Source organism: Podarcis vaucheri, assembly GCF_965113315.1.
Source record: "Podarcis vaucheri genome assembly, chromosome: 10".
NCBI lineage: Eukaryota > Metazoa > Chordata > Lepidosauria > Squamata > Lacertidae > Podarcis > Podarcis vaucheri.
Genome location: NC_138748.1, coordinates 4794966 through 5080032, shown reverse-complemented (window position 1 = coordinate 5080032; position 285067 = coordinate 4794966). Strand labels below are relative to the sequence as shown.

General features: G+C 43.2%; 4 protein-coding genes and 1 long non-coding RNA gene across 27 annotated transcripts in view; 2 read left to right on the top strand and 3 right to left on the bottom strand.

The window, feature by feature from the left end:
* Positions 1-44575: 44575 nt before the first annotated feature.
* On the top strand, positions 44576-64355 carry LOC309541901 (NADH-cytochrome b5 reductase 3-like). Its single transcript, XM_082240161.1, has 9 exons — positions 44576-44690; positions 53178-53309; positions 53936-54008; positions 55432-55538; positions 55846-55975; positions 57550-57633; positions 57752-57837; positions 60997-61096; positions 62234-64355. Exons 1-9 carry the CDS (start codon positions 44670-44672, stop codon positions 62404-62406), a joined length of 906 nt encoding a protein of 301 aa, XP_082096287.1. The 5' UTR covers positions 44576-44669; the 3' UTR covers positions 62407-64355.
* A 5848-nt stretch (positions 64356-70203) lies between these two features.
* Positions 70204-190561, bottom strand: PPFIBP1 (PPFIA binding protein 1). Of its 21 annotated transcripts, none has more exons than XM_082240083.1 (31): positions 190412-190561; positions 122085-122168; positions 118644-118849; positions 113270-113356; positions 110819-110932; positions 109693-109824; positions 107653-107745; positions 106750-106842; positions 105193-105307; positions 103332-103364; positions 98741-98802; positions 98294-98378; positions 96431-96588; positions 94377-94486; positions 93857-93910; positions 93659-93709; positions 91012-91069; positions 90234-90266; positions 89066-89222; positions 86815-86847; positions 84407-84548; positions 83766-83894; positions 83509-83659; positions 81453-81564; positions 80888-80976; positions 80070-80192; positions 79107-79232; positions 78610-78798; positions 77271-77465; positions 76056-76121; positions 70204-73019 (listed from the first exon to the last, which is right to left on the bottom strand). In XM_082240083.1, exons 2-31 carry the CDS (start codon positions 122146-122148, stop codon positions 72933-72935), a joined length of 3147 nt encoding a protein of 1048 aa, XP_082096209.1. In that variant the 5' UTR covers positions 122149-122168; positions 190412-190561; the 3' UTR covers positions 70204-72932. The 21 variants fall into 21 exon arrangements, with proteins under 21 accessions (XP_082096209.1, XP_082096213.1, XP_082096215.1 ...); XM_082240087.1 differs by lacking the exons at positions 76056-76121; positions 190412-190561 and adding exons at positions 76628-76678; positions 141757-141878; XM_082240089.1 differs by lacking the exons at positions 76056-76121; positions 190412-190561 and adding exons at positions 76628-76678; positions 141757-141878 and having other exon boundaries at positions 77286-77465.
* On the top strand, positions 103377-104671 carry LOC309541919. The gene is made up of 2 exons (XR_014224004.1): positions 103377-104448; positions 104540-104671. It is a non-coding gene; the product is annotated as an uncharacterized lncRNA (long non-coding RNA).
* Positions 190562-215786: 25225 nt separating the features above from the next.
* Positions 215787-252619, bottom strand: BMAL2 (basic helix-loop-helix ARNT like 2). 2 transcript variants are annotated; one of them, XM_082240125.1, is made up of 16 exons: positions 252485-252593; positions 242802-242949; positions 238610-238642; positions 237230-237387; positions 236170-236249; positions 233041-233133; positions 231466-231583; positions 230594-230740; positions 227748-227988; positions 227119-227225; positions 224882-225032; positions 223504-223562; positions 220978-221086; positions 219295-219376; positions 217820-217928; positions 215787-216783 (listed from the first exon to the last, which is right to left on the bottom strand). In XM_082240125.1, exons 1-16 carry the CDS (start codon positions 252567-252569, stop codon positions 216650-216652), a joined length of 1854 nt encoding a protein of 617 aa, XP_082096251.1. In that variant the 5' UTR covers positions 252570-252593; the 3' UTR covers positions 215787-216649. The 2 variants fall into 2 exon arrangements, with proteins under 2 accessions (XP_082096251.1, XP_082096252.1); XM_082240126.1 differs by lacking the exons at positions 215787-216783; positions 217820-217928; positions 219295-219376; positions 220978-221086 and adding an exon at positions 220573-220925 and having other exon boundaries at positions 252485-252619.
* Positions 252620-257057: 4438 nt separating this feature from the next.
* Positions 257058-285067, bottom strand: part of STK38L (serine/threonine kinase 38 like) — a 502631-nt gene continuing 474621 nt past the window's right edge. For both annotated transcript variants that reach the window (XM_082240133.1, XM_082240134.1), the window contains 13 exons: positions 280131-280275; positions 279028-279079; positions 275654-275776; positions 275089-275172; positions 271278-271401; positions 270314-270468; positions 269360-269462; positions 267461-267522; positions 267111-267228; positions 266766-266889; positions 259980-260075; positions 259381-259472; positions 257058-258223 (listed from right to left, as the gene is read on the bottom strand). In XM_082240133.1, the coding sequence (XP_082096259.1) occupies positions 258096-258223; positions 259381-259472; positions 259980-260075; positions 266766-266889; positions 267111-267228; positions 267461-267522; positions 269360-269462; positions 270314-270468; positions 271278-271401; positions 275089-275172; positions 275654-275776; positions 279028-279079; positions 280131-280264 (1395 nt within the window). In that variant the 5' untranslated portion in view covers positions 280265-280275 and the 3' untranslated portion in view covers positions 257058-258095. The remainder of the gene's footprint in view (positions 258224-259380; positions 259473-259979; positions 260076-266765; positions 266890-267110; positions 267229-267460; positions 267523-269359; positions 269463-270313; positions 270469-271277; positions 271402-275088; positions 275173-275653; positions 275777-279027; positions 279080-280130; positions 280276-285067) is intronic.

Here is a 285067-nt window from a genome sequence, read left to right as displayed (position 1 = left end):
GTTCGGGATCTACTGCTTTAAACAGAAATAAGAGCCAGTGGGTTCTTCCTTTTTTAAAGTATCGTTTCAGCGGGGACAGCAGTCCGGATTTCCAAAAAGCGGCGCTTTTTTGCGTCTGAGCAAAGAAGAGAGAGAGGGGGGGAAAGAGAGAGAGATTGATTTGTGGCTGCACAAAGGGGGGAGGAGCCCAGGAGTAAAAGTAGGAAGGACGAAGGGAGGGAGGGGAAAGGAAAGTTAATAGAAGGAAAGGCGGGTGGGAGAGAAAGAGAAAGAAAGAGGGAAGGAAGGGGGGAAGAGAAGTGGAAAGGAGGGAGACCGAGGCGGGGGAGAAGCGTCTGGAGAGTTGCTCCGAAGTTTGGGGGGCCGTGGGGGTGGGCGCGCGTCCCAGGAGGCGGAGGCCAGCCCGGGCTGGGAGCCGTGCCACGGCCCGGGGGCGGAAGGCGGACCGCGGCTCCTAGGATGTGGAAAGGGGACGGCGGCGCAGGGGGAGGAGACCCGCACGGCTAGGGCAGCGTGCAGGGGGAGGGGAGCGGGCCGGAGGCGGGCGAGGGGGGCCGCGATCCCGCGCGCCGCGAACATGGCCTCCTTCCCCGCGGGCCCCGCTGAGCCCCCCGGCCAGGGAGGGCGGCGCGCCCCCGCCGCCAGAGGAGAGCAGAGGCAGGAGGAGGAGGATGAAGGCGCTGCCGAGGAGGCGCACCAACTTCTGCCAACTTCGGCGCCCGCCCCGTCGCCGCAGGCTCCTCCCTGCCGAGAGCCAGAGGACGGCGGCGGAGCAGGAGGAGGAGGATCGGGTTTGGCGACGGCTGCTGCATCCTCTCCAAGCGCGGGTCTGGCCTCCGCCGCGCCCGATCCTCCGCGCTCGCCGCGCTTCTCGGCGGAGCAGGTCTCGTGCGTGTGCGAGGCGCTGCTGCAGGCGGGTGACCCCGGCCGGCTGGGCCGCTTCCTGGGCTCGCTGCCGCCCGACGCCGAGGCGCCGTGCCTGGAGAGAGCCTGGCCAAGGCGCGCACGCTGCTGGCCTTCCAGCGCGGCGACTTCGCCGAGCTCTACCGCCTGGTGCCGAGCCGGCGATGGGATGTGGGAGGGAGCTCGCTCGCCGCCCCGCGTGTGCCTATGTGGGGCACGTTACAGCCCCGTGACGTCAGCGCCACGCAGGCAGCCAGGCAGGCAGACGGCGAGAGCCCCGCGCTGGGCGGCCTCTCCTCGCTGCCGCCGCCCCGCCTCTCACCGCCCGACTCACCCGCCTCCCTCCCACGGCACACCAGGCAACGTCTCGCGGCACACTAGTGTGCTGCGGAACACCGGTTGGGAAACAATGCTTTAAGACAAAAAGAGCCACTTGGACCCGTTTCCGAAGAAAAACAGCAACCTGGGAGCCGCAAAACCATTGTGACATTTAAAGCATGCGCGCCGCTGCCCTCTGGTCTGAAAGTGGGCAGGAAGGTGACGTTGGGATGGTGCCCCCATGCGACATCACAGCCAGTACAGCGCCCGCCACAGTGGGGAGTGTCGGGACGCACAATGCGCCTCCTCCCCTCGCTAGTATCCGCCCCGGAGCCGCGGCAAAGGTGTAAAAGAGCCGCATGTGGCTCCGGAGCCGCAGGTTGCAGACCCCTGGTTAAAAGCAAAACAAGAAACAGTGCTGCAAATTTCTCAGGGTTGTAGCCAATGTTATTCCTGCTCAAAGTAGACCCATTTAAATTATCAGACATGACTAACTGAGGTCCATCAAGAGCATCAGAAAAGCCTGCTGGAGCAGGCCCATGAAACATGCCATCCTCATCCTGTTTATACAGTGGCCAACCAGATGTTGAAGTATGTCATGTGAGCAAGTATCACTAGGTGGGGCCCCTCAGGAAGGTGGTAGCAATTCGTCCCCAAAGTGATGGGGCTGGCTGGTTGCCAGCATTCCCCAGCCCCTATAAATATTTGAGTTAACCTGCCAGGATAGAGAGAGAGAACATGCCATATATTAGACTTGCTGTTTGGTGTTCTGTAGCTGGTGCCAGAGAAGAAGCCAATAAGCCTTGTCAGTGGTGTAGCGTGGGAGGTGCAGGGGGGGCCGGCTGCACCGGGCGCAACACCTGGGGGTTAGGGTTAGGGGGCGCAAATCCACGGGTTAGGGGGCGCAAATCCACGGGTTAGGGGGCGCAAATTACTTGCCTTGCCCTGGGTGCTGACAACCCACGCTACGCCACTGAGCCTTGTAACCCGTTGGGCACCTGCGTGTGAAGGAGTAGTAGCTTGGAGGGAGAACTGGGGAGAGTGAGCCGCTCCTTGACAAAGTAAAATGGTTTAATGCACACAGAAATGGAAAATGTATGTGTGGAAATGGAAATGGCTAAATGTGTGTTGCTAACATGGGTTTCCAAAGTCCTTTGCAAAAACAAGAGTTTTTCCAAAGGACTTTGAGCTCTTGCTCTCTAGTAGCTACTGTAACATGTGAGGGCTGTAAACTGGATTGTGTGAGAAGGTATTGGGTCGCAATCTCCATTTTGAAAGGAGTGGCCTTTGAGTTTTTGCCTCCCAAACATAATGGAGTGAAGATGCAAATGGAGTCACATCTCTAAATGTCACAGAGAGAACAATGCAGACAGCCTGGAGGCTGCAAAGCAAACTGGAGAGAGAGAGAGAGAGAGAGAGAGAGAGAGAGAGAGAGAGAGAGAGAGGTTTGCTTATAAATCTGTTTGGGTTATTTTACATTTTTGTAAGATCCTGAGCCTGTGCTGGAAAGCACAAGCTATTGTATGCATTTTTTATGCTTTAATTGTTTTAAAGAAAGTTATGCCAGTAAAGGTTTAAATAATATTTCTATGGGCCTGGACAATGTTTCATTGGCAAAGGAGTCCATTCTTTTGCTTCTAGTCGCTTCAAACTGCACAATATTTAATTTTTGCAACACCTGATGCCTCAAAGGGAAGTCCACAAGCACACCATGAACACGACAGCATTCTCCCCACTTGCAGTTTCCAACAACTGGTATCCAACAGCACACCACCTCCAACTGCACATTAATTTCAGCGGATCAACTCCAAGTAGATTTAGTTGGATGCAACCCCTCAGTGCTTAAAACTTCATCATCAGTAGACTAGCAAAAGAGTGAAAGGCTATTGCAGCGGGTCTGCCTAGATAAGATTCATTTCCTTAGCCTTTATGTGACACAAAAACAGATGTACTTCTGTCATTGCTCTGACCTCTCTGGCAAGATGAACAGCCTGTCTGATACATTTATTGATCAGAGAAAGGAACACTCCCTGGGAAATAAGCAATAGATGCTGTGCTGGGAAACCAAGGATTTTAACATCTGTCCCATGCAGATGGTAATTAATCTGGAATCTCTAATGTCTGCAGTCAGTTGGTTGTTTGGCAACGTTACTTTCTTAATCCAAGCACACAGATAAACAAATTTATTGGAGTGCTTGGTGGAAAACATTTTATGAATGCATTATCATTGCATATGCAACTCATAAATCAGCAAGATCTCTCCTCTACACTCTTAATTGTGTATATTACTGAAAACATCTCTCATTTTGCTCTCAGCTTAATAGCTTATTTCCCATCTCCCTCATCTAACTCACTTGAATTATAATGTAATGTTCACTGGATCCCAGGACTGCAGATATATTTCTTAATAAAATTATCATAACTGAACAAGGAAATTCTTCTAGATTTTAACTATCCATCATTTAGGTTACCCATGAATGAATAAATAAGCGTGCAAAGCCCATGGGAGAGAATTGACAAGACCTACCAAATTAATAATGAGGGGCAAAATCCTCAGAAACACAGTGTAGTTTTATCAGGTGTTTTGCATTTTAAAATATGCCCTGTCATAATTAGACTTTGGTTTCCTCTCCAGGTTCTCCAGGTTGGCTGAGGCTCCTGGATGTTTAGCATGTGCTGTAATGCACACAGAAGCCTTTTGAATGTTGCAAAAAAATGTATTTTCAACCCTAGGTTAAAATAGACACATGCACCATCTCCACTGTAGCTTAGTCTCCACTGTTAAACACCAATGCAGCACTAAGTTCCTGTCCCATCATTGCAAGGATTTCTACTTCCACAATGGGACTTTCCCCCCACACTAAGCACCCCTAAATCTGTTCTGGGTTCAGGAGGGAAAGCCCCACTCTGCAAGCATATTAACACGAGACGAGCCTGCTGGATCAAGCCAATGGCCATCTAGTATAGCCTCTTGTACTCTCAAGCGCCAACCAGATGCCCATGGGAAGTCCACACGCAGACCTTTGCACAGGACCACTCTCCCCTCCTGTGGTTCCCAGGAACTGATATTCAGAAACATTACTGCCTCCAAATATAATTTATAGGGCTAATGTGAAACCTGCTGAACTCATGCATTTGCCCAATTGGAGAACTGGAGCTTTTTCTTACACCCAGCTTGGGCATAAACCCCAAATTTGAGTCTGCTGGTTTGGGAGTGGGGGAGAGGATGACAGTAGTGGCAATTTCCACTTCTTTCCACCCCATTCTTTTACATGCTAAAATCACAACCTTTAAGATTAAAACCAACTTATTTATGGATCTACAAACCTGTAAGAACTTTGGGAATTTCATAAATTTGATTAAAGGATTATGTGCATTATCAGGATACAAAATTAATCTCCCAAAGTGAGAATGGAGGAACTTTAATATGGATAATATTGCAAAAGGGAAAAATAGATAAACAATACTGGATCCCATTGAAATACACTCCAGTAAGATACTTTGAAATAAGGATTACACAGATACAGGAAAAGGAACTCAGTGTAACCGTGAAAAACAATAATGAGCTCAGATAATAACATGACAGCAAAGTGACAATGAGCTCCTCTTTTTTTATTTGTTCTGGAATACCTGTTGCTCATCAGTCACCTTCACCCTGCCTTAAACCTGTTATTTTGCATGGCTAATGGAGAGCCAGGATTACTAGGGCCAAGGATCTTTCTCTTCGGTGTGTGACTGCATGTCCTCATTGTGCATGTTTATGCCTCTATTAGGAAGTAGATGAAGGTGAAAACACTCCATAATGCAGCCACAAATGAGATACAAACCTTGACATTTCCCATTCTGCTGCAGCACTTGCTTTTAAAAAAGCAAGAGAAAACGATTAAGCCACAGAGTAGACTTCCTTCCCCCTTCCTTTGTGTCATTTTTAAATGGAGGGATATTGCTCATCACGCAAAAGCACTGCAGTGACAGAGCCATTGTGCGCTCAGGTCCTCTCTGCTCCAAAGTACATCACAGAAACACTGTAAAGCATATTCCAAATGGCTAACCTTGTGTCTAGATTTTCACCTTGAATTCAGTTTAGTTTTCCATTCAGACTCAGCATTTAGGAGTATTCACAAACTTTTCTGCTACAGACAGCCCTAAGAGGTGGCATTGTTTCCTTGTGTAATCTTATTTCTCTCAGCCTGAAACTGCCAGAATATTTGTGTCACTGTAGCAAAGATATCTGCTTTAAACTTTTTGAGACTGTACATGCCCTCCATCCAAATGCTACTCAGTCCAGCTCAGTACTATGTATTTGTGTATATTTGTAGGTGGATAGGGAATCACCTGTACCATGATGTGCATGATTTTCCAGCCCAGTCCAACTGCTGTGGCTGCATATACACAACCCTGTTTAGGAGCAGAATCAGGGAATAGATTAAGTCCCCCTTCCCCTTCCCCACCCAACTGCTGATTGGTTGGACTTCAGCTCTCTCCCCATCCATGGGAGTAGCCAGGAAGGGCAGGGGGCAGCTGCCCCCCAACCAAGTAAATAAATAAAAATATTTAACTAAAAGTAGAAATTTTAGAAAGATTTTGACAGATATTTCTGAGCACTTGGGTTCAAAAGAAAGTACGTAATTTGAAATAACCGTTGTTGAGACATTTCATTCTGAATCTGCTATACAAAGCCAGACAGAGGATGATGACAGGTGGGTGTCCTGCCCCCACTAACGTAAATCCTGGCTACGTCCATGTCCCATCCCTTTTAAAAAGTCTATGTATATGTTAACCTAATGCTCCATGCATGGTTCATGTCATGGCAGCTTCCTTGTGTGAGAGACTGCAGTCAAACATAACTATGCATGACTGCTAGTTAGTGCACAAAGGAGTAAAGGACCACAGAGTTGTATTGCAAGATAGACTCAGCCAAGTCACATCCCTCAAAGTGAACCACCACCACCCCCGCATCATGTAATCAATGAAGGAGGATGTGTGTAAGCTTGTTCCTGAGCTTACAGCATGTGTTTGGAACTATATTCTGTATTTTCTACCCAAGAGTACTTTGCTGGTATCATCCTTAACTGATGCATGGAACAATGCAAGACTGAGACCTTGAATCTGTAAGTAAAGCATCTGTAAGTAAAGCATCCAGATCAGGGCTCCTGTGCTGACAATTTGAGTAGTTGTTGTTGTTGTTGTTGTTGTTGTTGTCTTCTTCTTCTTCTTCTTCTTCTTCTTCTTCTTCTTCTTCTTCTTCTTCTTCTTCTTCAACTGTTATTCAGATGCATACTGCCTCCCACAGTGGAGGTAGAACAGAGCCAGAACAGAGGTCCCCCCCCCCATTTACCTTAACCCACACAGCCTAAAATGGCTCTCTGGGAACTGTGCCTTCTCCTCCCTAGTCTCCCCCCCCCCCAGTACAGTTTGTCAAAATGGTGGACCCCAGAAAATTGCTTTTATAGGTATGATAAATATACCCAGGGTGGATTCAATGGGTGGAAAGCTTTATGTCAAGGTTTATATACTGCATAACACTGCTGAAGCTAAGTTACCAGGGATATTTTTATTACCGTTCCCAAACAAGCATTTCAAATGAACCACATATTTATTCAAGGAAAGGCCAGGGTCTTTCATTTTGCTTTTGTGATATCTGTAAATAGGAATCTGTGGAGGTCTGATTAAATAGGCCTTAGAGCTCATCTATCTGTCAGCCTGTCATCGGCCTCACCTCTTCTTCTTTTTTTCCTTTTCCATCAAAAAAAACACCCTATTGACTTCAGAACCTGCTGCAACGTCATCTTATAAAAAGTGGTTACTGGATTATAGGTGAATAACGAGACTTTGCCAGGCAGTGTTACAGGCAGGAGGTGCCATCTGTGACACAACTGTCATACTAAGACTGCAAGTTGGCATAATAATTTTAGACTGAAGTCCTTAAAGAAAGAACTCCAGCCTCACAATCCAACCAAAATGAGTGTCAAGAAACTGTATAGGTCATAATCCGAGTGTGCAAGAAAACAGAACAGCTTCTCACCAAGAAAAGTATTAAGCAAGTGGAATGAAACTGTTGCTTTGCGTTGAAGAACAGCAGCTGAATTCTAATTATGGCCTTGGCAGAGTTTTTGTTCATGAATCTTTTGGGGGTGGAAGGTCTCTCGCCCCCACCAGCTTATTCACATTTCTGTCCCATGGTTTCCAGGTAAGGTCCCAGAGGTTTTTCTGTTGTCCTGCTGCTCTCCCCAGCAAAACCCACCGTTTACTGCTGAATCACAACCAAGATCAATCTGCTGAAAACCCAATTGATGTTTGTTCTGATTCAGCAGTAAACAGCAGGTTTCCCCAGGGAAAGCAGGAGGACAAAAAAAGGCCACTCAGACCTGTGCCTCGAAATCACAGGACAAGTGGAAGTGGGGATGAGCTCCCCCCCCCCGCTCTTGCATACACCTTGCTCACCTTTTCTTGTTCTGCTGCTTCTTGTACCAGTTTTTGTAAGAGGAGCTTTTAGCTGAGGTGATCACATAGCCAACTATAGGGGGCTCTGGGTGCCTGAGCACCCACCAAAAAAATTGTTGCAGGGCCCCTAACACAACTTCCAAGGTCTCGGAAGGCCTTGGAGATGCTTCCCAAGGTCTCGCAAGACCTCAGAACCTGACTTCTGATGCCACCAGAAGGCCAGGGGGTGCATGTGACGTCATGATGTCACACGCACTGGACCCCCATAGCTTGGGGCCCAAGTTGGCTCCCCTGTTACATAGGCAGCATATTTATGTCACAACATCATATGATGAGATATTTGGCATTGGCACAAAGTACATCTGAGTGAGGGCAGAAAGCACTTCCCTCACTCTGAACAGGCTTTCTACTGACACCAAATATAATCAGATTTGGCTACATGATGACATCGCAAAGCCAAATGCTTCCTGGCTTCCCTCTTAATGGGTGAACATCTTTGTCTTGTTTTGCATTCTCATTTCCCATACTCTCCGATATTTCTTTGATGAAAATAGGGATGGTCCTATTCCATCATCATCATCATCTTATTATTATTTATACCCCACCCATCTGACTGGGTTTCCCCAGCGACTCTGGATGGCTTCCAACATATATAAAAACATAAAAACTGGGAAGGCTTCTGTAAATCTGGGCCTGACCCTGGAAAATAGGGACACTTGGAGGGTCTGATTTCCACCTTGGCTACCCAAGACTTGGTGCGAGCAAGTTAAACAACAACAACAGAAAACATAAAATATGTTCGTGGCAGAGCACTGAATAGCATTTGGCCAGAAGTAATAGAAACACTTGCTGGAAATGATTCTGTACAAGAAATGGTTCAATGACATGACAGCCTGACATTACCAATACATCAGGAGTTTGGCAGGAATAAAGGACTTTGCCTTGCCTGAAGTGTCATGTTGCCTAGTTGCATTACCTTGTGCTATATTGATCACACAGTGTATATCAAACAACAGACGGTTGCTATGTTGCATCAATGAGCCACTTGTCACAATGAATATGGCCTTCCATTGAAGCAAGCTAATTACCCATCTTGTCCAGATCTGCTATAAGCGATGAGCAAGGTGTTGTGAGTCTCAAATAGCCAGTGTGTCATAGTGGTTATAGAAGCCTTCTCCAAGCACTGCCTGGGGGTACTAGATGGGTGAAGGTGGAGATTGAACTAGCACTGGGGAAACCCAGCATCAAATACCCACCGAGTCATGTGAGCTCTTGGCCAGTCACTTTATCTCACGTGTTAGTCTAACCTACCTCAAAGGGTTGCTGTAAGGATCAGTGGTGGGGTGAACTAAGTATGCCACGTTGAGTTTTGGAGGTTATGCTGGATAATAATGTGATCAGTAATAATAATAAATATAAAAATTCAAGGGTCCTGCAAACTACCTTGACTGAGACACACACTCTGGACCAAGAAACCAGATTCCTCAGACGAATTTGGAAAATGCGCTAATTTATAAAGTCAAATTTTCCAACATTATTTAAAAAGCTGACCACAGCTGTTTGCCTGTTAAAGGCAAGAACTGTGCCGTTCGGGGAACATAGGAATCAACGTGCTTGTTTTACAATCCGTGGCAAGTAACCTCTTCCAGACAAAAGGAAAGCTGGACAGCAGGCCAGCTTAAGCTGTGACGTCAAGGCTGCCTCTTTCTCAGCTGCTTTGTGTTTAGACAGCTCCATAATAAGCAAATAAGGTTCCTGCCCAGCAGCTGTTCAAGGCCTGGGGGAAAAGAGAGAGCGGCCTCCGGCTTCCTCTGATTAGGCAGATGTCCCCATAACAGTTGTCACCATAGCCATTAATAGACAATGGTTTAGTCTGTAATTTGAATTACACATGTTTGGAGAGGCACCAGGACAGGAAAGGTCTTCTGAGCAGGAATAATCAAACTCTGGGGGAAACGTGGAAATGAACTGTGCTCTAGACAAAATGGCTTCTTCCACCTTTGGCCTCAATGTATCTTGTCTATTAACCTTATTAACTAAGAGCTTGTTGATGTCATTCATGCTTTTTTAAAAGCATGTTTAAATAAGCCACTTTTATTTTGCCAGAAAGACTGCTGGGCGTGCCTCTGACCTGCTCCTGATCTGAAACCACCCCTTCCTTTTGCTTCCCTCACAAAATATGGCAGCACCTTCAACAGAGGTGGTCCATTCTGCTTTGCCACTTGAGGCGAAACATGAAGTGCCGCCTTGCCTTGTTTTGCTGCCGCTCCCTCCACTCCCTGCCTGCTCCTGCCACCACTTGCCCATCCTGCCTCCGCTACACACCCCACCATATCCGCTGGCGGCAGAGAAGAAGTGCCATCATCAGCACCCATTTGGGGCAAGATCACACTGCTTTTAGGCGAGAGCTTGAACAAAACGGATACAATCTTGCCCCAAATTAGCAGCGTGTTTCTGCCGCTGGCAGAGGTGACGAGGCAGACAATGGGTGGGCTGCCTGAGGGGTTTCTGCCGCCTAAGGCAGTGGCCTCATCCTGCCTAATGGCTGGCCCAACTCTGTCTTTCCTATTCAGTTTTAATTCTCCAGATTTCCACCTCAGTGTGCAATTTTTTTTTAAAAAAAAAGACATCATGAAAATTCACTAGCATTTTAGTGTGAATTTTGCTGAATATATATTTAAACTGCAATTTTGCCTAATATACACATTTCTGTGAATCAATTTCCCCTAAGATAATGCAGTTTTGTATGTCGTTTCCACCAATATGTGCATCCCACATACCTTGACACCTACTTAAGCATTTTGCTACAGTAAAATAAAAAACCATTGGGCTTGCAAAGAAAGATTTGGCAGTGGGAGACTTATTTAAGGAACGTAAAGCAGCCTGCATGTTCTGAGGGGGCCATTGCTCATAAATCAGGCCCAGGGTGTTGCGTAATCCATGAGAGAAGCAGCCTTTACACCAGAAATATATTGGCCATGCCAGGGGTAATTAAATTTCACATTTCACACAGTCTATACATTTCTAATGGCATTAATTTAAAGCAGATCAATAGATGCAGAAGAAACTTGCTTAGAGTACTTTAGGAGCTGCTCTTTAAAGTATGACAAATGTCCCTTCTCTCCAGGCTCTCCCTCTCAGGTCACACACAAAAGAACTCGGCTCAGCATTCCCCCCACCTCCGAATGCTAAATATCTAGAAAATGGAACTTTAAACACTGTAAGTCTAAGGAAATGTGTTCTTTTCCTTTTGCTCTGTGACCCAAGTCCACATTCTTTCTCCTGCTTAAACTTGTTGGAAAAGCATAATGTAGGGCTATTCTCTGGCTGGTTTGCACAAAATGCTAAACCATGGTTTAGTACACAATGATTTATTTCATTGTCAAAACCCAGGCCAGTGGCTTAATCATGGTTTGTTAACCACAACTGAACCACACTTGTCAGCCATGAGTTGTTGGTTTATAGGCCTTGGATTAGGTTAACCATGACTCAGTGCTACATGCAAATGTGGCCCTGTCTTTCTAGAGGGTGAAAACAAGTGAAGAGTCAGTTGTGGGTAGAACTGCCCCCTTGAAATCCATTATATAGTACATACTACAGTATATAGTGCAGGGACGCGGGTGGCACTGTGGTCTAAACCACTGAGCCTCTTTTTTTTAATAAATTTTTTTATTGGTTTTACAATTTTTTTAAAACAATACAAACAAATAAAGAGACATACAAACATGTATAACCTTTCATAACTTTTTTTTCATATTCCTCACTTCTCGGACTCCCCCTAACCTCCCCCTCCTACATCCCAATTTCCAAAATTATTTCAGCAAATTCTAAATAATTATATCAGATATATTTCTTCTTATTCTTTTCTTCAACTTAATCTTATGTCGCTGTAATCTCCTTTTCTTTCTCAAAACCTCGACATTTTAGCATTCATCAATTTTATAATAGTTCTTAAGGTAAATTTTAAATTTCTTCCAATCTTCTTCCGCCGTCTCTTTCCCCTGATCACGGATTCTGCCAGTCATCTCAGCCAGTGTCATATAGTCCATCACTTTCATCTGCCATTCTTCCAGGGTGGGTAGATCTTGTGTCTTCCAATACTTTGCGATGAGTATTCTTGCTGCTGTCGTAGCATACATAAAAAAAGTTCTATCTTTCTTTAACACCAATTGGCCGACAATGCCCAAGAGAAAGGCCTCTGGTTTCTTAGGGAAGGTACATTTAAGTACCTTTTTCATTACATTATATATCATCTCCCAAAAAGCCTTAATCTTTGGGCACCTCCACCAAAGGTGATAGAAAGTACCTTCAGTTTCTTTACATTTCCAACACTTATTATCAGGCAAATGATAAATTTTTGCTAGCTCGACTGGGGTCGTGTACCACCTATAAATCATTTTCATAATGTTTTCCTTTAAGGCATTACATGCCGTAAATTTTATCCCAGTGTTCCACAACCATTCCCAGTCAGCAAACATAATGTTATGACCAATGTCCTGTGCCCACTTAACCATAGCCGATTTAACTGTTTCATCTTGTGTATTCCATTTCAGCAGCAAATTATACATTCTTGACAAATTCTTAGTATTGGGTTCTAACAGTTCAGTTTCTAATTTTGATTTCTCCACCTGGAAGCCAATTTTCCTGTCTTGTTTATACACCTCCATTATTTGATAATAATGGAGCCAATCTCGTACTCTGGGTTTCAATTTCTCATGACTCTGTAACTTCAACTTATCTCCATCTTGTTCCAAAATTTCCCAATACTTAAGCCATTCAGCTTCCATATTAAGCTTTTTCAACGCCTTAGTCTCCAAGGGTGACAACCATCTAGGGGTTTTGTTTTCCAACAGATCTTTATATCTTATCCAAACATTATATAATGCTTTTCTGACAATATGATTTTTGAAGGCCCTATGCACCTTAATTTTATCATACCATAGATATGCATGCCAACCAAATGTATTATTAAAACCTTCTAAATCCAAGATTATCTGTATTCTCGAGGAGCATCCACTCTTTCAGCCAGCAAAACGCTGCTGCTTCATAGTACAATTTTAAGTCCGGCAGGGCAAATCCCCCTCTTTCTTTTGCATCCGTCAGTATTTTAAATTTTATTCTGGGCTTTTTGCCCTGCCAGACAAATTTCGAAATGTCCTTCTGCCACCTCTTGAAACAATCCATCTTGTCAAGAATTTGAAATGTTTGAAACAAAAATAGCATTCTGGGCAATACATTCATCTTAATAACTGCAATTCGGCCTAACATTGACAATTTCAAATTTGACCATATTTCTAGATCTTTTTTAATTTCTGACCAACATTTTTCATAGTTGTCTTTATACAAGTTCAAGTTCTTAGGTGTCAAATGAACCCCTAGATATTTCACCTTCTTAACCACTGTCAAACCTGTTTCATTCTGGAACTTCTCCCTCTCCATGGCTGTTAATTTTTTCCCCAAAACTTTAGTCTTTTGTTTATTCAGTTTAAATCCGGCTACTTGACCAAATTCTTGAATTAACTCCAACACCCTTTTTGTACTAGTATCTGGCTCTTGTAGAGTAAGTACTAAATCATCTGCAAAGGCCCTTAACTTATAATGTTTAGCTCCGACCTGTACACCTTTAACCTGCTGGTCATCTCTAATCATATTTAGCAACACCTCCAGAACAGAGATAAAAAGTAATGGGGAAATTGGGCACCCCTGTCGTGTCCCTTTTTCTATTTTAAATTCTTCAGTTATCACATTATTTACAATCAACTTGGCTTTTTGTTCAGAGTATATAGCACCCATCCCATTCTCAAATCCTTGGCCTACCCCCATCCCATGAAGATTCTTTTTCATAAAACTCCAAGAAATATTGTCAAAGGCTTTCTCCGCGTCCACAAAAATAAACCACTGAGCCTCTTGGGCTTGCCGATCAAAAGGTCGGCGGTTTGAATCCCTGCAACAGGTTGAGCTCCCATTGATCTGTCCCAGCTCCTGCCAACCTAGCAGTTTGAAAGCATGCCAAAAGGTGCAAGTAGATAAATAGGTACTGCTCCAGTGGGAAGGTAAATGGTGTTTCCATGCACTGCTCTGGTTTCGCAAGAAGCAGCTTAGTCATGCTGGCCACATGACCCGAAAAAACTGCCAGCGAACAAACGTTAGCTCCCTCGTCCTATAAAGCAAGATGAACGCCGCAACCCCAGAGTCGTCTACAACTGGACTTAACTGCCAAGGGTCCTATACCTTTTCTTCTTTTTTTTTACAGTATAAAGTACAGATTAGACTAGTACAGGGCTAGGCAAAGCCCATTGAGGCTTCTGTGAATTTTATGAACTCCAAGATAACCTGCATTTCCAAATATTTTATGTTGACTCTTAATCATTTTAAATATTTATCCAGCCCTGGCCTGGGATATTTATGACATTTCTCTAGTTATGCAGAAGTACATTTTGCTACGCTCTAAATTCCCCTACAACAGCAGCCTCCAAATTTGCCTTAATGTTTTTGCTCAGGCAACATTTGTTAGCAACATGGATCCTAGATCTTATCAACTTTGCCCACTCAGTGGAGAGTTTCTTCATCAGTGCCACATTCACTCCCATCAGAGTATCCAGGGCCGGTGAGGAGGAAATTACACCCAACACACAGCTTGACTAGCAATCTATTATAAAAGTACCATAAGACTCAGTTCTTTCTCCACTCAAGCAAAAGGCTGCCTAGGGAACATCTGACTTCCCAGCAGAGAGGGGAGTGCAAAACAGGTAAAATCAAATCTCTCAAAATAATGTTTAGCCATCTGCAATTTCTCAGTGATGGAAAACAGCCAACAGTGTTGTTAACATTAAGTAGAATATGTCATGCTTAAATTGTTCGGGGGGAGAAAAAACTATCCAGCCCCTTTAATTACAAAAAAAACCCCACCATAAATTCACCAGAAATCTAACATGTGGTTTAAAACAGAATGTGGGAAACAGCAGTGACACTATTATTGCACTGAATCATTTTTATGAAGATATGATAAAGCCATAAAACAAAGAACAAACAAGAAGGCAGTTAACAAAGCAAAGCAGCTCTTTATGTACTTAGCACGACAGTTTTATGAGTGCAATACACCCAAATCGCCATAGCAATAAGAAATCTAATAAATGTAAGTTATACTAAGGCAAAAACGCACCTCAGTCTATAGCTCTCTGAGATTTTCATAAAATGTGCCTGGTATAGAATGATACCATTTCTCTGCTGGAAAAATGGCAGGCATATGGAAAGGCTGCAATATGTGGGCATTTTACTTGAGATCATAAAAAAGCTAGATGGTGCTCACCTTGAAGAAAAGAAGGCAGGCAAAAGCTTTACACATAAAATCACATTCTTTTTTGAAAATCAGACAAAAAGACTGCCTTCCTAGCACAGTAAGTGCCCCAAAGGACTGTTATTGCTGACCTGCCATCTGGCCACCAAGCATAAGCCTTGTGGGTCCCATTTTGAACTCCATATTTGAACAGCATATGCAACTTTCTTCCACAACCTTCAGCGATGACTAATCTACCCCAAGTAGATGAGGGTACCTCAAAAGTAGTCTGCTGACTATCTCTCTAGGGATGACAGCATAAAAACATTCTCAATTCATGGTGCAAGGCTATGTTCGTTTCTATTGATCTATCCCTTTGATCTAGAAGGCTTTCTCAGAGAAATATCCATAGACACGAAGGCCTCATTTGAACATACCATGAAACTAGTTTAATGTCACGTTACATGCCACTCCCAGTCTCCAAGAGTTGTGAGATTCCAGGGGTTCCAGGCTCGCTTTACCCAGAGTCTGTGCTTCCTTTTGGAAAATGAGACACAGCATATACGATCTGAGGCTATGATGGAGCACTATACATCAAGAGGTTCCGGTTTCCTCCATAGTCACAGCTGCCTTGGATTTAAGCAGATCCCATGTTATGTACTAAGCTTGGATGCTGGAACAATAGGCAAGTAAGATCCTAGAATGCAACAACTGATTGGCTTGCAGCAGCAGCCCAATCAGACCCCAGGAGGAAGCTAATCAGCCTATTAGGCTGGTAGGATCCTAGAATGCAACAACTGATTGGCCTGCAGTAGCAGTCCAATCAGGCTCCAGGAGAGAAGCAGAATCAGCCAATCAGACAGGACTCGTTGTGTAAAGAATGTATATATAAAAGCCTGAGGTTTTGGGGAAAATTTAATAACTGTTTTACAAGCTGCAATAAAGAGCATAAAATCACTGTAGGACTCCGAGTATATTTCACCCCAACCATTGCTCTCAAATGTTTCTCCCTGACTCACTCTCCAGCCCACTCCATACTAAGTCTGTTTCATAAATCCTTACTCTCCCTCACTAACCTAAGCTCTGGCCTTTTCTAACACTGAGAAGCTCCATTCCTTTGATCCTTTGTTGTGCTGACAGATCATACCCCCCCCCATCACCTCCAGGGAAATTAATCTGACTTAGGGCTGCCATATTTTGAAGAGCAAAAAAAGAGGACACATTTGCAGACTCCTACCTTTAACTATAGGGACGCGGGTGGCGCTGTGGGTTAAACCACAGAGCCTAGGACTTGCCGATCAGAAGGTCGGCGGTTCGAATCCCCACGACGGGGTGAGCACCAATTGCTTGGTCCCAGCTCCTGCCAACCTAGCAGTTCGAAAGCATGTCAGAGTGCAAGTAGATAAATAGGTACAGCTCCGGCGGGAAGGTAAACAGCATTTCCGTGCGCTGCTCTGGTTCGCCAGAAGTGGCTTAGTCATGCTGGCCACATGACCTGGAAGCTGTACGCTGGCTCCCTCGGCCAATAAGATGAGATGAGCACCGCAACCCCAGAGTCGTCTGCGACTGGACCTAATGGTCAGGGGTCCCTTTACCTTTACCTTTACTTTTAACTATGGATCCCTATGACAACTCTACCCATGAAAATGAGGACATGTCCTGGGAAAAGAGGACATATGGCAACCCTAGTAAACACATGTTGATTTCCTTGGATCTGATATTACAGTGGTACCTCAGTTTAAGAACAGTCCAGTTTAAGAACAATTCGGTTTACAAACTCTGCAAAACCGGAAATAGTGTCCTGGTTCGAAAACTACCTCAGTCTAAGAATGGAATCCAAACGGTGGAAGGGCACCGGCGGCGGGAGGCCTCTTTAGGGAAAGCACACCTCGGTTTAAGAACGGTTTTGGTTTTAGAATGGACTTCCAGAATGGATTAAGTTTGTAAACCAAGGTACCACTGTATTATTATTATTTATTGAATTTAAACACCGCCCTATACCCAGAGGTCTCAAGGTGGTTCACAGAACAGGTTGTGTCTAGACACTTCTAGAAATGTCTTGGCTTAATTAGCTTTTCACACATGTTAATTCCAGAGAATTAAAAACATCTAACACGCAGCTCAAATACACATTGGTCTTGAATAGATTCTAACACAAGGGAGACAGATACACAGTTTTAACACAAGCCTTCATTAAACTCTGGCACATAATGGTTCTAGACATTTAGGGGAAGTCCAAGCTCATTAACAATAAGAAAATCAGAAGGGCCTATCGAGTCCAGCATCCTATTCTCACAAGGGCAAACCTGATGCTTATGGGAAGCCTGCAGTCAGAACTGAGCGCAAGCCCCCTCTCCCACACTGTGGTTTCCAGCTACTGATAGTTTAGCATTATGGGTTTCCCCTTACCTTCCTCTGGCATGGCCATGAGAAGGAGATCAGAAACTTGCACAGATAATTAAAAAATAAAAGTAAAAGCTTCTCGTCTGCTACTCGTGGCCATGAATGATTGCTTGGGCATTTTTATTGTATAGCATTTTTCTTTATCCCTGATATACAGTCACCCATTTCAGAGATCTATGAGAACAGCTACCTTTAAATGCTCAGAACACTGCAGTGTTGGGAGTTTGGTGTTCTGTGCTTTTTTTGCGGAGAATGTTGACAGCTTCTTCTGAGCAGGGCTTTGTGAGGGCCAAATGCGCCAAGGGTTTAACTTTGCTTGATTCTGGTCTAATTTACACAGGGAGCAAATTTGGCCAGATGTGATTAAAAACTGAACAAAATGCAAAGGAATCAAGGGAAATCAAGAATATTCAATGAATTCCTGATGCGGGTGTATCACTTTATATCCTTGAGGGCTTATTACTGATGCACACTTTTTGTTTGAAACTGAAAGATGTTCAGGATTCAGTAATGTAAAACAAAGAAGGAACCATACCATGAAGGATTATAAAAATTATCATATATATTAATCTTATGCAGTTCTAGAGACTTTTGCCAACTTTGTAAGCTGGTTAAGTAACTGTTCTCTCTTTCCCCATCAAATGAGAAATATTTTAGGCTTCACTGATTGTGAGGATCTCAAGTTGCAAGATGTTCTGCCGTATTCACATTATTCTCACATTTCATCTAGCAGTCTGGTATTCTTGAGGGATGGAACTGGGATAATAGCATCAAAAGTGCTGCCAGTAGCAGCCAAAAATCTGTTTGCGACAGTTGCTGTGCCCAGCTAATCAATCTCAAGCTGAAATCAGCCATATATTTTCCCCAATTACCCTGAAAAATAGAAAAAACTAAATCCCCACTCACCGGAGAGCCAAGAAGGCAATCACAAGAGAGCCAGCCATTCCTAACAAGAAGTCAGAGACTTTACTGTTACAAATGATACTGACATGTCAGTTCTAAACACATTTACCGGGAGGTGGGGTGGGGGACCCCTACTGATTTTTGTGTTATTTAGAGCCAATCCACGTGCTTGGAAAAAGAATGGAACACAGCCTTCCTGGAACGCCTGACCCAAGAATGGGAGCAGGGCAGCAGTCACTGGCAGCCATTAGAACTGGTAGGGTGGAAGGCAAGGAGTCCAACAGCAGGTGGCGCCAGAGCCAATGCGAGGCAGAGTCAACTCCTCCAAGATTCGCCCCATCCTCCTCCTGGTGAAGTTCTACTCTTCTCCAGTAACAGAAGAGGAGCTAGGAAGCAGGGAAGCAGAAACTCCTCTCTCCTAGCCTTCCTTTTCTCTCTAGAAATTCACAGCTCTAGTGCTGCTGTTAACCCTTGCAGAGCCAAGCAGCAGGAACCTCTTGGCTGCTCCAAGCAGAGAGCAAGGAAAGGCACTCAGCTTGCAGGGTATGCTCTGCCCCCTCAAATATTTTATTCAGGGGAGATGAAGGGGGCTCAGCTCCTAGGAGATGGTGTCTATGGTGAGAGCCTTAACCTTGTGCTGTATACAGTGGCATAGCGGGGGGGGGGGTGAGGGGCCAGTTGCCCCGGGCACATTTTTTGGAGGGGGACGACTAGGTGCCCCCAAAACAGACTCCTACCAGAGTCTGGCTCTGGCATGTGAGGGTGCTGCCAAGCTACAGCTCCGCTCGCAGGTTAGGTCTGACCTGGGGGCGGAGTGGAGCAACAGCTTCCCTGCCCCTTGGTGCAGAAACAGGAATTAATTAAAAAATATATTACAAACAAGTTAAGTAGCAGCTGATCATCTGACAGCTTTTAAACAAATCCATTCTCCTCAATTAATAAGTTTTTTTTAGCTCTTTCTATAAAGATAGCCATGTTAAATTCTGAGATGATATTTGAAGGTTCATTATTCGAGAAAGAAGCAATGACTCAAAACTGCAGAAATGTGGCTGCAATTCTAAATCAAGCAATTTAGCCAAGTGGGAATAAGGGCAAGGTAGCAGCTCCTGACTATAAAGTAATTACACTAAAGTTTAAGGGAAGCATCGTAGCAAAAGGTTAAAGCTCATTAAAAAGTCACAGTGCTATTTTTCTAGAAAAATAGGTGCCGGAACTCACCATGAACATCTCTCTTATTCACTTATAATGGCAAAAGTGCCCACCTGAGAGAGGACGGAACTGAGTTCCGGTGAGTTCTGGCTGGAAAAAAGCCCAGGTGCAAACTTTCATATTCTCCACACTAATGAATATTGACATATATAGTCTTCATTTCAGAAACAGGAATGGTCAGTTTTCACATTAGAGGTCAGAAATGATAAAATTGGTCTGCTGGAAGCACAGACTCAGATTTTGTTGGTGGTGAAGATGCTTTACCTTTCATCGTGCATCTGATTGCACATGGATGATCTGCTTATAGAGGTATGAAGGAAAGCAAACTGTGCACAGTTCAACACCCCCACCCCCACCATTATAAAGGGGACAGGATTGTGCTGGGAAACAATAACATTAAAACACTCTTCCAAATAACAGTGGGCTGTAGCTAACACTCGGTGAGCAGCATTTCCTTCACACAATGAGACACCTCTCCTCTCCTCATGCCACCCCCATATCTGTTCCAGAGGCCCCCCTCACGCTCGGAGCAGATTTTGAGGGTGCGTAGGGGTGGGCTGCATGGGAAAAGAGAAGGAAGTTGTGTTCAGCAAAAGGAAGTCTCTTGAGCAAGTGAAATGGCAATGTTGAATACATCATACTACCCAATGAAAATATAATTACCTTATTTTAAAAGTTTATACCAAAGACAAACAACTTCTGTATTCCCAAGGATTCTTTGTGACAAGCGTCCTGATCCCGTTAGAGGTGCTAAGCTTTGGTTTGGGGGGGAAGGTTTGTGCCCATTAGTAAAGCTAAAAGGTAAAGGTATGGTGCCCATTTGTAAGGGCATCATAGTAATGACACTGAAATGTTTTGGCATAATTATCATGGCATTATAATCATGGGATGAATACATTAGCATGGCTAGGCCAGGCCATTGTATGCAAGCTCAAATGCAACTCTAACATGAAATTATTTTCTTTTTCCTTATGAGTGAGGTTCCAGCCAGCAGGAGGCTAGTTGGCGATTCCCTGTTGAATGCATGCTTTAACGAAGTCATTCAAAATCTCTCCAGAATATATAAAACAGCTGCTCATTTTGTTGAACTCTAAAGATTTATAGATGCTGTACAGATGCACTTTTAATTCCTCTTTACATTTATAGAGCTCCATTATTTGCGTATCTTTCTTAGACCCCTGGGGTATGTCGAAAAAAGCGGGTTGAGAGTGTCACTGACTTATATCATGCAGTTAACACTTAGAGACAGAGGGATGAGAATTGTCTAATTTGCCTCCAGCAGTGTTTAAATTAGATTCCAGATGGAAATCTCTGATTCCCACTTTAAAAACCTGCTAGCAGTAATCTAGGTCAGATGGGATGAATCCCACAAATCAATATTTAAAACATATTGTGCTTTAAATTTTGTAGGTGTTATTCAAGATGAGAAAAAGCCCAAAGTCTTGATTGCAGACAGAAGCCTTTACTGAGGAAGAACAACATTTTACTCCCTATATATAATTTCACTATGATTACTGTAGAAAGAGGACAAAACAGGGAAGGTGATATAACATTTATTCACCCAAGCCTCTGAACTAGGTCTAATTCTTCCTTGGAATGGTCCCAGACAGGGTCTGAGTTTTCTGTTACATGCATTTGGCACGTGAGCTTCCACATATTCCTGTTTTGTTCATTCCTAATATTCACTGTTATGTTTGCCGTCTACATCAGTTGCTGGAGTTTCATGGAATATATCTGGGCTCTGTGTGTCTTTTGTCCTTCCTCTCTACCTGTGCCCTCCAAAACCGGCATAAAGGTGTCTGTGCACACAGAACCTGCCTATTAAAAACTAATAATAAAAAGAATCCCAGGAAGAGTCAATGTTTCCAGCCTCATCCAGCCAGGTACCATGAGGCTTAGGCTTTTAGTAGGTTGTTAATATTAATCTCCTATCTATAGCTATCTATCATCTATCTATCTATCTATCTTATACTGAGTTTTGCAGAAGGATGAGTGTAAGAATGATAAAGGGGTATTGTGCAAAACCTCTGGAGTATGTATATAATTTTTTCAATGCCTGATATAAATATTGTTACAAAAGTTGGGTGCCTCGCCCACTTCTGCAGACACACTAATCCTCACACTGCTCCTGGGCACCCTCTTCCACTAGGGGAAATCCCACAGCAGGCAGCTATTCCCCTGGTGATGTTGGTGTTTTCCTCCATTGAAGAACGCACCATTTCCCCTGGCACACAGGAAACCACTGTCTTCTCCTTGGAGACGCAGGAAACTGCTGCCTTTCCTGTAGATGCTGGCTTCTCCTCCAACTCAAGGAACAGTTTCCAAATCAGAAGGACCCCTCTTCTCCCCTCTTTCTGGTACCTCCGCAGGCACTGGTTCCTCTGGCAGGGTCCCTAACACCTCCATTTTCTCCTTTTTCTTCCACTGTCACACTTCGCTCCCCAAGGAAATCTCTTGCTCTGAGCAACCACTTTGGTTGTGGTTCATCAGTTCTATTGAAAAGCTGTCTCAGCTGTTCTTACAATTGCAGAAGCTGCTCCAGCCTTTGGTTACTTCACTGCCTGTACAGTGGTACCTTGGGTTACATACGCTTCAGGTTACAGACTAACCCAGAAATATAGCTTCAGGGTAAGAATTATGCTTCAGGATGAGAACAGAAATCGTGTTCCGGCGGCGCAGCAGCAGCAGCAGGAGGCCCCATTAGCTAAAGTGGTCTTCCGGTTAAGAACAGTTTCAGTTTAAGTATGGACCTCCAGAACGAATTAAGTACTTAACCTGAGGTACCACTGTACTCCTCCCTTGCCTGCTTCTGGTGCTGCTCCAGCATCAACATGGACTGCTCAAACGTTGTTGCTGTTTTGCCCTCCATTTTCTTTTTCTTTCTTTCAAGTAAAATTTTATTGTTTTCCTTCTTTCCAACAAACCATATTAATGCCATTCCCTTTGACTCTGCCGAGTCGCGACTCCCCTCCCTGCAATTGGTATATTTAACCCCTTTCTATCGCGCACCTCATTCTCACAATAGTACTATCATACATTGAAGGTATTATGTCAGTCCTGCTAGTGTCTCAACCTCTTTACAATTCTCCTTTAAATATTCAATAAATTTACTCCAGTTGTTTTGGTATCTTTGATCTTCCTGGTCCCGGATCCTCCCTGACAATTTGGCAAGTTCTGCGTATTCGGTCAACTTCACCTGCCACTCCTGGATGGTTGGTATGTAGAATCATAGAATCATAGAGTTGGAAGAGACCACAAGGGCCATCGAGTCCAACCCCCTGCCAAGCAGGAAACACCATCAGAGCACTCCTGACATATGGTTGTCAAGCCTCTGCTTAAAGACCTCCAAAGGAGGAGACTCCACCACACTCCTTGGCAGCAAATTCCACTGTCAAACAGCTCTTACTGTCAGGAAGTTCTTCCTAATGTTTAGGTGGAATCTTCTTTCTTGTAGTTTGGATCCATTGCTCCGTGTCCGCTTCTCTGGAGCAGCAGAAAACAACCTTTCTCCCTCCTCTATGTGACATCCTTTTATATATTTGAACATGGCTATCATATCACCCCTTAACCTCCTCTTCTCCAGGCTAAACATGCCCAGCTCCCTTAGCCGTTCCTCATAAGGCATCGTTTCCAGGCCTTTGACCATTTTGGTTGCCCTCCTCTGGACACGTTCCAGTTTGTCAGTGTCCTTCTTGAATTGTGGTGCCCAGAACTGGACACAGTATTCCAGGTGAGGTCTGACCAGAGCAGAATACAGTGGCACTATTACTTCCCTTGATCTAGATGCTATACTCCTATTGAGGCAGCCCATAATTGCATTGGCTTTTTTAGCTGCCGCGTCACACTGTTGGCTCGTGTCAAGTTTGTGGTCAACCAAGACTCCTAGATCCTTTTCACCTGTACTGCTCTCAAGCCAGGTGTCACCCATCTTGTATTTGTGCCTCTCTCTTTTTTTTGCCCAAGTGCAATACTTTACATTTCTCCCTGTTAAAATCCATCTTGTTTGTTTTTGCCCAGTTCTCTAATCTGTCAAGGTCGTTTTGAAGTGTGATCCTGTCCTCTGGGGTGTTAGCCACCCCTCCCAGTTTGGTGTCATCTGCAAATTTGATCAGGATGCCCTTGAGTCCATCATCCAAGTCGTTGATAAAGATGTTGAATAAGACCGGGCCCAAGACAGAACCCTGTGGCACCCCACTAGTCAGTATTCTCCAGGATGAAGAGGAACCATTGATGAGCACCCTTTGGGTTTGTTCAGTCAGCCAGTTACAAATCCACTGAGTGGTAGCAGAGTCAAGACCGCATTTTACCAGCTTCTTTACAAGAATATCATGTCTTGTGTTTTCCATCTTTGGGCCAGGAGGGTTCTTGCAGCGGCCGTAGCATACATGAACAGATTTTGGTCTCCCATTTTGATTTCCATTCCTATTAAGCCTAATAGACACGCTTCCAACCTTTTGGGGAAAGTATACCTAAATATTTTTTTGAGTTCATTATAAATTGATTCCCAATTTTTTTTAACCTTATCACAGGTCCTTTCGCCCTCTATTTTCAACTTCAGGCACACGTTGCTCCTAGTCCTTCTCTCCAGGAAACACAGATCCCACTTCTGACACCAGTGTTTAAAAGTTGGGTGCTTCCCCCTTTTTCTTCTCTGCAGAGCAGTGGCAAAAGCCCATTGGGTTCCAGGCACTCACCCAGGGCCTGTGTTCCTTTGGAGAATAGAGAATCATAGAATCATAGAATCATAGAGTTGGAAGAGACCACAAGGGCCATCGAGTCCAACCCCCTGCCAAGCAGGAAACAACAGCAGGAGACACGGCAGAGACTGTTGTAGCTTTAAGAAATATGGTTTATTCACCTATTTATACATTCAGTCTGCATGGAGTCCAGATCTTACAGGATGGTCATTTCAAGAGGGGCTTGTAATAATAATAATAATAATAATAACAACAACAACAATTATTATTATTATTATTATTATTATTATTATTATTATTATTATTTCTACCCCGCGCATCTGGCTAGGTTTCCCCAGCCACTCTGGGGAAACTTTTTATGTTAAACAGAACATAAAAAACAGAATAAAACTTCAAGCATTAAAAAACTTCCCCACAGCAGTGCAGCCCTGGAGTCCTACAGGCAGGCAGCCCAAGATTCCAGTCTCTCTTCCTGCTTCTTCTTCACAGCAGTCCTTGCTCAAAACTCTCCTTTCCTGTCAACTCACACCCAGTTACCCTGGCAACCTCCCAAACCCCTATCTCTCTTCACACCACAGGGTAGTGGGGAGGGCAGTTCTCTTGCATTGCCAGTGGTCCAGGTCATTTTGCATAGGCTAGCCCTCTGCAGCTTGTATTTCTCCCTTCACAACCCAAATAATCAAAAACACACCATTTATTAATTTATAGGGTTTAGGGGGTCCCCCCAATCTATAACACAATATATATCATAATTGCCATCTCCTAGGCAATCCTCTATATTTACTGTGGAGAGAGACCTTGGGATAGTATCTCCCTCAATGCTCATATGTATGCCTTGGGCCTGTGGCAATAAGTGGAAATAACTTTCTTTCCTTTGGTACAGGGGCTGCTGGCAATGAAATGGTGATGATATTGTGCTCAGGTGTCCTCAACAGATATCAGACATCTAATATAGTGCATGCAATCCATATGAAGTTAAGCATGCCTAAATCCTATTGGTAAGCACTTAAATTCCAGTTAAACCCATGCAATGAGTTTTTGACATTCATGTTAAAGAGAAGGTGCTTTAGTAATCAAAGTACCTTGACAGCATGAAAGTAGAATATGGTGTACTGTCATAGCTGATAGGAATTTGTTTCATATTGGACTTCAGAATTAGAGCATAAAGCCCTCAATAATCTCTACATACATAGTAAGCATTAAGATGGTTGGGGAAAGTGTTGGTAGCCTCCCTCAGAGCAGCGTATTCAACAGCAGCCACAGGGGCCATTCTTTCTCTTGAAGCCAACAGTAATGTCAGAACAAATCAGCCAGTTTGTGACTGAGAGAAGCAGAATAAGCAAATAAGACAGAAAGGGGAGGGACTTCAGAAAAGCGCAGGGCCAGGATGAGTAAAGTTTGTTTACAATTAGTGCTCGTCATAGTGACGAGCCCTTTGTTAGTAATTTAATAGTTCAAATGTCAGAAGAGTAGTGGTGTTAAATATGTAGTAGCAGATTTACAGAATCTACAGAAATTCCCTTGGAGGGAAGGATGCAGAATGGGAGCGGTCCTTTCTGAGCCTGTAGATGCAGCTTCTGGGATGAAGGGGAAAGCGTGTGGACCCTTGGTCTAAAGAAAACACAATACTAGCTTGAGGCTGCATGCATGGAGTTGTTCCTTCTTTATGCCTTGGGCACAGTGGCGGAGTAAGCCCTGACGGTACCAGGGGTGTGTTTGTGCTTGTCAGCTTGTGGTGCCCCATGGAGTGGGGCATGTGGGGACAGGGCATGCCATCAGGGTTGCGTCTCTCCCCAGAGCCCTCCACCTGGAGGGTGGCGTGGTGTGCGTGTGCTGGCCCCACGCTGCCCACAAAAGCAGGCTGCCTCACTCCCAAGCTCCCTCTTGCTGGAGGGCAGCTGAGAGGGAGGTGGCGGGCAGAGGCCCTACGCTGTCCAAAAAAGCAGCACGGGGGCTGCAGGGAGGGTGCCCAAGCCGCTGCGCCAATCCCAGACGCCCTCCATATGGTGATTCGGATGTGCTGCTTTTGGGAGCAGTGCGCTGAACTCAGGGGCGCCTGGGCTTGCGCACCACCCTGGGCTCCAGTGTGGTGTCCCCAAAGGTAAGTGCCGCCAGGGCCCCCACCACCACCACCTGCCCCCTTCCTACACTACGGCTTGGACACTTAGTGTTCCTTTGTCTCGGGAACAAAAATGGAGATTTATGCATTTGATACGTTGGTTTTAAGGAGAATAAAACTGTAGGCAAACTACTGCTGTCAGCCTGTTAACTTATGGATAATGGAAAGTGATTGTTTTCTTGGGAGCATCTTTTAGAAGATGCCTGGTGAAAGGGTTGGAAGCCTAGCAGTGTTCCTCTGAAGGGGTGCCCATTCTTTGAAAATCTACCTCAGGGAGCTAGAGACTTGCTTTTATGCGGCTTTGTTCACTGGGTTCCCTCAGAAACAGCAATTTGCATGAGAAAATGACACCGCTCTTATCTTTTTAATTAAAGTGTGTAATGCATCAGTGGCTGGCTAAAAACAAGCACCACAGTCATCAGCTTCACAGCCACACATAACATGTGGAACGAAACACCAGGCCTTCTGCTCTAGACTGCATAAAGCAAAGCATTGGAGGGCTGGATTTAGCATGCCAAAAGCCGGAGGAATATTTTTGGCCTGCACCTCCTCAGTCTCCTCAAATGCCACCGACTTCTGCCTACACAGAAATCTCCCAATATGCTCAGTAGGCCTCGTCCAAAAAAAATCACTGAAATCAAAGGAGAATAAGATGATATGTCTGTTTGTGTGGAGGGCATATTTCTGCTTGAATATGTAGACTTTGCTCTGGGTACCAAAGCTCATGGCTATGAGGAGGAAGACCATATTGGTGGAGGTGCCAGGGAACTCCCTGAGAGAGGCGCATCTGGCTTGCTCTTATATGTTTTCAGCAGCCTGTGGTGGGTTTTTTGTGGGGGAAGCGGGGTGCAAATCTGAAATGGCCATTATTTGGTGCATGTATTGATATAGTGATACTTGTGTACATGGCAATTTCCAAAGAAAGGTCTGACAGTTCCAAGAAGAGGAAGGAAATAGAGGCAAGGTCATCAGGGGATGAGTTTCAACTGCACATACTTATCTGCAATAGGCCTATGCAGAGGTGTAGCGTGTGCTGCTGGTGCCTGGGGCGGGCACATGCCCCCAGGGGCAGGGGGTTAACGGAGCCTGCGCTCAGCCCTTGCCATGGACACCCTGCCCACCAGAGCCTAGTGGGGCTGAATTGTGCCCCTGCTCACTCGCAGCCATTGGTGGGTGCAAAGATCACACACACACACACACACACACACACACACACACACACACTGCCCTGCCAGCCCCGCACTGCTTTGCGATTCTGCAGGGCTGTATGAAGAGGATGCAACAGGCACAGGCCCTTCCTCTTCAGAGCACGATCCTGTGGCACTCTCCTCACTGTCCTGATCCCCTGGCCCACCAGGCAGTGTGCCAAGATGAAGTTCCAAGCAAAGTCCAAAGATCAGGAAATGCAGTCCAGAGTCAGTCCAAGTAAGGCAAGGTAGAAGCTCAGCAGTCAGGATATAGTCCGGAAACACTCCCAAAGTAGAATCCCAGGCAAGGTCCCTCAATATGGGCAGTTGAGCAGACACAGCACCTCAGCTCTGCTGCTGTCTGACACTGTGCCTGCTGGGCTTGATCTGGGCTTGATGAGGCCGGTGACCCTCACCTGCTCTCAGCTTGCCTCCTTCGTCACCTCGCCAGCTAGTGAACTAGGCTGCAGGCCCTGGCTGGCCTCTGCTTCCTGGAATGCCCCAGCCATCTTGTCACCCAGTGAGTACTACCTACATCAACCTCTCCTTTCCCATCCCCAGCTTGCTCCCGTGTGACCCACTCCCAGCTGCACCCCTCACCAGAATCCTCTTCCTCCTCTTCCTTGTCCCCAAAGTCCTACCAGTTCATGACACTCATGCAGCCCTGCGGCCTCATAAAGTGGCATGGGGCAAGCCGGACAGCGTGAGTGTGCCCCTTGGGTGCATTATTGTTGTGCCTGCCAAGAGCCACAGATGGACAGCGGCACAGCAGTACAGAGCTGACAGGGTGGCAAGCAGCAAAATGCACCCCCCAATGCTCCCTGGGCCACCGCCCCTCTGGCCCTCCCCATGCAATGCCCCTTTCCCCATATCCCCCAGGTGTTTGGTGCTACAACTCCAGCCAGCACTCCACTCTGCTTTCTCCCCTTAAATGGAGGCCACCAGGTCTGTGAAGATGGAGTGGTTCCAAAAGCTTCCTAGAAAAAGTGCACTTTGGGGAGGCATTTGAAGGAAGTAAGAGAGATGGTGGCAACCTGTGAAGTGTAAGGAGCAGAAATGGAGAAAGGGGAGGGGAGAGATGTTTAAGGGAGCAGAGAACCTTCAGGCTGCTGAGGAAGGTGAAACTGGACATGCTTAGACCACAGGTGTGTGGGGATATAAGAGCAGAGAGATGAAATAAAAGGCAGAACTGAAAGTAATGATGAGAAATGCATGATTATGTTGCTGGCAATTGTTCAGATGTCTATTGCATTTTAGTGACTGTTTTAACAGCTGCTTGGATTTGATGCTGACGTTGTGGTGGGTGGGGCCAGAGGCAAAAGCGGCCAGAGCAATGAATGTCAATTTCGCCTTTGCACAGTAGACTACTTATGTCATAAGTGGACTGTGGTCTGTTTTCCCTCTCCTCACCTAAAGAGGAAAACCATCAAATACCAGCATTCCTAGCAGGCAACCTTTGATGCAGATACAGTGGTGCCCCGCAAGACGAATGTCTCACAAGATGAAAAACTCGCTAGACAAAAGGGTTTTTCAGTTTTGCGTTGCTTCACTAGGCGAATTTCCCTATGGGCTTGCTTCACAAGACGAAAACGTCTTGCGCTCTTTTTTTAAAGCCACTTGAAGAGGCGCAGTTGCGACGGACGGTGCTTCGCAAGACGAAAAACATCGCAAGACGAAAAGACTCGTGGAACGAATTCTTTTCGTCTTGCGAGGCACCACTGTAACGTTTAACAAAGCAGCCTAAGGTGCACTTGATTTTTTTTTAAAAAAAAAACAACACTGTCAAGAATAAAGAGATTATCTTTCAGCACAGTTTACAGCACCATATGGTGACTAAGCAAGTGGGAAGAATTGATGCTTAATATGCAGGTCTACTGATTTATGTTTACCAACCTCCTGTGGAAAATTACAGTTCCTTTCATAAAAAACTCGTTACTTTCAGAAGGATGTGTTTGCAGACAAAAGTTACATTGACAGTGTACTGTGACAATATATTAATGGTCTGTAAACTACTACAGTAGAGGCAAACGGTGAGATCCATCTTGTTCTGTCCCATTAACTCCCGGTGCCAGGAGTACTGTTCAAAGCAAGTGCAAAAGGTTTTGGTTTTTTTTTAATAATAAAAAAATTCACTTCTTTAATGTCTTGCAATCAAGGGGTAAATTTAAGCCACAGGTCAGCTTCAAAGTCTGTTTTTGAAGCCTGGACTCTAAACTTAAACATGAAGAAGAGGAGGCTTCATAACCTATGAACACTGATGTCCATTGAGATCACCAAATGGGGCCTTACTTCTTGACATACCCAAAATAACAATAGCAAAGAAATAAGTATGGCAGTACTGTAGTAGAATAGTCCTGTTGCACACCACCCAATCTCCAAAAGTTCCAATCTGTTCAAAAGTTTATGTAGCAATGAAAGTCATAGAATATAATTCACAGTTAGAAACCATTTGGCGATTAATCAGGTTTTCCAGGATCCACGCATATCCCCTCCCTCTGGGCCCGGGGGCGCTGCTAGACACCAGCTTCACCTTCTCTTTCGCCTTTCATAACAAAGAAAAACATGCAAACAAATGCACTGTATATTGTGAAGTATTTGCCATATTATAGTCTGACAGTTTGCAGTTCAACAAATGTTTCCCACTCCCTTAAAGAAGGGAGGGATTCGCTTTTTTCCCTTTCTGCGGCACAACTAACAAACGCCATTTTGTCCACTCCTTCATCTTTTGTCAAGTCCAGTTAAAACATCAAACAGGGGCTGCACAGCTAAGTAACTAATGGTTGATAGAGGTCCACCTGTACTCCATTAAAAAAATTAGTTCTTTCTTAGTGAGGTTCAGCATATAAAAGCAAATGTAGATATAAGAGAGGAACATACCGATCACCTCCGTAAATCAAAACACCACGATGAGAATCCATTGAAGTCCAAAGCTTGGGCTCCAGTGACTGTGCAGTTCAGCAGATGCCTTCCTTCAGTCCAGAACATGCCTTTTTTTAGTCCAAATCTTGTTTATTTTTAGAAAACAGGTGTCCCTGCTCGAGAGATTGACTCCGGAGAGTTCCCTGTCTTCCATGCCAGGCTCAGCACCCAGTGTCCTCTGCCCCCACATCTTGTTGTGGGTGACAGATAACGGACGGTCTGTGGGTGAGACAGCCCCCTTCCACCCCGGAGGGGTTGGCTGGACTACTTACCCTCATATTAGCCCTGAATTTCTGGCACGACTGGGGGTCCGATCTCATAGGAGGCAGCCATTTCCCTCGGCAGGAAACAGGAAGTCCATGCCTGGAAAACTCAATACGGTAACAATGTGGCATGTTCAGCTTCCAAAAAGTGTTCGAAAATCGAAGCAGTTCCTTCCAGGTTTTCAACTTCCGAGATGATCGCAAAACAAGGTACCACTGTACCACCCTTCATCTGAAGGGAGTGGCTCACCGGGTTCTCTCTAGCTCTGTGAGCTTCAGCTCCTATCATGTGTCTATCTAGCAAACATGCGTTATTGCATATATCTCACAAAAATCCTCTTGGTGGTCAGTTATGGTTAGGTGATTAGGAAGTAGAAGCAGTGGCATAGCAGGAGAAGCATGAGATTTGTAATTTCAGGCTTGTGAGTTTGAAAGAGTCCTACACTGCAGGAAGTTGGACTAGATGACCCTCGAGGTCCCTTCCAACTCTACAATTCTATTCTCCTACTTGTAATAGTGGTCTAGTGGGGGCGGGATAAATAGTTATTTCTTCTGTTGTTAGTTGATGTATTTAATTCATCAAACTTTTCAATAACTGTTACTGACTCAAAAATGACAAACATATGTACTGTTGAAGACATTTTTATTATTCTGCACCTAGATATTATTCCTGAAGATAAAAATATATATGCAAAAACAGAAACAAGTGTGCACACTTATTCCCTTATCAACTTACCATTCTGTAAGGCCATCTGCCCAGGTGTTTCTCTGTGTGCCTTTTCCATCAAAAGTATAAAGACAACCTGCAAGCGGGAGACTCTATCAGCCAAGGCATCTTGGTTAAGGAATGCCTTCCTCAAAGGGATCTGCCTGACACCAATGCTGCAGCTACAGATCTCTATCTAGCTAGGAATATACACTTAAATCTGCTGCTGTGTTTTGGTACCTTGATCAGGATGTAAACCTAGATAGGACAAGGTAATTTATTTGGGCATAGCTGAGTGTGAATGCCTGCTGTAATCCGGGGGATGTTGCATGGTATATAGGCCATTATTGTATGGCAGACCAGGTGTTTGACAGCCCTTTTTGGAGTCCTGAGCAAAACAGGAGAGTCTCTGGTAGGCAGCAGGACCTAGCTAGTCAAGTAATCTAGGCTTTTGGCAAACTGAAAGTTCTGCAGGCCTGATCTAGTGCTTCCATTCTAAAACTTTATAATTACAGGATTAAAATCAAATCCAAAGTTGTTGTTTTTTTTAAAAATAGTAAACAAATGTTGATAAAATATCAAGTAAAACTACTCAGTCCCGCTGGAAAACACAAAGATAATTAAGCCTGCTGTTGTCAATTTTCTAGGGAAGAAAGTTACTGATCTCAAGAGATGTCTTTGGCAGTTATTTTTCATCATCTAAGAAAAATTACACAGGAATAAATATATTACTGAGCATATTCATATTTTAGGCATTAATTATCATCAATACAGAAAGGCAACAGTTTCCAATTACAATGCAAATACACACCAAAAGCGTTCTCTACTGATTCCGATCTGCAAAGTTAGTTCTTAACTTTGCAGCTCAGGTTTACTTTTCATAAAAAGACATTCCCCAAAGTATCTTAAATCAGAATAACCCTGAACCTTCTGGCAGTTATTCTGCAAATACTGTTAAGTGAGCATTATAATATTCTGAAACCATCTTGTCTCCATCCAGTACACTTTTCAAGGTTTGTTTTTCTAGCTAATGTGAAACAGCAAAATAATAAATGTGTTTTGCTGCTTGTATTGTGGGAACTAGAAACATCAAGGAAAGTTGTCAATGGCTGTCACAAACAGGTTTTTAGCATAACATTGCTGTTGTTGTTTTTTGTATTTTTAATGATAGACTAACGTGCAACAGGAATGATATCCCTGATGCTTAGGACAGACCACAGTGATTGACAAGTCCACTTACCTTAGACAGGCAACATTGAGCCTAGCCCAAGCCACAGCCATGGGGATTGCAGCCTGCCTGCAGATTGACCAATTGTAGGCAGGCACAGGTGCAAGACATGCTTGGAGGGTAGACCCAACCGGCCATAGGTGTTGCATGTGTCCGCTCTCAGGGGATGTGGTTTACCCTTAGATGCACTCCCAGCAGGTGGAGTGGAATGGGAAACTGCTGTATCCTGTGCCTAAGCCAAACCATTCACATCTGTAATCAATAAAGTTGTAGCCTATTTAATCCCAATTTATATGTTATCATCCTGTCTGGTTATTCATTGCTTCAGGAGCAACGGGCTCATGGAATCTTGGCATGCAGTGAGCATCACTGCCTGCTTGTGATTAGACTAGATGTACCGTATTTTTCGCACTATAGGACGCACTTTTTCCCCTCCAAAAATGAAGGGGAAATGTGTGTGCGTCCTATGGGGTGAATGCAGGCTTTCGCTGAAGACTTGAGAGCAAGAGGGGTCGGTGCGCACCAACCCCTCTCACTTTTCAGGCTTCAGGAAGCTATCCACAAGCCCTGGGAGCCCGGTGGGAGTTCCTGCCGTGCTTCCTAGGCTTGCGGATAGCAGCCTGCATCCTGAAGCCTGGGGCGCACTGAGTAGTGCGCCCTGGGCTTTGGGCAGATATCCACAAGCCTGGGGAGCCCAGCGGGAGTTCCCGCCGGGCTCCCAAGGCTTGCGGATAGCAGCCTGTTCTGGGGGCAGGGGTCGGGGGAAGTTCGGGCTCAAGCAGGGACCAAGCAACGGGAGCTCACCCCGTCGCGGGGATTCAAACTGCCAACCTTCTGATCGGCAAGTCCTAGGCTCTGTGGTTTAACCCACAGCGCCACCCGCGTCCCCTAAATCAGTGTTCCCCAACGTTGGGCCTCCAGCTGTTTTTGGACTACAACTCCCATCATCCCTCGGTAGCAAGACCAGTGGTCAAGGATGATGGGAATTGTAGTCCAAAAACAGCTGGAGGCCCAAGGTTGGGGAACACTGCCCTACATGGCCTTTAAGCACAGGAAAATTGAAAGTTGCCTTATGCTTGTGCTAAGCTGCCATTGCTCCATCTAGCACAGTATTGGTGAAACTGACTGGCAGTGGTTCTCCATGTAATATGGAGTTATTCATTAACCTATTGCCCATTATCCTATTGCCAATTACAGATAATCTGTTTGCTGAAAGAGAAATGGACAATGATATGACCATTCACAGATTGAATTCTATGAGCTTTCCCCAACGGAGGGTTTAATACTGTTGTTGGGAGAAAATAGAACGTAGCAACAGGGATGCCATTAAGATGTAGGTCATGGCTGTGATACTCTGTTGCCAGTAGTCGTTTGATAATGGTTAGTTAACGGCACTCATGGTTATTGACTTTCATGTGCCATCTTCATAGGTTCATTGGACTATGAGAAAGCTCTCACAATGCATCTCCTCTTGGAACTATTCTGTGGCTAAAATTCCAGGCCAGTTTTCCAGCAAAGCATTGATATCACTAACTAGCCTCCAGATTAGGTGGTTAGTTGGCTGTAGCCTGTGAGAGATGGTAGCAGCTGTGGTGTTCTTTGAGATGCATCCAAATATCGATCCGATGAAGCACTGAAAATGGGAAAACAGGCTGTCCTGTAGCCCAAGCAGGCAACTGAGTTGAGGAAAAATGTTATTACATGGAACAGGATTCTGTTGTTTGGATCAGTTATCTCTGGCCTCAATGTGACTTACCTGTACTGTATACTTCTGATGAGCGGCGTCTAGAAAAAGAGTCATAAATACCAACTTTTTCATAGACACAAAAACATATTCGACTTGTAGATTTGGTTGAGTGTTTGTTCAAAGCAACAAGCTAGGCTTGAGAAAAAGGAGATTTTATAACGTGAAAATTAAGGGCTTGCACTGTAATGAACAGCATAGTAGATTAAATGAAATCTGCTTCAACATTTCACAGATAAAACCAGAAATTCACATGCATGCTTGTAAAAAAACAACCCTTTTCTCACACCAAGGATCACTGCTCTCCCCACCTGACACATTATTGTATCTTGCTGAAGGCTCATCTCTGCTTGATGTACACTATATGCGTTAACTCAGGCACTGACCACTGCATCAGGTCTATTGGTAGGCTGACCAGAATGCCATGGAATTATGTACAGTAGATACTGATAGATTGCAGCCCTCATAATCCCTGGCAACTGAGGGGAGCTTGAGTCCAATAACATCTGGAGGGCCACACATGCCCCATCCCTGATAGAATCATAGAATTGTAGAGTTGGAAGGGCCTAACGTGAGGTTCAAACCCACGCCCTTGAGATTAAGACTCTCATGCTGTTCCATCTGAGCTCTGGAAGACGAAAATGATGACTGCCAAGAGATATCTGCCACAGCAAAAAGAAGAAAAGAAAACAAGCGAAACAAAACTAATGTGAATGCAATTAACGAATAATAAAACAAATGTGATTTTAATCAGTGAGGTATTTTTTGAGCAATACAAAATGAAGCATGATCCCCCCCAAATAAGTCTTGCACTCCTATTAGTGATTAACTTTGTAAAAGAGCTCCTTATACTTTTAAAATAATAGAATAATAGGTATAATAGGCCTGATAAGTATAGTAGCAGAATCAATTACTTCATTGTGTAGAAGCAGGATCTTTAGCAATCAAATACTGCTGATATGTGCAATGTATGTGCCAGATATCCAGGACTTCCCCTGCATGCAAAGACAGACTCTGGCAGATTGTGGGTCAAGAAGGCAGTTTCTGCTGTAGAGGGAGGTGAGGGGCAGGTGGGGCTTGTCAGCCTGGGAAGGTAGCCCATCTAGGAGAAGAAAAACTCTCCTCCTAAACCTCTGCTGCCTTCAGGAGATCTTTGGGAGAAAAAAAGGCTGAGTAAACCATACACAAATCTGGAGGGGAGTTCCTAAAATGGTTGGTGTCTTGCATGCAGTAAGAGCTGTTGGACAGTGGAATTTGCTGCCAAGGAGTGTGGTGGAGTCTCCTTCTTTGGAGGTCTTTAAGCAGAGGCTTGACAACCATATGTCAGGAGTGCTCTGATGGTGTTTCCTGCTTGGCAGGGGGTTGGACTCGATGGCCCTTGTGGTCTCTTCCAACTCTATGATTCTATGATTCTATGCCTCCTTCCAGCAACTCTTGCAGCGGAGCTGGTGCCAGCTGTATTGCTCTGCTTTCCTTTGGACCACATCAGGAAGGCCGAGAGGGGGGTCTTATCGTCTGGGCAGCCTAGGAGCCCCATACATACTGCCCAGGCTTGCACCCTGGGAGGTCACTTGGGTGCTGCTGACTTCACCCTGGAAGCATGCTCCATTGTCTCTCAAGACAGATATATGCCAGCATATGTTCATGTGTTAAGGGTTGCATTAACAAATGGGTAATTGGCTCAACGCCTAAGAATAATAACCCTGTTCCAATCAAACAGTACAGCTCTGACTGTGTCCTTACATATCCAAATGTGAGTCACTCCATTTCTTCAATGTATATTTAACAATGACATAAAATAAGCTAGACAATAGTTCACACTGATTTAATATCTTTCTTGTGCCAGCCATTTCTATAAAAATTTAATGGGTGAATACAAAATGAAATAGTTTAATGTATTCTAGAGAATGCAGACAACTCTGTAAACAATTTTTTGGGGGAGGCACTGTAAAACAGGCACTGCCAGCAGCATATACAAACTTTATTAAAACAATATATTATTTTAGGATTATGAAAATAGAAGACTAAGGAGTCATATCACTATTTTATTGGCTAGCAGTTTTGAAATGTTCATTGTAAAGTGAAGCAGCAGAAGGTCAATGGGATTAAATTCTATAAATTTTCTTTGCCTTCAGCCTTTACCAAAAATTTCAAAGTCTGCTTGAAAAAGCTAGTGTGATAGAAAGAACATATTTCCCTGTTCTCAGCTGCATGCAACCACTGGGAATGGTCATAGCTATAGAAAAAGGGATGGATAACCCTTAAGATCAAAATAAGGCAAAGATCTGCACCAGAAAAACCAAACAGAGGTATTGGAGTCCCTGATGTGGCACACATGGGGAGCTCCCATGATATCAAAAATTGCCCTCAGCTTTGAAAACACAGAGTGACATTCTTCACCCCACTATAACCCTGGAGCACTACAACTGTGGTTACCACCAACCATCAAAAACAATCAATAGCTATTTAAACAAGCATCTCCCAGAAACACAGCTGTCAACTTACAGATTTGAAAATAGGGGACCAGCAGCCTCAAAAATAAGGGATCAGCAGGCAAAATAAGGGATTTTAGTCAACCAGCTGAAATACGAAGTTAAAAGGAACTAGATAATTTGGGAGAGCAGCGCCGGTTTTTAGCCCTTCGTTTCCAGAGGTTGCTGCTCAAGACACCAGCTGATGAAACACTGCAATTAAATAACTACAAGCAGCGACCACTTTTCGCGCAAAACGAAGTCCAAGCTACGAAGATGCTGCTGCAGTTCTGTACCTTTTCTCTCGTGCTCCATCTGCAGCTCTCAGTTCCATCAGGCGGGGCAGGAGGAGGGGGGGGAATAGCCCCCGAAGTAAACCCGCAGATCAGACCATCTATGCTAGTCTACCACTACAAATCTATGGGAGAAGCGCTTGCGGTCCTTCCTCCGCTTTCCCCCAATATGGTTAGCCCTTGGAACACCTGCCCCCGCCTCCGCCTCCTCTCTCTGAACTGCTTTCTCTATGGTTGCCCTCGCTCTCCTCTCAAGGCTCCTCAGCAATTCATAGGCCGTGCCAGGCTGCCCATCTCATCCGGGTCCTCTGGTGGTGCAGCCGCAGTACGGCCCAGCGGGAGCGGCAGCGATGGGCAGAGGGGAGGCCCCAGGCAGAGACGCTCAGTTTGGCGGCTGCGAGGAGGATGGCAGCGGAAGGCCCCGAGGCTCCCGCCAGTCCCGGTGGGGAGGGGCTCCCGGGGGGCAAGACTGGTGAGAGGAGGCCAGAGGGGGGCAGTCCGGGCAGCCATGCAACACAGTTGGAGCCTCCCTCCTCCCTGGCCGGCAAGAAGGGAGGGAGGGAGAGGAGCTGCTTCCTTTGAAACCCGGGAAATTTAAGGGACATCATCAATCCAGGACAGCAGCGAGACATGGCGCTGGGATAAGGGAGTTTCCCGCCAAATAAGGGACGCTTGACAGCTATGCCTAGAAACCAGTGCTTACAGCCCCAGCCAGTATAGCCAATAGTCAGGGATGATGGGAGTTGTAGTCCACCAACATCTGCAGGTCCCTCTTCCCTGCTTTGCATGTGTACTCACTTGCTTAATTATTCTCTTACTTTGCTGGTTTACCATGCACCCCTTTACATGTCTACTCAGAAGTAAGCCCTTGGAAAATGTGTACAGAACTGCAGGCTCAGTAGTCATAGCTAACAAAAAAAAGGTACCTGTGAAAGCAACTTTTCTTTTGATGGGCCTTTGAACTGTACCCATTGGCAGTATTTTCCTTTCCTTTTCTGAGGCGTGTGGTGCAGTTTGTACCTGAAGAAAGTGAAGATTCTATGTGTTGAGAGAAAAACAGTTTTTTCCTCCCTGGAAGCTTCTAATCAGCAATGCTTTTGAAATATACTTATTACAAATGAGCAAACTATCTGTGCTATACAGTAATCCAAGCAAAGTACATCCATTTGGCATATTCAGAATGGCTGAGCGGTTCGAATGGATTGTGCACTTCGTTTCAATTTTCAGACCTTTTTCTCTGTCCTCATGCTGAGGAATCCTATGTAGGTTTCCTGGGAAGAAAGCCCCCCCCCCCCCCGGGAGCTTGCTCCCACATAACTATGCATAGCATTGCAACCTTAGCCTTATCCAGTTCCCTTGACTCCAGAAATTCCAAAGTCCAACAGCCACTTTTTAAGAGACATTTGAAGGGGGGGCAGAATGCTCTTAAGGTGCTTTGGGTGTGGTGGTGCCAAATGCGTTCCTCAACTTGTCCTCTATCTGCTCCAAATCTCTACTCCAGTTTGAATGCCTCCCTCTCCACACCATAGTATTCAAAATGCATACCATCCAACATTTCACTGATGAAAATAGGGACATTCTATTCAATAATAATAATAATATTTTTTATTACTCTGGGTGGCTTCCAACATATATAAAAACATTAAAAAATTAAGCATTATAAAAACTTCCCTATACAGGGCTGCCTTCAAATGTCTTCTAAAGGTTGTATAGTTACCTAACTCCTTGGGTTGGTGATTGCCTAACTCCATACCCCCCAACATTTCTCTGATGAAAATAGGAACATCCTAAGGAAAAGTAGGACATTCCGTGACCAAATCAGAAACTGGGATGGCTTCTGTAAATCTGGAGCTGCCCCTTGACAATGGGGACACTTGGAGGGCCTGAAAGTGCTGGTTAAGCAGCAGCCCTTCTCCCCACGCCTATAGCAAATCCCTCCCTCCCAAGACTGCTCTAGGAGAAGAAGTGGCCAGACTCCTAATCCAGACATGAACCTATAATGTGCCGTTCTGCCTTCTAGTTTTGCAACACCACAGAGCCAACTGGGGAAAAGAAGTGTTACGGTTCTTGCTCTGAATTGTTAATTAATTGGGCAAACCTTGAGGAAGTTTAAACAATGTGAGTCAGATGAGAAGTGAAGTGACATCCTTCCTCGTGGCACATTGCTTGTCCAATCAAATATTGTTTAATGAATAATCAGTGTTCTCACTTAATTGGTCTATAATTAGGGTGGACATCTATAAATCCTTTGTTCTGAAACATTTACAACAAAAAATTAAGCCTAGTTTGCAAACTGGATTATGTACAGTGGTACGTTTCAGGTTACATTCGCTTCAGGTTACAGACTCCACTAAACCAGAAATAGTGCTTCAGGTTAAGAACTTTGCTTCAGGATAAGAACAGAAATTGTGCTCCGGCGGCGCGGTGGCAGCAGGAGGCCCCATTTGCTAAAGTGGTGCTTCAGGTTAAGAACAGTTTCAGGTTAAGAATGGACCTCTGGAACGAATTAAGTACTTAACCCGAGGTACCACTGTGTGTGTGTGTGTGTGTGTGTGTATATATATATATATCATAATAACAGCAATCATATTGAAATGAATCTTAAATACTGTTATGATGTTTAAGCTATAGTAAGCCCACAATTTACATGCATTTAACTTGTGCACATTCAGCTTTATGTGCTTGGCAAAAAGAGAGACAGACGGGGGAGGGGCAGGGATTGAAAAGGGGGGCGAGGGGCAGGCATTTGAGGGGAGAAATTTGGTAATTTCACCATTGAGCTCACTATGTTTTGATTATATGCAATTTTGACTTTAGGCACGATTTCCTGAACGTCTTCTTCTTTGGCGATCACTCATACCTAAGTAAGATTGTCTTCCATAAACACGTAACCCCCGTGTAAGTTGTAGGCATCACTTACAAAGTTTTAAATTGTAGGTCTGTCATGTGGTTCCATTGAAAACTATTTTTGTATTATTGGGAAACAAGTGACATCTAGTGGTGATTCATATGACTGAAAATGTTTTAAGAAGGCACTTTGTCTAGTATCTCCACAATAGCCATACTCAACAGGTGGGTCAGTCCACCTCCTCTTGCTGTTGCGGCCTCTGCCCATTCACTGGTCAAGTGTGGAGAGAACCATAGAGGACCCCCCTTCTCTTTTTTTAAAAAAATATATTTATTAAATTTTCCAATTTTTAAAAACAAAAAGAAAAAAGCAAACATAAAAAATATTAAAAACACATAACTTTCACAACTTATTTTCTCATAACATATTTCCCCGACCTCCTTGTACCTCCCCTTCTTGTATATCCAGTTCAAATTATTTATACAGCAAATCCTTATCTCAAAGCATTACAGCTTAAAAAAGAAAAGAACCCCTTATTTTCCCTCCAACCTCTTAAATTATTATAACTTTAAATTCTTACTTATAAAAAGAAAAATCATTTTATCATATTCCTTTTACCATTACAGCTAGAAACCACTTAATTTCAATTCATCATCATTCAGCATTCCTTAATTTTACAGTATTTTTGTAGATAGTCCTTAAATTTTTTCCAATCTTCTTCTGCCGACTCTTCTCCCTGGTCACGGATTCTGCCGGTCATTTCTGCCAGTCCCATACAGTCAATCAGCTTCATCTGCCATTCTTCCAAAGTGGGCAAATCTTGCATCTTCTAGTACTTTGCAATAAGTATTCTTGCTGCTGTCGTTACATACAAAAAGAAAATTCTATCCTTCTTTGAGGACCCCCCCTTCTCCTGAGCCTGGCCATTGCTTGCCCATTAAGAGAAGGCAGGTGACACTAAGGAGGAGGCATATCAAAGGCAGATGACTCCAGGGGTTGGCTTGAACAGACGTAGCATGAATTTAGGTGCCTGGCAATACTGACTTTAACAGGAGGGCTGCAGGTGTCTGTATAATTGGGATTTTACATTGTGCCCCAAAAATATAGTTCTGGGAGTGAAGACACAACCAGTGAGCTGGTTCACGAGTCAGAACCGCAGACTATCAGTACAAGGGGACGGAGGAATCCTTTCCCTGACCTGTAAGTGACAGAATCTTGCCCTATAAGCAACTTGTAAGTCAGGAGTGGGGAGCCTCAGACCAGGAGAACAAATATGGCTTCCACTGGGCCCAGGAGGCCATTTTCAGAAAGCTTGAAGGAGAAAGGCAAGGGCGGGGGCATGTGGAAGCCCCCTGTTAACTTTTCCACATGAGGATGTTTACAAAGAACTAGGGGAAAGCCCCAGGGTTCACCTTGAACTCCCGGCTATCATGAAGAAACGCTTTCTTTTATCTGTCCCAAATCTTCCAGCATTCAGCTTTGTTGAAATGTCCATGAGTTTTAGTGTTACGAGACAGGAAGAAAACCTTTTCTTTAGCTACATCATGCATAGATTTTTTTTTTATGTGAATGTTTTTGGCAGTTCTTATTTTTATATGTGTAAGCTGCTTGCAGCCTGTCAGGGAAATAAGTAATATCATATATGTCTACATCCTCGTCGCTTGAGGCTCAGGTTGCCTCAGTGGCCCAGAGTGCCTTCCATTAGCTTCAGCTGGTGGCCCAGCGGCATCTCTATCTGGACAGGGACAGCCCAACTTCTGTTGCCTCTGCTCTGGTAACCTCTAGGTCAGACTACTGAAACGCATTATATGTGGGGCTGCCTCTGAATATGATCTGAAACTTCTGCTGGTGCAGAATTCAGTGGCCAGGATGCTCTCTGGGGCAAGATGGTTTGAGCATATTATACCGATCCTGCTCCATCTGCACCTGCAACCAATTAGTTTCCGGGCCCAGTCCAAAATGCTGATTTGGGCTTATAAAGCCTTAAATGGCTCAGAACTGAATACCTCAAGGACCACCTCTTTCCATATGCACCTGCCTGGACCCTGTGCGCATCCTCTGAGACGCTCCTTTGTGTGCTTCCTCCACATGAGGTCTGGAGGGTGGCAGCAGGAGAACAGGCCTTTTCTGTGGTGGCCCCCCCACTTGTGGAATGCTCTCCCCAGGGAGGTTTGCCTAGCACTTTTAATAATAATAATAATAATAATAATAATAATAATAATAATAATAATATCTTTATTGTCATTGCCCCCTCTCGGGGACAACGAAATTACTTGGCTGCTCCATCCACCCAGGTAGGGCACTCCACACAAAATCAAAACAACTATAAAAACACTAATTAAAACAATACAGTATAAAACAGCAAGGAAGATTAGATGACTTTCAAAGTCCGGGCTTCCCATTCAGGGCCGAGATCGCTCTGGGGAAGAAGCTGTTCTTAAGACGGCTCGTTCTTGTCTTCATCGTCCTGTATCTCCGTCCTGATGGCAGGAGCTCGAAGAGACAGTGACCAGGATGCAATGGATCTTTTACTATGTCCAGTGCCTTCCTATGGCACCTTGTGGCATAAATCTGCTCTAAGGTGGAGAGTGGGCAGCCAACAATGCTCTCTGCTGCCTTAACAACTCTGCACAACCCCATCCTGTCCTGGGTAGTACAGCTTCCGTACCACACACATAAGCCATAAGTGAGTACGCTCTCAATGGCACAGTGATAGAAGGCAAGCAGCAGTTTCTGCGGAAGATGCTTTTTCCTTAGTATTCTCAAAAAGTACAGTCTCTGCTGCGCCTTCTTCACAAGCCCCCTTGTGTTGACACTCCAGGACAGATCCTCTTGTAATTCAATGCCCAAAAATCTGAACGTTGTTACCCTCTCCACACAGACCCCATCAATCAAAAGTGGCTGGACATTGCTCTTCTGTCTCCTGAAGTCCACCACAAGCTCCTTTGTCTTCCTTGTATTTATGAGCAAGTTGTTAGCTCTGCACCACTCTGTCAGCCGCTCCACCTCATCTCTATAGTCCGTTTCACCCTCCCTTTCAGAGATGAGCCCAATCACGGTTGTGTCATCTGCAAATTTGACAACCCTATTACTAGGGTGAGCAGCGACACAATCGTACGTGTAGAGAATATAAAGGAGCGGACTGAGTACGCATCCCTGTGGTGTTCCTGTGTTAGTCCTAAGCATACTAGAGGTATAAGGGCCCAACCGAACCCTCTGGGGGCGGTCTGACAAAAAGTCCAATATCCACCCACAAAGTGATAACGGGAGCCCCAGATCTTCCAGTTTAGACATCAGACGTTGTGGTAGAATGGTATTAAATGCCGAGCTGAAATCTAAAAAAAGCAGTCTGGCATACCCCCCCCCCCCGCTGCTCCAAATGTGCAAAAACGGCATGGAGGGCAATCGCCACAGCATCCTCTGTCGATCTTTTCGTTTTATAAGCAAATTGGAATGTGTCCAGTCCCTCTGGTAGGCAGGCAATGACATAATTTCGTACCAGCTTTTCAAAGCAGTTCATGATTATAGGTGTGAGTGCTACTGGACGAAAGTCATTCAGATCTTCCGGGTTAGATTTTTTTGCTATTGGAACGATAGTAGAGGACTTTAGGCAGGATGGAACAATAGCCTGGGCTAGGGATCGATTTAAGATCCCAGTGAAAACTCCTGCTAGTTGATCTGCACAGTCTCTCAATACCCTTCCAGCTACCCCATCTGGCCTTCCTTGGGTTGATTCCCTTCAACACCTTCCTCATCTCTTCTCTTTCCACAGAGACTACTACATTAGATGCCAGATCAAAGCGTCCCCCTTTGGCTGATTAACATAATACTGCATTTTATATGTGTTGTGGGGGAGGTGGGGTTATTGGTTTGTTTTTGTTCCTTGTTTTATGTACTTTGTGTTCTCATTTTGTACATTTATGTTGTGCACTGCCCTTCTTATGAATATACATATAACATAACATAATGAAGTTAGTTGTGACAACTTTCTTCAGAGAGTGGCACTTATTTCTGAATGAAACATTGCATAAAATTGAGGCGCGCACTGACATCTCTGATTCAGGTAAAAAAGTAAAGGGACCCCTGACCATTAGGTCCACTCGTGACCAACTCTGGGGTTGTGGCGCTGATCTCGCTTTATTGGCCGAGGGAGCCAGAGTACAGCTTCCGGGTCATGTGGCCAGCAGGACTAAGCCACTTCTGGCAAAACCAGAGCAGCGCACAGAAATGCAGTTTACCTTCCCGCTGGAGCGGGACCTATTTATCTAGTTGCACTTTGATGTGCTTTTGAACTGCTAGGTTGGCAGGAGCCGAGACCGAGCAATGGGCGCTCACCCCGTCACAGGGATTCGAACCACCGACCTTCTGATCGGCAAGTCCTAGGCTCTGGGGTTTAACCCACAGCGCCACCTAATTCAGGCAGCGGACTCCACTTCCCAGCAGCCCCTGCTAAGCGGGCACGCCCTCCCTCCCTCCCTCCCTCCCTTCTTTCCATGCGTAAAGAGCTCCCTTCTGGCTCCTCCACAAATCAAGGCGCAGTCGGTATCCAAGCCCCGCCCACCGCTTCTTCCCAGCGAGTCAGGCTGCGACATCCTTGTGATGGACGGGCCTCGGAGGCAAATGAGCGCGCGAAGGAGGGGCGCGCGCGCGGGGGCGGGCGGGCGAGAGGTTTCTGGGCTGCGCTCTTTGCCCGCTGCGTTGCATCTGGTGGCTGAGGCGGCGGGACCCGGAGGAAGCCATGGGGGCCTATCTGAGCACCGTAAGTACCCGGCCGCCTCCCTCCGGGGGTCTTTCTCCCGCGCCTTGCAAAGCGCTGCTCCCCGGGGACCGGCCTCTGCAAATGGCAGCCCGGGGGGGGGGGCGCGCGCCTCTTCCCGCCCCGCTGCGCCCGGCGCTGCAGGTTCCCGTTGCGGACGCTCAGCGCGTTTTGCAAGGGGCTGGCCTGGGCGCCTTGCACGGAGAAGAAGGCGGAGGGCGGCATCTTCCTTCCCTGCACGTTTCTAAGATAGTCAGAAGGCGCCGCTTGGAGGTTGCTGCGCGTTTGCAAGGGGGGCGGAAGGAGGGAGAGATCCGCCGCGCGCGCCCCTCGTGAGTGCATTAAGAAAGAGAAAAAATAGTAGGGGGGGGGGAGATCGAGAGCAGACTGGTATGCAGAGAGAGGCCTGTTCTATCAGCTGCTCCGAAGCTTGCAGGGCGGGGTTTGTGACTCATCGTGCTTTGACAACTCATAGGAAAAACACTCCAGACTTTCCTGGCGATCACCACACTGGAAGAGAAAAGGCTTTTTGCCTTCTCTCTGCTGCTAGCCATCAGCAATGGATGGTTTTTAAAGTTATTTATAGAGCTTTGATTTTTTTTAAAAAAGGGGGTGTGCCTAATGTACTTTGATGTGTATATATAGACATCATAATGCTGACAGTATATTTTGCATTATTACATTTTGGTGAGAGGCAGTTAAGAGAACATTATGTACCCCCAGCAGCCTGATCTAAAGAAAAAATGTTTAAGATCCATAGCCCAATTCAGTACTTGTTTAGTAACTCTTGGCAAGTTGTGTTTTACTCCCAAGTAAATCTACATTGCGTCAGTAGTGATGTAGTAGCACTTACTCTTAAGTAAATATGCATAATGTAGGGCTGCACATCTTGCTGGTTTTTAATAGCTCTTACTTTAGCCATTATCTTATTTACATTCAGTGGATTTTTTTACGCATAATTGGTGCCTTTGGAAAGAGAGCGTAACAGAAGGCTAACTATCTTGCTTATAAAAGCACTGCAGTCCTTGGAGAAAAGTGGTGGAGCACATGTTTTGCAGGTGAACCTCTGGTAGGCCTTGGGCAGCAGGATTAGGACAGACCTTGATGAAATGCAGAGATTTACCAAGAGTCAGGCTATGGAGCAAGTTGGACCAAGATCAGAGGTATTTTATCTCTTACCTCCTGAAGAAGCAATATACAGGAATGGCACAAATGGTGGCTTTGGGAAGGAAGCCCAGCCACACTCTCTTCACCCACCTGCAGATCTCTGAGGTTCCTGCTCACCAAGAGGGGCCTGGCTCCATCCATCGCCCAGAGAACTGCATGCTCCCATACAGTTTTGTATTATTGCAACTTATAAATCATATTGAGGATTATTCAGTCAGAAGGCAGAGTATTAATCTTCACAATTCAGAGAAAGAAAAGTTACCATCACAGTTCACAGTAATGGGGTTTAATAACTGATCTCAGGAGTTGTTTGTGCATCAGCTCCAGGGCAGATATTTTTTGGTGACTTTTGACGGGGTTGTTCTGGAACACCCTGTTTTGGGGAGCATCAACACAGTGCTGGTCATGAAGGTTTCTGCTGGCATAATGAGGAGGCCACAGCCTATAGAATGGGAGATCCACGGCATCCTACAGACTCTCAGCCCACCCTCCCAGGGAGCATAGGATTACTTATGTATTCCTTTAATTAACTGAAATTAAACATTTACCAGATCTTCAGTATAGGTACTTGATAGGTGATCAATGTGGCCCCCTCCAGATGTTGTGGACTCAGCACCCATCAGTTCCAGCCAGCTTGGCCAATGGTCAGGTGTCAGGTCCAGCAACACCCAAAGGCTGCCACATTGCTTTGCCTGCACAGTAACACACCACAAGCAAATTATTTTCTGAGAAATAAACTGCTGTAGCTCCTCAGCCATCACCAGTTAATATTTGTCCTCAGTTATTAAAATTAAGACTGAACGTTCCATAGAACAAATGGGCACTTATATATAAGTACACTAATTCTCTTTGTTTTGATTCTGCCTGGGTCTCTCTATGCTAGAAACTGAGTTATCATTATTTACATCTCTCATAAACATTTTCTGTGTCTTTTGAAGTTCTACAAATCAGAACTTAACACCACCACTTAAAACTTGGTTGAAGAGATGGGTGGTGTCTGGAGAAATTTAATTGGGTACTTCTGTATTGTTTAACTTTCCAATATATATTGTGAGACAACAGCGTTTTCATGAGAGTTATAAATCCTTGTGTAGCCTACTTGCAGTGGATATAATATAGCAGGCTTCCTCAACCTTGGCCCTTCAGATTTTTTTGGGCCTACAATTCCCATGATCCCTAGGTAGCAGGACCAGTGGTCAGGGATGATGGGAATTATAGTCTCAAAACATATGGAGGGCTGAGGTTGAGGAAGCCTGTAATACAGACTTCAGAGGGAGCACTGTAGCTTCCCATGTATGCGGTTCGAAGTTTTCCATCCCGCATGTTGGGGGCTTAGGCTTCAGGCAGCCCCCAAAGGGCCCACCGAACTTGGCAGGTGAGCAGGAAGGGGCCCGTAGCTTAGGGCGGGGTGTCAGAGGCTGGATGGTAATTCTTTTTGCCTGCCTTGCTCCTTATGCTACCGTGAAGGCCACCAGCCTAGAGCTTAGATTCTAACTCTCTGGGCTCTTGAGTGGTTCAGAGAAGCTTGCTGAACTTCACAGCTGATACAGATAAATTCCTGTTCAGTTTGTTTTAAAAAGCTAAACTAGGTCACACAATTGTATAAAATGAGTGAGACACCAAAACAAGAAGTTGCAATATATGTGTGTTGGAGGAGTGGCACTTTCATGAAAGGGAAGTGTGTCTTCTTGATGGGCTACGGTTCTGGGTTCCTCAAGAAAACTACAGACCCCCACCTGGTCCCCTTCCCTTCCCATCACCTCTGTTGTTCATCTTTCCTTTCCTCCCCCCCCCCTACTCCTGGCTTCCAGATTTCTCCTCCTCCTCTCCTTGTAACTTTCTGCTTCCTCTCCCTTCCAAGTTCAGTCGCAACTACTCTTGGATTTTTCTGTTGATTCTTACCAGCAGCTCTCACTTTCGTTCCTAGCTACGTTTAAAAGAGCATTTCAGCATGATTCAGGAAGTGACTTATTCAAGGCAGCGAGATGGTTGTTTCTGCCTTCCTTGTAGTTGTGTGTATCTTCCTCTGCCCTGTTTCGCTCCATTTTTCTACTCCCCTTTTCTCTGTTCATTAAGAAAGTGAAAGAGAAAGGCAGCTGAGAACAGGGCAAGAGAGTGGAGATCACTGCTCCTTCCAGTCTCTTTTCTTAACTTGCACTGTGGTCGACCTTGGCTAGCCTCTCTGGCATGTCCAGAAGCTGAACAGGAGCATTTTAAAGCCTCCTGGTTTTGTGACTATTTCCCACTGTTCTCTGGCCATTTCCAGCCAGACAGTTCCTTACCCCTTCGCCCCAGCGTTTTCCAAAGGACTGTGCTTAGCCTCCATTGCTATGTGTTGGGAAACCCAGCTGGATGTGCGGAGTATAAATAATAAATTATTATTATTATTATTCTTTTTCTTTTTTGCCCTATAGTTTTGATCTTTAGTTAGCATTTTGCTTGTACTTCTGCAAACCTTGGGGTTTTCCTGAGACATTCCTCTTGTTTCTTGGTGACTGCTTTGACTTTCTCTCATATCTTTATGTATCCCTGTCAGTAACCTTTGGTTCCTCAAATCCGCCTGAGCTCCCTGTTCACCTTTGATGTCCCCTTGTGCATTGATGGCTCTGTATGAGGACTACATTACACTGAAAATAAGTGTGTCCTTTTTGTAATCAGCTGGATGTATAGAAGGAAAGAAAAATATATAGAATATATCAGTTATGCATGCTAGATATTAGCCACATGTTTGTAGGAGAAAGGGTTCCATTGCAGAAGTGGCTTGGGAGGGTTGCATCAGTTTGAGACATTTGCAAGACATGGTCTATTGCAGTTGGCTTGACAGGATGAACTTGCTGTTTTCGTAGCAGGCATTGTTGGCGTCTTCTTCCCACCGTTTTCCCTCTGGCCGGTCTAACTGAATTCCTCAGAGGGCTAAATCTGAATGTGCTGCATGCTGCTCTGCCGCACCCTAAAGCTGGAGCCAGTAATCCTTAGCTGACCAAGGTCCTGGTTGAAAGCTTTAAGAACAGAATGCTAACTGCTCTGCGTTTGTTTCTTAAGAAGACTAAATTCCAAATGAAGGGAGAGAAGCCATATCGCTTTTTCTTCCTTGACAATAATATTCTGATGTTTGAGATGTTGAACGTCTTCCAGGAAACTGGTGCAAATATTGTGTGTGTTTTTTGGCTTCCTTCACTGGTTCTTGGTCAGGAAGAACTACTAATCTGGAAACTTCAGCTGGTGGGAATGTGCTGTTTGTTCTTTTAATCTCATGAGGCTCTTAAACAAACTGATTCCATGTAGCAAAACACACGTGCCCTCTTCATTCATAAAACAGATAATATGGTAGCAGTGCTTGAAATTTACACAATTGTATTTTATTTATGTTTGTTTGAAGTATTGGTCATCCAGCATCGACTCAAGAATCCCAGGGTGGTTTTTAAGCAACTGGTTTATGTGTTGTAAGTTATGTTGTTTTATGTGCGGCAAATAATAGCATTAAAAATCACAATTAACAATGAAGAAAACTAGCAAATCAACCTATATGAAATTAATAATAATTGCTATAAACCATGAATAACAGTAGCTATTAATTAATGTTCAATAAATAATAGTGGCCTTAAATTCCTTCAGGGCACAGCACGTCCTTTCAGGAGATGTATGGTTCATGTCTTTTTTTCTCTCTCCCTCCCGACCCCACAAAAAACTAAAAGGTAACGTGAAAACATGCTTCAGATTTCCCACCCTCGGAAGCAGCAGCTGAGATAGGGAAACTTGGAAGTGCCGTGATACCATATCACACATTTTACTTGCTAGACACAATGAAGGGGCTTGGGGAGAAACATATTTAGAATTGCTGCCATTTGTAGCAGCCATGCAGCTCATGCAACAGTTTGCTGTACTCTTAGATGTTCCAGTAGGGTCTTAAGATGTTAACCATGCCTTAGTTGTCACGCAGGCTGCAGTGCTAATCCAGTGGCAATGGCTGCTTTCCCTGTCTTATGTTTGAGAGCCTCTCAACAAGAGGATAAACCAGCAAGAATGGATAAAAAACCCATTGGCCATTCAAAGTTGACAAAACAAAATGGTTCCTCTGGCTTAAAATTAGATGGTAAAGACAGCTGAAGACGCTGTGTCGTTGGCTCTAGTTGGGCGGCCTGGAGAAGGTAAGATTGGAAGAGCATAGAAAAGCAGTGCCAACTCCCCTAGCCTGAGAAGTGGTTGACCCAGCCTCTGAGACTATGATAATATGTTGGGGATGGAGTGGTAATAGTTTCTGGCAGTATAGCATAGAATGTTACTTGGACCAGGGAGTACTGGATTGGAGACCCAAAATTGGGTGCCATGTCTGTTGCCTAAACTCCCTGCAGGAAAGGATTAGAACAAAAGTAATAAAATTTAAATTGTATCTGGTTTTCTGGGAGAGACAGGCTCTAATGGGTCACAAACATAGAGTGGTTCACTAGTATTATGCGCAAACGCACCATGTCAACAAGACTGTGGTCAGAATATTGACAGAGAGCTCTCAACTTGTCTTTTTCAATGGGGCATTCGGAATAAGAGTGTTTTTATGTTCTCCTTAAGAACCTCCTGCATTAGTGATTAATTAATGTTAGTGCTAGCCCTGGGAATATCTGATATTGTGGCTAGAGCAAATTGATATTTTTTTATTGCTTCAGCACCATCAAATGGTGCTCTGGATGAAATAAATGTCTGACTTGGTGGAATTAATTTCAGCTTATGTGCCCTGATGTGTACAGGGTAGAATAACAGAATTGTAGAGTTGGAAGGGACCCCAAGAGTCATGCAGTCCAACCCTCTACAGTACAGTACTTGCAGGCTAGGTGTCTGACTACATCCTCTCTACATCCGTGCCCAGCAGAGCTAGTGAAATCTACCCTGGCGAAGAGAGGAGGGTTGAGCAGTCCAGGGGGTGGTGAGCGCTTCATTGCATAAGGGGTAGTTGCTGCCTCCATAAAGGTAGCCACTCAGGGGCAGGGGGAACGGCTCTGGACCTAGTAGATTTTAACAGCTATCACCCAGTTGCAGATACCTCCTTTCGGGGGAAGGTGATTGAGGGAGTCATGGGAGAATAACTTCAAGCATGTCTGGATAGGATCTGGCTGACGAGAACAGGGCTTCAAATGTGGTGATTCCAAGGTCCTGTCTTCAACGCTGCACCCACAGTTAAAATAATCTTATAAAAAATAAATTGGGCCACTTGAAACCGTATTGGTCCCACACCAGGACAGATATAGAAGAGAAGAAAATTATCTTCCATTAGATGAACTGGGAGAATGAAATATTGCAAGATACTGAACTTCAGGGTCATTGTTTAGAAATGTTTTGGGTTGTTTTTTTAGGAATACTAAATTACAGTAAGATAGACTGTGTGCTTCTAAATCTGCAGCACCTTTAAACAAATCATTCCATGAAGTTTGTCTGTTGTATGTGGGGATAGTCTCTAGTTCCTTTCCTTTTTCTCCTTTCATGCTGACAGATTATCCCTCCTGCCCCTCAGCAGTATCTTATAAGGAATTATAAACCACTAAGGTCAACCAGGCAGTTAGATAAGTTGCCATCGTGTATAATGTTCAAGAGTCACTCATCCAAATCTGAGAAAGAGCTTCCCTTGGAATGAAGAGTGGAAACAAGTTGGAGCCGTCCAGCTGCTCTAGGTTCCAAGTCCAGATCTCATCCTCTGAGAAATGCCTGCTAGCCCTCAAATTACTTCTTCAGAGGAGAGCAGTGGCAGGGTCAGCCCACCCATGAGGCAAGGTGAGGCAGCCACCTCAAGTGGCAGAATCCACAGGGGCAGCAGATCCTGATGTGGATCTTTATTCCCCTTTGTGCCTGATGTAGATCTTCACTCACACTTCTTCCCTGGTGGGGAGGTGGGAATCATTCTGTGGTTCATCTCAGGTGCTGAAATGTCTTGGTCCAGCCATGAGCAATTGCGGCAGGGCATGGTGTCAGTCCACCTGAGCAGATGGAGATACAGTCTTGACCACTGTGCATCTTTCCCTCAGAGTGGCCTTCTTATAAAACTGGTTACTGAATTGTGGATAATAATGAGCAGCTTGTTACATGATGCACAGATATCTTACACTTGATATTCATACAACTTAGCATATACCCGCAGATGCCCCCCTCCTTGTGTGCATTGCTGTGAGCTAGATACTGTGATCGAGTCACATGCAGCTTCACTTCTCATCCTGTATGAGCTGTATTCTATTATTATTTATTTATTTATTTATTTATTTATTAAATCCATCCAAGTTATTTTTAATTGCATCCTTTTGTGTTGTGCAAGTCCATAATGTTTGTTTGTGCTTAGGAAGTTTTGATCATTTCTCGACCCTTGGCTCTGATTCTGGCTCAGAAAAGCAAAAGTCCTAGTTAACACAAACAAGACCTGTGTTTGACATATTTACATCATGGCTGCATAATTACATCCACCATTTGTTTTTTAAGGCAAACTGCTGGTTCATAGCCCATAAGATGTTGGCTAATAGTTAGGAAATCTATGTGTGTGAAATATCAGTTGGGAAGATAAGCAGCATGCACACACATTGCGCCGCAGGGAGGGATCAGGTGTGGATGTATGTGAAAAACAAGGGCTGGTGGTTGGGAAGAATCAAACAGCTATGAATTAGCAGAATGTACCTTGGGGATTTGGTGTGCGGTGGTGGATCTCCTGTTTGCTTCCATTTGTGCTAGCATTTTCATTCCCATTCCCTCTCCCTCTCAATGTATGTAGGTAGGTAGGGAGGGAGATAGGTATTCGTAAATAAAGCAAATATTTTAAAATGCCATAAATCTCCTATGTGCTCTTGGCCAGCTAAACACGGGCACCTGTTAGAAGTAGGAAACTTGCAGAACAAATTACATTTGTGTGTGTTGTTAGCTTCATAATATTTGCCAGAATGTTTATGAGTGTGAGCTGGGAAATCCCCTTGGCCACAAGTTCACTACATGGCTTTAAATAACCCTCCGTTTTTCATGTTCCAAATATTGGCACAACTCATAGGGTTATTGCAAGGGTTTGTGGAGTAATAGATGTGAAGCACAGGACTCTAAAAACCACTTACCTTTACAGTACAGAGTTACGATATTTTTATTACTTCATCCCTCAGGAAAATAAAGATTACTTGAACTGTTGTTTTAAAAGGAAAATTATAATATATTTAATATCTTATGTATTGCTTTTTGATATTATGCTACTAATGTGATGTTACTTTCTATTTTATTTTTTATTTTGCTCATAAATGTTTACTGAAGTGGGCTGTTCATATTTAGAGTCATGGTAGTGATACTGTCCTTTCCCTTTTTGTGTTGCAGTTGGGAAGAGTTGCGCTCTCTCCAGTATATTTCGTGTTCAGCTTGATCATGAGAATTTTCTCTAAGCCTCTGCCTCCCATTACCCTGGAGAATCCAGATGTGAAATATGCTCTGCGGCTGATTGACAAAGAGGTAATAGTCACCTTAGCTCAATTTTCCCTCTTCTCCCCCTGCCAAGTTAAGATAGAGAACAAAATGTACCAGGATTCCCAAACAATCCATGGAAAACCGAAGTGTGTGTCTCCCACTATCCTTATAAGCATGCATGTTTATTTTCTAAGCGAACAGTCAGTTCTGAAACATGGCTTGGCGCTGTCATCTAAACCACCAAGCATCTTGGGCTTGCTGATCAGAAGGTCAGCAGTTCGAATCCACACAGTGGGATGAGCTCCTGTTGCTCTATCCCAGCTTCTGCCAACCTACCAGTTCAAAAGCACACCAGTGCAAGTAGATAAATAGGTACTGCTGTGGCGAGAAGATAAATGGTGTTTCCATGCGCTCTGGCTTCCATTATGGTGTCCTGTTGCGCCAGAAGCGGTTTAGTCCTGCTGGCCACATGACCCAGAAAACCAGATCCCTTGGCCTGAAGTGAGATGAGCACCACACCCCATTGACAAGTTTGACTGGACTTAACCATCCAGGGATCCTTTTCCTTTACCTCTGTCTTGGTTATAAATATATGTGGTAGAAGAATGTATAATACTCAAGCATTTGCGCCTCCCTTCAAAGAACTGACTTGCCTGCTGTTCCTTTTTCAGGAGATCAGTCATGACACAAGAAAATTCCGTTTTGCCTTGCCATCCCCAGAACACATTCTAGGCCTTCCTGTTGGTATGTTTTTATTTGAAAAAAATGAACACTTTTTGCAGTGCATCTATCTACCTGTCTGTCTGGGGGTTTTGTGTGTGACATTTGGTTGAATCGTGGGGCTTTGAAAGGAAAGAGCCTTATGATCAGCCCGCCCAACCACTCCTGTTCTAAGCCTGTGGCTACGTTTCTCCATTGGCAGATGGAGTACAGCTCAGGGGAAAGTATTTATGATCTTTTAAAATTGTCACAGCACCCAGAAATACTGCTGCACCACTGAGCTAGATCTGGATCTGGTCAGTACATGAATGGAACATCTCCTGGGAGCTCATGGCTTTAGTTTCAATATGGAAGGAGATAAAGTCAGAAGGCAATGCCAACAAGTGCAAGAAGAGTAGCTTTCAACATTCCTGATTCTTTATGGATCAGTGTTTTTCTCCTGGAGAGTCTTTTATACATTTAGCTAATCGGAAAGATGCCCCCATCTTGCGCTTGGGACACAAGTGGTGGTAAAGGCAGAATGGTACTGTGGCTTCCATTGTCTTCACACAACTAGTTTAAGGACTTGATGAGTTGGTTTACTATCGCCCCTCTGTCTCAGGTTGCAACACAATTTCTTTTCCTTCTCTGGTGTTGGGATGATTTGTCCAGGAGAACAGTTGTACTGTTCATCCACCTCTCTTACCACCTGGGAGCAAGTTCTAACATCTGAGCTTGCAGAAAGCAAAAGTATCACAACAAAGCCACTTGTTAGTCTAACTTGTTAATATTGCCCACAGATTAACCATGAGAATAGGTATGGCCATATAGATAGTACTTTGTGTTATTGGTGTGTAGTATGACCATGGGGAAAGTTATCCATTCTGAATACCATAAAACAAGAAGAGTCAATTGTTGGTCCACAGGTCACATTCTGTTTAGTTGATACTCCTGAGGACCTTGGGAAAGTGTTGGAAGAGCCAGAGAATAGTCTCAAGGTCCATCGTTTAGTTCTTGTGCCTTCTGCACACCTGGGTAGGAGACCCCCTTGGGGCTCAGTGCAGATGTGGGCCATTCTGGTAGCACATGTCTACTGAGAAGACCCATTGAGTTCAGTGGGACTTAACTCCCAGGTAAGCAAGTGTAGGATTGCAGCCTGAATTCTATGTGTAGGAAAGAAGTACAATCAATTCTTGAGCTGGCTTTATACTGTAAATGTTAAATTGAAAATGTGGAGAGGGTAAGTTGGGAAATCTTTAGTTGTGGATCATTTTTTAAGAAAAATGAAGCTATACAGATGCATTTGCTGATTTGATCTAGAATGGCCATAACTTAACATAGCATTCTGGGAGAGCGTAGAGTGGTACCAAGTATGCTAAAGGGATGCCAATATCAAGGAAAATGTAAGCATGTTCTTTAGTCTCTTCAAAATATGATGTATTTTTTAAACTTACTCATTTACCTCTAGGGCAGCACATCTACCTCTCTGCAAGAATTGATGGGAATCTGGTGATTAGGCCCTACACACCAGTCACCAGCGATGAAGACAAAGGTTATGTGGATCTTGTTGTGAAGGTAATGGCTGTTGAGAATGATTGCTTTAGGGCAATAAAGCAACAAAATTTGAAAAATCTTGTGACACTCCGTGAAATATTCAGTCTGATTTGAAACCCTCACGGATGGCCCCTATATAGCCATATGCTTGCAGTGCGGTGGTGAAACTTTGTTGATAATTAGTCTAGATTTGCAAAGGGTGTGAAGTGAGACATGTTTCTTATCCTTGCATTGCCCACATAGAAAATCTGAAACTAATCTGATATATACACTACTATTGTTTTTTGTTTTAAAGCTATCGTTTTTCTATTCTTTCTCTTTTAAATAGATATATTTCAAAGGAGTTCACCCAAAATTCCCTGATGGAGGGAAGATGTCTCAGTACTTGGAAAACCTAAAAATAAATGACACGATTGAGTTCCGTGGACCCAGTGGACTGCTTGTCTACAAGGGGAAAGGCAAGACTGGTTTTTATAAATGGCATGGGCTCATAAGAAACATCTCATTCCTTATATTCCATGGGTTACCCACATGTTGCACTTCTGATGTTGTTGGAACTCCAACTCCCATTATCCCTGACCATTGACAAAGCTGGCTGAGACAGATGAAAGCTAAGAGTCTTGCAATATCTTGTTGGCTGGCCCTGCTCTATCCTATTCCTAACTTAAGTGGAATAAGACACCAGTTGCTTTCTTAAGGAAAGTTGGCAAAACAATAAACATGCTTTTAAAAGAAAAGGCAAAACCAAACACTTTGTGCTATCAGCAGAGTAAACTGGATAATTTGGTCAGATGGAAAGAAAGTGAGAGGGTCTCCTACATGATGGGAGATGTGCAGAATAGGGTTGTGTGGGGAGTGTGCTGCAGGTGCCGTTTGTTACAGACTTGTAACTCTCTGCAGGGAGTTCTTTGTGCACATTGGAGCCCATTTGATACTCTGAATGGGGCCAGTGTGCATATAATGGCACACAGCAATACTTCAGTCATTACTTTAGTCATTCTGAACAGGGATTAAGAACATCTACTTCCTAAATCAAAGCAGAATTACCAGAGGAACTCTGGTCGCTTTCAGATAACTGAAGCACAATTTAGTGCTCATGTGCAGTGGTGTCTTGAGCTCAAATGTGTCTCCTCCCCTTGCTTGCTTGCAAGAAAAGAACTTGCCAGCCGTAGCAGAAGCTATGCAACCAGTTTCCTGGTTCAGAATAAGGCTAGTATTATTACAAGCCATGATGTGGTTGGCATCTGTCTGTCTCGGGAGACAATGGAGTGCGCCTCCGCAGGCAAAGTCAAACTGTTGCATTAGCAGCCCTGAAGTGACCTCCCTGGGATGCAAGCCTGGGCAGTGTCCAGACAACAAGACCTCCCTCTTGGCCTTGCTGATGTGGTCCCAAGGAAAGCAGCAATATGTTTGGCACCAGCTTGTCAGTAGGGGTGGTCGGAAGGAGGCGCGCAAGGAGCCATCTTTCATATTCTTGCACATGGAGGGGGAGAGAGCGCATGGGCCCAGCTCCTGCTACAGCACGTTCTCTCAGTGCTAAACCCTGGTAGCACTGTGCCTTCATGCAGCCCCTCTAGTAGAAAGGTGCAGGGATTTCAGTAGTAAGTAAAGCACCACAAGAATTGTGGATTCTAATGGGAATTCTAGCAGCTGCCTTCACTCTTCCTATCACCCTGCCTTTTCTTGCAGAGGAGCACTGGATTAGGTAATGAACTGGTTGGCAGCTCTCAAGATAGCATTTTCCCTAGCTTATGTTTATTTTCTCATAGAGGGCAGCAGAGGGCCTCTTCCTATTCTGCTGAGGCAACGGGGTCTCTAGATGTTGTTAGACTCCCGCTCCCATCATCCCTGGCCATTGACCGCGCTCACTGGTGCTGATGGGAGTTTCTGTGTAGCAGCATTGGAGGGCCACAGGTTGCACATCTCTAGGACAAGGTTTTCTTCCTCCAGTCTCCTAGTTAAGGGTGGGGAAATTGTGGCTCTTATCAACTTCTGCTTCTAGCCATAAAACCACTCTTTGATGTTTCCACAGGCGTATTTGCTATTCGTCCTGAAAAGAAATCTGAACCGGTTCTTAAACATGTCAAATATGTGGGGATGATAGCAGGTGGAACAGGTACAAAATATATTGTTTGCTGTCTTTTGTGTATTGAGTTTGTGTTCTCCAAGAGGTGGCTTTCTTTGTTTGACTCTGCTGTGGCTGGTTTTCCTCCCTCCCCCCCCCTTCTCTAAAGGAATTACCCCCATGTTGCAGCTCATTCGGGCTATCATGAAGGATGAAGAGGATCCCACCATTTGCCATTTACTCTTTGCTAACCAGGTAAATAGATGTCCCTATTTTTATTTTTTGTGGATGTTAATCTGAAGGAAAGGCAGGATTTTGGCAGGGCTAAGAAAAGCAAGGTGGTGGTGTTTTTTTAAAGGGACATATTCATTGATGTTCAGTGCAATCCTACACATTTACTTGGGAATATATTCTATATTTTACATAGGACTTTACTCCCACATAAGTGTGCGTAAACTTGCAGCCTTATATCCCCCCTTTTTGTACTGCACAGAGCAGCTTGCATTGGGTTCCCACAGTGTTCCATCTCAGAAGGTTTCTGGACTCCTCCTTGGCTTCAGCAGTAGAACTAGGTCATGTTCCTTCAGACCATGCCATGGGCCAGGAGTGGGAATCTTTGGCCCTCAGGATATTGCCAAACTGTAAGCACAACCAGTGACAACGGGAGCGGTACTTCAGTAATATCTGGAGGTCCAAAGGTCCTAGATCAACATTGAGTTTCCAGACCTTGTTGGCCTTACAACTCTTGGCCAGTAGATGAGATGATGTAGTTGAAGTGCAGCAACATCTGGGAACACAAAGTTGGGGAAGCCTGCTCTAGACCAGGGTGGAGAACCTCAAGCCCAGGTGCTAAACGTGCCCCTCCAGGCCTCTCTGTTGGCCCTGGGACTGTGCCCAGGCTGCATTCTCTGCCTAGGCCACATCATTTGCTAGTGGCACCATTTCACATCTTCAGTGCTTTTGCCTGGATGGAATGTGCTCTTGAACTGTGAAAGGAGGCCTTGCCTGAGTGGAGAGAGGTACGCAGAAATCTCAGCCTACCATGCAGAGGTAAAAGTTGCACTCCTTGCTCCACCTAATCTTCACTCAGACCCCACCCAGCGTGGCCATGGCCCACAGAAGGCTGCCCACAAGACAGGGTTGCCCTTGGACTGAAAGTGATTTTCTACCTCTGCCTTAGATCCTGGGATCTTTTGTATCCTTGCTGACGTGAAGAGACTGAATCTAGTTGTGATTTGTGGTGTTTTCATACTCAGTTGTGCTTGATGTCTGTATTGGGATGATATATCAAGCTACATGTGTTGTTAATCCATCTTAAATCTTTTTTACACCAAATTAAAAGTAGCCCCAGCACTAAGTAAGTGTGCCCTTAAATTGCAACCTATCCCCAATAAACTTACCTGAATTTAGTTTTCTCCACAGGGTGATTTACCAGTTTAAATCCTGTAACGTGACCTTCATTGATTTTTAATAACGTGCTTCTGTACCTCCAAGATTCCTTCTGCATTATTTACCCTCCATTATTTACCCAAAGCATCTGCTTTGAGATAATCCCATCCAAGAATAGCTTTCTTTCGATAGAGACAGCTCCAGAAATAGGTGTCTTCTCCCAACAACAACAGGTGCAGATGAATCTTTCCTTGTAACCCTAAATATAGCCTTTTGTTTTGTGCCAAATTCCTTTGGATGGGTAATATTCCTCCCTTTCATAAGGCAGTTGCTCTAGTCACTTGATCATTTGGGTTGCTCTTTTTTCTGCACTTTTTCCAGCTATACAAAATATGCATGTACTATATACAGATGTGCACATCTATATTATATTGATGAGCAACTGATGTGTGCCTAGCCGCAAAAGATACTGATGCTGGGATGGGAAGAAGCCATGTGATATTTATGCTGCTTTTCTGTAAGGAGTTCCTGTCCCCTCAGAATGACTTGTCATCATTAGCCTTCCCTGAATTCCTTCTAGCTGGCTAGAGGAGGCCTGTCCAAGTCACAGTGCGCTGAGCTGAAGGGAGCCCCCCGGTCCGAAACCAAGGCCTGCCTGGAGCTGCTTTAGAATCATAGAGTTGGAAGAGACCACAAGGGCCATCAAGTCCAACCCCCTGCCAAGCAGGAAACACCATCAGAGCACTCCTGACATATGGTTGTCAAGCCTCTGCTTAAAGACCTCCAAAGGAGGAGACTCCACCACACTCCTTGGCAGCAAAATCTTCTTTCTTGTAGTTTGGATCTATTGCTCCGTGTCCGCTTCTCTGGAGCAGCAGAAAACAACCTTTCTCCCTCCTCTATGTGACATCCTTTTATATATTTGAACATGGCTATCATATCACCCCTTAACCTCCTCTTCTCCAGGCTAAACATGCCCAGCTCCCTTAGCCGTTCCTCATAAGGCATCGTTTCCAGGCCTTTGACCATTTTGGTTGCCCTCCTCTGGACACGTTCCAGTTTGTCAGTGTCCTTCTTGAACTGTGGTGACCAGAACTGGACACAGTACTCCAGGCGAGGTCTGACCAGAGCAGAATACAGTGGCACTATTACTTCCCTTGAGCTAGATGCTATACTCCTATTTAGGCAGCCCAGAATTGCATTGGCTTTTTTAGCTGCCGCGTCACACTGTTGGCTCATGTCAAGTTTGTGGTCAACCAAGACTCCTAGATCCTTTTCACATGTACTGCTCTCAAGCCAGGTGTCACCCATCTTGTATTTGTGCCTCTCATTTTTTTTGCCCAAGTGCAATACTTTACATTTCTCCCTGTTAAAGTTCATCTTGTTTGTTTTGGCCCAGTTCTCTAATCTGTCAAGGTCGTTTTGAAGTGTGATCCTATCCTCTGGGGTGTTAGCCACCCCTCCCAGTTTGGTGTCATCTGCAAATTTGATCAGGATGCCCTTGAGTCCATCATCCAAGTCGTTGATAAAGATGTTGAATAAGACCGGGCCCAAGACAGAACCCTGTGGCATCCCACTAGTCACTCTTCTCCAGGATGAAGAGGAACCATTGATGAGCACCTTGTGTCTGGTGTGTCAAGAGTCTTAACAGACGAAACCTGAAGAAGTGTCTCTTATGGTGCTTTGAGAAAGTAGAGGGTTATGGGCAGGGCTGAACATCACTATATAATTTCTTCCGACTTCTGGCATTATCAAACCATGATATCAAAGTCGATGGCATGCATCACAACTAGACCTGTTTTGTTATTCCTTGCTACCAAGAGTCCAGTCAGACCTCAAACCATAGCCTCATGGAAAAGTGCGGTGAGATGGCAGCTTTCAAATTTACGCCTGTTACTGTACTTCCTTCTTCATTTACTGGTTTGGGAGTGGCTTTTACCTAGTCTTTTAAAAAAGTTTGTACAGTGGACAGCACAGAGCTACAAAAAACAAACAAACCTGTTGCTCCTTTTTTTTCTTGGGCAGACTGAGAATGACATCCTGCTACGCCCAGAACTTGAGGAAGTGCAGGCTCAACATTCAAACCGTTTTAAACTGTGGTACACGTTGGATAGAGCACCTGAAAGTAAGTCCCTTATTCCATTATGGTTATTATCATCTTAGTTGTCCATCTAAAAATATGTTTGTATCTTTGCAAATTTATGTATTGTACAAGTACACCTGTTAAGTGAGCCAGGATTGGTGGTGGCTCGGTGTTGAGTGCATGCAAGAAAACCCCAGTTTGCTGCGACAAATGCCAGGAAAAAACAGACTTCTGTGGAAAATGTCTTCCAACTGTAATCACAGAATTGTAAGCTGGAAGGGACCCAGAGGGTCATCTAGTCCAAGCCTCTGCAATGCAGGAATCCTGCCCAGAGCCATCCCTGGGTGGACTTGAACCACCAACCTTCTGGTTAACAGCCAGATGCACTGACCCATTGCACCACTTGAAGACGATTGGAAATTCATGATGTAATAGAGATGAGTCAATGTTTGTGACTAACAACCTTTTTAAAGTTAGTTGACAATAACTTCGTGCATTAGCACAATGACTCCTGAATATGTGAAGAGGCTCATTAGAAATGGGTTTTGGGTAAAATGAAATTTCTGCCTGCAGCATTGGACTCATTCATACATGCTCACTATCACCTGGGTCACAAAATACAGTGAGCCCAAACTATGGCTTACTGAGACAAGAACAAATACGGACTAGTGAGGAGAGAGCTTACTCATGAACTGTTCAGACAACAGTTCAGTTAAACCTTGGCTTAACTCAGTGTCGTGTGTGAATCAGCCATTCTGTTCTTCAGCACCAGCATAGGACTTTCTCCGCATTGACTTTGTCTGGGAATTAAAATCTTCATCAGAAGCCCTTCTCTGGTATGCCCTCCCTTGGTAGTAACTACAGAAAAGGCCTTTTCGCTGGGGCACAGGATTTCCTCCGTTTGTGCGCTCACCTGATTCCTTATTCGTCATTTTAGGGACTAGACAAAGTTTGCCCTCTTAGGCTTTTAATGGCATTTAAGCATTGTATTTGTTCTTACACTAAAACAACAAGAATTAGACAGTATTTTTTAATCACCTTGAAGCTTCTTTTTTTTGACAGCAGAATAAAAATCCATGAATACAAAATGTATATATGCATTTATTTTCTTTGGTGTCTATAGATACTACAGTGTCTCATTTTTAAGAGATAACTTGGATTGTGGTCTTTCCTAATTAGGTTGGGATTACAGCCAAGGATTTGTGAACGAAGACATGATCAGGGACCACATGCCCCCGCCCCAAGACAACGTTCTCATCCTGATGTGCGGCCCCCCGCCAATGATTCAGTATGCTTGCATTCCCAATCTGGATAAATTGGGGTATTCCAAAGAGATGAGATTTGCGTACTAAAGGGGAATGGAAGCACGATAAAATCAGAATGTGTAAGTGGGGGAAACAATGGATGGAAGTGCAGGGAACAAGGCAGAAAAAGTGCCTGGGGCCTAGAGGTGTGAAGCTGCGTTCAGAGAGACTGCCAAACTCTCTATACAAGTTTGGTGTCTTCTTATTAGTGACACGCCGAAAATTCTGTAATGGATATCTGTGTTGTATATGGTATCTTTAGCTTCGCTATGCTTAACAAATCTGTTGTAAGGCCACTGAATTAACTCTTTCACAATAGATAGGCAAAATGTAGCTGGCCTCTTGCATCACCAAAGAGTTTCGTACTGATACAGCATGCGTGCATGATATGCAACTGTCAAGCACGCTTATGTGGAGGAAGAGTTTTCTTGTCACAAAGCTATACAATGAGCAGTTTAAGCATAGCTTTATTAAATACACACTGATCAATAATTGAAATTTCATTATTGCCTTTATTTGAAGATTGGTGGTTTAGCCAGTTTGGGGGCGGGGGGGGGAGTGTTGCTTAGTTAATGAAAATACATTAGAAACCTCTGTATATTGAGAACACACAGCTGATTTATTGTCTCACTACAGAGCAACGTCTTCCTTAAGTTTCTCTTGCTAATCATTCCCAAGCAAAGCTTTGTACACAAGTGTTCCTTAAAATGCTTCCAACCTTCTTTAGTGGTGAAGTGTGTAAAACAGCCCAGTGCTAAACACATTTCCATGGAAATAAGTCCCACTGATTTTTTGAAAATGGTATTTCAGTTGTAATTGTTTTTGGGATGTCGGTCACCTTTGGAATGCTGTGGGACATCGGACAATTACTTAAAGCTCTAAGTGTGTGTCGTATATATCTTCTTAAACTGTAAGCTTTACAACTGCCAGAAGACGACTTCTACAGATTCCTGAGAGATGTGCGTAATACCTATTAACTGCAGAGATATCGTGTGCATTTCAACTAATCTTTTTATATAGATCTTTTTATAAGTTGCTAAATAGCGTTGTTAAATAAACTAAAATTCTGTGGCCAGATTCCCCCCAAAATTAATTCCACTGTGTGTGTAATGAGGTCTCGCATTCCTGAATGAGTAAGTTCTAGTCTCTTCCAGACGTCCTTTTTTTTATCTGCATAGGGTACTATCCCACTGTGACATTGGGATAAAAAGCCACATTGAAATGAAGGGAAAACTCTGCAAGCTGCAGCTCCTCTTGGGTGTCTTCTAGTTATTTCGGGGGGGGGGGTGTGCATGAACAACTTCTGGCAGACTCATTAAAACTAGAACTGCCGCCTAGCATCCCTCCCTGTGCCTGTGCAATGAGTGTTTGCGCTTTCTCCTTCCACCTAGAGAGAGCAGGCTCCTGAGTCTATTTGAGCATGCTTCTGTCCTGTTCTGTATGCCGATTCTAAGGCTCTTCTACATCTTGCCCTGAAGCATCCTGTGGGTTCAGTTGATCAATTCCAGGGCTCCTGTGTGGCAGTACCAGACTTGCCCTTGTTGGGAGTGTTTTGAGGAACAAAAGGAAGCCACTACATAGATTTGCTGAAATCTTTTGAGAAGGCAGTGGGGGGGGGTTGCAGCCTGGTGGAATGCTAGTCAGGTGTGCACAACGTAGGAGGACCTGGAAAGTGCTGGTGGAAGAGCAAGAGGCTGAAGAAGATAGAACAAAACATTAGAATGGTTTTACTTCTGTGTGTGCTAAATTCCTTGACTGAAACAACTCTTGCGGCAGAAAATAAGCAAAGTCCATGTAACTATCTTTTTGCTTAATATTTTTGTATATCACTGTGGGCAAAAGGAACCTTAACTTTTTAATAAATGTATTATTTGAGGTGTTGAACAGCTCTGGCTCGCCTCACACAAACTGTTCTGTAGGACACATCCTACCTGTTCAGCTATTAAATTTTCCAACTGCGACGTGGTAGAAATAAAACTTTTTTTGCTTATCGTTTACTTATTTCATGGATGTCGTCTTACCTTAATGTTGGACTAAATGCTTTAAAAAAACAAAAACCAAAGGTGAAATAAATGTTCTCTTACATGGCTCACAAAAGAGAACACAAAACAATAATAATAAATTATTATTTCTACCCCGCCCATCTGGCTGGGTTTCCTCCTGGGCACTGTATCCAGCAGAGCCAGCAAGATAAAATAATAGGAGAGTTGGAAGGGGCCATGGGGGGGTCATCTAGTCCAACCCCTGGCAAGGCATCGAGTCCCATGCTCTACCAAGCAAGCTAAGTCAAGAAGTCAAACATATTAATTCTGTAATGATGGGAGATTAATTCAGCAACAGCAGGAGAGACCAAGGTTGCTTGCATGTGAACCACCCTAATGAAAAGCTCTAGAGAATTCAAAGCTTGCACAGACCTTGGTTGACCTAATAAACAGCAAGTCAGATGAACAGACCTTTCTGCAGTATAATTAACAGTAGGCATTGGAGACCAAATGGAGCTACTCAGAAGGCAATTATTCTATTTCAATTATTTAAAGCTCTTTCAAGCACATTTTCTTAATCCTTAACTACTCCAAAGTACGCCAATGTGATTACCTCTGTATTACTACTAGCTAGATCATGGGGGGGGGGGTTGAGTTACTGGAGTCTGTCCACATATAAGCAGTTAGTCCATCTGCACACATTGTTTCTGTTCCAGGGGGTTCTGATTCATACACCCTCCCTTTGATAGATATATGATGAGGTACCAAAAATCCTACCTTTAAAAACATGTTCTTCCACGCTATGGGGACTGGGTGTATTTATAAATTGGAAAATGTCTGGTCTGGCAGCCTCTTGCATGTGGTCCTTGCCCCATCTTGCAAATAGCTACAATATCCTTTAGACTATGTGTACATGACTAAGAAGTTCCCAACAGGGGGACACAAATTCCATTCACAATATTAACAGCTCCTACATTCACTCTTCCGTCTGCCTGCAGGGATAATGGCAGGATCAGCTGAGTCAAGCAAGAGCCATTTCCTACTCCCACCTCCCCCTTTTTATAGCCTTTAGAGCAGAGGAAATGTTTTGCCAGTGTGCCCCAGGCTAGCTAAAAATGGCTCTCTTCCTGGTCATCTGATATTTCTAGGTAAGCAGTACAGCTTAACAGCTGCCATTTATATATTAATTTGGCCTATTACTGTGAGCAGCTGTTGACTTGCACCATGATTTGGCTTAACCAGAGAGGAAACCTGACAACCGGATTGAAACTGTCTTGCCTGTTGCAGCATGCCTTACGTGCAATAGGATGATGAAATCAAAATTTGCAGGGAGCAGATAATCATTTTCTCAGTCCCAGTTCCTTGTATACAAATAAAAAAGCATATAAGAAGCCACAGAGCAGTTATAAAACACACATCACACAAGGTTTGTAATGTAAAAGAGGAACATAAACAAAAGTAGTTTTGAGGTGCGCTTTTTTAAACCCTTTTGCTCCACGAGTGTCAACCATGAAGAAAACGAATGAGGGGATTAAACCATTTCATTAGTCCTGCACGCTGATGGTAAAGCAGACACTTATTTAAAAAGAGGCTATCAGAGGTTTGCCATATGCAAAGAATATCCAAGAACTGTCCTGTGGTCTTGGTGGAATTAACAGCCCCCCAACTACCTCGTGAGCGAAAGGGGTTGATAGCCAACAGGCTGCCATAAAGTTACCCCCTAACCTGGACTGTAGCCAGATGGGCTGCATTTACCAGGAACACCTGTTCCACTGATTTTCTATCACAGTATCACATCTTACTGATACAGGAAACCTGGACCAGGGATGACATATCATTAAATGGATACCTCTCCTTTATATCTGGAGCTGAACTGGGGAAGAGGCATCGCAGAGCAAAAGGGGAATTAGGGACCCCACAAGATGATCAAACCTATCCATTCTTAAGGAAATCAGCCCTGAGTGATCACTGGAAGGACAGGTCCTGAAGCTGAGGCTCCAAGACTTTGGCCACCTCAGGAGAAGAGAAGACTCCCTGGAAAAGACCCTGATGTTGGGAAAGATGGAGGGCACAAGGAGAAGGGGATGACAGAGAACGAGATGGTTGGACAGTGTTCTCGAAGCTACCAGCATGAGTTTGACCAAACTGCGGGAGGCAGTGGAAGACAGGAGTGCCTGGCGTGCTCTGGTCCAGGGGGACACAAAGAGTCGGACACGACTAAACAACAACAGTTTCTCACAACATCAGCTCCACACCAAGGCCCCTCCCTTCATTTAAGACATACACCGTGGCTACTTTGTTCCATCTTAACAAGCAGGCTCTGTTAATTATCATTGAAAGATGTTAGTAGAGTGCACACACAAGTTTACTAGAAAAATTTCATTAAGGGTATCTGTGGCTAGGTGGGATTTGCTTTGTGGATCTTCAAAGCCAAGATACTCTTTTAGCTTTTGAGACGCATAGACCCCTTCTTGGCTAAAAACATCTCATATAACCAGGACATCAGCCTTATTCTCTTGGTTTGTTTCCTGTGATACTTTTTGGCCCATCTTCTTGTCAAGGGTGGAGCTTTCATTCAAGATGCCCTCAAAGTAGTATATTTTTCCAGGCTAACATATAAGTGGTATTTCCCCATTGTTTTACAGCAGAAAACTCTCACTAGACACAAAACCTTGCCACGCAAATTAGTCACAGCTTCCTGAGTGCCAGCACAAAACTGGGTGTCCCCTGCTCCACCTCAGCTAACAGAAACCAGTTGAATGGGCCGGGTCATTTTCACTTCTGAAGTTCCAATACTTTCTTTGTGCTTTATGCATTTTCCATTCCCTTTGCTGCTAACATTGGCAGTGGCAAATTTACCCTACCCTAGTGTTTAAAAGTCCAAACTAGGGAGGGTGGAAGAATATGAATGTTTCAAAGCAGCCATCCACTTTTCTGTTGTGAGGGTAGTTCCATTTCATTGGGCTGGCCCATCAGACACACAATGCTTTATTCAAACCAGAACGCTTAAGATCACCAGAAGTTATTTAAAGCTTTATTCCTTGCATTTTTACACAATTACTTGGGTGTAAACGCCTAGAAATCAGTTGGACTTCCTTTTGGAAGATTTCAAAACTAGGGTGGCAAGAAACATCTGAGTTAAAGACTACTACACTGACGTCTGGGACGTGGGTGGCGCTGTGGTCTAAACCACAGAGCCTAGGGCTTGCTGATCAGAAGGTTGGCGTTTCGAATCCCCGTGATGGGGTGATCTCCCGTTGCTTGGTCCCTGTTCCTGCCAACCTAGCAGTTCGAAAGCACCTCAAAGTGCAAGTAGATAATTAGGTACCGCTCCGGCAGGAAGGTAAATGGCGTTTCCGTGCACTGCTCTGGTTTGCCAGAAGCGGCTTAGTCATGCTGGCCACATGACCCAGAAGCTGTACACCAGCTCCCTCGGCCAATAAAGCGAGATGAGCACCGCAACCCCAGAGTTGTCCGCAACTGGACCTAACGGTCAGGGGTCCCTCTACCTTTACACTGACGTCTGCCAATTTCTACTGTTTCAGACAAACAATTCCATGACCTTTGCTTCAATCCATAGCAATTCTGAGAATGATGATGAATCAGAAACCAATGTCCCGGCTATGCAACACACAGTATACACAATAAATCCAATATGGCTGAACTATCCACACCTGTGATGTTGCTTATTTTATGCTAGCAATAACAGATGACACAAAATATGCAGCTGAATCCCCACTGTTCCTTTACCACACCAACTTATTACATGTCTGTGTGTGTGCACATCTGTTTTAAAAAACTTATACGAAAAGGAAGATACAAAATGAACAAACATATTTAGCCTAACAACAACAAGAAGCCTAAAGGTGTAAAAAGAGTTAATGACTATTTAAGTGTTGTATCCAACAAATTTGCCCTGTACAGGCAAAGACTTCCACTTGTGCAACAGGAATTTCCCCTCCCTCTGCTCTCCCCTCCCCCATGATCTGGTCCAGAGGGTTGGGGGGGGGGACACCCTCAGAACTGATTTGGTAGCATGTACAGGGGCAGGATGAACAAAAGCCGTGATCTGCCTTATTTTTCGCTCTATAACACGCACCAGACCATAACACACACGTAGTTTTTAGAGGAAAACAAGAAAAAAATATTCTAAACAAAACAGTGGATGTATGATTTTTGTGGTTCATGCTGTGGCCACAGACATGTGATCTGACAGTGAGTTTGGAGTAGCTCAATGCAAAAATCCTGAGGATCCATGTGGATCCATGCTTTTTAACCACGTTTTTGCACCACTGCGGCCCCAGGCAACAGTGGGTGCGTGATTTCTTTGGTGCAAGATGTAGCCATGGACATGCTATGTGATCTGATGGTGAATTTGGGGTGACCCAGTGCAAAAATCCTGAGGATCCATGTGGATCTGTGCTTTGTAACCACGTTTTAAGTGGGGAGGGAAGGAAAAGCACTCAAGGGACAAGGAGCACGCGTGGGGTGGGTGGAGAAGGATGCTGCTAATAATGCAGAAGAGGGGTTTAAGGAGAGAAGGCTCCTCTCCTCTCCCACTTTGCTCCTTTAAAGCAAGCAGGCTCTGCTTTTCTGTCTCCTCCCCGCTCATCCCCGGCTTAGCGAGCTGAAAAACTTTGCTGCTATTTAGCGAGCTGAGTGAGGAGGAGAGAGGGACAGAGAGCCTGCTTGCTTTAAAGGAACCAACTGGACAGGAGGCGCTTACACTCGTGTAAGTGGCTCCTCTCCTCTCCCGCTTTGCTCCTTTAAAGAAGCAGGCTCTCTGTCCCTCTCTCCTCCCCACTCAGCGGCTCTTCTCCCGCTTTGCTGTTTCAAAGCGAGCCTCGGAGGAGGGAAGGAAGGGGAACCATGGATGCTCTGCTCACAACTGCAGCAGATCCCCCCGCCACCCGTAGGCATTCGCTCCATAACACGCACAGACATTTCCCCTTACTTTCTAGGAGGAAAAAAGTGAGTGTTATGGTGCAAAAAATACGGTAAATAGGTACTTGCATCAGATAAATTCATTACTTAGCTTCACTATACCTATTCCTGTTAGTATCAATACCAATAACAACACAATAGCTACGTGGTGCATGAGGCAGGACTAGTGCACCTGTTCCCCATCCATGTTCCAGTCATTTCCTCACAGTAAGTGTCCTTTCCTGTGGTGTAACTCACAATGCACCATGGCCACACAGGCCTTGTTTACATTATCGTGGAAGTGCACCCCTCCTGCCATGTGGGCCAAACAAGCCATGCTATGGAAAACTGGACTTTTTTTTATTCAAAGAAACCCATTGAAATAAAATGGAAATGGGGAAGCTTAAAAGGAAGCAACTGAGACATCACCAGCTAGTCAAAGCAGCTTGCTAGAGCATGTTATAAACACCAGCCAATGATAACCAGTGGACAAATACACTGAATGAACGGGTTAAGATAGCACTGGACCACCCACAAGTGATTTGCCACTGCTCTTCCACAAGCTAAGCTTTTTAAAATTGAGACGCCTGTCCAAGCAATATATAAGATTTCAAAGAGGGCTTCTGCACCCCACATATTGATTTCCTGGCCCAGATCTACACAACTTTCACAGGCACAGAGGTCTCTGTTAGCAAATATCTCTCTAGTTAGTGTTCAATGTGAGCGTTCCACTGAATGTTTGCTGATTTGCACCGTCAATGAAATTATCAGAAAGGGTCAGTTGCACATAACTTCTTGGGGGTCTGGACAAGAGAAAGCTTTAGGAAGCTTTGTGCTGCATAAAAATGTCAAAAGGCTGATCTTTTCAGTTACGGGCAAAAAGGGATTATTGAAAACCTTGTATATAACTTTTGCAAAGAAAAGATTATATTCCAGAATCTTTTTTACTTCTCTCAACAGGTATTTATTTATCTAGCATGGCAATACATATGTTTATGCTGACTACTTTGTACACACGCATCCAAATAAAATATCATTTATAGCACCCATTTATGCTAACTGCTTGGCTGAATCATGAGTGTTTTATATTATTCTTCCCTCCCTCAATCCCGTAGAAATAATAAAAGAATATTCTTTTAACCAGCAAAATGATGATGATGATGATGTTCATCCAACTTCCATTTACATCAGCGTTAAGAAATGAGAAGTTGATGTTGCTCATATGTGCAAGTTAGTGTTTAATTCACTTAATGTTTGTGCATTTGCACTCGCCCTTCTTTGATTCTCTAGTCACAATTTTATCCCTTGTATTTTATTGCGACCCGTGTGTGCCATTATACAAGGTTTGCAGTGTTTTTTATACAAATGTGAGGCTGCTGGCAGGTGATCTCCTTAATTCATAAATACATTTATTCACAATTAATGACAAAGTAATTGTTCTACCAGGCATGCTATCTGCATTTATTCAAAGAGCCCAGATGCCAAGGTGGCCATGAACAAATTTGTGGAGTCCATGTTATTAAGGACAGTCAGTCCACACCTGTATATACTGTATTGGCAAATCTCTTTGGATTAAACAGATACCACAATCTGATAAAATTTTTGACAACTGTAAATAAATGTGTGTGAAAAAGTGCATACTTCCAAGGATCAGCACTGGTTTATGAAATCAAACTGAGGGGCAGTCTATACATGCAAATAAATTACATGATAGAGGGTTCTATTTTATGATACAATCACTTGCTTGAATGCCCCCCATGGTGGTTGTTTTTTAAAAAAGATTTCTTGCAAGCAGAAAGCTAGCATGTCAGGAAGCAGGCAAGGCCGATCTGCACATTCAGCTATATATTGTTGTACAGTTTTCAACAACAGCCCATAATAGCTGAGCACACACCAAACACCCAACTTTAAAACTCCTGCAAAGGTCTCTGGATTACTATTTTCAAACTTTTGAAGTACTAAATTTGAAAAGAATTGCTTACATTGTAGATGTCCAAATGTTTGCCACATCATCATTTTATGCAGTTACTAAATTAGTCGTAACTATTTCAGGGTGATGGTGAACTGGAAAGAGAGAGACACTCACACACACAACACAAGAGTCAGGTGTATTCTGCTGAAAGCATCAGCAACCATTTTTTGACTGGCTAATCTGAATTTTACAAGTTTTTAAAAAGTCAATACAAGATGTGCTTTACAAAAAACCAAGTACTATATAAATATCTGTCAATATGTTATATTATGGTCAAATATACTTAAAAGGCAAGATTCCATATCTGAATTCAATACTGTAAAATAAAGTGAATTCGCTAATGCTCCTTTTGGTATAAATTTAAAGAACACTTCCATTGCATCAAGTGAGAGAGAGAAAATGGATCTTTCCAAAGGCTGTTCCTCAGTCTCAAAATTTTAAAATGTTATTAAAATCCTATTTTAATGCTGGAAAAGGGACAGCTCAGAGATTTTTCTTAATGATGAAAAAAATCTCAATTTTTATAACTCATTCCTAATGTAAGAATGCAGGCATCACTTGGGGGGTGGGGAGGCACAAGTCATTTATAAGATCAGTCTGACTTCTCCAGTAACCAGCTGGTTTTCAAACTGGAATTCCTCTCTTAAAAAAAAAAGTAATCAACTTACACTACAATATAAAATTCTGATTTGTATGTACTCAATACATTTTTTTTCTTTTAATAAAAATTGTATAAAAATAAGACAAGATGATTCTGATTTTGTGGATTATATGAGCACTGGTTTAGCCACCAATGAATACTCTAGTTATTTACTTTTGAGCAATTTGTTCAAACGGGAAACCAGGATTTACAGGATTAGTTTTTTGCCCTGCTGAACTATATACAATGGATGCCAATTCCAGAGGTCTCTAGTTGAATGGTTTTCTTTTCTCCTTGTACGACTTGAAGAAAAGTATGAACAGAGCTTTCTTTAAGGCGGCACGTGCCCATCTGCTGCACTGCCTCCTCTTTCCCCCTGCCACCACCTCGCCATCGCCGCTTGGCCCCCCCATCCGCTTGCTCCCCCCCCCCGCACCTTTGCCGCTTCCTTCTCCACCACCTCCTCCAGAGGCTGCCGGCATGGGCTCCTGGAGGTGCTTTGGCACAATGCTTACAATCGCCAAAGTGCCTTCCAGGAAGGTGCCTGGCGAACATAAAAAGGTCGCCCCAGAGTAGAGGTGCTTTGACACAACCTTTTTACAATTCCTAGAAGGCGCTCTGGCTCCAGCCTTGGGAAGTGGTGGCCGAGGAGGAAGGGAGAGAGTGGGGGGGGGGAGTGGCGGTGGAGAGGGGGCATGGGACGTACCGGCACCTATATTTCTTTTTTTAAAAAACACTGAGTAAGAGAAATACAGGTATATGATATGGCACAACTCTGTGAAGGAACATTACAGCAGCAGAGTCGTATTAAATATGATACTTGAAACATGTTACAAGTTTCAACACAAGAGAAAAAAATATACATATTTCCCCCACTGGTGTGGATCTTATGGCAACTTTAGAATTGGCAACTCTTCTTATTGTCTCCCAGGAAAATATGACTTCTAACAAACAGAAGCAAAAGCGACCTTCAATTACATGACGTGGTGTCTCCATCGCATCTAACAGTGGCACTCTGAGGACTATCAGAAAGCAGAAGTGTCCAGCGCCGACACTGTCACACATTTGAATCCTCATCAGTTATGCTGGCACTAGGGGAGCAAGCAGCAAAGTCTTTGAACATTTCGTCTTCTTTTAACATGTACTGGAAACAGAAGAAAGGCAAGAATTGGGGAACACTGACTGAAACTCAAAGAGCCAAAAAACATCAATGAATTGCACATCTAACAGCAGGCAGACAAGAGGGCACCGTTCTCTGAGGGCAATGAGGGAGACCTGGGTTACACGACACACTGAAAGCACATGCTCTGCATGGACAGTCTCAGGCAACAACAGGGAGAAGGTCCCAGACAAAAGGGGTGCTGCCAAAGAGACAAACAACCTAGATCAGTGGTGTCCAAACTTTTTTCAAAGAGGGCCAGATTTGATGAAGTGGAGGCCCGACCAAAGGGCCAACCAAAGCTTTTTTTCTTTCTTTTCTTTTTTTAAGATTGATGTTGTTAAGCTTTTTTAGGATTGAAGAGATAACAATGGTTTGGTGCAGTTTAAGATAGCTTCATTTTTCAACCATATCTCAGTGGCAGAACACAGGCTTTTCAGGCAGAAGGTTCAATCCACAGCAATTCCAACTGCCAGTCAAAGTATAGTGGACAATTGTGGACTACAGTGGTACCTCAGGTTACGAACTTAATTCATTTTGGAGGTCTGTTCTTAACCCAAAACTGTTCTTAACCTGAGGTGCTCTTTTGCTAATGGGGCCTCCTGTTGCCGCTGCACCGCTGGCATGCAATTTCCATTCTCATCCTGAGGCAAAGTTCACAACCCCAAACTTCCGGGTTAGCAGAGTTTGTAACCCGAAGCATCTGTACCCCGAGATACCACTGTAAATGGATCAATTACTTGTATAGAAGACAAAATCATGAAGGTGCTGAGAAGTGTGTCACAAAGCTTAAGCAGCCTCAAAGAATAACCATTCTGAAGGTTTCACTGGGGAAAGCTATGACTCACACCAGTTTAAATTTGCAGTGAATATTTGCCTCACCAGTGCATTATATAGTGTGTGTGTGTGTGTGTGTGTCTGTGGATTCAGTGATGGAACTTGGCAGGATGTGGTTTTTGATGACATGTACAGATGCTACACAGAAGCACAAAGAAGAGAACACTGAGAAGTATATGAGTTCTCCAACAGCCTTGGCTCTCCCTTTCCTAAAAAGGACACTTCTGTACCTCAAAGAACTAGTGGAATGACTTAAGATAGAGAAATGGATAATCAGCACCTTAAGGGTAAAGGATGTCTGCTATATATCTGAATAAGTATGGTTATTAGCCAGCACTAAGCTGGTACTAATGGGGCTTCATCTGGGGATTGTCATCTTGCTGCATTTTATTCTTAAATATTTTAGATTATGAACTGGTCTGAGAGAAACTCTTAGCACAAAAATGTGGCTTTCCAGAGAGGTGGTGGCCATTGCACTCCTCCTCCTTGAGCCTAAACTCAGGCTCAATGTCTGTTCCATTCCAGACAAACCATGCGCTGTAAATCCAAGAACAAACCTTGGTTACAGGTCATGGTTTGTCTAGAGAGGGGCAAACTACAAACACAGGTCTGGACAACAAGCTAAGCCAAACTATGACTTGGCTTGCAGCAGTGCCACAGCAGCTGCAGAACCAGAGGAAGAGCAAAGCAGCAGTGATCTCCTCCCCAGGAGTCTTCATGCGTTTGCACTAGGCAGTCGTTTATACTACAGTGGTGCCTTGCAAGACGAAATTAATTCGTTCCGCAAGTCTCTTCGTCTTGCGATGCACGGTTTCCCATAGGAATGCATTGAAAATCAATTAATGCGTTCCTAGGGAAACCGCCTTCAGACCAGGTCCGGGGACAGTCTGTCCCCGGACCTCTTCTGAAGGCTGGGGGGGGGGGACAAGGGCTTTTCTTTCCACCCCCAGCATTTAAAAAAACCCCGGGACAGCGGAGGACTTCTCCGCTGTCCGGGCGATCTTAAAATGCTGGCGGGCGGCATTTTAAAATCGCCCCGGACAGCGGAGGACTTCTCCGCTGTCCGGGGCGATTTAAAAGCCCCTGGGAAGGCAGGCAGGGGGGACAAAGACTTTTGCCCCCCGCCAGCCTTCAGAAGAGGTCCTGGACCTCTTCTGAAGGCAGGCGGGGGGCCAAAGTCTTTGCTCCCCCCCGCCTGCCTTCAAAAGGTGTCCCCGCTGCGGCGGGAGGTGTCCCCTGCCCCCCCGCCCGGCTTCGGAGCACCGGGAGAAGCCATCTCCCCGCAGCCCCTTGCTGCAAAAGACGTCGGGGGAAGCGGGAAGCGAAGCGCTTCCCCGCTTCCCCCGACGTCTTTTGCAGCAAGGGGCTGCGGGGAGATGGCTTCTCCCCCCAGCCCCTTGCTTCAGAAGAGGTCCGGGGGAAGCGGGAAGCGAAGCGCTTCGCTTCCCCCGGACGTCTTTTGCAGCAAGGGGCTGCAGGGAGATTGCTATCTCCCCGCAGCCCCTTGCTTCAAAAGAGAAGACCCGCTGTCCCCGGGGCAAGCTTCGTTTTGCGAAGCAAGCCCATAGGGAAATTCGTCTTGCGAGGGAACTCGAAAACGAAAAAACCTTTCGTTTTGCGAGTTTTTCGTCTCGCGAGGCGTTCGTCTTGCGGGGTACCACTGTAGTGTTATGCAGTAACCAGTTTACAATCTTTTTTTGAAATATATATATATATGTTAGCATGCACTGTCCCAGGGTGGGACAGATACATAAAATGGAAATAAATCATTTTCACTGGGCATATGCTTTTGTAATAGATACATTAATAATGACACGAATGAAGGCTGCTTTGAAGTTGTCTGCTTATACACTCCTTATTCCTCATTTTCTGGAACCAAACTCAGGAAAGTCTCTTTACTGTCTTCATGTCCATCTGACAGCATACTCCAGCATGCATCATTGCAAAGCATTCTGGTGTGTACTCCTGACTCAGATGCAGTTTTTCCAACTTGGCTGGGCACCATTAGACTCTATGCTAAGTCAAAGGAGATTGTTCAAAAATCAGTCTATCACTAAGATGCAATCTCTAAGCCACCAGCTGAACACCTTTGCCATGTATCCTACTACTGAGAATCTCTGTATTGGTCCTAAAGCAGGACTAGCAACATTTTAGGGTGTGTCCATTATATTAATAAGGGCTTACAGTCAAATTGTTGATGCCTTCAGAAAATGCCCCTATTTGCCTCACGGTACCTTCTGAATCTTCCATCTACAAGAAAGAAATAGTTAAGGTAATAATTCATGTAAATTCTTCCCTTTTCATACAAGTGTATTAACACATACAAATACAACATTAGGCTATAGCAGAACCCTAGAAAGGAACTAGTCAGTTGAACACTTTATTGTAATGTCAGGCAATGTTTGGCTAAGGAGGTGAGGCTAAGAGAAGACTCTGGGAGAGTGTGCAGAGTACTAGCATCAGCCTAGTTGGTAGCTCAGCTGCATCAGCCAACTCCACAGTCTCTGCTCCTATTGGAGAAACCAGATAGTTGAACACCAGTTTATGGCCTTGCCTTTGACCGCTCAGATGTTAAACAAACAAAGAACTCAACAGATGCAGCAGCAGCAGCAACAGTGCAGGCCAACAAGGAAGACAGAGACCAAGAAAATACTGTACCTAGTTGTTTAATAATTTCACATTAAGGGCACCCCACAAAAAAACTTATGCAGAAGCAAGCACTGAAAAGGGAAGAGAAACCATCTGCACCACAGTACCTTTTATAAGCTTTGAGGGAGAGACGGGGAGCTGAAGAAAAGAGATGACTGCTGCAAGGGGAGGAAGGCTAAGTGTCAGAATGTCATGAGCAAGAGGTGAGCAGGAAAATGCCACAAAGGTTGAAGGTGGAGCTTGAGGAACTGTATAGGGGGAGAAGGGCATGCAAGTTCAACTAGAGGATGAGCCGACATGAGAGGAAGTATGGTGATGTGGACAGAATATAGGACTAGGACTGGAAAGACCTGGCTTCAAATTGCTGCTCAGCCATAAAGTTCTCTGGGTAGCCTCAAACCGCTCAGTCTCTGTCACAGCTGTTATGAGGGTAAAATGGAACACTTCCCCCACAAAAAATGCACACACCCCTGTGGTCCTTAGCAAAAAGAGAGACCATTAATATAAAGAAAGAACTCTCAATTACGCCAATAATTCTGACTGTGGAGAAAACTGAAATTCAGGTTTCTCTTGTTGGTTGATAGCTAAAATCTAGATGCCCCTAAAGAAGCCCTGAGCTGGTTTATCAAGGGTTAGATAACAGTTTTTAAGTATTAGTACATTACAAGACTGCTAAACACAAACTGCAGAATATGAAAATATCAGGAGGGGGAGCACATGCATATGGAAAAACCAATTGTTTCAACTTACTGCAACAACCATTACCTGCTCCAGTCTGTCCAGATCGTCCTCATCATACACTCTGATATCTAAAGCAGGCTTCATCCCTTTCTTTGGCCCTATTCCAGATGCCTGTCCCAAATCCATCGAACAAACATACTCTTCCCCATCTTCCTGCTTCTTCTTCCTTAAATTTCCAAAATTACTAAAAGCAAGTTTCTTTGGCTGAAAAATACAGACCAAAAAAACTGCTATGAAGACAACAACCAGATAATTTATTTTCCTGATGACATATCTAAAATCTTTTAAAATCTATAATAAAGGCACCAAAACAATCAAGAATTCCTCAAACATATATTCTCGCAGAAAGCTGGTTGGAAAAATTGGAGCAAGATTTCCACATAAAACAGAATATAGGATAAAAAAATTAATCTATCATGTTAATTAAGAAGATCCATATTTGACAATTTTGGTTTTGTGGGTGTGGGTGTAATTCACTGTTTGTAATTTTAGTTTTATTTGTACTTAAGCTCAAATATCTGAGTTTATGAGACTTCAAAAAAAGAGGGTTTTTTCCCAAAGGAGGTTACAAAAAAGTTTGATGAAAACTAATTTTAAAATCTGTATTTGTAAAATGAGGCTTGTAAAAAGCCTATTGACAGTTTTCTGGATGGGATCATATCTGCCTCTAGCCTCCCAGGAGAAGCTACTTAAAGAGGTGGTTGCTGTTTTTCTTTCATGGACAATGATGCACCACAAATGACTAACGCAGCAGATGGGCTACTAAAGATTTTGTTAAATAGGTTACTTACTTCTGTAAACTTGTTTTTATCTTTCAGTTTTCAGTGAAATTTGAACTACCTGACAAACCTTGCAAGCACCATTGAGACATTTTTTTAAAAATGCATTGTAAGAGGCCGACAGAATTCATATCAGTAATTTTTATAGTGATTAATGTAAGCCAATATCAAAGGCCTATAAAACACACGCTTAAAAAAATAAAATAACTGTTAACGTAGTTTTGTAGAGAGGATATGTGGCAATGACATATATAAGAATTACTGTCTATGCTTTACCATGCAGCACCTCTCTACGAAACCAGGAAAACTGCCATCACAGAGTCATCAAACTGTAGCACTGGAAGGGACCACAAGGGTCACCTAGTCCAAGCCCCTGAGATTGAGAGTCTTATTCTCTACCAGTTGAGCTACCCTCTGTTCAGAGATTAAATCAAGCCAAGCCAAGTTCTTTATCACTCAACTCATTTTCTATTAGCCCCTTGAAAACCACAACAATAGGAAGCAACACTCTTGATTAACATGGAAGTCTGTTCCATGTGATAGTAGTACTTCCAAGGCTCCGGCCGTACCTTCACTTTGGCAGTAGCTGTTAAAAGGACATAGTCTGGAGATTCCATGGCTTCCCGCTTTTGCTGCTGCGCCTCTTGACCAATCAGCAAATTGAAATGGGTTGCCAAGTGCCGCCTCAGGAGGGTCTTGTTGGGCGGGATGTTCAGCAGCTGAGCCATGGTCTCCACGTTGAAACGGGGCTCCAAAACCTGCAGAGGAAAACCAGCATTTGTATTACATTTCGATTAAGCAATTTCCCCAGCCATTCTAAAGATCTGAACTAGGAGTGGGTTGGTGGGTGTTTTTTTGGGAGGGGGGTTGGGGGAACAACGAGAAGGCCTGAATATTTACAAAATACCTATGACACAATTGCCATGACTTTTAGAAAACCCTACCTAGGAACAAGCAAACAAAACTGGAAACAAAACCAGGCATGACATTTCTCTTATAGCACGATTAGATTATTTATTTACTGCCTGTGTCTGAAAAAGAAATATAAAATGCCACACACTCTTACCATTAGCCCTCCATGAACGCCACTCCCTCTCAAATTAGGAGCATATTCTGCAAGGTCAACTGACCGCAACCACTCCATCACCCGATGATTGGTCCACTGTGAAACCTCTGATGGTGTGATGTTATTCTACCAATAAGAACCACATTTAATTTAGAAACAATGCACTGCTTTTAGTTCTTTTTCTTTTAGTTCTGCAGTTAATCCAGCCTCCACTTTTCTTATTTCAATTGACCTTTCTGCCCCAAAATGCTCAGAGCCAAGCTAGATCAAGATCAGATGATCTTGCAAAATGTGTCCCCCACCCCAAGTTATGGGTTAAAGGTGTTGTACTGGCTGCTTATAGGCTACCAACCCCAAGTCAAGGTGTTGACTAACATACTATGCCTTAAATAATTTGGGACCCAGATTCCCGAAGGAGCACCCCCAGCCTGTCTATTAAGATCAGGAGGAGAAGCCCTCCTTGTGGGTCTCCTGTTGATTCGGTCAGCAGTGGCCGAGGACAGGGCCTTAGCAGAGGTGGTGCTTGAGCTGCCAGCTCCCTCCCTCCTGGGGTACGACTGGCAGTCCATAAAGGGCTTCTCATGGGATATTAACAGCAGCAGCAGCAACCACCAAAGCGCTAATATCGCATTCATATTTTCATAGAAATACTAGTGAGCAAATACTTTGCAGAAAGATAACACCAAAGGAGGCAAACTAAATGTTGATCTCAGTTCTAGAGGTTTAAAACATAATAAGGAATAAGGATATTAATCCCTACAATGAAGCTGACAGTCAGTGATCAACGTATGGCCTGCTAAACAAAGGAAGGGATCAAGAGTCAAAGTAGGGCAAAATATTCTAGGCAAGAAAACGAAGGAAACACACAAGCACTGACTACCAGAACAAACATTGCAACGAATCAATGAGATAAGTAAGTAAGTAAGTAAGTAAGTAAGTAAGTAAGTAAGTAGAAGTGGTCACCTCATCCGATGGTCTCCTGCGCAGACAGTTGGGCTCAAAGTTATTTATTCTTAGAACTTGAATGGCACGTTTGATGCTAAGGTGGTGGAGGACACTCACAACTTTCAAAGACAGTAAGTCATCCTGGGAATGGGACAGGACACATAAACAAGATCAAGATCAATAAATGAGACCAAGAAGACTGGAAGAGTCAGATACCAACATGAATGCTGTCCTTAGGATTCCCCTGTATAAGAACATTAAAACACTTCTGTTGTTTAGGCAAAGGGCCTATTTAGACCAGCATCCTGTTCTCACAGTGGCCGACCAGAAGCCCAGCGGAAGCCTGCAAGCAGGACTGAAAGCAACAGAACTTTTCTCACTTGATATCCCACCACCTGGAACTGGTGCCTGCAACTGTAGAGGCAATATTCAGCTTCATGGCCTGGCACTGGGTTAGGAGGCGAAACGGCTCACTATCCATTTTCTCCACATGGTGCCTCATCTAATACACCTCTATCATGTCATCCTCTTACTTGCCTTTTTAAAAACTCAAACAAGTAAGATTACACTATACTACTACTACTACTACTAATAATAATAATAATAATAATCTGTACCTCGTCCATCGGACTGGGCTGCCCCAGCCACTTGGCGGCTTCCAACATATATAAAAGCATAATATACCACTTCCTGAAGGAGTGGAGTTGGAAGAGTAAATGTTTTGGGGAGGCATATGGGGCGGAGGATTAGGATACACATGTTTCAGTGGAGAAGGAAGTCAAAATTATGGTACTCTGAACGAAAAAAATGACAGGAAGAAAAGAACACTTGCTTACGATAGTCATATAATGAAGCATTCGGCCATCAACCTTTCCTTCATCGAACTGGGTCTTATACTGGGGTAGTCCAATATCATCCAACCACCCTGAAAATAAAAAGATACAGTCACTATGCAATGATTTGTGGCAATCTGAAGGTGGTCCCAGTGCTGCGGAATGCCCTCCCTGTTGGAATATGAGAGACCCCCATCTGTACTGGCATTCCAGCGTTTCTTGAAGACACACTTGTTCAATGCAATTGTTTTATGATGTATTTTAAATATGCAAGAATTTAATAATTGATTTTCCACTTGTAAATTGCAAATTTGCTTAACTAAGTATTTCAGCTTTTTCTTGGACAGAATGTGTGTTACTTAGGTGCACAAGTACACTCTACCTTTTGTTTTTCACAGAAACCACCCACAAACCTGCCTAGAAGGAAACTTAAAAGAAAGTATGCACAATGCTACCCTGTGATCTGCAAAGGGCACACAAGGCTTCCTTGCAAGTGGCTGGGGGACGTACCCAGGCAAACTCTTCACTGCATGAGGGTGAAATGGCAAAAGAAATGAGAAGACATTACTTGTAACCCAGTTGTAATCCAGTTTTCCATGGTTGTTCTCTTCTTCTGATCCTAATGCCTGAAGAGCGAGCTGAAGCTTTTTCCGGTGCAATGGATGCTTTATTCCAAGTTCCTACATGTGGGACAAAAAACAGCCTGCATTTAAAAGATACTTGTATTTGCTGCTAAAACCTCAGTGGAGATAATGGGAAACCTTGTTGAATATCTCTGTAAAAATGAACTTTACGTGACAGTTGCCCATTTACTTTTATCCCTCCTGCAGAACACAATGAAGGGAAAAGAAAACTTCCCTCACCCCAAAGTGGAGGTTAACTGCCACCTCCCATTCTGGCCGCAGCAAATGGCCCTTAGTGGGGCAACCACTGCAGCCAAGGAATCTTCCTCTCCAACACCACAGGAGTGCCCTGCTAATTTCTCTACTCAGTCTTGTTTGACTTTTTCCCCCCTATAATAAATATGTATTTTGTTTCCACTGAAAAGGAGCCTGAACACCTTGTAGCTCCAGTGTTAGAAACTCAGGTACATAAGGGAGGCGTCAAGTGGCTTCTTAAACCAAACCAGAATGTCCAGTTGCCATTTGGAGGCGAGACGGCTCTCAAGTCTTATTTTTCAAATGACGGACTGATTGTGATTAATTCTCAGTTAAACATCTGGCTGGTTCAGATGACCACCTTGAGCTAGATTAAGAGCTTTGAGAACTTGAAGAAGAAACGTCCCTTGATCCAGGGACACTCCACATACATCTTGGCCTATTCCGACCTCTTTTTCTGAATGGTGACACGGACCACTCATAACGCAGGAATATTCTTCACAACTGTGAGCAGAGTAGTGGGATGGGGTAAGTGAAGACAAGCGATAACAATTAGCTATAACATTTTCCACTGTTCCTGCTCAGGCTGCACAGAAGAAGCATTTTAGCTCCTGAAATTCTTTCTGATTGTGCAGGTAAAATATAACGGATAGAATTCTACAGGATGTGGTCTTGGTGTGTGAACACAGTCCAGAGCCAAGGATCCACAGGCGTGCAACTCCAGGTGGAGGTGATGTGAGGCGCCATCCTGGTGCCCAGGAATCTTCACTTGGTCGCAAGTGGCTAACAGCCCAGCGCAAAATGTGCCTGATGCCTGGGGAATTTTGAACACTGAGTACCTCCCATTCACATTAGATTGGAGCAATTGGTCATATTGGTTCTTTTAAAGGTGCAAGCATGGACCAAAAAGATTTGTTGAAAAGCAAATGGAGCAGGGAGACCAGGAATGGCTCCTCCATAAAGTCTGGTCCAGTGAAACAAAGTGAAGCTGGGGGGAAAGCACACACTCATGGTGGGGACAAAAAGTGAGAGGCATATGTGCTTTGCAACCAATTTGTCACCAATTTCACAGTGCCTTTGCACAGAACCCAAATGGACTGGGGCTAGGGTTTTTCAGTAGCAGTGTTGCAGGCTAGGGTTTTTCAGTAGCAGTGTTGCAATGACAGAAAACTCTCTTCAAGGAAGCTTGCAGGTGGCTGTGCTACTGCTCAGTTTCGTATGGCTAGTGATAATTGTTTGTTCCAGGCATTTTAAAAGTGTGAGGGTGCATTGGAACAATCTGCATATTGCTGCTATTCTTACATTTTAATGGTTTTTAAAAATTTAATTCCAATCATTCTTGTACAAAACCTTGAGCATTTCTGTAGAAAAGTGATGGATCCATTTTTTTGTTTTTCAACAAAATGCAGCTTGGAAAAAGCAGCCCACATCCATTGCACTGCATTTTCTCCTAGCCCAGGCTGCTGTCACTGGCTGATAAAAGGTAAAGGTACCCCTGCCCGTACGGGCCAGTCATGTCCGACTCTGGGGTTGCACGCTCATCTCGCTCTAGAGGCCGTGAGCCGGCGCCGTCCGAAGACACTTCCGGGTCACTGGCTGATAGCACACCAGTATACCTATCCAGGGTAGTTTCCTTCTGTTAAACAAATACTTTAGCCACCATTTAACATACACAATTGGGTGATTTGACACGATGTTGTAATTGTCACGCAAAATGCATATGTAAGAAACATACCGGATCCTTACCTTTTCTAAATCAGTCTGAGAAGCTTGCAACAGAGTCTGACCAGAAAGTATCCAGTGTTTGCCATGACTTATGTAAGAACCCAAGCCCTGTTCATGAAGCCAGTTGCAAACTTGCTCCTTTGTCCATTTAGCAAATGGCATGTCCAATTCACTAAAATTAAGTTGAGAATGTTAGAGAAGCGTGACACATTTAATGCATTTTCCTCCAACTGCATGCATAAACATAATCTAAAAATTTAAAAGTATTTGTGTCTTACTTATTGGTTTGTCCAAGATCTCTCGACCAGCCTAATCTTGGTCCTGCTGTTGCTCTTATTCCTCCTCTTTTGAACTCAGTCTCTGTCATGTCATCTGGATTAAACGTGGTAGACTGGCTTCTCCTGAGTCTATAAAAAGGCCAAGATAAGGGAAAGCCATTAAAAGAAGTATACAATTTGCAGTATGAAGAGTGTAAGAAGATCCATCTAGGGCAGATTCCTGTCTGGCACAGACACCAACCAGAGAGGGTGAAAACCAGAGAGGGTGAAAAGGACCCCTGGATGGTTAAGTCCAGTCAAAGGAAACTATGGGGTTGTGGTGCTCATCTTGCCTGCTTGGCAGGGGGTTGGACTCGATGGCCCTTGTGGTCTATTCCAACTTTATGATTCTATGATTCTATGATCTTGCTTCAAGCCAAGGGAGCCGGCGTTTGTCCACAGACAGTTTTCCGGGTCATGACTAAACCGCTTCTGACGCAACAGAACACTGTGACGGAAGCCAGAGCGCATGGAAGGGGGCAGGCAATCCATCCCTAAGTGTAGCTAAGCCCCAACATCATGTTCACCTCAGCCTCAGAGCGGAACTCTGGACTGGCATGCTCTACTTAACAGCATAATGAATTGAGTCATCTCCCAGTTACCTTCCAAAAAACTTCTTGATTCCTCTTGCTTTCTTTTTGGAGTCAGGAGAAGGTGGAGTCAGAGGCCCGTCTGCTGTACCTTTTGGTCGAGGCGGCAAGCCAGCCAAATCGAGGTGGTCTGCAAATCCTTTTTCTGTCTCAGCTATTAAATAAAAGCAAATCTCAATTAATAGTATGTCAGTCTGTAGTTCTTCAACTGGATGACCTTAAATTTCCATTTCTAATTTGTGAAACAACCTTGGCTAAAAAGTCACATGAATGGAAAGAAAGGTAATTTAATTGTGTGCTCCTTTACTTGGCATTTAAAGTATCATTCAATTAAAGATCTTCTTAATAAACTAATACTGATTATTATCTCTGCTATGACTGATCTTTATCCCATCGCCCTTTATTACAAAAGTATACAATACACTAAGTATAGCCCTAAGGCAAACACATGGTAAAAATGTGTATTGCTTTCTGTGACTGTCTGGAAGGCAAAGGCTTTCAGCAATTGTGTTGACAGCCCTTCATGTATCTGATAAAAGTCCAGGAATAAGGAGATATAGTGAATACGGTTAGATGATCCTCAGCAATTAATAATGTAACACGAGATGTGCAAGAGATTGATACAGTGCAACTGTAAAAAACAAAACAAAAAAGCATACCGCCTTTTAGACCTGATGTGGGGAATTCATGGCCCTCCAGATGTTGCTGAAGAACTCGCTGTCACCCCTGGCCATGGACCATCCTTGCTGGGGCTCATGGGAGTTTTGTACTTCAGCAGCATCTGGAGGATGAAAACTTCCCCACACCTACTTTAGGTGAAAACCCACTTTAGGAAGAAGCTGAAAACATTTTTGTTTTTATAGGCTTTGAAATGCCTAATTTCTGTTGCTATTTTGTTTTTATAAAATGTGTCTGCTGCTTTTAGACTACATAGTTCTAACTTGTATTTTGCGTTGATCTTGATCATTTTTAACTGTAGTGATTACATTTTTGTTTCTTTGCTGTAAGCCACTCTGGATGCTCTATGAACAGAAAAAGGGTTTAAAAACATTAACACTAATAACTCCTCATTGACATTTATGTTGCTCTAGCATCAGCGAAGCCAATAAAGTCCTCCAGGACTGGAACTATTTCTGAAGCTGCTGACAATCCCCCTACCACTGAGCAAATAATTTATAAAAGATCATAACATTTAGGATTGGGCAAACAACTTATTTACATACATTTGTTTATTTTTTTAAAAAAGCTAAGGATATATCAGCAATGCAATGCTTCAGCAGAGATGTGCCAGCAAATGCCATACAAACAGGGACAGAAAACAACAAACCAACAAAATGCCAAGTACCTCTTTTCACATTACACAATAGAAAACCTGGGTTTGCCAGTAGAAGGACACTCACCAGAGAGCCACAGCACTAACTCCCAAATGACCGCACATGTATGATATGTGTGTTTGCAAACACGTTTGTCCTCACCTCAAGCTCATAGTTTACCATTTTACATGGGACTATTAGCTGCATAGCTAAACATATATGTGTGAACTCTCTCTACAAGAAGCTTAAAAAGAATGCTCAAAAGCAATGACAAGAACGCTACCATATAAAATTATTCAAAGTAATAAACAGTAATGGCCAAAAATGAATTATAATGCATTTATTTGCAAGTTAGCCAGAGCAGCTATGGAAGCACTGTGATTGTTTGAAAGAAAAAGTTATTGATACCCGAGATAAGCTATATAGATAAGTCAAGCAGGCTGCTTGGATAATGTGAATGGAGGCCATGTTACATTGTGAATATACTTCACTGTTTTGATTCTTTAAAACCTGGAATTCTTACAGTGGGTCCTAAATATACTGGTAGGAAGCAAGTTCCATTGATTTCTTTGCCCCATGTTGCCTTCTCATTTGTTATACTACAGCAACATGGTTGCTGTGGGCTGAAACTCCCCACAGCCCCACCCAACACGGCCAACAGTGAGGGTTGATGGGAGCTGGAATCTGACAACATCTGGAGGGCATCAGCTGGGGTAAGCTGCACAAGAGTCTGCAACCACCCCTGTGGGAAGAAAGGAACAAATAAACTGGTCTCAAGGAATACTTGGACTTGCTCTTCTTGGGGCAGGATGCCTGAAGCATCTCATCTCCTTCATGCCAAGGTTGCCTCTAGGCAAAAACACATTTAGTCCCTCTTATGTCAGAAAGATGCTGCAATTCACTTGGTTTGGATTTTCTCAAACACTTTTCTATGGCAGTTCTTGTTAGTACAGGCCATTACAACTAAACAATGCAGCCAGATTTTAGTAGTGTGCATGAGCGGCAAAGACATGGATGAGCGTTCCAGTACAGAGGTCTGCATGGCTGTGGCTGAGCAATAGCAGCTCTCAGAACATGGCGCCAATCATGCATGCAGGTCTACTATACCTAAGGTGGGTGCACTTGCACTTCGACTGCGATCTTCAGACATCCAAATAACGCACATAACCACACGCAGCACAAGGGGGAGGAACACACCCGGGGCAACAAGATAAGACAAATCAAAACATGACAATGACAAGGGAAGGGAAGAAGAATTCCCCCCCCCCCCAAAAAAACGATGCATGCATAACACAGAGAGCTAACACACAAATAGGCCAAATGAGAATTAGCACTTATTCTATTGCTCAAACTAAACAATTCAGGAAGAGTTTTTAGATCTACAAAAACAGAACAATGTGCAACAATTACTTTCCCACTACTTCACATTTAAATATTTCCTTGCAGGGTTCTTAAATATCTCTTTCCAATATGATTTGTTTGCCACTATTTGCAGTGGAAAGGCTGCATGACTAGCACATACAGTGGTGCCCCGCAAGACAAATGCCTCGCAAGACGAAAAACTCGCTAGACGAAAGGGTTTTGCGGTTTTTGAGCTGCTTCGCAAGACGAATTTCCCTATGGGCTTGCTTCGCAAGACGAAAACGTCTTGCGTTTTTTGCAAGTTTGTTTCCTTTTTCTTAACACTGTTAATACAGTTGTGACTTGACTTCGAGGAGCAACTCATAGAACGCGGTGTGGTAGCCTTTTTTGAGGTTTTTGGTGATTTTTGAAGCTTTTCCAAAACTTTTCCGACACCGTGCTTCGCAAGACGAAAAATTCGCTAGACGAAAAAACTCGCGGAACAAATTAATTTCGTCTTGCGAGGCACCACTGTACTGGCATTTGCCTCTGGCAAGCTAGGAACAAAGGTGAGAGCTGTTTCCTGGTTCTGCTGGATCTCTCAGCGGCTTTTAATACCACCAACCATGACATCCTTCTGGATCATCTAGAGGGGCTGGGAGCTGGGGACACTGTTGTACAGTGGTTCCGCTCCTTCCTCCTGGGCCGTGTCCAGAAAGTGGTGGTGGGGGATGAGTGTTCAGACCCCTGGGCTCTCACTTGGGGGGTGCCCAGGGCTCCATCCTCTCCCCCATGCTTTTTAACATCTATATGAAGCCGCTGGAAGAGATCCTCAGGGGGTTTGGGCTGGGTGTTCACCAGTATGTGGATGATACCAGCTCTTCCTCTCTTTTAAATCAAAACCAGTGAAAGAGGTGAATGTCCTGTGTGAGTGTCTGGAGGCGGTTGGAGAATGGAAGGCAGTCAATGGATTGAGGCTGAATCCTGACAAGACACAAGTACTGTTTCTGGGGGACAGAGGAATGGCAGGTGTGGGGGACACCCAGGTCCTGAATGGATTAACTGTGCTCTAGAAGGACCAGGTGCGCAGCCTGGGAGTCATTTTGGATTCACAGCTGTCCATGGAGGGACAGGTTAATTCTATATCCAGGGTGGCTGTTTACCAGCTCCATCTGTTACGCAGGCTGAGACCCCACCTGCCTGCACACTGTCTCGCTAGGGTGGTACATGCTCTGGTTATCTCCTGCTTGAACTACTGCAATGTGCTCTATGCGAGGCTACCTTTGAAGGTGACAGCTAGACTGATAACCGAGAGCAGCCATCAGGACGTATAATGCTGGCCCTCAAAGACCTACATTGGCTCCCAGTATGTTTCTGAGCACAAGTCAATGTGTTGGTGCTGACCATTAAAGCCCTAAACGGCCTCGGCCCAGTATACCTGAAGGAGCGTCTCCTTCAGCTCGGACACTGAGATCCACTCTGGCGGTTTCCTCACTGCAAGAAGTAAAGCAACAGGGAACCAGGAAGAGGGCCTTATCGGTAGTGGCACCCACCCTGTGGGGAACCCTCTCATCAGACATCAAGGAGATAAGTACAACCTTTAGAAGACATCTGAAAGCAACCTGTATAGAGAGGTTTTTAATGTTTAATATTTTATTATATTTTTATATATGCTGGAAGCTGCCCAGAGTGGCTGGGACAACCCAGTCAGATTGGCATGGTACAAACAAATTGTTGTTGTTGGTACCACACAACATACCCAGTTTGAAACATGTACAATAGGTTTTGCGCCAAATTACCACAGAGAATTTACAAGAGTGCAGGAGATTACATGCTTTACTTGCCCATTGTTCTGCAAAAGAACTGGAATCCATAGCATTTAAAATTTTGTTTCATCTACTGATGAAAGTGGTTCTTGTTCATACGTCTGCCTCTCCCCATGAAATATGCCAGGGGAGAATATCTTCCCCTAGTTGAAATATACATCGTGAAAAAACTCCACCTTTACTGAACCTACCCAAGTTAGGTGCACTTGCTGTCCTTTTGCTACTTTTGATCTTGAAAAAGCCTCGCCCAAAAGAAGACCGGCCTTTACGAGTCCCAAAGGCATCTTCTTCACCTGGGGATTTGGGAGGGAGGGTTCCATATTTGCTACTCTCCATCGATCCTTTGCTCTGTTTGTTCAGGAAAAGAAAAGTTAAAAATCTGCCATTGTACTCAAGGGTTCAGCAACACATGTGATAAATTACTGTTTGCAGCTGGGTAGCATACAAAGTAGCCTTATACTTAATCAGGCCACTGGTCCATCTAGTTCAATACTGTCTACCCTGATTGTCAGCAGCTCTCCAGTATTTCAGGCAGGGGTTTCTCCCTACCTGGAGATGCCTGGGATTAAACATGCAACTTTCTACATGCAAAGCAGATGCTGTACCACTGAGCTACAGCCCTTCAATAGGTTGTACTTGCAAATTACGGAGTGATATCTTCTGTTAAAAACTATTTTGAATAATTTTAAAAGGCAAATTGATTCATAAAAATGTAAGTCTTTAGAAGAGGGGTTGCTAATCTGCAGGTGTTGTTGGATCCCAACTTCCATCAGCCCCAGCTAAAATGGTCAACGCTCAGGGGTGAAGGGAGCTGTAGTTTAGCAATATCTGAGGGCCACAGGTTAGCTGTCCCTGCTTTTAAAAAAATTAGTAAACAGGAGTAAAAGATACGTCTACTAGGCTTAAGATCTCCACTCCCCCACCCTCGTTCTATGTATGTTCAGAAGGCACAAACACACAACTCAAAGAAAGAAGGCATTGTATACTCTGGTGGTTCAGAATGGGCTTTTTACCAGCATGCTGGTACTGTGGTAAAGGGGAGGAGGTGCTACCAGGATGCTACAATAATTTGGAGTCAATGACTGTTTTCTATCACCCAAGGCTTCATAAACTATATGAAACAGTGAAAGAACAACAGTTTTGGTGTGAAGATCCTGGTTCACATTAGGCCAAAATTGACCACTGCACCAGAACTGGGAAACTCTGGCTTAATATTGATGAACAAGCCAAGAAAATGAGCAAGGATATAATCTAAGGAGCATCTAATTCCATCTGCTTCATCGGGACTTAGGTGAGTGCAACTTTCTCTGGATTGCACCTGCAATTTCTTCTTCAACACACAGCACAGTGAAACATTACCTCTTCCTGCTTCTGCACAGACTCTTTGTCCTGCTAGGGAAAAGATCGAAGCATTAAACACTTTAAATAAACTTTGATTCAATACATCCAATTAATTTCAACTAAAACATGTTAGTCTACTTACAACATTTACCAGAGTGTATTAATTTGGCTGCATTCAGGGCAGCCTATAAAAGCATTTCAGAGGTTTCAGAAACTCCTTATTTGAACAAAACTGAACTGCAATTATTAGAAAAGGGTAAGATAATATTTTCTTTGAGAGAGCCTTTGAACAGAGTCTAAGTCATAAGGATTTATTGAACAAATGGATATATACATCCAAAGGAACGTACAGCCCCGTTTCTTTCCCCATGATTTGAGATCAGACAAAAAGAGCTTGTTTTACATATGCAAGTCATCAGCTGATATACTGCAATCATCATGTGTGAGCTACACCTCAGAGGAAAGAACTGAACGAGAGGGAAGGACAGATGATATTCAACTCAATAGTTGCGCTAGTCCAAGGATTAGCACCAGCACAATTAGGTTTTCCCTTTCTCCTTCCTCTGTGCCCCACCTCATCGCCAAATCTGCTCCAAAGGTTGGGGGGGTGGAGTCAGAACAGATATAGGGGGAAGATGTGGGGAGGAAAAGGGGGAAGTATTAGTTGCACAAAAAGGAACTCTTGAACTGATGGAACATTTTGCTTAGTGCTATGCTGAATACAACCTACAAGTTGGGTCAGCATTTTTAAGAAACAGCTAACAGTTAATTTAAACAATGACATAGGCCTACGCACATCAGAGACTTCTTTCTTCAAGTTTCCAAGACTGCTGGATTTTTGCAGAGCTGAAGTTCTAGAATCACAGGAAAAGAAGAAAAGAAAAATAAGTAACTGATCTTGCATCCTGAACACAATCTTTTAATAACAATAAAGGTTAAAGCAAGATGCAACTTTATTTAAACAGAGGAAAGGGGGAAGAAAGGGCAAGTCAAAGCTAATTTTGTCTCCCTCTCACCTATAGTGACACCTATATGAATCTGAATGGTTGTACAGTCGTACCTTGGAAGTCAAATGGAATCCGTTCTGGAAGTCCGTTGGACTTCCAAAATGTTCAAAAACCAAATTGCGGCTTCTGATTGGCTGCAGAAAGCTCCTGCAGCCAATCAAAAGAAGTGGAAGCTCCATTGGATGTTTGGGTTCCAAAAGAATGTTCAAAAACCGAAACACTCACTTCCGGGTTTGCAGCATCCAGGATCCAAAACGTCAGACTTCCAGAATGTTCGGGATCTAAGGAATGACTGTAATACCATTTCATTGACCACTACCAGTAGATTACACCAGAAAATGACTTCTAGACCAAGAAACACCATGGTTCAAATCTTATTTTTTGCACGAACTGAGTAGATAGCTATAGACCTATTATCTTTCTTACCATCCATTTGCAAAAATGAGGATATTAAGGGCTGAACTATACATGAAAAGGAAAACATGTGGTTTTCTACTCCAACTTATTATTTATTGAAGATGCACGCTGCACCCCTCCAAGACAATTTTAATCATTTCCCCCAAAACTGAAATAAACCTGGCTGGGAGCAGCCTTTGAAGGTGATAATAGGCATGGGAAGGGTTAAGAAACCCTCAGTTCCAGTTCACAATAAAGAAATTCACATGAAAATTCATCAACATCTTTCCTAATAACTTTGTATGTAATTGTGCCTAATATACAGTGCACATTTTGGCAAGCAATTCTGACTAATATGCACATTCCCCCTTAATATATGCATTTTTGTAAAAACATTTTCAGTTTGAGAACTGCATTGCAAAATTCAGGGAAGTGTGAATTCCAAAGGATTGCTGGGTTTTGATTCACATATTGTTGCAGACTGTGGGGTGAATTAGGTAGGAATACATTAAAATGCACACTGAACCAAATTTCTTTCCCAATACTAACTTGCAGTGATATGCACACACACACAGCATTCAACACAAATTTCCCATTTTTCAAGCTACATGCTGATAATTTATACACCCAAAACATCAAATTGCATGCTATTTTTCAGATTGAGGGTATGAATGCATCCAAAACTGTAGCTGTTCAATGTTTCAGACATGCGGTCAATGAGCATGCTTTTCTGTTCTGCATTTCATGTACTTTAGAAGCCATAGCGTCATTCAAAAAGTAAACCACCATTTCATTGATTACAGAGGCTGAAGAAATGTATTCAGAATTGCAACCTAAGTATAATACACATGCTTGAAACCCAGAAAATTGTGTACTTAGCTAATGTAATTGCTTTTTTTAGCCTCTCTTCTCCCCACTGCTATGGCATTTGTGCACTTTCCAAGTAACTTAGACCTACGATCCTACACATACCTATTTAGGAGCAAGTCCTGCTGAACATAGTGCAACTTACTTCCGAGTAATTGTGCACTCTTAATTATGTAGCAGCAAAATTGGATTAATGCTGATGTGGGCCATTTTAACTTTTCTGCAAGAGCACCAGCTCAATTCAAACATGATTTGCGATTACCAGGTCTCCAAATAATATCGGCCAGCTCAAAATCAGAACTGCTCATCTGGTTTTAGTTTCCATCTGTTCTGCACTCCAGCCTGTAGGGGTAGTGGCCTCCAGAGATGTAACTACAATTTGTCAATTCAGATATCGCACTAAAGCTGTAGTAAAACCTCCTTTCACCACGGTTTGCTTTCAGTTAATGGAATGTTGTATTACCCAGGGCTGGTTCAAATGGTAGTTACAGAGTCTAGTATTTGGCTCATCACACAAAGGGGGTGAATGAATGTGCTTGTTTGTGTGGGAACAAGCAGTCCCAATCCCACAGCTGATTTCCATATCTGAGGAATTGATGGCAGAATTCAGGCCTAATTGCACAGGCCACAATGTAGACACTCCATTCCCCCTTGAATGTGCAGGTCCAGCAAGAAGGCCTCACGCACCTCCATGGGATGGGGCCTTCAAGTAACAAAGCCCTCTCTTGCGCATCTCCCTAGTGCTGTATTTAGTAACCATTAAGACTTCCCTCCAGAGCAAGTTATTATGATTTCAGCCTCTGTCAAATGCATTCTGAAGGAAATAAAAGTCCACCAAATGCCACTGAAGTACCTCTTACTAACCGCAAACTGCCAAAAGGCACACATTGTTCAGTACAATATTCTTCTCATACTGTCCATTTCTGCTCCCATTCTTTACTAAGAGAGTCTAGTAAGAATATTATACTGAAGTAGTCAGTGCAGAACTTTTGTGTTAGAAATTCTGTTATAAAAAAGTACACCCCAATTCAGCAAAGCATTTAACTAAGTCATTAAATTAAGCATGGGTGATAATGATTAAGAATTTGGGCATACTATCAGTCCACTATGCCAGCCAATCTCTCCTTTGTCTTAGTGCAAAAGGCAACCACATATACTTTAGGAATATATTACAAAATTCTGTAAATTCCTGGTGCTATATAGCTTGTTTGAAGGCGCTTCATACTGCAATAGAAATGGAAAACTGAAGTAGATTAAAACAGCATCAGGGTGAGGGAAGGAAGCAAGAAACAATATAAACAAGGTATCACATTAAATTGTTCTCAGCTTTTAAACTATCCCTGTGCAATATCACAATTACAAAATACTTACAATTTTGTGTCGCCTAGCTGTGTTTCCATAGACGCCATCGGTGTGTGTTTTTCACTGTAAAAAGCAACAAGTTAGAACATGGTGGATTTAAGGCATCAAATAAAAATATGCCCTCTAATAAGGGTCTGCTTGGGTTACTGGGCACAAAAATAGCTTTTCAGCTCCCCCTCTTGCTTGCTGACGCAGAGCGCAGGCTCTGGGAGCGTTGGGGATTCTCTCTCCCCCCTCCGCTGCTAGCTGCAGAACAGCTCCAAGGGTTTGTGTATATGTGATTTTCATGTATACGCAGAACACTTGGAACCAAAATCCCCATGTAAGATGTGTTCGTAATTTACTCCATTTTGCCATTTCATTGTCTTAACAACCTTGCATTTTTGGAAAATGTACCATCACCGCCACACTGTTGCTGAAGCTGTAGACCTTAATCTGCTTTATCAAACAGACATTATGTCATTATTCAGCACATTTTTATCACCACAAGTGGCTTTCTTTCTTTCTTTTTCGGGTAAAGTATCCATACCTGGCATCACTTGCAATAACTTTATCAGTTGATTGTGTTGAACGTCTGGATGCTGGTGAAAAAGAAGGAATGGGAACTTGCAAGACACTAGTGTGGATCTGTGGTGAATTCTACAAGGGGGGAAAGCACATCAGCACTCCCATGAGAAGGCAGCAGAGATACACATTAATTAACTGACAACAGGCACACAATACACTCAAGGCTCAACAGACTGAAGCCTTCACATTTTATCATTCAGGTTGATCATACAGCCTGCGCTTAATAGTCATAGATCCTCATATCCAATTTATCTATACAGTCGTAGATCCTTTGGAAAATACAACTGGAGCAAGACCTCCAACATGAAATGTTACCTATTGCACAAAGCAGAAATAAGGCATACAACTCTTTCGCATCATCCACATCTGAGATCACCTGAGCACTCATCTTAACAAAGGGCCTTCTGGTAACATACTCCCCCTTTTCACTTCGCACATAATTCTAACATAACATCCATCGGTCTACAAGGCAAATGCTTTAAACTTGGTAGGATCAAATCTTCCTTAATTCTATTGTAACATTTGCCATGTCCCATTAGACAAAGCAAAAAGGTAGATTTTAAATCCGCCATTTAAAATCCTCCCCAAGTTATGCTACAAACTGCTTTTGAGGGGGAAAAAACCTTTTTAAGAGCACTTGCCGTGCAACATAGAATGCTACTATTTAAGAAACCGAAGTCAGAAATCCCTTCTTTTTTCTTTTTAATGTGAGCCACGGCAGTGGGGTGCTGGGGGGGGGGGGCCTTCTAGACCCAAAAAGTGACACATGAACTTTTATTTATGAGCAACAATAAATATAGCTAAGGTAAGGCAGGCAGCCTCTTAAAAATCAATTGGCGCATGAACTTTTAAAATCCACTGATACCCTTTTTTTGTTTTTAGGTGATGAATGCATATGTTGCAGCAGCCTCTGTCTTAGCAGTGGTATCCTTTTCTGCGATGGAGGAATGACTATGATAGCCCCAGATACTTCCATTTTAATAACTACTTGTATTAAAAATTAACCAACCACTTAAAAAAGAGCTGCCTTGTGATAAACCAGGTACCTTTTTAATCAATGTTATTCATCAACTTAATATTGCAGTCCTCCTCTAAATTGGTTCATGAGATTCAATCCTATGCAATTTTTGCACTACTGTGTCCAAAGGCGCTTACTCCTAGTCAAGTGCACAGAGAATTGCAGCCTTAAGTCATGTGACACTTTCGTAATATAAATCATGGCTTACTAAACCAGGAGAGGGCTGTGGAATCATTTGCTCTCTTTCCCCATCCCCACTCACACTCCAGTTTCCTTCCCAAGTTTCCTCGTTGCAGTTAATGGAGATGGCGGGGGATGGGGAATCTGAACATTTGATCCACAGTTTACTCTTTGTTCGGGATGCGGGTGGCACTGTGGGTTAAACCACTGAGCCTCTTGGGCTTGCTGATCAGAAGGTCGGGGGTTCGAATCCCCATGATGGGGTGCGCTCCCGTTGCTTGGTCCCTGCTCCTGCCAGTTTGAAAGCAGTTTGAAAGCACGTCAAAGTGCAAGTAGATCAATAGGTACCGCTCCGGCAGGAAGGTAAACGGCTTTTCCGTGTGCTGCTCTGGTTCGCCAGAAGCGGCTTAGTCATGCTGGCCACATGACCCAGAAGCTGTACGCCGGCTCCCTTGGCCAGTAAAGCGAGATGAGCACCGCAACCCCAGAGTCGGCCACGACTGGACCTAATGGTCAGGGGTCCCTTTATCTTTACCTTACTCTTTGTTGCTGACAATGGTTAATGCTAGATCTACACTGTCACTAAACGTAACAATAAAAATAATATAATCCACAAATCATCATGTAGCTATTTCACCTCAAAATCACAAGACCCAGAAAGGGAATATATCTATGTAACAAGGAAAACTGTACTAAGTTAAGCCTTACATTTAAGTCTTTTACAAGTACAAAGTTTAATTTCTAACAACAGCTGGGATACCAACTAAGTTTACAAGAAAGCAAATGTAGGAGCAGGGAGAGAAATATTAAAGAAATACCTTTTCAGGAGTTTGTGTTCCAAACTCTTCGTAGTTTGGAGAGCCTTCTCCTGGTGTGGGGGATGGACTTTTCTCAGATTCGTTTAGAATCTGTTCATCTGACAAAGTCATTGAAAGAGATCCTGAGTTTGTAGACTCCTCACATTCATCATCCTTTCCTAACACCACAGAAGAGAAATTCTATATGAATATTTTCACTCTGAACACAGACTTAGCAATACTCAGGCTGACATTCTAGTCTAGCGATTATGGTTTTGTAACTAAAACAACTGCTGAACATACATTGGTGCTTAAAAGCTAAATCCAATTCCAAGGGATGCATGATATATTGATTTCTTCCTTTGGGCACCTGCACACACACTGCAATTATGCAGCTGCTGACACACAGAGACTGTGATCCTAACAGGCAACTGCAAACATATCTACTCAAAACTAATTCCAGCTTGAGTTGAATGGGGCTCACCTGGAAGGTGAGCAGGTACAGGAGTGCGGCCTAAGTGTGATAAAAATAGAGGCAATCAGGGGAAATGGTCATGCCAATGGTCTTCCTAACTGCACTTGGGTAGACTAGCTCAAGGGAAGAAATCAACAACAGACTCCCTGTTTTGATATAGATGACATTATTTCAGCCTGGAAGGACTTTCATATGTGAATGTATTTGCCGTTTCCAAGAATGTGCCAGACCACTTGCAAGTGATAATGGACCGTGGTCTAGAAGCCTATGGGAAGGGATTGCCAGAAGCTTCCACTGTAAAGCACAACCAAGTTATCAAACAGAAACATATCAACATATCAAACAAAGAACTAGGGAAAGTACGACAAGGGAAGAAATAAAGGCAGGAGATTGCTATTCTACAGCAGAGATCATCCTTAATGATCCCAAACAAAATGCCTGCAAACAGTGAAAGTGATGATTCTTTGGGGAATGGCCATGGTGTCATCATGTAAAGTTTTACATTTTACATTTGAAAAGTTTTATATGTACATTTTTGCATTTTGGTAATACTGTATCGCAAGTTGCTTTTATCTAACAAGATTCCCTAAAAAGTTGAGGGTTTGTTTATCAAAGAACAAATTCAAAACCTTGTTTGAACATTTCAGCTGAATCATCTGTCAGACACCATGAGGGTTTTGGTCTCATCACCTTTCTCTATTTGAACGATCCCCATTGCAGAAAATGGACGAGGGTAATAATTAATTGGAATGGAGAATGGCAATCAATTACTGAAGAAGTTGAATAAGAAAAAAAGACATTCACCTAACTCATTCAATCCCACAAAAACCAATTGCATCTTATCCTGTTGCTTCACTTCCAAATTAAAGTTTGTAAACCCCACTCTGCCAATCAGCATTTGTCATACAGATTACAAAAATGGAAGGTTGTGGATTGCTGCAGCTGTAATAAACAGTAGGTGATTGCTTTGAATACAAGTGGCTGTGACTGGGAAGGGCATCCAGACCCACAGAACACTATAGGCACCATACACAAAAGTTAAGCATTTTAAAGTGTCATTGTATTTAAATGGGAGAGGTAATTAAGCACTGTTCTTAGTCTTCCCATTACAATTAACAGAACTTGACCAATTAATTTTCAATGAAATGTGCCATTAGTGTTTTCAGATTAAAACATTAGCCCCAAATAAATGACTGTCCTGAGATGCTAACAGGCAACTGAAGAATCCTTGAGTATCCAGATCAACAGGTTCTTTTTAGGAATGATTTGTGTCTTCTGCATGTAAACAAACCTAAACTTGAGAGGTTACTTGGCCATTTCATTGAAAACAGAATGGTGTTACTCAGTTGAGGAGAACAAACATATGGTAAAACATTGTAAAACGACCCAAGTTAAAGCTCCTGAGGTACCTTTTTTGACCTGAGCCAGAATCACCATGTCCTGCACTTTCTTATAGCGATTGAGAGACTGTCGAAGCTCCTCAATCTTCCGATCCTGGAGAAAGAGAGACTCTTATCTGTTGTAATTAAGATTGGTCTTTTGCTTCCCTGCACTTCTAGGGAACACTGGATAACACCACAATTTCAAAAAATAAAAAATTAAAATGGTGGTGGCAAACAATGGAGAATTGTGAGTTAAGGAATGCAAGGTGTTAGACAAAGAATACTTCAGAATCACTCGCACTAATCAAGCAAAGTCCCACTTGTTGTATTACACTCTTAAACTTTGCCATTTTCATTTTGGAGAATTGATATTGATTCATACCACTTAATAAGGGCTCCCATCTTATTGATTCTCTGCAGAAGCCACGAGTTCAACTGCATAAACAAATGTGAATCTAAAGAACATTCCGGTACCTTTTCTTCATTTGCTGCCATTAGAGATTCTACAGCTTTCTTCATTTTCTGCACCTCAATATCTAAAACACAGAAACAACCAAAAGTCAACTGAAGTGCAAGCAGAAAGCTAAAAAGAACCATTTTTAAAAAGCAAACTCTAAAGTTTATAATGTGTCAGAAGCAATCACTTCCTTTTCATTTTAGAACAATCTGAACATTTCAAAAAGAAGAAAGCAAATCAAACACAGTTCTTATGGAGCAAGTTATAAGTGACTTACCTTCATAGCTTTTCACAAAGATCAGTAAACATCATATCTCACACACCTATGATGTTTTAAGAGAGTCTAAAGCACACAACAGGGACGCGGGTGGCGCTGTGGGTTAAAGCCTCAGCGCCTAGGGCTTGCCGATCGAAAGGTCGGCAGTTCGAATCCCCGCGGCGGGGTGCGCTCCCGCTGCTCGGTCCCAGCGCCTGCCAACCTAGCAGTTCGAAAGCACCCCGGGTGCAAGTAGATAAATAGGTACCGCTTACCAGCGGGAAGGTAAACGGCGTTCCATGTGCTGCGCTGGCTCGCCAGATGCAGCTTTGTCACGCTGGCCACGTGACCCGGAAGTGTCTCCGGACAGCGCTGGCCCCCGGCCTCTTGAGTGAGATGGGCGCACAAACCCCAGAGTCTGTCAAGACTGGCCCGTTCGGGCAGGGGTACCTTTACCTTTACCTTTAAAGCACACAAACATTGTTTCCGCACTCTTTGCAACATAACCTTGAAAAGCGAATCATTTCCTCCTCCATATTCAAGCACCTCAGGTGACAGTAGCCTCCCACCCAACATGACCATGGCTGATCTGACTAAATACTTTCTTATTCTTAGGCACTACAATGCTAAAATTCTATAAAAATGCAATGCAACACTTGCCCTAGATCTCTCTCTTAAATTATTAAATGTTATAAACAAGTTCTTAGAGATTAAACCAATTTTAATAACATGAAATGCAACAATACTTCATTGTGCCAGCAGCCAAGCATTCCTTTGAGATACCAACAAGTTCAACAAGAGCAATGGAATTAGGCCGTTGATGGTAATGATAAAAGAAACTGATGGCATAGTGATGCTTAGCCATAACTAAGAATGGTTGTAAAAATGAGAGAATCATGATGGGATGGTGTATATATATATATATCTGTTGTGATGAAAAGTCATGCTAAAATGTATAGTTGCAGCACAAATATAAAAAGAGGTTAAAACTTGAGTTCATTATAAACTCTGCTTCATCCTTTATCCTCATTAACAATGAACATTCATACCATTCAGAGTTATAAATTAGAAAAATGTATTACATATCACTCCCTGATTAAATGATTAAGGATGATCCCTGATCATCCTGATCAAATTTGCAGATGACACCAAACTGGGAGGGGTGGCTAACACCCCAGAGGACAGGATCACACTTCAAAACGACCTTGACAGATTAGAGAACTGGGCAAAAACAAACAAGATGAACTTTAACAGGGAGAAATGTAAAGTACTGCACTTGGGCAAAAAAAAATGAGAGGCACAAATACAAGATGGGTGACACCTGGCTTGAGAGCAGTACATGTGAAAAGGATCTAGGAGTCTTGGTTGACCACAAACTTGACATGAGCCAACAGTGTGACGCGGCAGCTAAAAAAGCCAATGCAATTCTGGGCTGCCTCAATAGGAGTATAGCATCTAGATCAAGGGAAGTAATAGTGCCACTGTATTCTGCTCTGGTCAGACCTCACCTGGAGTACTGTGTCCAGTTCTGGGCACCACAGTTCAAGAAGGACACTGACCAACTGGAACGTGTCCAGAGGAGGGCAACCAAAATGGTCAAAGGCCTGGAAACGATGCCTTATGAGGAACGGTTAAGGGAGCTGGCATGTTTAGCCTGGAGAAGAGGAGGTTAAGGGGTGATATGATAGCCATGTTCAAATATATAAAAGGATGTCATATAGAGGAGGGAGAAAGGTTGTTTTCTGCTACTCCAGAGAAGCGGACACGGAGCAATGGATCCAAACTACAAGAAAGAAGATTCCACCTAAACATTAGGAAGAACTTCCTGACAGTAAGAGCTGCCAAGGAGTGTGGTGGAGTCTCCTACTTTGGAGGTCTTTAAGCAGAGGCTTGACAACCATATGTCAGGAGTGCTCTGATGGTGTTTCCTGCTTGGCAGGGGGTTGGACTCGATGGCCCTTGTGGTCTCTTCCAACTCTATGATTCTATGAAAACCTTACAATCTTTTAATTTCCTACTAAATATCAGCTGGGTTAAAACTTATTTCCCTTATGTCAGTTGTAATTCATTCAGAATTTCCTATGTTCTCTCCAAAAACACTCAAGTATCAGTGGAGCAAAGCTGAATATCATTGTATTCCATGGTCACAATCCAACTGCAACTTGGCTCAGGCGCAACACCAAACCATGGTCTGGTATTACATGAAGAAGTTCTGTGCTCCCTTCTCCCTCCCACCTCATGTGTAAGAGGTGTACTTTCCAACTCTACAATTCTATGATTCTATTCTATGTGCTCCAGTTTAGTTCCTCATTGCCAATTTAGTAAAAAATCATAGGTTGTAGTTACATGCAAAGTAGAAAAGCTATAGTTTGTGCACAAATGACATTCAAACTATGGTTTGTATGACCTAGAAGAGAACTTAATGGATCCAGATGGACACATTCCAAAACTAGGAATGAGAAGGAGCCCCTTGTTGTTATATGCTGATGACGCGGCCATCATCTCACGTTCCAGACCGGGTTTAAATTATCTGCTGAAGAAATTTTCTGATTACTGTTCTGGAAATGGTTTATCCATTAATTATGAAAAATCTAAAATTTTAGTTTTCGAAAGAAGCTTCTCCCAGACTAAATGGGTGCTGAATGGCCATAACCTTGAACAGATAAAATACTGCAGTTACCTAGGGCTCACATTCCATCATACAGGATCTTGGACGCACCACTGGCAAACCTCCCTTCAAAAGGCGGAGATTACAAAGCTAGCCATACTCAGATTCTTTTTCACAAAGGGCGGCAAATATGTTCCAGCAGCCTTAAGGGTTTTCAATGCAAAACCCGTTTCCCAACTCCTGTACACTGCAAATATCTGGCATAATGGGGACCTGCCAAAGCTAGATGGCTTTCAGGCAAAATTTCTATGATCTCTGCTACAGGTACCCAACTGCGTCCCCAACTCCGTACTTCTGTTAGAAGCTGGTGAATGCCCAATTTCAGTTAGAGCATGGTGGGCTGCCCTAAAACATTGGCTCAGGATTTCAGTGTTTAATCTAGGGAAGGGTTTGTACCAACACCTGACCGATGAGGAATTTGTCAGCAAATGGCAGAAAACCATAGCTAAAAAAGCCACCTCTATTGGTCTGTCTCCCCCCCCCCCAACTGTATTACCTGGGTTATGAAGGCGCCTAAAAGATGTTAAAGCAAAGAGATTATGGGATAATGCACACAGTGACTTGCAATCACAATCACACGCAGTCTGTAGTCCGCTGTTCAATATGGGCATGTCTTTAAGTTAACATCTCACATTAAAAACCTGACAGTACCAAACTACCGAAGGCTTTTCACGAAAGCCAGACTAAATGTCTTTCCTTCTGCAGTGTTGGATGGCAGGTTGAGAGGAGTTCCCAACCAGGGCAGACTTTGCTTGTGTGCTCAAGACATCGATTCCATATATTTTGCATTGTGCAAAATATGAGCAAGCCAGGGCTGAACTGATGCTACCCTTGCTGGTACCTTCCCCAGGAAAATCAGAGGCTCACTATGTCAGGTTCCTACTGGAAGACCGGACAAATGTTAGGACATTAGCAGTGGCAAAGTTTTTATCGGTGATTGCAAGATCAAATGAGCCCTATATTCTAAACAGAATGCTTGTTTAACCTGGAGGTAGGCTGTATGAATTGTGTATTGTTTTGTAATGATTGTTGGGTCTCTGGACCGTAATAAAGATTGATGATGATGACTATGGTTTGCACAAAGAAGTTGTTTGCCCTGTTTGGATGTTTTTTCATTAAATCAGTAGTGAGAGAAAGCACTGGAACACGCAAGCACAGGATTCATTCATGCAATGCCAGATCATGGTTCTGCATTAGGTGTGAAACTAACCCACAAAGTTAGCCTGCTGAAACCAATGTCTCTTGACAGCATCCTTAATTCTGAGTGGCCTTATGGCCCAATTGCTTTTCCTCTTAGAGGGTACCAAAAATAGAAAAATAGAAAATAAACCAGAAAGAAAATAGATTGTTCTTGTGAGAATAGAATATATAGATATAGCCTATGCTAAGATTAATCCTGGCAAATAGATTAAAATAGAAGGTTGTTTATTAAATATTTAGTTTATTTCTTAGGCAAGAAATCAATGGATCAAATGCTTTCTAATTTGAAACAAAAAAAATGGAAGATTTAAAATGCAAGATTTCATTTTACTCTTTCCATTTTGATTTCCGTTGAAAATGAGGATGGAAGATGAAGCAGTCTAACAGCATTTTGTTAAAATTGTTTTATATGACACATGCAGAAAGCTGTACTGGAAAAGTGTGTCAAATGTAAGTTCTTGTGGAAAGACACCAAAAACCTTACTTTTGTCTTTGAGCTTCTTTTTACAATTTTCATCTGTGCAGGAAAACCCATTGAATTTGAAGTTAGATGGAGTTTATAAGCAATAAAGCAATTTCAACAGTAATGAAAATAAAGTCATACATAGCACAGTTCTTATTCATGATTCATATAATAAAGTAGTGTTTGAGCTGCATCCCCTTACAATTTTCATAAAAGTGACTCTAGGTTTTGTATCTTATCCCACAAATCTCTTCACAGATGGAAGAATTCAGCACATTTTTACATACATCCCCATCCCTATCCTGAGCTTGCCAAGATACAACTATTTATAATAATTACTATGGTAATCTTTTTATTTATTTATTTTTTATATTTGCAAATCATCTTTCCTTTCGAATGCTTATATTCCAGTGGTCTCCCATCTATGTACTTAGGAGATTCATGCTGCCGTAGCCTCACCGTTAATTAATTTTTGAAATATATTGTTTTAGAATCTGTCACTGACACACGATAATACCCAGGATCTCTCAAAACTGCTCAACTTGGGATTTGTTTACATAATAACTTATCCTCAGATGGCAAAGCTGTATGGATTTCAGTGTCCCTTTGAGACATTTTTATTTCAGCAAGCATTTTAGGAATATTAATTTTTATCCGCTCGCTCTTAAAACTCTGCTGTTCTGTCTATGATATGTTATTCTGTATTTTATTTTGCTTTAAATCACTTTGAGAGCAATGATTATAGGACAGTCATCAGTATTTAAAATAAATAAATAAGCTCTATTTTCTCTCTTGATTGTATTTTACTCTGTCAAGGAATTCATCCCAATCTGAAAATGTGAACATATCTTTTATTCCTAGTAATACATCTTAGAGGATAGTAATTTCCTAGAGTAATTTTGCAGATCCATGATCATTGAAACATAACCACTCATGACAAATAAAGCAGTCCTATGTGGAAATAAAATGCAGACCATGGAGAAATGAATTTAAATATATGTTAATTGTTGCTTTGTTATGCTTTGTTATGTTGCTAAGCAACAAAGAGAAGCAGTTATACATTGTCCTGCCAGCATTCAGCCAACTTAAATCTCAAATAAGCTACTATCTTAGCCATGCAGAAGTCAACATTCTCCAGGTTTGTTCCCTCATTACTTTCCAGAAATAAATTTTAACTTAGTTTGAGTCTTGTGCACCTGTACATAACCTCTCCCCTTTACAACAAACAGAAAGCAACGACCAGGCCACCTATAGTTTACCATGTTTATTGGAGACTAGTATTTCCCTGAGAACCTGACCCATCCATGGGAAAAAAATCAGGTCCTAGGGAGATGCCATGTGCAAATGAAGATGGTATGACCAAGTCTGTTTATTACTTTTTCTATGAAGGGTGTCTTTTAAAAGGCATATGGGTTGAGATTTGAGAAGTGGTAGCTTCTGGGATAGCTCAGTTGGTAGAGCATGAGACTCTCAATCTCAGGGTTGTGGGTTTGAGCCCCACGTTGGGCAAAAGATTCCTGCATTGCAGGCGGTTGGACCAGATGACCAACCCCCTGGTCCCTTCCAACACGACAATTCTAATTCTTCCTGCAATTAAACAGCAGGAAATGGTCTCAAGATGCATACATCTAGGGTTGCCATACGTTCAATGGTAATTTCAAAAATTGCCAACACAACAAAGAAGTGTGTGTTCGATTTCCCAAAAAAAGCTCAATCAACAACTTTTGTGTGTGGATTTTCACTTTTGAAATATGGTGACCCTAATACACCAGCCTATGTCTGTAGGTTTAACTGAGCCTTTTTCTAGAACGGACAAGTCATAAACCACAGACCACAGTAGATACACCATGACTTTAGGGAGCCTCAATGTCGGTTTCCTTACCTCTGTCATTTATGTCCACCCCATCTCCTTTCATCTGGTGAGCCAATCTCTCTTGCAACTGTTTTATCTCAGCTTCCTTCTGTTCTAATTTATCTTTTAATGATGACAGTTCTTCCTGCGCAAACAGAAAATCAACACATCTGTTTAAAAACTAGCTTTGTGTTCTAAAAGGCGGTCCTAAACTGAAGTTAATCATTTAAGTTAGAGATGGTCTTCAGATTAAAATTCATTTTAGAAACCAATAATAATAATAATAATAATAATTTATAACCCTCCCCTCTGGCTGGTTTTCCCCAGCCACTCTGGGTAGCTTCCAACAGAATATTATTATTATTAATAATAAAAAAGTGATAAAACATCAAACATTAAAAACTTCCATCCGCCTTCAGATGTCTTCTAAAAGTCAGATAGTTGTTTATTTCCTTGACATCTGGTGGGAGGGCATTCCACAGGGCCCTCATCAAACCTTTTACAGTCTTTACAACAATTTCTCCCTGCATCACAAAATGCATGGGCAGCCTGCCTCCCAATCATAACAATCCCATCTCCAATTTAAATGTTTAATAATGTCTTCATTTGAATTTGAAAAGTGACACTAAAAGGATTTTATTCACCTTTTAGACATGCATGAAACACTTTCGCCAAGTGTTGCATTAAGCAGTCCTAGGCATGTATACCTCTGAAATGAGAGCCACTTACTCCCAGGTAAGTGTGCACTGGATTTCAGCCTTAATGCGGTAAACCAAAAAAACAACTCGAGGCATGCTCATAGCATAAAATCTAATTTAACAGTGCAGTGAAATAATGTATGTATGATATTTTGGGTAGATGGAAGAGGGAAGAATACATATGAAACTGCCATGTACTATGGAAAGATATGGAGATTTCTTGTAAGAACAAACCCCATGTATTGCTCAGGCCATAAATAGTGTTATCCACACACACAACTGGCAATTGTAACATAGGAAGCAGCCTCATATTGGGTCAGACCAGTTCTGCTGACACTGGCTGGCAGCCGCTCTCTGGGGTTTCAAGCCAAAGACTTTTGCAGCCCTACTTGGAGGCACCAGAGATGGAACTGTGGGCCTCCTACAAACAAAGCATATACTTGACCATTGTCCTTCCCACCAAGTGCTGAACAGGAAACTCCACATGTGTGCGTGTGTATATGGCTATGGGTGGGTGTATTCATATCCATATCTACAATACTGTCTTATATTAGTATTATACCACTTTCACCCAGTACTGCTTCCCCAAAACACCCTGGGAGCAGGGGAGTCTTTAGTGTAGACATGCCCACTATCAATGAATGATCTAGTCAACACATTCATGTTATTGAGGCCGTGGTTAAAAATTCATCCTGGGCACTGACTGCCCTCATTACAGACCCAAATGAAAACTGTTTTTTAAAAAGCAAATGTGCAGGAAAAACAGTTATCTTTTGAAGAGCACACACAAACTCCAACAACAAGGCGGAAACACAAAATGGAACAGGGGGTCACAAAACGCTGTGGTAAAGAAATGAGTTGAAAACCAGGCCCAACCAATCTACCACACCTTTAACATTTGGCATTTTTGTTCCATCCGCTGCTTTTCATACTGCATCTGGCCCACTTTGATTTTCATGCTAGAAAGTTTGGCCATTAAAGACTGGTAATAGAGACAGAGGAGTGAAAGAGAAGTAAAGACAGAAAAGAAACAAGGCTAAAAATGATCCCCCGTGAAACACATTTAAGTCCAAATAAACCAGAGTGGATTTCATGAAACTTTCTTCCAGTTTGTCAAAGGATTCTTACATAAGCTGTGCAACGTTCTGTGCAATGCGTTCTCTATGAGCTGGCCCATAAATACAGCGGGATCACCCTTGGGACTGCTGGTGTGGCTCAAAAATACACTACAATCATGCATGTTGGGGCTGCCATGATGCTACTTCCTATCTGGATGCTCATATGAACATCACCTGTATGTGATCCCAGATGCAGAAGTGACTTCCTGGCAGTGGGCTGCTGTTGCTATCCAGGAGGAGCAAAGTAGCAGGAAGGTCCACATGGCGAAAATGCAATTCAGGAGCGCCTGAGTTGGCTCTGCTGGTTCATCTGCACTACTCCAGCCTTCCTGCCACCTCACCTCATCTCATCCGACCTCGGCTGCTCTCCCTGCCAGCAAGAAACAGCAGTCCCTCTTCCAGGACGATACCACAGTGACTCCACCCTGCCTGACAAGCAGATTCTGCCTGGATTTACGACCCTGCACACCTCTAAGGCTACAGTTTGTGGACTGCCACATCAGTGAACCACCCCTTTACAAAGTGCCTACAAATATCAAAGTATAATAAAGTATGATGTCAAGCAGTATTGGTGCCCCCGTGATTCTTCTTTCAAAAGCAGACAACCCTCTTTTTATAGGTTCGGGTTTTGAAAACAGCCTTTCAACCTCTCACACACAGGTCACATTACTTACTTTGGTAGATTTAAGCTTTTTCTCATACTGAAGTCTCTCGCTGTCCATTTCTCCTACTTTTAGCCGCAATTCATTAATTTCTTGCATCAAGCCCTATTTAAAAAGTATAAGGCAGGAAAAGTAATTGTTATTTTAAACTGAAAATTCATGGGAGAGTAAAGCAAAGCAGTTGGAATCCTCTTTCTAACTGTTCTTACTGGCACTGAAAGAGATCAAAGTTGAATGAGATAGAAATGTTCAATCAAGCCAACTTTAGTGAACACACACACACACACACACGTGTGACCATGTGTGCACACCCTGGGGCACATAGACACACACACACACACACACACACACCCTCAGCCTACTTGAGAGCTTTGTTTTCCAAATGTAGTAAGTTACTAGGTAAAAAAAGATAAAGGTACAGGACCCCAGGATGGTTAAGTCTAGTCAAAAGCGACAATGGGGTGCGGCACTCATCTAGCTTCAGGCCAAGGGAGCCGGCGTTTGTCCACAGACAGTTTTCTGGTTCATGCGGCCAGCATGACTAAACCTCTTCCAGAGCATTTGCTTGCCTGGCATAGCTCAGTCATGAGACTCTTAATCTTGGGTTTGAGCCCCACATTGGGCAAAAGATTGCTGCACTGCAGGGGGTTTGACTAAATGACCCTTCCAACTTTACACTTCTATGAATCTATGAACCTAAACCTCATTATTTCAGAGACCTGTGGGTGTGGGAGTGTGGGAACTCCTGGCAGACAGAAGTTAAATCTATGAAGTTCATGGACACCTAATGTGCCAACGGCCATAACTTTATATAACTTTGAATCTAAAAGACAAATTTGGTTAGGAGAGGTCTATGGCTGTTATTGACTATGATGACTAACTGTTTAGAGGCAGGATCCCTCTGGGTACCAATTTCCAGGAAGAGGGAGAAACATTCTTCCTGCCCTCCCTAGAAGCATCTGGTTAGCTGCTGTAAAAAGCAGGCTTGCTAGAGCAGCCCTAGGATTCGCGCACTTGCAGCTTTCTGTTTCCCATAGTGAGCAACCAAGAATGGCATGAAAAGAATCCTCTATCTTGTAATAGGTAAAAGTACTTTTGGAAGAGAATCTGAACAATCTTGTCAATTACAAGATACATGAATTCCTTTGTAGAAGCTCCCAAGCAAACTGCTGTTGTACCTTTTACTATTTCTGATTATTCCGATTTCTTTTCTTGATACTTATTTATTACACTCTGTTATTCTAGACCGCATCCAACATAAGAGGGACTGCAAGAAAAATCCCAGTACTTTAACTTAAATGACTGATCAGGCTCAATCCTGGCCCCAAATGCTTCAACTGAACCTCCGGCTTTTGTGATTTGCATGGGACCAGCAGCTCACAATGCGGAACTGGTGGACAACAGTTGCTCTGGCAGGTCACAAGCTGTGCATGTATTTTTGTGATGGCCGATGCCAGTGGCCTTCAACCAGTGTGCCGTGGCACGCTGGGGTGCCCTGAATGTTGATTGGGGTACCATTGGCAACACCGGCTTCTCTCGCTCTTTCCTCCCTCCCTCCTTGGATGCCCCCTCACATCTCTGCCTCCCAAAGGTTTACATAGCTGTTTATTGCAGCAGCCCTGGCTATAAGCTCCGCAGGCGAAGGGTCCTCTGGAAGGCCCCTCTGTTTGGGAGGAGGGCAGCTCAGACACCAGGGACAGCAGCAGCAGCATCTGCCTGGAGGACTCCCAAGGAAAGGGGAGAGGGCAAGGAGGCTGAGGGAACACTCCACAAGGGAGGGTGTTTGGAAAAGGGTGAGAGGCTCCCAGGCAGGCAAGGGGGGACAGAAGTGGGCTCCTGAGTCCCACAGGGGTGATGCAGAAAAAATGTGGTTGGTTAAGGGAGCCATGGACTCAAAAAGGCTGAAAACCTCTGGTCTAGGCAAATCCTAAAGGACTTTTTAACAGTAAAAAGGATATAAAAATATCACTCCTCCACCACAAATATCAAAACAAACTTTTGTTTGAGGAATTACAAGATACAGAAGTTTCAGCCATGAGTAATCTACCTTACCTCTGTGTCTCTGTATCTGTCTTCATAATCAAGTCGGTCCTTTTCCACAGCTGTCAGCTTGAGCTTCAAGTTGGAAACTTCTGCCATAAGGTCTAGCTTTTGAGTTTCAAGGGATGTTCTGCTTAAGAGCTCCTGATAAGAAGAGTTGATTCATTTGAGAGCTGCTCGTTGGATTTTCATATGACCATAAACTTAGACCTCCAAGTTCAAAACAAGAAAAAACCTATGGCAACAGCACACTCCTAAGTATATCTACTCAGAAGTCAGTCCTACTGAATTTAATGGGCTTACTGTCAGTTGTGTGGCATTAGGACTGCAGACCAAGCAAACCCAAATAGCTTCTTGAAAGGAAATTTAGTCAGTGACAACTATTCCTACGATGAGATTGGGAGTTTTTAGTTTACTGGCCAGTAAGCAAATGGGACATTGCTCCTATGCTAATCCTATGGGGATTTCAGCAGGTGCAACTGGTTAACTGTGGGTGTTGATGGGTTTCTTGCATTTTAACACATTTATTTTATTGATAATATTTAGAATTTTGAAGGGCAGTAGTGTTTTAAATAGACAAATAAATAAAATCATAGCCTGCAGGAAAAAAAGTGCACTGGTAAAAATCCTTCTTCAGAACTTCTAAAGACCCAACATCCCACTTTGCATCTAGTCACAATGCTGGTCTAACATGTGAGTGGCTTCAGAGCCAGTGTGGAGTAGTGGTTAAGAGTGTTGGACTCGTAATCTGGTGAACCAGGTTCGATTCCCCGCTCCTCCACCTGCAGCTGCTGGGTGACCTTGGGCCAGTCATACTTCTCTGAAGTCTCTCAGCCTCACTCACCTCACAGAGTGCTTGTTGTAGGGGAGGAAGGGAAAGGAGAATGTTAGCCGCTTTGAGACTCCGTAGGGTAGTGATAAAGCGGGATATCAAATCCAAACACTTGCCATTTTATTCAAACTGGTTCACAATTTGAATAGTTTTAGGGCAGGAAAGCCCCATTTTCACTTCCTTTTACATTTTAAATAGACCCATTAACAAAAGCAACATAATAATTAATACTAAAATAGCTGCAAAAAAGCAACAAAGACTGATAGAAAATTGAACTTTTTAAAAAATTACTATTTCCATCAATACCTGCTGCAGCATTTCTTCTGTGGCATTCAGCTTCTCTCTGTGTTCTTCTAGGCAGAGCTCCAGATCTCTTATCTTTTCTCCTTGAGCATCCACCTGGTCAGTAAGGACACTCACCTGCACAAAAACAGGATACACAGATCTATCAATGCACCAGGTAGGACATTTCCATCTGGAGTTACTTAACTAACAAACAAACAAACAAAAAGATGATGATGGGTATGTTTTATATTTCTGATTATCCGAACAACTACCAGCTACGATCAGGGCAGACCTACATACCACTACTGATAAGACAAATCTATAGCAATGGCAAAGGACAATCAGAGCACGTCAGGACTAAACTTTCCATCCACATACATAACCAGTTCCCTTAGGAGACATAATTTTCCTACAGACTTGAGTTAACTTGTTCTGATAAACTTAAGTCTAATATGGGAGTTCTTTTAACTTTTTACTTTCCTCTATGAGAACCGCCTATTTATTCTTGTTCTGTGCTTTCTGTTGTTTAAAGGTAAAGGGACCCCTGACCATTAGGTCCAGTCATGACCGACTCTGGGGTTGCGGCGCTCATCTCGCTTTATTGGCCGAGGGAGCCGGCATACAGCTTCCGGGTCATGTGGCCAGCATGACTAAGCCGCTTCTGGCGAACCAGAGCAGCACACGGAAACGCCGTTTACCTTCCCGCCAGAGCGGTACCTATTTATCTACTTGCACTTTGACGTGCTTTCGAACTGCTAGGTTGGCAGGAGCAGGGACCGAGTGACGGGAGCTCACCCCATCGCGGGGATTCGAACCGCCGACCTTCTGATCGGCAAGTCCTAGGCTCTGTGGTTTAAACCACAATGCCACCCGCGTCCCTCCTTGTGTTGTTTAGCCAGTAGCTAATCTACAAAAATAACCTATCCTTGTTTGCATTACTGCAAAGTTTATTTATGTTGAGACTCTCAAATATAAACAAGGAGGGACTTCCTTTTGCAGAAGCTATGCTGATTCTTCCTCAGCAAGGCTTTTTCTTCTATGTAGTTAATATTTTTAATTTGAAGAGTCCTTTCTACCAATAGTACTTTCCCCTAATAAAGCAGGTTTCATTTACTAAAGACAGAACAGGGGCACAAAATTTACCACAGCAATTCTTACCATATAACTAAGAACGATTATATTCACCCTTCCAGCAAATTCCTCCATGAGAGTTAAGGGGGAGACAATACTTAATTTACAAATAAATATACCCTGCCACTGGAGGCTCCACTAAGAATACAGTTTGTAAACATTAAATGGACATGGGAACAGCATGCACAGTCATACCGACACATGGAAAATGTGTCATGATGGACTGCATCATTTTTTCCCCATCATCATCATCATCATCATCATCATCATCATCATTATTATTATTATTATTATTATTATTATTTCATTTTATCTTGCCCAGAGAAAGCCAAAGCAGCTTACAAAGAAACAGACAGACAGACAGAAGCCCTATACAGATACATTAAAACAAGAGGAAAAAGAAACACAGTCGTACCTTGGTTTTCTAACAGCTTAGTTCGCTAACATTTTGGCCCCGCAAACCTGGAAGTGATTTTTGCGAACTATTTTTGGAAGCCAAACAGCTGACGGGGCTTCCTGCAGCGAATTAGAAGCCGTGTTTTGGTTTCCGAACATTTTGGAAGTGGAATGAATTCCATTCGACTTCCAAGGTACGACTGTACATTAAAAATATCACACCCACTTTTAAAAGGCTACAGTTAGAGGCCAAGGGCCTGGTTGTAGAGCAAAGTTTTTGCCAGGTGCCTAACGATAAGTAATGAAGGCATCAGACAAGCTTCCCTGGAGTGGCTCCACAAGCGAGGAGCCACCACAGAAAAGACCTGCTTCTGTGTTGTCACTCTCTTGACCTCTCATGGAGGAGGCACACAAAGAAGGCCCTCAGATGACATGAGGAGAGGTCATCCTTTAGGTATTGTGGTTTAAGGCTTTTTAGCTCAAAACCAGCACTTTGAACTGGGCCAGGAAACTAACTGGCAACCAGTGCAGTTGGGCCAGGGTCAGTGTTATATGCTGAAGCCATCTTGCCTGTGAGCAACCTGGCCACCAAATTCTGTACCAGCTGAAGACCCTGAACCATCTTCAGAAGCAGCCCTATGTATAACAGGTTGCAGTGATCTAACCTAGAGATTATCAAAGCATAAACAACAGAAGTGAAGCTCTCCTTAGCAGATAAGGGTGCAGCTGAGAAATGTAGTTTTTTCCCCTCAAGGAAAATTCCCTTTCTTCTTCCTTTCAAGAACATTTTCTCTACACCTTGATCCCTGCACATCTGATACCATTTTAAGGAGGGGAGAATATAAACTTGACTGCGTGAACCCACAGTCAAGAGTGATCAAATTGACATCAAAAGCGCTATTCATCATAGAAACAAAGAAGGAACGAACTTGGAAAAGAACTTACTTGAAGTACAAGCGATTCCTTGTCATTTTCCAAACGTGCAAGCCGCTCTTGATACACATCTCCATTTGTGGAGATATGTCCGTTGGTCTGGAAAACAAAATAAAGGACACACTGATCTGCTGTTAAGACTGTTCCATCAGAACGACTCAAATTATAGAACCAAGTAAAATTCCAGATGAGTGCAACAAATGCTTCAGGATGCAGCACCAATGCTACACACACACACACACACACACACACACACACACACACACTGCATTATTCTATGTGAAAAGGCTGATAATGCCATACCCACAAACATTTCAATAATCTAAAAAGCAACAGAGTGATTATGTCATGTGCCTAAATCATAAACTAAGAGGAAGCTAAATGCTGGATGACACATTTAAAAAAAAAACATAGGCCAAGGCTATCACATGCTTCCCAACAAACTAGAAATAATTAGTGTGAGAATAGCCCTAGACAGTAGAGTTTTTGTATGTTACCTATTCAAATTTATTCTTCCATTGAGCTAAAGATAAGAATATACGATTCCCCCCCCCCCCTTCCCCAGTTTTATCTATCCAGAGAGTGTAAATTGAGATTTGTAGCTGAGCAGGTTCCAGACTGGGTCTCCCTAGTCTGATGAAGAAACATTGCCAAAATTCATAATTAGTTGGGTTGGTACCTGAATCTGTCCAGCTCGTAATGAGTTATTGGGAGATGGGAGTCTAGATTCATGGAAGACCGATAAAAGATACTGTACTGCAAAGGTTACACCCCCATCTTATGCACAGGCTTGGATCAGCTGGAACTGCCTGAGCAGTGTATTATGAAGATAGTCTGCTCACACAAGAGCAGGATCCTACATATGATTCTGAAAATTAAGAAATTTCAGCCTGAATCTTATGAAATTTAACCATTTGTGGTTAAATAATACATTTTCCTTGTTGAACGGGAATGGAATTTTATTCACCATGAAGCACATTTTTATATGTACAAGCAACATCTAAGTGCAAGTGAGGTCATTTCCTAGTTTTTGAGATGCTGAAATAGAATGAGCGAGACTGAGGAGCCCTGAAGCAATAACTATATAATTCAGGACCAGAAGGTTGAAGGGGATCTTGAAAATGAGAAGTGAGAAACTCGCCTCCTATGACCCAAATTCATTTCTTGCACATTCAGCATTTCCAAAAATGGCTGCAAGGCAAAGAAATGCAGCTGAGCAGCAAGACAAAATAAAATAATAATAATAATTTAAAAACTTCTGAAGCAAATCAAATTGATACGAACACACAAAGGCTGCCCGAAGGCATGACCGGGGAAAAATATTGTTAAATTGATAATCATCCTACTGTGTTTTTGCTCTGCAGCTCAATGCTCTACATCTCTTGTTGAAAACGTGTGAAGTTCAATCTAGGTATTTTATTGCTAAACCACACTTAAATTCACGCTAAATTGGATTAAAAGCAAATTTAAGTCCAGGCTGAACTGCTAAACTCCTCAAATTTTATTTCTCCCATTTTTACAATAAAGGACACCTGTGAAAGAAAAAAATAACCAGTGTGTGATCTCCCCTCTCCCATGGCTCCCCTCTCCCATGGCCCTTCCTTTTAAATGGTTTATCAGTATCAACCATGGCATATCAATGCACTCTACATAATTGCATGCATGTTTGCATCCTATAAGCTTGACATCCTAGAGGTTTGAGATTCTGAGCTGCGGTTGCACAGACACCTGTCTTCCAGCAGATGGCATCTTAAGGCTAATGAAAAGCAAATCTATTAAGTATTTGCAAGATTCCACTTTGAAAAAGAACCCTTCATGTTTATTGCCACTCAGGATTTGTTCCACATTTGCAAGGAATCCATATTTCAGTGTAGCAGAACCCAGAACTCCCTTGTCCACTGGCATTAGGCAGGCACCTTGGCTCTACAGTTTTTGGTGCCTGCAATAATTTTGGAACAGAACTAAAGCCGAGGCTGGGAAAGGAAGACGATTCTCAATAACAAGTTGTCCTTACCAAGGGGAAGAGGAGACTGACATGCTCTGCAAAGGACTTGGTTTGCCCTCAGAGGAGCATGAGCTGTAAAAGTAGTTACAGGTCTCACAAATCGTGCAGCAAGCTGTCTTAGTTTAGTCCGGGGGGGGGGGGGATCCAAGCAGCAACAGCAGCGCATTATATTTGGGTGCTTCCAGACTCTTGTTAATTTCAAGTGGGATTCAATCACATGCTGGCACATTCAGGGCTATAGGAGATGGGTCATGTGCAAACAAGCTCACTTCCCCCAAAGACTGCATTTTGCCGTGAGGAAAGTGATGGGGAAATGGCGGTGGAAAGTTTGGGATAACGCTGCAAACCAGTCGGGATGAATGCTCAATAAAAGGTCATCTGGGGAAATGCCCTTTATTAGGGCCAAGCAGAATAGTCACAAAGTAGGGAGCAAGCTTTTTTGCAATCTCTGGAAGTTGTCTTCAGCCTGGATGTTAAATAACTTGAACAGCAAAAGGAAGGAAGAGCAAAATACCTTGCTTGGCCTGCCAAAATGCCCAAGTCTGTTGTTTGTGAGGGTCTTGAAGTGGAAGGGAGGAGGAGTTTTGCAGATATAGTCAGATTAGACCACGCCTGCTGCAATAATCTCCATTCCCAGCAAGGCATACTGGGGCAGAGAAACAATGGCGACTTCCCTTTCAAACTAGAATGTGGTGTATCTAACATTTATCGACGGTGCATTTTTTAAGTGCTTCAGAGAATTTCCACACTTGGTCATCAAGGGGTTGGGGAGGAATATCTCTACTCACTAGGTAACACACACTACTCACTTTTGGCTTTTATTGACTTTAAATTATGCAACATAACTTTTAACCTAGCTTATTTCTAATAAATACTGGAACATCAAACCAGCCCTTCAACAAAACAAAACAAAAAAATCCCACTGTTTTTATTGATCCTAGTTGCATCAGTTTATTGCTCAATCATTAAATGACCACCACTATGTTCAAATAGGCACCAAATAACTAACTACCTTTCATAATTGTGCTAAATGCTTAGAACTGCCTAATCATATATACCATATTTTTCTATGTATAAGACGCCCCCATGTATAAAATGCCCCCTATTTTGGGGGACTCCAAATTAAGAAAACACCCCTCAGCCCTACCCGCGTATAAGACGAGCCCGAATTTTAAACCCTTTTTAAAAAACAAAACAAAAAAACTTCATCTTATACATGGAAAAATACGGTATTTTTGTTGTCGTTGAATTATATTCATATTGTTTCTTTGCCCTCATTTAACACTAACTATGTCACTAGTACTGGGAATGGTCTCATTGTATCTTGCACACTGTTGCTCCATTATGAAACAAACAGGCTCCTCTTCTCAACAAATTTATTCTCCAGCTGCTCTTCTTCTTCAGTTAACTTAATATAAGCTATTTCCCAGATTCTTTTTAAACAAGCTACTATTGTAGGAGGTTCTAGCTTTTTTCCATTTTTGGCAAATGGCCATTCAAGTATCTGTTGGCAGATTCATTGCCATTTCTTGATCTTGGGATACCAGTCTTTTAAGATAGCCAAATAATGCAATTAAATTAATAACTTCTGGCAGTTAACATCCAATTTTGTTGTTATTATTATTATATCCAATGACTATTTTATTATTTCTGTCAAGACTGCATTCCAGTATTCTACCATTTTTGGACCTGTCCGAAGAATATGCTGTGCATGGATTGCCAACGTGTTGCTCGTAGGCACACTTGCACCCTGTGGCTTTCCATGGTACCCACAGAGTTCCATCGACCCCCCTGCCCTTCTTCCATACACTGAAAAAAGCCTTCTTTTTTTACACCGTAAAGATGCCGTTCCCCCATCAAGTTATCACATGAGTAACTTACGCTGTGAGTTATTCACCATATTTCACAAAGACCAGCCTCTTCCAGAAGATGATCCTCCCAACCCAAAATGCCAAGTTTCTTACAAATTAAATCCCACAAAGATTCAGTACAGCACTGCTATGTAAAAACACTGTCATGCTCAACGTGAGCTGGGATCTTAAGGTACAATATAAAATTTAGAGTAATAAGAACAGCCACAAGGCAGATTGAATCAACTGAACCAAGACTGGCGCATGAATTCTTAAAAATACCCAACAGTTTTACCAGGAGTCTGGGCTTTGCTAGGGTTGCCATATTCCAAAGAGCAATAAGAAGACACATTTGTAGGTGGGCCAGGAAAGAGGGGGGAGGAAGAAAAACAGTAGTAATAAGTTTCTGTGCAGGTGTATTGAAATATTTAAATGACATATTGAAAATGAAAATGAAAATGACATACCCTCTAGCATTTTGAGAGAGAAATTCAAGGCACCTCCCAATCCCGTATCTTCATCGCTCACCCCTCCTGCCCTGCCCTCAGTGGCAAAGCTTCATGCTCTGGCACCAGGGGGGGGCGGAGAGCAGGCGGGGGGGCGCACGTCCTGGGGGCGGGGCACCCAGCATGAGTGGGGGGGCAGCCGTGATGGTACCCTGCCGGGATTGTGCTGCGGGACACTCCCCCCGCACTCCTCTTCCTCCGCCACTGCCTCCCCTCTCTTACCTTCCATTTTACTGTGTTTAGCGAGCAGCCATTACACGCATAAAAACAACAACAATCATACTGCTAACAATCGTGGTTTACATTTCTACTCTATTTCTACCCCCTTTATTACACGAATTTATAAAGCCTTGGCAAGAAATCTGGATGTTCTAACAGATATATGCCTCTCTACAACAGACTTGGCCTCCTGCTCACGAGACGCTGTGTCTCCAGACGGAGGCGCTGCCAGGCCCAGCGCGACCCCCGAAAGGTCATGGCAGGCCTGGCAGCCATTGGAAACACCACAAAGCCTGGAGCAGCCCTGGAAGGCTGCACGAGGCCTCGCCACTGCGAGTCCTAGAGCGGCCCTGGTAATAATGGTACAGAAAATAAAAAGCCGGACGTTCTGCAAAATATTAAAAATCAACCCGGATGGTGATTTTACCTTTGCAAAAGAGGACATGTCTGGGAAAATCTGGACATTAGGCAACCCTAGCTTCACACCTTCAAATCAGAAAAATTTGAAAAAGAATGCGGCATTGTTTTTCAAAACAGGGATGAAGACAAAATTAAGTAATATAATGTATTCTGTATCATTGTGAAAGGAACACAGAAAGGAAGCAACCTGACGAAACAGCCTAAGGGAATCAAGCAAAAACGCAGCGTGGCAACGTGGGGCTTTGATATGCATTTAGCAGCACTGCAGTATTTGACAATCATTAAGCAGTGCACATTAAGATCAAACACAGAAGCAGTGCACATATATACCCACATTGTATGACTACATACATTGTATTTGCCAATAATCCATGCAAATGCCTTACCATTTGGCTCTGCAACCATTCCATCAAAATCTCTGCTGTCGAATCTGGGACTTGACACCGCAATCCTTCTTTTTCATCCGCTTCCATCATCTCCAGTAAGCCACGCAAATCCTCCACGAGATGCAGCGCTCGCAGGCTCCCCATGAATGGAGAAGTCGGAGACTGGCAGTCAAATATGCCATTCGAATATTCCAGAGCCTTGGAACCTGGACAGCACAAATATTTAAACACTTGACTACAGCACAAGTAGGGAAACAGATTCAAAATAATGAAAGAACTGCTACAAAAATGGAGGTTAAAAATCAACCCAAATCGGTGATCATATTGCCTGATGAAAGTGGTAGCTTTTGAAAGGTGTGACCAATGTTGTAGTGACATGAAGAAAATATTCAGCTGTTTATTTATGTATTCCTCAACTTTGTATACTACGTTTCTTCCAAGGTCTTAAGGAAGAATATAGGTTATCCCATTTCCCCCCCCCCCTCCTTACCCTTTATGAGCTGGGTTGAGGGAATGTAACTCGCTCAAAAGTTACCTTGAGCACTTCATGGCTTCGTCAGGATTTAAACCCAGGTTTTTCAGGTATCTCTGCTGCAATACATGAGCTCTGTGTCCTGTGTACTACCATTGATTTATACAAGCTTGCAGTTTTGAATAGTTGTACATTAAACCCTACAAACCAGATTATGTGGGTGACATTTACAGTGTACAAATGAATTATGACAGTTAGTTTACTGCATAGCAGTGTAGACAGGTCTGCCTAAACCTGAAGACACCTTGTAAAGTGTTATGAAAATTGCTCTTATGCTATATATCCAATCCAGGCCTCTGGTCTTGCTGCTTGCAGGGCAGCCTTTGCAACATATATGGTTTAATTAATGCCTCAATACCAGCCATTAACTGAGCTTTAACACTACAGTCACACAGAAGACATCAGCTGTGACCTCAACAATTCTGAAGAACAGAATTTTTGAGGCATCACAGTATGTTGCGTGGATGCAAGGGGATCCTTTAACTATTAGTGCTAGGGGAGAGAAGACAACGGAAAGCTGTGAACTGTGCTTTAGGCAGCAAAGGCTACAGCTTTTGCAAGGAGAGAAGTTTCAGCATCTGTGCTCCGAAGTCTGATGCCCAGGAAGCAAGAGAAGAGAGCAAGCCCAGGTGGCTGCACATGGAACCATTTCTGCGTGAAGGCCGCCTTTAAATTGCCACAGGCCTCTTTGCAGCAAGCTGTTTGTGTGGACCAGAGACCTCTAAAAGCACAGGCTTCTGCACTCATTTTTTGGTGCCAGTTGAAAACCCATCTCTTCCCTCCAACCAGGATTAACACAGTAAAACGGGTTAAGCATTTCAAATTTGAAATGAATTTACTCTTTAATTGGCTGGTTTTGCCTAGTTTTTCATTTGAATGTGCCCTAATCCATAACTGCTTACAATGAAAGGGAAGATATAAATCTTACAAATAGAGTATTTATCTTTCTATCATATTTATATCCTGCCCTGAGTAACTTTCATGGGGCATCTGTTCGGAAAGTGAGGCTGAAAGATATAATGAAGATCCAAGGTCACACAATGACTTCCATGACCGAGTGGGAATCTGGACCAAGGTCTCTTCTGTCCGAGTTCAGGCCATCTACTTCACTAGCATAATTCAGGTGACCAGCTAAAGGAGGTGTTGAGCTTCTTTTGTAAGTTCACTGAGCTGTCTTTTGACGATCCTCTGCTCTGGCTCCTCACCATATTAACCCGTGTATAAAACGACCCCCCAATTTATCACTAAATTTTTACAAAGGAAAAAGGTTGTCTTATACATGGCAAAATACGGTATTTAGAGGAAGAGCACAGGTTATTCTTTCTCATTTTGTGGATTTTATTTATTGCAACATCTCATAAGGTGCTATATTATGCAAGGTGCATCCACCTTGCTGGTTCAGGCCTCGGTCCAACGGGGTCCAGAAAAACAAGAGCCAGGGGCCTCTGGGAAGCTCACAAGGAGTGCATGATAGAAACATACCTTCCCTGTTCTCTCTCACACCTGCAGTTCAGGGGTAATAATAGTAAATAATAATAACAATTTGTTCCTGAACACAGAAGCTCTGTTTTACTATCAAGGCTGATAGGATTAAACAAATACCGTTATTTTTCCATGTATAAGACTATGGTTTTTTCCTTAAAAAATAATCTCAAAAATTAGGAGGCATCTTATACTATAGGCCATCTCCCCCGTTTTCTTAAATCTGAGTCCCCAAAAATAGGGGGCGTCTTATACATGGGTGTGTCTTATAGATGGAAAAATACAGTAATAAAGCCACATAAGTTTGAGTATTGATATTTGAGTTTGAGTATTGATTTTTCAAGTACTTCACTGACAAAATGTGGTCCTTTTTCTACACCATAGTGTTGATAATTTTATTCGTATTCCTTTAAATGCCTTATCAAGGTCAGTCTGGAGACAATAACCTTTAAGGAAACGCAAATGCAATTGTAATGTGCTATATTCACATCTGTTGGACACATGTATTTATGATGCAAATCCTTAGAAAATCTATATGACTGAAGTGAGATGGACGGGAGGAAATAATATGCTATTATCCATTTCAGAAAGCATTTTGCAAGGGAAATAACATCACTAATCTGGAAACTCGGCACCTTCATGTCTTCTGCACCCACTCAGAATACTTTTCTAGTTTAAACAGCTGTTTGCACAGCTTGGCTTGGCATGAAATCAAACCCAAATGCTAGTGTGCCTGGCCGGAAGATCCCTTCCCCTGGGGATATATTTCAGAATTGAGTAAGAGAGACAGTGCAGTTGAGACCTAGTTCTCACAAATAGCTGATGAGGTGATCCAACTGTTATTGGGCTGTGCTAATTCAGATGGGGGGAGGAATGTGGACCATCGATGGGAACATGCTACATCAGTCACAAAACCCTGGTACATAAAGGTAATGCAGGCCTACCCTTCTTATATGCTGATTTGTTATGAGTAGGGAATGTTTATCTCCATGAAAAAGCTGTTCAACGGTGCAATTCCCCCACCTGCCATCTCTGCCATTGTCCAGGCACAATTTTACCACCTCATCCCCTTTTTTGTGCTAACATAATCCAGGTTGCTCCTCGTGGCCCTTCTTCTCCCTTTGATAACCTCCAACACGCACAACACTTTAACCTATATTTGGGGAAAGCATTCCTCCCTCAAATGAACAGTAGGAGCCACATCACCTGACAGCTTGGAAAAACAGATGGTGAGGGCGAAGCAGAGAGCTTCAAGCAAGTTAATGGTTTGGTTTGAATGAATCTGCAAAGAGAAAAGAAGTTTTGGTTTGATTCTCTGAAGAGAGAAATTCACCATGCTCAGTGGCTTCCTACTCCAGAACACATCCCCTCCAGGAGCAAAAGGGCAATCAAGCAGATCAAAAGAAAACATTGGGTTAATGTTCTACCTGCAATAATGCCATCCATCTGTTCCAAAGCAGCAGCCAGCATCTCACTTGCATCACTCATCATTTTCTGGATTCTGCAAATACCTGAAGTAATGAAGCGACAATGTTAAACATGTTTTTCAACCCTTCAGAAGCCACAACTAAATTAAGCAATCTGCAAACGATCATAGAATCAGAGTTGGAATGGACCCCAAGGGTCATCTAGTCCAACTCCTTACTTCACTTCAGCATTTGCAGAACAGGATTTTGTTCCCAACCATGTCCACAGGTGCATGTCACCCAGACCTGCTTTAGGCAAGGTTGGGTTGCTTGGGAACCTAGCATTTGTGTGGGGAGAGAGATTGCATTCCTGCAGAATGCCTATTTCCAACAGCATGCACAGTTATAGCCTGTCTGGTTTGGAGAACATCTGTTCCCTTCAAAAGCTGGCAGATGAAAAGTTAGCTCACAGGAGAACTGAGGTCTTAACAAACCCTCAAAAACCACATGTTTTGCAGTTGTGTCCTGCTAGCTACAATGGGATTTATAAAGACAACAACAAGGTTTATAGCTTCAGCTCATAACCAGCTGCAAAAATTGCAAGAAAAATGTTGTAAAACTGAACCAGCACACACAAGTTGCGATTCAGGCAGCACACCAGGGGCATGTGGAGGGCCACCAAGTGCTGCCTCCCTGGGACTGCAAAATCAGAGAAACTGTCAAATACTTGGTAAACCAAAGAAAATGGCTGGATGGCTTCATGTGGACTGCTGGTCACCAGTTGCACAGGCGCTACACAACAGAGGCCCCCAATGTTCTCCCCAAGAGCTGTTCTCATTATGTTTTTGGGTTTTATGCAAGATACCACACATTTGCCAGCCACAAGCTTGGAGCTGACAGGTTGTAAAATGTAAGCCGTTTATTTCTGTTAGTGGCTTTTGCTAATCATGCAGAACCATTTTTCTTCTTTAAAAATACATAGGTTGCCACAAACTACCACAACATGATGTGATAAACACTTTTTTTAAAAAAGAAGAATATGCTTTTATTGTTTTATTACTTGTTGTTAGCCATTCTAGGCTCCCTTGAGAAGAAGGGAAAGATATAAATTTAATAAATAAAACAAGAGAGTTTGGAGCCTGCTGTTTGCCGACCAATCAGGGTCTTGTTGCTGGCCTCCATATATGAGCTGAAACATACATTAGTAGAAAGGCAAGTAGTACAGCTTTTTGCTTGTGGCCACTTCAAACGAGAATCAAACAGTGAAATGTCCTCCTACAAATCATACAAAACTAGCATGTTACGGAAAGGGCTAGTGCAGGTTTGGCGGAGGGGCTTGGCGTCATTTTTTTCTTTGAAGGTTTACTTTAAATTGCTCCCCCATAAGAAAACAATCAAATCTCCCGCCTAAGTGAAATACTAGCATCCAACAACAGATGCACAAGCCATTTCATGTAATGTATTTTGGCTCTTCAACATTCTTCTATTCTATATGCCCCCTGCACATCCTTATTTTCCACATCCCTAAGAGCACATCACAATCCAGCCTCTTCCATTCACACCCTCATCCTTGCCCGCTTCTCATCTGCCATGTGCCAGACTCCAGACACCTACGTATTATGAGTGGTGGAAAATATGGTCCTGAATGGGCACTATGTTCAATAGACTACATCAGTGCTGGCACAGACAAAGACACAAAAGAAGATTTAAGCAGCAGCTCCACCATTGCTTGCAAGGCCACTCAAACACACAGAAGCCTAACAGACCAGAGGCAGCAATCAGAAAGTGCCATGCTAAAGTTCAACTCTCTCGCAGCTTCATTCATAAAGCTTAAATGGAGGATTAACCCTCCCCCTTGTATTTGAAGCCACTGAACGCTGCTTAATCCCTCAGTTTACATTCTCACTTTTTAGAATTTATTCTAACACCTTGTGAAGTGCAGCAAGAAGCAGACATCCCAGTTGCCAAGGAGACAGGGGCGGGATCAAGCCAGCATCTGTGCAAATGACAATGCCATTTCACAAACTGTGTTTGCTGGCACCTCTAAACAAAATTGATGCCTAGATGGGGGGCATCAATTTAATAATTTAGGGTTGATTTTGTGAGTTTAGCCAGCTGTAAATTCATATGGTATACAGTTGCAATCGGAATTATTCAAAATTTGCAGACTTTCAGCTGTTTGCAATGAGCAAATCAAACAAAAGCAATTGAAATTGCTCAAAACAACAAATGCTTCATTTCCCCAAATTCAGCTGAAAATACAACTTATACTGGCTTCTCCTGTCTCACTATTATTCAACCCCCTGACTAGAATCTGTAACAACAGCACAAATACAACAGGTTTTTTCTCAAACACACCTGATGTAACCAATCAAGGGCTTAATTAGTTGCACCAGGTGTGCTTCAGCTGCCACACACGAAATACCTGAACTGACTAGGGGTTTGCTGAGTGTCAAATTTGGCTGCATGGTAGAAATATAGGTAGGTCAAGAGAATGGTCCAAGAAGGTAAGAGAAGAGATTATTGCCCTTCACAAACAAGGCGCAGGATACAACAAGATAACAAAGGCACTGAATGTTGGAAGCATATTTTGCAAGTTCAAAGTTACACTACCTGGACGGGGCAGAAAAAAGAAGCTATCTGAGGCAGCAACCAGATTTCTGAGAGGGCAGGCTGGGGGGAAACCCTCAAGTGACTGCAAAAGAGCTGCAGCAAGACATGGTGGCCGTAGGCACTGAGGTTTCAGTGAACACAGTAAAGCACAAACTAAAACACATATGCTTTCCATGCCAGAACTCCAAGACGTACACCAGTAGTGACCCAAAATCACAAGAAAAGTCAACTCCAATATACTCAAAATCATATAAATAAGCTGCAGAGTTTGGGGATTCTGTTCTGTGGAGCAACGAAACAAAATTGGAACTTTTCTGCTCCTTGGATCAGTGCTATGTCTGCAGGAAGAAGAATGCTACGTACTCTGAAGAGAACACTCTGCCTACAGTGAAGCATGGTGGTGGCTTGGTGATGCTCTGGGGCTGCTTTGCATCCTCCGGCACTGGAAACTTGCAGCGTGTGGAAGGCAGGCTGGATTCATTGAAGTATCAGGAAATCCTAGGAGGATTGTGAAGAAGCTGACGCTTCGGTGTCACTGGACAATGATCCCAAGCATACCTCAAATTCCACCAAGGTCTGGTTGCAGAAATAGTCCTGGAAGGTTCTACAGTGGCCATCACAGTCACCTGACTTGAACTCCACAGAAAATCTCTGGTGCGAGGAATGGGCTCAGATTCCTCAGGAATGCTGCTGGAAGCTACTATCAGGCTATGGATCTCGTTTACAGCACGTCATAGCAGCCTTTGCTCTACTAAATACTAAAGATGCTTGCCACGGAGAGGCTGAATAATAGTGAGACTGGACAAGCCAGTATAAGTTGCAGTTTCAGCTGAATTTGGGGAAACCACCTGAAGCACCTGTTGTGTTGAGCTATTTCATTATTACTATTCTAATTCTTTTCAAAATTTCAAAAAAAATAAATCTTTTTTAAAAACACACACACATACAGTGGTACCTCGGGTTAAGAACTTAATTCGTTCTGGAGGTCCATTCTTAACCTGAAACTGTTCTTAACCTGAAGCACCACTTTAGCTAATGGGGCCTCCTGCTACTGCCACGCCGCAATTTCTGCTCTCATCCTGAAGCAAAGTTCTTAACCCGAGGTACTATTTCTGGGTTAGCGGAGTCTGTAACCTGAAGCGTATGTAACCCGAGGTACCACTGTATACATATACACACAGACATATACACTTATTTTAGAAAAACCATATTCATATCAATACCTTTATGAGGTTCCCTGAACCCCAGGACTTCCTCCCACCCCTCCCCCGGCTTCCAGAATTCTTCCCCTTTTAACTGCCTCTAATTACTTTATCTAACTTTGTTATACTCTATTGTTATCCTTTGTTAATTTAAATTACAAGCATTATGTGAATCCTGCTAATGTTTTTAAACTCTCATAGTGTTCTTTAATGTATTCAATAAAGTTATACCATTTTTTTTCAGTTCGTTGTAAATCATTTCCCAGAAGGGCTCAGCTATTTTACATGTCCACCACATATGGTGGAATGTATCCTCCTTAACTTTACACTTCCAACATATGTTGGTTCTGTTCTTATACATTTTTGCAAGTCTTGTAGGAGTCAGATACCATCTATACATCATTTTCATGTTTTCTTTTAATGGACAGCAAACAGTAAATTTTGATCTTTATTCCTTAACTTTTCCCATGAGGTAATTTGTATGTTATGTCCCACATCTTTTGCCCAATGAATTATTACAGATTTACTTCTTCATCTTTTGTTTCCCACTCTAGCACCAATTTATATATTTTTGACAGAATTTTTTCATTATTTTCCAGCACTTCTCTTTGCAATCTTGAAAATTCTTTACCAAAACCAGTTCCTTTATCCAGCCTAAAAATATCATTTAACTGATAATATTGTTTTGGGCTATTTCAATTGCTTTTGTTTGATTTTCTCACTGCAAACAGCTGAAAGTCTGTAAATTTTGAATATAAACCTGATTTGCAATGGAGCTTGACTAATTTTAGTTGCAACTGTCATCGTTTGTAACACTTAGTGAATGGAATACTGGGCCAGCAAGATATAGATGCCTCTGAAGATTAGTTGTCTGGGGTCTGAAATACTGGGGGTTGGAGAGAGAGAAAAGTGTCTTCTCCACTCCCTGTGAAATGTTCCAGGTACAGAATTTTGGTAGCTTCATTTTTTTATGGAACAGGAGATACAATTCTATACTTTGCTGTACAGGGCACTGGAAAACTTATATAGCTGAGATACCGTAAATTACTAAGGATTATGCCTGGTACATATTAGCCTTGGTGACGGAACATTTACTGTAAATACAGATACAGCATAAAGCTAAAGCAGAAGGTTCAGGCTGGGAGAAATATCTGGCACGTCCTCGCTTCCACTTCCTTAATGAAGGTCAACCCCATAAAACTAACGGAAGCTAGCCATCAAAGTGTTATGTGTCATCTACAGCCCAGGTTGCCTGAGCCTTATAGATCCAACTCCAGTTGCATCAGCAAAAACAGTGTCCTCTCCCTGTCAAAGTGCTTTACATTTATCCTCACCATAACTCTGCAAGAAAGGTCATCCTTTTTTCTGCTTTACAGACAGGCAACAGGAGGTAGCAATTTTAATAATATATTTTTAAAATTATATCCCGCCCATCTGGCTCGGTTTCCCCAGCCACTCTGGGTGGCTTACAGCATATATAAAAACACAGCAAAACATCAAACATTGAAAAAACAAAATATCCTATACAAGCAACAAACAAACCAAGAAATCAATAGAAACAAACAACAACAATAACAATAAAGAGCTAGCAGTTATTTTAATTTGGGTATAACTGTAAACCCCAACTAAACATTTAACCAACACCAACCTGACAAAAACTAAGCAGAGCAACCAAAATTAGAACTGTTTAAAACATTTTAGCCCGTTGCCCGAAGTCAAGAGTGGTTCCAGCAATGTCCCTCCAGCCTCCCAGGAGCCTTTTAGCTGTTCAGGGTGAGTCTGCGCTCTGCCTCTAAGCCAGATGCAAAGGGGCCTTGCAGCAGAGCGGTCTTCCTTCCAGCACCCAGGTAGATAGATAGATACTGCAGCTTATTCCCAGGGCTGTTTCTCACTTTTATGGACTGGGAACTGGCATGTCTTCTGTTACCAATACAGTGGTACCTCGGGTTACAGACGCTTCAGGTTACAGATGCTTCAGGTTACAGACTCCGCTAACCCAGAAATAGTACCTCGGGTTAAGAACTTTGCTTCAGGATGAGAACAGAAATTGTGCAGCGGCAGCAGGAGGCCCCATTAGCTAAAGTGGTCTTCAGAACAGTTTCAGGTTAAAAACGGACCTCCAGAACAAATTAAGTTCTTAACTCGAGGTACCACTGTACTAGGATAAATCAGTAGCAGCCCTGAGGCTGAGAGTGGCTGTGGTTGTCATATTTCTGTACTCTGGAACCTTCTAGAAAGGTTGAACTGGAATCTTCTAATGGAGAAGAGGGAACACCATACAAGCAGAGTAATATCAAGGGACTTTTCACAGCATTGAAGCTTGGTCCAATTCATTTTTTTCTTGATCTCTTCTCTGCTTATTTCCAATGTGATGTCTTCTGCATTTCGACCTCTCGCTGCCATGCTGTGGTTTGCCTTTTCAACCCAAGGGATTTTCTTGGGCGCTTGCATTTTGTCTGCAACGCCATTCAACAGTTGTTTATCACACATCTCATCTGTATCTCCAGACACAAATAGTGCAGGAGACTTAATGGACAATAAATCTTTATCCCGAAGTTTAGAGTGAAACTTTGGCCAATGCAGCGGATAAAACCTTGAATGAAGCTGTCATTATCTTGTTCTGCTTGATGTATCACGGAGGCAACAGCACACAAGCCACTTGAACAGCCTCCAAGAAAAATGCCAGAAAGTATGTAGTTGCCTGATGATCTTAAATATTCCACAACACCTTTATATGCTTTAGATCAGGGGTAGGCAACCTAAGACCCTGGGGCCGGATGCGGCCCAATCACCTTCTCAATCCGGCCTGCAGACGGTCTGGGAATCAGTGTGTTTTTACATGAATAGAATGTGTCCTTTTATTTAAAATGCATCTCTGGATTATTTGTGGGGCATAGGTTCATTATTTTTTTCCAAAATGTAGTCCGGCCTACCACATGGTCTGAGGGACAGTGGATCGGCACACAGCTGGAAAAGGTTGCTGACCCCTGCTTTAGTTCTATAGATGATATTGAAGCTTTTGCAGGTAAATCGCAGACACAGAAATCTATGAGAGGCCGGGTAGTTTGCCAAAGATACAAGGTTGAGAGAAATTCATATCACCAGATGCTCCGTGAGTGAGAATCACAGCATTCAGCAGCTTCTTCTCGGGGATGGAGAAAACGGAGTCTAGATATTTGCTTCCAAATGGCATTTTCAACATTGGTGTCTTTTTTCCCTTTTCTCTTTTTTGTTCTTTTATATATGTGTGTGCTTATCTGAAAAATATATGTATGTATGTATTTGTATGTATTTTGCTTGTATTTTGTAATAATTATGTTAAATAATTTTTTTTAAATTTTTAAAAAAATTGGTGTCTTAAGAGTCACCCATTTTCCTGTTACAATCTGGCAAGTTCGTGTCTCAGAACTCTTAGCTACAAATCAGTTTAGCTTAAGCTGCCCAATACAGTCCAAAAATTTTACTTGGATCTGCCATGTTTTGGTTCAATGCTGTATACCAGAGATGACTGACATGTTTGTCTTGTTCCCATCCCCACATTGTTGAACTATAACATCTTCCATCCCTGAGCATCGGCCATGCTGGGCCAAGACTAGCAGGAGTGGTCATCCAACAACATCTGGACAGAGACAGCTTAGCTACACCTGCTCTACAAAGTACTGTACCTGGACCTGTTTGGAGAGCCCTGCTGGTATGGGCCTTGGAACATAACCTTCTCTCACTTGCTCTCTCCCCAACTCTCCTCCCAGCAGCAATTGGGAAAGAACCCACATCAGATAAGTCCCCTCCAGGCATTTCCAAATGAAAAGTGTTCCTTGTGTAGAAGGTGGTACTGGGAATTTAGTACCAAATTCTGCATGATTCACTTCTGATACAAAAAACAAGGGAACTTGGCCACTTGGAAGCAAAATGATGGTCTAAACTGAAGTCATTTGCTTTTGTGAATACACAGGTAAAATCTTAACATTATGGGTTATTGTTATTTTATTTCAGGCAGCTAGGCAGCTACATGTACAGAGAGTATGCAGTCACAAGCTTTAAAAACTAGTTAATCGAAAGATGCCCCATCAATCTGTCTAAAGGAAAGCAGGCTTGAGCATGAACAGTAACCTCTGATTGACAGAGGAGAAAGTTCCTTGCACTTAAAAGCAATGACATACGCCTCTTTCAGTAACCTACTTTCTGAAGTTAGGGAAGCTAAATCTTGAAAAGCAAACAGTAATCTACATGAATGAACTGCACAGGCTAAAAAAAGAGCAGCCAGATCAAAGAGTTGCAAAATTCCACAAGCAGCAGCTTCTTGAGGCATGAAGGCCACATTTGCAATCTCCCTGAAACTGGCATAATAGACCCCTTCGCTCTCTGATCCCATGTGAACAATAAAGAGCCATCATTTCAGGGACCAAAAATAGACAGATGTTAGATACAGACTCATTCATTCAACACAGCTGTTAACAGTTTGATTTCAAAATCTGTCTATCCCTACAAGAGGAACCAGTAAGGTTCAAAACACACCAGGAATTGCCTGCTGATGCTTACATAAAAGTAGACATGTACTATGCGGGGTTTCCATTATTTAATTGGGTTGCAGCACATCCCATTGCAAAACTTCAGAACAGGTAACAATATACTAATGGTTCTGGTCTCTCCTGGACTATTGGCCACCAGTAGCTTGAATTAAAATGCCTTCTATCACTTCCAGAAGACCACTCCACCAGGCTCGAGTTTCGGCTAATCTGCAGGGAAAGAAATTATTCCTAGTCTGCATTAAAGGGTGTGGCGGAACAAAGGAGTAAAAGTGGTCCCTTGTACATCTTAGACCCGAGCTATTCAGGGTTTCATAGGCCACCACTAATACCTTTCCTTCTTTATACAATTCGAGTTCAACACAGACCACAGGACTCACATCCAATAAGAAGTTAAACTGATAAAAATAATAATTTATTATTTCTACCCCGTCCATCTGACTGGGTTGCCCAAGCCACTCTAGGCAGCTTTCATCATATATAAAAACACAGTAAAACATCAAACCTTAAAAAGCTTCCCTATATAGGACTGCCTTAAGGTGTTTCTAAATGTTATATAATTACTCATATCCTTCACATCTGATGGGATGGCATTCCACAGGGCGGGCGCCACTACCAAGAAGGCCCTCTGAGACTTCCTGCATGGTGGGCAGGAGTCAGATGTTACAGTATGTTCGGGTCCAGTGCCAAAACCAATACTACTCATTCTGTAACCAATAAAAGTTGTGGCCTTTTCCTAAAATACTGGTGTCCACGTGTTTTATTCATCAAAGGAGGGGGTACGGGGCCTTGACACACAATTACTCATCTCCTTAACATCAGATGGGAGCGCATTCCACAGGGCGGGTGCCACTACCAAGAAGGCCCTCTGCCTGGTTCCCTGTAGCTTCACTTCTCGCAGTGTGGAACCTGCCAGAAGTTCCTCAGTGCTGGATCTTAGTGTCCAGGTGGAGACGCTTCTTCAGGTATACAGGACCAAGGCCATTTAGGGCTTTAAAGATCAGCACCAACACTTTAAATTGTGCCCGGAAACATACTGGGAGCCAATGTAGGTCTTTCAAGACCGGTGTTATGTGGTCTCGGTGGCCACTCCCAGTCACCAAACTAGCTGTCACATTCTGGATTAATTGCAGTTTCCTAGTCACCTTCAAAGGTAGCCCCACGTAGAGTGCATGCAGTAGTCCAGGCAGGAGATAACCAGAGCATGCACCACTCTGGCAAGACAGTCCACGGGCAGGTAGGGTCTCAGCCTGAGTACCAGGTGGAGCTGGTAGACAGCTGCCCTGGAAACAGAATTGACTTGCACCTCCATAGACAGCTGTGAGTCCAAAAAGACTCCTAGGCTGCGTACCTGGTCTTTCAGGGGCACAGTTACCCTATTCAGGACCACAGAGTCCCTCACACCTGCCCGTGGACTGTCCCCCAGCAACAATACTTCTGGCTTGTTGGATTCAACTTCAATCCACCACTCATCCTCCAACTGCCTCCAGGCACTCACACATGACCTTCACTGCCTTCACTGGATCCGGTTTAAAAGAGAGGTAGAGCTGGGTATCATCCGCATACTGATGAACACCCAGTCCAAACTCCCTGATGATCTCTCCCAGTGGCTTCATACAGATGTTAAAAAGCATGGGAGAGAGGATGGAGCCCTGAGGCACCCCACAAGTGAGAGCCCACTCATCCCCCAACACCACTTTCTGGACATGGCCCAGGAGGAAGGAGCAGAACCACTGTATAACAATGCCCCCAGCTCCCAGCCCCCCATGACGGTCCAGAAGGATACCATGATTATGGTTTGGTTCATAATCCTTCCTCCTAGTGAGGTGTATAAGCTGCCATCTACTGTCATCTATTTCAGTTTTTCTGTAAACTTTATTCAGAATTTAAAGAATCTTTATGCTGCTCTTCAATTAAAATATTTTCAGGCCATTTCAGATGAGCAGCCCCCAAAAACTTTGCCTCTCATTGGCACAAGAACTACTGATGCTAGGAAAAGCCTTCTTCTTTAGTTCTGGCATGGTTCGTGTTCCAGATATGTCCAAATTGTGATTCATGCTGAGATGCAAGGGGCATCCTCCTCAGAGTGAGGATAAATATGTTGGTATTGGGAGCTACTGGATGATTCAGCCAAAAGCATAATTCAGACACTGAGTCTAAACTGGAAAAAGGCACAGCCAGAGCAGTATATCAAGCAGAGGCACAACAGCCAGACAAGGGAGCCTTTCATCATTTAATTCATTTGTTTTTCACAGAACACTAGCATATATCCTGGAGGTGCAGTTTGGAAATGACAGACCTTTTTAAATTTGGAATGAGCAGCACAGTATAAAAAGAATCAGAGTATGCTTTAGTACCAGCTTGCATCCAGGAATTCCATGCTCTGCACAGCAAACTGGGAAAGAATGCAACCCCCTCAATGCATTTTTTAAAAAGGCAGATTAGAGTAGGGGCTGGAACAGCCAGGTACAGAGTCCTGGGAAAAACATTTCTCCCACATTAGTCAGTGCTTTGAAACAACACAATAAGAAACAACAGACTACCGGGGGGGGGGGGAGAGAGAGAGAGAGTTCACATACGACTCAAATGCACTCTATGGTACAAGATGGTATAAAACAGTTTCAAAAGGGGGAAACACATTTGCGACAACTCAGAACAGATGCTTTTTAACAAGTGGAAACCTGTTCAGTAAAAATGATGTAATGATAGTATCCCTCAAATCCATTTAATATGCGCACACTGTGAACAGACATGTTCTTGCACTAACAGGGCAAATAAAGTGAGCAGGTTGTGGGGAGTCAGATTTTTTCATCAGCGGTAGAGAAGATTTAAAGGGGGGGACACATAGGTACAAGTACACACATAAACAGGAAAAGAAATCCTTCAGCACAAAAAATGTCCCAACATCAGTAAAGAGAATCAATAAGGACTTTGCCACAGTTCATATGCATTTTTCAAATTGCATTGAAGGACCATTTCAAACAGACATTCACTCTTACTTTCCCAAAACAACACAGACAAATAATCCATGCCAATTCCTGCACTCACCACTGAACACCTTGTTTGGCTTAACAATTCGTCAAGGCTAGACAGCAAAAGCCAATTTCAAGCCAAAGTAAATTTCCATTATCAGTCAAGAACTACTTTATCAGCTATTGACATTCCAGTTGTGTTGCATACCTATACATGTGGCCATTTCTTAAAGCTGGCAGAGAGAAGCTTCATTTCTAAAGGATAAATCAAAACCCTTCTTGGCTAAATGAGCTGTATGGATGTACTCTGAAACAAATATTTATGAAGAAAAAGAACAAAATTCCTGCAACAAACAGCATTGCTTTACACACATAGGATGGAAATATTTCCCTACACAAAGATTACAGCAGTCTGCTTAGAGCTGTGCCTCAAATATGGACTTTAGAACGCAATCAGAAAGGTTTAAACAAATTGTATAGTTTGTCGCTGTGCTGTAGAGGGAAGTGTGGGGCAGAAGAGCCCATCCAGGAGAAGGAAAACTCTGTTTCTAGACATAAATCTGGAGTGCAATCCCAAAGACTGTTGGATGGAACCTTGTACGCCGCCTTCCAGCAACTCCTGCAGCCAAGCGGGTGCCAAACGTCTGCTTTCCTTTGGACCACGTCAGCAAGGCTGGGAGGGGACTCTTGTCATCTGGGCAGCCCAAGACCTCCAGGAACTGCTGCTAACACAGCGATTAGAATCATAGAGTTGGAAGAGACCACAAGGGCCATCGAGTCCAACCCCCTGCCAAGCAGGAGACACTTCACCCCCAGAGGCACACTCCACTGTCTCTCAATACAGATGGATGCCAACAATAGACTACCCTGTTTCACCACATCTGTGCCATCCACCGAGCCACCACTCGTTCTTCTTTGCTACACAGCCCCTGCATTCTAGTTAAGGGTGGAAAGAAGGGAGAATTGTGCCAGAAAGGAGATAATTCTGGACAAGGCTCCCCAATACACTTTGCTACCCAAGATAAAGGAAAGATTGGCACAGATACACACCCCAGTGTCACATACAGAAACCTGGCTGCTGGCCTGACTGCTGACTCTTATCTCAACACTGGTGACAGGATAGTGTCCTCCACTGCACCTGAGCCAAGACAGACTGCATAACACACACAGGTCTGCCACCCAACAGAGGCGAGAGGTCATGAGGCTTAGGGGGGATAGCCAGGGGGCTGACACAGCTGCCCCCCAACATCTGCCACTTGAGATTAATCACCTGACTTCACCTAATGGTGGGGCCAGCCCTGGTTCTGAAGCACTCTTGATTTTGGCTATACGGCTGGAAGCAAACTGTTGGGGTCTTATGTACCTGCCTCTTAGTTCTAGGGCAGGGATGGGGAACAGGCAGCCTTCCAGATGTTGCTGGAGTAGAAATCCCATCATCCCTGATCATTTGCCACACTGGCTGGGCAACAACATCTGGAGGCCTGCAGTTTTACTTAGTTAAGCGAGCTCCAGTAAAATATCTGAACCTAGCGCACCTTTCAAGTTGGCAGTGGCAGGGAGAGAGTCACAGCTGTGCCTTGGCTATAATCAAAACTAAAATTGTATACAGATGTACTTTGTAAGGGGGGAGATTTGTACCAATAGGGCATGTTGGATTTTTCAACTTCCAAATTCTAAAAATGAGGGGTGTTAAAAAGCTGTAATGTGACTTGGGAATTCAAAATATATTTTGGTTAGATTAATGTAATTTTATTTTGCTTGGTAAGTAAAATATGTGCAAACTTGCACAGAAATCATTAAAAATGATTGCCAAGTATTTGCAGTTCTATTCCATCATAATCATAATCATCATTATTATTATTAAGCATTACTTGACATTTTCAGAAGGTAAAATCAAAATTCTTTGGTTTTCCAAAAACATTTTATATGCTTCTTCATTAAACGTAGACTTAAAAAGCTAAATGTTGTGCAGTCACACAAAAAATAGTAGATTTGAATTCCTTACACTCCCAATAACATTTTTAAGACCCTGCACTGAATAAATTTTCAAAAATTAAGTTTCACCCCTTAAAATGAGACACCCTATTGTACCAAGGAGTCCTGAACCATTTGAGTCTCCTGCTCCCAGGAAGCCTGAAGTTATTTAATTCAGTTTATGAGAACTGGGCCTAAAAAGAGGAGCAACTAATCAAAATGATATTCCAGCTTTCAAATGTCAAAGAAGAAAGGAAGATACTGTAAGCAGTTTGTGCCTTTTTTCAATCCTGCAGCAAAACCAAACCACAGATGCCAAGCAATTCAACCAACCTTTTAACGAGAGAGTGAACATTTTATATTATAGAAAGCGCATACGCATGAAAATATAGCACGACATTCTTAACATTCTTAGGTGAATTCTAATACCTGTTTAGCTATTTTGCATATCTCTTGCAGGACTGCTGTCCAGAACGGTTGGATTTTAGGGCATTCCCACCACATGTGAAGGTATGTGTGTGTGGAGGCGCAGCCTCTACAATATCTTGATGAGGTTTCTGGGCGTAGCGGTGCCAGCTTCCGTGGTGTTAAGTACCACCTGTAGGTGAGATGCAGCCCTCTTTCTAGTCAGAGGGACTGTGCTGGATCCTACATACTGATCTCTCTGTGATCCGTATTTAGTGAAGGAGGAAAGGGAGGGAAAGTATAACCTTTTATCACTTCTTGGCCACGGTGTCAGCAAGCTGGTAAAATACTTTCAGAAGTTAAAATTGTGTCTGCTGTAATTAGAAATTGAATACTTAAGTTTGGTTGAGAATGTTATTTTATTTAACTTTTAAGTTTACTGTTTCTCCTTTCCCAAAGAAAAATGAGTACCATCTGAAAGATAGCATATCTCAAACAGATTTAAGATAACTCTATGAAGATTCTCCAAGGCTACAAAAAAAAAACACCTGGTGTTTACTCATTTACATTCTTTTGAACTTAATCTGGTCACCTCCACACAAACCTCATCCTTTGGGTAAATATACTTTAGATATTTCATTGCTTAGTTATGCAGCAAAACATTCCTACTGCTTATATTATTTATGCATTGAAAATCAATATACCCATTTTTCTGAGACATTCCACTTGGATCAGCAGATCTAGAGGGAGGGGGAAACAATCAAACCATTCATTTATGGATCTCCAGCTGCTAATGTAAGCAAGGAAATGCCGCACATTCCCCTATCATGGTATTGACACAGTCATGAGGCTATGAAACAAACGAGCAGATTATGTGAGCATCTTTCAGAGAGCTCTTCCAAAAGGAAAAGAATCAATTGCCTCTCCAATGTATTAGCAAAACACCAAAATCTTTTACTATACACTTTGACAAAACTTAAGACAAAGGCTACCATAGAACCATAGAAAGTAACTGGGGATGCAGGTGGCGCTGTGGTCTAAACCACTGAGCCTTGGGCTTGCTGATCAGAAGGTCAGCAGTTCAAATCTGTGCAATGGGGTGAACTCCCATTGCTCTGTCCCAGCTTTTGCCAACCTAGCAGTTCAAAACCACACCAGTGCAAGTAGATGAATAGGTACTGCTCCGGTGGGAAGGTAAACGGCATTTCTGTGCACTCTGGCACTTGTCACGGTGTCCTGTTGTGCCAGAAGCAGTTTAGTCATGCTGGCCACATGACCCAGAAAGCAGTCTGTGGACAAATGCCAGCTCCCTCGGTCTGAAAGCAAGATGAGTGCCGCACTCTACAGTCGCCTTTGGCTGGACTTCACTGTCCAGGGGTTCTTTACCTTTTCTTTTTTTAACCTTTACTTGGGATGGAATGTACCTGTGACCAGATTTATATCATCATCATATTTTCAAGTCTTTCTGGGCTTGTGCTTCACAGCGACACACTCCGAAGAAAAAAGTACCAGCAGACTTGGGGTTAACCAAAAATGGAGATAAATGTAGAAAGAACCATCTCATTTAAAAAAGGAGAGCTGTCCACACACATAAAGAAATTAACCGCTGATTGATAGCTCAGTTGGTAGAGCATGAGAGTCTTAATCTCACAGTCATGGGCTTGAGCCCCACACTGGGCAAAGGATTCCTCCATGGGGGGTGGACTAGAAGACCCTCATGTTCTCTTCCAATTCTATGATTCTACTTCATTAACTGTACATTTGAGATGGCACAATTCTATGAAGTATAGCTGGATCAGCACGGTCTAACATGCCTTTCTTCGCAGCCCTCAGCAACATGTGATGTTGCCGTCGTCCTCGCAGCCCCCCCACTGCCTTCCCAAAGCCGGGTGAGGAGGTGCTCGACTTTGGGTCCTCCAGACTCCTTCCCAAAACCTAGCTAGCACTTTCCCAGATTTGGGGAGGAGGCAAGGGGGCTCCAGGATCCTGCCAGAGCTGCGTACCCCCTTCCCAAAGCCTGATGCCTTGCTCTGCTAGCTTTGAAAAGGCGGCACATGGGGGTGGTGTCAAATTTTGGCCCCCCTCCCACCCCAATTATTATTATTATTATCATTATTATTATTATTATTATTACCCCACCCATCTGGCTGGATTTCCCCAGCCATGTGACAAGGCCGAGTGTGTTGTCCCCCCCCCCCCGGCCTTGGTATGAAATGCTGGGTGTCCCTAGGCTAGAGCTAGGCACACGTGTGTTGAACCCCTGCAAAAACAAACAAACAAACACAAAGAGAACCCAAACTCAAATACAGTCCTGGTGACTGCCAGGACAGGAAAACACTGTGTTTGTGGATGATACAGAATGGGTTGAGCCCCAAAGGAAAGCACGCCAACTTTTCTTGCAAGGTCCCAGTTGCATCTACTAACAATGATCTCAGTTACCTGAGGGACAGTCCATACAGGACCATTCACACAAAAGAGGGAGGCTTCAGGAGAAGACAAGGTTTGCAGCAGTATTTCTGGGGAGGGGGGGAACCCAGGGGAGATTTCCCCCCTCCCCTAAAAAAAGCACTGCAATGTGAACTGATCGTGCTCAGTGGGCACAGAATGCTGCCTCACTGCTGGAGGAAAGCAGGGCGAGGCAGGAAGAAAATAATCTCAGAAGCTGACCATTAAACCCCGCCATTACACTGTACAGAATTTTAGAACAACAACTAGAAAACACAAAAGCAAACAGCTGTGGCTTGAAAGAAAACTGAAAAGTCTGTTTGGTGTTTGTCAACCTTCCCCGTCCTGTTGCCCGGAAGTAACACAGGGAGCAAGGCAAAGTCTTCCCAAATATACCTGCCAGGCCTGCAACACTGGAAGCACAGGGTATTTGCCACTTTTCACTCATCTTGACAGAAAAATTACACACAGCAGCTTGCGGCATTTTCACTAGACAAGGAGAAATTCTGTTTTGTTTAAATATATATACTGTTTGTTTGGCACCTCAACGACCTAGGTGCTTTTCCAAAATACAACGAGAAACCAACTTGTGCCCAAAGCTGCCTACAGCCAACTTCAAAACATGGTGTTGGAGCAGTTTTTCTTGCTCCTCAGTTTTTGTAAGAGGCAGATCTTCTTGTTTTGCCAGCTCTACCCGCAATCAATCTTCTTGTCCTCTGGCACCAGAGGGAAGATTTACACCCAATCTTCTGGGCTTCACAGAGATTTGTGCCAGCAGAATGCTGCTGCAAATCTCCAGGGCCCCTTCCTTCCAATGGGCTTCTGTCAAATGGAGCAAGCCCACTGTTGCAAGAGATACACACACCAAGGATCATGCCCCAAAGCCCTAACGCTGGCAGGGATTTCAGACTGTCACCTTCATCTGAAATATACACACCTTCTTCTCTCACACACATTTTTATCTCTTCGTTCTGTCTCTCCAAGGAGCTGAAGGTGCCAGATGTGAAAGCTACCCCATTTTGCCCTCACAGCAATTCTATGAGTTTTCTTCAGGTAAAGCAGAGATTGGCACCTATGGCCCTCTAGGGGTTGTTGGACTCCAATCCCCATTACCCAGTGCAACCAATGGGATAATGGGAGTTGTAGTTCCCCGCTAAGGGATTGTGATTTGTCCAACACCACCCAGTATGCTTCACAGCTAAGCAGAGATTTCAACCCAAGTCTACCTAGCTGAGAATCACCACCACTCTGTTAATACCTGCTTCACATACATGCAACAGAAACTAAAATCTCCAGTTTAAGTCTGAATGTCAAAACTATGCTCCACAGGGAAGGGCGATACAACCCTTTCTATAAATTAGCAGCGGCTGCAGAATTTCTGATTGAAATTTATTCTAGCAGCTGTTGCTTCTACATCTCTTATTAGATGCTCATTAGAATCATAGAAGTTGGAAAGGACCCTGCAGGTATCCCATAAGGGAATAAACCTGCAACTTTGGAGTTTTCAGCACCACACTCTAACCAACCGAGCTATTTAAGACACAGAGACTGCTTAATTTTCAGAAACTATATACATTTGATTCTACACCATGCAGGCAGTTACAGGCAGTTACTCAAGTAAGAATTTGTACCCTGGTGCAAACAATGGCATTTGGGTCACTATTTATTTCATCAACTATGCTGAATACTAGAACTATGTTTTTCAAAGTAACAAGGTTAAGTATGTGGCGGGAGAAACAGTTAAGATACCAGAAGAACCTCAACAATGTAAAAAAGGAAAAGAAAAAGGAATATGTTCAACAGTCCATGACAGGCGTGAAACAAGATGTGATTTGTTTTATCTGACCAAAACAAGGAAGTAGCTTTATTTGCAAATGCAACTGAAATTCCTTATCAAACTGAGCTATGGGTTCACTTCTTTTGAACAGAAACAGCTTTGTTTCTCTTCAGCAGAAGAAACCCTCAACTGGACTACACCAGTATGCTCTCCAGTACCTCCTATGCTGCCTGTGAAGTCTCAATAAATATTCCCTTTATAAAAAATCCAGTTTGCTCTTCCTGCTCAGTTCCTATATAAACTGGCTCACCCTCTCCTACATTGTAAACATGCCCACATTTCGCTGGATATCAGGAGTGGCTGTCTTGATATCCTCCTCCATTTTATTCTGAGCACAGGAAAAGTGCTCTCTGGGAGCAAGCAAAGTGACAACTGAGATGCCTAAGCTATTTATGGATCTCCCTCTTTCTCTGCTCTTTTAGGTGTGGCAGCTCCTTTGTATTATGCCACACCTATCCTAAGAGCCAAGGCCTGTTTTCACAGCATCCGCTGAAAACATCATGTAACTGGTATTCAGAGGCATAGTGCCTCCAGCAGCCCCCATGGCTAGTAGCCACTGACAACCTGACCCTCTATGAATCTGAAAATTCTGTTTTCAAGCCACTCAAGTTGGTGATCATCATTACATCATGTGCAAGGAAATTTTACAGGTTAACTATGTGTGAGCATGGAATACGGTGTAAAGTTCTGGTCGCCTCAAAGAAGGATACTGTAGAGAGAAAATTCAGAAATGGGAAACCTAAACGACTGAGGGGTTGGAACGACTTCCTTATGAGGAAAGATTACTACAGCTTGGGCTTTCTGGTTTAGGGAAAAGGTCAAGGGGGATATGAAAGTGGTGTTTAAGATTGTGCAGAGGGTTTGCCTCTTGAGGTAAAATAGGAACCTGCCCCCCCCCCGCCCCCCAATGAAAGTGACAGTTGGAAGCTTCAGAGCAGACCAAAGCAACTTGGAGGTGCAACGAGCAGAACTTTACACCGTATTCAAAGTCTGGTGTCACCATAGATTTGCATAATGAAATTACGATATTGCCAAGTTTATCTTCAATCCTTGCCCTGGAATGGAATTCACATTTTTCATGCTGTCACACACTGGATCACTACATTCACATGTGTTTTAGTTAAAATAATTATATGAGGATTGCCTCTCTTTTGAGACAAAAAGTCATGCGACCGTAACAGAACGTCTCCCAAGTTACTGGAATAACACCATCATAATCATTGGGCTCACTGCCGGGTGAACTCATAACAAAATACTCATCGACACAGTACATAAGAACTTAGGAGCTTGAGAATTGCCTTGATGGATCAGTTCAGAAGTCTTGCAAGACACTCCTGAGAAGCTCACACAAAAGTCAGGATAGCAATTTTCTCTCTCCTTTATACCTTTTCTGCTTCACAAATATTTCACACTGGAATTCTATCTTTAGAGTCAATATTATTTAAGACTCAGAAATAGAATTGTTTTTTAGTGGTGCTTATATTTAGTTCTTAAATGCTCTGTACTTAGTTTCCATGGATAAAATTACAACATGGATGTGAGCTTTCAACTCTCCCCTACTCAGACATCTTGGTGACGAACAGGCGGGGGGACGGGACAGGAGGCAGCAGCTAACTATTCTATTCTTAGGTTTACAGAATGAAGTGAAAATGCTACTCATAAGAGTATTGACATGCTAGCAGTTCCAAAAGTATAATAGGGTTTTTCCAGATATCTCACCTCTCCTTTCGGAGAATAACCGATTTCTTTCCATGGCGACTGTGGCGTTTGCCCCTAGGATGTGTCAATGAAAGGGTTGAAATGGGTGTGGTGTGACTGGCCAGTGAGAATGCAAGGGGGGAGTAAAAGACAGAGTGGGAGGTTTTGAAAATCAGCTGAGGTCTGGGGGTTGACAGTTGAGGGTTGTCAGTTGGGAGTTGAGGCTTGGGGGTTGGAGAAGGAAGAGGGTGGAATACGCAGTGGGTTGGTTGAGTTGTATTGGGAGAGAGGGAGAGGAATTGTTAGGGAGTTAGATAGAAAGCTGGGAATAATTCAGTCTGAAGTTGTAGGAACTAAGATTTAAGATTTAATACCCCTCCCCACCTTCTCACTATATAGAAGGATCTGGCAACTTCTGTTTCAGTGTATCTGAAAGTGCATGCACACGAAAGCTCATACCAAGAACTAACTTAGTTGGTCTTTAAGGTGCTACTGGAAGGAATTTTTTTAAGATTTAAGAAACTGACAAGAGAAAAATAAACCGACACCATACGCTTATTTCTGCACTTAAAAATAAACTTGATTATTTGTTTACGTTAACAACTGTCTGGACTCCGTGTGTCCCCGGGGTGGTGGCAGCAAAAAAAGCAACCGCGGTGGTGGCACAGGGTCCATAGACCGTGAAACGTCCGGGGGCCCTGTGTGATTGCCACAGCGACATTTTCCCTGGCCTAGCCAAGCAGGGGGGGGGGTCCCTCATTGAGCAAGTGATTCACATCTCAGCCATACATGAGCAGCTGATCACACCACACACACACACCCCAGGTGAAAAACTCATGTCAGGAAAGGAGGAAAAGAGGCCATTTTCAAAGCTACACATAAAAGACATAAATTACTGAGGGAAAAGGGGGGGTTATTTTCTTTTGTAGTTTATTCTTGCTGTTTGTAAAATATAAAAAGTGATGTTATTCATTTTGCAACAAACAAACAACACCCCCCAAAAAAAAAAAACTGAGGAAGAAAGTCAGCTGGGACCAGAAGTCAGAAGCAAAATTTAGTAATGACTAAACATAGCCTCTGGGTGTTGTTGGAATTACACCTCTCCTCAGTCACAACCAGCATGTCCAGTGCTCAGGGATGGAGGGAGTTTGAGTCCAGCAGCACAGAGAGACACTCGGGTCTCTTATCCGTGGTCTATACATTCAGAGCTTACCGTATTTTTCGCTCCATAGGACGCACTTTTTCCCTCCTAAAAAGTAAGGGGGAAAGTCTGTGCGTCTTATGGAGCGAATGTGTGTTCCCTGGAGCCAAATCGCTGTTGTCCTGTGCCCCTGGGCTGCTCTTTGGGGGTGGGGGGAGGAGCCACGCGGCTCTGCCGGCCGCCTCTGCTTTCCCCTGAAGCCCGGACAAGGTTTGCAAGCAGAGGGAAGGCTGTGTGTTGCTGGGGTGCTTTTTGGGGGTGGGGAGCTACACTGCTCTGCCTGCAGACTTTGCTTTCCCCTGAAGTCCGGACAAGGTTTGCAAGGTTTGCAAGCAGAGGGAAGGCTGTGTGCTCCTGGGGTGGAGGGTGGGGGTGGGGAGCAGCAAATTGCTGTCTCTCAGTGCCTCCTAATTCAACTGCAAAGGATTGCCTAACTGGATTCTGAGCTCCATTTGAAGTTTAAAAATAGTAAGTTTGGGGATTTCTTCAAGTAGCAGTTTTGGGGAAATAGTCATAAATACATGCAAAGCATCTCCACAAACCAGTACAGTAATAGTAATTTCAGCTAAAACTGAGCAGGTATCTGGCTCAGGAACAGTTTAAACTGCACAGCTATAACCAGACATCCTGTGTGTGTGTGAACCATGTTCCTAGTAGCTAATCTTTACTGCTGAAAAGAGGCTCTGATATTCCACTCCAACTCTATAATTCATTATACAAATTCTTACAAGTACAGTCCACCTATACTAAACCAAAAACATTGTGTTCTCTTGGTATTGAATGGAAGCTATTTATCTGCCCTCTTTTCCTCCTCTGTTCTTTGCTCAGTCACTCCATTTTGAATCTTCCTTTCAAAACAACCAGGCCTCTTTTGAGAAAACTTCAGAGATTTAGGAACTGGAGCACAATCATTGGATCTTTAGCTTCACAGTATTTTAATATTCTTTTGGAAGCCGCCCAGAGTGGCTGGGGAGGCCCAGCCAGATGGGTGGGGTATAAATAAATTAATTATTATTATTATTATTATTATTATTATTATTATTATTATTATTATTATTATTATTATTATCTTTTTGCTGTTCCTCCATACTCCAAGCACTTCTCATTTGCACAGCCCTGGTTTCTCTCCCTGACTATTAATATTCTTGATTATTAACAGTAAAATGCTCAAATTTTAGTTTTTGTAACTGCTGCCAATACTGACTTCCCAGTGATAATGAAAACAGCTACATTATAATGGAATGTGTCCTTTTTCCATTCTCATCATTATATACCATGGCTCGCTTTAAAGCAGCAAAGTGGACAGGAGCCACACACTTTGCTGTTTTAAATAGTTTAGTACAAAATTTGAGTCAGATTTTTTTTTCTTGTTTTCCTGCTCTAAAAACTTGGTGCGTCTTTTGGTCAGGAGCGTCCTATGGAGCGAAAAATACAGTATTCACACTTCCCTTTCCTTTGCTCTTTCCAGGCACAGTATGTGCTTTAAAACGCCAAGTCCGAGCAGCCTATTTTGCAATGGAGCTTTCCCCACGAAAACCCACTCTTTAAAGCTCAATCTGAGCAAATGGCAATCCACAGACAACCTGACCTGATGTTTGTTCCACCTGAGGGTTTTCAAGGAGAAAGCTCCAGCACAAAACAAAAACAAAAACCAGCACTCGGACACAGAGCTTTAAGTGTGGACCTGTGCCTGGAAAGAATAGGGCAAAAGGTAAGGGTCAATGGTGGCAGCTGAACTGGGAATGAGGGCAAGAATTGATTGTGGCTTGAGGTTCCTCATTTGCAGGATGCACAGGACAGAGAAGACAGACAGAGAGACAGAACAGCAGGGAGGAAGAAAGAGGAGCAGCTCCAGATACCTGCCGCATTATAGAGCGTGCCATTTCAGGGGGTAAAACTTAATTTTCACAAATTTCTTCAGTGAGGAGTCTTAAAAATATGTTTTTGGCTGTGAAGAATTCAAATCTGCAATTATTTTTGTGACTGGACAACATTTAGCTGGGTAAGTCTATATATGATTAAGAAGCACATAAACTGCTTTCAGAAAACCAAAGAATTTCAATATTACCTTCTGACAATGTCAGTTAATGCTTAATAATAGTAATAATAAAATATCAATATAAAGCAACTACAAGTACTTGGCACTCACTTTTAATGACTTCTGTGCAGTTTTACACACATTTTACTTACCAAGCAATCTAAATACTCATTTAATCAAAATATATTTTGAATTCCCAAGTCATATTACAACTTTTTATTAGCACCCCTCATTTCTTGGAATATGGAAGTTGAAAAACTCAACACATTCTGCGTACCATAAAGACTTCTGTGCAAAAACATCAGTCATCACATTTGCACACTGCCAGGGCACCAAAGAACTCGGGCAATGTAAGTGTCTGCATGGTGTACTGAGAGGGACGTGGGGCTCATTAGTCGTCATCTATCGCAGTGAGTTGCTCAATTGCTGAGACGGCTAGAGCACCGGTGGCGGAAAACTCATTCTGAACTGGACCAGACACAGTTAGAGCTCAACGTTGAGCCTACCAAGTGGTGATAGTGATGGCAAATAGGACCTTCTTCACCACCTCTATTGCATCTGCAGAAAACAGCAGCAGGAGACTCTTTCAGGTGGTTCACAGTTTAACAAAACCACCTTCACCATCGGAGCCTGGTAAGGACCCCAGGATCTCCTGCAATGATTTTGCAAAGTTTTTTTTTGCAGATAGAACGTGGTGTTGGGGGATGAGTGTTCAGCCCCCTGGGCTCTCACTTGTGGGGTGCCTCAGGGTTCCGTCCTCTCCCCCATGCTTTTAAACATCTATATGAAGCTGGTGGGAGAGATCATCAGGGGGTTTGGGCTGGGTGTTCATCAGTATGCGGATGATACCCAGCTCTACCTCTCTTTCAAATCAGAACCAGTGAAGGCAGTGACAAGAAATAAACTGGGATGGGGGGGTGGAATAACAACTCCTAGCAGTGATTGATTTATAACACAGAATGCAACTACTTTATAATATGATCATGCGACATCCAAAAAGTATAAAACAATGCAGCTATGAATATGGAAGATTCCCAAAATATAATTATAAATGACAACTAGAATTGTCCTCAGTATCATTTGATGCTATTTCCTCTCTTTTGAAAAGATTTCTATCCATATTCTGCAAATAAAAAAATATTTTGATACTATACTATACACTCTGAACTGTTTAAATGTTTCTTTCATTGTCCTTGCATCTACCACGCTTGCCATCCTCTCCTGCCACACAGCATGGCATGCCACACCTTTTGAGAACCACTGTTGTAACCAAAAGGAATGCTACGTGTCAGTCTACTGAACCTTATGAAAAGTTTATTCATAAACGGAGAACTGTTTCTTTAATAACACCTTTTCTGCAGTCCTAATCAGCAAACTTTCTTGCTACGGTTTTAAAAGTCAAGCACACCCACTGTTTTCATGGTGCATTTTAATGAAATATCACTACATTATTTGGCTTAAAGGCAAAATTAGCCTTCTCTAATGAGATAATCTTAAGCAGCTTTTGATGAAAGAACATAGCTTAGCATTCTTCACATTTGTCTTTGTGCCCTACCACCCTACTTTAACTTTACTTTTTGAAGACCATTGGGTGGACTCAAAGATGGGTAAAGGCACCCAGTGGGGAGGTGGGGGGGCACTTCTTGTAAAACCAGAATGTTAAAGATGGCATTCATTAAAATGCTAACAAAAATAATTCAAGCTAAAATCAGTTTAGCCTCCTCCTCCCTATAAACCTAGAGGATCAGTTTCTACTGAAATAGAGTGCTGAGCAGATATTCAATGGCATTCTGACATTTATGCTGATATGCAAAAGCTTCTAAAATGTCATTTTTGGTGCCAGCTAAATAAAAAGCTGCTTAAATAAAATTAAATGACCTACATTGTTGCACACTACATCCGAAATACTGACTTTTCTCCCCTAACAATTAGTCAAGAGTCGACCGGCCTTATCTCAACAGAGACCCAGACAGAGAGAGACTCATGCCACAAACACAATGGCACAGACATTTGCCAGGTAACCATTGCTTTGAATAAAAGGGGCTGATATCGAGAGCCCGAAAGGCTATCTCCCTTTTCTTTTTTTGGAGCTTACCAAAATAAGAGGTGCCATGTTTTGTAATCCAAGCAAAATGTAAAAACTGTTTGCAAACCCACTTCTATCTCCAATTGGAGCTAGTTAGCAAACACAATGATGACCACACTGAAGAGCTCAGCACAGTTACCTCCAAATATTAAAGAGGAAAAGACAGAGACAGGCTCCACAAGCCACAGTTTGGGATACAGAAGAAGTGAGAGAAAGACAATACATATAAACAGAAATGGGAAGACAGGGACAGAGTCTAAAGAAACATATTAATATGGATCCTATGTTGCAGATTGGGGGGGGGGTTAAAGATGTCATGTGTTTAAATGTGTAATTATTGCTGGTAGGAACCAGAATATTCCAAAAGCAGAATTTAACTGCCATAATGTATTAGGATAGACTCATTCATACAATGCAGAGATAGTATTAGTTACTTCACACTTGTAGCCTTTGCCGGAACTCCTGCTGTTTCTGCATGCATGTGCATTGCTGCTGTCACTGTGCATTCACACATGGTCCTTTGGAATCTGCAAATGTTCTGTGAAATAAAAGGTCACACACAAGTTTGCTGGCCTGAAGCCATTCCACCTTGCTGTGAGTCTCTCAGATCTCACCAAGTCAAGAAACATCAGTCTGAAGTTGGGTTTGAATGAGAAACCTTCAGCACTGTTGCTGTGGATACAGACAACATGTCTGCTGTGCCTAGGGCACTTCCATTGGTTTTCTGTCAGTTTGGGGTTTAAGTCCCGCATTAAAATTATCACATAGAAATACTCTAAAAGAGATGCTAGCTAGAAGAAGCCTATTTGTCTTTCTGTGATTACGTTGGATTGACGTTTGCTTCAATAAGTGTTTTTCTTGCTCCATATATCGTTTTTCCAAAGGGTTTGATGCTCAGAGGGGAAAGAAGGGAGATCATAAATCTGTAGTTCTATTTCTACCCAGCACTCTGGAAAGCAAGCCTCGTGGAACAAATGAACATGGTGGAAGCAAGGAGAGGGCTCTGGTGAACCCCAAAGACTTGGAAGAGGACTTCCGGTTCCAGTAGCGAGCATGAACAGTCACTCCCTTGAGCTCTCCAGAGTCTGGGGGGCTCTGGTGGAGATATTTGGGGACAGTGGGGCGAGCATTCCACTTAATCTCTCCAATTAAGTCGGGGGCCAAAGTGAACCCGCAGACACCTGTTAATGCCTGCTTTGGTCTTAGATGGAGTTAGAAGACCTCACCAAGAAAAGAGGGGCAGGGGGCTGAGTTTCACCATGACTCCATTCTTGAGAATGTCAGGGTCCATAACTGAGTATGCTACAGATCTCCTTTGATTTCGAACAATTTGGACAAGTGAAAAGGGAACCCAGCCAACTTGATGTCGTCAAAAGCTGCTGGAGACTATTTGACGGTAAATTGCAGGTTTGGAAAGATGTTAATTTCTGCTACAATGGGGCTGTGGAAGAGGGAGAGGATAGACAATTTCTACATATCATTTTCTTCGCAAGGGTTCTCTGCAACTACCCTTCTCCAAGGAACGTAACTGTAAGAATTCAAGAAGAGTGGACCTTAAATATAAGTTAACTTTGCTAGCTAAAAATTGATGGATCCTGTAGTGTGGGCAAATGAATTGTTGGGTGTTGGGTGGGCAAATCTGCCTGGCTGGGAAGGGAGGAAAGGGTTATTTAAATAAAAATGTTTTTGAGGGATTATTCCTCATCCTCCCCAGATTCATTGAACAAAAAATGTAATAAAGACTGTGGGTTAAAGTTAGATTTAGAGATGATGGGCCAAAGCATTTGGAAAGAGAAGGTGAAGCAGCGTTTGAATCCCAGACCGTTGTAACTTTATAAAATTGAATATATCTGGCAAAGAAGAATGAATCTGGAACTGTGAAGGACAGAAGATGGCTTGTATGGAGTTGGCTTTGTGCAGAGGAGAGGAATGTATTTAGGATAATGTAGAGTTGCCATATTTCAAAAAGTGAAAATCCAGACACAAAAGTCCCCCCCCCCAAGAAGTTTTTAAGCTATTTTTTAGGGAAATCGCCAAAAAACCAAACACTTCCGGTTTTCATGGGAATAATGTTCACTCCCCGCACCTGGTATATACTGTGTCAGCATGGACAGAGCAGGCACCAGACACCAAAGCCTGGGAACTTGATATCACCAAGGATTGTTTTGCTGCCTAACAATGAGGATCTGGAGATCCTATGGGTTGCTGGTATGTGGGGAGCAGGAATGCAATACTGCGGTTGAAGATATATTGTTTACCATCATTACGTCAGACTTTTGTGCACGTAAAATGGCAGGAGGAATAAGATGCATTTGTGGAATACTGATTTATTACTACAGTCATACCTTGATTTTCGAATTTAATCCATTTCCGTTCAACTCCCAGAACAGTTCGAAAAACAAGACGCTCCTGCAGCCAATCAGAAGCCGCGGAAGCCGCACTTCTGGTTTTCGATCGTTCAGGAGCCGAAACATTCAAGTTCAAAGGTGTTTGCTTCCGAGGTTCTACTGTAATGATTTTTGTGGGCTGACAAAGTAAAGAGCAATTCTGCTTGACATTTGGGAATATGTTATAGTTACTGTAAATAAATGTCTAAGCAGGAATTAAAATATGTACAGCCGATGGCAAATGAAGAAGGGGAAAAAATAAATAATAATAGTGATAAAATGCTAAAATATTCCAAGTATTAAAATGGAATTAGGAAATGTATGTCACATTGTGGTGCTGGAGGAGACTCTTGAAAGTCCCATGGACTGCAAGAAGATCAAACCTATCCATTCTGAAGGAAATCAGCCCTGAGTGCTCACTGGAAGGACAGATCCTGAAGCTGAGGCTCCAATACTTTGGCCACCTCATGAGAAGAGAAGACTCCCTGGAAAAGACCATGACGTTGGGAAAGATGGAGGGCACAAGGAGAAGGGGACGACAGAGGACGAGATGGTTGGACAGTGTTCTCAAAGCAAGTAACATGAGTTTGACCAAACTGTGGGAAGCAGTGGAAGACAGGAGTGCCTGGCGTGCTCTGGTCCAGGGGGTCACGAAGAGTCGGACACGACTAAACAACTAAACAACAACAACGTCACACTGAGTAGCAAGTAAGTAAGGGGAAAAAAACATCAAGGAAGCAGAGTGGGAAGTCAGCTTTTAAATTTGTATTAAATTTGAATTAATTTGATGATAATTTGTTAAAATTTTTGAAAAGCAATAAAAAATAATTGCCAAAAGGCCCGGAAGAGGTGGTGAATAAGAGAAATGGGAAACGATGCCAATAAAGTCATCCAAGAAAATGTCACAGGATCAGAGGAGAGACAAAGGAAGTCCATAATGCGGCCTGTGCAAACTAGCTATGGATGTTATAAGACTCTTGGTGAGAAGCAGAAGGGCGGGCAAAAGGGATTTCCAAGAGTTCCAGGCAGGCCAGCCCAGCCCAAATGCTGGAGGCTGGCACTGGGCTGAGCTGGCTACGCTACTGAACAAAAACAAATGGCCTTTACCTTTGTGATTACAGTAGGCAAGAAGGCTTAGGACCAGGCAAACATGTTTGAAAAGCTTGATGAATTCCAGAGCTGTATCTGAAGCTGTGAAATATAATTTCGGTTTTTACTATTTGCATTTTCTGCTTGGGGCACCAAAACCTATTGCCCAACTGATCCACGAGCCTTTGCTTATCAAAAACTTTTATCTTGGTACAGGAGCAATTAGCCATCAGCATCATTCTTGAGGCTACAGATGCAAAAGGAACACAGTTGTGTTGCAAGGAACAGTGATCTAAAATAGCAAGTAGCTTGCATAGCTAGGATTCTATGCAAACAAGGGCTGCTTATTTAAGCTACAAAACATGTATGGTAGTGATGCCCCAGTTCTGTAATACAGTCCTTCTGGAAGCATGGATGGCCATGTGACTGTTCAGAGTTCACTGTTTAATGCTGAGCTTTCCAAACATTAGTGTGTCAGCTGCAGTGTATAGATATGTTGTGTGAACGCTCCCCGTGCTCCTTATGGTGCTGGAAAGGGGTTAGTTAAACCTCCGGCTTGCTAGTAAAACTGAATTACTGTGTCACAAAATGATGCATGTCTAAAAAGTGTATCACTAATATGAAACGCCTGGAAAGCTCTGATTGTACTCCCACCCTTTTAAAAGTGTGAATAACATCTGTCTACTTCATAGCAGGCAAAAACTGATTTATTAAAACATAAACACAATTGCAATTAACTATTATTTCAAAATTCAATTACAGTTGAATTTGTAGGAAGCCTATGTACAGAGAAAACACCACTGTGTTTAGTCCTTTTGTGGGGGTGGGGGCTAGATGAATCGTTTCAGAATGGGTAAAGATTACTATCTGAGAATGAAATTGCTGCTGGAGTGATGAAACTCCCTTTGTGAAACGTAATCTGTTTAGCAAATGTGGAATGAGGGTGTAGGAGTGGAAACTGCTTCTTGCTTCTTAAAATCTGTTTGGGCTCCTTCCCATAGTGCTCTCCAAATAGCACATCTTCATTATGTCTTTCTCAAGCTGTCACATTTCTGTCAAAATATGTTGTATGATTAACTTGCTATTTCTGGGCATGCCCAGTTCCAAGTGTGGTGGAGAGGGAGGATTGTTTGCATATAGATGAATGGTCTAGAAATGTAAACCGTAACAGCCCATTTTCAGGTGCTGGGCTGAAGTATTAAGGCTACAGTCCTTATCTACACTTACATGGGAGTGAAAGACCCCTGAACAAAAGTAGGACTTGCTTGCATAGCATCAGACGCCACAACTCATTTAGTCTGTTGCCCTGTGTTAGGACTGGCCAACGTCCAGTGGGAAGCTTTGTACTACTATTTATCAGCCACCACCTATCTGCACTTCTAATACACAAGGGAGGTTGTACTGCGTAGCAGTCATCCCCACTGCCACCCTGCACACTTTCAACAGCCATGGGGAGGAGCATCGTGCACATACAGAGATCTTCCATGTGAGGGGTTATCCCAGATCATCCAGGATCCCTCTTGCACAAACAGATTGTATGCACACACACGTGTTATGTGTGAAGAGCTAATTTTCCCTGACGCAGAGACATGCATTTTTACAGAGCTGCTTGTTTCTTCAAACTGAAGAGCATTCACTCTGAGCATTCACCAGAGCTGAAACACTCTGGTATATCTTACCAACAGAAACTGGTCCTGTGAAAGCTGCACCCTAAACTGGTTCATATTCAAGCCTAGTCTCACAATTACACTACACAGAGGATCCATTACGAGCCATGTGAATTTCTGTGGGAATACACAACACGTACCACAGATTCCAGATTCCAAAGAATATCAATTTTGCTTTTTTAAACACCATTTTCTAAACCTTGTGGCTGAAGACCAGCTGGGAAGTTTATGTCCAAGAAACGCTGAAATCTCAGCACTGAAAGAGAAGGGTGAATGGATCTGGGAATGGAACCATGTGCACCGCATAGCACACTGCCCCTCTCAACAACAGACCAGTCAGAACAGTAAAAAGCAAATTACAAAGAAGAAGAAATACACAACTGTGCTGAATTTGTAAGACACATACAGGTTATAAGACTCAGCTTGTCTAGTGCAGCATGTAAATGCTGCAAATAACTATCCATTGTAGAAATGAGGGCTGACAATAATCTGACCCATTATGGACACTGGCTCTTGAAACCTTACAAATTACAGGGGTCGTTTGGCCTTCACAATGAAACCTGCCAATCCAGACCTGCAGGAAAAGCAAAGAAGAATCTACATTCTGCAAGGAAACATGATGATCAAATTCTCAACATATTTGTCTTTTATTCTCTAGGATTCACAATGACACCCCTAAAGCAGCAGCACAATCAAAACAAATCATTAAAAAAATCTTAGCCTTGTTAAAGCAAGAAAGTGCATAAAAAGCACCCTGCTGGATCAGGCCAAAGGCCCAGCTAATCCAGAACTCTCTTGTCACAGCAGCCAACCAGAACCCCATGGGAAGGCATGAGAGAGTACCCTATTTTTTGCTCTATAAGACTCACTTTTTCCCTCCTAAAAAGTAAGGGGAAATGTGTGTGCGCCTTATGGAGCGAATGCAGGCTGTGCAGCTATCCCAGAAACCAGAACAGCAAGAGGGATTGCTGCTTTCACTGCACAGCGATCCCTCTTGCTGTTCTGGCTTCTGAGATTCAGAATATGTTTTTTTCTTGTTTTCCTCCTCCAAAAACTAGGTGCGTCTTGTGGTCTGGTGCGTCTTATAGAGCGAAAAATACGGTATTTGGTTTTCCCTCTTTGTACTGTTGCTGACTCTTAACACAGAACCAACTCATAGCTACAGCTCCTGGTTTATTGGAAGTCCGTGAGCCTGGGCTTCTAAACCAGGCATAGGCAAATGGCCCTCCAGATGTTTTGGGACTACAACTCCCATCATCTCTAGCCAACAGGACCAGTTGTCAGGGATGATGGGAATTGTAGTCTAAAAACATCCGCAGGGCCGAGTTTGCCTATGCCTGTTCTAAACCATGGCTTAGCTCCCAAGGATGGCAGCAGCAAGAGTGGGAGGAGAAGCAAAGCGGCCACGATTTTCTAACTGTGCACCATCATGTGTGCTTGGGTTGCACCAGCCCTTAGCACTATGTGAACCAGGCCACTGTGAATTTAAACCTGACTTCCGTTACACACAATGTAGATTAAAGTAGCAGAGAATGTAGATTAAAGTAGCAGAGACAAATGAAAAGGATATGGCGCTACAATAGCAGGAATCACAGTCATGAATCCCTCCTAGACAAGCCAGTTAACAACTGCTGCTCAGTCAGAGAACTTACAAACTACTATGCAATTTAGCTGTAGTGATTAATTACTTAATGGTGGCTGAGCATTTTAAAGATACAGTGTGCCAGGCAGCTGGCAAATACCATTAGTCAATGGTGAAATGAGATGTCTTCTCTCCCCCACATGGAAGGCAGGAATCATAAACCAAGAGATGTCCCCTCCCCTTCTTCCGCAGAAAAAGAAGTAGGAGATTTAGCAACAGAGCACACAATAATTGCCTTGCTGAGGAAGATGGTGCTGGTCATGGCCATATGAAATTTATGGGATTAAGCATCCAAGGGAATAAAAATCCTCGCATTACCCAAATGGGTTTCTGCTTGCCAGCATAATCTTGTGTAAACACACAGAAATGGATTTGTCACGGCCAGAGAACAAACTGCTATCTTACAAAAAAAGGTTAAAAGGTAAAGGATCCCTGGACAGTTAAGTCCAGTCAAAGGCGATTATGAGGTGCGGCGCTCATGTCGCTTCACACAGCAATGAAGAGACATTATTTCCATCACTGTAAATGAAGCAGCTACTGAATGAAACAAATGGATATTATTTTTCAAAAGATAAAAGAAATGCTCAGAGGACAGCTCCATCAACATAGCTATTAGTAAATTGAACCTCCATGACCAAAGGCAGTAAAAATGTGCAGCACCAGAAACTGGGGATAAAGAAACTGTGAGCCTCCCTAAGGCAGCTGGCTGGGCACACAAAATGCAAGATGAAACAAACCCTTAGCCTGACCTAGAAGGGCTCTTGATGGGGTGGTTTTGGGGGGTTAAAAACAAAGTCATGTGTGTGCTCCCTCATCACTCATAAGCAAAGACTTACAATGACCACTTTTATTTCCAAAATGGGCATGCAAGAAGACACACAATAAGCGTCTTGTTTGTACACATGAAACTGCTTTATACAATATTGTCTAACTATCTGCCCATCTAGGTCAGTATTATGTAAACTGGGTTAGCACTGACTCTCTGTGCTCACCTCCTGGGACTAAGGGCTCATCCACACTTGTCCTACCACATTCTCCTGGGAAAACCTTCTCTCTACCACTCTCTACCATTGTCAGGGCAAATGACAATCAGGTGTTCCATGGATTGACTTTTTCTGGTTCTTTCTTTCTTTCTTTCTTTCTTTCTTTCTTTCTCTCTCTCTCTCTCTCTCTCTCTCTCTCTCTCTCACTGAGCGCCATCACATGCATGGAAGTACTGCCTATTGAGTCCAGTGAGGCTGAGGCAAGTTGGGCTTCTCCGCTGTTAAAGTCTCCCTACAAATATATAAAACTGGAATGTAAGGGAGAAGCTTCTGCTTGAACTCTCCTTAAGGTTACCTATTTTTCTATATGCAGAGGTTTTATTTTTATTTTTAAAGGATAGGGATGTGTCTAATCATGCAATTGCCTTCCTATAATCTGAAATGATACAGACCAGGGACATCTCACCACATAATAAGCCACTTAGCAAGCAATACTCTAGATAAAGTGAGGCAGAGATACCACCATAAATATTACAACCAACAATTTAGCATACACACTAGATATAAAGATAGATATAAACAATTTAGCATACACACTAGATATAAAGGAACATGTCTTCCCTGCACCACGCATTACAAATTCTCAGAGGAAAACAAGGGTGGTATTCAACCAATGTTTACTCAGAGTAGACAGATGAAAATTAATGAACATGTTTAAGACAGGCCTATTAATTTCAATAGGTCTACTCTGAGTAAAACACTGCTGAATATCAACCCATGTTCCTAGAAATATAGACAAGAGATTATTGTCTGACACTGAAACAACATTAAAGTAGCTGCAAGGTGAGCCTCTCTAGGAAGGGCACTCCAGAAGTGAGGTGCCACCTGCTTTATCTCAGCTTCCAGGGGCGTACTTTACATTAGCCCATCAAGATTAGCTGACTAGTAGATGGGATTGCACTCAGGCATAATCCATCTGTGAAAGTGAAGGGCAGACAGCATGCAGCCTCCAGATGTTGCCAAGCACAATCCCCAACTGCCCCAGCCAGCAATGACCAGCAGCCAGGGATAATTAGAGCTGTAATTTGGCAACATCTGAAGGGCTACACCACTGGTGTAAACCATGAATAGATGGGTGCATGGTGGGAAAAGTGTTATTTGTTTTAATTCAGGCTTAAATTGGGCTGTTTTGTAAGCCATTGCCTGAGAATACGTATACAGGCAACTCCCGTTTGCACACGTTCAAAGAATGCACGACTGTGCACACACGCATCACCATAACCTGGAAATAACTGAAAAGGGGGTGGGGCTGTCATGGTTTACACACACGGGGGGGGGTCAGGAATACACACAACCCACGCACAAAACGGTTGTTGCCTGTACAGAGCTTTTAAAGTTACGTGCTATAATAGCAGAGTAGTCCATGCTAAATAGAGCACAATCTGTGCACATTAAGCTCTTTTGTCCTACATCAATCTGAGGAGTGGGCTATGTGTCTTGTTTGCTCCTTTACCACCAGAAGTCATCCCCCTGCGGGAGCTACTCAATTAAACAAAAAGGCAAACAAAACAGAGACATGTATCAGTTTGCAACTCTTGCTCAGGGACAGCATCTCTCTGGGAACACAGAATACCCTCTTGAGGAGATTATGCCTAATGAAACAGGGATGTTGACCATTCATCACAGCTGATGATGAGCAGAGAAATACAAAGGAGAGGTGGAGATAACAGAACAGACTACTCAAGGTGGAAGGGCAAGACAATGCTGATGTTCACCTGAACTGTAACTATGCAGCTGTTCAGGGCAAGCTGATCCACATATATAGTTTGATACCATGCCCGGTGGTGGGAGGAAGCATGAAGGACAGAAATGTTGAAACCATTTGGGGCTAATTCATGTATTATCACTGGAGTGTGGGAACCACTGCTAGGTGTTCAGGTTCTAAGCCACACCAGTAATATCTGGGCACAAAGACAATGTGGACTGGGCAAATTGTGTGGCAATATGAAGCCTGCTTTTGGAAGAAGTCACATTATTTATCTGCATCACGTGGTTCCTATTTCTAAATGCTTACTGGCTGGACGCAGAAGAATGGCAGGAGGCACCAGAAGGCCCAAAGGAAGAAGGCTCAGAGGCCAGAGAGAAGTGGTGGGACAAGAATGAGTGGTCACAGGGAGAAGAGAGGGAAGACTTGGAGGAGAAGGTGTTGGAAGCTGAAGAGGTAACAGGGTTTAGTGAGCAGGGAGACTCTGTGGCAGAAGAGGAAGAGAGGAATCAGGCTGGTGAAGAAGCCAGGGTGCCCCCCCCCAATCCTGTGACAAGTTCCCCACCTGTCTGGTCTCCCAGGACTAGGAGTGGTATGAAGCAGAGAGAGCAAAGACAGGCGTGCCGGTGTAGTCTCAGGTTGCTTGGGGGGGACCCTGAGGAGAGGAGACTTAGGCAGTGTGGGGGTGCAGGGACTTTCAGTCTCCACAACTGCCTCAGAGGGGCAAGACCTATTGAAACGTTCCTCTGCTCATTCATCTCGCTTTTTTGGTTGTTTTTGTTTGCAGGCGGAGGGAAGGAATAAGAGAGAGAGATGAAATGCAAGTATGTACAGAGAAGACAGTAAGTAATTATGAATGAATCATCTGCACCAGGCAACCGTACTATTTGGTTTAGAAAGTAATTATACCACAAGGCAAAAATTAAACACTTTGCAACCAGCCCTTGACCTTTTTCATACTACCTGGCATTCCTGGATTTGCCTGTTTTGTACTAGACTAAATAAGAAGATAATGGTAACTTGCAGTTTAGATTTGGTAGGCACTGGAGAATGTTTTGGGACATGCCAGACGTGTTTTTAAAAGTGGCGGGCAGGGTTTACTTGGACAGAAATGGAAGCAGACTGCTGGCGTCTTTCATACTAATCAAAAAGTTGCCAAGCAGCTTTTAAACGGACCCCCAGGGAAAGCCGACAGGAGCTGGGCAGCATCCAGTTCAGAATGAACCATCCCTAGGAAACAAAAGTGAAAATGTTTTCTGCTCATCCAAATGAGAACAGGGTAGAACTATGCAATGAGTGTACAGTAAGACATGATAGCCAGTAAGAGGGGCCAAATGGCTTCAGATAAAGGCAAGCGCCAGAGACATTCGGACAGGGATACTAAGACTCTTAATTTCACAGAAGATTTCTGCTTTGCATTACCCTTGTGGTCCCTTCCAACTCTACAATTCTGTTATTCTAAGTGTTACTATACCAATGCTAAAGGTATTCAAGGCAAAGTGGTGAGAGTTGGTTAGCTTGGTTTTAACAGGAACGCAAAGATCTAGTGGGCAGAACAGAAACTTGACGGACTGGAGTAGAATATGCCCCTTCTTTAAGTTTACAAATTCTATCCTTCTAGCCATACAAAGATCAAATGCAGTCAAAGAGACCAAAGCAAGGACTGAAAAATGAGCAACCACTACATTTATTGTTTTTAAACGTCTTTGGTCTGATTTGGTATGCAGCAACAGGGTAGTGCTCCAAGTCGTACTCTCCTTTGGATGACCTTCGTCAGAATGCTGGCCTACGGACTGGGCACAAATGATCTAAACATGAGGAAACATTTCAACAATCCTTCTGGTTTTAGCAAGATAGATTTAAGCATATATTTAACTCACTCAGGGAAAGCAAGCAGACTCTTAAAACTGCATATCTTTGGCATGATCTTAGAAATAGTCTAGCATCAAAAGGTGAATTATGGTATTATTGTATATATCCTAGAATTTGAAGAGGTCACTCAAAGCAGGACATGATATTAAAGTAGTATCAATGCCACCCACCAACTTAACAACAAGAACAAGAAGGCACTATATAGCAGCAACAGAGGTTTGTGACCCAGGGGTGGGGAGTAAAATGGCCAAAGATTTAGTCTACAAGCTCAGATGTTGCACCATTTAATTTTCGTGTCTGACTGAGGAGGAGTAGAACAGCCTGTAATTGGGCCATGAGGCATACTTGCCGGAAAAATGTTTTAAATAGCATGGGATGAAAATTAATGAATCTGGAAGCTCTGGCTGTGCCTTTAGCCATCTGGAACAAATGCACATGTTTCTCAAGAAAGGTGTTGCTACCAACCAATTCTGCTGGTCCCAAATAATATAAGGAATGATACCAACTTTTACCGAAGCAACGTTTGCTCATGGAAAAGAAATACTGATTCCAACAGCAAAATCACACTACAGTAGATGCCCCTTCTATGATAAGAAATGCACACATAAAAACAGTACTATTCCTTTATCTGTAAAGGGGGAGGGGAATGAGAGTAAGCACATTTTCTTACATAGACTGTTTAAAGTAAACAGGGTCATGCTAGAAACGAAAGTAAGAATTGTTACCGTACTGGCCCAAATATAAGCCACTTTTCCCCCAAATTCCGACCGTGAAAAGTTAAATTGCAGCTTATATTTGTGACCTGATGCCACTGGCAAAGCAGCGCAGCTCCCTGCCCCCCCCCCCCGGAAGCAGCCCGAGAGCACGGGGGAATAGTACCTGTAGTCAGGTATTGTCATTTTTCTTTTTCCCCCTTGAATTTTAAAGGTGCAGCTTATTTGAGGGTGCGGCTTATATTCGGACCAATATGGTACATATCCTAGAAGAAATAATACAATGGAGTAAAACCCAGTTAACATGGAAATGAGTGCTAAACTTCCTCTAGATTTCCAAAGTATAAACAATGGAAATTATCAGGTAAGAAAACATCAGAAAAATGTTGTTTGAATAGCTCTCATTCACAACCCTAAACTAGTCGTGTATAGAAGATCCACACCGTTTGCCACAGGTAGGCAGGCAAAAAATAAAGGCAGTGCCCAGAGCTCCAGCCTTGTTAACAACACAGGCTGATTAATTCTGAGTCAGAATGAAGTGTGCTACCTACTGAAGCAACCACCATATCTTGTCATTCCTTAGGGATAAGTCTATCGAGTACCATCATCCTACAGTCAGTAGCACTCAATTTGTGGTTTCAGGGTGTGAATTTAACAAGAGGAAATGACTCTATGAACTGTAAAGAGATATCGACTTGAACCGAACTTTGTATTATAGCTGCGTTACCTGCAAAAGGTAGAAAAGGCAAAGGATCTCAGTGTCTGTTTCAAGTGAAAGAACTCAAATAGCTGGGGAAACCCAGCCAAATGGGCAGGGTATAGATAATAAAATTGTTGTTGTTGTTGTTGTTGTTGTTGTTTCAAAGGAATGAATAGGAACAGAGCAAGCAAATCTATATTCAGGTGGTAAACTGAGAGAGAAGGCTTCAGTAACAGGACTGTTATTCTTTAAAGCAGTACAGTACACTTATATTTTCCTTGCTGCATCAGACAAAGTGAGTACCTAGTCTAGCATTCCACTTAATCTTTAGATAGTAACTTTTTGACTGAATTTGCAAGAATTTCACTTGAACTATCCCAGGGAGCTTCTATGTTCCAACTTCACACGTGACTAGGTCTGGGCTGACGGCCATGACAGCTTCACTCAGTGGTGTATCTCTAGTGAAACCGTCACCACTCTTGAGTCCCTCTGCCTCTAGTGCCCAGTGCGCTGAGGGAGAAACCAACTAGCCAGGAGCTGGAGGCAAAGGGACCCAGTGGCGGTGGTTTCACCAGCAATATACTGCTGAGTGTTACGGTGATGGCGCTCTGCCCCGGGAGAGGGAGAATCAAGCTGAATCGAAGAGCTTGTTCCTCCCTCCGCTTCTTTAAACGGCTTGGCTGAGGAGCGTGCTGCTGCTCTCGCCTCAGCCAAGCAGTTTTATGGAGCCCCAAACCCGCCACCTCCTTGCACGAGCCAGCGGCAGGATGGGGGCTCTGTTTAAGGGCTCCCCCTCCCCAGCGGAGAGAGCCCTGCCTCTGCTCCTGCTTGCACACAAGTAGGATCAGGGCTGCTCAGCTGGGGAGCGCAAAGCCTCCACTTCCCAGCTGAGAGATTCCCAGCTCCGCTTGCACACGAGTAGGAGCAGAATTGGGGTTGCTCAGCGGGGGAGCGCAAAGTCCGCCCTTCCCAGCTGAGAGAGCCCTGACCCTGCCCGGCTGCCTTCTCCGGGAGGGTGAGCTGTGCCTTTCCTCCCAGAAAGACGGAGCCCACCCTCCCAGTGGAAGGCAGACAGGCGGTGTAGGGGCTATTTGATGGTGCTGACGGGCCCAGCGCTCGCCAGCAGCCCCTCTCCGCAAGGCGTTTGCACCCTGCACCTTGCGGACTTCGCCCAGAAGGGTGGACGGCGTCATTCTTCCTGGGGTGAACACCAGAGGAAAGAGACAATGCACCCGCACAGGCACAGGCAATGCACCCGCACAGGCAAAGGCGAAGGCAGTCCAATGCCTGGAGCCTGACAGGTTCCATGCGCTTGGCTACTGCCACTTCGTTCATCTTTGGGGAGTGAGGAGCAAGGGGGCAAGGTTGCTTGCCCGCCCGCCCCATGCCAGTGAAGGCAGAGGGAGCTTGGCCAAGGAGCCCCAAGGTCCTTGCTGATCCACACAAGCGGCAAGGAACTCAGGGCTGGCTCTGCTGGGGGCAGGAGCCTTTCCGCCCCCCGCCCCCCGGCTGAACAGCAGCCTGGGGCCATCTGTATTGGCCACAGCTCGCAAGGTGCTGAGTGAAAGCACCTCAGCTCCCACAATGAGAGCAGTGGCAGTTTCACCCAGCATCTTGCCGGCTGGGGCCAATGCAGCTTTTTTCAACATTGCAGTATATCCCCAAACGACGATGTTTGGCTGGTGATACACGTTGAAAACCCAACATTGTCCAGCCCTACACATGACCAAGGCACCATTCTCATGACCTTTATAAAAATAGCTGTTGACATGATGCAGCAGTTGCGACTGACCAATCTTGTTTATACAGAGTGAGCAAAACCACATCTTACTTAATAGATGGATTGAGCCAAGCTGGCAGTGAATCCAATTGGACCATAAATTAAATTGGACCATGAATCCAAAACATCCTATAAAGATGGCTGCATCAGGCCCACATCAAGCATTAGAGCAGGCATAGGCAAACTCGGCCCTCCAGATGTTTTGGAACTACAACTCCCATCATCCCTAGCTAACAGAACCAGTGGTCAGGGATGATGGGAAGCGTAGTCTCAAAACATTTGGAGGGCCGAGTTTGCCTATGCCTGCATTAGAGTATGCCCTAAGGGAAGCTTCCCGTGTTACTATTTCAAGACACAGAGGCACTCCTTTCAGAATGATAAACACAAGTAACTAATCCAAGACTGACATATGAACTGTAGAGTTGCATCAGACCACAGCATTCTGGTTATAGTTGCATGCTGCTTTGTAGAGTATTTTGTAAGAGCTGCATGCTGGAACTATGCCAAACTTCCTTCTTACTAATTAGGAGTACCTTCATTGCCACTGACTTTTTGCCACAGTTCAGAATTATTGGGAAATAAGACTTTGTGGGTTTGTCCAGTGTCTAGAGCAGGGGTCAGCAACCTTTTTCAGCCATGGGCCCGTCCACCGTCCCTCAGACCATGTGGTGGGCCGGACTATATGGGGGGGGGATGAACAAATTCCTATGCCCCACAAATAGCCCAGAGATGCATTTTAAATAAAAAGACACATTCTACTCATGTAAAAACACACTGATTCCCGCACCGTCCGCGGGCCAGATTGAGAAGGCGATTGGGCCGTATCCGGCCCCCGGGCCTTAGGTTGCCTACCCCAGTTCTAGAGCTTTATTTTCTCATTTCTATATAGAAAGGCCATGAATCACTCCCACTTTCAGCCAAACTGAAATCTCTGCAGAACCCAAGTTAAAAGGAATATGTTTTAAGTTTAAGCACAACAAAGTTATGAAGGAATGGTTGGTTAAGGAAAAGCGGCTTTGAAAATTCTCAGTTGCTGGATAAGGTTCTTCCACAATAAAAACAAACACTCCCACTCCTTCCTCTGCATAGTAATCTCATGGTGGAAATATGCCAGCTTTTAGAACCTAAAACAACGACTACGTTTTTTCTGATAAGCAAACAGCAGGACTGTGGTTGTATCCTGTGGCTGCCTATATACATGCAATGCCTAAGAGTATGAAGTGGGAAAGATCCAGATCAAGCCTCTGCTTCAGAACTGCCATCACTAGGGAGCCTTAGGAAGGCAAGCCAATGTTCTCTGGGCCCCAGTGCAGATGGTGTTGATCCACATTGCAGAGTTGTAAAGATGACATGAGATAAATGGGTATATGCTGAACATACATGAAATGCTGTATAAACGCAAAGCATTGTCATAACAAACTTGTGTGTACCTATCTCCTGTTTCCACACAGGCTGGGCCTTTACCTGTGGCTGCTGTGGGATTGTCAAAGCATGAGCTTTCACATCCTGAGTCAAGGGGAACTGTGAGTAACAGAGCAATCCAGGGCTTCCACTGCTGCTTGAAAAGCTAAAGCAAAAACAAAGGGGGGTAATTTTTGTTTAAGTTCTATTCTTCATTATCTAAATTATAGGACATTCCAATGACATAAAAATACAACCAGCTCAATAGACTTACTTCTGAGTAGACATGTATAGAATTGTGCTGCTAGCCTGAACACAACCCTCTGTCTGCTAAAAGATATGGGTGGCCAAAGCTGCACTTCAGTCCTCATTGGCACAAGGATCTGAGGGGTGAGAGTATCTGACAGACAACTCAAGTTAGATTTGCCTTCCTTCCCTTCAAATAAAGCTATTCCAAGCACACAGTTGTGTGTGGCTGCTTGTAAAAGGATGCACATGAAAAAGGCTAGAAATACATTTAAAGACTGTCTGAATATAACCTTTTTCCAGAATCCATTTAAATGGATAATAATCTGCTGCTATCATTCTCTTCAGAAAGGCATGAGGTCACGCTTGCGCATTCCTAGACTTGCAGGCTCTATCCAGTAATGGTAGTTGTAGGAGGCCAGATTTTTTGGCACATAAAGATGAGAGAAGTAGGCTACAACCCTAGTTCCTACAATTCCCATTCACCTCACAATCCACCGAGTCAAGAGAAACAAGGACTAGATGCAACGGGATTTGGATGGGGAAGATTGAGGTTCAGAATTCTCACTCCATTGTGAAGCTAACAGGAAACACTGGGCACACCACTGCCTACGAGAGAAACCTCTCACAAGGTTTCGTGAGCATAATGGAACAATGATACAATGGAACACTCAGGTTAGAGCAGGGCATTGTTAGAAACTCAATATATATGCTACTGTAAATTGCCAAATAGCAATTGTTAGAAACTCAGATATATATGCTACTGTAATTGCCAAATAGCACCTTAAACCTGGATTGCAGTCACCACAACAGAATGTCTAGGCACCAATCCCTCCCCCGCAAGGGAAGTTGCTGTTGTTGTTGTTGTTGTTGTTGGTCATTTCATTTCTATTCCACATTATATTTTAAAGAAAAAAAATTCAAAGTAGTTTACAACACAATAAAACATCAAATAAAACAATGCATTATAAATTCAAGCTTTAAGAAAAATATTTCAAATACTTCTCTAAGTGACATTTTGCTTTCCCATATTTATTTACCTACTTAATTTATATAGCTGCTCTAGGAAGCCAGTGGGGTGTAGTGGTTAGAGTGTCAGACTAGGACCTGGGAGATCATGAAGTTCACTGGGTGACCTTGGAGTCAGTCAGTCACAGCCTCTTAACCTCCATCACAGGGTCAATGCAGGGATTAACTGAGAAGTCACGTGAACCATGCGCTCCTTGGAGAAAAAGGTGGGAGATAAATGCACTCAACATTTCTCTTGCCATGAGGTTTGACTGCTTGTACAAGGCTTTGAAATTCTACAGAAAGCTTTCTGTGGCCCAGTGGATACAGCTTGCCTATCCTTGGGGTACAGTGTGAAAGAAGTCTAAGGTTATGAGCCAAAGAATCATTAAGGCTAGCTCTTTGTACTTAAACTCCTTTTGAAATAAACAGGAGCTTCAAACACAGATTTTTACATGTCATGCAAGCCCAAGAATAAAGCAAGTATTTGGTGAACATCCCAAAGACATCTCAACATGAATCATATCCCAACATGAACACAGTTGCATGCTTGGTGTGAATTCAGGAAAATCAAGCCATGGTAGCTAAGTGGGTCCTCGGCATTTAGAGGCCATGTGTTGCAAAGAACAAGGGAGATCTGTTGCATTCTTAAGAGGAATTATGGTGACAAACACAACAATGAACAAAATGTCCTTGGTCTGAGCCAGCAGCAATCATGCTCTTAAGGGAATCACCAAGGTCACCCGCTGACCACAAAAATCTAGGATTGTGGAGCTACCCCACCATATCAGCCATTAGGCACCAAGCATGAACACAGCAAAGCAGGACATGGAAAGAGGACGAGCAAACACACAAATATATTTTGCAGACAGGAACTATGGGAGTGGCATGATGCATTATTTTTAAACACCAAAGGTCAGGAGAGATGCAATGGCTCTGTCAGATAAAAGGGCCTAAATTAGCTCTGTATGTCTCTTTAGCTCCTTTGAGTAGCCATTAGATCACATCACTTCATCTTCCAGTCTAGCTGAGGTCAAGCCACATTTAATTCATTATTTTGTGGTTGCAGCAGAAGATGGTTGAAAAGCGTTCCTTATTTCAATTCAAGGTATGTTTTTCTTCTTAAGGAAGTAACAAGCTTTTCACGTAGTAAGCAAATTGTTCCCCTAACCAGGTCTGTACTCTCAAAGGCAAGGAAAAACAAAGAAAAAACAGGAAGACTACAAATAGCAGAATATTGGGAGGGAGGATTATATTCTAAGTTATAAAGGAAATATTTTCAAGTAATAAAGGAAACATCAAGGACTGTAGTTTCTATTTACTGTGGTCCAATGTGGATATTAAAGAAAAGCCACATGAATCCCATTACTTTTAGACAATTTATAATGACTTACTGCTTGAACTTTTGACTAGTTTGATAGTTCCAATAAATGATAAAGATGCTCAAAGAGAGTTCCTCTAAGGGGGGGGGGTCACCTAAATGGATTTCCTGAGAGCACTGCACAAATACCAGTCTTGCTCCGCATCATGTAGCCAAAAGATTCTGTGCTTTCTAGGGTGCCCACTCCATGCACACAGGGAAATGAAGCAGACTAAGCCAGCCAGCATTTTGTGTGCGTTGACCACAATAATCTATGCCCAAGAAGCCTCTGCCATGAAGCAGAGCCCAGGAGTCTCTTAGAAAAGGGTAGCAGCTCTGCAGCACAGCCCAGGCTGCTTCCAATTCCAGGTTCAGCCTTGCTCATCTCTACATATGACTCTGGAGAGCCATTGCCTGACATAAAGACAATTCTGGCAGCTTCCTGTGCTCCCATCATAAAAATAGTTCCTCTAACGCAGATAGGTGTTGACGCTGACGGCAAGAGCAAGGAAGACCCACAGACTCTTGTCCAAACTGCACTGAAAGAGGAACAAATATCAGTTAAGGAGCAAGCCCATACATCTCTCCCAGCAAGCAGTCTGTGCAATTAACAATCCAAAAACTATGACAAAAATGCAAGCAGGTGACAGCTTGCTGTGTTTGCAGACCAGAATGTTTCACCATCTGTGGTGAGGGGGGCGGGGGGATTTTTCAAGCTTGTGGGCAGCAGGCAGTACAGCAGTACCAGGACAAATTCCTGCGTCCTTTTTTATTACATTTATATGCCTCCTTTCCTTCAAAGTGGTGCACGTGGCTCTCCCCTCCCCACTTTATCCTCCCCACAACCTTGTGAGATGCAATGGGTTAGGCTGAAAGATTGTGACTGGCCCAAGCTGACAAATTCACCTCCCTGACCACCACACTGGCCTTCACTGGCTTTGCCGTCTTACCTGCCAAAAATGCCTGCTATGTTTCCACTGACAATTTAACTGTAGGATCCATACTTAGCAGATTACTAGCACTGGCTAAGTCATCAATATGAGAGAAGCACAGCAGGAGAAAATACAGCATGGAGTTCAGAATGACTGTTTCAGTCCTCCAGATCTAAAACCATTGAGAAGCTTTATAAATTGCTGCCTGGCCGTTCTCTGATATTTTACCACTACATTTACTTTTGTTCTTCATTAAATAATCTGGCAACAACAACAACAGCATTTTATATCCAACCCTTCCACTTTGAAGTGAACAGGGTGGCCAACAGTAAAGCAAAGCTGACAGGTCAATATGAAATGATTTTCTATAAAATACAAGTAGAAATACAAATACATATTATGTTACTCTTATTATGTTCAAATAATAAAAAATAAATAAATAATTTATTATTATTATTATTATTATTATTATTATTATTATTATTATTATTTATACCCCACCCATCTGGCTGGGTTTCCCCAGCCACTCTGGGCAACTTCCAACAGAATATTAAAATGCAGTAGTCCATCAAACATTAAAAGCTTCCCTAAACAGGGTTGCCTTCAGATGTCTTCTAAAGGTCTGGTAGTTGTTCTCTTTGACATCTGATGGGAGGGCGTTCCACAGGGCGGGTGCCACTACCGAGAAGGCCCTCTGCTTGGTTCCCTGTAACCTCACTTCTCGCAGTGAGGGAACTGTCAGAAGGCCCTCGGCGCTGGACCTCAGTGTCCAGGTAGAACAATGGGGGTGGAGACACTCCTTCAGGTATACGGAAGAGCTGATGGGACAAATAGGTTTTCAGCTGCTGTTTGAAGACACGTAAGGGGGGGACAGACTGATCTCAATAAGGAGGGAGCTCCGGTTTCCAGTTCTGTGCGATGGTGGTGGCTCTCTCACGTCGGACAGAGGCTCAGACGAAGGGGGGGAGAACTTTAAATCATTCCCTGAAACCTCTGAGGGTACAGGGGAGAGGCTGACCTGCGGTCACCTCAATGACTCGCTCCCACATGGGTCAGCACAGGGGTGGACGGTGTTGAGTCTCTAGCACCTTCGCCATGATGCAAACCCTCCTGACTGCCATCAAAAGCAGAGGTTCTCCTAATGATTGGCTCATAATTGACATTAAGTAAAGGAGATGTGGACACTAGAACTGTAGACTATCCAGCTGCATTGAAGTGAGGTTTGAAATCAGGAGAAGATTTTATTCTGTGTTGGTAGTGGTGGATGGAGGAGAGGGGGTCTCTCTGCTATGTTTTATATTATGGAAGTTCTTAAGTTTATGATTTGGCAACCCTATCCAAATACAAGATTTAAAGAGATACATAATAAATCAAACCATCCTCACTTCTAACTTTGATATTTAAAAGAAGACTTAAAGCAGTGTGGGTGGGGAGCCCGGCTGTTTCGATGGATGTCGTTGGAGACTAGAGCTTATTCTTCCCCCTCCTTAAAAAAAAGAGACAATGGACTTGAACATAAGTTGTATCTCAACCTCTCATTAATAGGAATGACATTGGCCAAAGGTGCTGCTAGCAGAGGGACTCAAAAGCAGTGGCAGTTTCACCAGCGATATATCGCTAAGTGAAACCGCCATCCCACTCTGCGTAACCAGGTTGAAATTTGGAAAATCAATAAAAATAATTGACACACTTAATAAGGAGGAAGTTCCAATAGGACACCACCATTTAGGAGAACCCATCCTGTGTGGCAGTAACACACAAAGGGCCTTGTCCTGTAGATCTTAAATCACTGGTTTCCTGGCACTGAGGAAGGCATTCTTCCTTCAAGTACTTGGGTCTTAAGCCATACACACACAGAGCCACACATGCATATTTACATGCACTTGCAGATGCAGACATTATCAGCATTTCCAGCTGTAATTGGCAAGGCTCTCAGCACTCCTGGCCACTGAAGCCACATGGACAGTATCCTGGCTGCACCCATGAGCAGCAGTGCTACCACTACAAAGAAGTACAAGCCTCTTTCGTCTTCAAACTGTAGGTCATGATATATAATGGGCAGAGTGTTGAACTGGGACCAGAAAGAAATAGGTTCAAAAAACCATATAGCCAAGAAGCTTACTAAGCAAGTTTTGCTCACACTAGAAAACACAAGAAAGCTTTCCTAAGCTGCACAGAAGAAATACAAAAGCAGTAAAAATAAATATAGCCAGGATTGCCGCTCTAAGCATACATTAATCTCCACACATACACACAAAAGAAAAACATATTCTACAAATAATGAGTTCAATGTCACAAGCTACATTTTTCATTAACTTCTCCGCTTAGCTGAAGTCCTCTTAAAAAAATTACATTAATAAACAATATTTTGCATAAACATTTATACCAAGTATTTGCTTTAAGGAAATGAGGTATGTATTTGTTGAAGACCAGCCCCCCTTTGACCAGAAGGTCTCATAGCAACACACATACAATAGTTAATATGGAAAGGATAGAGGAATCGAGTTATTGATGCATTTATCAGGAAATCATATGAATTAAACAGGTGCTCCTAATAAGACAAACAAAGCCTACATATATGAAAATCTAAAATGAGAATCAAAATTTCACAGGGAGTCTTCAAACATTATAATTCATGCATATCTTTAAAATGTTTTGTGTTTATACTCCACACACACACACACAAATACAAAGTGCAAATGACGTTTAACAAATCATTTGTGGGATTGGCTGTGGTACCCTGTCAAGGGCGCCAGCGTTTCCCGCTGTGTAATGTGTGAAACGGCCCTCCAATGGCCATTTAAACAGTGAGAATGGGGACACAGGCAAAAGAGAAAATACCGTATTTTTTGCACCATAACACTCACTTTTTTCCTCCTAGAAAGTAAGGGGAAATGTCTGTGCGTGTTATGGAGCGAATGCCTACGGGTGGTGGTGAGGATCTGCAGCAGTCGTGAGCAGAGGATCCATGGTTCCCCTTCCTTCCCTCCTCCGTGGCTCGCTTTGAAACAGCAAAGCGGGAGAAGAGCCGCTGAGTGCGGAGGAGAGAGGGACAGAGAGCCTGCTTCTTTAAAGGAGCAAAGTGGGAGAGGAGAGGAGCCTTCTCCCCTTAAACCCCTCTTCTTCATTATTAGCAGCATCCTCCTCCACCCACCCCACGCGTGCTCCTTGTCCCTTGAGTGCTTTTCCTTCCCTCCCCACTTAAAACGTGGTTACAAAGCACGGATCCACATGGATCCTCAGGATTTTTGCACTGGGTCACCCCAAATTCACCATCAGATCATATAGCATGTCCATGGCTACATCTTGCACCAAAAAAATCACGCACCCACTGTTGCCTGGGGCCGCAGTGGTGCAAAAACATGGTTACAAAGCATGGATCCACATGGATCCTCAGGATTTTTGCATTGGGCTACTCCAAACTCACTGTCAGATCACATGTCTGTGGCCACAGAATGAACCACAAAAATCATATATCCACTGTTTCGTTTAGAATATTTTTTTTCTTGTTTTCCTCCTCTAAAAACTACGTGCGTGTTATGGTCGGGTGCGTGTTATAGAGTGAAAAATACGGTAATTGGAGTCAGAATTTTAAATTACAGGAGAAACAATGCAAATTTAACTCCAGAATCAAAACCTGAAATGTTCCCATGGGCCGTTTCTCTCAATATATATGAGAGGAGAAGAAAAAGCCTGCACTGCTTTGGTTGCTAGCTACAACCTACTCACTCGTCTTGTGATAATCCCACAGACTTCAAATAGACTGCTTTGGAGAAAACAGTTAGTGGGTGGCAGCCAAAAACAACGCTACTGCAGTTATTTTGGAATATTTACCCTACACTGTGAGGCAAGCTATGTGGGTTAAGCCCATTTTTATTTGTTCTAAAAGGTAAACACTTACTAAAAATAAATACCTTAAACAGGAATGAAGGGCAATAACTATTCAAAATCTACCGTAAGTTGCTTAGGACACAACCTCTGTCCATCCACAAAGTAGCTGCTAGTTTTCTATGGAGTTGCCAAAAGCGGCTGACATTGTTTAACTACCAGGAGAACAAAATGGAATCACTGTGTAACACTGAATCCCATGCCAATAACATCTGTATACACCATCAGGGATTCCCTATAAAAGACATCTTGTTTGGACGACATTATCCTTTCACATTTTATCATGATTCATTGTACTGTTAATTCAAACATAAGGTTTATGATCATCAAACAGAGCTGTCTCTCCGCTCTCACTACTACCATACAGTACACAAATGGTTTTTGGAGATAGGTTTGATGAAAAGAAATTTAATGGATACACGTGTGGTGAGAATTCCACTGCGCCCTTGTTTTTAAAAAATCATGTGCTCAGTGACAAGACCACAGGATTCAGCTCCACAAGGTCACAGGTTCTCTTCCCACCCTTTTCCTGTTAAACTGCAAACAAACATGCTAAGACAGGGCTCAAGAGCCACAGAATTTTATTCAGCAACTGATCTCTATGAACTGTTGCTCAGTGAGCTTTAAAAGTATAGCTGACGCACTGTGAAGTAATTGCAAGCAACCAGCCAGAGCAATTCCCTAAAGCCTAAAAGGCTAAATTAACTGAAGGATTCCTGTGAAGCATCCCAGTGTCTCTAGGCTGCTTCTTGTTGTATAAGCTTTGCCTCGTGATCCTGGCTGCTAGCAGATGGCCCCCAAAACTTCTCCAGCATCACGCTGTCAATTAAACAGTGTCACTAGTTACATTTACAAGCCAGTTTCCAGTGGTAGGGGGGAAAGATCTGTCAAATCCTCTCTTAAGGCTGATGCCCCTTGACAGAATCATTATAGATGGTTTGCTTTTTCCAATTTCTGTGTGCCCTTGTAACTTACTACACGAAACTTGCTTGATGCTTTTATTCACACAGTGGTCAGCTCATAGCATATATCTGTGGGCTTTTCTTACAAGTCAATGCAAGCCAAAGTGTCTATTAAATTATTGAAAGGCCTGGTCACACATCGTATTAAACAACAGTTCAAAACAAACAACAGTTTAATGTGAATGTGCAAGCTGCTCAAATGTTCTCTGTTCCTCCCCCACTCCAAGAACCAAGCTTATGACAAACCATGAGTGGTAACTAAGGTTTGTTCTTGGCTTACAGCTAATGGCTTGTCTGGAGAGACACGAGCCTAGGTTCAGACATTATGACCAGCCAGAATATGGCTTGTTTCCTGGCAACAGCAGGACAGGTGGAGCTGCTGAGCAAGACAGCATTGCAGCAGCAGTCTGTGCAATGAGTTAAACCAAAGTTTGCTTTTAGCTATGGTTTAATGTGATGTGCAAACTCATCCAGCACGTTAGAGACTAGTCTCTTTCAGATCTCATCTCTATAATGATCACACTTAGGAGGAAACCCCCTTCTCTCAACTGCACATCCGTACTATGGGGATTAACATTGACCTACCTTGCAGAGTTGTTTGAGGATAACTGAGATAAGGTACTGATGACCAACAATGGTGCAGATTCAATTAATAGCACAGATATTGTAGCTCCATTGCCTCAGTCTATTATCCCAAACCAAACTGACTTTGATTCAGACAAAAAGATTTATTAGTGGCCAGATGGACAATGTCAGATGTTTGAAAATATCCTTGTGTTTAGGACCCGTGGGCAAAAATTGCATGTGCTACAAATAGCAAAGGACAGCACCTGCACTTAGAAATCATTCAGTTGCACATGCAATTTTTGCCCACGGGTCCTAAACACAATGATACCCAAGGCACTCTGTGGAATTTCAGGGGTATCCAAGACAATGGAGCAGAAAATGCTCTGGGTAAAAAGGACAGGCTTCAACACACTGAAACACATTGAAGCAGGGATGAGGAACGCATGGTGGTGCTCCAGAAGTTGCTGGACTCCCTTAGCCCAAGCTAGTTTAGCCAGTGCTCAGGGATAATGGTAGTTGTAGTCCAACAACATCTGGAGAGCCACAGGTTCCCCAATCCCACCTAAAGTGTCAATCCACTAAAAGATTAACAAGATACACGCCTCTTTATTTCTTTACATAACTTAAGTTCAGCACAAGTTCCAACTACCTATTACTGTAAATCAAGACTGACATTACCCAAGATGAATAGCTTCCAACCACTTAGGCCAGTGTTTCCCAAACTTGGGTCTCCAGCTGTTTTTGGACTACAACTACCATCATCCCTAGCTAGCAGAACCAGTGGTCAGGAATTATGGGAACTGTATTCCTAAAACAGCTGGAGACCCAAGTTTGGGAAACACTGACTTAGGCAAAGACGTTATATAGTAGGAGTGTGGTTCTTTCTCTGCCCTTCACTCTTAATAGCATAGGTAACATGGTAACTTGGTTAGCTAGGGCTTTTCCCAGACTATTTGCAAGGCTATATGATGAAGATGCAAAGTCTTCTGCCCTGCTTTTCAAACATGTCCAAAAGACAAAGGTGTGTGTGCAGACTGGCAAATCAAGCATAGGTGCTTTGGCGAGCTTGCAGGCAAAGCTACTGTAAATACCATGCTTTGGGCTACCGATTCATGCTGTTGAACTTTCATTTAGTATTGCATTGCATTTGCAATGTTCATTTAACAACCTCCACCCATAAAATCATTTTTAAAAAACCAAAAAAACAACTGAACAAATACTGCCCTCAAGTAGAACTGTGCTACCCATATGAAGGACTGGAATTTCCTCTGAGTAAATGAAGGCAAACTGTCGCTCAAGTGGATTTTCCTCCAGTTATGGTCTATTTCACAGCTGTTGTAATGCCCAACAGCTGAAATGTTTAAATCTGCTTTTTATGTTAGCAGCACTCAGTCAGAGTTGTTTTGAGACACCCGCGAGAGTGGTTTGCTCTCAAGGGGATCTCATCACAATAAAAGTAATTGCAAGAATCTTTCTTATTTCTACACCAGGCAAGCAGTTTCAAGCTAACCATAATTGCCTTTCATTTCAACCAGTCTCAGCTTTAAAGGAGTAACTCAGAATTAGATCTGCTGTACAAATTAAACACTACTCGCATGCTGGGAACTGTTTGGACAGGAATAATACAATCAGCCTGAAGCAAAACTGGCAGGATTGTATATGCACTCCAAGGCATAAAGGAGAGTTTGAAGGTCCAGCTTTGCTCAGAACAGCAGTTTATCAGGGTAAGTGGCCAACAGTCATTCTTTGACTATTCAAACACACTTTTTCATACAAAAAAGAAAAAGAAAATTGTTTGCAAAAGTGAATGTTTTCAGGACTGAGAAAAAACAGTAAGTCATATGTAAGTCTGTACAAATGAAGCTGTTTCAAATATGGTTGTATTTCTAAACTACAATTATAGGCTTTGTTATACTCTTATTTTAAAAGGCACAATACATGTCCATATATATTGGGTGGTATTCAACTAAGTTTTACTCAGAGTAGCCCCAGTGAAATTAAACAACATGACTAAGCTAGGCCCATTAATTTCAATAAGTCTCCTCTGAGTAAAACCTAGTTGAATACCACCCACTATGTTCTGCTGTGGTCATCTTGAGAACTATGCTGCATCAAGTATTTATGGTCTGCATAACAAATAAACAGAGCTGAAAATATGGGGCTAAAGTACATAGGACAAGATTCTTAATTTATTGCATACCCATTTTCTGGGGTTCACAATGTCTCTTGCTATATTCATCATGCAACAGTCCTACTCACCCCCGGATCTTATCTCCTGAGATGGAAGCCCATAGTTGCATTGCATGCCAGAGGCACTCTAAGGGCTTCTGAAGCACCAAGTGACAAGCATATATTTGCCCCAGCCCTCTTCTCAAGCACAGATGTGGAGAGGGATCATTCCAGCAGTTACACTGTGTTTGAGGGGCCTTCAATCTGCAGGGACGATCTACCGCTCCCAGCCTCAACTATACTTAAGAAGAGAACAGAGATTATTCTTTTCTGTGCTGCTTTCTGAGCTGCCACAAGCAGGGCCAGCCCAGGACATTTTGGCATTTGAGGCAAACCACAAAATGGTGCATGCACACCCCAGACAGAGAAGAAGGAGACGGTGAAGCTCTACATCAGGAACAAGGAGAAGAATGAAAATCTACACACAGTGAGTTCCTTGGAGCAGTGTTAGAAACTGGGATGGGAATGCTAGGAGCCATGTGGCTCTTGGGACCTAGGTTGTGGGCACCAAAAAAAATAAAAAAATGCTTCCCCGCTACCAGACCAGGCAGCCCCATAGCAAAAAAATAAATAAAAAATGCTGCTGGGTGAATCGGGGGTCTGAACTCTACCCCACCAAGCACCTGATTCACAGCAGCAATTTTTTTTTCCTGCCAGGTGATTCACGGGGTCTGCAGGGTAGCAAAATAGTTGATTTGCTCAGCAGCAGCAAAAAACAAATACGAGTCTTTAGCTGCTGCGCTACTGGGTAAATCATCTGTTTTGCAGAGTAGTGCAGTAGCAAAAGATAAGTCTGCCCTGCCCAGTGCCACCAGGCACTGAATCACCTGGCCAGGGAGGTGGAGATGCTAGGTGCCAAAGGCAGCAATCACAAAATGCAACTGGTGCCCGCTAATTTTGAACCGTGCTTTGGAGGCCGGACTTGCTGCCCCTCTGTATACTGCCACCCAAGGTAGTCACCTCACCTTGCCTCATGGAAGGACCGGCCCTGGCCCCAAGCACCTTGAAAGTGCAGAGGTTTGTTCCTGACCCAGCACCACATTTCAGTTGTTCCTCTCGACCCTTTACTAAAATCATGAGGCAGGTTTGCTTTTCCGAATAAAAATATTTTTTAAGCATTCGTCTCACAACAATCCCCACAGAAGAGCAAAAAGCAATTGAGTTATCTCCGTTGAACAAAGCTACTTAAAGTAAGGGGTTTACAAAACCATTCTTGGAAATAGAAGCCAATTGTATTATCTCTTATCTTGAGGATAAGCCCAGGGCAAAATCACATTGCAAGACAACTAGGGCAAAATCCATTTATGCTACTGGCAGTGAGACAGTGAACACATGCCTGCTATTTGTTATTACAGCAATATCTAAACTGCAAAAATTGCAACACTTTTTAACATCTTTGTACTTGCAGGACCCAAAGAAAGAAAATAGTTTGTTTTAACACAAAGCATTCACACATGAAAATGTGTGAGAGGTAGACAGAAATACATTAAGAGAAGAAGAAATGTTGTGAGCATCAGCACACCTTTTCATTCCTATTCTCCTCGTAAGGCTTGACTGGAGTTGCTCAGAGCTAGGCTGCCATTGTCTGCTCCAAAAAATGGGTCCTGTTCTTCCACAGCTTCCAGTGCAGTCAGGAACACAGTCATGCAGATTCTTCCATCCCAGGATTACAATAGGACAGGCCGCATCCCAAAACAAAGGATGCCTATGAATACCCATCCTAAAGATAGATAGATGATAGATAGATGATAGATAGATAGATAGATAGATAGATAGATAGATAGATAGATAGATAGATATAGATAGATAGATAGATAGATGATAGATATAAAGTGGTGTATAATTTTTAATGGAAATAAAATACGTATCAAGTTGGGGCGGGACTTAGAGACAATGACAATAGAGACTTTAAAAACACTGGGAACCGTTTATGCTGTATTTACAGAAACATCGTAAAGAATTGGACTCATTAGTAGGGTTTGAGTAAACACTTACAATTCAGAAAACAAAGGTAAAGGTTAAGAAACAACAACTTGGAAATTAAGCAGAAGTAGCAAATATTCAAAGAACCAGAAAGGGAAGCTGAGGGAAGTCATAAGGGGGGGGGGGATATTTGGATTCTTTAATTATTTTTCTTTTATATGATAAATGTGTGGAATACTAAATTGTAAAGCTAATATACCTCCATCTCCCATGGCTAGTCTCCTAAAGATATTTTCTTGAATCACCTTTAGCTTTCAGTGGAGCCTAACAGCACAGTAATTCAACTGTAAGCCACCCACAAGACTGGAAGAATCCTGCCAAGGATGATTGAGGTGTTCCACTGCTGGGCTTTCACATCACAGCACCTGGGTGTACATTTTGACCTGTTTCTGTAAACCAGCTGGTCCTAAGTGGCCCCCTCCATATTAACATTTGAAGCTGCCTTTTACCAAGTTGGAAGAGTAGTTCATTCAACCTCAGCTATAACTATATATGTCAGCTATAACTGGGAGCAGCTCTCCACAACCATAAGCAAAGATATTTCCCAATCATGCTATCAGACATCCTTACAACTGTAAAAAGGCCAGGGATGGATCCTCAGGCCTTCTGTGTACAAAAGCTAAGCATTTCCCCCACCACCAGTGTGGTATAACGGTCAGTGTGTCAAATGCCCACTGAGCCAAGTTCACTGGGTGACCTTGGGCCAGCCACTGTCTCAGTTCATCATATTTCACAAGGCTGTTTCGAGGATAAAATGCGGAGGCAAGAACCATGTACACCAGGCATCCCCAACCTGCAGCCCTCCAGATGTTTTGGCCTACAACTCCCATGATCCCTCGCTAACAGGACCAGTGGTCAGGGATGATGGGAATTGTAGTCCAAAACATCTGGAGGGCCGAAGGTTGGGGATGCCTGAGGTACACCTTTCTTGCGTTCCTTGGAGGAAAGGGGGCATAAGGGGGGCTCCTTGAAGTAAGTATTGTAGAGGCAGAACCATGCAACCATCTGCACTTCAAACCAACATATTTAACTTTAATTTCTTTCTACACAAAACCTTATAAAGATTCTCCTGTTAAAAATCTGAGACATCTTCATAGTGCTGCAGTTCAATACCCTGTTCTACTTAGCTGGGAACCACAATAGTGAGAGATTTAACCTCATTCAGCTATGTACTGTAAACCAGTATCAAGTGGCCAAAACACACTGGTATTTAACTAGCACTAGCCCTCCTAAACACTTTACACAGTACAGTGGTACCTTGGGTTACAGACGCTTCAGGTTACAGACGCTGCAGGTTACAGACTCCGCTAACCCAGAAATAGTACCTCGGGTTAAGAACTTTGAGAACAGAACAGAACAGAAATCGCATGGTGGCAGCAAGGCAGCAGCGGGAGGCCCCATTAGCTAAAGTGGTACCTCAGGTTAAGAACAGTTTCAGGTTAAGAACGGACCTCCAGAACGAATTAAATTCTTAACCCAAGGTACCACTGTAATCATGTTCAGCATGTGTACACCAATGCTGCACTGGAGCTTATTATTATTAACATATACATTATGAAACCATGAGCTGCGTTTCCAAACTCTCAAGGACAGATGCCAAGGAGCCATAACTTTGTGGCACATGTCCATAACATTTGGACCTTGCACACTGTTAACACCAATTGTAGCCCTGACTAACACAATTGCTCCATAAAGCACGGAGCATGCCCCTGGCTTTCTGGGCAATCAGATCACATATTCCACTTCACAGGATGATTTGCCAAGTATTACAGGATTTTATTAAATACAGACAAACCTTTTGCATGAACAGGGAAGTGATAAGGCATATAGCTGTGATCTGTTTTACATGAAGCATGTCTTTTCAGGACAGTTAACCTCATAGCTCCTGTTTCCCTTGGACAATTATCAGAAATGTTACTTGCAATTTTAAGCGCTTTGGCATCCATTCTTTTCCAATCAACAGCCAAAGAAACAAATGGAACATCTGGGAAGCTACACGTGTGAGAAAAAGACTATATGCCCACAGAGGAACAATGCACAGCACAAGGAGACAACCACAAGATTTATCTGGATGGCAAGACTCATTTATGGAAAATTCCAACACAGAGACACAAAATAGAACATGACAGCAGCTATGATCACTTTTTCCCTTACAATTTGGAAAAAGAAATATAATTTAGACAGCCACCCTCCCTCGACTGAGACAAAACCAAAAAATACCAGTCAGCTTGCTCATCTGGGTAAGAACGAAGAGGCAACTTCACAACATCGCAAGGAGTTTTCACAGCTGAATTCCCTTTGCAGGGTATGTCATTAAACTAGTCAAATGGGCCTGCACTGGAAAAGTATCGGAAGCAAGAGGACTGTGAACATTATCAGCAGTGTAGATGGGAAAACACACACACACGTCCACCACCACCCAATCTTCAAATGAGAAGTAACCTGCTGGCGAACACAGTTCAACATGGTAAGGCAACTGGGTGAAATCAGTACTTTCAAACAATTCTAATTACACACAAACAAAAGCCACGATACTACTGTAGATTTTCACTCTCAACGACATAAATGGATATTTGTTTGTTTTCATTTTATCCTCACAAAACCCCTGTGTGGCAGGTCAGGCTGAAAGAGAGGCTGGGGGAAGACTGTCCGGGGGGGGGGGGATTTTGAACCCTAGCTCAACTCCAGCCCTCTCTGATTGCATCACGCGGATGTCATAAACATGATGTGAATTCTGGTGCATCATCCAAGCACTGTTTCCACATCAATTAATAATAATAATAATTTTTATTTATACCCCACCCTCCCCAGCCAAGGCCAGGCTCAGAGCGGCTTACAAGCAATAATAAAAACAAATTGAATGATTACAACTTAAAAACAAAATTAAAATACAACATTAAAATATGGAAACATTAAAATGTAGCCTCATCGCAGGAGGAGAAGGAAAGGAAAAAAGAAAGAAAGGGAGGGAGGGAATCAAATTGGCTCCAAGCCAAAGGCCAGGCGGAACAACTCTGTCTTACAGGCCCTGCGGAAAGAGATCAGATCCTGCAGGGCCCTGGTCTCATGAGGCAGAGAGTTCCACCAGGCTGGAGCCAGAGTTGAAAAGGCCCTGGCTCTGGTTGAAGCCAATCTAACTTCCTTAGTGTCCGGGACCACTAGGGTGTTGCTATTTATGGACCTTGAGGCTCTCCGTGGGTCAGACCGGGAGAGGCGGTCCCATAGGTACGAGGGTCCTAGGCTGTGAAGGGCTTTAAAGGTCAAAAGCAGCACCTTAAATCTGACCCTGTACTCCACCGGCAGCCAGTGCAGCTTGAAAAGCACTGGGTGAATATGCTCCCATAGCAGAGACCCCGTGAGGAGCCTCGCTGCAGCATTCTGCACCCGCTGGAGTTTCTGGGACAGCTTCAAGGGCAGCCCCGCGTAGAGCAAATTACAGGAGTCAAGCCTGGAGATGACTGTCGCATGGATCACTGTGGCCAGGTCAGGGCGGGAAAGGTAAGTGTTTAGGGCTGCAATCCTACACTTGTGTGGAAGAAATGCCCACTCAATAACACTGGCACTTACTTCCAAGTAAACATGCATGTACATGACTCTAATTTATAAAGTCCAATGAACTTAATAAAAAGGGGGGGACTTCTACTTTATTTATTTCAGCTCCACTTCTAATCTAGCCACAGGCTTCTCACAAGGCTAATTGGCTGGACAGTAATCCTCCGTTTAAGCACCCATTAATATGGGTTAATACTTATTCTGCTCATTACCTTAGGAAGCAGGTATTGTTTATGAGGACTGTGAAGGTGAGTGTTGACAAATGAAGCCTCTAGTTCACAAAGTGGGTTTTTCCCCCCAGTTGCTTATATATATTCAAATAGTTTCAGATCATTCTATTCATTATGATTCGTGGTAAAAGTGTTGACAGTGAATTTTACCATTGTACAGTAGGCTAGCGTCTGCACATGCCAACACTTCCCTCTCTATCCTCCATCCAGGCAAGCAAAGGCAAGCATTATCAGAGTTCAAGATCACATTCCAACCAGGCAAAAACACTCAAGGAGGGTACAAAGCAAGGCTGGAGAAAGGTGTGCCCCCAGAAAGTCCCAACAGCCAAACAGAGAGGCCAGAAGGGCTGCACTTGGCTAGGGAGCAGAGGGCTGCGGTGATGGGAAAGCCAGTGTGGTGCGAACACATGGGCAAAGCCAAGTGAGTTTCCCGTCAGTGTGCCTGCACCACACTAACCTCCCTGCTGTGTCACCCATTCCCCTCTTCTTCTTGGGAAGAAGCAGTGAGTCAGCTCTCAGGAGGCAAGATGAGCACTGCCACCCCACCTCACCATCTGCAACTGATGTAGGAAGTTTGATGTAGGAACCCCAAGTTCAAATCCACAGCTATCCTCCTTGTGGTTTGGCGTGGGCAAGCCGTTGGTCATACAAAAGCCCTCACACATTTAAACCCAACATGGAGGAATTGTGGGACTGCATGGGCTAGCCTCCCCCTCAACACTTACTTGCACACCGACAAGGCCTCACAACCATGAGAAAGGAGCGTATGGACGGAGTGCCTCCAACAGGATTGTGGGGAGAGAATCCTAGGCCAATCTGGATCGCCACACACGCACACATATGGAATTTTACATGTGTTCTTCCAACACATGCATGGTGCTCCTTCTCAAGCTCACAGTAGGGCCAACATAAGCCTGTAAACCCCCTCAACATGTTAGAAAATTTCATAATGTCAGCTAAAAGGTAAAACATAATGAATACTTTAAAATAAGACTGACAGACTGTTGTGCAGTCCTATGTAAAACTAAAGTACACATCATACAGGCAAAGCCCGCAAAATCGAACATAATCTTTTATATTTGATGTTTTTAAAGAAACTGAATATATTGACGCATACTACTTTTAAGATACCAGAGAGGCAACACCTTTTAAAGAGCTATCTTTAGGTAGGAAAGCGGGGAAGGAAAACAAATGCACTGAATATCATTTAACTATGTGTAAACCGTTTGCACCACGATTATCAGATTTCTACTTAAAAAGGTATCTTCATGTTGTGATAGACCTAAGGCTGATCCCTAATAGTACTGAGGCACGACTGGTACAACTTGTGGGGCAAGCACACTACTCCTGCAATCTGCACCATCATGGCAACGCAAAACACAGCTCCCGCCACTACATGCATCATGGACCCACAAAAGTCACCAATTCCATTTCCCCACAAGTACAGCAAACCTTTGCACTGGGCCCAAGTACACAGGCCAGCCAAAGTAAATAATGAGCACTTCTTGTGTTGAAGGTCCAGAAACATTTTCAAACCAGCAGTTTTGGTCAGGGCTGTTTCCCTTTCAGGAGGCTTCTTAATATTCACTGCTTCCAGAATATTGCCGCAGGGGATTACACACACCCAAGATCTTCTGGACACTCCCAGCAACACTGAGACCCCCTCCCCCCCCCCAACTCTCATCTGGGTTGTAATTTGGTGAAGATAAGAAACAGCAGGAGCACTTTCAAGTAGCAGGAGAGAGACTCTCTTATTTGGCCATACTCCAGTGAAAACTCTGCCAAGCCAGAAGATTCGGGGAGGGGATGGCAAGGAACACCCAAAAACCCCAAACAACTGGATAATAAGCAAGTCAGCCTTAAGTAGGCCCTATATATAGAGGGCACACCATTACATTCTAGCTGCTCAAATGCAGAAAGACTCAAACTACGATGTGTAACCTACAATGCAGTTAAAAAAGAGCGGAATCAGGGGCAGAGAGCAGAAGGGGAACCACTGCTGTCTGTCAATCCTTGTGATATACAGGCCATCCCACCCCACATACATTCCAGCTGCCATGGTTATGCTGGTAAATGATACTCCTTCCCTCTGCTCACATTTCACTCGAGGCCAATCAACTTAGCGAGAAGCCATTTGTTTTGCATCCCTCATTTGCCTCATAAACAAAGAGGCCCCAGGAGATATCCCTTTGACACCTTGAAAGTAATCCTCGCTTTCCCACAGGGGGTGCGGGAATGATCACATTCCAATTTCATAAAACTGTAGGACAGAACTAGGTCACCCAGTAATTGTGAAGCCTTAAAGGGGCAGCCGAGTTTGGATTTCACTTTGAAGTCTGAAAATGAGGTCAACCTCACAGGAAGGGGTGGGGGTGGGGGGGGAAAGGCAGTCTTGAGGGGACATCTCCTCTTTTGACATGCATACCATCCATATGAGAACCTCACGCTGTGGCCCTCATTCCTGAACGATTTATAAATAAACGCAGAGACTGTACATAGCTGGGAGCTTTGTGAGCATTTTGAACATTGTGAGCATTTCACACAGGGCTCTGGTTTTCCCCCCCTCAAGGTGCTGCCCAAACATGCATTAGGCTATTTTCTTTAACATCTCCTTCTGCGTAACCAGTGCCTGGTAGAGATGGGGAGAACACACACAAGTTTTCAAATTGTGTTCAACTTCTGGCCGGTCCTTGAAAATACATTCAGGGTTTCCTCAGTAAGATCAGGCAGACAACTTGCCTCCCACTGCCAGCTTTCTCCTGCAGTGTCCAGGAGTACATTGGGACCTTCAAGGATGCGCTCTCAGGTGATATAGGGCAACGGTGAGGCCTACAACTGGTGCCCTGCATGAAGCGACTCGCATTGTGCTCTGTACGTGTCCCTGGATCCATTGCAACATGCAAGCCCAATCCGTAGAGATTCCTCAGGAGGCAAGGGTTTCCTAAAAGAGGTTTTGAGAACCACTGCACCTAAAAAATTGTAGTGTCTCAGATAACATTTCTGAAGGCAGCAGCCGCCTCACTCTCTTTTGGTTTCATCAGGAACTTAGAGCGTTATGAGTGAAATCCTAGTGGCATTTGTGTTGATGGCTTAGGTGACAATCTTTTGAAGTTGTAAGTCCTGGATGCTTAATGGGCAAGTCCATCGGCAGATTCCAAGAAGAAAACAGAAATTGCTGAGGAGTGATATGACGGGATAGCAAATTTTCAGGGTTAAGAATTCACTGGCAGTTTTTCAATGAAGTGTAGTTCTGAAACCAGAAATTAGATTGTTCCCTCTGTTTAGCTGGTATATGCGACAATTTTGGCCATGTGTATACTTAAAACTGCAGATGCAACACAATCTCTGAAATCAGACTTGTTTCATATAGTTTATAGGACTGTAAGACATAGAAAACTGCTAAGATTTTAAATGCATACTTAATAGCTGTGGAACAATTAGACCAAAATAGATGAGCATCAGTTCTCAAATGTGCCAACATGTAAGAATCAGTCGTTTCAACAAACCAGTGTTGAAAGTTAGCTTCTGTAGAAGAAATCAAGCAAAACTTTGAACTGCAAATATGTTTAATGAGGAAGGAAATGCCATAGACTAACCTCTAGGCTCCTTCTTCAGGTTTAACAGGAGTTAAATACATAACAGAATGTGTTCTAGGACTTAGACGCTGAAATGGAGAATGACACTAAAACCATACTTAGGATGTGCAACACATACACTGGCCTGAAAGTGTGGCATATTTCAGTGAAGGATAAATAGTGGAGGAGCATGTTAGTTAATCGCATGAACTGTGTAAGCAGGGAAGTATTTGGTTCAAGTATCAGTTCTGCCACAATCAAACTGGATAACCTTTAGCAAAGCCACCAACACCATCTCCTACATATGCATCAGATCATGCACTAAATGACTGTATAATGTATTTCAGTATTTGTCACAGAGACAGGAAAAATATAGTTGTCCTTGTACAATAAGGTGGAAAGCAAGCAGCATAACCCTAGCCATTTATGAAATAATTTGGTAAATAGCATACTATAGTGGATGCTCGGGTTGCAAACGTGTTTCGTGTGGGATGCACGTCTGCAACCCGCGTCTGTGGGTTGCGATTCGGCGCTTCTGCGCATGCGCAACCGCTGAAACCTGGAAGTAACCAGTTCCGGTACTTCTGGGTTTCGGCAGTCCGTAAACCCGAAAAAATGCAACCTGAAGCGTCTGCAACCCGAGGTATGACTGTACAGTTAAACAAATTAGGAAAACCTTAATTTCAACATGTGCCATTTCCTTATTGGCCTAAAGCAGTTATTTTCTACATGAGAAAATAATTTTAAATGTGACATAAATTCTGTAATTTTTCAGAACCCCAAAACTGTGTATAAAAGCAAAACTCAATACACACTCGGACCCAGCTGTAATGCAAGGAAGCCAATATTCTAGTTGGCTGCCATGTTTACCAATGTCATGTTGTCAACAAGGCAGTAAATGCGGGGGGGGGCATTATTGGGTTGTTGTTATTTTATGGTTTTATATTTTGATTTTACTCTGTGAACCACCCTGAGACCTCCAGGAATAGGGCAGTATAGAAATTTAATCAATCAATAAGGTCTGGACTGTATCACTTAAGAAGACTGCAGATGGGGATTCACATAACGGGATGCTCTGCCAAGCAAAACGTGCCCGACATGTGGAAAAGTTGGGGTATTAGGATACAATCCCCAAGATGCAAGTCTTAAGACTGCCTTAGTAAGAACTAGTTCTCAAATATGCGACCAAGTGCAAAGTTGACATTCAGCCGTCACCAGTAATTTGTTTGCCCTCAGTCGTTTGAGGAGGGTGTTACAACCATATCTCCCAAACAAAAAACCTGAAAAACAGCATAGGGAACCCGAAACATACGAAAACTAAACCTTCCACAAGTATAAAATTCCTCTTCTAGAGCTGGCAGTCACTTACGACTGCTGCTGTGACACTTCTCATCCAGTAAGAGTGAGAAAATGTTGAGGTTTTGGAAGAAGTGAGTCTCACTCCCCTGGGAAGGAAACGAACCATCCAAGCAGGCCCCCGTCATGGGAAGGGGGGGGTGACACCTTTGGGATCCTCGTTCCCTCAAATGTATCTTACCAAAATGTATCTTACCCAAAATTGTAGCTTTTGTTTACCGATATAAAGGGGAGGAGGGGTGCTGCCAGTATTTCACTCCCAAGCTTCCAACAACAAAGAAAACTGCTCCTGGCTTGCAAGAAGTGTACAAACTGAGAAATTTTTGCTGTACACCACCTTAGGGCAGTCTAGAAATGTTTTTATAAACAAATAGGCACACTTTTTTGTTTAAATTGTTAAAGGAATTTGGCAACTTCACACTTCTTTAAATGGGGCCTACATTTCATAAAATCTTCACTTTCACACCCCCCAATTCCCCCACATCTCCAGGTGTGGGCTTGTTCCATTGTCATGGACTGTGGAACAGCTGCTGACAGCAATACAGAAACCAGTGTGGATGAAGTAGAAGCAGAAGGCGCCCAAAGAGAGCCTACACCTCTCAAAATAATTTTCCTACTTAAATAACTTTCTCCTTTAAAAGCCCAAGCTCTCCAGGTGAGAGACTAACCAGCCAGTCAGCAGACTTGAGCCAACTGTTCTGTTTTGAGCTACTGAAGTAAAATCTCATCTTTTCCACCTCCCTGGCACTTCCCACTTCCATTGACCATCTGCCCTACTCACCAAACTTCCTGGGGGCTTCAGAATCAGCAGTCCCACCTTGACCACCCTGCCTGAGAAGGGCTAGACTACAGTCTCTAGGGTCTCCCAAACACTCACTACTTTTCCTGGTGCTTATGGGTGCAGGGTATAAGGAATGCTTGCAGAGTGCAAGGGGGGCACGGGGGTGGGGGGGAGCATGCATTTGTGTCCAAATAAACACTCGCACCACGCACAGACAAATGCCCATCTTTACACATCCAGGGTCAGTTTATCTCCCACGGTAACAGCACCCTGAATTCTTTAGTTTTTCCCTATATATGGAGAGAAACATTCACTTACATGTGCAAAGCAAAGAAGACCACAATTCACGTGGCAGTTCAGTGTGTTTCTGAAAAGCAGTTCTATTTGCACAGCTCCATCCTTGCTCACACTAGAGTGTAACAGAATGTTAGTAACTATACACTGTATATTTAAAAGGGTGAGAATGTTACAGTACATCAAGGCTTTTTGACTTCAGCTTTATTTGACTGTTCAGAATATCTGCACTTATGAGCACCTTTGTTGTTGCACTGAAGTTTCAGGAATAGAGATATTTATTTTGCTGATCACTTATGCCCTTCTGCATGTTCTACAACCAACAGTTCACAGTGCATATTTTACTGTCAAAACCTTGAACGAGGCTAAAGGAAAAAGAACTAGCAATGCTGACTGCGCCATAAATCCTTAAAAATTGTCTACAGATTAAAAACATGAGGTAAATTTGAATCAGTCACTCCCCATAAATATGGTTTAGAAAACTGCTTTAAGCTATCCTTTAGAATCAGAAAAGCTACTTATGAAGAACACTGTATACCACACAGGCATTCTGCCATTTATTCAGCTCTTCAAAAACAGCTTGGGGTTGCCAGCCTGTTTTGGCCCCCATCTCTTCTGCACACATTACTGAAAACAGGTAATCTCTTAAAATGCCATCCAAGAGTCCACTCTAGTACCAAGAGAACAGGGAAGAAAGAATCTGTGGCTCTTCAGCTGGCAAGACAGGGCCCACGAATGGGTTGCGCTAAGCATTTAACTTGTGCGCATTCAGCTTCACGCGCTTGGCAAAAAAACAATAAAATAAAAGGGGGCAGGTACAATCCCCAGAACATAGCATCTGCCTAAGTTGCGGGCTTACTTTAGACTTAGTATTTATGGATTGTTTTTCTTAAAAGTACTTCCAGTTCTTGTCAACTTTAGCATCAAGACACAGGGGAAGAACCTTAGAATCATGGCACTGCCAGTTGGAAGGGACGATGAGGGCCATCTAGTCCAACATGGAGGAATCTTTCTCCCAACATGGGGCTCAAGCCCACAGCCCTGAGATTAAGAGTCTCCTGCTTTACTGATGGAGCTATACCGCTTTCAAACACTCCAACACACTTTATATATATTATCCCCATTATCTTTATAATATGAGGTAGACTACCTCTACAGTGGTACCTCGGGTTACAGACGCTTCAGGTTACAGACTCCGCTAACCCAGAAATATTATCTCGGGTTAAGAACTTTGCTTCAGGATGAGAACAGAAAGCATGCGACGGCGGCACGGCGGCAGCAGGAGGCCCCATTAGCTAAAGTGGTGCTTCAAGTTAAGAACAGTTTCAGGTTAAGAACGGACCTCCGGAACGAATTAAGTACTTAACCCAAGGTACCACTGTACTTCTATATTGAAGGGGTCGTGATGTCCTAATGGCTATGACAAAACTTGAAAGAGGAACCCCACAGCTCACACTTTTAGCCACAAGACCCAGCCCCAGGTGTAGCGCTCAGTGAAAATGCCACCATGCCATCAGCAGGTGTTACGTTAATATGCAACATATTAGTCACAAGTCAAGCCATTATGAGAATAAGAATTTGATCGAACCACCCTGGAGACCAACCCCAAAGCTATTCTAAATTGTTCCAATCCCTCCTCCTACTCCATGGTGACCTACTGACTGACCACCTCCTCCTCCTCTGCTTATCCACAGCAGCTCATCTCCTCTCAAGCTGGTTCATAACAGGCTTTCATGTTATCAGGAACTTGACAGAGCCCAGCTTTAACAACTCTCTGGTCTATTACTACTCCTTATGAGCTACCACTCTACATGCGAGGGGCATTCACACATTTGGGAGTCTTCCGTGTCTAAAGATGCTATTCCTAGTTGCCCTGTGTGGAGTGACTGTCTGAAACAGAACAGTATGATTTTATTGCTTTGGCGCATTGTTACTGTATTAGGCTTTTTGCCATTTTAATGTTGTACGTGTTATCCGGTTGATTTTATCAGGTACTACATGCTGCATTCTGAAACAAAGTCTATTAAATAAATGAATGAACTCTTATTCGTATGAATAAACTTGTTAGCCAGGAGTCTCAACAGAAAGATGAATCTGCCTTGCAGAGGATACCACCATGCTTATTTCACTGCAAACCACTCTGTATCCCTACTACAGCTGTACAGGATTGCCTCTATCCATCACAACAAAGCTTTATTTTTCAGTTTCCTGGGCTTCCCTGCTCTTTCTTAGAGCCAAGATTCTCAAATGGAAGTTGCAAGTCACTTGTAGGTAGGACAGACAAATGGTGGGCCTGCAAAAGTGATCTGCTGCTACTGAAGACCCGTGTCCTTTCTCTCTTTGAAGCCGGGGCGAGGCAAACGCAGCAGATAACGGAAGGAACTGCTCAGTTCCTGTCTTTTGGGTCAATCTGGAGCAAACAAGCAGACCCTGTTACCAGGAAAGAGAGGACAGCGTCAGGAGTCTCTATTTTCCAACTCCACAGAATTCATATGCATCAACACTTCTACGGGCAACAACCTACACACAACCCCCAACAAAACAGATGGTTAATACAGGCCTGGTTTGGGGAGAAGGAGGGTACAATTCAGAAGACGGATCACCGTATTTCTCGCGCCATAAGACGCGCCTGACCATAAGACGCACCTAGTTTTTAGAAGGGGAATGCAAGGAAAATAATATTCTTTAAAGGGAGCGCAGAGCAGAGCCTGTCTGCATCCCAGGCACTGCTCAGCGCTCCCTTTCACGAGCCGCGTGGAGCGTGTATGCGACTCTTGGGGGCTTTTCCCTGAGGAGGGAGAAGGGCAGCCCATCAATGATAGAGAGTCTTTCTGTCAAAAAATGATTTAAATCAAGTCTTACTGACTAGTAATTTAAATCAAATCCACCCTGCTGGGATCCAAGTCACTGGGAATGAACAGCTTCCCAAAACTGTATTTTGCACAAGTGTAAAAGTGTGCAAGTGTTATAGGATTTCACCAGTTTACACACACAAAGACACATGCTGCATACATCCCAGAGCAGAGGTTAAAGACACCAAACTGAACCAACAACCCAACAAGCAGAAGCTTCAAAGAGAAGCTTCAGTCAGTCTTTATTTTACTCTCTCCCAACTTTCCTCAGATGGTGCCGCCCAACATTTTTACTGGTCAAAAGAAGGTGGGTTTGTTTTGCTCCCGTGAATAAGCAAACGGCAGATGTCTAGCTGGAATATATGGCAGCTTCCAGTTTCACAGGCAGGAAGAGAAATAAAGAACTCTGTGTTCGCAGGAGCCCTCGCTCCCCACTGGGCAGAGACAGCAGAAATCTGACAGGCGTTAAAAGCAGCAGAAAACATAGCAATATTAAAAACACAACGTAAGTACCTATTGTACAGAACAACCCTTATCCCAAATTAATAAAACCATGACTTTTTAATTCAATTAAACTGCAGTTCTCAAGCCACTCACACACTGCTGAAGCCAAAACAAAAATCAATGAGGCTGATCCAGAAGGAATCTGGAAAGTTCACTTCCACTAGCCTTGAAACTGTATGGGGTTTGATTAGGCACGTTGGTTTTTAAAAAGCTACCAACTTAAATTAAACCTCAAGCAAATTTTTATTGGCACCAACAGACCGGACTAATAAACTTCTTCCCTCTCGTCTAGTGAAACATAGAACCTTAGCCTGGGAGACATGAAGCCAGCAGCCAAAAATATTCTCTCAAGCATGACAAGGTTTTCACAATATCCTGCTAGATCCCCACCACTGCAAGATCACCTTTTCCATTTAGCACCAGTGTGAACATAAAAGTAGGCCGTTCTTCCCAAGCTGCATCTAACCTTAGGAGGAGGTCTTGAGCATATACCTTCCTTAAAATCTCCCCCCCCCCCTTTTACCAAATCTCATCCATATTCATATTTAATATATTTCCCCATGCTTTCATCTACATGATTTTTCACAAACACACACTGCATGCATTGCCCAATCATCGCTGGTTTGAGAAAAGACTCCAATTTCTTTGGCGTGTGATCAACCTGTTTGGATTCTACCTGCAGATTGGCTCCCCCCTGCCCCCCCTTCCGGGCAGCTGATTTAATAAAGCCCAGGAAGGATTCCCCCTCGCCCCCAGTCTTCAAGTTTACATTTCTCCACCCTTCGAAGGACCCGCTCCTTCCCCGCCTTCAGCCCCCATTAAGGACCCAACTCGGCGCTCCCTGCCGATGGCCAACAAGTGGGGAGGGGGCGCTTGGCAGCCAAGACCCGGAGGGGGGGGAGAGAGAGAAAGGGAGAAATTAAGCAGCATCCCCAGAGCAGCCTGTCCAGAGAGCGGCCGCGTTTGGAAGCCAGGAAAAGCAGCCGGAGAGCAGGCGAGCTCCTCCTGCACACGAGGAGACCCGCGGACTTACCCAAGTCGGAAGCGGACCGGGACTTTCAGCAGAGAAAAGGCCTCGCCCCTCCGTCCAACTTTACAAAGCCATCCCCTTTCCTTCTTCCTCTCTCTCGCTCTCTCTCTCTCCTTCTTCCTAAGCTCCTTCCGCCTCGCGCCCCGCAGGATCCCAGCCGCAGAAGTGATCCAGGGGGAGCGACCCACGTCACTCCCTTTTCCCAGGCTCCTCCCGCTCCCGCCCCCGCAAAGGGAGAGGCCAAAGGGACGGGAGGAAAGTCCGCAGAGCCCGCCCCCGCCTCCCGCGGATTGGAGTGGGAGGACGTCGCTCGCGGGAAGGGGGCGGGGCTGGGGGTCTGGCCCGCCTCCCCATCGACATTCCAGGATCGCGGGAAGGGGGGGGGAAGCAGCGCCTTTGCAGCGTCCGCGGGGAAGAGGCGGCGCGGGGAGTAAAGAGCGCGCAGCGAATCACGGGGGTGTTTGTCGCGAATGCAAAGTGCAAACGGGGATCTTTACTACCAATGCAAAGTGAAAACTGGTTTTAGAGTTTTTCCATGTTGACGATCATTTTCCCCTCGTAGTTTCCGAAACTGCGTGCTCTCGAGGCGGGGGGGGGGGGGGAGAGAAGAGCCCCAGGACTTTCAGCAACTGTAAAAAACCTGTGTTGTCCTGGAATAAATCTGCCTGCTCCAGCCCATGGGGGGGGGGAATTGGAATAAGGTTGCATTTTAAGAGCCTCCCCGCCGTTTGGCCCGTTCCTTCGCCCTCGCGCTCCGCTTGCAAGGCTTGCTCTTCGCAGTCCGGAACTGAAATTCACTTCAGTTTGGTTTTACAATGGACGTTATTCACACAGCAGCAACAGCGAACACCAGCCAGTCGCGCAGCCAAATTCTGAATGAATTTGCAATTCAACTCGGGGACCCTCGCTAAATGATTCAGTTTAGGGACTGTCGCTAAATCATCTTTTTTTTGTGTGTTTTAGAATTGGGGGATCAAAACAAAAGCTTCTCAAACTAATTTTAAAAGGTCTGGCCTGAGACAGGAATTATAGAATCAAACAACTGTGGAATTAGAAGGGACCCCAGGGGTCATCTAGCCCAACCCCCTGCAATGCAGGAATCTCAGCTAAAGCATCCATGACAGATGAACACCCAACCTTTGCTTAAATGCCTCCAATGAAGGAGATTCTGCAACCATTCCACTGCCAAACAACTTACTGTCAGAAAGTTCTTCCTGATCTTTAGTTGGAATCTCCTAACATCCAGATTTGGAAAAACAAGCTTGTTCCCTCTTCCACGGGACAGCCCTTGAGATATTTGAAGATGGCTATCATATCTCCTCTCATTCTCCTCTTTTCCAGGCTAAACAGACCCAGCTTCTTCCTTCCTTTCTCATAACACCAACAACCTTCTAGCAACACAAAACGCAGAGCTTAACACACACACACACACACACCCAGGCAAGCAAAATGCACTATCATTGTCCAGTGACACATTATAACCAGGCAAAAGCCCCAGGAAATAAACTGCCACGGGAGCCGGATTAGGCCGCCGAAACAGACTTTGGACATGCCAAAGAGTCCAAGAGCCAAACAGACTGACCTCGAGGGCCACATGTGACCTTCATGCTTGACGTCCCTCCCGCTATTCTAGACCTTCAAATGTTATTGTATAGGAGTTCTGTCCTCTTTTGGACTCTGCCTTTATACATATGAGGTACAGTAAGAATATACACATTCCAACACTGAAGCATTTAGAAGTGTTCAGATGAATCCCACACACATTTAATGAACCACAAAGAAGCAGCAGGAAAACACCTGCTGGCTACGGTCGTTGCATCCCGACACTCCCATTGGCCACGTCCCACATACAGTTGCACATAGAGTCATACAGTTGTAGAGCTGGAAGGCTTCCAGGGGTCATTTAGTCCAGCCCCCTGCAATGCAGGAATCTCAACTGAAGCATCCATGACAGACCCCCTGAATGCTCCTCACTCAGCAGCATCAAGGTGGCAGCAGGTGGTGTCCATTGGGACTAATGAAGTGGAAGGCAGGGGCCCCAAAGAGCAGGTGGAGCCAGTGAGGCACAGCGTCCACTCATTCTCGTTTTGCCCCCCTTCCCTGCCAAGTTTTACAAGGGCAGACTGGGACTAAGGAAGCTATCAGCCCCTGAACTGGCTGCAAAGTGGCAAGGTGTGGGTGCCTGAGAGCAGCCTGAGTTTGGGGGGGGGGAACTTCCCCATTAGCCCGAATGGAGCAGCCCCCACTGCTTCAAGGGACATTCCTGATGGGTGCTTTCTCACCAGCCATCCACTGGCTCTGTTTGGGAGGCCCATCTCAACACCACTTTGGTCAGAACTAAACACGGCTTTGATACAATGATAGCGCAGCACTTCATTTTGCCAACAAATTGTGCTGCTCTTCCTCTGAAAATTAAGCCCCAGGTCAGCTCTTCTTTGCATAGATTTTATGCCATCACTTTAACAAAGTGAAAATTAGCATAGGACAATGCTACTAAGTCTGCAGGAACCTTGAAACTTTAACACTTGGATGTGAGAAAACTGCTAATATTTGCACTGTGGTGCTTAGTCGGGGTATTTTAGGTTGAAGTTTTAGCACTTCTATGGTATTTTAACAGCAATAGGTAGCTAAAGTATTTTAGCTGTTCTAGGAGTACTGTGGTTGCTTCTAGTCTATGACGGTTTTGCAGTTTAGGGGTATTATTTTTCCTTCCACAATCAAATGGAAATGGAATAAAAATGGTGGTCTATGTCAGTGTGGGGTTGTTGTTTTGCAGTACTCACGGGTACACGGTAGTGGCACTTTCCCCCCTCCCCCAAAAATGGCTTCTAAAGCAAGCATGCAAGGGGGGTGCGCCTTTTCTCCTGTGCCCATGATGGCAGGCCCCTCGGCACCGCCAGCCCCGGCAGTGGCACTTGCTCCTCACCCTGCGGTAGCATAGTTGCAGGAAGCTGCTGGGCTGCCACTGCACCCGCCACTCTGCCAGCTCTAAGGCTAGCGGAAGGCACTTGGCACACAGCACGTGGACCAGTCCATGGCAGCGACGGCAGAATCGATGGCAGGGCCAGGCAGCGCCAAGAGGACTCCCGTTTCCTTGAAGGCCTCACATGTGGCACAGAGGTGGAGGGCCATGTCTCCTGGCATTCGCCCCACATCGACCCCCAGCCTGCAGCCACAGCCAGTCGGCTGAGAGGGGTATTTCATGGTATCAGCACCTTTTCTCCCTAGAAAAAAGGCACTGGTCTAAACAGTACTTAATATAATGCCATATCACCCAGCATTGCCATGGCAAAGACTCTTCTATATTTATTCATAATCTAAGTCCTGTTCAGCGAAGCCTTCTTGCAATTTTAGTCTGCAGCTTCCTTTGTGTAGTAATTCCCCACCCATAATTCCTCCCTGCTCAGCATAGTGCAACCTTGCCGATAGGCCTGGGCAATGTATCAATCTATCACCCAGGACCAGTATGAGGGGCAGACGGCGCTAGCGGCTTCACTCAGCAGTATATCGTGGGTGAGACTGGCACTGCTCCTGAGTCCCTCTGCTACCAGTACCGCTTTCAGCATCGGACCACTGCTAGCAGAGGGACTAGAGATGGGAAGGCCTGGAAAAAAACTGGAAAATTGGGAAAGAGCAGCCCTCCCCCCGTTTTCCCCCAAAGCCGTTTTTTTCGGGGGGGGGGTGATATAGTTTGAATATTCCACACACTATTCCCCCCGCCTATTTTTTCCTGAAAAAAAATGGCTTTGGAAAAAAACAGGAAAAAACCTGTCCCCCCCACCCTCAATTTTTCCATTTTTCTTCCAGCACCCCCACTTTGGAGCTCCCAGGCAGGGGCTCTCGCTGTACTCTTTCCGGCAACTGCTCAAAACGTTTTCATGAGGGCCAGCCCATCTGAACATGTAGAAGCTGCATGCAATTTACTTCCTTTTAACCATCTTTTAAATCATCTTTTGAATACTCTTAAATACCTGCTTTTAACTGTGTTTTATCAAACATTTTAATGTTCTGTTGCATATTTTTGTAAACTGTTTAGAAGCTCTCTTACCATCATGCCGTTTATAATGTATAACAACAAATTCAATTTAAAACTCTCTCTCTCTCTCTCTCTCTCTCTCTCTCTCTCTCTCCCTCTCCTTTAGTGCAACATACTATTCAGTAACTGGATGTTGATTACTTCTGGGTCTGGCATGCAAAAAAAGTGCCTTACGCTTTGCCCCGGCTGTCCTCAAGCAGAGATGGGAAGACCTGGGGGGGGGGACGGGAAAATGGGGGGGGCAAGTCCCCCCTTTTTTTCCAGAGCCAATTTTTAGAAGTCCATGAGAAAAATGACAAAGAGGAAGAGGAAGAAGAAACGGAAAATGAAAGCAGTAGTTCAGAAAATGAGATAGAATAAACTGCATGTATATGTTGTGTCTTCTGTGGGTTGTTTTTTTTAAGCACTACTCAAAAGGTAGACCTTGTATGGAACTTAAATATTGAGGTGGACCTTAACTTTATTTGCTGTTGGTGCTAAGGGGCAAATCTGATTATTTTTTATGTTGATGGTTTCTTGCTTTTTTGTTGCTTTTGAGGGAAAGGGGGGGTGGTTACCTGTTTTATTGCAAGAATAATACTTTTATATACACTGTGTTTCACACTATTTGTAAAACTATGCCACACTGAACTTTTTTAAATTTATATTTATATTTTTTCCAGGGAAAAATAGAGGAATTTTTTTTTTCCTCACGGCTTCAAAATTTCTGGAAATTTTACATCTCTATGAGGGACTCAGGAACAGTGGCAGTTTCATCCATGATGTCCTGCTGCCTGAGGCCGCCATCGCTCTCTGCCCCTCAGACCGCAGAGGGAAGAACAAGCTGTATCGCTGGCTGACTGGAGGCTGCCATGAAAGACAGAAGAGCAATAAATTCTCCTGACCCAGAATAGGCTTCATGGAACTGATAGCCGAAAAGCAGCATTTTGTATGAACTTTGCTTAAAGATACCTGTTGCCAGAGCAATTAGGGGCAGGCTGTTCTGACCGATGAAAATAGTTTTAGGGGTCCATAAGCTGTCCATGTGTTCTGTTACCCAATCATATTGCTGAAAAGGATTGTGCACGAGGCAATAATGCATGTAATTGTTATAAAAGTGTCTTGAATTTTGTATTTGTGGTCCCAGCTTTTAAGAGATATCCACTCTAGATTTATGATGCAGCAATAAATATACAGTAAACTCTTTCTACACGCTGAGTTTGTCTTCTTTTGGCTGAAGGATCAGCATGTTTATTCCACCCACCCCTGTATGGTAAAAATTGTACAACCAAAAACACTAGATTCAATAACTGGAGAGAGGTTATATGAAATATTTATATTATTATTTTCAGCCTGACTAGAGCTCTCCAAACTGCCTCATAGAATGTAATAAAAACAATATAAAAATAACCAATTAAAACTGTGCCATAAATAATTACACCAGGGGCCATACAATAGTGAAAGCAGGTCTTTAAAAAGCATTTTTTTAAAAAAATAATAATACTTCTAGATATTGGCAGGGGGCTAAAAACAGGCTTTCCAAGAGAAAAAGTTCTATACTCCGTACCAGCACCAATAAGGCCCTGTCTCACATACTTGCCAGATGGTGTAAGCAAGTGGAACTGAACCTCTCAGAAGATCTCAGTGGGTACATACAATCATGTGGGAGCAGCTGGGTCTCTAGAATGACTGCCTCTCCCCATATGAACTGACTTGGACCTCATTTGAGGCGCTTCTTTGACTGCCCCCCTCCAAGAGAGGTCCAGAGGGTGGCAAAACCAGAACAGGCAGTTTCTCTGCTGGCTTCCCACTTGTGGAATGCTCTCCCCCAGAAGGCTCACCTGGCACCCTTCTTACCTATCTGTAGGCGCCTGGCAAAAGTGTTTCTCTTCTCCCAGGCCTTTGGCTAATTAAACAATCTGTGGCCTTTAAAAATAGTTTTTGTTAGTTATTGTGTTATGTACCGTATTTTTCGCCCTATAGGACGCACTTTTTCCCCTCCAAAAATGAAGGGGAAATCTGGGTGCGTCCTATGGGGCGAATGCAGGCTTTCCCTGAAGTTTGGAGAGCGAGAGGGGTCGGTGCGCACCGACCCCTCTCGCTCTCAAGGCTTCAGGAAGACATCCGCAGCCTAGGCAGCCCTGTGGGAGGTCCCGCAGGGCTGTCTAGGCTGCGGATAGCAGCCTGCTTCCCGGAGCGTCGGGCGTCCTGAAAGCAGAGTGCCCGGCGCTTCGGGAACACATCCGCAGCCTAGGCAGCCCTGCGGGAGGTCCCGCAGGGATGTCTAGACTGCGGATAGCAGCCTGCCGCCCAGCGCGAGAGGCACCCTGAAGCAGAGCGCCTCCCGCACCGGGCAGACATCCGCAGCGTGTTGGAGCCCTGCAGGAGTTCCCCGCAGGGCTCCCCACGCTGTGGATAGCAGCCTGCCGCCCAGCGCGAGGGGCGCCCTGAAGCAGAGCGCCCCCTGCACCGGGCAGACATCCGCAGCGTGGGGAACCTTGCAGGAGTTCCCCGCAAGGCTCCCCATGCTGCGGATAGCAGCCTGCCGCCCCTCGCGCCCAGCAGACATGGGCCAGCCCCACAAGCTCGGGGGACAGCAGGGAGGCGCAGCGCCGCCATCCCGCTGTTCCTTGACCTGGTTCGGTTTCCCCGACCTGCTTTTGGGGGGGAAATAAAGGGAATTTTTTTTCCCTTTATTTCCCCCCCAAAAAACTAGGTGCGTCCTATGGGACGGAGCGTCCTATGGGGTGAAAAATACGGTATTTTCAGGGCCGTCTTAAGCATATCCGGCGCCGTGGTGCAAAGATCCCTCCAGCGCCCCCCCCCCCGTTTCCCAGAGTTATCAAGTTGTCAACCTTTTTTTAGGGGTGGAACCCCCCAAATTATTGACCTTTTTTAGGAAAGGTCCCCCAGTGTTGTTGACCTTTCGTTCAATGTGGAAAATGAATCAAGCCACAAACATTTATATCAAATGTATATCAAACATTTTCTCAACTGGAGCCACGGTTAGTTTGCTTTCATCTCATTAACACATACTGTATGCTTCAAATACCAGTTAAGAGATTTTTGCGTACTATGGGTCAGATAATGTTGATAACAGCATTAGAATTCACAACAACAACAAAATGCCTGCCCCTAGCACATTTCACAGCTTCAACTGCCACAGACTGTCACTGAAAATAATGCATTGGTCAGTCTGAACCATGTCAAGTAAGCTATGGAAGCAGCATATCCACAACACAAACTTTCTTTTCAAGTCTAATTCCATAGTGGGTACAATCTGAGCGAGCCACTATTCCCAGCCTGTGAAAAGTAGTGGAACTTGGCTATCAGACATTTTGAAAATGTGATAGTTACAGCACATTCTTGCAGCCCAGTGCCAGGTTCTAGGCATTGCAGTGGGCTGGACTAGATGACCCTTGGGTACCTTCCAACTTTACAATTCTAAGATTTAATAAAAGGTCCTTACAACATAATGCAATTTAGTCCCATATGATTAAGCAATTATAAATAAATGTGATCTGCCCTGTGATCCTTGGACAAAGGGTAGTGTATAATTCTTTTAAAAGAAAGATACCTGGACACAACCCCTGATTTGTGAGCTGTTTGTTTGTATGCGCTCATAACCCCTTCCTCTGTGTACTCATTTTTATCATCATCAACATTATGTTTATTTCTATACTGGCTTTTGGCCCAGGCCTCCAAATCTTTCTGTTAGTACACTGCCCTTCTCAAGGCAGTACACAGCATAAAAATACAAAACGCAAACACAAGATGCATAATTATACACAAACAGCTGTACTCCAGGGCAGGACTAGTTGGCTTAACGTTCTGGTTCCTCAACTGGCAGCAGTTCTGTAGGTGCGGAAAAAAGGGTCTGGAGGGGCTGAAGTTGGTGTCCTGATTTTCCAGGGACAGACCCAGAATTATGAAAGCCATCCCGGCTTCTGATTTGATCCCAGAATGTCCCTACTTCCCCCACCAGGGCTGCCGCCACCACTGAGCTCGGAGAGGAGAATGAGCCAGCCCCTGTCCGAGCGACTACAAGGGCTGCTGCGGCTGCGAGGGAGCACCCCGTTGACTCTCCTTGGGCAGCTCAGAGCGGCGGCTGGAGAGCAGGCAAGGAGGAGGAGCGGCTGTTGCCCCTAAGACCAAGCTCTGCATGATGCCCCGGCTCTGAGGGGCAGGCAGAGGGCAGGAGAGCCCCGGGGGGAGGAAAGGGGAAGCAGAGCAAGCGCAAGGAGTTTTGATTTCTTAAAAAAATAAGAATAAAACTTTGTACATCTGCCCCTTTCTAAAACTTATTTGTTGGTGTGTGCTTTTCTTTTTTTGTAAATCTACCAAAGAATAACTCCAGATTGGAATGGAGGTGTTTTTTCATGGCGCTGGAGGCCTGTGTGCTGCCCCCGGTTGGTGCAGTAGTGGTGCCCCTCATCCTCCTTCTGATAGGGAAGGGGAGGGATGGGGGGTTGAGGAGGGTCAGATGTGGGGAGTGAGAAATGTCCCTATTTTCATCTGAGGAATTGTGGAGGTTATGGTATTCCCCTCCCAGCCAGCAATAATCCTGTTTCTGCTACCTGCCCCCTCTCTCTACATTTGGCCAGGTTGGTGGGTGAGGAATGCAGACAGGGAGCGAGTTCAGCAGAGAGGAGCAAACTGCCTCACAAAATACATGGCAGAGGGAGAGTACTTTACATGCCTGCCCTCATTTTGCCTTTCTAAGCCCTCTAGACTGCTTTGCCAAGGCTAAAAACTTCCTTAAGCAGGGTTGCCAATCTGAATAAAATATTGGGGGGCCCAGATAAGCTCCACTCCACATAATCGATCACATGATGCAGTGCACACATACCATTTGAATGGGAGTGCCCATCAACTTTGCCCGGCCCCCTCAAATACTTTATTGTGGGGGTCTAAGCCCCCAAGACCCATGGAGTCGACTCCTATGTCCTTAAGGCAACGATATAATTTATCAACATTCTGTAGAGAGGAGCAAATTCTGCCAGCATATTTAAATGATTTATCCACAGTTAAAGCCACTCAATGAGTCAGGAATGACCTGCTGTTTCGATTCCCTCGGCTCTCCACAAGACTATCCTTCCTGCCTTCATAACGAAGAGGAAAACAACACACATGCCTTGTAATATCCACTTGTTAGCACTTTAGCCCCCAAAGGGTTCCCGGGGGAGATGACAGCATCTTCATAGTTGAACAGGAACTGTGTTGGCTTCCCATTTCCAAGCGTGTATTTTAGGATTACATTCACTGGGTCTGCATTTCATACCTTGACCTTTCAGAGTTCTTGGCTTATTCTTCCTGTGACACAGTTGTAGAGTATGAAGAGGCCCAAACTGGGGGGGGGGGGCTTAGGCCCATGTTTCTCACTCTGTGTGGTTATACTGACCTAATATCAGCGTTCTGAAGTCTCATACTGAATCATTGCTTTTAGCTGTAGAAGGGGATTGTGTTTACATACCTAGAGATGACATTAAAATAGACCAGGATTCACCCACTGATATCAATGGCAGAGATTTAACCACTTCACAGATTAATGGGATATAAAGCATGTATAGGCTGCAGGTATTACTGAATTCATGAGGGCAGACTCTCAAAGTATTTACTGCACAGCAGTAGCACTTACGCTACAATTCTATGCAGTGACACTGACTTCCAGGGTTAACATGCAAAGGACTGCCTCGTTTAAAATGCTTGATTTGGTCTGTGCCCATAAAGCTTGAGTGTTTTGTGTGGTTCATTGCTATGTGCATGAATGCTGCATAAGCCGCACTGAATGTTAGAGAAGGCTGGGCGTTGCCTTTCCTCATCACCTCTCGCTGGCTGGCGATGGAGGTGCCAGGCTGCTGCTGCTTTGGCTGGCTTCGGCGCTGCTGGCGCTGCGTGGGGCGCGAGATGAAACCTGTTGCTCTCTATGCAGATCTCAATGGCAAGCAGTTTCCTGTTCCTTGGGGTCAGGGTGTTGGCCGCTACCAGGTCTCTTGGAGCATGGAGCATAAGCTGAGTTGCTCTGGCACCTACGAGGTGAAGTTCTTTGATGAGGAATCCTATAGCATCTTGTGCAAGGCTCAGCAGAACAACAAAGATGCCTCTGAGGTCAAACCATCTCTTTGGTCAGTGTGGATCATCGAGGTGCCTGGAGCGAACTGTGGGTCTCCACTGAGGTGCTGGCAGTATTCATTGGTCTCCTTGTGTATTACATGGCCTTCAGTGCCAAAAGCAACATCCAAGCATAATCTGCTTCAATAAGCCTTTCATGCAAAAAAAGGGGGTGGGGGTGGGCATTATTAAAAAATACATAAATAAATGTTAGCAATGTGTCCTGGAAAACCCTGTTTGGCAGCAATTTATGAAAGGAGCCCAGTTGTTGAATTTTTTTGGTGAAGATTATGAATTCATATGGTAGTCCCACACCTGCCTCCTCTAATCTAGAAATTATTCCACTTTTGCTCCTAATGCAGCATTGCTGTATTAATGCTCACTTTCTCAGAAGGCTGTCATTTATGAATTACTGGACTCAGAAAGCTGAAGTAGAAACTCCACTAAATGCAAAGCCAAGGGCACATGTGCACCTAACTCCCTGCTATCCCACAGCAACATGTAGCAGAAGGGGAGGGTGAATCTGTCCATTTTGGTTTCTCTCATTTCTCGTTTTTTCTGTCTCCAATTCTCCACATTTTCACATCAGTTCATCATTTTTTTTTTAAAAAATCCTCAATAAATTCATCAGCATCTTAGTCAAATGATCTAATGTAAACATTTTGCTTTCAATTTTGCGTAACACAATGCATTTTGTATGCATATTTGTATGGAGACCTGCATTTTGGTCTGCAGATTGTTTTGGAAAGTTGGCCTCTAAATATAAACTGAACTGAATTTCTCCCTGATCCCTAAGCAGAACTTATTTACATTCAACATTACAACATGCTACACCTCCTCCTCCCACTCCACATAATTGGCTGCTACTGCTGGGGTGGGAGGGTGTAGAAGAGACACATGGAACATTGTGTTCCTCTTCCCCACAAGGATGTCACAGGCTACTATCTGGAGAAGGGTACATTATTCTATGGAATGTAATTGGGTAAAGGAGGAGCTAAATACATAGCACCAGCTACATGTTTAGTATAATGTCTATTTTGACCAGAAACTGAACTACCGTATATCTTGCCTCTGCTTCCCTCTGATCTGGTTCTACAGTTTATTCCATGCATTATCTTGAAAATGATATGCCAAAACAAGTGCAGGATCAATGTCAAGGCTGCCTTGGCTGGGGACTTTGCAGCAGCTGTGGCAAGCATGACACTTTCTCACCACATCACTGCCCCAACCCTGAGGCAGGACATGCTTGCAACCTGGCCTTTACATACATACATGCATCATTTTATTTGTATCTTGCCTTTCCATACTCAAGGCGGCTTACAACGTGATAAAAATTACATAATTAACCACATAACTAGTCAAAAACAAAAAGCAAAACATCAAAAAGCACAGAACCAAATCGAACAATTTCCACATAAATCATAAGAAGATCTAAAATAAACAACCACTCCAACAACAAATGAATATTTATTTCAGTTTGCTCATAAAATATCAAACATCCCTTTGCAAAACTGCACTTCATTTGACGAAACTCCATTTTGACTGGCTGCACAGGGTGTTTAAACAAGCACCCTTGTGATAATCAGTTACTTCATAAACCACACTTTTATTTTTAGCCTAAAAGGACCTGAAACACAGAAGTAATAGTACCTTTGTTCAGAGAGTAGAGAGAAGAAAAACAAACTCAAAGGCTGAAATAATGTTTGTTCAAGGTAAACTGCACTGGCAGTAACATCTCTTTAGAATGAGGTTATCTTCTAAGGGAGGTGGAGATGGGAGAGAGAAGAAGGAATGAAAAAACCTGCAACATTCCAGCAAAGAACGCAAATTCATAATTCAGTAAAACAGCAAGATCAGCAATGCATAGCAGTAGCCTTCATTGCTGAAGATTTCATATTTTGCCTCTAGCCTCCAGACCCTTTACACCCTTTTGGCCACAGTGACCATAAAGGCAGAATGAGAAAGATTGGCTTCACTCAGAAGATCCCAAGATCAGTTCCAAAAGAAGTTAGATTTAGATTCAGGTTACTTCCCCACTCCTGTTACCCCACTTTTTCACATAGCCCCGGAGCATATGGTGATAAGCAGAAAACCTAAAGCCTTTCATTCATTCTAAATTGTTTAACTATATAAAGTGCAATCACATCTTATGTGGGGGTTCGGCTGCAAGGTTTCCATGCATAAATGAAAACTGTGCATACCCCAAGCCTAGGAGCTGCCCCATGGCTAGTGTGGAGAGAGAGAGAACCTCCCTATTCCTGGAGCCCACATGCCAAGTGGGCCTTGCCCAGGAGGCAAGGGGGAGAGCTTAAGCACTCTTTTCCCACCACGTAACCCAAGCAGGCCTTGCTGGGGAGACACAGCTTGCTTAGCAGGCTGGCTCTGGGATGCTCTCACGAGAACTCAGGTGGCCCTGTGAGATCTCACAAGAGCATCCCGGGAGCAGGGCACGAAACAGGCCATACCTCCCAAGAGAGCTTGCACTTTATGACCCAAGCTATCCACCTTGCTTGGATTTAACTTGCACAATTTCAGTGTATGGTTGAATATGCGCAAGTTAAATGCATGTAAGATGTGATTATACTGCATAGGCTTTCGAAGTGGTGCAATGGCCGTCGAAGGCCCTGCTTCATGTCCCACTGCCATCAGAGGACTGGTTGGCCAGGACACAGGCTCTTTTTATTCACAGTGCTCAGGTTGTGGATCTCCACCTTAGGAGGGCAGTTGGTTCCCTCTTTATTTGGTACTCAGCTAAAACATTTTTTGCTCTGTTGCACTGTTAGTTTGGTGTAGATTTTCTCCCATTCTGTGATTTCTAATAACCAGCTTCCACTTTTTAAGTTCAATGCTGTTGTTAAGTTCAATACTGTTAAGTTCAATACTGTTTTAATTTAGTTTTTATATACCTTGTGAGCCGATGAGAATTTTAAAAGCGTGAAAAGATGTGATATACATATGAATACACCACACACCCCAATATTGGATTATATTTATATATGGACACACCCCTTGCCTTTTCCTGAAGCTTGCTGTTAACAAAGCACACAGAGGATAAAATATTTCCTCTGCCCTATAACTCCTCTCATCTTAAATTGGCCAAGATCCAAAGGGCATTTGTTTCCCTCACCTTGGTGTTGTAGGGATAATAAAGCATCCTGCAAACAGTCTGTAATGTTGCAGAGGATTCCAGATGCAAGTGAAACAGTGGAACCCTCTTGTGGACTCTTTCCTTGGAGGTTTTTCAGCAGAGGTTGAATGGCCAACTGTCCTGGATGCTTCAGCTGAGATTCCTGCATCAGAGGGGGTTGGACTAGATGACCCCCGGGTCCCTTCCAACTCTATGATTCTATGCAGCAAAGCATTACATCTCAGAAACTGTAGAAGAAACCAGATTAGCAAAGTACCTCCACCATGTTCGACACCTCTCATTCTTTGTTGCTCATGGTGGCCACCAAATCTGCTTATTTGACAGAACTAACACTGGGAATATCCATTCTGTGTTGTGTGTGTAACCTGTGCTACACATGCCTGGTTTGTAATAAAAGCTCCCCTCCCCTCGCTGAGTGTGATTCCCTCATGACTTAACTGGGAATGAGTGACAACCTTAACTCCTTGCTACTAGGCTGGGTTGTTAATCTGTTGTTCACAAATTAAAAATTACCGCTGAAATATTATTGGTTCCTAATGCTGTTATTAGAGCAGACCTGTTGAAAGGTTTTCTAACACAGCAAGTTCCCTCCACAAGTCCATAGGATGCAACTTTCCACTCATCATATCAGCAGATTATCAGTTCTTGAAGCTTTCTCATATCCAAACAAGTTCTGCAAAGTTACTGTCTGGCTTTAGTCTAACTACAAGGCAGGCTGTAAAAAGGGGTTCTGTTCAAGTGCAGCCAAATGAAGATCCGAAGGGCCAGAGATGGTGAGGCCCAATCAATGGTGAGGCCCAATGAATGTTCGAAACTGAGATATGAAAGCTAGGAGCTAAATGATACCTTAAACCGAGGTTATGGATGCCACAACAGAATGTCTAGGCGTACTTTTTCATAACAAGAATACAAAGCTGAAAATGAATGAACTGCAGCTAAAATCTTATATTCGTTTTTTACATAGTCTAGTCCTCATCTGAAGACTGCAAAAAACAAAGCCATATTTCCCCTGCCCACTCCAATATTATTATGAGGGTCCCCTCTCCAGTCCTCAGAGAGTGGCTGAAAGTGGGGAGGGAGAAAAAGGTCCACCTTTCATTCCAGCAATGGCAGTACTGCTCCCAGAGCTCAGAAACTGCTCACATTAATGAAATTCCCTGTTGCAAAATGCGCCTAGAACAATGGGAGTTTCGAATGCTGGGTCTAATGAATCTGCTGTAACTGTTCACAAGGATGATTTGACAAGCCTCGTAAGTTGTCCTGTTTACAGGACCTGCTGTGTGCTAAGAGATTTGGAGAATCAGCTGAAAGTATTCCAGCTGAGGGGTCAGCTGACTGTCTCCAGCCTGGGCTTGCACCCTAGGGACTACCTTTTCTGCTGAGACCTAGCCTGCCTGGCCTTCTGAGGAATTGCAGCCCCTAGCTAGGAATGCACCTCTGCACCTAGTATGAACCAAAGTAAATGCACTCTCCATATGGAGGTGTTTTAGTCAGGGTGTGGTGACACCGTGACACCTACACATAAAGCAAAGGTTGCTCCACCTACTTAGCACAATGGATCTATTAATTAGTGTCAAAATAAATAAAAATGCAAAAACAAATTATGGTCAATAAATTAATAACCTCATTTGCAATACTGACAGCAGCCTTTGAACCTTGAGATCTTCATTCCTTCTCCATTCAAAACAGGAAACCTGGTAATACGCAATTTGGACAAAATTGTCATCACACAAGTGATTGCAGTGTAAAGAAATCCTTCTGAAGGGAAGGCAAACCTACAGCACTTTAATAAAAGGCTGTTCAGTAACTCAAAGCAAACTGGAACAGGTTTCATCATCTCATCAAATTAAAGATAGATCTTAAAAGGAGAGCCCTCTCTCAGCCTCCAAATGTCCCCATGGGCTGAGGGGATGGTGCTTGCGTTATTTATGTGCTCTACTACTTTTAAATTAAACATGCCTTATTTTACATATAGTGGAAAATTACTTCAAGATGTACTCTGCTTTTAACACAATATTATGCAACCAATCACTTCCGCATTAATCAAGAGACCAAACTTCAAAGGAACATTATGAGAACGAGACCAAATGTATCAGAACAAGTTTGCAGAAATTCATCTCATTCCAGCCTGAAGATAAAAACAGAAGGCGACAATATTTTCATTCCTGCTCAGCACTCATTTCCTCTCCACCAATTCATCTTTGTTTTTCATGGCCTAGTTTTGCTTGTGTTTTGGAAACAGCAGGTTGCCTGGTGTTGATATCTTTTGCTGTTCCTAAAAGCCTTCTTCAGCACTTACTATAAGGCCTTCTAAACAGCACAGTGGCTTCAGAAATAAAAGCTTCTTCACAATCTTTTAAAATAAAATATCTTTTTTTTCAAGGCTTAGGGCATTTTCCTGCCTGAATGGGAACTTCAGAACAGAGTCCTGTATTGTCTATATGTCATTGCCGATCCTGTCACCATTCATAAGTTATCTAGAAATCTAGGCCTCTGACTCAGCTTCTGATCACTTAGGTACAACCTGGACAAAATGTGGAACTTGAGTGCAATATTTCCAGAATGAACTCTGGGGGAAGAACTGTAGCTCAGGGGAAAAGCATGTGGATTGCATACCACATATTCAGTCCCTGGCATGTCCCCATGGGGCTGGGAGACAGCCCTGCCTGAATTCCTGGCAGGATCCAGCCCCTCACTGCAGGCAATACTGTGTCTGTGCATCTTATGGAGCGAGTGTGTGGTCCCTGGGGCTGGGGGGGAGTTAAATAATTATATATCAGGATACAGATTGTTAAAAAGAAAAGGTAACAAGCATTTTCCTTTCCTTCTCTGCCTGCTGCTGGGAGCTCTGCTTAAACAGGCTGAAGCCAGCTGGTTCTCAGTAGCACTTTCTCCCTGGACTCTTTGAAGCTGCAGCTGAAGCCACTCCCCCTTCTCCCCCTCCAGGCTGCTGTTCAGCAGGTGACGCTGATTCCTGCCCCATGACACTATCCCCCTTCCCAAAGTGCGCCTCCACCTGAGAGTGGAAGTGTTGGACCAACCGGACATTGGGGGAGCATGGCATCTTCCCCTGAGGATTTTCCATTAAGTCCGTGTCCATAAAAAAGGCCCCTCAATTTCTATCATCTTCTTCTTTGGCGATCACATGTAGCCAAGTAAGATTCTCTTCCATGAACACAGTCTTAACAGTGAGTCCATAATGGACTGTGGAAGCCAATTCTGGGTCCACACGTCTTTCCACAGTGGAGACATAGGTTTCCTGGCAGGAATCAATCAGGGTGAGGGTTTGCCGAACGTGCCTTCCTCTTAGCTCGTTTCTCTCTTTCTTCCTGATTTCGAGCATCTTCAAAGTCCATGACACCTTTGGTAAAGGCTGTTCTCCAACTGGATTGCTCGCAGGCCAGCCTTTCCCAATTGTTTATACTACATTTCTTTTAGATTTGCCTTGAGAGAGTCTTTAAACCTATTTCGTTGACCACCAGCATTACATTTTTAAGTTGCTTGGGAAGATGATAATCAGGCATAGCCCAGGTCTGTAAAGCAGCTTTCCAGGTAATTGGAGTGGGTGGTGTGAGGCATCTGGACTTAGCAGTACAAGCCAAGCCCTGAACCTTAGCCCCATCTCAAAATCAAACCCTATCCAACTCTCTCCCTCAGAAACGGCTCTTTTTATACTCTCTCCCAATGTGCTGCTCCTCCCCCTTCTGTGTCTAGCAGACTCTGTAGCCAATCAGAGAGAGGCTCTAGCCCTCTGGTGGAGTTTCAGGGGGACTGCATCACCTGACTGGTCTGTCTCTGCTGTCCGTACTATTCACACCTAAAAGTAATGAATACCTAAATGTGAAAAATGGTCTCTACTTATTTTCCTTACTATATTCATTTGATAAGTGAGAAGAGCTTGTCCACACTTACATCTTATCACTGAACAGCTCGGACACAGCTGAAAACCAGCCACAGCTGCTCAGAAGTAATTGTCACCCGACCCCAAACAATTTTTACTTGATTAATAAGATGTCATTAACTCTTGGGAGAGCTGGGTGCTTCTGCTCTGTAGCCCAACAATGTAGCCCCCACTACACTGGTGGAGCTACAAAGTAGTGTGTGTCACCATTGCTTGTGTTATCAGTGTAGGCAGAAAGGACTTTTAGGTGCATGAATGGGCCATTACTGAACTAAAAAGGGCTAATTTGCTAAGAAATATCATGCATATAAATTAGCTTCTTGCCCTGCTGCTTCTCTTCTTCCTCCTCCTCCCACAGAAGCGAAAGGATTACCTGTTGTTGGGATGGATTTTGGTGCTTGGTGGAGGCAGCCAGGGGAATTCCATTCTAGAGCTGTTTCCAGGGAATTCAAATTCCTTGAGGATTTCCCAAAATGAAGCAGAAATTCTTTAAGGATGTAAAACACACACACACTAGCACCTTGATGTTGCTGCAACACTATTATCGCGTCAATGACATGCTGCAGAATATACCTGCCTAAAAAACACTGTCCTGGGCATAGGCCCATGTTTGACTTGTGCTGGAATCTACAACAGTGATGAAGGAAGAAGCAAGATTCTGTGGCCCTCTCCACTTTCGACTCAGGTTGTACATACAGTATGGGTAGAGCTCAGCTGCCAAGTTCTGAGATCTTGGGGGACAGCTGGAGAGCTGCTTGACAGAAAGTTCCTTGGAGAGTATACAACACTCACGCAGAATTCAAGAGAAAAAAGCCCAAAGACAATGGACTCCTGTGGGCTGTTGCTGGGGAAGGAAGGAGAGGGGTTCAGTGAGCATGGTCACAAAGGCTTTTAGATGCTGAGTTGTTTGCCGGGCTCCGCATTTGCCGAATAAAAACCACAAAATATCAACTTTCTTGCTTGTTCTTTGATCCTTGAATCCCTCGAGTCTGACAGGCAGTTGCAGAGACTTAAGGTCCCCCACCTTCCCAAGTCTCCTCCTCTCCAGGATTTTCCCCAAGCAATCTGAGACTGTGCCAGTGTGCCTGCCTTTGCTCCTCCCACTTCATACCTCTCCAGAATCTGAGAGACCAGGGGGAGATGGCAGCTTGCAGCAGCAGAGAGAGACACCCTGGCTTCTTCACCAGCCTGACTCATCTCTGCCTGAGAGTCGCCCCCCCTTCTCTCCAGCTTCTGCCACAGACTCTCCCTGCTCACTAAAAACCGTTACCTCTTCAGCTTCCGACATCTCTGCCTCCCAAGCTGCTCCCTCTTCTCCCTTATTGTCTGAAAAATAAGTCATGTCAGACTAACCTGATCTCGTTTTTTGACAGAATTACAAGCCTGGTAGATGAAGGGAACGCAGTGGATGTAGCCTACCTTGATTTCAGCAAGGCATTTGACAAGGTGCCCCATGATATTCTTGTAAAGAAGCTGGTAAAATGCGGTCTTGACTATGCTACCACTCAGTGGATTTGTAACTGGCTGACTGACCGAACCCAAAGGGTGCTCATCAATGGTTCCTCTTCATCCTGGAGAAGAGTGACTAGTGGGGTGCCACAAGGTTCTGTCTTGGGCCCGGTCTTATTCAACATCTTTATCAACGACTTGGATGATGGACTCAAGGGCATTCTGATCAAATTTGCAGATGACACCAAACTGGGAGGGGTGGCTAACACCCCAGAGGACAGGATCACACTTCAAAACGACCTTGACAGATTAGAGAACTGGGCAAAAACAAACAAGATGAATTTTAACAGGGAGAAATGTAAAGTATTGCACTTGGGCAAAAAAAATGAGAGGCACAAATACAAGATGGGGGACACCTGGCTTGAGAGCAGTACATGTGAAAAGGATCTAGGAGTCTTGGTTGACCACAAACTTGACATGAGCCAACAGTGTGACACGGCAGCTAAAAAAGCCAATGCAATTCTGGGCTGCATCAATAGGAGTATAGCATCTAGATCAAGGGAAGTAATAGTGCCACTGTATTCTGCTCTGGTCAGACCTCACCTGGAGTACTGTGTCCAGTTCTGGGCACCACAGTTCAAGAAGGACACTGACAAACTGGAACGTGTCCAGAGGAGGGCAACCAAAATGGTCAAAGGCCTGGAAACGATGCCTTATGAGGAACGGCTAAGGGAGCTGGGCATGTTTAGCCTGGAGAAGAGGAGGTTAAGGGGTGATATGATAGCCATGTTCAAATATATAAAAGGATGTCACATAGAGGAGGGAGAAATGTTGTTTTCTGCTGCTCCAGAGAAGCGGACACGGAGCAATGGATCCAAACTACAAGAAAGAAGATTCCACCTAAACATTAGGAAGAACTTCCTGACAGTAAGAGCTGTTCGACAGTGGAATTTGCTGCCAAGGAGTGTGGTGGAGTCTCCTACTTTGGAGGTCTTTAAGCAGAGGCTTGACAACCATATGTCCGGAGTGCTCTGATGGTGTTTCCTGCTTGGCAGGGGGTTGGACTCGATGGCCCTTGTGGTCTCTTCCAACTCTATGATTCTATGATTCCCTTGGGGGTTCCCCAGTTGGTGCCTCCAACCATTTCTGTGTGTCCAAGCAGTCCATGACACTTGGGCTGCAAAGGGATGCATCTGGTAGGTGAAGAGGAGGCTGTGACTGCCCAGAAGCCTACCAGTGGGGAAGAGAATGGAACGCTGGAGGTGAATCATGCGCCAAGAGTTGGAGGGGGAAGGCACCTTGGAAAAAAGCAAACTACAAGCTGGAGGCAAATAAGTGCTGCTGATAGATTGTTTCATTCCATGTGTGTCAAACTGTGCAGGAGGAGATGTAAGAAGCAGATCAGAAGTTTTATTTGCATCAGCCACTAGCCATAGCAATAAAATAAAATACAATGTACTGAAGAGGTAAAGGCTTAACTATACAAAATACATTACAGAGGTTTACATCAATGATCAAGTACTGTAATAGATCTTATTCTAATTGCCCAGCAATTTTTTTTGCAGCTTTTGCTGTCACCTGGTTACCTTGACCTGCCAGAAGAAAAGACACAGTAGCAATGGTTGAACAACCTGGTATGGATTGTAGTAGAGGGGCAATAACCTCACTCCTCAAATATTTATAAAGAGTACAGGCGAGCAGTACATGAGCTACAGATTTTAATCTCCCTCTGGATATCAGGGGGAAATTGCTTTTAACAAAATGGTGTAACAATAACCTGTAATAATTCATAAAATAAATTTGTAGCCCAATGTTTTGCGGTGTTTTCCAGTTCCTCTCTGGACCCAATTTAACATGCTAGCCTTAAATGGTTTGAGCTGATCTGTTTGATGGACCTCTTGCACCCATACCATCTGCCTACATACAGATAGGTAGCCGTGTTGGTCTACCATAGTCAAAATAAAAAAAATTCCTTCCAGTAGCACCTTAAAGACCAACTAAGTTCTTGGTATGAGCTTTCGTGTGCATGCACACTTCTTCAGATACACTCAGATACACTTCAGTGTATCTGAAGAAGTGTGCATGCACACGAAAGCTCATACCAAGAACTAACTTAGTTGGTCTTTAAGGTGCTACTGGAAGGAATTTAATCTGCCTACATGTACACTTAATATAATTATACTTAATATAACTGTATATTTTTAATTATTTTAAGTTTCTCTGCATGGGCTGTACCAGGAAAAGCAGTCTATAAATATTTTAAAAATTTTAAATGAAATTTTGAAATAAATAAAATAATAAAATAAACATTATGTATTATAATATAAATAAAATAAACATTATGCGTTTAAAATTATTTTGGCTGTTCCAAAGATTTTGACATCAAGGAAGGTCGTTTTAATAAACAAAGGCAGCTTCATGCAGAAGTTTTCATCTAGATGTCTTTGCAATCTTCAATATTGTAAAATTTCAATTTTAATAGCATTCTGACAAACAATTATCTCAGGGTTTACTAATTCTCCACAGCACATGGCGGGGGAGGGGAAATCATGAGAAGCCCATATTGTAACACACACTTAGCCATCATTACAGGGGGCAACTGAATGATGAAATCCTACTGGCCATGTCCAAACTGCATGATGTGTATATTTTTGCATGCTGACAAAAGCAAGGAACTTATAGTGACCACAATGAATAAGTAAGCCTGGGAACAGCACAATGAAATTGTGTATCACACAATTCTACAAAATGATTACATAATCTTTATGGTGGTATGCTAAGGCAGAAGTTTATCTTGCTCAAGGAACAATGTCATGATGGGCATTTTTGAGCCATAGCAATCAAAACACATCAATGTGGAAAACTGCGGGTGGGTAGGGCTAGAGTGTATGCCAGGCGGGCAAGCTCAGTCCTCAGCCCAATGCCATGTGGGTGGCAAGGAGCTAAAAATGGGCAGCAGGGTAGCAGAGACACTAGGGCATGGCTCGATCCTGCCCACCCCCAGCAGGCACTGCCTGACTCCTGAGGGAATGAGGTCCTCCTTCAGCTAAAAAAACAGGAACCCACAAGGTCCAAACCAAGAGATTAAAAATAAATTGAATATGGTACTTTGGAAAATGCATAGACACACACTACATTTTTGTATAAAATATATATTTATTCTTCCTACACATTAGTTAGCGTAACTATTTACAAAAAGTAGAAACTGGTAAAGAGGAAAGGGCAAGCTCTGTAAGTGGAAAAACAAGAATTTAATAACAAAGCAAATGAACAGATACTGCACCTCACACTAAGGAAAAACACTGTCCTATTAAACTGAATAAAGCTAGTTCCAGAGATGATTTGCCCCAACAAAGAAAATGATACATGAACCATCATAAAAGATCCCAAGTGTCATTACCTGAAGAGTTCACAGTGCCAAATGTGCATTAGGATGTCAGTTTGAACCCATAAAAATTTTTGTTCACTCATCCAACAAGTTCACAATTAGGTGGGACAGAAGAGAATCAGTTTTTTAATACTATCCTTTTCTTAATATTAAAGTATTAGTTATCTTGTTTCATTTTGCTGTCTACCTAAACATTAAGGGGGGCCAACAAAACCACCACTATTATTATTATTATTATTATTATTATTATTATTATTATTACTACTACTACTACTACTACCACCACCACCACCACCTTTGCTTGTTCCAAGGCTGTTTACACAGAAGTCAAATTCAGGAGGCTTGTGGGTGTTTCCACAGGATCAAACAAGGTTCTTTCAACACCCTGTACCTCTGGAAAACAACTCGCTTTGCAAGATGGACACTATGAGAATGTACTGGGTCATGGGGAAGCCAAGAGGTCAATAATTCTCTTTAAAAGCTCTGCTGCCAAACCTTATTGCTTCAGATCATCCATTCACACCCTTTAAAAAAATTATTGCTTATCAAAGGGGGGCAGGTAATATATTCAAGGGGCTGGAGGTTGCTTAGAGACATTTATTCTTACTCTGCATTTTGAGCCATGTTTAGCTTTGTCAGCAACCTTTTACACATGCTCCATATACAGCTACGTACATGATTTTAGTATTTTCCTTAAAAAGGAGAGGGGGAACAACAACACCACTGTCAGTTTCACTTCTATTTCTGGATAGGCAAGGAAGTGCACAGGCACTGGGCACTACATCTTGGTGCTCCCGTGGCATGGGAAGTGTCCCGGCCTCCTTGCTGGCCCTAACTTCTGTTGCCAGCTAGACAGCAGTGTTATATTTAATTCTGTAAGGCTTCTGACAAAGTCCCCCATTATATTCTTGTAGAGACACTGGTAAAATGTGGACTGGATGAGGGAACTGTTAGGTGGATTTGCAGCTGGTTGACTGACCAAACCCTAAGAGTGCTCACTAATGGTTCCTTGTCATCCTGGGAAATAGTGACAGGTGGGGTGACGCAGGGGTCTGTCCTGGGCCCCTTGTTGTTCAATGTCTTTATTAACAACTTGGACGAAGGAATTGAGGGGATACCCATCAAATCTGCAGATGACACCAAACTGGGAGGGGTAGTTAATGCTGCAGGTGACAAAATCTGGATTCAATATAAGAGATTGTAAAACTGGGCCAAGACTAACAAAATGAATTTCAATAGGGACAAATGTATGGTTTTACACTTGGGCAGGAAGAACCAGCTGCACAAATGTAAGATGGAGGACACCTGGATTGCCAGTAATACATGTGAAAAGGATCTAGGGATCTTAATTGACCGCAAGTGTATTATGAGTCAACAGCAGCAAAAAAAAGCTAATGATCTTCTAGATTGCATCAACAAAAGTCCAGTGTCACCATCAAGGGATGTAGCACTTCCACTCTATTCTGCCTTGGTCAGACCACACCAGGAGCACTGTGTCCAGTTTTGGGCACAATTTAAGGAGAATATTGGCAAGCTGGAACATGTGCAAAGGAAGGCGATCAAGGGTCTTGAAACCAAGCCTTATGAAGAACGGTTGATGGAGTTGGGTATGTTTATCCTGGGCCAGATGAGCCTGAGAGGAGATCTGATTACCATATTTAAATATCTAAAGGGCTGTCACATGGGAGATGGAGCAAGCTTGTTTTCTCCTGCTCCGGAGGGCAGGATCCAAACCAATGGATTCAAGCTGCAAGAAAGGAGATGACGACTGAACACCAGGAAGAGCATTCTGACAGTAAGAGCTGTTCAACAGTGGAACAGACTTCCTGGGGAGTTTGGTGGCCCCTCCTTCCTTGGAGAGGTTGGATGGTGGCCACCTGTCATGGATGCTTTAACTGAGGTTCCTGCATTGCAGGATGTTGGGCAAGGTGATCCTTGGGATTCCTTCCAACTTCTTTCTTTGGCGGTCAACAAAAGAGGTTTAAAGACTGTCCAACTCTATGATTCTAACAAAAATAGTGAGGCTGGAAAAAGTTACATCCAATGGAAAATGTCCTGTCATTTTCTAGAGATTAAATAAACCTAAAATGATTGTCTCTACCCTTTCATATATGTACTGCAACATTATATGGCTATCAGTGCAACTCAAAGGCCTGGAAATGATGCCTTATGAGGAACGGCTAAGGGAGCTGAGCATGTTTAGCCTGGAGAAGAGGAGGTAAAGGGGTGATATGACAGCCATGTTCAAATATATAAAAGGATGTCACATAGAGGAGGGAGAAAGGTTGTTTTCTGCTGCTCCAGAGAAGCGGACACGGAGCAATGGATCCAAACTACAAGAAAGAAGATTCCACCTAAACATTAGGAAGAACTTCCTGACAGTAAGAGCTGTTCGACAGTGGAATTTGCTGCCAAGGAGTGTGGTGGAGTCTCCTACTTTTGAGGTCTTTAAGCAGAGGCTTGACAACCATATGTCAGGAGTCCTCTGATGGTGTTTCCTGCTTGGCAAGGGGTTGGACTCAATGGCCCTTGTGGTCTCTTCCAACTCTATGATTCTATGATTCATACATTAATGCTGTTACAATACAGTACAAGTAAGACCTCTAGTGGCTATTGGGCATAACTACTCACAATTTCTCACCCTAGAATTATTTCCCTGGTATGTTTCACAAGTTACAAATTTAGCAGTTCTATGCAGTATACTTGCAGTATAATCCATAATGTGGAAAAGGCAAATATTATACAGGTACTGCATATAACATATTATAAATGACCCCCAAAACACTGATTACACATGGCCTCACCAATTGCTAGTACATTACTGATGCATGTATCTATTTCATGAATGTGTGAAGGTGTCTTCACATATAGACTTACACAGTACATTATATACGAAAAAAATCTAATCTTACTCACTATTCTCGTGGAGATATCATATTTAAAGTAAAGACTTTAGAATTTTAAAATAAATTGCTATTTAGTATAGGCAGTAATTGTTTTTCTAAAGTTCAAATTTGAAAGTTCAAATCTGCATGTTCAAGTTTAAATTACTTTATGGCAGGGGACCAGTACTCCACATTTTCAGAAGGACTCTCACTATGTGAAAAAAATGCACTTCAGTGGCACAGTGTGTTAGAACATCCCCACATAACATAATCATAGCATTTGCATGTATTCAAAATGGACAGCCTGTATTGTATAATACAGAGCCTAGAACAGGAATACTAATGGCCAATGCTACAATCTTGTACAGTTACCGGTAAGTAAGTCCCACTGAACTCAGTGGGGGTTACTTCTGAGTAGACATGCATAGGGTTGCAACTGTAAAACTACAAAACTCAGCCCTCTGAAAAAACAAACAAACAATTCTAGTATATCTATATTTTCTTCAAGGCTTGGGTACCTTGGGTATTGTCAGATATGATTTCCATATTATGCATTAAAGATACATGGGTGCTCAAGACCTACTCCAAAGGTGACAAGTGCATTTTAGTATATTACTGAAAGATCGTTGGCTTCCCTGCTCAAAATTTGTGTGTGTGTGTGTGTGTGTGTGTGTGTGTGAGAGAGAGAGAGAGAGAGAGAGAGAGAGATGTTTTCTATCACTACTGCAAACACTAGAAAATAATAAATTTTGTTGTTTTAAGTCTTTCCTGTAGCAGTTTTACACTGGAACAATGCACAATTTCATGATCAATATGAATGACTGCTCACTTTGTAAGAAACTTCCATTCCTTGTTTCTTGATCCCTGGGTTCAAACAATCCAACAGCAAAAATAAAATATCTTAAGGACTTGAGCTCCTCCAGGAATGGACATAAAAAGTCTAGTTCTAGTACAGTACTCAAGTACAGTACTGCTACTCAAGTAGCAGTAATAAATTAGGAACAAGGAAAACACATATAAATAGACAGGAATATTTCAGAACAAAATCTCTATGCCCATTTTACAGTAGATTCTCTTTTAAATTTTTTTGTAAAAATATAACTGTTTTAAGATTCCAGTCAACAAGTATATCAGTAACAAAATTGAGGTCCTGTGTCATTTTTAAAAAATTACATGTTTTCAACATATGCAGCCAAAATGACTGAGAATAAGGCCAAAGTCATTTTAAAATATAGATACTGTAAATTTGAATTAAAGTCTTAAAAGGTACTAGTACAGTACTAGAGAACAGATTATTATTTTTGTGCATCAAAATAGCTTAAATTCCTTCTTAGCTGTGTAATACTAAAGAGTCCATTGCATGTCACTGAGCTCTGCTGGATTGCCCAGACCTCCTTCAGCTTCCAAGTAATTCATAAGAGCAGCCATTGCAGTGTCATTTTCACAAACTGCATCAAAATCCAGTTGAGAAGCATCACCTAAGAAAAAAAACCAAAAATGACACCACTTTATGCAAAAATCAGCCTCTGCAATTCATTGTTTACTCTGAAACAAGCAACATCCTTTTGGCACAAATAACTTTACACATCACATCTGTATTTCCTTGCACATGCTGCAAGATAGCCAAGATTGGGATACAAGGAATGAAAACACAATTTGTACTGCCTGGCAGCTGCTCTCCAGGAGTTCAGACAGAGGGTTCCCAACCCTACCTGGCTGAACCAGAGGTCTTCTGCAGCCAAAGCAGACCCCTCCACCTCTAAACCGCAGCTCTTTGCCTCTGAATAGAGAGCTTAACTCTGCCACATGGTAAACTGCTGCTCAATGTTCCTTACGGGGGTGGTTCAAAATGCCCTGCTGAGAAGATTCTGACGAGCTTGAATTTATGTTACCAGAAAAAGGAAACCTTAAAATATTAACAGATTTCTAACGAGTGCTTTCCTTAAAAGCCCTATCACTTTTGCATTGAAAAAGAGGCATCTTAACACACATTAAAAATGTACATATTAAATGTAGGCTTTATTCAGTTCTGTTAAAATAACTTTTATTTTAAGAACATCCAGAGGATTTATATTTTATGCTTAAACAGCTTAAGACGTTTATTGGGAGCAGGCATTTCTGATTTACCTTCATTCTTTACTGAAACATTGTTTCAAAACAGAATGAAGTTTGAGATGAGTCAATTTACAGAAATAAAAGCACTATGGACAGAATGCAAAGTATCAGGTATGAGTATCATATTGCCCGTGGTGGCAGTGGTCAACCAATATATGTGAGCTGCATTTCTAAGCTGACTGGGCTTGCTCAATGAAAGATTTCAGTTTTCTTCCCTTTTTTTGGTGTGGATCACCTGCATCCACAGTGACATCTATTTCTTTTAACCTAAGGATTCTATGAACAGGAGCGCTGGTAATCTAAAATTGGTAGGAACTAAACACCCTCAGTTACACAATCTACTTCTGCAGAGACTTACAAATACTTCATCAAGAGGAAATAAACAGAAGGGATGCTTACTGAGAAGAGGTTCATTGCTGGGGAGTGGAACAGTGCCCTGGTGTTGCCCTGAGGTTTCCACATCTAATATTCCTGAAGGACACAGCTGAAGAATGTCTCTCTTTGGCACCTGAGCACACACAAAAATGGTGACAATAGCCAGAAATCAACAAAAATGATATTACAGAAATCAAATACTCTTCAATGCTGATTCATAGGGATACACTGTCGAAATTAGATGGCTTTGTTTACAAGTGACGCAGGAGCAGGGAACTGGCAGCCCACAGTCCAGATCTGGCCCATTATGGCAGGCACGTGAGAACAATTGGAAGTGATGTTTTGTCCAGCTCTGCCTTCACAGACAACTCAAAGGAAAATTAAAAAACCAGCAGGAAATCTGTGAGATCTGCAAAGGAGGGAGGCACTGCCTCTTCATCCAAGAAGGAACGTGTGTTATGTGTCTGGTTACATGTGACGATGTTGAAGAGTGTGTTATATGTGTGCATGCTGGTGCATATGCATGAGTGTGGACTGGAATTGTCCCCTTCAGCTACACCCAATTTGGCCCTGCCTACATGTGGCTCCTGAACGGTTGGCTATGAGGGAATGCAGCCCTCTAGGGAAAAAAGATTTCCCATCCTTGATGTAATGAATAACAGCTGCAACAATTCTGTATTTGCAATGCCCTCTAAAATAGATTTTGGCCTTTAGTACAATAAAACCATCAGAAAGAAAGAAAGAAAGAAAGAAAGAAAGAAAGAAAGAAAGAAAGAAAGAAAGAATTTTGTGCTGAAAATACAGCTTGACAAAGTATGACAACAGGCCCCTAACTGAACTGCTTCAGAGGATACTTACCAAGAAGTAGTAGTTGCTCCTATCCAGGTAGTTTATAGTCATAGAAGTTGGAGGGAATCCCTAGGGTCATCTAGTCCAACCCCCTGCAACGTGACTCTTTTGCCCAACAAGGGGCTTGAATCCACAACCCTGAGATTAACGGTCTCAAGCACTACTGACTCAGCTATCCCACAGTCGGAAGCTTTCAGGCTCCCAAAAGGAAAGAGTTGTTGCCGTTTGGAAACAGCATAGTTGGTTACAGAAGTTTTGCTATAATATGAAATAACAGCGGCCTCCTTCACATGCTACATGAGGTCATGTGTGGAGCCAAAGAAGAGGACTGTGCTACTAGCCCTGCCCAAAATGTGTGTTGAGGATGGACATCAGAAGAGCCCCCATCAGGAGCAATTTGCCCACACATATGGGGCCTCACAGCTGGGCCTCTCGTGTAGAACCTTTACACGTTAGCAGCTGCATTCCACATAGGAGATCTTCAGACATGATATTGGGGGGGAGACAAGAGGCTTGGCACTTCTCCTTGCTCTATACACGGATTCTCTTCATGTGTGTAACATGTTTAGAGGGCTAGTAAGAAAGATCAAATCAAGTTACTGGGATATTAGATAGCCTTTCTTAGAGGCCAGTGGCTTATGGATACTCACATCACTACCGTCTACTGGGGAAGAAGACTTCCTCATCAGATCTGATGGACTTAACTCACCAGGAGGTGGAGATGTATGTAACCTAGATAAAAACAAAAGATGACATTTAATCCTCCTCACAAAGTATTTGGCAAACACAAACAATATGGCCTCTAAAACACTTGATATTATTTATTAACTAGTGCTGCTGTATCAGAAACATTAGCAACATTTGCACTTTAAGATCTCCACCCCTTCCCTCCAAGGTTCCTCCATCTCTGGAGGAACTTGATCATATTCAGTCCTATAAAAGAGTCCTAAAATGCAGACTAAATGATCAAGTGGCTGTGTTGTTTAAAACTATGGGCTAAGCTGATTAAGTGATTCTTTAGTTCTGCAAAGTTTTAGTAGAATGGGATGCCAGTGAACCAAAAGGATGTACTAAGCCTTTGTGGATCAGGCCAAAGGCCCATTTAATCCAGTATCCTGTTTACAGTGGGCAACCAGATGCCTATGGAAAACCCACAAGATGGAACTTATGAGCACTCTGTCCACTTGTCATTCCCAGCAATTGGTATTCAGGGGCCTATGAACATAACTGCTATGGTTCCTGTTATGTACTGAGTTGAATAGGATCCAAACTGCAGCAGTCTGATTAGTCCTAGAACAATAGGATTCAGAATGCAGCAGTCTGATTGGTCCTAGAACAATGCAGCAGTATGATTGGTTGGCAGGAACCACCCAATCATGCTCCAGATATAAGTGAATCCACAATCTGATTGGCTTACAGTAGAATTCCAGAATTAGCCAATCATGTGCAGCCCATTGTGTAAATAATGTATATAAAGCAGATACTTTGAGGGGACTTTCATTCCTCCTCACCACTATGAGCTGAATAAAGAGCATGAAATCACTTTGTGACTCTGAGTATATTTCAGTTCCTCAATGAATATGCCTAATCCTCTTTTAAAGCCCCCTGAGATGGTGGACATCACATTTTGTGAGGACAAATTCCATACTTCAGCTATCACTGTGAGGGTCATGTGCACAATTAAGTGTGTCAGGGCCATGCATTAATTATAGTTAGTTGGAAACTCTTCAAGAACTTTGGCCCTCACACTCAGCTGGCAGTTGGCATGACTTCAGGGATCACAATTAAAGCCAGATCAATGCATTATTTAGGACTACCAACCCCCCCCCCAAAAAAAATTTGGATTATTTGTTTTAATTTAATTTTTGACTGGTGCCTAAACAGATTAAGCAAGACCTCAGAATGAACCTCGTGATTCTGATCAGCCACTGTTAAAATGGTCCAGGCTCATGTTATTTTCCCAAGTGCTCCCTATTTTAATTTCAAGTGAAAGTATTAAGGGTTGGCAATCCACTCCACTAAACAGATCTCCCATTTTATTAAATATGTGGGATTACAGGCTGGTGGTAGGGGATCTTTAGAGATTTGAATTTCCGGTGTCCAAGGGTTCTCAGAAGTAACTTGTTTCAACACCTTATGCTTTTTACTTACAATTTTCTCCCTTTGTAAACCCTTCAACTAGCATGAGAGGGTGACCTAGCTCTTGAAATGGATCCCTCAGAGTAGTCTAGAATCTGGTCCTCTAAAGTTTTTATTTCAGTTTTGGCCATGGTTAGTTCACCTTTTAAAATACAAAAAAATGGTTAGCATTTGCTGCAAAAAAAAGTTATTACCTTTGTAAATCTAAGACTTCATTTGCAATTTCGGTTCCTATGCTTCCAGCCCCAAGTACAGTTCCTGTAGACATCCCTGGTACACCAAGAAATGGTGGTTTTGTTGTATCTATGTTTTAAGAGACAATGAATCAAGATGATTTTATTTAGTTTTACACTATTTCCCACTGTAACAAATTATCTATTTTATTTTATTGAAATAATTGTTATTAAAAAATTTATTGAATTACAAAAGAACATGCAATGTCTTTCTCTCTCTTTTTATCATTGAGTTTCTTAGTTATGTTCCATGTAAGAAAATGTATCTAGTATAGGGTTGAAGGAGAAGATAGGTGGTAGGAGCGAGTGGTGGGGAGATGGTGGGTGGTAAATTCACATATTATTTTTCTTTCCCCCAAAAAATGGTATATGTGTGTGGTTTTTGTGGCAGCGTCACTTGGGCAGGTTCTCTTTCTATATGCTTGTTGGTTTACATTGGCACTGAGAGAAGCTTGGGAGGCAGATTATCTGTTTTAACGCTTAAAAGTAATTTTAACTGTGTTATAAATACATCCTATTCACAACCATTTGTTTCAATTTTGATGACATAGATGGAATGCTTTCCCTTTCATGTAATGTAACTTTCAATTTCAGTATTATTATTTTTTACAGTTAATATAGGATTCTAACTCCTTGCTCTGAAATAATAAACAAGGATAGAAACTTCAATCTTTTCACAGAAGTAATATGATGAAAATTTTAAGAGGTTAGGCTAGCCTCAACCAGAGCCAGGGCTTTTTCGGCTGTGGCTCCGATCTGGTGGAACGCTCTGTCAGAAAAGATTAGGGCCCTGCGGGTCTTGACATCTTTCTGCAGGGCCTGAAAGACAGAGCTGTTCTACCAGGTCTTTGGCCAGGGCACAGCCTGACCCCCTCTTTTGGCAATCCTCACAGAACTCTAGCCCAATGGTTGCCATTAATTTGATTTGAATTAATTTTATAATGAAATGATTTTAGCATGTTGTATTATTTTAATGTTGTTAGCCGCTCTGAGCCTGGCTTTGGCTGGGGAGGGCAGGATATAAATAAACTTTTATATTATTATTATTATTATTATTATTATTATTATTAATTGTAATTCACTTTTCTCTTGCACCATCAGCTTATACCCTACAAGAGTAAGACGCACGTAATAAAAATCTATGAGTTATTTGTCTGCAGAGCACAGGTTTAAAAGAAAGGGAAGGTGTGTACATCCAGACAGCTTCTATGTGGGGTATGTAAATGTTAAGGGGTGCCTTTGAACAGCAGTTGTCAACATGGTCCCCTCCAGATGGTTCTGGACTTCAGCTCTCATCGTTCCTAGTCACTGCCCATAAGACTGAAGCTGATGCAGTCCAACGCCACATGGAGGGAACAACGGTGGCCTTTGATTAATATGGTATTTTCATATCAAACTGAAGGTGAGTGAATGCACTTCACTCCTTATATTGCTCTTCATAAAAGGTCTGCACATTCACGCATGTGAAGGATGCTTTGTTTGCTATGTTTATATGCCACCTTTATCTTCCACAGATCTCAAGGTGGGGTATATGGCTTGGCTTCTCCCCATTTCATTCTCACAACACCCCTGTGAAGTAGAAGAGGCTGGGAGATGCTGACTGACTCCAAAGTCACCCAGTGAGCTTCATGGCTGAGTGGGGCCTTGAACCCTCCTCTCCCAGGTCCCAGTCCAGCACTCTAACCATTACGCCACACTGGTGTTAAAGGTTAGCCACAACATGCTGGTGAAACAAGTGGCACTGCCATCATCTAAATTATAAGTGGTGTGTATAGACATCACCATATAAAGAAACAAGTGTCAAAATATTGTAGCAAAAAGGCTGCAACCAATGAGGCTAGTTCTTTAAAATCTTTTAATGCCTTAACATTATTCACAGCAGGTGTTACTAATGTGTGAGAAACATTTGATCAAGAGGCAAGAAAGAAATATTCTAAATAATAAAAATTGTATTCTACTATTGATAAGTGATAGTTGACATGGTCCCTGATCTAACAACGTTGTCTCACTGTGGAACTAAAAACAAAGGGTTAAAAGGACTGCAAATTTCCTGTGCCACAAAAACATACTGTTTTTTGAAATTTTATTCTGGTTGCATGCACACCAAGGCTTTAAAGCATATTTAAGACACCCACCCACCAAAGAATGCTAGGAATTGTAGCCTGTAAATTACAGTTCCCAGGATTCTTGGGGCAGGATGGGTGTGCTTTAAAGGTATGGGACGTACACAATTTCACAAACTATTTGCAATGCAAAGTGGGGAGGTGGGAACTGATATTTGGGGGAGGGCTCTTAATACCTTGTAGTTCATAGAGGTATTTGCCTGCCTCTTCATATGCTGGTCACTTTATTAATTTAACAGACAAGTCTGCAGCTTGTATCAGGATTTTTATTTTTTATTTTTTTAGTAATGTGCCCAGTGTGAAGCTCCCATTTGTTTTATGTAATATTGTGTGTATCATTCTCACTGTAAGCATGTGTACTTGCCTTCTGAAGACAGGGAACTGCAGGGTAACAGTGCCTCCTCATCTGATTCGTTATGATCTCTAAAATGCACCAGAGCAGAAAAGTTACACAAAGGAGCATTCCCAGATGTAAATAATATACATGTTTCCTACATGAGTACTATTTCTTGTTTCTTCTTCTTTTTTGTGTCTTATCTTACTCTGTGCACATACTATTTTGTGCTTTTGAGTCTTCAATAGAGAACCATCCCCATCCCCATCCCCAGCTTCCCCCCAGCCAGATCCCGCCACCCCTTGGGGGAGGACCATGGAGGCAGAGGCTGGCGAGACTGCAGTTCAAAACATCTGGAGGACATCAGGGTGGGATAACCTAACATTTGCCAAGTAAGGATTGCCATCCTAATTAGAAAAGATCCAATCTATTTATCCAACACAACAAGCCTGACATGGGCTGGTGCAATGGAAAACTGAATATCTTTTAATAAAAGCTAGCACTTGCTATTCCTGCCAACCTAGCAGTTCGAAAGCACATCAAAGTGCAAGTAGATAAATAGGTATCGCTACGGCGGGAAGGTAAACGGCGTTTCCGTGTGCTGCTCTGGTTCACCAGAGGCGGCTTAGTCCTGCTGGCCACATGACCTGGAAGCTGTACGCCGGCTCCCTCGGCCAATAAAGCGAGATCATAGAATGATAGAGTTGGAAGAGACCACAAGGGCCATCGAGTCCAACCCCCTGCCAAGCAGGAAACACCATCAGAGCACTCCTGACATATGGTTGTCAAGCCTCTGCTTAAAGACCTCCAAAGTAGGAGACTCCACCACACTCCTTGGCAGCAAATTCCACTGTCAAACAGCTCTTACTGTTAGGAAGTTCTTCCTAATGTTTAGGTGGAATCTTCTTTCTTGTAGTTTGGATCCATTGCTCCGTGTCCGCTTCTCCGGAGCAGCAGAAAACAACCTTTCTCCCTCCTCTATGTGACATCCTTTTCTATATTTGAACATGGCTATCAAATGAGCACCGCAACCCCAGAGTCGGCCACGACTGGACCACCTAATGGTCAGGGGTCCCTTTACCTTTACCTAGCACTTGCTATGCGGCAGTAGAGCCAGCAATTGGCTTAAAAATTAATACATTAATATTTATTCTATTTACAATTGAAGTCCTAGCATACAAGGTGACATTATATCAGTATGAAGGTCAGCAGGACAGAACCAAAATAGACCACCTGCATTAATATTGCGTAATTAAATACAAAAGGAAACTTATTTTTTTACATTCAAGCTCATAGGCAGTGAATGCACATGCATTCTTTTAATTAACTTTGTCTTTTAATAATATCTAAGGTATGGTAAATATTTAAAATAGTTTATTCATAGCTTATATGAATAACTATAACTTACGAAACAACTGTGTTGATTGACACAATGTACTCCAGTTCTTTGGTCCATGGATTTATGAAACTAAACCACTGACTTTTTAATGTGACAAAAGAGCCATCTTTTGCTCTGAATTTGTAGAAGTTTGTGAATATCTTTTCTTTGCTCTGAAGCACTGGGGGAAATATAAAACAAGTTATGAACAAAACCAGTGTTTAAATGTGTTTCAACTAAACCTATGTTCACACAGCAACTGTAAAACATTAGGCTGCATAAAGACCATTCAGAAGACATCATCCCTATGATGCTGATAACATGATTCTCATGATTATTCATTTAATGAATGAGAAACAGAGGAAGAAAAAGGGAACTTGCTAAAATGTAAGAGGTGATGAATCAATTTCTGATGAAAGAAAAAGTGGCCACATATAGCAATGACAGCAAACCATGGTTCTGGATGCTTGGTCATTCTCCCATCTTGCCAGAAGTGAGAGTAAAGAACACTTTAAAAATGTTATTTCTCTGGCTGGAAAAAGAAACATTGGTTCCTACCTGAAGGGTAGTTCTTGCTGCTGGTAGTAGCTCATCAAACTGGGATGCATCACCACCTTGTGTTGAAGGCAGGAAAGTGAACTTGAGGGAAGTAGGGCTTTCCCAGGCACTATTTATTTATGCTTCCAGTAGGAAGCAACACAGGAAACTGCCTTATACCAGTCAGACCTCTATTCCATACAGCTTACTATTCTATACCAGTGAAGGGTCTCTGGGCTTTCCCAAGGCAACACACCAACCTGAGCCACACCCTTCACCAAACCTTCACCCTCCTCAAGTATTTTTGCCTGGGAGGAATAGGGCTGTGAACTCTGATAACGCTTCTTGCTTGTCTGGGTGGAGAGGGATGTGTGAATATGAAGAAACTAGCCTATACAGTACTACAAAGGTTAAATTCACATGTATTGTTCCACTCATTTTTGTCTCTGATCCTGCCACCACCAGAAGGGAATGTAACCCCCAGGCTGAAAAATATTCCCCACCTTTGGTCTACACCAGTGGTTCCCAATTAGCTAATTACTGAGGATCCCCTATTTTTCAAAAGCCACTGCAAGGACACCATACTTTTGAGAATTTTGATAACTCTATGGCAGCTACCTCTGCAAAGCAATTTTTTGAACAAAATGTGGGATAGCCCATACTAAGCAAAGGATTTTAGGTATACAAAAAAAAACCAGACTAGGGCTGAGCAATACCTGGTTTTCAACATTGTGATGTATCAGCAGCTAAACATCATGATATTCCGATGTATCACTGAAACTGGAGATCAGGTGTAGGGATGAGGGAAGGAGTAATCACAGAGTGGGCAGGTGGGATGCATGAAGATCAGGTGTAGAGATGAGGGAAGGAGAAGTCACAGAGATCCGGTGGGTGAAGTGCGTGCAGATCAGGCATGGGGATGAGAGAAGGAACAGCCATGGAGATCAGGTGGGTGGGGGGAGGAGAGGAAGAGGAAACCACCTCCACCGCATGGTTTGAGTGGCAGGGGATGGGGGTGCACCAAGTCGCCGTCACTGGTGGCAGCCAGTGAAGATGCAGGTCCACTGTGGCTGCTGCTTTCCTGCGGACTGAGAAAATCTGCTCAGCCTCAGCACCAGGGAAAGGTAACGCCATGGTGCCTTGAAGTGAGGGCAATCGGCTGCCCTGTTTTCCCTCAGCGTGAGGAAAGGCTGCAATGTTATTGGCTGCTACGGTCTTCCTCAGCATGAGGGAAGCGAGCTCAGATCAGCAGCATTATTGGCTGAGATCATCGTGCGATATCAGTGGTGCCTTGAAATTGGCTGCCCTGCTCTCCCTCGCACAAGGAGTGATACACTGCTGAGTCAAAATCATTATCACAGTATGATTCAAAACCGATTTTGGCCAATATATTGAAAAATCACACAGTGCTAAAACAGACCATAAAATTTGTGGTATTACGATGCAAAAATGACAAAAAAAATAGTTGGGGGAAAGCAAGGGATGGGGCCGTGGACCCCTGGGTGTGTTTCATGGACCTCCAGGGGCCCCTGGACCCCAATTGATTGGCAGTGGCTTTCCAGAGTTTCAGACAAGAGTTCTTCCTCAGCTGTACCAGAAATGCAAATCTGGAATGCTCTGCAAGCAAAGCATGACCTTCACTACAGAGCCACTACTCAAGATGGATTTTTTTCTTCTTCCAAATTTAAAATGTTAACAGTAGCAGGAAGTAAAATACTACCATACTTTACCTGCTTTGTGTTTCTCTGTTAGATGACTGTAATCGTCTTGGTGGAAGTACTCATAACATGAAGTTCCTAGAAGCTCTTGTGGTAAGTATCCTAAAATAACTGTTGCACTATAAAGAAAACATGAACACACTACAGATTCTGAAAACATCTGAAACGGGCTTTTTAAACACTTTACTCTGGTCCCTCATGCATACGAAAAGCAACAGATGCTCGTTTCTGGGGGAAAAAATACTAAAACTTAAAGTTAACATATATAGCCAAAACAGAAGGACGAACAAATGCTACATTGTAATCCTTTTGTATTATTAGATCTAATAAAAGGAAACATCACCACAATTCTAAAATTGAATTCAACTTTGAAACAACATTTGATTTTTTATTTAAACTTCTATCAGTTTGAAGTCAGAGATTATTTGTAAATGTTCATATCAAATCAAATAAAAAAAAACCTTTGTTAGAAACTAGTACTTTAAATAAGTCTTACTTAACTAGAGGACTCCGAAGTAGTTTATAGAGCAACAGCAACTTAACAGGAAGTCTGCAGTGTGGGAGGGGATCTTATCTAAATACTGAAACCTTACACAATTTAAGAGCTATTGTCTTAAAATTAAAAAGACAAAAATGCTTACCGCTGGTCTACAAAAACAAATTTTCCATCCATGGCAAAACGTGCTACAAATTCTGTTGGCTTGACTTTTATCTCACCACTTTTTTGTGGAACAGCATAAGGGTGTAATCGCCCAATTGCAACAAGGCAGTTAAAGTTACTGCTGTCTTTTTCAGCATCACCCTCCTCTTCAGCTCCCACTTCATTAGGAGGCCAGCTCTTCAGATACCCGGTGCAATGAACAGTACAGTACTTTTTAAGATCTAATTTATTACAAACACAAAACAGTTTTTCAATTTCTTTTCTAAAATCATCAGAAGCTACATTTTGCACTAACCTAAAGGCATGAGCTAAACAATTATTAAATTCAAGACTGTAGTGTCAATTTGTTATAGTTTTTTTTTAAAAAAACACTGTTTAGGTTTGGCTTACCTGTGGAAGCGTACTTCTAATCTTACAAATGATTTGAGAAGGTAAGTCATAGGTGCTGGCAATAAAAACGTGTTCTTACATATAAGAAGAAAATTTAATAGTTTAGTAATGGAGACTGCTTTCCAGTACAATACTGTTTGATTTCAAAAGTGATATGATTTACATTGAGCCAGATAAACTGCAGAAGGGACTTTGAGCTTGAGCCTATTAACTTAATGTCCCTCTCCGATACAAAAATATGGGGAAATCAGGAAAGAGAACGAAGAGGAAATTCTATTTATCTTTCATTTGGATACATAAAGGCATAATTGCAAAGGTTTCTCATCTCCCCAAAATGGGGAACATTGAAACATGAACCCCACATCTTCAGTTTCAAATGCTACAGTCCAGAAACACGCACATCATATATCATAGTTTGGTTCTAAAGCCTTGGCCATATTTAGTGCAAGGCACATGTACAAATTATTTGTGAGAAACAATGAGCATTATATCAGGTAAAACATCACAATCTTATGCATTGCTCTGTGGAACTGACTTGCTTAGGATGCTGTTATAGCAATATGCTTGCACTATTTCACTTGAAGTGAAGGTAGGCTTCAGTGGGGTATTGTTCAGCTCTTACTGCCTACAGAGTATTCTAAGGTTTCCCAGGCAAATAGAAAAGTGCTGGAAAATGTGGAACTAGAAAGATAATAGGGATCCAGTATCTTTCTAGTTCCTCATTTTTTCAAGGTAACATACATAAAGTAGACACACTGCATTTATTTTAAAATAAGAGCACTGGGTCCTCAGTACATTCAGCAACACTACACCACAAAAGAAGACTTGCAAAATACTGATACCAGTGGTTGTCTACATTCACAAAAGTGTGCTGAAAAATCTGGATTGTAATGATAGGTAAACTAGTGAAATTCCCAAAATGGTACTTGCTGTATTAATATAATACAGGGGTGAGGAACTTCAGGCCTGGAGGCCAAACGCAGTGCTGCAGTCCTCTGGCCCGAAGGACTCTCCCCAGGCCACATCCCTCACTGCTCCTGCTTCACACTCCTCCCAAGGGCTTTTGCCTGGCTGCAATGTGCAGGATGGAGGATTGAGAGAGTTGCAGGGGGGCTTGCAGAAACTAGTCCAGTGTACAAAGGTGAAATTTTCATTGATTGCTCTGCCTTTTGTACTCACTGGCATGTGGCCCTCAGAAGATTGCCCAGAAGAAATGCGTCCCTCCGGCTGAAAAAGTTTTCCCACCCCTGATATAACAGAGGCAGGATTATTATTATTTAATCCCATTAGGACATGCATGTGTGGAATTGTCTATCTTGCAGAAACTATCTATTCAATCCTAACTGTTGGTAAAATACTACTGAAATTATTACTAAACTGTCCATGTTACAATTGTGATAAAATGAATTTATTTGGTGTTCGGATCAAACACTCTCCTCAAGATGCAACCAAAAAACTACCTCATTCATATAAAATGAATATTGTTACTCTGTACAAGTATCCAGATTACAGCAGTGGAACTTTGTTACAACCCAAATGCTATGCCTGGATTAATGCAGGCCAGGATGTCAGTCCCCTACTGAACTAGCATAGGACCACCAAATACAATGCTGATTCTAGTGACAGCCATTTCTTCTTTAATAAAGTCAACAGATGTAGCACAGAAATATTCATCCCACAGACATGAAGTTTAAGTAAGTAAGGAGGGTAATAAATTTAGATTGAAGTTAATTTATTTCCAACTATTGTTTTAGGTATTTTGAATGCTGAAGTCCACTTCTTACAGCTTTTGTAAGCAGCTTTGAGGTTTTATTAGAATCAGGTGGTATACAAATCATGTGAAATAAATAACACAGCTGTAATATTTTTAAAAGATCATATTCTGAAATACACTCGCACAAGTAAGTAAGAATGGGGAAAAGCTGAGGTTGAAGTTGCATTTTTTTAAAATAAGGTATGTGGTCTCACAATTAAACCAATAAAAAATGGTTAAATTTAAGGAAACCAGCTATTACCATATTCTACTAAAATATAGTCATTGTCCTATGTAGGCAAGTTTCTACAGACATATATAAAAAAAGAATGATTCAGGCACACACTGTGCAATTGCAGAGCTTGCCCAATTTCTTAACAGCTTTTGAGAAACCTTTATATTTGCTGTAGTCCTGGTAACTTAAATCCTATTAAATGCCTTTCAGGAAACCATTTCATGTTTCCAGAAGCATATTATTCTCATGGATTCTACAATTTTACATCACTTACAGTGCAAACCAATATATGTGTACTTGTAAGTCAGTCCATTAAACTTGATGGAGTAACTTCTATTTAAATGTGTACAGAAATGCAGCCTCAAATCATACAAAAATAATTCAAGCACATTATGATTTAACACATACAGCACTTGAAATAAAATATTATTCACTTATTTAGAAATACCTTTCGTCTTTGAGTTTGGCAAGGACTCATTTTCTTCTTTCACTGCAGTTTTTATACACTTTATTCGACAAAAAAATGAACGGCGAGCACCAGAATACAGACGACATGATGACCCAGCTTGAAAATCTGTGTGAACTTGCAAACCGGCTTTTAAAGTTTAAAAAGGAACAAAACACACAAAAATACTTGGCATGTGAAATAAAAACACTATTCAGCTTTCACATGCTTCCAAGATACTTTCATATTGTTTCTGAAATTTCAGCATATATAGCTTAGAAACCTTTGAAGAGTTAAAATATGAAAATGAAGAAATATGGTTAAAGTAACTCAAGAGGGGGAAAGCAGCAATCTATTTTACAACCCAACCAATGTTATGCACGATGATACAGTATGACTGAAGTTTGAATTTGAACTCCATATAGCTTTAACCACTAATTTGGTAGGAACATTTAAAGGTTTCTGAGGATGCTCATACAAAAACCAGTTACAAGTTACATAATGTATATGGTAGAAACAGTATCTGATTACATTAGGAATGGCATGTAACATTTTTAAATACAGTGATTCTTGGTAGTGAAGCATTTTATCCTACGCTAGACTACACCAGGTTTTTCTACTGACTAAACACACACACAATAAACCAGCGTGCCTGGTAAAAATGACATGACTGATTTTGCTACATATCTAAAATTATTTCTTGACATTATCAAAAAACATGCTTCTTGGGGCACTTTCAGTTGTCTTAAAGTCTTCCACATTAAGTACAACCAAGCACTCATGATTTAGCTCATATAAATAAGAACTGCAGGAACATGGCTATATGTACATACAGCTAAATCATGACATCTAAGCAATTTTAGGTGAAGACTTACTTTTGGTGTCTATTAGCTTTTCTCTGGGAGAAGCATCTGAAGATGAAAGTTGCTCCTTCACTTTGGCAACATCCTTTGGATGAAGATAGTCAAAAAGACTTTGCCCAATCAAACTCGTCTAATGGAACACAACATTGTTACCTCATAAGCTGTGCATTACAAATCTCGTTCACAAACAAAAAGACACAAGTATACTGAAGAACACTGAGTACTTAAAAGTAAAAGGTAAAGGTAAAGGTACCCCTGCCCGAACGGGCCAGTCTTGACAGACTGTGGGGTTTGTGCGCCCATCTCACATTTATTGGCCGGGGGCCAGCGCTGTCCGGGGACACTTCCGGGTCACGTGGCCAGCGTGACATCGCTGCTCTGGCGAGCCAGAGCCGCACACGGAACGCCGTTTACCTTCCCGCTGGTAAGCGGTACCTATTTATCTACTTGCACCCGGAGGTGCTTTCGAACTGCTAGGTGGGCAGGCGCTGGGACCGAACAGCGGGAGCACACCCCGCCGCGGGGATTCGAACCGCCGACCTTTCGATCGGCAAGCCCTAGGCGTTGAGGCTTTAGCCCACAGCGCCACCCGCGGTTGCGGGACGCGGGTCAAAAAGACTTTGCCCAATCAAAAAGATTGTCAAAAAAGATTGTCAAAAAAGATTGTCAAAAAGATAGTCAAAAAGACTTTGCCCAATCAAACTCGTCTAATGGAACACAACATTGTTACCTCATAAGCTGTGCATTACAAATCTCGTTCACAAACAAAAAGACACAAGTATACTGAAGAACACTGAGTACTTAAAAGTACTTCACTGTAAACGCTAAGGTGTGTGTGTGTGTGTTGTCACACACTCACAGTCACTATAATGGATTGTTGAATGAAGCATTTGGGTTTGTTTTCAAAGAAAACTGCATTTAAACAATATCAGATATTTTCACATTATAGCAGAGAGCACTGGCTGGCAAACTATTTAAGTAACATCGTGCAATTCTGAAATTCAGAGGTAAGGTAACAACTAGGTGGTGGTGCCAACGACGACTATAATAACATGCAGGTGAAGCTTGTCCACTGTCAGCCACTAATGGGGAAGAGCCACATGTGATTGAAGAACTCCTGCAACAGTCATTAACGGGAAAGGTGTGTTTATTTGTTTTGTGAATATATCCCCTGTCCTTCAAATGCAACAAGAACCTACTGGATCAGGTCGATGGCTTATCTACTCCTGAACCATGTTCTCAGTTAGCAACCAGATGCCTCAGGGAAGTCAGCAAGCAGGGCAGAAGAACAACAGTACTTTGCCCACCTGCAGTTCCCAGAAACCGGTATTGAGGCATACAGCATCTGACAGGGGAGGTAGAACAAAGCCACAGTGGCTAGCAGATGTTAATAGCTTTGTCCTCCATGTCTCCAGGGCAGCTTACAAAAACCTCTGAAAGTAAAAAATGGTAATGCATGTGTGATGGTGAAGGGTGTAGGGGTGGCACTTGTCAGGGCAATTAGTAATACTTAAAGAAACTGTTATACTAAATATTTTGCTGTGAAATACTGTCTACATCCAGTATTTAGTACACAAAGTCACCTACTGGGTCATAGTTAAGGATCTTGAAAACAGATTCTGAAACAAACAGGATTTTCCCTCTGTCACATCCAACCACAAAGAGGAACCCATCAGCAGCCTGTAAATTGAGAGAGAGAGAAAACACACACGTTTATAGGCAGAAAAAACAAGATCTCAGGAGACAGAAAAATAAATTATGTCAACAGTAGTTTTAATAACTTAAGATTGCAGCATTGATTTGAACATATTATGTTAGTTAAAAACATGTTTCCTGGATCCTTGTGTGTTTCTAAGCACAATTCAAAATTCTGGCTTTTTATCTTTAATATCATTACAGCTTGGATCCAGAGTTTCTCTCCCAATGTCAGAGGGACATTCTTTCTATTTTAATGTCAGAGGGAGGTTCATTCTATCTTAGGAAGAGAACCTTGGATCCAACTCAGGATTGTCTAAAGCAGGGAGTCAAACTGAACTTGAACCTGCCCCAAACCCCAGAATAGAACCTGAAGCATTATCTTAAAGTCTCTACTGAACCTTAACTGAAAAAGCACTGTTAAAAGAAAGTGTCACTGGTTCAGAATAAGCATTCAACTAATGAATCAACTGATATGGTAAACCCACTGAATCCACCAGGATCAGAATGAGCACATACATTAAAAACAATATCTGGGAGGATTTATATATTTTGTGGTATACAGGATTCTATATTCTGTTCTCTCCAAAGACTGGACCTGGGAAGCATTAGGCAGGGACAGAATTGGAAGTCTCCATTCCCTCTGCCAGAGAGGTTTGGTCAACATACAACTGATGACATTGAAGGGATGACTATAATACATGTGATGTGGCACAAGAATACCATACGGGAGTCAGATGACATCCCTTCTGGTGTCTTATCAAAGTATGGATTGATGGATTGATTGATTGAATTTGGATACTGCCCTATAATTGCAAGCCTCAGGGTGTTTCACAGGATAAAAGCACAATATAAAACCACAAAAGACAAATAAATAAAAAAGAACAACTCAGTAATTCCCCCACCCCAACACATTTTAAAAGGACATTGAATGTCAGTCAACTAAAGGCCTGGTTAAAGAGGAACATTTTTGCCTGGCACCTAAAGGTGTATAATGAAGGCCCCAGGTAAACCTCCTTGGGGAGAGCATTCCATAAACGGGGAACCACTGCAGAGAAGGCCTGTTCTTGTGTTGCCACCCTGCGGACCTCTTTTGGAGGTGGCACATGAAAAAGGGCCTCAGAAGATGATCTCAGGGTCTGGGTAGGTTCATATGGAGAGAGGCGGTTCTTGAGGTATTGTGGTCCTGAGCCATTTAAGGCTTTATAAATAAAAATCAGCACTTTGAACTGGGCCCAGAAACTAACTGGTAGCCAGTGCAGTTGGACAAGGATCAGTGTAATATGCTCAACCTGGCCACTGACTTCTTCACTACCTGAAGTTTCCGAACCATCTTCAGAGGCAGCCCTACATAGAATGCATTGCAGTAATCTAACCTCGAGGTTACCAGAGCATAGGCAACAGTATTTAGGCTATTTCTGTCCAGATATGGGTGTAGCTGGGCCACCAGCCAAAGCTGATGGAAGGCACTCCGCGCCACTGAGGCCACCTGAGCCTCAAGTGATAGCAAAGGTCCCAGGAGTACGCCCAAGCTATAAACCTGCTCCTTCAGAGGAAGTATAACCCTGTCAAGAGCAGGCATCCTCCCAGCCATCTGCTCTAGGGAACCGCCCACTCACAGTGCCCCAGTCTTATCTGGACTGAGTTTCAGTTTGGTGGCTCTCATCCAAGACACCTGCCCAGCACTTCCACTGCCTCACCTGCAGATGTAAAGGAGAAACAGAACTGAGTGCCATCAGCTGACAATGTACTCCAAACCTCTGGATAAGCCCACCCAGCAGTTTCACGTAGATGTTGAACAGCATAGGGAATCGGATGGAGCCCTGAGGAACCCCACATTGAAGGCTCCGGAGGGCTGAAAAACACTCCCCAAGCAACACCCTCTGGGAATGACCATTTAAGTAGGACTGGAACCACCGCAAAGTGGTGCCACACACCCCTAACTCAGGCATCTGCTCCAGAAGGATACCATGTTCGATGGCATCAAAAGCCGCTGAGAAGTTAAGAAGAATTAACAGGAACACATTCCCCCTGTCTCTCTCCCAACAGAGGTAATAATAAAGGGCAACCAAAGCAGTTTCTGTACCAAAGCCAGGCCTTAACGCTGATTCAAATGGATCTAGAAAATTGTTTCATCCAAGAGCTCCTGGATCTGGTACAATATGAACATATATATGAATGTAAAATAAAGTAGGAATATGAAATAGGGATTATTGTGTGAACCCAAAACTGGACCAGGAAAACAGGAAACAATTTTAGAGGGCAAGAAAAGCACAGATTGGAATTAAACCAAGTCATTCAAATAAATGGGGGGGGGGAGGTGACAAACCTAAGGGTTTGCAATGCGCTTATGTGAGGACTAAAACTGGAGGAGACACCATTGCTGTGCAGAGTACGTCCTTCATGCTGCAGTGCTCAGTTAATCTGTAGGTGGCCAGCAGGTCTACTGTTAATGCATCTGTTATGGCTAGACCTTCAGAATCCTGAGCAGAGCAGAGTGCCCTGTATGGCAGCCCGCTAGAATACTTCAGGCTCGAAGAAACAGAGAGGTGAGTGAGCAGGCTCTCCAAGGCCCAGAAAGCCTGAAGAAACTCTCAGCCCAGGCAATGGTGAGCATGGTGTTGTGTCTCTATAATAGAGAGGATGTTCCATTTCTGGTCTGGTTCAGGTGTGTTTATGTCCCTCCCTTCCAGAGGATTAAAAACATTAAAATTCATATTGTCACCACAAAGATCCAATTTGAAGAAGTCAATCTTGGAGAATGATTTGTTTGTGAGGCAGCAGAAATGACAGAAAACTTGTCATGCCCTCTTCAGTTTACATGTAGAATGAGGAGAGGGGCAGCAGCTTGAATCACCTGGAAGTAGCTTTTAATAGTTCTTAATGTATTATTATATTTGATTAATATATCAGTCTCAGTCATCTTGAGGTTGTCTTGGAGAAAGGCAAAGAAAGTTAATAATGCAGTATGAAGCAATTACTGTTGAAATAACACTCAATTCCTGACCTTTCTTTACTTACCTTAAGAATTAAGTGTTGAAGTTCATCATCTTGTAAAAAAAAAGGCTTGTAGCGGACTTCTGAGTAAGAATTAGAAGAACCTGCAAAATGATAAATGATAAATTAATTTCTAAAAGAAGACCAAAGGCAGATAAAGAGATTTCACACCAAGTCATTGATTTACTAGCGGGAAAACGCCCCACAAATATGCTCACACGACAAGACTTGTTTGGCATTTTCACTTTTAAAAATGCAAACTGGTCATAAAGGTTTGCAAGTGAAAGCTGAGACAAAAGAGTGTGGAAAACTCTTTTTTCCATTCTCTTTCACAGCAGGGGGTCAGCAAACTTTTTCAGTAGGGGGCCAGTCCACTGTCCCTCAGACCTTGTGGGAGGCTGGACTATATTATGAAAGGAAAAAAAGAATGAATTCCTATGCCCCACAAATAACCCAGAGATGCATTTTAAATAAAAGGACACATTCTACTCATGTAGAAACACACTGATTCCCGGACCATCCGCGGGCCTGATATGGAAGGTGATTGGGCCGGATCCGGCCCCCGGGCCTTAGTTTGCCTACCCATGACCCACAGAGAGCAAATTTTAAGTCTTAAACAGATATAAACATAGAGAAGAAAATGGTAGAATGCCTTCACAGTAGTAGCACCCTCCCTGTGGAACACCCTCCCTTTAGATGTCAAGGAATTAAACAATTATCTGACTTTCAGAAGACACCTGAAGGCAGCCCTGTTTAGGAAAGTTTTTAATGTTTGATGTTTTTGTATGTTTTGATATATGCTGTGAGCCGTCCAGAGTGGCTAGGGAAACCCAGTCAGATGGGTTGGGTATAAATAATAAAATAATAATAATAATAATAATTACAGTATTAACATCTTTCAGGTTCCGTTTTCATAAATACTTAAAGCAGTGGAAAACTGTTCTAAATTTAACATCAAATCCAATGGTCTGTTTCAACAGCAATAAAAGGGACACTGTGTATTTCTATTTGTGGAAGTCACTCTGCCCTGGTGTACAACTTTTTTACACTTAAAACAGGATATTTTATACCATTCTTAACTCACTTTTCAATGACTTTAAGTGCTGCACAGCCATTCTTAATACTGTGAGTTTATCCACTTTACGGGCCACCGGGTTGCACTGAGGTATCATAGCAGATAGTTCTTCTATGAGGTTATTCATTTTGTCTCTTCTTCGTTTCTCTGTTTGGCTATGAGCCTCCCTAAAAAGAGTGCAGAAGACATATCTTGTGCAGTGGCACTTAATAAAAACAAGCTGAACTCCATATAACATGTTGCAAAGTTATTATATGAACAGAAAGTACGCAGAAAGAACCATACTGATTTCTGCAATTAATAACTTGAGATGGGAGAAAATATTGATATACAAATATAAGTAGGGGCTGAGTATTCATGAGGGATAAATAAATGACTGTCAAAACCTCTTATTTATAGTTTTTGACACTGTCAGGGAACTGCCATCGGAGGGAGGGAGGGAGAGGGAGGGCTCCAGAGGGATTCCAGAGAGCGTCCCGGGAGGGAGAGAAGCAGCACATCTTCTGGGGAAGGAAATCAGCGTAACACCAGTGGAGAAGGGGGGCAGATGGGGGAATCGGCGAGGTGGTTCCAAGACTCTTCACCGGGAACCAGTGGGGAGAGCACGTGTCCTCCGATGCCCACACCCTCCCTGCGCAGAAGGCTTCCGCGCAGGGAGGCTAGGAGGAGACTAAGCGTCAAAGAGCTTCTTTGCTGGAAGAAGTTCAAGAAACGCCCACTAACGGATTCTGCCAGCGATTGAGACAGCCATGGGCGCGTGGCTGTCCAGACAGAAAGGGTTCATTCAGGCAACCAGCCAAGAGTGGCGTTGATTTACACACAAGCAACCCCTAGAACCATTACAGACATTTTTTCAAGTTTTAATTACATAAGTATACATGTATGTATACACACACCTGAACATGATCTAGGATTAAATCTAAACAACACTAACAAATGAAAGTTAAGACTTTATCCTCTTAAAACTACCATGACCCCTCAAGCAAACAAATTAAAGCCTGCACTAACCAGTACACATGCACGAGAACTAGGGATATGCCAGTCTCTGTGGGATCTTCCACTGACTCAGGTGGATCTTCTTGGATTACTTTATACCCTGTAAATAGTGGAGTTCAGCAGTCTACTCAGTTCTCAAATTCAGCGTTAACTCTGCTAGCCAAACAAGGAATACTAGCCATTTTACCTCAAGCAGAAACACTGTTTTACTTAACTACACTATATTTCTGGAAAGTTCTTTACATTTAGTCTTTAAGTGATCTTGATGACCATTTTGAATTTGTAGAAACACAAATATACATTTAACCACCACTTTAACTCTTCTGAGCATGGTATTCAAAAATACAGTACTGTATTTAACTATTTGCTTGTTAGTTCGTTAAGGCATTATACCTGCTCTGGAGATCATCAACATCACATGCATACCTAGAGAAAAGAGAATTTAAACTTTTTAGAAGACATCAAAATCAAGAATGAAAAACAATTACAATAGAAAATCATGCTGAGTTTTCCTTACTCTTCTTACAGCAGTGACCTGGGACACATAAGAACGCCAAAAAATAAAAGAAAAATGCCTTTCTTCTTTACCCCTGAACACCAGTCACAGAAGACTGAATTCCAGTACAGTGGTACCTTGGGTTACAGACACTTCAGGTTAAAGACTCCACTAACCCAGGAATAGTACCTCAGGTTAAGAACTTTGCTTCAGGATGAGAATAGAAATTGTGCTCCAGCGGCACAGCAGCAGCGGGAGGCCCCATTAGCTAAAGTGGTACTTCAGGTTAAGAACAGCTTCAGGTTAAGAACGGACCTCCAGAACGAATTAAGTTCTTAACCTGAAGTACCACTGTAATGTGATTCCAAGAGTTTTCCTTGGTTTTTGTGGTTATTGTGCTGAAGAGGTACTAAAGATTGTGCTGCAGCCTGAAAAAGCCCAGGGCAACTGTGGTCAAAGTTATTTCACGTACTGCAGGAGTAGGGAACCCATTTCAGTCTAAGGGCTGTGTTCCCCACATGTGTAAACTTGGGTGGGGGGACATATGCAGGACGAAACCCCAAAAAGTATACAGTGCAAAACAAATCCAATTACAGAAATACTGTACATTTTCAGGCACATACACAAATCACTTACTTCTGCATAAAATTCAGCTACCTTCCACCCAGCTCCATCTCTCCAAACTTTCCAAATTCACAGCTCAACAGAAGAGACATCTTGCTTCTCCTTTCACTTCCTGCATCTCAATCACTGTTTTTCCTCCCATCTTTATGCCTTTACTCTCTCTGTCCTTTTCCTCTCCTCCCGCACTGGAATTATGGAGCATCTCTTTTCCTGATTAGAATTACTTAACTAACTGACCATGTATCTGAAGAAGTGTGCATGCACACGAAAGCTCATACCAAGAACTAACTTAGTTGGTCTTTAAGGTGCTACTGGAAGGAATTTTTTTATTTTGACTATGGCAGACCAACACGGCTACCTATCTGTAACTGACCATTGTTTTATTTGATCTAGGGGAGACAGCTGCCCCCCTGGGCTACACCCATGTACAATCTATTTGGGCCTTGCTATAGCCATAGCAGAATACCCTAACAATTAATAGACATTTTCCCTTATCACATCTGTCACGACATAACTTTTTGTTAACTACTTTTAATCATCTGGCAATCTAAAATGATGTGCAACTTCCCAGCAATTCTTATAATATAGTACACTAAAGATTCAGGTAAATATCCCTGATGCCATAACCAACTTAAACAAGAAAGTATTTGAAAGATGCTCACATTCAGAAAGTGGGTACTGTCATAGAATCTTAAGAGTTGGAAGGGACCCAAGGGTCATCTAGTCCAGTGTTTCCCAACCTTTTTTGGGCAAAGGCACACTTGTTTCATGAAAAAAATCTCGAGGCACACCACCATGCCAGATGGGGAAAGGTTACTTTTTACTTATGTAAAAAAAAATAAAAAAATAGTAACAGCATAGAAGGTAATGGTTATCTCTTTGATGTCTGATGGGAGGGCATTCCACAGGGCGGGCGCCACTACCGAGAAGGCCCTCTGCCTGGTTCCCTGTAACCTCACTTTTCACAGTGAGGGAATTGCCAGAAGGCCCTTGGCACTGGATCTCAGTGTCTGGGCTGAACGATGGTGGCGGAGACGCTATTTCAGGTATACTGGACCGAAACCGCTTAGGGCTTTAAAGGTCAGCACCAACACTTTGAATTGTGCTCGGAAAGGTACTGGGAGCCAATGTAGGTCTTTCAAGACTGTCGTTACGTGGTCTCGGCGGCAGGTAGCAGCGCTCACAGCTTGCGGACTGCACCGTGTAACAGGTGTGTGGCCCAGCAGCCTAAGGCGGACAAGCCACTGAAACAGGCATTCAGAATCCATTCATTTCATAAAACCTGCAGGGCTCAATCTCTGTGTTTGTGTATGTGTGTGTTTCTGTTTTGCCCAAGGGTCTGGGGGTGGGAGAGAGCTCTTTAGCATGATGCTTTTAAAACAATTAAATTATCAACAAACAAACCTGATGATACGAATAGCAACGTCAGGTGCTACCGGGGGGCGGGGCGGGGAGAAGGGGGCCTACTCGGAAGTAAATACTGCGTCCAGGCTCAATTAGCGCTGATTTAAGGTGCACCAAGACTGCCTAAAAACCTCACCAAAGATATGCAACAAAGCGCTTCGTTGCAGAGGGGAGAGTTTGTGCACCGTGGAGGCTGGAGGGCTTCTATTCTACATGCGGGGGTTGGGGGGGCGAGGAAAATGTGCTCCGTGGGGGGGCGGGGAAGGCAAGAAAAGGAGCTGAGCTCTAACTATAGGCTCCCACGCTTGAGCAGGCCCAACTCGGTGGGGCGGACCACCCTCTCTCCTGGAGGAGGAGGAGGAAGAGGAGAAGGAAGAGGAGGAGGAGATTCCCATCCACGGCGTGGCCTCCCGCGCTCCTGAACGGGAAATCTCTGCAGCCCAAGACTCTCCGCGAGGCAGCTCCTCCCTTCCTGCCTTGAGCCGCCGCCAGCCGCGCCCCCCTCCCCAGTTATCTGCTGCCTGCCAAGCCCCGCCCCTCTTCATTGTCCTCCCCTTCTGTTTATACACAAAGACCCCCCATCTTCTTCCCCCTTCCCCTTCCTCCATCCCTCGCTTTTTTTCCTCTCTTTCCTTTTTTTAAAAAAAATATTTTCTCTTCCCCTTCTTTTTTTCCACCCTTTCTTTTTTCTCTTTCTCCCCCCCTCCCCGCCCTCCTGCCTTCCAGGGTTAAAGGATTTGAGCAATGGGTCTGGAGGTGGAGCTCGTCGGAGGATTAGCCCGACTCGCCCGCCTCCCTCCCACGGCACACCAGGCAACTTCCGGCGGCACACTAGTGTGCCGCGGAACACCGGTTGGGAAACACTGATCTAGTCCAACCCCATGCAGTGCAGGAATCTCAGATGAAGAATGCATTACAGATGGCCATCCAACCTCTGCTTAAAAACTTTTGGTATTATGTCAATTTTTTGTATTATGAAGAGATATTATGAAAAGCACTTTGGAGGGCTCAGATAGGAGTTAGTAGTTCAGAAACAGATTTTCAACAACTCTATGGAAAATCTAAACAGAAGCGGCATGATGTATCTGATGAGGTAAGATGCCATTGTTGGAAAAGATAAAGATGTACATAAAAACTTTCATAGTGTTAACTCACTGAGACCATCTGTGGCAAGAAGAATCTACACTAGACAAATGGAAAGTAGGAATAAATTTCATTACATCATGGAGGCCACCTGAAACAGCCGAGCTTTCCGATATCCTCCTTCGGATAGGCTTCATTCAGTAGGATAATCTTGGTACCAAATCTAATGGTTTTTAGGTTAAATATTTGTTGTTGTTGTTTTAAAACATGTAATCCCCTCCAATTAAATCCTATAATGTTTTCAGTTGTTGATTTCCAGCCCTGCTGTTTTATTATTTCAAAATATCAAGAAAGTATCAAATTATATTCTTGGAAAGAACAGATAAGAGGTAAAAACGTTAAAAAGGAATGAGAACAGACAGTGTGAGTAAAATATGGAAATGTATGTTGGTTTAGGAAAATTATTGAGAACTGTGGGATTTTAAGAAGTTTACAAGGAGCAGCTAGTTGGAAATGGCATGAAGCACAGAAAAGAACAGACTTTTCCAGGCACAGAATATGTCATGGTACACTGGTGCCTCGCAAGACGAAAAGAATCCGTTCTGTGATTCTCTTCGTCTAGCGGTTTTTTCGTCTTGCGAAGCAAGCCCATAGGAAATTCATTTTGTGAAGCACCTCCAAAACGGAAAACCCTTTCGTCTAGTGGGTTTTCCGGCTTGTGAGGCATTCGTCTTGCGGGGCACCACTGTAGATTAATAAAGGTGTGAATAGGAACTGGAAGCACAAGAAGCTGAAAATGCATTATCACCGTTCTGTCATGTGTTTAGTATGTAGCTCCTGAATATACACAAAAATATCTCCCAAAATAGATGTGTTAGATGCATAACATGTACACACACACTAGCAACTATAGGTCTAACACAAATCCAGTATTATTATACTACAGTGAGGCAGAAATTAACCCCCTCCCCAACTTACTGGTTATCAGAATCACTTCCTTTGCGTTTTCTTGGAAAGTCCACTCCAAATGTATTACTTGAGTTGGCAGTGACAGGCTGGGATATAGGAGTCATAAGGCTTGAGAACGCAGAGGCAACACACTGGTTTCCTTCCATCTGAAAATTATCTGCAAATAGTAAAATAGTGCCAAAGTTGAGACAGAGTGATTTTGTATGTACTGTATTCCGAGCAATCTAGACAGAAATGAAAAAAATTGCTGACCTAAATCCGTGAATAACCTCGATACAAAAGAGCTCCCCCATGACAAACATGCTTCTTAATTCTGTGTCAATCAATCTGTACATTTACATAATTTATGTCCCACACCGTCAACAAAGATTTATGCTCTTAGGGTAGCTGCTAACCATGGTATAAGAAGCAAGAAGTAAAACTTAAAATAATAGCAATAACAACAATAATAAATACAAACTAATACGGGAAATTAAAAAGAAATGAAAACATCGCCAGACAATTTAACTACAGTATATGGGTAAAACGAATCTTCACTAAGTTAAAGAATGTTTGCAGTCCTTTAAGCCTAGGAAAACAGATTGCCTGGTGACTAAGGATTCATCCAAACACTTCCGCTTTCCCTGGGGAAAACCCGCTGATGAATAAACATCAATTGGGTTTTCTCTGGATTGACATTTGCTCCAATTTAGCGCTGAAGAGCAGTTTTCCGGGGGGAAGTGGCAAGGTAAAGGCAAAACTGCTTGGACCTGTGCCTAGAAAACACAGAAAGCCATTTGGACCCATTCTTTCTAGGCACTGGACAAGTGAAAGTGTGGGCAAGCCCTTAATGATAGTAATGCAGTCTCTAGGTGGACCTCCTTTAGGAGAGTATTTTAAAGGTGTGGTGCCACCAAAAAAAGGCTTGCTCTCTGCCACACATCAGGCTGCAGAGGCACAAGGAGAAAGGCCTTAAATAATGATCTTAAGGAATCGGTAGACTGATTCAGAAAAAGGCAGTCCAACAAATATTTGGATCCAGAGCTGTGGATAATCTAGTCATAACCTGTTTAAAGGTTATGACTAGCACTTTGGACCTGAGCTCAGAAAGTCCCTGGAAGCCGGTAGAGTTGTTGCAATAAACACAAATTATTTTCTCTTCACCTACCGGTAATTCCCATTATCAGCCCAGGAACAGTGTTCTGGGCTATCTACAGTTTCTGAACTGTCTTCAAAAGCAGCCTCATATCAGTTACCAAGGCAAATATAACTGTGGCTAGGCTAGCTCAGTCTAGGAGAGGTTGCTGTTAGCATATGAGCCTGTCAAATGACAGAAGTTTCTTTGTGCCACCAAAATTACTTGACGCTTAAGAGAATGGCAAACCTAATATCACTCCCAGGCCGTTAGATAAAGTACAATCCCTTCCAGAGCTGGTTGAAAACCATCTGAAAGAGGATTAGCTTTTAGTATAACTTTCCATATAACTACTGCTGCTGCAAACCCAACCTACAATGGCTACAGAAAAGTGACTGCCTGAAGCATTCACATCATTTTAAACACCTGGCCTTTTCTTCTCCACACTATGCTGTGCATACCACAACTCAATAAGAAATGTCTGTCTGTCTGTCATGCAACCCCTCACAGAATGCCTACGTTTACTTACCTAATTAACAAAATGTGTATACTGTTTGATTGTAATAAAATCTCTAAGCACTTTACAGGACATATTGAAATAAGTAATCAAAAACATTTAAAAATAATTAACAAAATACATTGCAACTGCAGATAAAAGGTTTTCCAACCCAGAATGAATACCTAAACTCTCTGAATATAAGGCCACATAAGAGTCTTCATGCTTTCTTCATGTTCACAATGAATTTATTACAACAGCAGAACACATCTAGGGGAAGCAGTGGTTTTGCTGCAAAAGACAGCAATGAAGAGTCCTGGGCAAACTTAAAAACTAACATTTATTTTTCATTACACATACCAATGCTAATGATAGACCTGCTTACACACAGTTTCCCAGATTAACTGCCCCTTCCTTATCTTGCTTCAACATTTACCTATTTCATTTGCATGATCAAGTAGTTAATCAGAGGATGGAGTCAAATAAACATGAGGGAAAGAAACTTGACTAAATAATCAGATACTTCTTAATTTGCACCTGTTCTCTCACAGTACATGCAACTATATTTGCATGTAAAGAGAAGATTGAGAATTATAATTCATTAGAAATATGCGGCAACTTGAATGATGTGGAAAATGGTAAGGCTAAAATGGACTGAGCACGCCTTGCTTGCGTGAATGAAGCTCTTACTCTCACATAAGAAAGTACTTAAGACCATTACAGCATTTGCCTTATTAACATACCTTCTAGCACCCTTGTGATAGCTGGTAAGCAACAAAAAGGTTCACCACCCACTGCTGTAGGTGTTTAATCTTGGAATATTGCAGTAAATATTACGGCCAATTGTGCTTCCGTTTTAGGGAAAGTAAACAAATTACTGTGACTCAAGTCCAGGCATCCCTGAATGACCCATTTTTTTTTACACCCTGTATCTACAACAGATCACAACATTCTGCAGAATTGTTAATGGGAATTTTTTTTTACCCATACATTCTTATCCACACCTTGCAGAATATTAATCTGCCAACAGGCAGGGGTGCCAAGAAGGAGGTACAAAGAATACACATGTATTGAATAAAACTTGAATAAAATAGGGGGAGGCAGGTAAGCCCCATCCCTCATAATCAATCACATGATGTGGCGCACACACACTATTTGAATGGCAATGTCCCTAAACTTTGGCGTTAACTGCTATGTAGACAAGTCTTAACCTTCTAAATGATTATTGTGAGATAAACCAGACTGGCTGCTTTCAGTGTTTTTAGCCAATCTTGTAATCTCCATTTGAGATCAGGTACTCCCTTTAAATCTGACGCGGGTGGCGCTGTGGGCTAAAGCCTCAACGCCTAGGGCTTGCCGATCGAAAGGTCGGCGGTTCGAATCCCCGCGGCGGGGTGCGCTCCCGCTGCTCGGTCCCAGCGCCTGCCCATCTAGCAGTTCGAAAGCACCCCCGGGGGCAAGTAGATAAATAGGTACCGCTTACCAGCGGGAAGGTAAACGGCGTTCCGTGTGTGGCTCTGGCTCGCCAGAGCAGCGATGTCACGCTGGCCACGTGACCCGGAAGTGTCCCCGGACAGCGCTGGCCCCCGGCCAATAGATGTGAGATGGGCGCACAAACCCCACAGTCTGTCAAGACTGGCCCGTTCGGGCAGGGGTACCTTTACCTTTACCTTTTACTCCCTTTAAATTATTACCTGCTGATTCTACTACAGAGTAAATGTGGGTGAGTGCTAAAGAATCTTCCACCCTTGCAAAGAAACAGAAAAAGCACATGCAAACTGAAAACTCTGCAAAGGGGATAAGGCATGTCTTCTAAACTCCAGGCAATTAAAAAAAATAAATCTGTATTGTTAACTCTCAGTACAAGAGTAGATGTCTATTCAGAAAAAGTATATGTGTTTAATGAGTCTTACTCCCAGGTAAGTGGGTAGAAGATTGCAGCCTAGGTTTTCTTGTGAGGAGGGGCCAGATAAGGGTTTATGGTGATGCTTTACCCTTGGGCATGCTATACCAACCTGGGAGTGAACTCATTTGCATACAATTGGGTTTTTGCATCTAAGCACACAAAAAATAGGCCAGATTAAGACTGGTTGAAGCCTTGGAGGTGTACTAATCTGGGGACAAGGGGGAAAATGCCCCTTTAGAGTACAATCAGTTTGACTAAAGGAAGCAAAAACTGATGTCTATTATGCAAGAAAGAAGTCCCCTTTGCAGCCACCTTCTATATCTTCACAGTAGCCATAAGGGATAGGTTCAGCTGATAGTTAGTAACTGGCCCATGGCAGGCAGCTGCACCAGGTTTAGGGCAATGCAGGTAGTTCCCCCACACATGGCACTGAACCAAGGGGAAACAAAATAGTAGTAACAACAACAACAACAATTTATATGGGTACCTACTGAGAAGATCCATACAAAACTAACTGTACCATTAGCAATTATTCTGAAAATAAGAATGTTTGGATGGCAGGGTGGGGGCAAATTATGTTCTCACTCAGGGTACCATATTACCAAAGTCTGCCCCTGCAGGCAGTGAGCAAAAACAACAACAAGCTGAATAGCATGTGCACACACAAAATGCATGTCTGTGTGTGAAGCTTGTTTGTGTTTGCTACATTCCACTCCTGAATTTTCATAGCAATCAAAGAACAGTGTTTGTGTGTTTTTATTTCCAGTGTTTCATCACTTCTTTTTTGTCTGTGTAAATGCAGCATTACAAATTATGCAATTACTGGTGTAAATTTTTAATATATATCAAGTTGCCCAAATGTTTTGTGGCTGTTTTTGTAACATGTCACAGGGGAATGGTGGAGAGAAATACCGTATTTTTTGCACCATAACACTCACTTTCTTCCTCCTAGAAAGTAAGGGGAAATGTCTGTGCGTGTTATGGAGGAAATGCCTACGGGTGGCATGCCTACGGATTTTCCTCCTCTAAAAACTACGTGCGTGTTATGGTCGGGTGCGTGTTATAGAGCGAAAAATACGGTATTCACTGTATGCTTCACAAGTGGAGTGTTGTTCTCCAATTTTGTTCTCCAATTTCTGGGTATGTCCCCCCCCCCCCGGGAGAGACCGCAGCGGGACAGAGGGACAGAAAGGTGGGGAGCATTATGTTCGTCATGGAAGCAATATGCAGGGAGAAGTGATTACTGTAGTTGGGGGGATATGGGGGTAAGGTTGGTGCCGCTGGTATTAAATGCTTAAATGGATTGCTGTTGAAAATGATCAAGGCGCTTTTTATGGTTCTCATTCCCTTTTTATCCTCCCAACAACTCTGTGAGGTAGGTTAAGATAAGTGACTGTTTCAAGGGCGCAAAGCGAGCTTCATGGCTGAGTGGGAGTTTCAAATTCTTTTTTCTAAAAAATGAAAAAGAAAAAAAATCCTGTAATTATTATGTGGTTTTAATGAATAACCATCTCAATTGAATACACTGCTTGCTTTTTAACTATTTATAACTTGATTTTTTCCAAGCATGAGCATCTGAACAGATCTGCTGTAAAACTCCCATCTGAAATACATTACTAATGATTATGTGCATAAGGTTTTAGTGATGAGTTGTAAACAAATAGTTCTTTATTGTTCAAATCTATTCCACCTAGAAGCCATTATATAGTATTTCACCTAAATTAAAATTCAGAAGAACATTTACCTATTTGTATAAATACATTCATATACAAGGGCACTGCTATTTGGCATTTAATACGGCAGGAGAGCGGGGGGGAGGTAGAGATTGTGAAAGGGCAATAATGGAGTTTAGAAAGTACTCATAAGAGACATTTCACAATATTTAAGTTTTCAGAAGAGTAACAATTTCTTCACTTATCACCCTTGTTCCTCTAAGTTCCATGGACCAGGAGGAGCAAATAACAGCAGTAACTAAGTCAATGAGCGAATGAGATGTGATAACAGAATAGGAAATACATAGAATCATAGAGTTGGAAGAGACCACAAGGGCCATCGAGTCCAACCCCCTGCCAAGCAGGAAACACCATCAGAGCACTCCTGACATATGGTTGTCAAGCCTCTGCTTAAAATACCTCCAAAGTAGGAGACTCCAACACACTCCTTGGCAGCAAATTCCACTGTCAAACAGCTCTTACTGTCAGGAAGTTCTTCCTAATGTTTAGGTGGAATCTTCTTTCTTGTAGTTTGGATCCATTGCTCCGTGTCCGCTTCTCTGGAGCAGCAGAAAACAACCTTTCTCCCTCCTCTATGTGACATCCTTTTATATATTTGAACATGGCTATCATATCACCCCTTAACCTCCTCTTCTCCAGGTTAAACATGCCCAGCTCCCTTAGCCGTTCCTCATAAGGCATCGTTTCCAGGCCTTTGACTATTTTGGTTGCCCTCCTCTGGACACGTTCCAGTTTGTCAGTGTCCTTCTTGAACTGTGGTGCCCAGAAATGGACACAGTACTCCAGGTGAGGTCTGACCAGAGCAGAATACAGTGGCACTATTACTTCCCTTGATCTAGATGCTATACTCCTATTGATGCAGCCCAGAATTGCATTGGCTTTTTTAGCTGCCGCGTCACACTGTTGGCTCATGTCAAGTTTGTGGTCAACCAAGACTCCTAGATCCTTTTCACATGTACTGCTCTGAAGCCAGGTGTCACCCATCTTGTATTTGTGCCTCTCATTTTTTTTGCCCAAGTGCAATACTTTACATTTCTCCCTGTTAAAATTCATCTTGTTTGTTTTGGCCTAGTTCTCTAATCTGTCAAGGTCGTTTCGAAGTGTGATCCTGTCCTCTGGGGTGTTAGCCAAATATAAAGCTTATGCCGAAAATACTCCAGCTATACACCTCTCCAAGTGTGTTGCTCTATGCAAACATGTTTGTGACAACCACTCTGTATATTCCCTGTATCTTTATGGTTTAAATTTAAAAGAAAACTATTTATGGGATTTGCGGGAGGGCCAATGGCAGGCTAAAGCATCATCTCACTGCACAAACCAGACCGCTGGCCTTCTCTGTTGCTACAGCCACCACTCCTCTACACAGGGTTTTATCGCCCCAACCCTATTTATTATTTTCATTGCCATGATGCTACACATTGTCGAAGGGAAACTCTCCACTGGGGTAAAAATCATATTGAACAGGTGGAAAGCTCTTTACCTTGAGCAGGCTGAAAGCAAAGAGTAAGGTTACCATAACCTCCATCATAGAGCTTCAATATGCTGATGACAGCGTAGTGTGTGCACACTCAGAGGATGACCTCCAAACCATCCTAAATATCTTTGCAGAAGCCTACGGAAAGCTTGGCCTATGCTCAACATCCAAAAAACCAAAGTGCTGCACCAACAAGCACAAAAAACCCATCTGCAGCACGACAAATCCAGCTCAGTGGTGTAATGTTGGAAAATGTTGATGACTTTAAGTTACCTTTCCACAAGAGCCGACATTGATGCCAAACTCCAGCATTGCCTTAGCTCGCTGAGTGCAGGTTTCTCCCGATTGAAGGGCAGAGTGTTTGATGACTGGGACATTTGCATGGAAACCAAAATGCTTGTTTACAAAGCTATAGTACTACCAACCCTATTGTATGCTTATGAAACACGGACCACTTATAAACGCCATCTCCAACTCCTCGACAGATTCCATCAACAGTGTCTCCGAAAAATTTTACATATCACTTGGGAAGACAGGCGAACTAATGCCGGTGTACTTAGCAAAGATCACAAAGAAATGATTCTTCAACATCAACTTTTTTGGGCTGGTCATGCCTAATTATCGTATTCCAAAGCAACTACTCTATTCTGAAGTTAGAAATGGAAAGTGAAATGCTGGTGGTCAACAAAAGAGGTTTAAAGACTGTCAAGGCAAACCCAAAAAAGTAGTATAAACACCAACAACTGGGAAACATTGGCCTGCTAGCGTTCCAATTGGAGAACAGCCTTTACCAAAGGTGTCATGGACTTTGAAGACGCTAGAACTCAGGACGAAAGGGAGAAACGTGCTGAGAGGAGGGCACATGTGGCAAACCTTCACCACGATCAGCTCCCACCTAGAAACCTATGTCCTCACTATGGAAGAACATGTGGAACCAGAAATTGGCCTCCACAGTCACTTACCGACTCGTTGTTAAAACATGTTCATGGAAGACGATCTTTAAAATATAAAGGTAAAGGTACCCCTGGCCGTTAGGTCCAGTCGCGGACGACTCTGAGGTTGCGGAACTTATCTCACTCTATAGGCCAAGGAGCCGACGTTTGTCCGCAGACAGCTTCCGGGTCATGTGGCCAGCATAACTAAACCACTTCTGGTGCAACGGAACACCGACACCAGAGCAGCGCACGGAAATGCCATTTATCTTCCCGCCTCAGCGGTACCTATTTATCTACTTGCACTTTGACGTACTTTCGAATTGCTAGGTTGGCAGGAGCTGGGACTGAGCAACGGGAGCTCACCCTGTCGCGGGGATTCGAACTGACCTTCTGATTGGTAAGCCCAAGGCTCAGTGGTTTAGACCACAGCGCCACCCGCGTCCCACAGCCATAGAGCCCAAAATAATTCCCCATCCTTGCTCTAGCTTATCCACCTTGTTCAGCATCAGAAAAGGAGGGTGTAGAAAGATCCAGTACGTTTTAGGAGCTGGATTTTTTCCTGGAGATCAGTAACATGGCCTATACTGGTGTGTGTTTTTTTTATAACTATTTCTTAATAGGTGAAAACTGGAAAATTAAACAATCCAGTCATAAACTTTGCAAGGAAAACACCAGCCTCGAAACAAGATAGGACTTGACCTACTTTCTGAAGACAGAACTTACGGTAGATATGCTACTTCTCTAGTGTGAAGTAAAATAGAAATGACAACAACAGAAAACCGTCTCAAATTGGAACACAATTAGCATATACCTTTCTAGATTTAAATTTTGGCAACAGACAACTTTGAAGTGTTAAGAAGGAAGCTATACACTTTAACATTGTTCTATACATATCACTTGACCCTCAGATTTAAAGAACAAGGGATATTAATATACACAAAAATAATCCATAACCTAAAGTACAGCAGCATGGCAAAAAATTATCTTGACACATACAAAATTGTTTAAAAGCTAAGGAGTAAAAACATATTTTAAAATTAACTGTAGATAAAATTGCAGCATATTGTACACCAAGAATCAGGACCTCCAAGGATATGCGACTCTGTTTACAGAACAGCTCCAGCCAAATGATAAAACGATTTATCCATCTGCATATATCTATAATTCTATAGACTATTCACAGAAAAGTGCATTTGGACTGCATTTAGCAGCATTTAATGCATCCCAATATTTCAGTTAAACAATGTAGAAATCACACCCAAATTGGGACTGATTTTAACCTCCTCTGTCAAACATAAAATACACAACAAGTATTAGTTTATGTATCCAACCGATGTCACGGCTAGTCACTTATTTCAGAAAACTGGAGTTCCACCAGGACACATTTTAGAAGCTGCAGAGGGGATTCCTAAAAGCTTCGCTGCGGGTTCCTCTTCCTATTGCCCCGCTTTTGCCGAGAGGGAGAAAAGTCATTTGGAGAAAATTGAAGTGGAAAGGGAGGCGGGCAGCAAGTTTGTTCTCTGCGCGACGAAGACCAGCCGGACAGATTAGAAATGTACGCGTCCGACAGGCAGATCACGCACAGGCTGCGAAAGTAGGGCAGGCGAAATCGAGGTCGCGGTAGCGAAGCGCAGAGGCGGCGGAGGAAGTTTCGCATCCCGCTCCCCCTTTCGCTTATTCTCCCATCCCTCGGGCGCGTCTCCGTTTGTTGGGGGGCTGAAGGGGGGAGAGGGAAATCCGGCCCAGTTGCTCCGAGTCCGGCTACTGCCTGGCGGCGCTTTCTTTCCCCGCAAACCCCCTGGCTGGGATCTTTTAAAGCCGATCAATTAAATGCCTGGGGAAGAGGGGAAACCGCGCCTCCCGCCTCCTCCACATGCAGCTGGCCTCGCTGAGCTACAGGCTCGGGAAGGACCCCCAGGGGTCATCTAGTCCTACCCGTCAAAAGGCCGGCGAAAGGCGCGAAACCCGCCGCTCCTTCTGAGGAGGGACTGGCTCGCTCGCTCGCTCGCTGGCTCCCCGCCGCCCTTCTCTCACCTGCGCCGGCCACCGCCGCTGCCCTCAGCCCTTGGCTGCCGCTGCCGCCGCCGCCGCCGGTCTCCTCAGCGCCCGCCTCGGCCATGGCCAGCGCCCCCGGCTAGTCCGGGGCGACGGAGGCAGGCGCGGCCCCCCGCCCCGCAGGCATGAGGCCAGGCGCCCCTTCGCCTCCAGCCCACGAAGCAGCAGGAGGCGGCCCAGGGCGGAGACGCCGCCGCCGCCACCGCCGCACCTGGGCGCGGGTTCCCTCAGCCGCAGCGCCGCCTCTTCTCGCGAGAGCCAGCCGAGCTCCGAGGAGACGCGCCGAGGCCTCGGCTCCGGGCGCGCGGACCCCTGGCCGCCGCCCTCGGCTCCTCGGAGGGGAAGGAGCAGACAGCGCCCAAGGCCTCAGGGCTCCACCGGCTCGCCTTGGCCAGCTCGGGGTCGGGGGCGCCGCTTGAACCCGCGGCCCAACCCACGGGCCAGCCGAGCTCCGCCATCGCCGCCGCAGACCCAGATACGCCGAGGAACCCGCCGACCCCCTTCAGCCCCCGCAACGCAGCTCGCGCTCACCCGCCATCCTGGTGCCCCCCGCCCGGTTTCATGGCTTCTCTAATCCCACGCCATTCAGAAGATAACTCGCAAAAAGGGCCTTCTGCACCTGAACGCGCAGGTTGGAAAACCGCGTGAGGCGGAAAGATGTTGCAACCCGGGGGCGAGAGGGAGTCCTCTGAACCCGCACCTGGAACAAAACCTGCTCCATCGCAACCGGGCGCAGGTGGCCCAAGATCTGGCTTGAGGTTGCAGTCCTCTTGCAGGATGCACATTTTGGGAAAGTATGTGCCAACTTACCTGAGTAAACATGTATATAATTCTGTTGTCAACTACAGGATTCAGAAAGCTCAGGCCAGGCTGCAAGGCTGAAGTTGGAGCCTACCTCCAAGTGCCTCTACAAGAACAGATGTTTGGAGGCCTTCTTCCCAAAATAAGCTTTGAGCATTCCCAAATCAGAAAGCACGGCAGCTAATAAAATGTTCCCTAGGGAAAGGATGGGGAACCTGTGGTCCTCAGGTGTTGCTGGATTCGCAACTGAATGGAGATTTTAAACCCTGGTTTCCCAAGTCTTAGTCCAGCACTAACCACACTAAACTGGCTGACAGTCCAGCAACATTAAGAGGGCAACCGGTTCCCCACCATTGCCTTCTCTGATGCCCTAGCACCATGTCTAGTGCAAAGCTTTATTTTTATGCAAGGTGTTATCAACTGTACAGCCCCCAGATCAATGCTTATAAATATGGAACTGAGGACTTTGAACCCTAAAAGAAGTTTTGGGTCATTTCCAATCATACATACTTGTTGACAGATGCCAGGCATTTTTGATTCCATCACTCCAATTTTGTACAACCTGCACTGTTTGTCTGTTTGCTTCCAAGCTCTATTCAAGGTACTGGTGTTTTTGTTTAATCCAGCTTTCCCTGAACTGTGACTAATTTTGAATTATTGGTTAATTGACTGATTGAACAATATTTAATGTTTTGAATTTTATATTTTACATTTAACTTTTTTGTTATTGCTAACATTTTCTTTTGACTGAGTGGTGTATAAATTTGCTAAATAAACCAACCACTTGGGACCGCCTTCTTTTATACATTTCTCACACTCCGCTATATTGGTAAAGTGCTTTATGTGCATTATAACACTGACACCAGATGACGCTGTGGAGACCCGTCTTTAGCCAACGGGATTTCCTTGTATGAAGTTTACAATGCATTTAACTGAGTCACTTCTTTGATGGGGCTAGATCCAGTCATTAACTAGGCATCATCTGAAGATTTATTCCAGCTCCCTCAATCTGTGGTGAACACCCACTCTAGGTATTTCAGGCATGTCATTTTTCAAGAAGACCTCTAGATGATTTTTTTTTTGGGGGGGGTTTCTTGTGCCTTGCCACTTTGGAGTTATTACTGTGTTTGGGTTTGTTGGTTTGTTTTGTAGTTTTTAATGCTTCATTTGGCTTGGGGATTTTTTTTAAAAAAACAAACCTGTTTTGATACTGTACCTCATGAGTTCCTCAAAACTTACGTGGGGCATACATTTTTGAAACAAAAAAATTGATAAAATTAAGAAGCAAGTTGTTGAGAGTACTTAAAAATGGTCTCATGCAGAAGTGCTCAAAAGCATAAATGGAGAACAGGACAGCATGAAAATCAAAACAAAGTTGATCCAAGGCATATGTAAAAAGAAAAGAAAAAAGCAGAAAATGCTTAATACTGCAGAACAGATCCCGACTAAACAGAAATAACTTTCTGACAATAAGCTGTTCAACGGTGGAATGAACTCCCTTGGATGGTGGTGGACTCTCTTTCCTTGGAGATTTTAAAGCAGAGGTTGGACGGCCATCTCTTGGATGCTTTAGCTGAGATTCTTGCATTGTAGGAGGTTGGACTAGATGACCCTTGGGGTCCCTTCCAACTCTACGGTTCTATGATTCTATTCCATTTTTTTAATCAAGGTGACATGATGAAGTACTTCATGTGCTGTGCTTGAACAACATCCAGACAAGAGGACTGGCAGCTGTGACAATGACCCAGGTGGAGAATTCCTCCTATCTACCTGCAGTTCCATAAAAATGCTCTTTTAGAAACAATGAAAGATTGTACTTTCATATGCTTTCCCATGTAAAACATGGTGCATGTATATAAAACTAGTATGTGACAGCTGGGACCAATGGAATTTGTTGTAGTCCAACATCTGGAGGTCACTAGGTTGGTAAATGCTGATGTAGACTCTTCCACCTGCATTCCAGCACACATTTTGCAGGGCTGTACCATAGATTTCTGAACAGCTGTGAAGTTTGCACCACTGCAGTCAGAATATTTCCTTTTCAAAGAAACCAGTGCTGCTCTTGCAGCCACAGGCAAAATACCTTGGCAATTTCATCCACGTTGGACCAATTGTCCAGAAAAACATTTGTTACATGCTGTGATTTCTTCTATTCACTCAGCTTTTGGACGTGCAATTCCATCAGGATTCTATTGTACACAATAAGCTATCATGAGGTGGGCCCATTTTCAAATCTAATGAAAATACTTTTCATTTTAGAGCCGCTTAGCACTGCAGTGCTATCACGACAATAATAATAATAATAATTGAAAAGGCAGGATTGTGGTGCAGGGCTGCAAAGTGTTTTGAAGAGCCTTAGCGGAGCCTCTAAGATCACACGGGTGTAAGACAACAGTAAATGTAAACAAACTACAACTTGTAGAAAAGAATGCCATGTTTATTTAATATGCTGTAAAAAGCCTTATATAAATCTTTATAATGCTTTCTAGTGTAACTTTTCCCAAACCACAACTAATGAATTTGTATATTTAAAAAAAGAGAGAAAATATAGATTATAATTGCCATTCAATTCTCAAGTGATTTTTTTTTTTTTGAAATTTTAGTCATTAAACAAGGTCAAGGTACTTTTCAAGCACTTGATTATTTACTGGGGAAGAGCTGTGCACAAATGTGCAAAAGAAATAAAGAGAAAAAGCAGAAACTCATTCAAAGGGTTTTCTGCATATTTTCATGGGCTGTTGTGGTAAAAACTAGAACGAGTTCCCAGAGTACTAATATTTTGCCCAGAGATACAGAATCTGTGACTCTCCAGATGTTGGACTACAGCTCCCATCTTTCCTAATCATTAGCCATACTGACTGGGGCTGATGGGAGCTGGAGTCCCAACAATTTCTACCCACTGCCAGCAAGCGGGCTGACATGGAGGGAGTAGCTATATGGGTTTACAAGCAGCTCCTCTTGAAGAGCAGTAGTAGCGGGACGTTTTGCCGCCTTCTGATGTGCTTCGGCACTTCGGATTATGGAGTGTGTTCCAGATACCATAGGAAATCAAAATAAAACTGTGACTTAAATCATGGATCCAAGCAGCCTTTGAAGTCTTCTGTGATCAGTTAACAAGGGTAATTCAGGTTAATACCAGGTTCTCTCTCACTGCATCCAGTGACTGTGGCTTTGTATAACCAACCTTTAAAAAAATAAAACCTCTAGCAAAACAAAACGAAAAGTGCAATTGCTCTAGCTATATTAGATTTCAAACACTGGCAACATTGGTTGATTCTGGATCATTTCCCCATACAAAACTCTGTCCATTTGTTCATTGCACAGCTCTCCTGGGATTGTACCATTCCAACAGGCAGATGGGGGATTGAACATGGAAGCTTGCATATTTGTGAGCTACTTCTCATGAAACCTCTCTTCCCTGTAGAAAGTTAGCATGGCAGGGAGAATATTAGAATTCTTCCCAACATGCAGCTAGTTGCTTAAATGCAGGAACTCTGTTCAATTTTTTCTTTAACTTGGAAGATGCAACTTGTCCACCACTCTAGTTCTGAAGTGGTCCACTTACAAAGAGGGCTGTGCTATGTGATATTTGCAAGTTTGTAAGTTCATCTCCAATTCATTGTATTAAAACAACAACTTACCCCACAGCCATCAATATTAGTCAACCCAACCCTCAACTCCCGAAGTTAAAACCATGTGAGTAATTTCATCCTTCTTAAACACCACATGTTGACAAGAAGTGAACCATATATACTTCTAGTAAACAGAACTTTATAAATTTGCAATCAAGCCATTTCAGGATCTTTGGTACTCAGAGCAGAATAAAATGGCACAACAAACCATCAAGGGGAAGTTAATGCAGGAGGAAGAAAATGAAAGAAGCAAAAGGTAGGTTGTACACTGATTTTTGAAAGCATATTCAGCTGCTGTTTAGCCTGTCGTCGTCCCAGATTTTTCTCTTCTCTACAGGTTTTCCACTATGAAGCTGTAGTTTAATTGATTTCACAGTACCATTTCTCCCCTGAAAATAAAAGAATTGCAGCTCTCTCCGCAGCAGTTTATTATGCTAAATATACTGGGTCCCAGGTCCCATTTCTATACCAGTTCCAATCTGAAGTGCAGCTTCTCTTTAGGAGCCCTGAGCTAGAGCATAAGCCATTAAGTACAGAGAATAACCTTCAAAAGAGCTTGTTTCAACCAGTATACGCATTTGTTTCAAGCAGCTCCGTGACAATATCTTATGTCATCACATGCCATCTGTAGGAAACCTATTGAATAGTTACAAAAAAGTGGCTTCTGGTTTTCATACTGCATATCTAAAACCCTGCCCAGGTTAAACACACAACAGGCAACATTACTGAGAAGCAATGTCGCTTTGTACAAATGTGATATGGGTTGAACCCCTGGGCAAATTAGACACATTACAGTACAGAGCCACAAAACAAACAGAGGCATAATTGACCTTTTTACACACACACACACACACACACACACACACACACACACACAGCGCAGATACAAAGATGTCCATTCCTTTTTTATTCCAGTACCTTTGTTATAATAAAGTTAACAAAAATATTCACTATTAAAAAAAAGAGTGAGCGAGAGAGAGAGAGAAGCCAGCTGGCACTGCCAACTAATTCTTGTAGTAGTCTTAGAAATCCTAATCCGGTAGAATTTCCTAGTTTCAGTCCATCGTCGTGACCATTTCAGTGTATTGAGATCTATGCCAAGCGGGTCTTGGTGATGCAGCAGCTACCTGAGTTCTTTGTTTTATTTCTGCTGTGTTTCACAACTTTCCAGCATTCATGTACGAAGGGATGGAGCCACGCTGAGTGAGCCCTTCAAACCTTTTGTAAGTATAATTAAGAAAAACCCAGTCCTTGGACTTGTAATCAGGTTCTGTGGTGTTTGGCACTAGAATGCAAAAGGAAAGATTATAAACACGCATGCACATGCACAGAGTCAAGCTTCAAGAAATACCAAGCTAAATTAATATTGAAGACGGAAGTTAATCATTCACACTGTATAACTTTTAAATTACACAAATAAAATGGTGATGCATTTTACAGAGTTTACTTAGGATCAGAGAGTGAGCAAGACATTAAACTTGGACCCCTTCAGAATGCTTGGGGATTCATCTGCCAGAATGCTTGGGGATTCATCTGTATTGCTCTATTTCAGAAAGTGAAAATCCAGACACAAAAGTTTTTGAACTTTTTTTTGGCAAAAATCTCCAAAAAAACCATGAAGTTTTTAAGCTATTTTTTCCAAAATTCACCAAAAAACCAACACTTCCAACACGTGTTGCCTTCTGCCCTGGTTTTCCCAGACATTTCCCCAGATTCTGCCACATCAGTCCTTTCCCTCATTATATCCTAGACATCTGGTCGTTCTTACTTTATTTTTTATTAATTGTTTTAAACATTTATAAACACTTCCCCAAAGCCCATCCGCAGTCTCTTCCCCTCTGTACAATGTGCTCAGCTAATAGCTCTTTTGTACGCACTGCCCCTCAGTGAAATTAGGGCAGCTCAGCCAATCACTGACAAAATAAATCCATTAGTGCATTACAGTATATATTGTTCTGATCAGTTAGAAGCGAAGAACACTTCAGTTTCATTTTAGTTTCTCATTTTCACCTTGCTTTTCCCCCAGAAGTAGTCAAAGTAGCTTAACAAAAGAAGACATACATAATTTATATCAAAACCTGATTAAAATGATAGATGCATAAGACACAAACAGGTTTAAAAGCAAGCAGTAAAAAACGTTAAAAAGCCAACCGCAGCAACCCAAAAATATGCTGATCAAGTTTACATAAATTTGCTTTTAAGGTCTCAGTTTATAATGAAAAGTTCAGGAACACAAAGTACAGGTATAGGGGATGAAGCGAAAGGTGATAGAAAAGACGCACAGCATTTCTCCCATGTGACAGGGAGATGTAAGAGGCCTGCTAAACTGTAAGTGATGAGGTGGCCCCCAGATAACAAAAACAAGAACTCTGAAATGAGGCCTTATTCCCAAAATTATGTGGTTCATTTAATCCATATTGCAGCATTAATGTGCACTCTCACCTGGCTGTAAAATATCAGATTCTGGGAAGTCATCAAAATTGGAAGTGTCATCAATACTTTTGATTTCTATAGTGATTGCAGCTGGTCTCTCTCTACAGCAAAACAAAAAGACCAGAGTAGTGAACAGCACAAGCAACTTTATAATAATTTCACAGTGCATTAAAAAAATCCTAACATCACAACTTTCTAGGAAGCTTCACTAGAGCACGTAGATGTTAGAGATGCAGTATATTTGCTCCATTATATTGCTATTATTTTATCGAGGACCTGAGGATTAAGTTCTGAATGCAGCCTACTGTATCTCTCTGTATAGTCACTGGGACTATCCCCATGCCACAAGCCTCACAAGCCCTGCTCCACATCCTTATCAAGTGCTTTTGCGTGGGTGCAAGGTGCCTTTGATTATCCCTCCAGCTTCCCTGGATAGAGAATAATGTTTGAGTGCAGGTGTTTGTAGCCTACTGTACAAAGGCAAGAGTTGCATCTGTTGGCTCCATCTACTTTTTGCCTCTGGGTGTCAGAAGACTGACCACAAGGGACTGCAGTCCTTGTCCTGAAAAAAGTTTCCCATTCCTGCTTTAATCTTTCAGCAACTGTACCTGATATGTCCCCAATCAACACCTTCAAAAAATGGGTGACTCTTCAGTTCTTCTACTCCACTGCTACCGATTCTGTTTTCTGCATCAGTGCAAAATCTGAGAGAAAGAAAACATGACAAAATGTTGCAACCAAGGTGGTCTACAATGAAAGATGAACGTTTCAAAATTCGCAAAACTGCAGTCTGAATCCACACTTCCAGTCACCAATGGAAATCACGACTGACACCAGGCGACTGCCCCCTCCACTCATGAATTTGTAAGGGAGTTTTAGATTCCCTTACTAATTCTAAGAAAACTGATGAAACTTCTGCTGCTTGCAAGACATTCCCATAGTTCCTTTTTTTCTTCATACAAAAATGTGCAGATGAGACAAGAACCACTTCTTCCCCATGGCTTCATTTAACAGAGGACTTTGGGCTGCATAGACAAACAACAAGAGATGGGCACAACACCCCTCTTGTTATCCCTATGGGAAAAAGAGTAACCAAAACAGAACATAGACAACTTTCTATTGGCTAAAATCCAATTTTTGAAAACAAATAAATCTGATAATGGGCTAGTAAGAATCACAACCTAATGCCAACATTTAGGATTATAGTGTACATTTCCATTTTTTTTCAAAACACAAAAGCTATTGACCCATATAGCAACCCTGTAAGTTAAGTCAGCATTATCTCTATATTCCCAGCACAGAACTAAGGCAGAGAGATAATATACCAAGTTTAAAATCTTATTTACCTGTGCTTTTAACAAATAAGAATGTAGATTTTATCACTGCTACCATTCTATTTTAACATATAACATTTTATTAACATATAAAACTGAAGGGGTACAGGAAGAATGCTATGCAAACAAGTAACTGGTTTTCCTAAGGTTACATTGTGGGTTGCAGAAATGTCATTGAACTAAGAATTTCCAAGATCATAGCTCAAACTATTACAACTTTTTAGTTTTGTGATTATTTTACACTAGATTCTTTTAATTGCCTTCCCACTTTTTGCCATTTTAGCTTTATTCTGTAAGCTGCTCCAAAAGCAATGACTGAAGAACTGCTGATAAATATTTAAAATATAAATAATTTATATAAGTAAAATAAAAACATACAAACATTTTGGAGCATTTCATCCCAATACTCAATGGTTCTGTTCCTCTTATTTCAATTTAATTGCACGGCAAATTTTAAAAAGTCTTAAAGCTTAAATTTCTTTAGATATTGACATACACCAAATTCCTTAAACCAACTAGATAATTGTGCCTTTACCTCGTAACACACCCAGGGCTGATTCAGGGTTATGGGAATTCATAGTGGCTTTTTGTTTTTTTTTAATACAAGGGCGCGGGGAAAGTGAGGCCTGGAAAAAATCCTTGTGGTGATCAGCTACATTGCCAGAGTGGCAGAGTTAGGAAGTTCTGAGGTGCAATTTGAACAGGCTATGGGGATAATTATAAAGGAACTGCACGATCACTGACTATAGCCAAATGGTAGATCACAGGCTTTGTACATCTTGAGATCCCCATTTCAGTCCCTGAATGAGATTATTTAAAGGATCTCAAAAGCAGACTGCTGAACTAGGAGGACAATGCGCAGACTGTGCCTAAGGCAGCCTTGCAGGAGGCTGGTTTCTATCTGTTCCTGGCGATTCCTGTGCACCTTAGGAGGTGTGCCTGCTTTTAGTAAGCTGCGAATCAGACACTCCATTTTCATAATCTCTAATTTTTACTAAATTTTCAAAATAAAAATAAAAATCAACAGATTAACAAAGTTAACCAAACTCAAATTAACTATAAAAATTACAAATTAATTTCCAGTTTAATATATCCTTAGAGAGTGACTACCCATCCTTACCTCCAGGGTGTTTTTACTTCCTTCCCTTTACTGCTGCATTATACAAATAATGTATTACAAAACTTTGATAAAATTATTATCATCTTTCTTTCGTTGCTTGAACCTCAAATCCTGCTCACAGTTTCATTTATCTATAATGTTTCTCCAGATAGTCCAAAAAAGAACTGAACTCTTACAAAAATTGCTTGTCTTCATCCCTTACGTTGTTGTCCTCATATTCTTTTACTTTTAAAATCCATCTTTAATTCACATTCTCTCCCCACCCTTTGTTCCATTGCTGCACCTATAAGCACCTGGGGGCAGTTATTTCATCCTCTTTGGAACCTTTGTCTCAGCTGTTGTTAGCGTGTTGGGAATCTTCTTTGTTAGTTACTTTCTAAGTTAGCATCACTGCTCCCAGTGGTTCTTACATTTTGATCATCACCAACATTCTTCTCTATAAAACTGCTTGGTTCTGGAGGTTCTTAGTTTTGGTAGTTCAAACCCATCAGTCCTTCCAGGTCAGATTCCATTTTGCAGTTCTCATTCAACTGGACACAACAGGTTTATGTTCACATTCCTCTTCCACTGGAACTCTCCCGTTGTACTGTTACTAGCAAAGTACTTCCAATTTTACAGTATAAAGTCACATTATATTCAGATGTTCTTCTTTGGTTTTGATACTCCTTATTCCATTTTAGTTTTGTTGCTCTTTATTCAGCTGACAACAGGGAAGGTAGCAATTTCTCAATGACTTCATAACTTTGATGCACAGTCCACTCCTCCCCTTCTTTCACATAGCAGCAATTTCATTCTCTCTTCCTTCCAATAGTTAGACGAACAGACTTTCCCCTGCATCTACCAAGTCACCATTTCTGGCAGGGCACCTTTTATTTCATTTCCAATTAGTCCATTTTGATAGAAAGTAAGCCACTTCTGTGTTGCCTCCAATGGAGTCTGCAACAGCATCACCTGTGTCTCACCTCTTAACCTGCCTGAAAGGAGTCCTTCCATTCCTTCTGAACCAGGAAAGGGGCAAAATTTATCCCCGTAGCTAATTTTCTCCTCTGATACCAATGGGGGGGGGTAGGGGTGTGTGTCTTTGTCATTCCCCATTTGAGTCTTCTCCAATCTCAGACAAGTGGCTCCCCACAGTCACAGCTTGATGCAGAAGCCCATTTGTATAATCTTAAAATATGGACTCCCCTTCATGGATCCCTGCCTTGTCGTGGCGAAGGGGCTTGAATAACTCAGAGAAGCTATGACAGGTCATAGACGGACAGGTCATAGCCGAGAGTTTAGACTAAATGTGATTCACCTGGAGAAGGAACTGGCAAACTACTCCAGTATTTTGCCAAGAAAACTCCAGACATAAAAAAGGAGAAGCTTTGAGAAGAAAGTGAGAGTTTCCAAGGCATGCTCTGGTTCATGGGGTCATGGAGAGTCGAACACGACTAAGTCGACTAAGCAACAAAAATACCTTGTAAATTTCTAGCACTGAAGCAAACTACCTTACATTCCAGCATGCAGCAAGTTCAGATAGGTAAGCAAGCAAGCAAGCAAGCAAGCAAGCAAGCAAGCAAGCAAACAAACAAACAAACAAACAAACAAACAGTCTGGCAAGTCAGTCCCATTATTATTGACTATTCAATACAACAATGGACTAAAAACAATCCTCTTCTAATGAAAAGTGGGGAGAAAACAATTCTAAAAATGGCCAGCTCCAGAGAGTGGGGATCCAATATTTTGCCCCCCACCCGGGGCTAGAGGGACCCCCTTGGACTGACAAAGAAAAGTGCCAAATACAATTCCTAGGAGCCAAGAGAAATGGGCTGCGAAGACAACTCTAGGACAGTGAAACAGTGAAGAGCAGCATTGCATACCAAGCACAGTCATGAGCGGGAAGATGTTTTCCACAGACTGTGCTAGACCCTGACAGAAGTGCTGTCTGTCCCCCGTCCCCCAACTGAGTGTGTGCTAGACCAAGTGTGCTCTAGAACACAAATAGCCCCACTGCCTCTCCCTTACAACTCCTGTTGCTGGGGAAAATGAGAGGCAGGCTGGACCAGCTTCACTACAACACCACATTTTGCTGTAAGCCTGGTGAAAGCCATTCCAACTAAAATCAGCCATACAGTTGCATATAGGAATAAGCAACCAACTGTACTACACAGTTACTGCCAGTAAGATCCACTGTAAATCAGTCATGCATTCATACATACAATAAATCCCAGGGAGTGACAGTCTACTCAGGGCTGAAAATAGTATTAAACTAGCACCCCAAAAACAAAAAACAAAAAAAATTGTGGGCAATGGCAGCAGCAGGGCAGTAGAGCACTGCTACTATTTAATACGACAGCTAAATCCCACCCAACTACCTACTACTTAGCCACCAACACAACTCCAGATTTTGCCTTCGTGCTAAGTCAGTTTCAGCTTGCAGTGGTGCTCCATAAAGCTGGAGTACACAGCCTCCAATCCTAAGAGAAGTCAATGCACTCTCAGAGAGGCAGGGTATGTGGTGGGGGGGAAGAATAGCACTGTCCCTGGGTAAAAATATTACAAGTTGAATGCAGGGAAAATGCATTACCTCCTCAGCTGAAACACAATAGTGAGGTAAGATATGTGGATATGACACAACTATATGTCAAATGTAAAAATACAAGCATAAACAAAGGTCCATGAAGTATTAAGTTTGGAGTACAGTGAGTTTTTCGTCTTGCGATGCACGGTTTCCCATAGGAATGCATTGAAAATCAATTAATGCGTTCCTAGGGAAACTGCCTTCAGACCAGGTCCGGGGACAGTCTGTCCCCCGACCTCTTCTGAAGGCTGGGGGGGGCAAGGGCTTTTCTTCCCACCCCCAGCATTTTAAAAAACCCCAGGACAGCGGAGGACTTCTCCGCTGTCCGGGGCGATCTTAAAATGCTGGCGGGCGGCATTTTAAAATCGCCCGGGACAGCGGAGGACTTCTCCGCTGTCCGGGGCGATGTAAAAGCCCCTGGGAAGGCAGGCAGGGGGGACAAAGACTGCTTCACAGGAGAGGCGCTGCGCAGAGAGGGAGAAGGCGCAGCGCCCTTCAGCGAAGCTGGAGAAGGAACAGAAGGAGTCCCTTCTGTTCCTCCTCCGGCTTCGCTTGATATGCGCGTTGCTCAAGTGAAGCAGAGGCGCTGCGCAGAGAGAGAGAGAGAAGGCGCAGCGCCCCTTGAGCAACGCGCCTGTCATGCGAAGCCGGAGGAGGAACAGAAGGGTCTCCTCCTGTTCCTCCTCCCGCTTCGCAGCGACGCGCCTGTCCAGCGAAGCCCGAGGAGGAACAGAAAGGTCTTCTTCTGTTCCTCCTCCGGCTTCGCATGACAGGCGCGTTGCTCGAGGGGCGCTGCGCCTTCTCTCTCTCTCTGCGCAGCGCCTCTGCTTCACAGGAGAGGTGCTGTGCAGAGAGGGAGAAGGCGCAGCGCCCTTCAGCGAAGCTGGAGAAGGAACAGAAGGAGACCCTTCTGTTCCTCCTTCGGCTTCCAGGACAGGCGCGTCCAGGACCTCTTCTGAAGGCGGGCGGGGGGCGAAAGTCTTTGCTCCCCCCCGCCTGCCTTCAAAAGCCGTCCGCGATAGCGGGAAGCTCTTCCCTGCTATCCCGGACTGCTTTTAAAATGCTGGCGGTGGGGAGCAAAGCCTTTTGGCCCCCGCCGGCCTTCCTGGACCTCTTCTGAAGGCCGGAGGGGGGGGGAAAGGCTTTGCTCCCCACCACCAGCATTTAAAACAGGTCCCCGGAGATTTCCCTATGGGCTTTCGTCTTGCGAAGCAAGCCCATAGGGAAATTCGTCTTGCGAAGCGCCTCCAAAACAGAAAACCCTTTCGTCTTGCGGGTTTTCCGTCTTGCGAGGCATTCGTCTTGCGAGGTACCACTGTATTAAGTTTTGCATTCCTTCCTGCACTGAAATCACCTTTAAACCCCTCCTGTATCTTCAATTCTATTAATGTGCAAGAACTTAAGAGCTGTTTTTGCTAAAGAAGAACAAGGATGACCATTTTTTAATAAACAGAACCAAGAAGTTACTCAGCAACATGCTGGCTCAAAATATTTAGGCTATTCTGGCTGCAGCAGAGGGAGAAATGGAACGACAAGGCTCTGCTGAGATCTGCTTCGTTGGCATCCTCCTCTCTCTGAACTGCTTCCACTCAAGCAGGCCACTGAAATAAACTCTAACTTTAAGAAGTCGTGTCTGAGTTCACTTGTTTTCCTCTTCCTTTTCCAATCCTTTTTCCTTTTGAGTCATGACTTTTAGATTGCAAGCCTGCAGGCAGGGACTGTCTTGCTTCTCGTTCATTCTTAATCTTATGCAAGCTGAGCCTTTATTGGCTGAAGAGCAGGGTGAAAATGCTTAAAACACTGACATCTACATTGCTAAACTGGATCAGCTAGTCCTACTATCTTGCCCACATTATGCAACTGGACACCGCCAATTAAAGGTTTTGCCTTAACTTATTGTAAGGATCTTTCCTGCAGAATCTTGCTTCTGCTCCTAATTTCAGGAGTGATTTTCCACAATAACTTCAACAGCTTACAATTTTTTTGGACTTCACTTACTTCAAAACATGGATTAACAAAGCAGATTTTATTGGGCTTTATTAGGGGTACTTTCTGACATAATGCCAGTGTTGTGGGAGCTTCATGCGCCACTGACTTAACACTGGAAGCCTGAATGCATTGGGAGAAGGCTTCCAATTCACTTACCTCCCACCCTATCATCCACGTTTGTGAGAAGAGCAATACTGTTCTGGAGAGTACCTATGTTTGCAGCCCCTCCCACATCCACCTGGATCCACATGGCAGAGGCTCCCACAGTGGTAAGGCAATGGCCAAAGGGCTCTACATTGCATGTTCAGTGCTAACAAAGCTGTGCATCATTGTGTTTGTTCCACAAGCAGGAAAAGGGTAGTGGAAGAAAACAGAAGCATCAACTCACTTTAGAATTAAGTCCTTGGCTTTTTCTGAAATGGGCACCTCAGGTGGAAATACTAGGGTCTCTTTCCAATTCATAACTTTCCTATATGTTTCTTGAGGTGTTTCAGAGCAGAAAGGGGGATAACCTGAAGAAATTGGGGGGGGGGGAGAGGGGAAATCATTAAACATGTTGTACTGATTTGAATGTCAGATTTAGACTAAATTACAAGAAAGGTTATAAATCAGCCGCAGGACTGAATATAAACCTGAAAGTCAATCCTTGGCTGTCTCAACGAAGTGCTCAGAGAGAAAGTGTTATTCTCATTGGAAAAGGGACAAAAAGATGAATGGGGTCAATAATTCTTACCTATTAGCATTTCATACATAATCACTCCCAAAGACCACCAGTCACATAATTTGTTGTAACCCGTTTGCATGAAAACTTCTGGAGCAATATAATCTGGGGTCCCAACAGTAGAGTATGCCTAAAAGCAAGATGATTTTAAGAAAAAGTTTTAGTCAATACTCTGGCAATCTTATTAACTTGAGTTATAATATTGTATAAGCATTCACCTGTCATCTAATAACAGCCTTTTAGTTGCTTGAGGAGATTGGGTGACAAGTAGAGGTTGCTGAAGCATGAATTTTTCAGCAGAAGGCCATCATGCTGAAAAACTTTGCAGAAAACACTCAAAGCTCACCAAAAACTGTACTTACCAGCTGTCGCCTATTCTTTTTCCATGTTTCTGCTTTTCTCTTAGAGTTCATGTTCTGAAATGCTAATTTGCAAAAATATAAATTATTGCATTCAATTTTACCAACACAAGAAAAATTCAGATAGGGCACAATCCCAATGTTACCTCTGTACAATGGGAGCTACGTTAGCATAGTTTAATAGTGAAACTGCACTGGTAAATGTGCAAACGAAAACCATGTTTAGGGAAGAAGGAATTATGTGGTTACTAGTGGTCAGCTCCTGAATGAGGGTATGAAAGCCAATGGCATCATTCCCCCCTCCCCTCTCCAAACTTGCATTAAAAAATCTATTGCCAGAGCAATAGAGAATCAGGCTATTCTGAAGCAGCTGCACAGAAAGGTAAATGTGTGAAATCAAGTATTATAGATGCAAGGGATGGAAAGTGAATGCAACACTGGAAACCGTTCGTGCCAAATATTTGTACAGGACTTCAGCACAGAAGACACAGGAAGATGGACTTTGTTTATAACTGAAAAATAGGTATCTAGGTTTTGTTTTTGTGCCATGATCTTTGGTCTCGCCCACACATGGAGCAAAATTAGGCAGCTGAATAGGCCATACCACTTCAAACCGCAGGTGGGGGTGCCATTTTTAATGCTTGCCAATGTGTATGTGGTTTTTTAAAAAACACCACCACCTGCAAACAAAAAGTAGGCACATAGTAGTGAGAGTTAGGAGAAGGTTGAGAATGATGTCTATGTGTTTTTTAACTTACAGAATTAAAAAAAGGAACTTTGAAAAATGGTAGTCTATTCTATCACATTTTGCTGCCATGTGTAGACCAGGCTGAATTTACATGGCCTTGTTTCAAATATATATATCTAATTTGGAGAGGGGAGAGGCTCTTATCTGTTGGAAAATTCCATTCCACCTTAAGGAGCAGACATGGGATTGTTGCGTGTCACATGTCTGTTTACATCCAGCAGAGTCTGCTGGGAACTTCCATTTGTGTATAGCTTTTGCTTTTCTCTCTCTCTGAGGAGAAGAAAGGGAGACATGTTTTCTTTGTCCTGATTTATGCTTAATAAATCTTTAGCTGTTAGTATGTTTCCACAAGCCTCACGCCTCTTCTGTTTGTGCAGTACAGTGGTACCTCGGGTTAAGAACGTAATTCATTCTTAACCTTTAACTATTCTTAACCTGAAGCACCACTTTAGCTAATGGGGCCTCCCGCTGCCGCCGTAGCACGATTTCTGTTCTCATCCTGAAGCAAAGTTCTGAACCTGAAGCACTATTTCTGGTTTGGCGGAGTCTGTAACCTGAAGCATCTGTAACCTGAGGTACCACTGTATGCTCTGCTAATATAGCGTGCTCAGGCTTTTGAAGTCTGAGTCGCTGATTTACGTCGCACCAGAGATCGGGGGATCGTCACAGCTGGAAGGGCATGATCCAGCTGGGGGCTAGCCAGCAGGCATTTCAACCCCCGAAGGATGCTGACATTATCTACCAAAGTTTTGAATAGTTAGCAGGGCAACAAGAGAACCTTTTGGCAACACCTGGTTTACTGTCCCCGCAGTCTTGGAAAGGAGGACGACTACGAAAACAATGTTACTGCCAACTCACACCACTTACTCTCTGCAGCTCTATTTTCCCAAGCCACCATTGTTCATTTTCTCTAGCAGCAGCTAATATCATCTGGCCAGGCAAAAATGGCAGCTGCTGGAGCAAGTGACCAAAGGTTTCTTTAGAACACCAACCACAGCAAAGAAGTATGAACTTGGCACTGTTCTCATTCAAAAAGGTGTTCTGGCAAAAGGAATGCACTTATATAATGCCTAACCTGTATAGTGTACCTATCAATGCCTCTGAGGGAGTGCAGAGTAGTTTAATACTTTTAAGCTACAACAGGCTGTACTTACAGAAGTCACTTGGTGGATTGTGTGTAAGATTTCTGTAGAATTCGGTTCTGTGAGCTTTCTTTAAACCTGTGCAGAGTCCAAAATCAGAGAGTTTTACATGCCCCTATGGAAAGAAAACATTACATGAGTTTAGGTGCTGAACTACCGAAAATCCTTTGAAAGCTTGCAAGTCCTTGCAAGTCCATACTTAAAATGCCCAAAACTAGAAGAGAATTACAACAAAGGAAAAGGCACATATTTTGAAAAGAAAAAATGATTTTCAGTCAACAGCATTGCATTGTTCCGGTTGAGAGGAGCCTGTTTTCCAACTCCTTTCCTCTAACATCTTTGCATGTACCAGGAGCAGGTAACCTGCAAACTGGAGTCTGAACGCAGACCTTCAGGCCTCTATCTGGCCAACTGAACTCTCCCCAGCTGACACCCCTTACTGGTCCTGTTTCGCATAAGAGTGTGTTTTTGCCAGGCTGGAGTGTGTCCTTGAACTCTGGTGTCTCTTGCATGTCTGGATGGAGAATAGAGAGGATACGCTACTGTGTGCAGAAACTAGCTTATTGTACAAAGGTAAAATTCACATTTGCTGCTCTGCCTGCTTCTGCCTCTGGCCTCACTCATCCCTGGCATTTGGGCCTTGGAAAGTTGTTGTTTATTAAATTTATATACCGCCTTTCATAATAGGATCTCAGGGAGGTTTACATAATAAAATACAAGATAAAAACACAAGTAAATAAGTAAAACAAAACAATAACTCCCCTTCCCTTTTGAGGTTGCTCAGAAGGGAACACATCCATTGAGCTGAAAAGTATTCCCCATCCATGGCATAAACGTATCGTGAGGGACAAGAAGAATGGCTTCCTACCATGGTCACTGGCCAGTCCCTTCAGCCTTTGCATGCTGCAAGTACCCAATGTCAGAATGAAGACAGGAAAGTACAGGAGATGTAAAATCATCTTATACCTTTGCATCCAGGAGAAGATTATCTGGCTTAATATCTCTGTGAATAAAACCCAGCTGGTGAATGGCATCAATGGCCAGCACAGTTTCAGATATGTAAAACTGTGTTTCTTCCTCCGATAAAGTATCCTTCTTCATTAATAATGTCATCATATCTCCTGAATCAAGGAGAAATATATATTATAGGATTTTACAATTAAATAGGCTTTGGTAGTCCAAATATTTACAAAGACACCAGCTCAATCAGTTCCATTAAGTATTTTCGAAACTCAGCAGTTCAGAGCAAAGTGATGAAGGCTCTTTATGAAATATTGGGGGGACTCCAAACATTTTATGTAGTCACTTACATATACACTTAAGCCTTCTCTTGATTTTTTAAAACAATTAATAATACAAACACAGTTAAACACAGTTATTTTTTAAAACAATTAATAATACAAACAAACAATTAAATTAAATTTTTAAAACAATTAATAATACAAACATATTACACTATGTCACAGAATAAAAGCCAGTGTGAACAAAACATTCCTCATCCTTTAATTGTGCTTAAATGATTGGGAATAGCTATACACTTTCCTCAGTCCAGGGACACAGCTATATAGCTGCAAATAAAACGTTTTAAGTGAGTTTTAAGTGCAATATACAATCTACAGTGAACCCTCTGGATATGAATGTAATTCATTCCAGGGGTCCGTGCATACCCCGAAAAATCCACAAGTAGAGGCGCCACTTCTGCGTATGCGGCAAAACCCGGAAGAATACACTTCCGGGTTTGCTGCGTTTGTGACCAAAAGTTACGTTACGTGAAGGTAATGTAACCCGAAGGTCCACTGTATTTTAAAAAGTGGTGTTAATTTTTTTTTGAAAATTTCAGAGCGGTTTTTATGTGTGTCTAGATTCCACCCAGCTCTCAATCCAGCGAGTGACACTGGTTTCAGGTATGAGGCATGGACCATTTATTTACCTCCAGGTAGAAACTCCATGATCAGGTAGAGATTCCGTTTGTCTTGAAAACTATAAAACATCTTCACCACCCAGGCACCATCTGCTTCAACCAGTATATCTCTTTCTGCCCGTATATGAGCCACCTATAGTTGTGAATATTGAACAACGAAACAGAATGTTCACAATAGCCAATACATAAAGAATTATTCTCCTACATAAACCACCAGTTGACTGATTTTCATATGCAATGCAGAAATGCATTACTGCTAGATAATATAAAAGTGTAAGTACATGGGTGTGCGCACACACACACTTCCCCAAATAGACTAGTGTGATTTCAGTGTCAGCCCCAGAAAGTTACAATGCATACAAATGCCATTGATATTATTAAAATTTTAGTACTTAACTCTGTGTCATTGATTTCAGTGGGACTTCAACATTCCTTCTATGTTGCCCTCTTGGACAATATAAGCCAAATAATTTCAAAGAAAGCCTATTTATGCTATCAACAGAGGTAACAGCTGTCAGACAAGCTCAATCAATTTGCAAGCTTGAGGTCCATTTCGCAGAACCAAGCTTTATGTGTTAAGGCGTAGTGATCATGTATCATACATGCTCACGTGAATTCGCTCTGTCTCACAGTAAACAATACAATAAACAATAGTTTACAGTAAACAATTAAATACCACAAGGTACAGTGGTACCTTGGTTTGCATATGTCTTGGTTTGCATACGTTTACATGTCAAACCTGGAAGTGCGTGTCCCGGTTTGCAACCTTTTTTTGGATTATAACCCATTTTTTTTTTTTGGATTACAAACAATTTTTGGGGGGAGGCCCCACTGGCAAAAGTGTGCCTTGGGTTACAACCTGTTTGGGTTTACAAACGGACGTCCAGAATGGATTTTGGTTGTAAACCCAGGTACCATTGTATTTAATTCTACCTTAAAATGCAACACCTGATTAAGTGTTTCAAGTGACTGGCTTCTTTTGTGTTTTGTTATATGGCCAGAAGCGGTTTAGTCATGCTGGTCACATGACCCAGAAAGCTGTCTATGGTCAAATGCCGGATCCCTTGGCCTGAAAGCGAGTTGAGCACCGCACCCCATAGTCGCCTTTGACTGGACTTAACCGTCCAGGGGTCCTTTACCCGACCTAAATGGCCAATGCCAGCCTTTACTTCCAGGGGTGCCAGCCAAGATGCACCAACACACCTGGGTTACAAGCTACACTTTTCAGATTTTTTGAGAGATAAGTTGTACAAGTATGGATCCGCAATGCTGAATCTGTGACAAGACAGCTTCGCACAGCTGTTGCATAGTGCCACAAAGCCTCTCCTCTTCCAAGAGGGGAGGTGTTGCTGGTGGGACGTGATTTCTGCGTCACGCAGGGGCCATTATGGCCCCTGCCCCACTCACTTGGCTGGTGCACCACGCCCACAGGTAAGCACCCAGCTGGGCGGCTTGGAGGGGGCGTGGTTTGCAGTTTAACTTACTGCTGCGCCAGCCATTCTGCCTCATTTTCCGCCTTCCCATCGCGAGTCTGAATCTGTGTCAAGACAGCTTCACACATCTGTTGCATAGTTCCAGCCACAATTCCTTCCAGTCCAGGATTTAGTGCAAATACATGTAATATTTGCACACAAACTGACTAAGGAATCACATCACACTATTCCCAAGAAGTTTATAAATACACACTTTTCCAAAGACTCTGAAGAGAGTAGTACGGCATGGATATATAGCCACAGTCCCCAGTGTTTTATTTTATTTATTTTTTAAAAAAATCATATTTATTAAAGTTTCCAGAAATATAGAAATACAAAGAAAAAAGAAAAAGAAAAAAAAGATACTTAAAACCTTACTTTCATTGCCTACTTTCTGGGACTCCCCCCCTCCCCCTCCCAACTGTATTCCCCTTTCATTAATTTGGTTCTACAAGCTCTCACTCCCAATTTGAAACTTAATTTGTTTAACCCACTATCCAAATTAAATTGTACAAATCATTAACAAGAAAAGAATAAAGATTTTCCCCAAGAATAAAGATTTTCCCCAAGATCCACCCCAGTTCCTTCCACGAATTCCCTTTTTTAAACACGTCCAATCAGAATAAAATGACATACGTAAGTTATATAAAGAAATAGAAAGTAAAAGATATAAAAAGATTCAAAAGATGGTTACACAGCCTTTGGATTCCAAATCTCCCCCCCCCTTCCCCGGTTTGAATTCCCCATGTCCATCAGTCTATATGTTATCAGTCTGGAGGTCTCAAGTCATGGCCAAATTTCTCCCCAATTCCATCTTGCCGGTTTTCTTCTAATTTATTAATTTTAATAATATTTAACTTCAAACGTCCAATCTAACAGAGGCCTTTAATTTCCTTGATCTTTACCACTCCTCCCATTGTTCTTTCCGTGTCGTAGTCAGTCCTTTGTTCTTCTTATTCCTCACTTTCTCAGGTTTCTTGTCCTGTTCAGCTGCTAAAACGTTCTAATTCAGAAATCTGGTATCTCTACAGAGGTTTGTTGTTCAGGAACAAAAACTTACGTCCAGTCCCTTCCTTTCTTCAATAGAAAATTCTATTGTCTCCTTTAATGTAAACACCTCTGTAGACAAAATACTATTTCAGTTTTGCAGCTTTCCCAGAAGATAACAAGTCCTGTGCGAATCCCGGAGTATTTTTCCACTTACGACCATTCTTGTAATGTCCCGAAACCCCTCTAGGGGGATTGTAATAACTTTGTATCCTCTAATCCAAAAGTCAAATTGTTGTTCCTTATTTTCCGATAGTTTATATCCATATTGTAGCAAGTTGTAACAAAATTAACCAGCAAAGTCCTCATAACAAAGTCCTCTTTATATTCTCCAGCTTTGACAGCTACTTTGACAGCTGTCAAAGTCTCCGTCTCTCTTCACCAGGCTCTACGAATCGCCCCGGTTCCCAGGGGGGGTTTCATTTTCCTTCTCACCCTCCACTCTTCTCCTCCAGCACAGTTCTTATAATTTCCCATCGTGGAATTAATGATTTTTATCAAAAGTATACTTCTCTTTCGACCTTGGTTACCCAGTCCTTGTTTTGGAATGTTTACAATAGGGGGGGGGGATTGACTTCCTTTTTAGATCACCCCCGCTCGTGCCAAATCCGAAAAAAATTCCTTTTTTTTCTCCTTTTGAACCCGGTTTCCCAATTACTCACGGGTTGTTGTTAATAGTCCAAATTTCCAATGGAAGAAGTCAGCGCTCTCCGTCAAATGGCATGCGGCTGCGCTCGGCAGGGAAAGCAGAGGACTCAAAGCACCACGCCGCTCCCCGGCACCCGATCCGAAGCCTTTAAAAAGGCTCCTTCACGAGTCGGGAGGGCGCTAATGGTGCCAGCCGAGTCACCCATGTCCACGGGCTCCGTGCCCGTGGTTTTTAAGGGTCCCCGCGTCGCCGGCGCGGTAGGACCCAGCCCCTGCCGAGCAGACTCCCTCCGGAGCTCGGAGGGAGTCCGCCATTCGGCAATGGCGCCAACCCGGAAGTCCCCAGTGTTTTATTTTAAAGACAGCCTTATCTGTCTTCCACCCTCCCACACCACAAAGAAGATTTCAAAAGTCCCAGTCTCAGCCAACTCATCCTTCTATCTTGCCCAACTTCTCTATAAACAGGTAAACTAATATTTCAGTAACTTATCAATTCTACTAATAGTGACAAGCAATTCATCCTACTGGCAACAAATGTGCTGCAGGAATAGGTATGGTCCCTTTTCAGCAATACTACAAATATATATTGCACACAACACTGCATATCATCACTATTGGTTTTGAAGGGCTTGCAATATACTAAAAAGACATACCTGCTCTTTCTCTAGCATGTCAGCTTTTCTTAGAATCTTCATTGCATAAATATGACCCGTATCTTTCTTTTGAACGAGGCGGACCTGTGGATTAATTTTTTAAAAGCCATTATTAAAGCATACTGTTAAGCTAACATATTTGCAATACTGGGGTAAATGCAGCAGACTGGTTGAATAGCAATTCCAAAACTGGAAGAAGGGTGAGCGTAAGAGGCAATCTATATGAACACCTGATCTCTGCTACAAAGAGCAACAAATGCTACTAAAATCCATGAAGATTAGAAGGAAGGTCTCTAAGGAGAACTGAGAAAATTGGGAGTGAGGGGAGAGAAACCTAAGTTTACTGATTGTTTATTGAATGTTTATCAGAGTTATTAAAAAAAAAAATCTCAAAGAGCCGGCCAGGGGAGGGAGAGGAGTACAAAAAAATGAAGAATTCTGAGCTCATTATAAGGTCCGCCCCCCACCCCGCATACCATAAACAGGATTATTGTTCAGTTAAGTTATCCTGACAGGAAGGTATCCTGAAATAAAGAGGTCCTAAGAAAATACAAAAATTACGAACCTCTCCAAAAGCACCTCTTCCAATAACTTTCAAAGATTCAAAGTCATCGAGGCCTAGCCTTGTTCTCTTCAGCCGCAGAAATTCGGTTTCTTTGCGGGCATGCTGAGATCTTCGTAGCTTTTTCTGAAATATGTATTAAGCATGAGAAAATCCACAACTCATACAAAAATGGTATAAACAAGTAATCAGTTTATAATGCTACTATCACCAAGTATGGGATATAATTCCCTCTAGCAGTGGCGTAGCGTGGGGGGTGCAGGGGGGCCGGCTGCACCGGGCGCAACATCTGGGGGTTAGGTTTAGGGGGCGCAAATCCATGGGTTAGGGGGCGCAAATTACTTGCCTTGCCCCGGGTGCTGACAACCCACGCTATGCCACTGCCCTCTAGCCTCCAATAGGGAGGAAGGACTCAGTGAGTCCCATTGGTGTGGTTAATGTGTCATAAAGTAAGAACACAAGAATAGCCCTGCTGGGTCAGGCTAGGGGCCCGTCTAGTCCATTGTCCTGTTTCCACAGTGGCCAACCAGGCGCCCATGGGAAGCCTGCAAAGAAGCCATGCAAGCAACAGCATTCTCCCTGCCTCTGACCTTGGAAGCAGACTACAGTCATCATGGCTAGCAGCCACTGATAGCCTTTTCCTCTATGAATTTGTCCAGTCCTCTTTTATAGCCATCCAGGTTGGTGGCCATCACAAATTCCATAGTTTTAACCATGTGTTTCTTTCGTCTGTCCTGAATCTTACAACATTCAGTTTCACTGGATGCTCATGAGTTCTAACAATACAGTGGAGCCTCTACTGACGGACATAATCAGTTCCGGAGGTCCATCTGTAAGTCGATCCGGGTTGCTGGTAGAAGCACCATTGCGCATGTGCAGGTGGCGGCTGCCACTTTTGCGTCTGCACAAACAGCAGAAGCCACTTCTGTGCATGCGCGAACCACGGCAAACCCGGTATTTACTTCCGGGTTTGCAGTGGTTGCAACTTGGATCAGGCCCAAGTAGAGGCGGTCATAAGTAGAGGTTCTACTGTACAGTGTAAGAAAGGGAGAAAAACTTTTCTCTATCTACTTTCTCCATGTCATGCACTTTTAACTCACCTTTTCACTACACAACAACCCGTGTGTGCTGCAGGAATGTAGCGTGGGGGGGGGGAGCTTCCGGGGTGATTGCCCTGGGCACACTGGAGGGGGGGCTGCTCATCCCCGAGCCAGCCCTGCACTGGGGGTGCTTCGGCGGCAAGGGCTGGCCTGGCACAGTGGCCTCCATTCACCCTCTGCACTCCCCACCCCACCCCACCCCGGCGAGGGTGCATGCTGTCCGCTTTCCTCACAGGGGAGTTCCTCCATCTCCTTGATAATTCTGGATGCCCTTTCCTGAACCTTTTTCAAACTCTACAATACCCTTTGTGAGGCGAAGTGACCAGAACGATACACAATATTCCAGGTGTGATCACATGATCAATTTGTATGATGACATTCTGGTACTGGCAGTTTTCTTTCTGATTCCTTTCCTTAGGACTCCTAGCATTTGCCTTTTCAACAGCTGCTGCACTCTGGCCAGCATCTTCATAGAGCCTCCTCTACAAGCCCAAAGGTCTTGCTCTTCATCAGTCACTGCCAGTTCAGACACCATGGCCATATATGTGAAATTAATATTTTTTTGCACATTTAATATTAAAACATAAACAAAATGTAATATTTAAGCATAAACAAAATTTAATATTTTAAAACAAACTGTGGTTTAATGTGATTATGCAGCAGGCTGGTGCATAATCTCACACCACCTCTGTGCTGTTTCTGTCACAATGGCTTGTTGTGCAAACCCAAGCTTATGCCTCATTTTCCTCCAATGACCTACTTCAAAAAGACATATCACTCCTGGTCAAAATAGTTAAATAGGCAGTGGTATCTTAGCTAGGACTTAGACCTTGGAGAGCTGCTGCTACTGAGAGTATTGAGGTAGATAGACCAATGGTCTGCTTTTGTGTAACGCAACTCTATAGGTCCAGGCACGGCCATTACTTTGAGCCCCATTTTCAACAGAAAATTGGTTAATAACAGATATGCAAAATTCAGCATGCTGCCGAATATTAGAAAAGGTGCCAAATAATAGTTTTCATGAGCAAAATAGATAAACATTAGTTGGTAGAGAATGAGACTCTTAATCTCAGGGCCATGGATTCAAGCCCCACATTGGGCAAAAGATTCCTTCACTGCAGAGGGTTGGACTAGATGACCCTTGTGTTCCCTTACAATGCTACCTTTCCCTGATTTTATTATGATAAAGGTAAAGGTAAAGGTACCCCTGCCCGAACGGGCCAGTCTTGACAGACTCTGGGGTTTGTGCGCCCATCTCACATCTAAAGGCCGGGGGCCAGCGCTGTCCGGAGACACTTCCGGGTCACGTGGCCAGCGTGACAACGCTGCTCTGGCGAGCCAGAGCCGCACACGGAACGCCGTTTACCTTCCCGCTGGTAAGCGGTACCTATTTATCTACTTGCCCCCGGGGGTGCTTTCGAACTGGGTGCCTCTAAAAAGCTCAATGTTTTTTATCTTGTATCATTCACAGCCACAAGATGGCACTGTATACCCATTTCTGTCAACATGAGGTTCCCAACTTTCCCAGTCATCTCTTGTAGCATGCTATCGGGGCACTGGCTCCTGCCCCCCCCCAAAGTTTTAAAGGAGGATACTAAGCCCCCTCAATATCTAGTGGTGACGTCACATCGTCACACAACATTGCATGTGGGATGTCACATCACTGTGTGACACTGGCCCTCTCAATTGGCGGCGCAAGCCTGCACCAATGTGTGTTATGAAAAAATTGCAAGGTCAATATAATGGCAAAAACTATTGCAGAATCATCCCCCCTCTCGTGGTGCTATAAGGAATGGATTACTAGAGCATGATGATTCATTAATAGTTCTACTTATAAAAGTGAACCACAGTGACTTGCAGCACAGTATAAACACTAAAATCAATTACAACAAACCAACCAATAAAAACTGTTTGAAAATCTTTGCCAATAAAAGGCAGTCTTGCTGAATCTACCATTCTAAAAGAGACCACAAGTGTTTGAAACCATTAAAATATCAATACTGGTTCAATTATATGGGATTATTTTCCTCCTTAAGGAAAAGGCAGCTCCTTCTACAGAATAACTCTATCCTGTTCCAAATCTAGCAATCCTACTTTCCCACAGTGACAAAGAAGGTGCAGTTATTCCCTCCTACCTGTGTTCTCTTCGTCTTACTCTTGCTTTCTAGGCAACGTGATTCCAAGACAGACAGCTCAAGTGAAGACCCGTGAATCATTAAGCACCAATTCTGAACAGTAAACTGTAAAAGCTTCCAGCTTAAATTACATTCACATTACCTCTTCATCTGCTAAACCTTCCTCTTCCATGGCCACTTCTAGTTTCTTCTGCCTAGGTTGGTAGAAAAAAAGGGTGTGTGTATATATTATAAAATGAACGGTCTGTATTTTACTCTACTAGAGTGACTTCACTCCTCAAATCATATCAGTAGGAAGAACTGGAACACAGAAATGTTGAGTACAGAATACAAGTTTATTTTAAGCTGCCACTGTTCACCCAATGCCCTTCCTCATCTTTCCCCAACTTGGCACTCAGCAGACGTTGGACTACAACTACCACCCTCTCTGACCATTCACCAAGCTGGCTGCAACTGATGGGAGCTTGGGTCCAACACCATCTGGAAGACAACAGGTTGGGGAAGTCTGGGTGACATACATAGATCCAGAGGACCACACAAACACTCCTTCGCCTGCTTGGGTCCCTTTTCCCTGGAAGGTGAGGAGAGGAGCAAAATCCCTGAAGTGAACTGTCCAGCCTCCTGGTTGCTAATCCCGACACAAGAGAATAGAAGGACACAAGACCACATAAGAACCATCTTCTCTCATCTTACATGTCTCCACCTTCTCCTCTTTCTTGCAAAGTATCGCAAAACATGTTTCTTCACTGACTTGGTGTAAGAAAACAATATCCAACTAAAAATAAAAAGGTACATTTTGCTGAACAACTAGATGAAAAGCAGAGCTTCTTTTGAGACCTCAGCTTTTCCAAGGGGTTAATTAACAAGGACATTGATACACAAATATCAGCATTGCAAACCAGGCTTCCTCAACCTCAGCCCTCCAGATGCTTTGAGACTACGATTCCCATGATCCCTGACCTAGCTAGGGATCATGGGAGTTGTAGGCCAAAAACATCTGGAGGGCCGAGGTTGAGGAAGCCTGTAATGTAAACAGAGGCTTTTTTGCATAACAGCAGCTGAAATGGCACAAGGGAAAGCTGCCAAAACCTTTTTAGCTATTCACACCAAGAAAATAGGTGGTCAGTTAAAAGTTATTTGCTAGCCAGAGTTGTGTACATGTTTTGAGGGGGAATAACAGACCCCCCCCCAAACCTCTACCACACATAGAAAACTCAAGTGTGGAAGAAATCTAACACCCAGTACCTGGTTTCTCTTTCTTCATGCTGTAAAATGAGGTTACTATAAAAGTTCTCCAGCGTGAGCTTGGCCACTGTCACTCTCTCCCGGGTGTGGTTGCTCATGGGAAAGGAAGTTGGAGTCCCTGCAGTCATTGCCATAGTAACATGTACTGAAACAGAGTGCATAAAATAATAATTACTCTGCAGAAGAAAATTCATTTCCCCTCACCAAAAAATAGAAACTCATGATGAGGAACACAGAGTCCCTTACAGTATTAACTCTGCATGGGCTGCTTTAGTACTGTGGAATGTTCCACTAAGTCACTCAGGAATCTCCTTTTGGTACAGCAGATTGATACAGTGGTACCTCGGGTTACAGACGCTTCAGGTTACAGACTCCGCTAACCCAGAAATAGTACCTCGGGTTAAGAACTTTGCTTCAGGGTGAGAACAGAAATCACGCAGCAGCAGTGCAAGGCCTCATTAGCTAAAGTGGTGCTTCAGGTTAAGAACAGTTTCAGGTTAAGAACAGACCTCCGGAATTAAGTACTTAACCCGAGGTACCACTGTACTGCTATTTCCAGCCTGTGTCCCACACAGTATGAACCTGTAAACACAAACACACCCACACACCCAATTCCAAAGACCCAGAATCCAATGAAACAGGAAGAGGAAAGCAGATCTGAATGTATATAATGAAGTTACATTGAAATCACTGCCACGTCAACCACCACTGAAGATGTCAAAGAAAACGAAGAAGTCACAAGCTTGAGTGAAATTGGCTAGAAAGGAACCAGTCTGAGCTCTCCACCCTTGCTGCTGGCCCCCAAAAAGCTAGTACTGTAAAGGCTTATATTTTTGAAACTAGTGGTTTTTCAGGTTTATTGCCAAGGAGAGAACAATTAAACATCATTTAAAAATTTACACCAGCATATATATATATATATATATATATATATATATATATATATATATATGCTTTCGTAGATTTTCACGGGTATATATATATATATATATATATATATATATATATGCAGGTTTTGGTGTCTTCGGGTGTCTTCCCGTGTAAGAGTCGGGGTGTCTGGGCGACGTTTCGACGAGGTCTCACTCGTCATCTTCAGGCTGGTGCTTTCGGCTTCTTGTTACTGGAACAGAGCAGAATCTGGTGTTTGAGTTCCTATAAATACTGTTGAGGGGTGTGGTGTATAGCCTCCAACGTTCTGGGCAGAGAGGAAGTTCCTAGATTAGTGTGCCTTTTCTTCTTTTGTTCCTTAATTACTTGAGGGATATCTTGAGTGATTTCATGAGTGATATTCTGAATACCACTGGGTGGGTCATTAAGTGTAGATTAGTTGCTAAAGCTTTCGTGTCTTGACCTCTTGAGCTTGTGAAGAGTTTTTCTGAGAAGATGGCTGTGCTGCATTTAGTTGTGCTCTAGCTTGGCTTCGTGTATAGGGGCGAGCTGTAAAAACCGACACCACAAAAACCGACACCAGAACCAGAGGCACACAGAACGCCGTCACCAATCAACCACACCAGACCCAAACCCAGACCCTCTCCACAGACATATTACAGACTCCATCCAGTAGCCAAACTATAGTGGCACCTCCCGATGCTGCACCCCCCTGCAATCCCTACACAGATCTGGCTGGCACAAGGCACAAAATTACAGCTCGCCCCTATACACGAAGCCAAGCTAGAGCACAACTAAATGCAGCACAGCCATCTTCTCAGAAAAACTCTTCACAAGCTCAAGAGGTCAAGACACGAAAGCTTTAGCAACTAATCTACACTTAATGACCCACCCAGTGGTATTCAGAATATCACTCATGAAATCACTCAAGATATCCCTCAAGTAATTAAGGAACAAAAGAAGAAAAGGCACACTAATCTAGGAACTTCCTCTCTGCCCAGAACGTTGGAGGCTATACACCACACCCCTCAACAGTATTTATAGGAACTCAAACACCAGATTCTGCTCTGTTCCAGTAACAAGAAGCCGAAAGCACCAGCCTGAAGATGACGAGTGAGACCTCGTCGAAACGTCGCCCAGACACCCCGACTCTTACACGGGAAGACACCCGAAGACACCAAAACCTGCATTCCTGTACCCGTGAAAATCTACGAAAGCAAATATATATATATATATATATATATATATATATATATATATATATATAACCTTGATATATATGATCTCTATATATATGAATGAAAACAACCATGGTGCTATGACAGGGAGATTTCACAATGAAAGCTCCACCCTCAAAGAGGCCTTATTTCAGGTGGAACATTTTCTCTTAGACAACGACAGTCTGCTAAAGAACATAACTGTGTCATCTTAATTCACAGGGAAAGAGGAATATAAGAGAGACATCAAGGTTATTAAGGGCTTCAAAAAAAGTTAAAGACAACTTCTGGTTCAAGGAAACACTCACTGTAATCAACATCCCTTTCTAAGATGTGTTGCTGGGGTAGGGCTATTTCTCCCTCAAAGGAGTGGGGATAATTGGGAGTCAATAGTATATCGACCAGGTGGTACATGACCCCAGTCAAGCTTGCAAAGATCTATCATTTGCCCGATAATAAATGTTGGAAATGTAAAGAAACTGAAGGTACTTTCTTTCACCTTTGGTGGATGTGCCCGAAGATTAAGGCTTTCTGGGAAATGATATATAATGAAATGAAAAAGGTACTTAAATGTACTTTTCCCAAGAAACCAGAGGCCTTTCTCTTGGGCATTGTCGGCCAATTGGTGTCAAAGAGGGACAGAACATTCTTTATGTATGCTACAACAGCAGCAAGAATACTCATCGCAAAGTACTGGAAGACACAAGATCTACCCACTCTGGAAGAATGGCAGATGAAGGTGATAGACTATATGGGACTGGCTGAAATGACTGACAGAATTCGAGACCAGGGGAAAGAGACGGCGGAAGAAGATTGGAAGAAATTTAAAATTTATCTTAAGAAATATTGTAAAATTAATGAATGTTAAAATGTTGTGGTTATATAAAGTAAGGGATTACAGCTGTTAAGGATTAAGTAAAAGAAAAGAAAGGGGAAAAATCGGTTAAATTAAGGGGAAGGATTTGCTGAAATAATTTTGGGAATTGGAATGCAGAAAGGGGAGGTATGGGGAAGTCGAGGAAGTAAGTTTAAGAAAAAAAGGAGTTGAAATTATATGTGTTTGTTTGTTATTGTATGTATATTTTTGTTTGGTGTGTATTGTATGTGTTTTTAAAATGTGTGAAAACTTAATAAATATTTATTAAAAAAACAAACAAAGCAATAGTATGTCGCCCAAGGGCATATTGTGTGATTGGGGGCATCCTGTACCCATTGCCTCCACTGCATGCAGATGTTCAGGAGACTGGCGAGTGTCCCAGTCAGAAGGAAGCAAAATATCTCTATTACAAGGCAAGAACATTTTAAACAAATATTTTTACTAGATAAACCACGAAAAAAAGACAAGCCTCTTTCAGCAGCTGCAACGAAGTCCACAATCTTGTGCATATGCACATAATCCTTCCTCTTACTTTACCATGATATTGTGACAGACACTGCAATCTGGCGCCCAAGCCAATTTTACTAGGAGGCAGCAAGATAATGAGAATCTGAAACAAAGCCTAAGAAGGAATAGGGTACAATTTTAGAAGAATGTAATATCTGCAGGATTTCTTACGGGATCTATAAACTCAAAGGAGACACAAACTCTAATGAATGTGAACTTGCTAGCATTTCAATTCATTCTTGTAAAACAATGAGTCAATCATTCACTGCCCAAACAGATACATTAAAGAGTGTAATATACACTATTAAGATGTTATGGGCTGGGTTCAAGGTGAATTAGCTGAACTTATCTCAAACTGAAATCAGTGGGACTTGAAATCAATAGTAGCTTGTCCCATTGATTTCAGTTTGAACCAAGTTCAACTAATCTGGTCTGCATCCAATCCAATTTAAGTCACCCATGAGTCTGGCAGTTGTGAGAATCATTACATATGTACACAAGACAACAAGAGTTTCGGTAGTTCAATCCTCTACAGTTTCGGTATCATCAGAAACATGCTGCCAGTGTTCACTTAGTTCCAGAATGTTACCCTCTCACACGGTCATTACCATCGCATATGTTTGGAAATCACAGGTTGCCCTTTCAAAAGCGCTGTGATAATTATTTCTAGTCAAAATTATAGTTCATGCTTTCTGTCTGCTGCCTAAACATCTAGAGTAAGGTAAAGGTAAAGGGACCCCTGACCATTAGGTCCAGTCGTGGCCGACTCTGGGGTTGCGGCGCTCATCTCGCTTTATTGGCCGAGGGAGCTGGCATACAGCTTCCGTGTCATGTGGCCAGCATGACCAAGCCGCTTCTGGTGAACCAGAGCAGCGCACGGAAACGCCGTTTACCCTCCCGCTGGAGTGGTACCTATTTATCTACTTGCACTTTGACATGCTTTCGAACTGCTAGGTTGGCAGGAGCTGGGACTGAGCAATGGGAGCTCACCCCGTCACGGGGATTCGAACCTCCGACCTTCTGATCAGCAAGTCCTAGGCTCTGTGGTTTAACCCACAGCGCCACCCGCATCCCTTAACATCTAGAGTAGTGTTTCTCAAACTTGGGTCACCAGCTGTTGGACTACAACTCCCATCATCCCTAGCTAGCAGGACCAGTGGTCAGGGCTGATGGAAATTGTAGTCCAAAAACAGCTTGAGACCCAAGTTTGAGAAACAGTGGAGTAATTTTTCTGTAGCATAAAGTGATCGGATTGGAGGTGGAGTAAAAAAAAAAAAATACTCTGCACAGTCTGTTTCCCTGTGATTCCTGTACTTACTAATTCAGTGGTACCTCGGGTTACAGACACTTCAAGGTTACAGACTCCGCTAACCCAGAAATAGTACCTGGGGTTAAGAACTTTGCTTCAGGATGAGAAGAGAAATTGCACGGTGGCCCCATTAGCTAAA

Excerpts from the sequence above, each read along its gene's own strand:
- LOC309541901 (XM_082240161.1), top strand. The coding sequence starts at position 44,670 with ATGGGGGCCTATCTGAGCACC. Across the intron at positions 44,691-53,177 it reads TGGGGGCCTATCTGAGCACC|TTGGGAAGAGTTGCGCTCTC; the intron begins GTAAGTACCCGG and ends TTTGTGTTGCAG. Across the intron at positions 57,838-60,996 it reads ATTTACTCTTTGCTAACCAG|ACTGAGAATGACATCCTGCT; the intron begins GTAAATAGATGT and ends TTTCTTGGGCAG.
- PPFIBP1 (XM_082240082.1), bottom strand. The coding sequence starts at position 141,790 with ATGGAAAGAAATCGGTTATTCTCCGAAAGGAGAG. Across the intron at positions 106,843-107,652 it reads AAAAGCTTAAATCTACCAAA|TCTTTAATGGCCAAACTTTC; the intron begins GTAAGTAATGTG and ends CTCTATTACCAG. Across the intron at positions 80,977-81,452 it reads GGATTACAACTGGGTTACAA|GGTGGTTGGATGATATTGGA; the intron begins GTAATGTCTTCT and ends TTTTATTTTCAG.
- BMAL2 (XM_082240125.1), bottom strand. The coding sequence starts at position 252,569 with ATGGCCGAGGCGGGCGCTGAGGAGACCGGCGGCGGCGGCGGCAGCGGC. Across the intron at positions 233,134-236,169 it reads TTCAACACTTAATTCTTAAG|GCTGCTGATGGGTTCCTCTT; the intron begins GTAAGTAAAGAA and ends CTCAATTTACAG. Across the intron at positions 217,929-219,294 it reads CCCCAGTAGACGGTAGTGAT|GTGCCAAAGAGAGACATTCT; the intron begins GTGAGTATCCAT and ends GTGTGTGCTCAG.